This window comes from Molothrus aeneus, chromosome 29 (assembly GCF_037042795.1).
Source record: "Molothrus aeneus isolate 106 chromosome 29, BPBGC_Maene_1.0, whole genome shotgun sequence".
NCBI classification, from domain to species: Eukaryota; Metazoa; Chordata; class Aves; order Passeriformes; family Icteridae; genus Molothrus; species Molothrus aeneus.
The window spans coordinates 3,326,273-3,570,065 of NC_089674.1; the positions used below are offsets into that span (position 1 = coordinate 3,326,273).

Here is a 243,793-nt window from a genome sequence, read left to right on the forward strand (position 1 = left end):
TGATTGGCCATTAATTAGAAACAACCACATGAGCCCAATCCCAGATGCACCTGTTGCATTCCACAGCAGCAGATAATCAATGTTAACGTTTTGTTCCTGAGGCCTCTCAGGAGGAAAAATCCTAAGGAAAGGATTTTCCATGAAAGATGTGTGCGACAGAAGGGAACGAGGGTGAAAAGCCAGGAGCGGGGCTGGGGCCAGGGTGTGTAACTGAGGGAAGGTGGGCGGGGTCAGGGTACAAATTATCCAATGGGGAAGGGAGTCAGGGGTGGAGTTAAGGTGGGGTGACACAGGATCCACCAATGGGGGAGCAGAGTGGGAGGGGTCTCTCAGGGAAAGCCAATGGAGGAACGGGAAGCAGAGAACTTTCTGGAAGTGGGGGACGAGCAGCAGTGGGTTGACAGCAGCGCGTTCACATCAACGAGCAAAGAGCCACGGGAATCGCGCGCGTCTCTCACCCTCACTTAAACAGGGGTGTCCTCCCGTGGCATTCCAGGTCCGTCTTGTCCATGGCTGAAGCCCCCAGTGAATTATTCCCAGCTGGGCCTCCCCGGCTCTGATTCCACGGCCTGGTGCTGATGGAGCTGCTGGTGTTCCAGAGGGGGAATGTTCCCACCTGGAGACTCGGTGGGAAGGAGGATGAGGGAATATTCCATGGATGAACGCGCCATGGAGGCATCGCAGTGGGGATTGATGGGATAAAACTTCCAAGGAAGCCTGGAGAGAGGAGCAGGTCCCATGGAGGCATCCTGGTGGGCATTTATGGGATAAAACATCGAAGGGGGCCTGGGAAAGAGGAGGAGGAGGGAATGGTGATCTCATGGAGGCATCCAGTGGGGATTTATGGGATAAAACACTTGCTAGGGGGTCTGGAATAGAGGAGCAGATCCCATGGAGGCATCCCAGTGGGCTTTTATGAGATAAAATACATCCAAGGAAATCTGGGAAAGCAGAGCTGGGAATGGTGATCCCATGGAGGCATCCAGTGGGGTTTGATGGGATAAAACTTCCAAGGAAACCTGGAAAGATAAGCAGATCCCATGGAGGCATCCTGGTGGGGATTTATGGGATAAGACACATCCAAGGAAGTCTGGGAATAGAGGAGCAGAGAATTCCGATTCTATGGAGGCATCCGGTGGGGACTGATGGGATAAAACGCATCCAAGGAAATCTGGGAATCAGGAGCTGATCACGTGGAGGCATCCTGGTGGGACTGATGGGATAAAACACATCCAAGGAAATCTGGGAAAGCGGAGCAGGGAATGGTGAGCCCATGGAGGCATCCAATGGGGATTGATGGGATAAAACACATCCAAGGAAATCTGGGAATCAGGAGCTGATCCCATGCAGGCATCCAGTGGGGATTGATGGGATAAAACGCATCCAAGGAGCTCTGGAAAAGAGGAGCAGATCCCATGGAGGCATCCAGTGGGGATTGATGGGATAAAGGGGGCCTGGGACAGGGATGTGTCACAGGGAATGCTGATCCCCATGGGAATGACCCACCCAGGTTTGGGACAACGCCGGAATCTTCTCAGTGCCAGCCTGGATGGGCTCCATGAACCTCAGTCTCCCCAAAATCTCACCCCGTTCCTGCCTTTTGGGCTGTGCCTCCATCCGCATTCCCAAACCCCAGCAGGGATGCGGGGAAGGGGCTGGAATTCCCTCCCAGGGGAACCTTCGGTGATCCCACCCAACCCCTCCATCCCAGCCCCAAATCCCAGGAAAAATGAGGTCAAGTTTCACCATTTCCCAGAGGGAAAAACCCCCGAATCCCAGGAGATGAAACCCAAACCCCCTCCAGTGCCCACTTCCCATGGGGAATCCACCTGGAACCTGTCCCAAAATTCAAAGGAAAAATGAAACCAGCAGCAGGGCTGGCCGGAGGGGAGAGAAGCAGAAAAAAGAAGCATGAATAAAAAAATCCTTGGATAACCCAAAATCTCCTCCCAGGAGGAGGATTCCAAAGCCATTTTTAATGAACTCCGCGTTCTGCTGGCGCTCGGCACGGAATTATTGTCCATTAAATAAACACGGATGATTATTGGGAACGCGTTCCCAGAGCTGCAGGTCACGGCTGCCAGCTGCTCCTGCCACTTGTTCCTGGGAATTTCTGCTTTGCTCTGCATTTATAGGGAAAAGGAGCTGGGTTGGGGGGGGGGGGGGGAGGGAAACATCCCAGAAAACTTTGGGATTGCTCCCTGGGACAGGGGTGGGTGGAAAAGGAGGAGTTTTAGGGAAAAAAATCAGCCCTGATCCCAAAAAACCTCAGGATCTCCCCGTGGAACAGGGGGTTGGGTGGAAAAGGAGCAATTTTAGGAGAAAACCCATCCCTGATCCCAAAAAAACTCAGGATTTTCCTCTGGAACAGGGTTGTGTGGACAAGGAGCCAGTTTAGGGGACAAAACCATCCCTGATCCCAAAAAACCTCAGGATCTCCCCCTGGAGCAGAGGTTTGGGTGGGAAAGGAGGAGTTTTGGGGGAAAAAATCAGCCCTGATCCTAAAAAACCTCAGGATCTCCCCCTAGCACAGGGTCTGGGTGGAAAAAGAGCAGTTTTAGGAGAAAAACCATCCCTGATCCCAAAAAAAACTCGGGATTTTCCTCTGGCACAGGAGCTGGGTGGAAAAGGAGGAGTTATAGGGAAAAAAAATCAGCCCTGATCCCAGAAAACCTTGGGTTCTCCCCCTAGCACAGGGGGTTGTGTGGACAAGGAGCCAATTTAGGGGGAAAAATCATCCCTGATCCCAAAAACCTTCAGGATTTTCCCCTGGCACAGGGGGTTCAGCGGAAAAGGAGGAGTTTTAAGCAGAAAACCATCCCTGATCCTGGGAAAACTTCTGAATTTTCCCCTGGGACAGGGTCTGGGTGGAAAAGGAGCAGTTTTAGGGGAAAAAAGCCATCCCTGATCCCAAAAAAACCTCAGGATCTTTGCTTCCGCAGCGTTTTTCCACGAGCCAGGGAAGGGAGGATTTTTTTTAATTTTTTTTTTCTTTCCATAAATTGTAATTGATTTCTTTTTTAATGGAATATTGTAATGGAATATTGTCCAACGTGCACAGACTCCTGGGATAAATTATTCAGCAGCGCATTTTTAAATAATGCAGCCGCTTCCTGCTCGGATTTCCTGCTCCTTAAAAACCTGGGATGGGAGGGAATCTCCACCTCTGGAGTCTCCATCGCTCCATGCTCCGAGTGAAGCTGTTGGGAATTAATTAGGAAGGTGAAAATTCATTAAAATAATTATCCAAGGCTTGGATTTACTCCTTGCTCCAAAAGCTGTGGGTGGGAGAGGAGCAATTCCCACTTTTCCAGGGGATGCTGGATCCAAGTGTGGAGGTGGCAAAGAGGGGATGGAAGTGGAGGAAAATCCAGGTGGGATCCAGGAGAGAGGGAAAAACCCCGTGTAGGAATTCCCAAGTCCTGGAAAATCATGGTTATTCCCGATTCCTGTTGGTTATTCCATGAGGAGCAGTGGGAAAATTCCAGGCAGGACCTCGGATGTTCTGGGAATGCTTCACTTGCTATTTCCCTTCCTCAGAACTTCCCAGAATTTCCAAATCCAGCACCAAAATCCCTTCCACAACTGCCTGGGGGGTGGGGGCAGATTCCTGTCTCATTCCCACATTTTCCAGAGCTGGATATTCCCATGATCCACGCCTGCCTCAGTTTCCCCTTCCATGATCAGGGCATTTGCAGTGATCCCTGGATCCAGGTGCCACCATTCCTGCATGGAAAAGAGCTCCAGGCTGCTCCAAAGCTTCTCCTGCATCCCAGGAGGATCCCTGTGGAAAAGGCAGCTGTGCATTCCTAGGGAATTTCCTCTGAGCTCCCCAAATCCATGGATTCCATCCCAAATTTTCCTGGTGGGACACTCCAAACTCCAGCACGTCCCAAGCGATGAGTTCTGCTCGTTCTGCAATCTTTCCCTTCCCAAATCCAATTAAGTCCCTTTATTGGTTCCCTTTGGACACAGCTCCTGGCACAATTAGGGAATCATTTCCAAGCACAAAACGATTGCCTCGTTCCGTCCTCCCTCTCCAAATTCCACTTTCCCTCTGTTTTTATTGGGATGGATAAGGGAGGAGGAACTCACCCAAATCCCAGAAAATAAGGAGGAAAGTCAGCTGGGAGCTCTGGAATGGGGCTGGGGGCTGGGGAAGGGAAGAGTTCCAGCAGGATGTGGGAATGGGGCTGAGATCCCGGACATCCAGGAGCTTCCAGAGCTCCTCTCCTCATCCTGAGGTACAAATCCCTCATTTCCTCAGCTCCCAAGGACACGCCTTGGCTTTGATTCCCTGATTTTAAGCAAATCCCAGTTTTTGGCTCCTTAGGTGTTTGTCCATCCCTGATTTTGGCTCCTTTTGGATCCTCTGGATCCGCCCAGGCTGCCCCGATGGATCAGGGATGGCCCAACCAGCTCCTGTTGGATCCCTGACCCTCATTCCCAGTTTGGTCCATCTGGGCACATTCCAGCTGCTTTTCCAGTGGGATTTTTCCTCATTACCACCCCGCATCCACCTGGATTCCAGGCTGGACGCGGAATCGATGCCGCCTGTTCCCTCTGACGGATTCCCGAGGCTCCAGGGATTCAATCAAGAGAAGGGACATAAATCACATTAATTAAAGAATTCCCAAACCTTTCCCGCAGCCCTCGGGATCCTGCCATGGAATGGGAATGTGCCCTCAGCACTCCAAGCACTGCCTGCCGCCTCCCAGAAGCTCCTTGGAATTATTGATTCCCTGGGCCTGGTTTTTATGGATCTCACAGCCCCAGGAGCATCGAAGCGGGGTCGGGGGGGGTTTAATCAGCAGCTCTTTCCTGGAGCCTCTTTGGGAATTGTGGAATCATGGAATGGGAAGGGATCTTGGAGCCCATCCCTGGAATGGGACACCTTCCCCATCCCAGGATCTCCAACCCAGCCCTGGACACTTCCAGGGATCAGGGATCCCTGGAATCAGCAGCAGGAATCAGGATCCGCTGTGTTTTCCCAGGATCTCCCCCAGCTGTGTCCTTGGTTATCCAAGATCCCTCCTCTTGCTCCTTAAATCCTGGAAATTCTGGAATCCTGGGAATCCCGGAATCCTGGGAATCCTGGTATTCTGGAGCATTTTTAGGGATCAGAATCACAAATCAATGGCTGGGTGGGAATTCTTCTTTCCGAGGTGTTTGGAGACACTTTGGAATTTGGAATGTGGGATGTGGGGGTTGGGATGTGGAATATGTGGTTTGGGATGTGGGATGTGGCATGTGGGGTTTGAGATGAGGGGTTTGGGATGTGGGATGTGGGGTTTGGGATGTGGGATGTGGAGTTTGGAATGAGGGATGTGGGATGCAGGATTGGGATGTGAGATGTAGGGTTTGGGATTTGGGGTTTGGGGTTTGGGGATGTTGGATGTGGGGTTTGGAGTGTGGGATGTAGGGTTTGGGATGTGGGATGTGGGGTTTGGAATGCGGGATGTGGGGTTTGGGATGTAGGATGTGGAGTTTGGAGTATGGGATGTGGTGTTTGGAATGTGGGATGTGAGGTTTGGGACATGGGATGCGGGGTTTGGAATGTGGGATGTGGGGTTTGGAGTGTGGGATGTGGGGTTTTGGGTTTGGAGTGTGGGATGTGGGGTTTGGAACGTGGGGTTTGGAATGTGGGATGTGGGGTTTGGAATGTGGGATATGGGGTTTGGAATGAGGGACGTGGGGTTTGGAGTATGGGATGTGGGGTTTGGGATGTGGGATGTGGGATGCGGGATTTGGGGTTTGGAGTGTGGGATGCGAGGTCTGGGATGTGGAATGTGGGGTTTGGAATGTGGGATGTGAGGTTTGGGACATGGGATGCGGGGTTTGGAATGCGGGGTTTGGAGTATGGGATGTGGGGTTTGGGATGTGGAATGTGGGATGTGGGGTTTGGAATGCGGGATTTGGGGTTTGGAGTGTGGGGTGCGGGGTCTGGGATGTGGGATGTGGGAGGTGAGGTTTGGAATGTGGGGTTTGGAATGTGGGGTTTGGGATGTGGGATGTGGGAACATCCCCCTGCCTGGAGCTCCCCCCCAGACACGGCTCTGAATTCCTGCTGGGCTCCTGGAGCTCCGGGCTGGATTTTGGGGATCGTGCTGGGATTATCCCGCTCTGCTCCTCCCTGGAACGCCGTCAGGCCTGGCCGTGTAATGAGCTTGCAAATCCATGGGAAAAAAAAGCTCGGACAAATCCAAGGCTGCTCCAGGATTTCACCAGCAGCTCTGATGGGATGAATCCAAACTCAAAAGAACCTGAGGGAGACCTCTGGAGCCTTGGACACTTCCAGGGATGGGGCAGCCACAGCTTGGGATCCTCCTCTCCAAATTTTTCCATTTTTTTCGTGTTTTTTTTCCAAAATTTCTCCCCGCTCACACGTGGGAAGCTCCTCGGGACTGGGAAATCAATGTTGCCTCTGGGATTCTGCACTTCCAACTGGCAGCAACCCCATCCAGGGATTAGCGAGGGATTAGGATGTGGGACAGGACTGGTAATTAATTAATGAGCAGGAGGGATAATGGGAACCAGCAAACTGGGATCATCAGATCCAGATTTTTAGGGGAAAAAAAAAAAAAAGATTGGAAAAGTCCTGCTGGCCCCTCATTCCCTTTTGTCGTCCCCCCCTCCAGAGGCAAATCCTGCCACCATTCCCTGCTTGTTAAACGGGGAAAAATCCCACAAGGACCACGGTGATTCCAATGGGATCCCGTGGGAGGTGGGGAGCAGAGACTGGAGCCTGTGGGATGCAGCTCCAAGGGGATCCCAGGGATTTGTGGGAATCCTGAGGCCAAAATCCAGCATCCTCCAAATTTTGGGACACACACAGGTGACAGAGACGTCCCAGCTCCTGCTCCGAGGGTGGGAAGGGAAGAATCCCAATCCCAGTGGGAATCCCAATCCCACGAGGAATCCGGGACAGTGAGGAAAAGCAGGAGGGGAGCAACGCATGTGGGTTCCTGGGAATGGCTCCACAGGATCCAGGAATTCTCCTGGAGACGCTGGGCTGCTTGATTTGGATGGATCTGCCACCAAATCCCCATAAATTAGGATGGATCCACAACTGAATCCCAGCAAATTTGGATGGATCCACCATGGAATCCCAGAGAATTTGGATGGATCTGCCACCGAATCCCCGTAAATTTGGATGGATCTGCCATGAAATCCCCATAAATTTGGATGGATCCACCATGGAATCCCAGAAAATTTGGATGGATCTGTCACTGAATCCCTGTAAATTTGGATGGATCTGCCACTGAATCCCCATAAATTTGGATGGATCTGCCATCACATCCCTGTAAATTTGGATGGATCCACCACTGAATCCCAGTGAATTTGGATGGACCCACTACCAAATCCTGGTAAATTTGGATGATTCTGTCACGGAATCCCCATAAACTTGGATGGATCTTCCACGGAATTCCATCAAATGTGGATGGATCTTCCACCAAATCCTGGCACTGCTGGAAGAGGCAGGAGCTGGAAAATTTCCCACTGGAAAACTGCACCTTGCTCGGGAATTCCTGGGGCTCGGAGCCGCCCTGCTCCTCCTGCAGTTCCTCTCCGGAGCAGGAATTCCAGAGCCCAGCAGGAACTCATTACCCACCCAGCAGAGATCCATGGGGTGAGGAGGGTGGAGGGCTGATCCCGCCTGGAACGGAGCACAGCCGAGCATCCACCTTCTCCTGGTGGGAAAAACAATCCCCAGCGCATGGAAATAATCAGGGACAAACACAGAATTCCCACGTTCCAGCTGGATCTGGCTCCAGAAGCACAATTCCCGTCCTCAACATCCAGCCCTGGCCATCTGGATCCGATTCTTTTCCTGGAATTTGTCCTCCAACACATCCCAGGATTTATTTTTTTCCCGCCCTGGCCCCACAAGCTGCTGTTGCTCCCGCTTTCCCTCTGCCCTAACCTTGTTTTTCCAGCTGATTTATGGAATCATCACACCATTGATTTCCTGACAGCTGCCCTGACCTTTAGGATTTTATAAAATCCAGCTTTTTTTCCACGGCTTTTTTTTTCCCTTCCCTGGGCCTTGGCAGCCCGGAGAAGGTGACGCAGGGAATTATTGTGGATTTTTCCGGCTCCTGGGAAGCGACAGGATCCGTGTGGGAAGGGGCTGGCAGCAGGAACAGCATCCATCACCTTTTCCATGTGAAAGGCGAGCGACAGGAGGTGGATGGAGCCCTGCTGGGATGCCGGTGATGCAAGAAATTCCCTGGAAAAGCAGCTTGCACATGGAATTAACCACAGCAGCAGAGTGGTTTGATCCCAAAAAAGGCCTCATCCAGGCTCCGGGATTCTTGCTTTGCTCCCAGTTTTCCTCTCCAGGAGGAATCTCAGGGATTCACAGGGAATTTTGCCCCTGGAAAAAGGAAAGAGGTGGCAGATTGAAGGGAAAGCAGAGCCAAGAAATTCCCTGGAAAAACAGCTTGCACACGGAATTAACAGGGAGGGCAGCAGCCGAGTGGTTTGATCCCAAAAAAAGGCCTCATCCAGGCTCTGGGAATTTTGCTTTGCTCCCACTTTTCCTCTCCAGGAGGAATCTCAGGGATTCACAGGGAATTTTGCCCCTGGAAAAGGGAAAGCAGAGCCAAGAGAAAGGGAATTAAATCAGCTCCGTATGCAAAGGTTTTTTTTTTTTTTTTCCCAGAATTAGGATTCCAGTGAAAACACATGGAAACAGCCACAATTCCCAGCCGTGCGGAAAACCACAGCATGGGAGGAGGAGGAAAAATCCCCCAATGCCACTTTCCCCACTGGTGGCTCAGCAGGAAATCGGGAATAACGCCAATGCCGGGTGATGGGCAGGGAAGGACTGGGGCTTTCCAGCCTCTGGAATCCCGGAATTTCCTGGGAAGCACTGGGGCTTTCCAGCCTCTGGAATCCTGGAATTTCCTGGGAAGCACTGGGGCTTTCCAGCCTCTGGAATCCTGGAATTTCCTGGGATTTCTGGGAGCCTCCAGCACGGCTCTCTGGGGATCCCGGGAGTGGCTCCAGCAAGTTGGAAATCCCTGGAATAAATCAGGATGGCACCTCCGAGCAGCGGGAATTGCGCGGAGAAAATTAAAATTGCTGCCGAGCTCCCGGCTCTGGGAGCTGCTCCTGACACAATTCCAGCTGGGAAAAATCCCGGGAAAGGCTTGGTGGAGGCTGGGATTCCTGCCAGACTTCAGCTGTCCCCATGGGGAGGGGCCCTGGAGATGTCCCAGTGCCACCAGGCCCTCCAAGAAGAGGAGAGCAGTGCCACCAACCCCAACTTTGGGAGGAGACCGAGGCCTGCAGGTGTCCCCAGTGACACCAACTCCTACATGGGGAGGGGACCAATGCCCGGAGGTGTCCCCAGAGCCACCAACCTTTGGGGAAAGCCGTGGGCCCAGAGGTGCCCCAGAGCCACCAACCCCTGTGTAGGGAAGGGACAAAGGCCTGGAGATGTCCCCAGTGCCACCAACCCCTCCACAGGGAGCGGACCAGTGCCCAGAGCTGTCCCCAGTGCCACCAACCCCAGCTTTGGGAGGGAACCAAGACCTGGAGACGTGCCCAGAGCCACCAACCCCCCTAAGGGAGGGGAGACCAGTTCCCAGAGGTGTCCCCAGTGCCACCAACACCTCTGTGGGAGAACCAGTGCCTGGAGCTGTCCCCAGTGCCACCAGCTCCTACATGGGGAGGGGACCAATGGCCTGAGGTGTCCCCAGTACCACCAACACCCCAGGGAGGAGGGAACCAGTTCCCAGAGGTGTCCCCGGAGCCACCAACCTTTGGGGAAGGCCGTGGGCCCAGAGGTGTCCCCAGTGCCACCAACCCCTCCAAGAAGAGGAGACCAGTGCCACCAACCCCTTTGGGGGAGGGGACCAATGCCCAGAGGTGTCCCCAGTGCTACCAACCCCCCCAGGGAGGAGGGGACCAATGCCTGGAGATGTCCCCAGTGACACCAACACCCCAGGGACGACGGGACCAATGGCCTGAGATGTCCCCAGTGCCACCAACCCTTGGGGAAGGCCACAGGCCCAGAGGCATCCTCAGAGCCACCAACCCCAGCTTTGGGAGGGAACCAAGGCCTGGAGATGTCCCCAGTGCCACCAGCCCCTCTAGGGGAGGGGAGACCAGTACCCAGAGGTGTCCCCAGAGCCACCAACACCCCAGGGAAGAGGGGACCAGTTCCTAGAGATGTCCCCAGTGCCACCAACCCCTCTATGGGGAGGGGACCAATGGCCTGAGATGTCCCCAGTGCCACCAACCCTTGGTGAAGGCTGCAGGCCCAGAGCTGTCCCCAGAGCCACCTGTGTAGGGAGAGGACCAATGCCCAGAGGTGTCCCCAGAGCCACCGACCGCTCTATGGGGAGGGGACCAATGGCCTGAGGTGTCCCCAGTGCCACCAACCCCTTGCAAAGGCCACGGGCCCGGCTGCGCTCGCCCTTTGAGCCAACCCCCAAATTCCTTGGCTCGCTTCCCCCTCTTCCCCGGCTTTACCCTTTGGATCTCTCCAGGATTTTCGTGGACGAGCCCCTCCCCCTCCCCTGATGAGCGGCGCTAATGACAGCGCTAATTACGGAGCTCCATTAACCCCAGGAGCAGCGCCAGGGCCGCCTCTGACCGCGCCGCTTTTTCCTCTCTCCAAAATCCCTTCTTTTTTTTTTTTTTTCAATTTTTTTTTTTTTATCCCTGCTCAACAAAACATCCACGAGCGATCCGCAACGCCCCGTGGAGAGCGCGAACCTTCCCGTAATTGCCCGTCCCTCTTCCCGGGGCTCTTAAAAGCTTTTCCGAGGAGGAGAACAGAGGCTCCTTGTCAGCCACGAGCCATTACCCGGCTGAGAGGAGCCGCCCGCCCTCGCCCGCCGCCCCTGGGCGTCGGAAATGTTGGAGAGCTTTGGAAATGTTGGAGAGCTTTGGAAATGTTGGATTTTCTGCTCGTTCCAGAGGCTTTCCTGCCTGGAGAGGCGGCTCTGAGGAGAGGGGATCAGTGCCACCATCTCTGCGCAGGGAGAGGTGCCCAGAGGTGTCCCCAGTGCCACCAACCCTACTGTGAGAAGGGGGATCAGTGCCCAGAGATGTCCCCACAGTGCCACCAACCCCCTTTGGAGAGGGGACCAATGCCCAGAGATGTCCTCAGTGCCACCAACCCCTACATGGGGAGGATCCCAGTGCCCAGAGATGTTCCCACAGTGCCACCAACCCCTCTGTGAGAAGGGAGATCAGTGCCCAGAGATGTCCCCACAGTGCCACCAACCCCTCCACGGGGAGGGGACCAGTACCCAGAGGTGTCACCAATCCCACCGTGGGAAGGGGGATCCCAGTGCCCAGAGGTGTTCTCAGTGCCACCAACCCCTTCATAAGGAGGGGATCAGTGCCCAGAGATGTCTCCAGTGCCACCAACCTCTTTTGGGGAAGGGACCAATGTGCAGTGATGTCCTCAGTGCCACCAACCCTGCTGTGGGAAGAGGGATCAGTGCCTGGAGGTGTCCACAATGCCACCAACACCTCCACGGGGAGGACACCAATTCCCAGAGGTGTCCCCAGTGCCACCAATCCCACTGTGGGAAGAGGGATCCCAGTGCCCAGAGATGTCCCCAGTGCCACCAACCCCTCCATGGGGTCACATTCCCGACCCCGTGGGAGGCTCAGGGCAGCTCTGGAAGCGCCATGGCGCTGCTGGGGGTGGATTTTAAGGGATAATTTTAGGAATATTCAGCACAGGATTCACACCCAGAAGCCCTCACAGCCACAGCAGGCCCGGGCTGGATTTTCCTGGTGTGGATTCCAAAGGAGCTGGAGCAGCTCCAGGTGGGAATGGTGGCATGGGATGGCCTGGGGCCAGCGACAGCGCCATCCTGAGCATCCTACAGAGCTGGGAATACCAACCAAAAGGTTTGGGATGCTTCCTTTGGAAACCCTGAGGGGCTTTGGGATGCTCCAGGAGCCTCATTTGCAATCACAGCCCGTGCCCACCCGTGGGATGGAGGGGCTGGAACAGCTCCAATCCAAACCCTTTCCCAATAGCTTCAATCCAAACCCTTTCCCAACAACTCCAATCCAAACCCTTTCCCAACAGCTCCAATCCAAACCCTTTCCCAACAACTCCAATCCAAACCCTTTCCCAACAGCTTCAATCCAAACCCTTTCCCAATATCAATCCAAACCCTTTCCCAACAACTCCAATCCAAACCCTTTCCCAACATCTCCAATCCAAACCCTTTCCCAACATCTTCAATCCAAACCCTTTCCCAACAGCTCCAATCCAAACCCTCCTGCAGCAGCTCCTTCCTCGCATGCCCGAGATCAAACTGCTGCTGACTCAGCGATGCCTCATTAACGATTCGCCGGCAATTAATTCATCTCTTGATGCTGCTGGGTCGCTCCCGGGTGATTCGCATCCCTGGATCAGCGCTGATCGCAGCCCCGCAGCCCCAACCCTGCACTGATCAGCCAAAATTCTCTGGTTTTTTCCTTGTTTTTTGCTCCAAAAGCCGAGCCTGGAGACCCCCAGGGTCGGAGATGGGGCTGATCCAGCCTGGCACAGCTGGGGCTGCTCAGGTCGGGCACCATGAGGTGAAGGAATTTGGGATTTTCCCTCTGGAGCAGCTCCTGGGGGCGGGTGGAGGCGCTGAACAGGAAAAGCGTTGCGTTCTCCCTGGAAAATGGGAATTGGATGATGAAGGCTCCGGAGCTCCTCTGGCAGCCCCTTGGGGAGGCCTCTCCAGGCAGGAAAACCTCTGGAATGAGCTCTGGGGTGGAAAAGCTGCACAGGGCAGCCCCAAAAAGCACCAGGGAGCGGTGGGATTCGGAGAGACCCCAACCAAAGGCAGTGAAAGCCCCAAAGTTTCACCGTCTGGGCCCAAAAAATCAGAATTGTGGGAGCAGGGGAACAAGAAAACAAAGAGTTGGGGCAGTCAGCAGGGGGAAACTGAGGCATGGAATAATTCTGTGTAGAAATACACATTTTGAAAACTCAAATTGGGTAAAAATTGATCCCACCAGAGCAGTTCCAGCCCCTGTTCCCTGCTGGGATATTCGGCCTGTGGCAGATCCAGTTGGGGTCTGGAAAACTCTGACAAAAAAAAAAAAAACTCTGACAAAATCCGGATTTGGGGCCGGAAAGGCCTGGACAAGGTCCCTTTGTCCCCACCGCTGTCCCCGGAGGAGCTGGCAGTGAATCCAGGTCCTTTCTGATTCCGGCAGAGGAATTTTCTCTCGGCCTGGAATTGTCTCCAGTTCCTGGCCTGATGCTTCCCAAAGGGAAGGGAAGGGAAGGGAAGGGAAGGGAAGGGAAGGGAAGGGAAGGGAAGGGAAGGGAAGGGAAGGGAAGGGAAGGGAAGGGAAGGGAAGGGAAGGGAAGGGAAGGGAAGGGAAGGGAAGGGAAGGGAAGGGAAGGGAAGGGAAGGGAAGGGAAGGGAAGGGAAGGGAAGGGAAGGGAAGGGAAGGGAAGGGAAGGGAAGGGAAGGGAAGGGAAGGGAAAAACACGGGAAATGTGCCCCAAGGGATGCTCCAAACCAACATTCCCTGTCCCCATGGATGGTCCAAACCAACATTCCCAGCTCCCAGGGATGCTCCAACCCCAACATTCCCTGCTCCAATAGGTTCTCCAACCCCAACATTCCCAGCTCCAAGGGGTTCCCCAACCCCAACATTCCCAGCTCCCAGGGATGCTCCAACCCCAACCTCCTCCTTTGGATGCTCCAGCCCCATTCCCCACCCCTCAATTCCCAGCAGGATCCTCTTTGCAGGGTCAAGCACCTTCCCTGCAGCCTTTTCCCTGTTTTTTGGGGGCTTTGGGATGGGAATTTCACTTCACAAGAGCCTCAAGCTCTCCCCTCCTTCTTTCCCCGCCATCCACCCCCAATTTTCCATATTTTTGTGCCCTTCCTTTGTTCCACCTCCTCTTTTCACACTTCTCCCACTTTCTCCTCCAAATGTCACTGCAGGAGAAGAAAAAGTTGGGCCGAGAACCCAAAAGACTCAAAAGCAGCAGGAAAAAAAACCCATCCAGGATTATTTTTAACAGGAATGGGAACAATTCCCACCCTAATGATTAGGGTTGGATTTTTCTCCCTACCAGGAACAGCTCCTGGGATAAGGGAGGGGAGCAAAACCAGCAAGGAAAGGGCAGATTTTTCCCAGATTTTAATTGGATTTTTCTGCAAGGATCCAGCAGCTCCTCGTGTTCTTCTGGAGTGGTGGCACTTCCCATTTTTCCTGGGAATTTTGCTTTGGGCTGGGAGAGCCCCCAGCAGAGGAAGACTTGGGGCTCCGTGGTGGAGGATGAGGGAGTTGGGATCATTCCCAGATTTCCCCAGGGTCAGGCGGCCCCAGTCAGCTCCCATCCATCCCAGATCCCTCTGGAAGGCCTCAGTCATCCCTGGATGAAAAGGAGCGGGATGAGGACAGTGGGATCTTCTCTGTGTGCTGGGAAAATGGGATGGGATGAGCACAATGGGATGGGGATTCAGGATGGGAGAGGCTGGAGGGGCCCCAGGTCCCCCAAAAATCCACACCGTGCCTTCCCATGGAAGTTACGGGCTGGAAATACATTCCTGGTGCCTGGAGATCCTCAGGAACGTTAAACAGGAGCTGCTAAACCGGGATAACACATTCCCAATGCCTGGAGATCACCAGGAATGTTAAACAGGAGCTGCTAAACCGGGATAACACATTTCCAGTGCCTGGAGATCTCCAGGGGTGTTCCACCAAACACATTTCCAGTTCCTGGAGATCATCAGGAATGTTCCACTAAACCAGGATAACACATTCCCAATGCCTGGAGATCACCACTAAACTGGGATAACACATTCCCAGTGCCTGGAGATGATCAGGGATGTTCCATTAACTGGGATAACGCATTCCCAGTGCCTGGAGATTACCAGGGATGTTCCACCAAACCGGGATAACACATTCCCAATGCCTGGAGATCCTTGGGAATGTTACACAGGAGCTGCTGAACCGGGATAACACATTCCCAGTGCCTGGAGATCATCAGGGACATTTCACTAAACTGGGATAACACATTCTTGGTGCCAGGAGATCGCCAGGGATGTTCCATAAACTGGGATAACACATTCCAAATGCCTGGAGATGACCAGGGGTGTTCCACTAAACTGGAATAACACATTCCCAGTGCCTGGAATGTTAAACCTGAGCCCCCAAACCGGGATAACCGAGGGTTCAACACCCAAGGATCCCAAATCCAGGCACATCCCTCCCTTCCCATCCCCGCTCCCCCATCCTGACCTCCCTGCTCCCGCTTCTCCCGCGGCTCAGCACTTTTTCCATGTGAAATAAATGTTATTTTCTCCCCGGCCGGAGCCCAATTCATCTTCCTGTCAGGGGGAATCACGGCGAGAGGGCGAGAGCAGCAGCCAGCGAGTGCTTACACACGGAAAAATGGGATAACACAGCTCCCAGAAATCCTCCCTCCCCTGCTTAATCAGCCTCAAACGCGGCTTGGCAGAGAATTTAACCGGAAAAAAAAATAGAAAATGAAATGGGAAGTGGAAAAAGTGATCCCAGTCCCCTCCCCGGCCCCTTTTGTTCCGGAGAGCCCTGGGAGATTTTTATCTTTCCATAAAGTTTTATTGGAGCTGATGGTGGGAGGGAGATCCAATTAAACTCCCCCTAATCCCGCGCTCAACCCCACGGCCCCGGTGGGAGATTGGGAACGGATCAAGGTGACAAATGAGGGCAGATAAATGGGAGCAGAGCAGGAGGAGGGAGGGAGGGCACGGAAAAAACGGGATTTATTGGGGAAAGCCGGAGCCCCTGGAACTGGGGATTCTGGCTTTCTGCAATGGGAGCTGGGAAAGCTGGAATTCAACACATCCAGGGGTTTTCCTGCTGCCAGGTGGGGCTGGGGATGACCCAGGTGAGACAAAATAATAGAATTAATAGATTCTTAATTATTACCTTTAATAGAATTAAAGTTTCTAAGAGGGTTCACCCCTCCAAGGAACAGTGTCTCTGCCAGAGCAAACAAATCCAGGGATATGTTTATCCAGCCATGAGAATGGATGCATGGCATTTCCCAGTCCAGGAGCCCAGCCCCTCCTCATCCTCCATGGATGATGAGGATCAGGGAATCATGGAATGCTTTCGATTGGGAAGGGACCTAAATCCCAGCCAGTTCTAATCCCAACACTTCCCATTATCCCAAGTTGCTCCAGCCTGACCTTGGACACTTCCAGGGATCTGGGGGAAGCCACAGCTGCTCTGGGAATTCCAGCCCAGCCCCTCATCACCCTCCCAGCCAGGAATTCCTTCCAGAATCCCATCTCCCTGTGCCCTCTGGCAGTGGGAAGCCATTCCCTGTGTCCTGGCACTCCAGGCTCTCCTTCCCAGCAGATTCCCAGTGTCCAGGGCTGTTCCTGCAGCACCCACAGATGGATAGGAAAACAACACCCTGGAATGGTTTGGGTCGGAAGGACCTTAAATCCCATCCACGACACCTCCCTCTACTGCAGGTGGCTCCAACCTGGCCCTGGACACTTCCAGGGATGGAGCAGCCACGCTTTCTCCAGGAATCCCACCCCACTTTGCCTCAGCCCCCGACCCCGCACTCCAACTTTTCCATCAAACCCTGGGAAGAGGCAAAACGAGGTGAATCCCCCCCAAAGCAGCTCGGGGCCAGTTTCCTGGGAACAGCTTCCCTGCAATCCACATGCTCCCCTCCCGTTCCTCGGAGCAGAACCGAGCCTGGCCTTGAGCAGGAGCTGCTGCTTTTAATTCCCTTCCCACTGAGTCACCCTCCCTTCCCTTCCCTTCCCTCCCCGATCCGAGCGCGGCACTCCAACGCACCGCAGCTATTTTGACACACTGAGCAAATATCAATTAATTCGCCTCACAGAGAGGAGAAAAAAAAAAAAAAAATCAACAAACCCACAAAACACAGGAAAAAAAAAAAAACAAACCCAACCCCGAAAAGAAAAGCTTAATTGAAAAAATCCCAGGCCAGATTCGCAGCCCGGCATTTGCCAACACAAGGCGAGGTTTGAAGCTCCGCTGTTCCTCAAGCGCCGCGGATTTTGCAGCTCCCCCGAGGAAAAGCTTTCTCTGGAGGAGCTGCGTGAGTCACCCGAGTCAGAACGGGGGGGAAAAGGGGGAAAAGAGGCACTTCCAGAAGGGTCTCACCTCCCACTGGCTGGTCTGGGAGAAGGGAGGTCATGGGAGGACCCCAAAGCTGGGATCCATCCCGAGGGTGAGGAACAAGGACAAGGGCGCGGATTTGGGGATCGGGGATGCTGCAGTTGTTGGGTTCCTCCCCAAACAGCCCCAAAACCCCAAATCTGCCCCAAACCAAGCAGCTTTTGTGGGCCTCCCATCACCTTCTCCTGCATCCCCTGGCAGGAGAATTAATGGGAATACATTCCCTGGTAGGAATTTAATGGGAATAAACAACCCCCAAATCCTCAGCCCCCGCAGAAGGACGGGATCAAGTCAATCAATGGCTTTGACTCACGGAATTATTTTGCTGTTAAAACGCAATTAACTGACGACTCCTGGCTTTGTTTGGGGGCTTTTCCTCTGCAAGGACGTCACCAGCACCAGGAGGGGACACAAAGGCTCCTGGCCCTCCTGCCAGTTGATTGTTGGAGCAGGAAACGGCACCAGGAATGAAATTCCAGAGTGGTTGGGGTGGGAATGGAGTTAAATCCCATCCTGTTCCACCTTCCATTATCCCAGGTGATTCCAACCTGGCTTGGGACACTTCCAGGGATGTGGCAGACAGATTTTTTTCTGGGAATCTCCCAAAATCCCCTCTATCCCTTCCCTGGGGCAGTGGGAAGCCATTCCCTTCTTTCTGAGTGTGATTTGCTGCTAACACCCCCCCTCCCAAAAATAAAAAAAAATCTGCGGTGGGAAAAGGGGAATAAAAAAATCCCCACACCCCAAAAAAATCTGTTCACGCTCTGACACCCCTAATTAGGGCCACCCTTGGAGCAGCACAGGAGGGATTCTGAATTCCAAGGAAAAGGCAGAACGTGCCAGACTCGCCGTATTTTTAGCCACACTTCCCACCCCCCGCTCGCCGCCCTCTGCTCTTCACAGCTGCCCCGAACCGGGAGCGTCAGCGCTTCCCGAGTGAGAACGGGAGCAGGGAAAGGTTATCCAAGCTGTCAGGAAGGGTTTTTTCCCCTCTCCCGGAGACGGGAAAGCAGCGGGATGTGTTCAGCGTTGGCGCTAACGAGGAGCGGGCCCTGACGCTGAGCGCGGGTGACACCGGGGACGGCCCTTGGTGGCAGCGGATTCCCGCGGTGCCTGAACGGATTACCCCGGGTGTCTCGCACTGGGAAGCCCTGTTGCGTTGGGATTTCAGGGTTTACCTCAGAACCCCGGGTGCCTCCCCTGATAATTCCCTGCCAGCTGTGTCAGTCACCTCTCCTTCCCCTCCCAGCACTGTCTGGCACTCCTGGCATTCTAGAAGGGCCTCGAGTGATTGGGCAGATGCAAAGGATGCCCTCTACCCCTGGGGGGCCCTGGGCCATCCAGGTGTCCTTTGTCCCTTTGTCCCTCCCCTCCTGTCCCTGCTTGGTGGCTCCCTGCCCCTTCCCTGCCCCTCTCCCCGGGGTTCAAAGGAGCTGCAGCCACGGGCTCAGGGAGTTCTGTGGGAGCTGGTGCTGCATTCAGAGGCCTGAGGGCCAGAATAAAGCTCTGGATCCAAAGCCTCCCTCAGAACCGACTCCTTTCCTTCACCATGGCCTGAAAGCTTCTCCACAGAGGGAAACCTGAGGAGCAGCCCCTGTTATGGGGGGAAGCTCCATCCCAGCAGCACCAGAGCTCCTGCAGGCCTGGACTTGTCTGCAGGGCCCAGCTGCAGCACCCAGACAGGAAAGAGTGTCTGTGGGGTGAAACACCACACACCCAGGCAGCCCAAAGTGTCTGTGGGGTGAAACACCACACACCCAGGCAGGCAAAAGTGTCTGTGGGGTGAAACACCACACACCCAGGCAGCCCAAAGTGTCTGTGGGGTGAAACACCACACACCAAGGCAGGCAAAAGTGTCTGTGGGGTGAAACACCACACACCCAGGCAGCCCAAAGTGTCTGAGGGGTGAAACACCACACACCCAGGCAGCCCAAAGTGTCTGTGGGGTGAAACACCACAGTGCTGCTGTTTGGTTCAGCACCAAGGGCCAGACAAGCTCAGGCAGGTCCTGTCCTGCTATATTGGTAATTATTCCAATAAAACCCCGCTTGGAGAATATTCCAATGGTTTAAGTGTGGCTCCCAGCGTGTTTTGGGGAAGGGAATTCCAAACGGAAAGGGGTGGATTTGGGATGTTTCCTCACTGGGTGTTTATGGAACAACTGGGGAGATTTAAATTCCCATTAAATGTTCCTCAATTTCAGGAATTAGTTTTTTCCTTTAACCAAAACCCTCCAAAGCTTGGTCTCGGAGCAGGAATTCTCAATTCCATGTCGCAATGGGGTCTTGGAATGGTTTGGGTTGGAAAGGACCTTAAATCCCAGCCAGACCCATGGGCAGGGACACCTCCCACCATGCCAGGTGGCTCCAAGCCCAGGGACAGGCTGGACAAGGAATTTGGGGTGTTGGGTGATGAGAAGCTCAGTTTGACCCAGAAATCCCACAGAGTCTTGGGATGAGCAAAGACTTGGAGTTGTTGGAAAAGGGAAGATCCAGGGAGAGCTCAGAGTCACTTCCAGGGCCTGAAGGGGCTCCAGGAGAGCTGGAGAGGGACTGGGGGCAAGGGATGGAGGGACAGGACACAGGGAATGGCTCCAAACTGGGACAAGTGAGACTGGGGTGGGATTTTTGGAAGGATTGAGCGTGGGGAGGGGCCGGGATGGAATTCCCAGAGGAGCTGGGGCTGCCCCTGGATCCCTGGCAGTGCCCAAGGCCAGGCTGGGATAACCTGGGACAGTGGGAGCTGTCACGGTCGGACGTGGATGGGATTTATGGTCCCTTCCCACCCAAACCACTCTGGAATTCCACAGCTCCATGATTCTCCCTGAGCTGCTGACATCCAGGCTGCCACTCCTCCTCCCCAAATCCCGATTTTCCAGGCACTGGGAACAACTCCTGGGCACGGTTCCTGCTCCCAGATTTCGTGGGCAGCCGCGACTTCCCGGCTTTTCCCACACAGCAGCAGGTGGTGCCAGGGAGGATCAAGGATAAACAGGGATAAACACGGACACAGGAGCCTCAGGAACTCGCTGGGATCCAGGAGCTCCGGCTCAGGAATGTCACCAAACCCAGCATTTAAACCTGGCCTATCCCATCCAAAATAAACCCCAGTAACCAAATCCAGCATTTAAACCTTTCCTATCCCATCCAGAATTAAACCCAGCACCAATCCCAGCATTTAAATCTTTCCTATCCTATCCAGAATTAAACCCAGCAGCAAGCTCAGATTAAAACCCTGCACCATTCTTGCCTTATCCATTCAAAATTAAACCCAGTACCAAAAGCAGTATTTAAACCTTTCCTGACCCTGCCCCACCCCTCCAAAATGCAGCCCAGGAGCCAAACCTGATATTTAAATTTAGATTACCCCGACTCCCATCTCCAATTATTTTTAATTCCTTTTCCATTTGTGCTACCGGAGACTTTCTCCTTTTGTTGGGAATTAATTTGCTCTAATTTAGGGAAGCGTTTTTGATTGCTTTTGATTAAGTTTAACAAGCAGGGAGGAAAAAAAAAAGAAAAGCTGCAGCTTTAGACATCAAAGCAAACAAATCCTTGGGCTGGGCTTAATTAATAACGGCTGGCACTCCCCGAACAGGGAATTTATCCATTATGGAACAAGAAATTCCGTGTTGGAATCATTAATCCACATGAAAACACGGCCTGGGCAAATCCACGGATTTCTGGGAGGCGAAGGCGGGTGTTGGTTAAAAATCTGGGATTTGGGGTGAGGCTCAGGAGCTCAAAAAATGGGAATTTTCCATTGGAGAGGAGAAGAGCCATGCGTGGTTCCCACTGGAAGGACAAAAATTCCTGGTTTTTTCTCTTCCCTGTGATATCCATGGATCCTCTTTTAATTCCCAGAGTAGGGCAGGACAGAATTCCAGGCTCAATCCTGCTCCAGCCAGGAGTGGGAAGCAAAAATCCCAAAAATCCCAGTGCTTCAATGCCTTTTGGGAAAACCTCCCATAACCCAGGCTGGGAATCCATTCTGGGATGGATCCTAAATCAGGAATTGGATCCTAAAATGGGAATTGGATCCTAAAATGGGAGTTGGATCCTAAAATGGGAGTTGGGTCCTAAAATGGGAAATGGATCCTAAAATGAGAATTGGATCCTAAATCAGGAATTTGATCCTAAAATGGGAATTGGATCCTGAAATGGGAAATGGATCCTAAAATGAGAATTGGATCCTAAATCAGGAATTGGATCCTAAAATAGGAAATGGATCCTAAAATGAGAATTGGATCCTAAATCAGGAATTTGATCCTGAAATGGGAGTTGGATCCTAAATCAGGAATTGGATCCTAAAATGGGAACTGGATCCTAACCCAGCTTCTCCCAGGATGAAGCATGGATGGCTCTGGAAGCTGCTCCTCCTAATTACCCTAATTACAGGAGAAGCTGCCCCAGATGCTGCTTTTCCATCATTCCCAAGGAAATTTGTGGATTGATCCCTTTGCCGTTGGATTTTATGGATGGAGAGAGCGGGAAATGAGCGTCCCTTGGTTCTTTCCCCTAATTTCTCTCCCTCACCAGTTCAGCAGATGGAAAATCCCTTTCCAACACTCCAAGGAATCCCAAAAATCCCTTCCAAACATTCCAAGGAATCCCAAAAATCCCTTCCAAACATTCCAAGGGATCCTGAAAATTCCCTTCAAACATTCCAAGGAACCCAGGCACCACAGCCAGGCCTTCCAAAAGATTTATTCCCAGTTTTCCACCTGGGACAGGGTGTGGGAAAGGCAAACCATGGATCTCTTCAGGTTTTGGGAGCAGGAGCATGATTTGGGAAGGCAGCTGGGATAATTTGGGATAAATCCCGGGAAATCCGAGGCTGTGGGATGCGGATGGAATTTTTTATTCCACGCAAGGAATTTTCGGTGCTTTTTCATTCAGGGGATCGGAGTGGGGAGAGAGAATAAGGGGGAAAAGTCGGGAGAGAGGGAATGGGAAGAATGGAAGGGGGAGAGGGGGAAGGAAAGGAGGGGGAAGGAAAAGGAGGGGGAAGGAAAAGGCGAGGAACAAACAAACAAAAAAAAAATAAAATTCCCAAATCTACCCGAGCGAAGGCTCCAAAACAAATTAAGGTTGCCACGGCAACCGGGGGTGTGTGGGCAGCTCCGAACGCACGGAATTAAAACCGGCGTCATGTTCAGCGCTTAATTAAACCCCGGCCCGGAGCTGCCTCCCCGGGACGCCGGGAATTCGGGATATCGGGACACCTCCGCTCTGCCGCGCCGGGAATGGGGCTGGGAATGAATCCCAAATCCCCGGAATGAGCGCCGGGATTGATTCATTGATTCCCAAACGCTCCGAGTTGCGGTCGGTGCTCGACCCCCGCCCCCATCAAGGCACGGGGAGGGGTTGGGAGCAGATCCAGGGGGGAAATTCCAAGTTTTTCCCCCCCTTCCCGCTTGCTATCCATTTGATTTTCTCCAGGAGTGACCGCGCGGGGTCATCCAGAGGACCCCGGGGCCGCGGGGCTGACGGGGACAGCGGAGCCCTTGTTCCTCCCGGGGCTCCTCGGGGACCATCCCGGGGCTGGAGCATCCTCTGGAAAATGCTGCCTTTATGCCTCGAGCTCTGGGAATGGGGCCGGGAGAATTCCTGGAGCTGGGGGGGGATCCAACCCCATTGGCCATCCCCGAGAAAAACAGGGAGCAGGACGCCGTGACCGGTTCAGCACCAGCCTGGGGGAAAATGGGAGCGCTGGGAAGGAATTTCCCGCTCTGCCCCAGGGAAATTGGGATGATTTTGGGTTTGATTCCAGCGGGATCCATCAGCTTTTCCATGCACAGGTTTGAAATCCGTGCTGGAGCCACCTGTGACTTCCCAGCTCCTGCCTTAATCCTCCTTGACATCCCGGCTGCTGCTGCTGCTTCCATAATGAATATCCAGACAGGGAATTAGGGCCGGGACTCATTTCACCCACCGAGCCTAATTAACGGATGCAAAGATGCAGCGCTGGAGCGGGAGGCAGGGATAATTCCTGAATAATTCCGGAATAATTCAGGAGGACGCGGAAAAGGCTCCACGCGGGCCTTGCCCCGGCCACAACCGCAAATCCTCCCCCTGTTTTTTCCCGGTTTTCCAACCCTTTTAAAAGGCACCCAAATCCAAGGAATTGGAAGGCAGGGGCTTGGAGCGCCCTGGGATCGTGGGAGGTGTCCCTGCCCCTGGCAGGGGTGGGATGAGAGGAGCTTCAAGGTCTCTCCCAAGCCGGAGCATTCCATGATTCTGCGAATTCCCCTCCTGGAAAAGGCTGCTGGCTGTGCCCCCCACTCCCACTGCAGGGCAACGTCCCAGCTGGCAGGGAATTACTGCTGGCACATCCCAGGATTTGCTGTCTTGAACCCCGTGTGAATCCCGGGAGCTTTTCCTCATTTTCATGGATTTCTTCCCAAGGCCAGAGGTTAAACAGAAGAGCTTCCATGGCTGTCATTTATCCTGGTTTGGATCTTGGTTTTGTTTTTTTTCCCCAAGGAGCAGGCAGGCAGGCATTTTACTGGAATTTACTGGGATTGAAACCTCCTCTACTGGAAGGTTTGGTCTCTCCTGCAAAGTTTTTGGGAGAATCACGGGATCCTGGAATGCTTTGGGTTGGAAGGGACTTGAGGGATCAGCCAGTTCCAGCTCCGACATCTCTCCCTATCCCAGATGATCCCAACCTGGCCTTGGGCACTTCCAGGGATCCAAGGGCAGCCAGAGCTCCTCTGGGAATTCCATCCCAGCCAGGAATCCCTTCCCAAAATCCCCTCCATCCCTGCCTTCTGGCAGTGGGAATCCATTCCCTGTGTCCTGTCCCCTCCATCCCTTTTCCAGCTCTCCTGGATCCCCTGGATGAAAACCCAGCAATGTTCCCCCTCCCATCCCAAACAGCTGCAAATCCTCCCATCCCCCTCCCACATTTTCACCCCTTTTCTTTGGATTTTGAGGAGAGAACCCCAAAACACCAGGACAGCCCCAATCCAGCAATGAATGAATCCCAATTTTCCAGAATATTCTTTTCCCCTCGGGTTTGAGGCTCCCTCCTGACGTCTTCCCAGATTTCTCCTCCAAAGATCCGCTATTTTTAAAACCCTCCCTAAAACCCTTTTCCATCTATTTTTTCCTCCCTGCTCCCACTGCTTGGCATTTCCTCCGAAGAGCATGGGGACTTTTTAGCTGCTCCAAAAACCTGGATGCAAAAAAAAAATAAAAAATCCCCTCTTGGAATATTTCTTTTGGAAGGGCCCAGCTGGGATTTACAGCCCTGAGCACAGGGAGAAGGAATAAAAACACCTGGAGAGGCAAAAATTCCTTAAGGAGGCAAAAATTCCCGTCACGAAATCTGGACGTGGCCAGGAGGAAAAAGCTTGGGAATTCATGGGGAATATTCCAGGAAATGCTTTGCTTTCCGAAGAGGTTAAAATGGCTTTTTATTCCCCTTGGAATGGCTGGGAATGGGAGATTCCAGCTGGGGAATAGGGGGAATTCCTCATGGAATTATCCATCGGGATTTGAGGATTTGTAGGAGTTTTTGTGAGGGCACCACAAGATGACCCCGGGGACATAAAATATTCCTTAAAACTCCTCCAGAATTCCAAAGTGTCCCACAAAAACCTCATTTCTCAGCAATTCCTCCTTGGAGCAAACCCTGTGACATTCCCACCCCAGCTGATCCATCCTAAAAACCCCCAAAATGTTCTTTCCCCCCCTCCCCCCAACCCAAAAATTCCCAGGACAGGAGGGCGATGCCAAGCTGGAATTCTGGAGCATTAACTGGGATTTATCCTCTGCTTTATCCCAGGAAGGAAAAGCTCTCCCAGGAAAAGCTTGAGTGGATTTTTTCCCATTATTATTTTATGCCACATCCTCCCAAAAAAAAAAAAAAAAAATTTAAAAAAAAAGTAAATTGTGTTTTCAGCACTTTCTCCTATCGGGAAAGTAATTGAGTCCAAATGAAGAGGGAATTATCTCCAGAGTTAATTATCCATCCTGGCAGCCGGGGTTTTACATCCCAGCGTTTTTCACTTCCACACAAAGCACGGGAATTCTCCTCTCCTGTAATTAAAGCGCTGGGAATGTGGTGGAGGCAGCACCAGGGTTTGGGGTGGAGTTGGGGAGATTTTGGGAATCTGAGCGGAGAGGGGATGGGAATGACTCCAAACCGGGGCACAGAGCAGTGCTGGAATTGCCATTCCCAGAGGGAATGTTGGAATTGCCATTCCTGGAGGGAATATTTGAGCAAAACCCATTCCCAGTGCTGGAACCACCATTCCCAGAGGGAATCCTGGATCAAGACCCCATTCCCAGTGCTGGAAAAGGGAAGCTGGGGGTGGAAAAAAGAACATTCCCAGTGCTGGAACCACCATTCCCAGAGAAAATCCTGGATCAATTCCCCATTCCCAGTGCTGGAACTGCCATTCCCGAGGGAGTCCTGGATCAATTCCTCATTCCCAGAGGGAATCCTGGATCAAGACCCCATTCCCAGTGCTGGAACTGCCATTCCCAGAGGGAATCCTGGAATCACCATTCCTGGAGCAAATCCTCTTCCCGGAGGGCATCCTGGAGCAAATCCCCATACCAGTGCTGGAATTCCTGGAGGGAATACTGGATCAATTCCCCATTCCCAGTGCTGGAATTGCCATTCCCAGAGGGAATCCTGGATCAATTCCCCATTCCCAATGTTGGAACCACCATTCCTGGAGGGAATTCTGGAGCAAAACCTACTTCCACTTCTGGTGCTGGAATTGCCATTCCTGGAGGGAATCCTGGAATCACCATTCCCAGAGGGAGTCCTGGACCAAAACCCCATTCCCAGTGCTGGAACCGCCCATTCCCAGAGGGAGTCCTGGAATCACCATTCCTGGAGAGAATCCTGGAGCAAATCCCCATTCCCAATGTTGGAACCACCATTCCTGGAGAGAATCCTGGAGCAAATCCCCATTCCAAGTACTTCCCAGTAACCCCAGGATCTCCACGGATCACAATTCCTGGGCAGGGAATACTGGGAATGCCCAGTGGTGCTGGATGCAGATGCTTCCCTGACCTTTCCAAGCGGTTCCCACTCCTTCAGGAAAATCCCAGAGCACTCCCAGCTTTCCCAGGGAAACGCCCCCAGCACCAGGAAGAAATCCCTGCTGGATTTTCCAGCCTCTTTCCCAAGGAAACCCAGCAGCACTCAGGGCTCCCAGCCCGCACTGAGAACACCCAGATTTGGGAATCACCCCAAGGAGGGATCCCAGATTTTGCCGTGGAGCTCCCAAATCCCTTTTTTTTTTGGCTGCCCCACACCCGGCTCCAGCTCAGAGCTGCCCCATCCCGGAAAAAAGCAGCCTTGGGATTGCGGCAGGAATTCCAGGAGAGGCGGGGTTTGTTTATGTTTCCTGTGCCAGCTCCCACATCCCCCCGTTGGATTTTCCATGCTGGAAAAGGGAATGTTCATCCCTCCCTCCTCTCTCAGCCAGCTCCAGCTCCCAGAAAACAGCTCTGGGATCCTTCCATCACCATTTTCCACATCCCTGGAACATCCAAGGCCTCGTTGGAACAAGCTGGGATAATGGGAATTGTCCCAGTCCATGGCAGAGGCTGGAATGAGATGATTTTAAACTCCATCCCAGTCTGGAATTCTGTGATTCCACAATTTTACCATCCCCAGGCTCCCAAGATTCCCAAAATCCCTTTTTTCACACGTGCACAGCTGGATGGGAATTCACATTTCCGCTCCCCAAATAAAAATCCGCTGCACCAAATAAAAATCCCAAATAAATAAAAATCTCCAGCCCCTCACACTCTTCCTGTGCCCCAAATCCCAACATTTTCAGCACTGCCAGGTTGCCTTGGGAGAAAAAATTTCCAAACCCCATCAAGGGAGGGATGGGAATTCGAAACCTGAAATTCTTGCACATAAAAATTCCCAAAATACCACCAGAAAACGGGAATGTGGCAGCTCCTTGGGAATTTTTTCCTGTTTGTTGTCTCCTGCAGGTTAAAAAAGCTGGGAATTGCTGAATTCCAACCCAAATCTTGGCATTCCTGCAGCTGAAGGGTTCCCATTTTCCCCCTGCCCCCAGATATGGGCATTTTTATGGAATCTTGGATTTTAGGGCTGTTTCATTCCTTGGTTTGTTCTCCTTGATTTATTTTGGTTTTTCTTTTTTTCCATTATAGACATCGTTAAAAAAAATAAATTTTCCAAGAATACATTTGGAAGTTGTTGCGGGAATCGGAGGAATTTAAAAAAAAATATAAAAAAAAGAGGGAAAATAAAGGGAAAAATGGGAATTAAAAAGCCACAGCATGGGTAAGGGTTATGTATATGGGAATATCCATATGTTATATGTATATAGGAAATAACATGGAGAGGGAAAACAGGGAATTCTGACCCTGGATGGGTCAAATTCCACTCCCAACCCAAATTCCAAATGAAAAAAAATTTAAAAAAAAAATTTAAAAAAAAGAAAATGGAACCTCTTCCCCTGGAATGATTGAAAACATCAGCACAACCTCACACGTTTCACACCAGTTTCTTTTCTCTTCCATTCGGAAACTCTCCGAGGAAAAACCCCAACCAAAATCCCCCAAAAAAACCAACGGGAAGAGCAGCAGGAGTCCCCTCCTGGTGGCTCCCGATGGCACCTTCATCCTCCACGATGTTCCCATGTGGAATCCTCGTTGTCCCTGGGGCCACCCCAGTGCAAAGAATCCTGAAATTCACCTTTCCCAGCGCCCTTCTCCGACTTTTTTCCCCTCCCCGGCACCGCTGGCAGCTCCAGACCCCCATTCCAGGCCCATTCCAGGGAGTTTTCCCAGGAGCCGCTCGGGAAAACCAACCCAGAAAAGACCAAAAAAAAAAAAAAAAAAAAATCCCCCAAAAAAACGGGAAAAAACGAAAAGTAGGAAGAAAACCACCAAAGTTTCTCAGCGTGGTGGAGGCTCCTCCTGCCTCTCCAGAGCTCGGCATTCCTGGGATTTGGGAGCGTTCCAGTCTCCGGCACGAGCGCGGCGGCGGTGGGCACTGGTGGGCACTGGTGGGCACTGGTCCGAGCGTCCCCGTCCCACCGGCCGCTCCTTCCCGCCCCTCTATAGCCCCAGCACTGGGATCAGGATGGGAATGAGGAGCAGGATCCGGCTCTCCCGCTGCCGGCTGCTTCCCGCCTTGGGATCCATGAAAGTCTTCTGGTCCGGCATCACATCCGTGGTCAGCTGGGCCTGGCGAGGAGGGACAGGAGTGGGGTTTTAGGGAAAAGCATCCCAAAGCTGGGAGACACCTCTGGGATGGCATTCCCAAGATGTTTGCTTTGGGAGAGAATTCCCAGCCCCAGAATCGCCCAAGTACCTGGGAGTAGCACAAGCTCTGCTCCTTGGATTGGTTGGGCTTCAGGCCTTGTTCCTGGCAGGAGAAATCGGGAATGGTTAGGGGAGGAATGTGCCCCTGGAGCTGGTTTGGGATCCCGAACTTCCCTCTGGGAATCAGCTTGGAGCGGGTGATGGAGCGCAGGGAGGTTTTGGAATGGCTCATCCCATCTCCACAGGGAGCCCAGGGGCTTCCATGGATCCTGCCTCACTGCCACTGTGACCCTGCCTGGAATCCTGGGACATCCCCAACCACTCCCCAGTCCCATTTCCCTGCATTCCCAGCCATTCCCCAATCCCATTCCTGGGACAGCCCCAGCCATTCCCCAATCCCATTTCCCTGCATTCCTGGAACATCCCTAGCCACTCCCCAATCCCGTTTTTCTCCCATTCCTGGGACATTCCCAACCATTCCCCAATCCCATTTTTTCCCCATTCCTGGAACATCTCCAATCCCATTCCCCAATCCCATTTCCCTGCATCCCTGAGACATCTCCAGTCACTCCCCAATCCCACTTTTCTCCCATTCCTGGAACATCCCCAGCCATTCCCCAATCCCATTTCCCTCCAACTCCTTTTCCACCCATGGAACAGAACATGGACGCCCAAGCCCAGCGCTTGGGCAAGACAACACGGATTTCCCAGATTTCCCAAAAAACCCTGGAATTCCAGCTCCCAAACAAGGAGCAGTCAGGCTCAGGGAGCCACCTTGGCAGGTGAGGGGTAAGACGGGTGGGGAATCCCATTTCCCACCCCAAACAGTGCCTGGATCCCTCCAGCCCCCGGATGACTCCAAGCAGGACATTTCCCCAATCCCACGGGATGCGGCCGGTGTCCCACACCCCCACCAGTGCTCCCAGTTTGCGGCAGGGGCTGGGCCACACCTGGAGGGAGGTGCAGGTGCTGATGACGCTCGTGTCGTAGGCGGTGTTGCTGTCGTTGACGTCGTCCGGCAGCACCGGGCTCTTCTCCGTCTTCGGCAGCACTGTCACAGCGGGATTGGGAATTTTGGGAGCCAGGTTCACGTCGGTGCCGTTCCCAAAAGCTTGGATGGCGTTTCCTGGCGGCGGGAGAGATTTAGGAAGGATGGGAATGACAGGACAAGGGAAAAGGGGCGGGGCGGGGAAGCGCCTTACGGAGACAGGGATTTTCCGTGAAATCCCGCAGGAATTTCTCACACTCCTCCTCCATATTCCCGCTGCCTTTGCAGGAGCACCAGGGCGAGATGGTGATGCTGGTGGTGCTGGCGTCCACGTAGTTGGGGGTGATGTCAAAGCCTGGCGAGGAGGAGGGAATGGAGATGAAATCCCAGTGGGAAAAGCCATTCCCGATCCCGACTCCCGGCACTCACCGATGAGCCCTGCGTAGGAGCCCAGGCACGCCTGGAAGTTGTCCCCAGGACAGTTGGTCAGGGACTGGAAGGTGGCCTGGCAGTTGGTGTGGAAATCGGCCAGCCGGGATCTGCAGAGGAGGAAAAGCGGGAAAACAATGGGATTTTAGCGCCAATTCCATCCCAGAGTGATTCCGCGGCCAGCGGGAATTTTTGAACGGAATAAAAGTGCCCCATTCCCAACATCCACACACAGTGGCTGTGGAATTCCAGGGCAATTCAGGCTCTCCAGCTGGGTTATCCAAGCGCTCCCAAGAGGAGACAGGATCCTGGGAATGGCCGTGCTCATCCACGGCTCAGATCCCAATGAACAGCAAAAACACAAGAGGAATGTCCTTGGGAAGGGATGGAATTGGGGTGGTCTGAGGGGCTGCTCCGTGGTGGGGATGGGAGGATGGGGAAGGAGAAAGAGCTCGGGATGAATCAGGAATTCCAGGGAAAACCAGGATTCTGCAGTTCTGCCGTGGTGAGTGAGGCAAGGAGGAAACTTTCTCCCTCTCCTTCTTCCTGGAAATAAAACTCCCCCACCATCCTCAGGAAGGGATGGAATTGGGGAGGTCTGAGGGGCTGCTCCACGATATGGATGGGAGGATGGGAAAGGAGGAAGAGCTCAGGAAGAAGCAGGAATTTCAGGGAAAACCAGGATTCTGAAGCACTGCAATGATGCGTGAGGCGAGGAGAAAACTTTCTCCCCCTCCTTCTTCCTGGAAATAAAACTCCCCCACCAGGAGCGTTGTTTCCATGTTTATTTTCCTTCCTTGTGACTCAGCCCATGGAAAACTCCCCACAGGGCAGAGAGGCTCCATCCCACTCCCATTCCCGGGGCAGATCCTCAACTCCTGGAAGAGAGGAGGGAAAAAGGGAATTTTCCTTGCACAAAGCCCAGAAAAGCTTTTCCAGCATTTTTATTTTTTGGGGACGCTCCACCCTCCCTGCAGCCAAACCTCAGCACCAGGGTGGGAATGGCAGAAATCCAAAAACCTGCTCCTTCCCCCAGCTTCTCCGCGGGAGAGGAATAAAACTTTCCGACAGCATTTCCCTCTCTTCCCAAATCCGAGGCGAAGGGACGTCAATTCCCTGCAGGAAGCGCGGCGAGTTCAGCGCGGAGCGCCAGGAAAATTTGTCACCGCTGCTCCCCGGGGCTCCACTCCCGGCCTGGAGCATCCTCCGAGGCAAATGTTATTCCTTTCATAACCCATGAGGATGCAGCTGGGAAATCCTTCAGGAATATCCAAGCCAGATGTCACTCTTCCCTTTGGACACGGCGACTTCGGAAGATGCTGGATGGGATTCGCTGCCAGGAATAAAAGCTCAGCCCCAGCCCGGCGGGTTTTGGCTTTCAAGGGCTCCAAAGGAATGAAAAAAAAAGGGAAAGGAGAAGGAGCCAAGTCCATTTTAGCGGGAACAAGGAGGGATCGGTGCCAAGTCGCTGCTGGCAGCTGGAGGAGGCAGGTGGGGATGGCTTGGAAAAGTTGGGAAGAGCTGGGCTGGCTCTGGATGAGGGATGGAGGAGGATTTTCCTAAGAGTTGCCTCTCCCCCCCCCCAAAAAAAAAAACCCAAAGGAGTGGAAGAAAAGGGATTTTAAACATTAATTCTGGATAGACACTCAGATCTGCCATCCCAAACCCGCTCCAAGGATGGATTCCCAATTAGGGGCTTCCAAACTGCTCCTCTTGGATTCCTGAAGGAAAAATGCCAGGAAAGGCAGCCCCAGGATCCTGGGGTTGAACAGGCCCTGCTCCCAAATCCAGGCACTTCCCAAGCACCTGGATCCCTGGATCCCCTAAACATCCCGCATTTAAGGGGCTTTTTCATTCCATACCTTTAAATCCCAGTGCATAAATCCCAAATTCTGGGGGTTCTGTGCACCTGTACATTTATCCCAAGTGCTTGAATCCCAAATTTAAGGGACTCTTTGGGTTCCTACACAAACACCTGGTGCAGATATCCCAAATTTAGGGGACATTTTGTACCTGTGCATTTATCCCAGGTGCATAAATCCCAAATTTAGGGGATTTTTTTGGTACCTGTGCATTTATCCCAGGTGCATAAATCCCAAATCTAGGGGATTTTTATTTCTGTCCTCCCGCCCCCAGCACACATAATCCCAAATTTAGAGGATTTCAATCATCCCTACAGAGCCCACCTGCCTCCAGCTCCTCTCCCATTCCCTGTTTTTCTGCAGGAATCCAGCACCACCAGAACCCCACTGGCTTTGACATTAAAATTTACCAAACAGGGAGGTTTTAGGATGGGTTTGGGGTTTTTTTTTAGTGATTTTTTTAAAGCTCTTAATTGAGTGTTAAATACTCCCATCCCCCCCAGCCGCGGCGATAACTCAGCACACATCAAACCCAACAGCATCCTGCTCCTGAATATTTCATGGGAAAGACACCGGGATTCCTCCAGAAGTGGATTTTTTTTTTTTTAACAGGCAATTTATGGGGACTGAGAGAATTTAAAATAAAAAAAAAAAAAAGCTGGGAAAAAAATCTGCTCCCCCTCTCCTGCCCAGCTGGGGATGTTCAGGAAGCTGCGACAACACGGAAAAAACTCGGCGAGACACGAAAATCCCGCTGGGCATCGCCCTCCCAACATTCCCATCCTGCTGGAGAGGGATTCCTTTGAAGCTGGGAGATGCTGAGATGAAAAAAAAAAAAAAAAAATTCCCCTCGAAACGCTCCCAGGTAAATTCAAAGAGTCCCTGGGAGGGGGAGCGGCAGAAGGAAAGAGGGAAGCTGGAATATAAAAGTCGGCTTTTGTGGATGACCCGCTGCCAAATCGAGCGAGGAGTTCACAGGGGAGGGGAAAGAAAGATCAATGGATGGATTTGTTTTATCCAGGAGAAGTTGTCTGGGGAGAGGAGTCACCTGTTCTGGGCCGAGCCGCGGGAGGCTGGAGGGAAAAAGGGAAATTTTTGCTGCAGTTCTGAGGCTCTCGGCCTGAATTCCAGAGGAATTTCCATGTGGAAAGGGGGTCAAGGCTTGGGAAGGGGCTGCCCGTGGGAGGTTTGGAGTATCCGTGGCTGGAGGTGTCCAGGGAACACCTGGAGGTGTCCAGGGAACACCTGGAGGTGCCCAAGGAACCCTTGGAGGTGTCCAGGGAACACCTGGAGGTGCCCAAGGAACCCTTGGAGGTGTCCAGGGAACACCTGGAGGTGCCCAAGGAACCCTTGGAGGTGTCCAGGGAACACCTGGAGGTGCCCAAGGAACCCTTGGAGGTGTCCAGGGAATGCCTGGAGGTACCCAAGGAACCCCTTGGAGGTGTCCAGAGATGACCTGGAGGTATCCAGGGAATGCCTGGAGGTGTTCAAGGATGGCCTGGAGACGCTTAAGGAACCCCTGGACGTGTCCACGAATGCCTGGAGGAGCACAAGGAACCCCTGGAGGTGTCCAGGGAATGTCTGGAGATGTCCAAGGAACCCCTGGAGGTATCCAAGGAACGCCTTGAGGTGCCCAAGGAACCCCTTGAGATACCCAAGGATGACCTGGAGGTATCCAAAGAACAGCTGGAGGTGGCCAAGGAACCCCTGGAGGTACTCAAGGAACCCCTCAAGGTGCCCAAGGAACCCTTGGAGGTGTCCAGGAAACCCCTCAAGGTGTCCAGGGAACGCCAGGAGGTGCCCAAGGATGAGCGGGAGATGCCCAGGGAACCCTTGGAGGTGCCCAAGGAAGCCCTGGAGGTGCCCACAGAACACCAGGGGGTGCCACTCAGAGCTCTGGGCTGGGGACAAAGTGGGGACCAAAGGTTGGACTCTGCTCCTGGAGGACTCTTCCAGCCTCTGCAATCCCTTGCTCAGGGCTGTGGACACGGTAGGAAAACCCCAAACCCACAACAAACCCGGGGAGAAACTCCCAAAGCAGAGGAAACCCAGCAAGAGGCAAAACAATTAGCGCAGAACCTCAAAGCCGGCAGTTCCTAATTAACAATTTCGTTCTCCACGCCTGTTTCGGGCCGCCAAATTTCGATCCGGCGCTGAGATCAGTGACTCAAAGGCCTTTTTTGGGTGGATTTTCTTTCATCCCCGAGCCCTGAAGCTCCCGGGGAAGGGGAGGACGGAGCGCGGGCGCCGTTTGATTTTAATTGCGGGCCTGTTCTGTCCCATTGAGCCGCTAACTGAGCCCAACAGGAGATTGTGTTTACACAAGCAAAGCCCGGCTCAAGACAGACTCGCTGTCACGTTAAGTCAATACTTGGGAAGCCTCTCGAGTTAATTATTCAGCGGGAATTGACTGATTCTCGTGGTGAGAGCCCCGGCGAGCCCGCAGGGAGCCGAGCCCTCCCCCAGCCTCTTCCTCCTCATGCGGGGGAACCCCCCCAGTGCTGCCCCTCCGCTTCGAAATCCGCCAGATTTGGGCGTTTTCACTGATTTTCACAGATTTCTCCGAGCTCTCCCAATTCCTGTTAAATCCAGGGGAAATCTTTGCCTGTTCCTCCTTCTTTCCCTGCTCCTTCCTCCCTTGCTCCTTCTTTTCTTCTTCCCCAGCCTCCTCCTCATGTGAGAGACCCCCTGGCGCTGCACCTTGGCGTTCCAAACCCACCAGATTTGGGGATTTTCACAGATTTCCCGCTCACAAAACCGGGTTTGGAGCCTCCTCCACGTCCTGTCCCTCAGCACCCGAGCTCTCCCAGCTCCCATTAAATCCTGGGGCAATTTTTCCCTGCTCCTTCTTCTCCTCTTCTTCCCCCACCACCTCCTCACGTGGGAGGGACCCCTGGGTGCTGCCCCTCTGCTTCGAAATCCACCAGATTTGGGGATTTTCGCTGATTTTCACAGATTTCTCCAAGCTCTTCCAGCTTGGAAAAATCTGTGAAATCCAGGAGAAATTTTGTAAAATCCAGAATTCTGTTAAATCCAGGAGAAATTTTTCTCTTCTCCTCTTCTTCCCCAGCTGCCTCCACAAGTGAGGGACCCCCCCCCCCCACAAGTGTTGCCCCTTGGCTTTCCAAATCCACCAGATTTGGGGATTTTCACTGATTTCTCAGGTTTGGAGGCTCCTCCACTCCCCTCCAAACCTGAGTTCTCCCAGCTCCCATTAAATCCTGGAGCAATTTTTCCCTGTTCCATCTTCTTTCCCTGCTCCTCCTCCTCCTCTTCTTCTCCAGCCACCTCCTCACATAAGGGACCCCCTTGCTGCTGCCCCTCCACTTCAAAACCCACCAGATTTGGGGGTTTTCACACATTTCCCAATCTTTGGAGGCTCCTCCACGTCCTGTCCCTCAGCACCCGAGCTCTCCCAGCTCCCATTAAATCCCGGAGCAATTTTTTTCCCCTGCTCCTTCTTCTTCCCAGACAGGCTCTCATTACAGGGAGTAATGAGGAGCTGAGCTGCTGTTTATCAAGGGAACATCCATTACGGGCGGCGTTCGTCTGCGCCCGGAGCCGCCGCCGCGTTCCCTTCCCATGTTTGGTGCTCCATCAATCCCCAGCCAGCCTGGGTCCCCTCTCCCTCCTTCCCTCCTTCCCCGGCCCAAACCTGGCCAAAATGCTTGGTGCACAAATGTCCCAAGAGGGGGAGCATCCCTGTGCACCTTGGGTTTAAATACACCAAAAAAAGTGGGGGTAAAATACAAAAAATCTGAGAAATGACTCAACATGCCCAGTTTGGAGGCTTCAACCCGGCCAAAATCCTCTTCACAAACATATCCTGTGAGAGGGAGCATCCCTGACCTTCCCTGGATTTAAACACACCAAAAACAGAGATAAAAATCTGGGAGATGACCCAACATCCCCACTCTGGATGCTGAGGAGCTCCAGCCCAACCTTGGCCAAATTCTCTTCACACCAATATCCCAAGAGGGGGAACATCCCTGACCCCCCTGGATTTAAACACAACAAAAACAGGGATAAAAAAAAAATCTGGGAAATGATGCAACATCCCCACTTCGGATGCTCCAAACCCAATCAAAATCTTTGACAAACAAACATCCTGTAAGAGGGAGCATCCCTGACCCCCTCAGCTTTAAGCACACCAAAAACAGAGAGAAAAATCCTGGAAATGACCCAACATCCCCACTTTGGATATTCCAACCCCAGCCAAAATCCTCTTCACACAAATATCCTGTGAGAGGGAGCATCCCTGACCTTCCCTGGATTTAAACACACCAAAAACAGAGATAAAAATCAGGGAAATGACCCAACATCCCCACTCTGGATGCTGAGGAGCTCCAGCCCAACCTTGGCCAAATTCTCTTTGCACAAATGTCCTGGGAGGGGGAGCATCCCCGACCCCCTTTGGATTTAAAGACACCGAAAACAGAGATAAAAATCAGGGAAATGACCCAACATCCTCACTTTGGATGCTCCAAACGCAATCAAAACGCTTGACAAACATCCCATAAGAGGGAGCATTCCTCACCCCACTGGATTTAAACACACCAAAAACAGAGATAAAAATCCTGGAAATGACCCAACATCCCCACTTTGGATGCTCCAACCCCAGCCAAAATCCTCTTCACACAAATATCCTATAAGAGAGAGCATCCCTCACCCCCCTTGGATTTAAATACACCAAAAACTGGAATAAAAAAATCCTGGAGATGACCCAACATCCCCACTTTGGATGCTGAGGAGCTCCAGCCCAACCTTGGCCAAATTCTCTTCACACAAATGTCCCAAGAGGGGGAACATCCCTGACCCCCCTGGATTTAAACACAACAAAAACTTAAAATTAAAAACAGGGAAATGATGCAACATCCCCACTTTGGATGCTGCAACCCCAATCAAAATCCTTGACACACAAATATCCTGTGAGAGGGAGCATCCCTCACCCCCCCGGATTTAAACACAACAAAAAGTGGGATAAAAGAATCAGTGAAATGACCCAACATCCCCGCTTTGGGTGCTCCATCCCCAGCCAAAATCCTCTTCACACAAATGTCCTGTAAGAGGGAGCATCCCTGATACCCCTTGGCTCAAACACACCAAAAACTGGAATAAAAAATACAGGAAATGACCCAATATCCCCACCTTGGCCAAAATCCTTTGCACACAAATATCCCGAGAGGGGGAGCACCCCTGACCCCCTTGGATTTAAACACACCAAAAAGTGGGACAAAAAAAAAAAAATCAGTGAAATTACCCACCCCAGCCAAAATCCTCTTCACACAAATATCCTGTGAGAGGGAGCATCCCTCGACCCCTTGGATTTGAACACACAAAAAACTGGGATAAAAATCCTGGAAATGACCCAACATCCCCACTTTGGATGCTGAGGAGCTCCAGCCCAACCTTGGCCAAATTCTCTTCACACAAATGTCCCAAGAGGGGGAGCATCCCCACATCCCCCCTGGATTTAAACACAACAAAAACTTAAAATTAAAAACAGGGAAATGATGCAACATCCCCACTTTGGATGCTCCAGCCCCAGCCAAAATCCTCTTCACACAAATATCCTGTAAGAGGGAGCATCCCTCACCCCTTGGATTTGAACGCACCAAAAACTGTGATAAAAATCCTGGAAATGACCCAACATCCCCAGTTTGGATGCTGAGCAGCTCCAGCCAGTGGAGGCTGGGAATTTCTCCGGCACCGGCACCACTGGAGCGTGTAAGAGCAGATTATTTGTGCTCCCGACTTGCTGATGCAAGATGAAAAATCCAGCGAGCTGCAGCTGCTGAAATCAGCTCTTTTCTCCCCTTCCCTTCCCTTTCCCCTTCGCTGAGGTTTGTGCTTCGCCAAAGGTTTTTGTATTCCGGGAGCTAAAACCTGTCCCTCGCAATCAGCCACAAAAACTCCGGGACTTTGTCAGCTCCTGTGAGCTGGGAAAGATGGGGGGAAAGGTGATGGGGGGAAAGGTGATGGGGGAAAATGGGGAGAAAGATGATGGGGGAAAAGGTGATGGGGGAAAAATGATGGGGGAAAAGGTGATGGGGAAAAGGTGGGAAAGATGGGCGAAAAGGTGGGGAAAAGGTGGGCGAAAAATGGGGGGAAAGATGATGGGGGAAAATAGTGATGGGGGAAAGCTTCCCAAGCTGGGAAAAGCTGGGAAAAGCATCCTGAGCTGCACAAATCCCAGCTCAGTTGTTCACAGAGTCCTGGGGCAGCTCCCTTGGGATTTGAGGCCGGGTCAAGGCCACTGGAATAGATTTATATGGAGGAAACGAACTGGGATTTCAGCCCAGGATAAACCCGATGCTGCGCTCCAAAGATCCTGTCCCCTCACCCAGATCTGAGTCCCTGAGGGGACACAAGGAGGGACATCCCGGACCCTCCGTGCCTTCACAAGGACAACAGGGAAGGGTTAAACCCCTCCTGCATCCAGAACATTCCACATGCAGAGCCATTCCCGGCAGGATGGAGCAGCTGGTGGCTTCCCTGTGACCTCTGTGACCGAGGGGACAGGGCTGGTGTCCAACGCCAGCAGCCCCACACAGCTGGAGAACAGCAAAGAGAGGCAGGAAAAGCTCTGGAAGGGCTGTTTTCCATGCTGGAATATTCATTCTCCCTCTCCTCCAATTATTCTGCTCTTTTTCGGTGTGGAATTCTTGCCCGACAGGAGCAGCAGCCCCTGGATCAATCTCCATGCAGGAAAAATCCCTCCGGAAAATCCTATCCCGCCAGAAAGGGTTTTCCCTCATTAGGCTTTCAGCCAGGAGGGTCAATTAATTACCCTGGCAGGTTAATTGCTCCGGCAGGAGAATTATCTCATCTCCTGTCACCTCCAGCTCTGGGAGCACTCGGGATCTGCTCTGGCTCCAGAGACTCACCAGGCCCCTGTCGGATCAGGATGAGCATCAGGCTGGGATGTCGGATCGAGAAACTCATGGAAAATGGGAAACCCCCTGGCCCTGCCTTGTCCTCCAGGATCAGGAGCAGTTTGGCTGGATAAACTCATGGAAAATGGGAAACCCCATGGAACTGCCTTATCCTCTGGGATCAGGGGACATGGAGGAGTTTTGGATGGATAAACTCATGGAAAATGGGAAATCCCATGGAACTGCCTTATCCTCTGTGATCAGGGGACATGGAGGAGTTTTGGATGGATTAATCCCTGGATAATGGGAAATCCCATGGCCCTGCCTTGTCCTTCAGGATCAGGAGGAGTTTTGGGTGGGTGAACTTGTGGAAAATTGGAAATCCCATGGCCCCACCTTGTCCTCCAGGATGGGGAGGAGTTTTGGATGGATAAATTCCTGGATGATTGGAAATCCCATGGCACAGCCCAGCCCTGCCTTGTCCTCCAGGATCGGGAGGAGTTTGGCTGGATAAACTCATGGAAAATGGGAAATCCCATGGCCCTGCCTTGCTCCCCAGGGTGAGGGGACGCAGGGGTTTCGTGTCCCATTCCCAGCTGGAGATGCCGGAGGGGAGTGGATGGGATGGGATTTTCTCCTGAAAACCCAGATCCAAGGAATGCATCCCTGCCCCATCCCAAGGAAAAAAATCCCCGAGGTTCCAGCAAAACTCTACAGCAAAACCAACACAAATAACCCCCAGATTTGGGCATTTTCCAGAGCAAGAGCCCCCATCCCGGCTCTCCCACGCTTCTCCCAAAAAACCTTGGAGCAAACAAACCCTCCCAGCGGCTGCTGCCCCTTCCCCCTTTCGCCCTTTCCCTCCTGGTGTGGGGATTTCATTCCATGCAGGAATTAAAGCTCTGCAGCCCCCCCCAGCTCTCCCTGCCCCGTTATCCCTCTCGGAGCGCGGATCCATTGGCAGCATCCACCTCGGAGCGCGCTGATGGAGAGGAGCTGCCATTCCCGGGTATCTTTTATTCATGGCCACCGGCTCCTTGGATTACTTTTTGATAAAAAGCCACATTCCCACATTTCAAACATCTCCGCTCGCAGCCTGGGGAAGGCCCGGAGCTCGCATTTATTTCCCTGCTGAGCGCTGGGAAGCTCCATCACCTTGACGGGAGAAGATCCCGCTCCTGGCGGGAGCCATCGGGAAGCGGATCCGGCTCCCGAGGGGCACAGGAGGGGTCGTGCCTGATGACAAACGGGTGACAGAAGGAGCAGGAGCCTCGGTGCCCAGCTCTGCGCTGCCAAGGGGGAAACAGCGGGAATTCGGCAGCCGGGGAAGGTTTTGGGGGATACAGTTCCATCCCTGGGGTCTGTCCCCTGAGTGTCCCCAGGGCATTGTCCCAGTGCTACTTCCAGAGCCAGACAGGGGGGAAAACAGAGCCTGGGAGGTGACACTGATACTGGGGGTGACACTGATGCCGGGGGGTGACACTGATGCCGGGAGGATGACGCCAACGCCAGGGCAGCGACACTGATGTTGGGGAGTGGCACCAATGTGACATTGATGCTGGGAGGGTGCCAGGAGAAACCCCCAGAGTGCCCAGGTGGCACCAGTGGCAGCGGGTGACACTGAAGCCAGGGGCAGACACCGATGCCAGGAGGGGGACACTGATGGCAAGAGGGTGACACCAATGCCAGGGCAGTGACACCGATACTGGGGGGTGGCACTGATGCCAGGACCATGCCAGGAGAAGCCCCCAGAGTGCCCAGCTGACACCAGTGCCAGGGGGTGACACTGATGCCGAAGGGGTGACGCTGATTTTGGGAGGTGGCACCGATACAGGGGGGTGGCACTGATACTGGGGCGAGTGACACCAAGGCTGGGGGTGTGGCACCAGTGCCAAGGGGGGGTGACACCAACACCTGGGCCGTGGGAGAAGCCCACAGAATGCCTGGGTGACACCAATTCCAGGGAGGTGACACCGATGGCCGGGAAGGTGCCACCAGTGCTAGGGAGGTGACACTGATGGCCAGGTGGTGACACCAATGCCAGGAGGGTGACACTGATGACTGGAAAGATGACACCAGTGCTAGAAAGGTGACACCGATGCCAGGGAGGTGACACTGATGACCAAACGGTGACACCAATGCCAGGGAGGTGGCACTGATGGCCAGGGGCTGACACTGGTGGCTGGAAAGGTGACACCGATGCCAGGAGGGTGACACTGATGGCCAGGGGGTGACACCAATGCCAGGAAGGTGCCGCCAGTGCCAGGAGGGTGACACCGATGGCTGGGTAGTGACACTAATGCCAGGAGAGTGACACTGATGGCCGGGGGCTGACACTGATGACCAGGAAGGTGACACCAATGCTAGGGAGGTGACACCAATGCCAGGGGGTGACACTGATGACTGGGGGCTGACACCAGTGCCAGGGAGTGACACTGATGGCTGGGCGGTGACACCAACCCCAGGGAGGTGACACAGATGACCAGGCAATGACACCAACTCCAAGGACGTGACACTGATGGCTGGGCGGTGACACCAACCCCAGGGAGGTGACACCACACCCGCCCCACGCCCCAAGACCCCCGTGGCGCGCCCTTTACCTGCACAGGTGATCCGCCCGGCAGGCGCCGCGCAGGTCCAGGCAGTTGGGCTTCTCCTTGTCCTCGTAGGAGCAGGAGGGGACGATGGTCTGGCGACGGCGCTCGGCGCACGCCGGGTCCTTGCAGGAGCAGAAGAGCAGGCGGAAGGTGAACTCGCCGGGCACGCGGTCGAAGAACTGGCGCAGGGCCTTGTGGCACTTGCGGCGGTTGCAGGGCTCGGTGGCCGAGAGCTCCCGGCTGCAGGTGGAGATGTAGCCCGAGCGCAGGCGCTTGCAGTTGTCGTTGAGGTTGCAGGCCTTGGCCGCGTCCAGGCAGTGGTTGCTCTTGGAGGTGGTGGCCGGGTCCATTCCTGCCCAGGGAAGAGGATATTTGGGGTCAGGGAGGTGGGGAGGGACGGATGGACGGATGGATGGACGGACGGACGGACGGATGGATGGATGGCGTAAAGTTGGGGAGGGGGAGTGTGGGAAGGTGGGATTGAGGAGGGGGAATTGGCCTTGACCCCAGGAGATGCCCTCAAGGCTGGGGAGATGCCCTCAAAAACAGCCTTAAACTGGGACTGGGAGATGCCCTCAAGGCTGTGGAGATGCCCTCAAAAATGCCCTTAAGCTTGGATTGGGAGATGCCCTCAAGGCTGGGGAGATGCCCTCAAAAACAGCCTTAAACTGGGACTGGGAGATGCCCTCAAACCTGGGATGGGAAGAAGCCCTGAAATCTGTGGATAAGCCCTCAAACCTGAGATGGGAAATATCCTTGAGCCTGGGATGAGGAGAATTTCTCAAAACTGAGGAGATGCCCTCAAACCTGGGATGATGCCCTCAAAACCCTGGGGAGACACCCTCAAACCCAGGGTGAAGAAATACCATTGACCTGGGATGGGGAGGAAGCTTCAAAGCTGAAGAGATGTCCTCAAAACTGGGGCAGGGAAAAGCCCTCAAACCCAGGGAGATGCCCTCAAAACCCAGAGAGATGCCCTCAAACCCCGGGGAGATGCCCTGAAACCATGAGGAGATGCCCTCAAACCCTGAGGAGATGCCCTCAAAACCCAGGGAGATGCCCCCAAACCATGAGGAGATGCCCTCAAAAGCAGGATGGGGAAAGTCCCTCAACCTGGGGAAGGTGTGACAGGCGTCGTGTCACCTCCGTGGCATCGGTGTCACCTCCCAGCATCTCCACCCCATCCCATCCCTGGGCTGACCCCATCCCACTCCAGGCACAATCTGGGGGATCAACACCCCCCGAACCGGGGCCCTCTGGGCAGAATCCAGGCCGTGAATTTGCAACGTTTCTGTCCTATCGTCAATTCTTCAAAGAATGGTTATTAATTATTAATTAATTTAATGATTATTCAACTCCAAAAGTGGAATAATCAACCCAACTCCAGTGTGGCTCCCACAGCCCCTCCTGGGGCTCCCCAAAAGTGGGACAGCTCCAGACAGGGAGGAAAGGGACAAGAGGATCAATCCCGTATCTAATCTGGGAATCCCATCCCACATCCATCCTGGGAATCCCATCATGGGAATGCCACCCTGAATCCCTCCTGGGAATCCTATCCCGTGTCCATCCCGGGAATCCCATCCAAAATCCATCCTGGGAATGGCACCCTGAATCCATCCTGGGAATCCATCCTGGGAATCTCATCCTGGGAATCCCATCCTGCATCCATCCTGGGAATGGCACCCTGAATCCATCCTGGGAATCTATCCTGGGAATCTCATCTAGAACCCATCCCGGGAATCCTATCCAGAATCCATCCTGGGAATCTCATCCTGGGAATCCCCTCCCATATCCATCCCAGGAATCCCATCCTGGGAATCTCAACCTGCACCCATCCTAGGAATCCCATCCCACCTCCATCCTGGGAATCCCATCCTGGGAATCCTATCCCGCCTCTATCCCGGGAATCCTATTCCACCTCCATCCTGGGAATCCCATGCCAGAAATCCCATCCTGGCAATCCCATCCCACATCCTTCCTAGGAATCCCATCCTGAATCCATCCTGAGAGTTCCACCCCAGGAATCCCATCCTGCAAATCCCATCCCACAAATCCCATCCCTCAGGAGAGGACGGATGAGGCCAAGCCCCAGCTTGGGAACAAATGCTGAATTTTCCTTTTTTTTTTTTTTTTTCTGGGAATGATGGATCACCCTCCACAGCCCAGGTGCTGCTTCTGAATTCTCCTCATCCCTCATTCCCTTCCCTCCACATCCCAGCCAAATCCATCGATTCTCCTCCATCGCCTCCCAGCTTCTGCTGGCACCAAGGAAAGCTCCTAATTGGCCTAATTGGAGGGTGCTGCTAATTAACAGGACAGGGGATGGACGCATCAAGGGGGAAAACAAGATTGGAGAGGTGGGGCAAAGGAGGATTTAGGTGGGGAAAAGGTGGATTTATTTGGGGAAAAGGTGGATTTAGGTGGGAAAAAAGGGATTGAAGAGGTGGGGAAAAGGTGGATTTAGGTGGGAAAAGGTGGATTTAGGTGGGAAAACAGGATTGAAGAGGTGGGGAAAAGGGGATTGAAGAGGTGGGGAAAAAGGGGATTTTAGGTGGGAAAAAGGGGATTGAAGAGGAGGGGAAAAGGAGGATTAAGGTGGGGAAAATGGGATTGAAGAGGTGGGGAAAAAACGGGGGATTGAAAATGTGGGAAAAAGAGGATTTAGGTGGGAAAAGGGGGATTGGAGAGGTGAGGGAAAGGAAGATTTATGTGGGAAAAGGGGGATTGAAGAGGTGGGAAAAGGGGGATTGAAGCAGTGAGGAAAAGGGGATTGAAGACGTGGGGAAAAGGAGGATTTAAAAGACGGGGGCAGCAGGGTCTCTTCACTCCCCTGGTTTTGGGGCATGCATGGAGCCCTCCCTGCAGCCCAGCCCCGAGCCCTGGAGGGGCGAGCAGCGGATTCCCGGCACGAAGCCGGGCGTCGGGGATCCGTGGGAAGCGGCAGCCGATTGTCTCCTCCTCGGGAGCTTCGCTCCTGCCCTGCCCGAGACCTGCGGGGACCCGGCTGCATCTTAATGGAGCCGCGGCTTTGGAAGCGCCGCGCTCCTGTGGGGGAGCTCATTAATAAAGCACGAGCATGAAAATTTCATGAGCAGAGACGGAAGCGGGGCCCGAGGAGCTGGGGACGGGGGCTGGGGCCACCAGCTGTCCCCTCTGCGCGTCCCCACGGCCGCTGGGGACAGGGGACGAGGATGAGGAGGAGGAGGAAGATGGGGCAGCGCTGCCGGGGATGGGGGGGTTTGGGTGTGGAGAATTCCCAGCTGGAGCCTCTCCCGTCTTCCACGGGCTGTGATTTCCTCGGGATCCAGCAGGGATGAGCATCCCGGGCTTCCCTGCCCAGAGCGGGGGTCCCGCAGCGCGGGGAGGGGGCTCCGCGGGCGCTGCGCGCTCTTTACGCGCGGGTTACGCGCAGGTTACGCGCGGCTTGCACAGCTCCCGCAGCCATCCCTCCGCTCCCAATTATCCCTGCGGGCAATTAACAGCTCCTGCTCCAGGAACGGCTCCAAGAACGCGCTCGCTTCAGCGCTCGCCGATGGCCCCGGAGGTCCCGGGGAGGGGACAGGGAAGGGGTGGCAGCAGCAGCGAGGCCGCCCCGGCGCTCACAGCCCCGTTCCCCACCTTCCCCCATCCCCAAAATCTCCCCTCGCGGCTTTTCCTGCGCCTCCCGGATAATTCGGCGTCTAATCCCCGCTCCAGACTTCCAGCTGGAAAGGTTCCGGATTTTGCAGCTCCAAGGGTTTTTCTGACGTCAATGCAATCCCAAAAAAGGCTGGAGAGGGTGGCAGCGTCACCCCAAAAACCCGCGCCGAGCTCCCGGGGAGAATCCACCTGGGAAAGGCCGGGAAATTCCCGCCGGGGGCTGCAGGGGACAGCGGGGACAGCGGCGGGGTCACAGCCCCGCTCGGGGATGGCCCCGGGGAGGGGACAGGGAAGGGGTGGCAGCAGCAGCGAGGCCGCCCCGGCGCTCACAGCCCCGTTCCCCACCTTCCCCCATCCCCAAAATCTCCCCTCGCGGCTTTTCCTGCGCCTCCCGCATAATTCGGTGTCTAATCCCCGCTCCAGACTCGCTGCTTTTCAGATTTCCGGCTCTGGGTTCTTTTACTGTGACAGAATCCCCTAAAAACACCTAAAAAACTCTAAAAGCATGTTCTCAGCTTGGGTTCTTTTGTTCTTACAAAATCTCCTAAAAACCTAAATAAAAACCCCTAAAAACCTGTTCTCAACTCGGGGTTCTTTTATTGTGTCAAAATCCCCTAAAAAAAAACCTAAAAAACCCTAAAATTTCTCACCTCTGGATTCTTTTATTGTTACAGATTTTGCAGCTCCCAAGGTTTTTCTGACACCAACGTAATCCCAAAAAGGCCGGCCCAGGGAGTGGCAGCGTCACCCCAAAAACCTCGGGGGTGCTCCAAGGGGTTCCAGGGGATACAGGAATGTTCTGAGGGATACAGGGATGCTCCAAGGGGTTCCAAAGGGCCCAGGGGTGCTCCAAGGGATACAGGAATGTTCTGAGGGATACAGGGATGCTCCAAAGGGACCCAGGGATGCTCCAAAGGGCTTCCAAGGGACACAGGGATGTTCCAAGGGGTTCAAGGACGCTCCAAAGGGACCCAGGGATGCTCCAAGGGATTCCAGGGAATACAGGGATGTTCTGAGGGACACAGGAATGCTCCAAAGGGACACTGGGATGCTCCAAGGGGTTCCAGGGGACACAGGAACGTCCTAAGGGATACAAGGATGCTCCAAAGGGACATTGGGATGCTCCAAAGGGTCACAGGGATGCTCCAAGGGGTTCCAAAGGGCCCAGGGGTGCTCCAAGGGACACAGGAATGTTCTGAGGGATGCAGGGATGCTCCAAAGGGTCACAGGGATGCTCCAAAGGGTCACAGGGATGCTCCAAAGGGACCCAGGGATGCTCCAAAGGGGTTCCAGGGGACATAGGGATGTTCTAAGGGATACAAGGATGCTCCAAGAGGTTCCAGGGGATACAGGGATGTCCTAAGGGATACAAGGATGGTCCAAAGTGACCCAGGGATGTTCCAAGGGGTTCCAAGGGACAAAGGGGTGCTCCAAGGGACGCAGGAATGTTCCAAGAGATACAGGGATGCTCCAAAGGGACCCGGGGATGCTCCAAAGGGTTCCAGGGGGTACAGGGATGTTCTAAGGGACACAGGGATGGTCCAAAAGGACACAGGGATGGCCTAAAGGGGTCAGAGATGCTCCAAGAGACCCAGGGATGCTCCAAGGGTTTCCAAGGGACACAGGGATGCTCCAAAGGGACACAGGGATGCTCCAAGGGTCTCAGCATCCCTCTCCCATCCTGAGGGTCCCAAATCCTGCGGAACACCAAGAATTCCATGGGGAATTCCATGGGAGGAGCTGCACCCCCCTGGGGCCAGGGCTGGCTTTGTGCCTCCCCCAGTGCTGGGGACGGCACAGATTCAGGGAATCCCGGGAATTCCACATTTTCCAGCCATTTTATAGAAACCCAAACTGGAATGAACTCTTGGGGAGACCCTGCAATAAACAAACACCAGGATCTGGTTTGGGATGACCCTAGAATGAATAAACACCAGGATTTGTTTTGGGAAGACCCTCCAATAAATAAATACTGGAAGCAAAGAGCTAAAACCCTAAATCCCAGCCTGGGATGATCTGAAACAGAAAGAACCCACCCCAAAAATGCATCAGAATGATGCACAGGACCCCAAATTTGGGGAGGAAGAGAAGGGGAGGAGAGGCTGAAGGAGCAAAGGAGGATGGAGGGAGGTGAGGGATGGAGGATTTCCCTGGCTGGGAGCAGCTCTGTGCTCAAGGCAGGAGATAAAACACGGAGCTTTTATTACCTGAGAAAATTGAAGCGAGTCTGAATATATCAGAGAGACGAGAGGTGACCGGCTCGTACGGGGAGGCTTCATAAAACTCCTCTCCTTTGGCAGGGGGGAAAAAAGGGAGAGAAAAAAAGCAAATTGAAGCTTGTGGTGAATAATCTCAGCCAGTTCCAGAAACAGACAGCCCCCTGGTTTGGGGAGGGAAAAGGAAAAAAGGGTTCCAGGCACTGGGATTAAAGGGAAAAGGGGGTTTGGGAGAGGATCTGGGAATTTTGGATGTGGTGGTGGCCAATCCCAAAGGATTCCAGGGGCGGGGGGAATTGGGGTTGGGATGTTCCAGGGACTGAGTTCAAGGCTGGAAGTTTTGGGGTCCCCACTCAACTCTGGGTTCTTTTGTTGTTACAAATTCCCCTAAAAATGCCTACAAACCCCTCAAAACCTAAAAAACCCTAAAAACCTGTTCTCAGTTCTGGGTTCTTGCTACAAAATTCCCTTAAAATACCTAAAAACCTAAAAAACCCTAAAAAACATGTTCTCAACTCTGGGTTCTTCTATTGTGACAAAATATCCTAAAAACACCTAAAAAACCCTAAAAACGTGTTCTCAACTCTGGATTCTTTTATTGCGACAAAATCCCCTAAAAACGGAATTCAGGAATCCCCTGTGTGGAAATCCCAGCGGGGAGCAAAGCAGGAGGGTTTGCTCCGAGCCCGGTGACATTCCCGGGAAATCTGGGAGGGAAATCCCAAAATCTGGGAGGGAAAGACCCCACTGGGATGCTGGGCTGGGTTCTCCCTGTCCTGAGTGCGATGGGATTTGGGGACAGCACCCCAAGGGCAGCTCCTGGTCCTGACCAGGAATGGGAACAGGTTCCAAATCCCACTCCTCAGCGACATTCCCAGGAAATCTGGGGGGGAAAGGAGAGAATTTGGGAGGGAACTGGGATGTCCCTGCTCCCCATGGGCTCCCACCGCTGCTCTCAGGATGATCGGATTTGGGGACAACACCCCAAGGGCAGCTCCTGATCCTCCCCAGGAATGGGAACAGGATCCAAATCCTGCTCCTTGGCCCCATTCCCAGGCGATTTTGGAGGGAAATTTGGGAGTGAAATGGGATCTCCCTGCTCCCCGTGGGCTCCCAGCGCTGCTCTGGGGACTGATGGGATTTGGGGACAACCGATTTGGGATCTGGGCTCCTCCTGATCCTCCCCAGGAACGGGATCAGGATCCACACCCTGCTCCAGGCCATTCCCGGCAAACTGGGGGGGAAAAGGCCCTGCTGGGATGTCCCTGCTCCCTGCAGGCTCCCAGCGCTGCTCTGCTGCTCTCGGGGCGATGGCATTGGGGTGACAACGCCCCAAGGGCGGCTCCTGATCCTCCCCAGGACCAGGAACGGGATCCAAATCCCACTCCTCAGTGACATTCCCAGGAAATCTGAGAGGGAAAGGGGAGAATTTGGGAGGGAAGTGGGATGTCCCTGCTCCCCATGGGCTCTCACCGCTGCTCTCAGGATGATGGGATTTGGGGACAACACCCCAGGGGCAGCTCCTGATCCTCCCCAGGAACAGGATCAGGATCCACACCCTGCTCCAGGCCATTCCCGGCAAACTGGGGAGGAAAAGGCCCTGCTGGGATGTCCCTGCTCCCCGCGGGCTCCCAGCGCTGCTCTCGGGGCGATGGCATTTGGGGACAACGCCCCTGCCCAGGACCGGGAGCGGGATCCAAACCCCGCTCCCGGCCGTTCCCTCTCCCCTCCCCGCCTCTCCCGCTCGAGCCCAGCGCGTTCGGGCGGCCCCGCGAGCTCCATCGCTGCCATCAATAATTAAACACCCGCTTGACTCCTGCTGCTCGCCGGGGAAATTACCGAGCATTAACGGGGCGCTGGGCCTGCCTGCAGCCGCAATTAACCCCCGGGAAGGAGGCTGGAGCCTCCCTAATGGCAGGGAGAGCTCGGGGGGGAGGAGGGGAACCCCAAAATCTCCGCTAAAAGGCACAAATTTGCGTTTGAGCGCCACAAAGGATCGCCACAAAGCTTCCCCCCCGCCTCCCTAAACCTCGGTTTAATCGCTGCTCTTCCCTCCTCCTCCTCCTCCTCCTCCAGGTGCAGTTGCCATCCCAATTCCCTCATTCACTCCCAAAAAAACCCTGGGAAGCTGCTCAATGAGGGCAGTTAATGAGAGGGAAAAAACAATTAGGGCCTTAATTCCTGCTCTGGGCCGGGCTTTGGGGCTCTGATTCCTGCACTGACCCAGATTTGGAGGGAATTTCACCCAGGGGGGGCCTGGGCTCAGGTACGGCTCCCCCGCATCCTCTGGAAGAGTTTTCCCAACCTCTGGAACAGATTTTCCCACCCTCTGGATGAGTTTTTCCAGTTTTCCCAACCTCTGGAACAGATTTTCCCACCCTCTGGAACAGATTTTCCCAGTTTTCCCACCCTCTGGAAGAGTTTTCCCACATCCTCAGGCACAACTCCTCCATCCTCAGCTCCAGCTTCCCCACCCTCAGCCACACCTTTCCCACAGGATTCCAGAATTCCTGGCCTGATTTGGGCTGGAAAAGGCCTTAAAAATCTCATCCCAAGCCCCGCCTGCCACGGGCAGGGAGCTCTGCCAGCAGCCCAGGGGATTTTGGCACGAGCACAGGTGGGTCTGGGGGCTCGGTGCTGGGGCTGTGGTGTCCATCTGGATTCCCTGGAGTTTTAATCTGAATTTCTTGGGATTTTCACCTGAATTTCCTGGGGTGCCCATTTTTCCCCCCGGGGCTCCACGTCTGTTCTATCTGGAGATAGCAACCCCCTCCCCATCCCCATCACCCCAAGATGCTCCTTTGGGATCTCCCCCACCCCAAAACTCTCCTTTGGGATCTCCCCATCACCCCCAGGGTGTTCCTTTAGGGTCTCCCACACCCCAAAATGCTCTTTTGGGGTCTCCCCATCCCCACCACCCTGGGTGCTCCTTTGGGGTCTCCCCAGGCCTGTCCTTTGGGATCTCCCCATCCCTGTCACCCCAGGGTGCTCCTTTAGGGTCTCCCCATCATCCCACACTGATCCATTGGGGTCTCCCCACTCCCCCCACCCCAAAACGCTCCTTTGGGCTCTCCTCCACCCCAAAACACTCCTTTAGGGTCTCCCTATCACACCAGGGTGCTCCTTTAGGGTCTCCTCCACCCCAAAATGCTCCTTTAGGGTCTCCCCATCCTCATCATCCTAAGCTGATCCATTGGGGTCTCCCCATCCCCATCACCTCAAAACTCTCCTTTGAGGTCTCCCCATCAGCCCACGCTGATCCATTGAGGTCTCCCTCACCCCAAAACACTTCTTTGGGATCTCCCCAACCCCAAAACGCTCATTTGGGATCTCCCCATCACCCCAAAACGCTCCTTTGGGGTCTCCCCATCACCCCCAGGGTGCTCCTTTGGGATCTCCCCATCCCCATCACCCCAAAACACTCCTTTGGGATCTCCCCATCACCCCAAACCACTCCTTTGTGTTCTCCCACACCCCAAAACACTTCTTTGGGATCTCCCCACCCCCAAACATTCCTTTGGGATCTCCCCATCACCCCAAAACGCTCCTTTGAGGTCTCCCCATCCCCATCACCCCACGCTGATCCATTGAGGTCTCCCCCACCCCAAAACACTTCTTTGGGATCTCCCCACCCCAAAACGCTCCTTTGGGATCTCCACATCACCCCCAGGGTGTTCCTTTAGGGTCTCCCACACCCCAAAATGCTCCTTTGGGATGTCCCCATCACCCCCAGGGCACTCCTTCGGGTTCTCCCCCACCCCAAAACTCTCCTTTGGGGTCTCCCCATCCCCGTCACCCCACGCTGATCCATCGGGCTCTCCCCATTTCCCCCCTCACCCCAAACCCCGTCTTCATCCCCCCCGTACCTTCTGCCAGCCCCAGGTGGATGCTCCAGTAGATCTGCAGGCACTGCAGCTCCTTCTTCATGCCCCTCTTGCAGCGGCAGCGCTCCAGGGGGCTCTCCTGCAGCACGCCCAGGGCCAGCTGGCACTCGCGGTTGGCCAGCAGCGTGTTCCTGTCGCGCCCGGCCAGGCACTGCCGCAGGGTGCGGTACCGGGAGCTGCAGCCCGCGTCCGCCACGCACAGCTCCGTGGCTCGAACGCAGTCCACGGGCACCACCGGGGGCGGCCCGGCCAGCGAGCGCAGCATCTCGTCTGGGACGGGGAGGGAGCGAGAGGAGGGCACGGTTAGGGAGGAAGGTGAGCGTTGACATGAAGGAGCGCCCCAGATAGGGTAGATGGGGAAAACTTCAATTTTCCTGAATTTTCCCAGGAAATTCAGAGAAAACATCAAGAAATTGAGGTGAAAATCCCCAGGAAATTCAAATTAAAACACCCAGGTGAGCACCCCAGATAGGGCAGATGGGGGCCCCGGGAGGGAAAATGGGCAGGGAATTCAGATCAAAACCCCTGGGAAATTCAGGTTAAAACCCCCAGGAAGTTCAGATTAAAACACCCAGGTTTGATCTGGGGGGTTTTAATCCAGCCCAGCTCCGTGGCTCGAACGCAGTCCACGGGCACCACCGGGGGCGGCCCGGCCAGCGAGTGCAGCATCTCGTCTGGGACGGGGAGGGAGAAGAGGGAATGGGTTAGGGAGGAAGGTGAGCATTGACATGAAGGAGTGCCCCAGATAGGGTAGATGGGGAAAATCTCAAGAAATTCAGGTTAAAAGCCCAGGAAATTCAGAGAAAACATCAAGAGATTCAGGTTAAAATCTCCAGGAAATTCAGGTGAAAACATCAAGAAATTCAGGTTAGAATCTCCGGGAAATTCAGGTTAGAATCTCCAGGAAATTCAGGTGAAAATCCCCAGGAAATTCAGGTGAAAATCCCCAGGAAATTCAGGTGAAAACATCAAGAAATTCAGGTTAGAATCTCCAGGAAATTCAGGTGAAAATCTCCGGGAAATTCAGGTGAAAATCCCCAGGAAATTCAGGTGAAAATCCCCAGGAAATTCAGGTTAGAATCTCCGGGAAATTCAAATTCAAACACCCACGTGAGCACCCCAGATAGGGCAGATGGAGGCCCCAGGAGGGAAAATGGGCAGGGAATTCAGAATAAAAACCCAGGGAAATTCAGGTTAGAACCCCAGATTAAAATCCCAGGAAATTCAGGTTAGAACCCCCGGGAAATTCAGGTTAAAACCACTGGGAAATGCAGATTAAAGCCCCAGGAAATTCAGATTAATACCCCCAGGAAATTCAGATTAAATCCCCAGGAAATTCAGATTAAAACCCTCAGATGAGCACCTCAGATAGGGTAGATGGGGACCTCCAGGAGGAAAAAATGGGAGGGAAATGCAGATTAAAAACCCAGAAAATTCAGATAAAAACCCCCAGAAAATTCAGATTAAAACCCTGAGGTGAAAATCCCAGGAAATTCAGATTAAAACCCCAGGGAATTCAGATTAAAACCCCAGATGAAAATCCCAGGAATTTCAGGTTAAAACCCCAAGGAATTTCAGATTAAAACACAGGGAAAGGAAAGGGGAGGAAATGAAAGGGGGGAAAGGAAAGGGATTCCTGTCTGGGAGGGTCTGGGATGGAATTCCCAGAGGAGCTGTGGCTGCCTCATCCCTGGAAGTGCTCGAGGCCGCCTTGGGATGGTGGGAGGTGCCCTTGCCCATGGCAGGGGCTGGAACGAGACCCCACAATCCTGGAAGGATTTGGGTTGGAAGAGACCTTAAAACCAGCACGGGCAGGGAGCCCCCTCCAGCCTGTCCTGGAGCAATTCCAGGGATGTCCCTGCTTCCCCCCCAGCCGAGATTCCCAAAAAATGGGAAACTGGGAAAAACTGGTGGGGGTGGGAAGGTGCGGGGTTAACCCCGCACCTCGGCTGGGGGATCTGATGTTCCCTGTTCCATCCAAAGGGATCGATGGCCCCGATCCATTCCCGGAGCTCTCCGGAGCCACGGGAGCAGCGGCTCCATCCCGAGCCCGATTCCCGATCCCGCCTTTGGCTGTTCCCAGCCCCGTCACGGGATTTTTAGGGCGTCTGACTCACGGATTTTGGAGCCTTGGCAGGGCCGCGGGGCTCCAAAATCCTGTCCTGCAGCACTTCCAGGGAAGTGGAATCTCCTGCTCTCCCCACAGCCGAGATTCCCCGGTGGGGGTGGGAAGGTGCAGGGTTAACCCCGCGCCTCAGCCGGGGGATCTGATGTTCCCTGCTCCATCCAAAGGGATCGATGGCCCCGATCCGTTCCCGGGAAGCAGCGGCTCCATCCCGATTCCCGATCCTGCCTTTGGCTGCTCCTCGTTCCCATCCCCGTCACGGGATTTTTAGGGCATCTGACTCATGGTTTTTGGAGCCTTGGCAGGGCCGCGGGGCAGCTGCGGCTCCCAACAGGCGCTTCCCCCTCGGGTGGCACCGGGCCAGCCCGGCCGGCTCCTGTCGCTGTCGCTGTCCCCGCTCGGACCCTGCCCCCGCATTCCCACCTCTCCCCCGCCATCCCCAGCATTTCCGCATCTGCTTTTCCCCCTGGAAATAAAATATTGCTGCTAAATCCAGCCCAGGCACAGCCTGGCTTGTCCCCTCTCGGCGCGGTTGGGGACAGGCGGCGCTGGTCCCCCCACGTCCCCAGGGTGGTGGGGACAGAACCCGCTGTCACTGCCGGCCCCTCCTCCACCCCCCAGCTCCCAGGGAAAGCCCTGGAGCGGGGAAAAATGGGAATGACAGGACCTGGAGGGGACCCTGAGCTGCTCCGGGGGCGATGGGGAGGGGACCCCTCTCTGTGCCCGCCCGGCCGGCTCCTGTCCCTGTCCCCGCTCGGACCCTGCCCCGCATTCCCACAGCTCCCCCGCTTTGGAGCAGGGAAAAATGGGAATGACAGGACCTGGAGGGGACCCTGGGCCCCTCTCTGTGCCCGCCCTGGTGCCCCCCGAGGGCGGTGGGCACGGGTGACCCCTCGTCCCTGTCCCCTCCCGCCTGGCACCGCTGGCAGCCCCTTCCCAGCCCGGGTCTGGCAGGGGGACAGTGACACCTACAGGAACGCGACAGGGGCCACCCGTGTGTCCCCCCCAGCGGGCGGGGCGGCTCCCCTGCCACCCCCGGGGCTGGGCACGGGGCCCGCCCCTCGGGAGCGGCTGGCGCCGGAGCGGGTCCCGGAGCAGGTCCCTGGGCACCAGAGCGGGTCCCGGGCACTGGAAAGGGTCCCTGGCCCTGGAGTGGGCACCGGAGCGGGCACCAGGCACCAGAAAGGGTCCCTGGGCACTGGAGCAGGCACCGGAGTGGGTCCCTGGCTCTGGAGAGGGTCCCTGGCTCTGGAGCGGGCACCAGAGCTGGTTCCTGGCACTGGAGCGGGTCCCTGGCACCGGAGCTGGTCCCTGGCACCGGAGCTGGTCCCTGGCACCGGAGCTGGTCCCCGGGCAGCTCTGCGCACCTCGGGGGCCTCTGAGGAGGGACAGGAGCAGGGTGGGCAGTGCCCAGGTGGGGACAGCTCCGCTGGCTGCGGTCACTCCAAGGAGCAGATCCCACAGATCCCACAGATCCCACAGATCCCGGTGTCCGGCCGATGTCCCCAGACGGGCCCCGCTGGGTTCTGGCAGGTCTGGAGAGCGCCCAGGAGCCCCCACAGCCACGTTAGATCCAGGCTGGAGCAGCAGATCCCCCTTGGGAAGGCCAGGCCAGGCCAGGCCTGGCAGGATTGTATTCCACACAGGATCCATGGACGAACCCCAAACGCTGATCCCGGGGCTGGGAGTGCCAGACCCTCACCACGCCATGGGTGATGCCTTCGGGTGATGCCTTGGGACTCTGCGCCTCCACACACCAGGAAATCCCATCCTGAGGCATCCAAAAATGAGAAACTGGGAAAAACTGCTCCTGCTGCAGCCATGGCCACAGGGAAACCACTCCAGGGCATTGGAGACATTCCAGAGATCCACCAGGCACAGAGAGCTGGCCCGGAATTCCATGGAGAGCCATTCCAGAGCTCCACTGGCTGTGCAGAGCTGTTCCAGAGCTCCATCAGGCACGGAGACTATTCCAGAATTCCATGGAGAGCCTTTCTAGAGCTCCACCGGGTGTGGAAAGCCATCCCACAGCTCCACCAGGTCTGGAGATTCATCCCTCAGCTCCACCGGGTGTGGAGAGCCATTCCAGAATTCCATGGCCATGGAGAGCCATCCCAGAGCTCCATCCGGCATGGAGAGCTATTCCACAGATCCACTGGGTGTGAAGAGGCATTCCTGAGCTCTGCTGGGCTTGGAGAACCCATCCAGAGCTCCACTGGGTGTGAAAAGCCATTCCAGAGCTCCACTGGGTGTGGAGAACCATTCCAGAGCTCCAGTGGGCGTGGAGAACCATTCCAGAGCTCCGCTGGGCGTGGAGAACCGTTCCAGAGCTCTGTTGGGCGTGGAGAACCGTTCCAGAGCTCCACTGGATGTGGAGAACCGTTCCAGAGCTCTGTTGGGCGTGGAGAACCGTTCCAGAGCTCTGTTGGGCGTGGAGAACCGTTCCAGAGCTCCAGTGGGCGTGGAGAACCCATCCAGAGCTCCGTTGGGCGTGGAGAACCGTTCCAGAGCTCCGGTGGGCGTGGAGAACCGTTCCAGAGCTCCACCACATTCCAGCCTCTCCCAGCTCAGCTCCAGCTCCAACTCACACTTCTCCAGAAGCCTCTGCCCAAAAATCCCCTCCTCCAGCCACGTTCCTGTCCCCACGGGCAGGGCAAGGCCACATCCTCGCCCTGGCACCACCTGGAACATCCTCGGGTGCCCTCCCGGTGCCAGCTGGGCCGTGTTGGGAGCCCCACAAGAAATCCACCCTGGGGAGCAGCAGGGATGAGCTGTGTGGGCGAGCTGGCCCAAATCTTCCTGGTTTTTGCCATTTTTCCCACTTTTCCCCCGCAGTTTTGCAGGGAACGGGGTCCTGCCGGCCCCTCGGGGGCACCGCCGGAGCCGGGAGCGGGAAGGGCGGGCTCAGCCCTTTGTGCTGCCCCCAAATCCCGCAGGACTGGGGCTTTTCCCAGCCTGGCCACTTTCCCTGGAGCCCCCCGCTCCTCATTCCCACCGAGCAGTTTGTGCGGAGGGGGAAGCTGAGGAGGGGGATGATTTTCTATCCCCAATAAAAATTAACCCTTCCCGACAGAGCCGAACTCCCGGGGCTGAAACATCTGCAGAGAATTCCCGGCTAATCCCCGGCAGGCTCGGGGGTGCCGGAGCACAGCGAGGATTTGCACAAGGCGCTGGCCTCTTTTCCTGCCGCTTCTCCCGGCTCCAGCAGCCTCTTCCCGAGCTCTAATCCATGTTCTCCTGCTCTGCTGCTGCCGGAGACCTCCGGACACTCGGCAGCTTTAGAGGGAAATGTTTCTCCTGGCGAGGATCACGCCGGAACACGCAGATTCCCAGCCAGGACCAGCCAGGGATTTTCTGGCTTCCCGGGAATGATCCCGGCTTGGAAGAGCTGGATGTTCCCTGCTCCAGGATCCTCAGAGCGAGGCCAAGCCGTGGAAAGAACCTTGGCCACTCTATCCCTGGATCTGGGGGTGCAGGGTCCCTGCTCGGGGTCCCCAGAACCTCAGGGACACCCAGCAATGGGGGTGCAGGGTCCTGCTCTGATGCCAACCCCACAGAAGGATCCCGGCTGGGAAGAGCTGGATGTTCCCTGCTCCAGGATCCTCAGTGCGAGGCCACACCGTGGTCACCCCGTCCCTCGATCTGGGGGCGCAGAGTCCCTGCTCAGGGTCACCCAGGGATGTGGGGGGGACACCCAGCAATGGGGGTGCAGGGTCCCGCTCTGATGCCAACCCCGCTGTGAGGGCGGGTGGGCCCTGGTTCGGATGCCTGAGGTCGGGCACCCCTGTCCCCCTGGAGGTCCCTGTGCCCCAAATTTCCCCCCGAGCCATCCAGATGTGCCCAGACACGTCCAGCTGTGCCCCCAGCCAGGCTGGAGCACTCTTCCCCCGCTCTGCACGGGGCTGTCCCCACTCGTGTCCCCACCCCAGTGCCCTTTTCTCTGTGTCTGAGGGCTCCACCCGAGCCCCCCGACCCCGGCACCCCCCGGGCAGGGGCTCCCCCAACCCAGGGCTCTGTCCCCCCTCCCCAAAGGTTTGGGAGGCGCCCCTCCATCGCTGGGAGCCGGGCAGAGCCCGAGCCCCCCGTTCCACCGGGAGCCCCCCGGGACGAGGCTGTGCCAACCTTCAGGTCTCCCCCAGCGGCCTCCAGCCCCTTGTGCCTGTCCCTGTCGCTCGTCCCTTGTCCCCTGTGCCTGTCCCCGAGCCCAGGATGGCTCCGCAAAGTTCTCCGGGCGCTGCAGCGAGCCGGGATCGCATCCCCGGCAGCCGCGGGGCTGCGGGAACCGGGAGCGGCCCCGGGAGCGCGGCACGCCCGAGCCGCGGAGGGCGAACCCCCAGCATTGCCCGTTTCTTTTCCTTTTCGCCCCAAACCCAGCGCGGTCTGCGGGTGCTCCCCTTGCCAGCGGCTGCTGCCGGGGATCGGGGGCGTTCTCCGGGCACAAAGCTCCGAGCCGAGCCCGCGGCTCCGGCTCGATCCGGGCGCGGGGACGGCGATTTCCCCAGGCAGGAACCGGAGCCACCGAGCTCAACTTTGCCCGCCGAGTGCCCACAGCGCGTTCCCAAGCTCTGGAATGATCGGGGCGAGGATGGAGGGCAGCGGGAGGGGGAGATCTCCCCCGAAAGGCAAATCCCGCTTTGCCAAGGGGAGCGGGGATGGGAGACGGGCAGGGCTGCGCTGCTGGGTGATCCTGCCCGCTCCGGCCCCGAGGGGGCGGCTGGGCTGGTGTCCCCCGTGTCCCCCGAGTCCCCCCGAGCCCCCCTCCCCGTTTCAAGTTGACGGGGAATAGGGGATGAAGTTGAACCCCTCTCTCTCTCTCTCTCTGCCGCAGCGGCGGTGCCAGCTCGGAGGGGCTCGCCCCCCGCCCCAGCCCCGCAGCCCCTCGCCCAGGGAGGGGGGGACGCGCCACCTCGGCCGGGCGACAGCCGCCACCCCGCCCCCGGCACCCCCGCCGGGGCCACTCACCTACGAAGAGGACGATGCAGAAGGCGTTTGCCAAGATCATGGTAGGAAATCCACGCGCTCCTCCACGTGTGCGAAAAAATTATGTTAAAAAAATCAGGCACAAAAAAAAAAAAAAAAAAAAGAAAAAAAAAAAGGGGGGGGAGGGGGGGGAGGAAAAAAATGTAATAATTCCCAAGGCGGTCAGGTAGATCCCAAATCCGAAGCGGAGGCAAGGAAGGGGGGGTTGCTCCGCCCGGCCGGAGCCGGGTCCTCAGCCGCTCGCCGCCTCCCGCATCCCCGCCGGGCTCCGCTGCGCGCTCCGGGCTCCGCCGGGCTCCCGCCGGCTTCTGCCGAGCTCCGGCTGCCGGGGAGGGGGCGCGGCGAGGGGCGGCTGCGCTCCGCCGAGCCCCGGCGAAGGGGCAGAGCCGGCGGGGCCGCCGTCCCCTCCCCGCCCCTCCGCCGGGGCCGCCCTTCCGCCCGGGGCGGGGGTCGGGGGGGGCTCGGTGCGGACCTGCGCTCGTTATCCTCCATGCCCGTGCCCCCATCCATCCATCCATCCATCCGTCTGTCCGTCCGTCCTGGCTGGGATGCACCTGCCCGGCCCCTCCGCGGCTCCTGCGCTGCCGCAGAGCCCAAGGCGAGACCCACCCCCCCCCAGCCCCCCCCAAATTCCACCCCCGGGCCCCCCGTGCTGCTCCCGCCGAGGGGGGGAGAGGAGGGGACACCCGGGGGCTGCAGGGACAAGGTGCCACATCCCTGGGGGGGTGACAGCCACTGGGGTGGCAGGGGGACAATGGGACAAGGTGCCACATCCCTGGGCGGGTGACAACAGTGGGAATGGGAGAGGGACACCAGGGGGCTGCAGGGACAAGGTGCCACATCTCAGAGTGGGTGACAACCGTGGGGTGGCAGGGGGACACTGGGACAAGGTGCCACATCCCGGAATGGGTGACAGCCGTGGGGGTGGCAGGGACAAGGTGCCACATCCCTGGGGGGGTGACAGCCATGGGAGTGGCAGGGGGACACTGGGACAAGGTGCCACATCCCTGGGTGGGTGACAGTGGGACACCAGGGGGCTGCAGGGACAAGGTGCCACATCCATGGGTGGGTGAGAACCGTGGGGATGAGAAATGGGGACACCCTGGGGGTGGCAGAGGGACGCTGGGACAAGGTGCCACATCCCGGGATGGGTGACAGCCATGGGGGTGACAGTGGGGCACCAGGGGGCTGCAGGGACAAGGTGGGGGTGGCAGAGGGGGACAAGGGGACAAAGTGCCACCCGGTGCCAGGGGGACCCCACCCAAAAGGGGCACCCAGCCGGGGCTGGGCCCTCCCCACTGTGGGGTTTTTGGGGGTCACACCCACACAGGTTCCAGGGAACCCCAAATTCCCAGTGCCTGAACCCTCTGCCCCACACTGGGAGTGGGATTGGGGTCACCACATCCTGCAGGGCCATGGTGCAGCCTTCCTCATCCTCCTCATCCTCATCCCCCAGCCCCAACAGGGTGCGGTGCTGGAACCCCTCACCCCTCTCTCTGCCCCTGCTTTGGGGTCAGGACCCCCCAAGCCCGAGGGATGTGGATCCCATAGTGGGAAGCAGGAATGAGGAGGAGGAGGATGCTCCACTGGGATCACCTCGATGAAGGCCCTGGGGAGCAGGAGGGGAGGGGGCTCCCAGTGCTGGGGGTGTCCCCGCTCCCCAGCAGTGACCAGGACATTTCCACTTGGCCAGGATCTCCCAAAATCCATTCCCAGGACACAGATCCCGCTGCTCTCCCTCCCCTTCCCGCTCTGATGGGATCCCAGCAGTGGGAGATGCTTCAGGCCATGGCCAGGCCCCTCTGCCTCTTCCTCAGGAGAGCAAATTCCTGCTCCTTCCCTGCCTGGATCCCTGGAAAAATCCTGCCTGGAAAATTCCTGCCTGGATCCCTGGAAAAATCCCACCTGGATAATTCCTGCCTGGATCTCTGTATAAATCCCACCTGGATAATTCCTGCCTGGATCTCTGGATAATTCCTGCCTGGATCCCTGGGTAATGCTCTCCTGGATAAATCCTGCCTGGATAATTCCTGGATAAATCCCGCCTGAATCCCTGGGTAAATCCCACCTGGTTAATTCATGTCTGGATAATTCCTTCCTGGATCCCTGGATAAATCCCGCCTGGATCCCTGGGTAACACCCTCCTGAATAATTCCTGCCTGGATCCCTGGCTAAATCCCACCTGGAACCCTGGAAAAATCCTACATGAATCCCTGGAAAAATCTGGTTAATTCCTGTCTGAACCCCTGGATAAATCCCACCTGGATAAATCCCACCTGGATAAATCCCACCTGGATAAATCCCACCTGGATAAATCATGTCTGGATAATTCCTGCCTCGATCCCTGCATAAATCCTGTCTGGATCCCTGGAAAAATCCTGCCTGGATCCCCGGATAATTCATGTCTGGATAATTCCTGCCTCGATCCCTGCATAAATCCCACCTGGATAATTCCTGCCTGGATCCCTGTGTAAATCCCACCTGGATCCCTGGAAAATTCATGTCTGGATAATTCCCACCTGGATAATTCCTGCCTGGATAACCCCTGGTTAATTCATGTCTGGATAAATCCCACCGGGATCCTCTCTCCCTCTCCATCCCCTCCTCGGGGCTGTGCCAGAGGGGGCTCGGTCCCCCCGAGGTGACCCCGCAGGGGTTTTGTCCCCGCAGCTGCTCCAGCAAGGAAGGCACAGCTCCACCCGGCCTTTCCCGGGTTTTATTCCCTCAGCCCCCGCCCCAGAGCCTGCCGGGGGTGGGGTCCAGCGGGAAACACCCCCTCTAATTACCTGAGCACGCTAATTAGCTCGGGGTGGGATCGCGGTCATGGATTCCGTGGGGTTAATCCCGGAGTGTTCCCCGTCCAGGAACCGGCAGCTCCCTGGCCTCTCATTTGGGGGAGCCAGCCCGAATTTATTCCATTAATTTAAAATTAAATTTCTTTATTCCAGCCCGGTTTGCAGCCTGGGAGCTCCTCAAACCGGGGGCAGCACCCCGCGGTTCATGGTCCCTCCTCACGGCAGGTTCTGGGGGCAGGGGAGGTTGGATTCTCCAGAGGCAGGGGACACGCAGGGGACACGCAGGGGACAGTCCCTGCTCAGCCATCCCTGCACAAAGGGGGCTCTGTCTGGAGCTGCCCGTCCTGCTCAGAAGGAAAAGGAGGCTCGGAGGGGTTAGGGTGGGATGCAGATCCGGGTTTTGGGATCGCAGGAGACCTGCAAGGCCTCACCGTGGTGGAGGAGAGGAACGAGCACCGACGGAAATATTCGGGCTTGGAAGGGGAGGAAAAAAATAAAGCCCTACCAAAAAAACCAAAACTACGAAAACACAAGAAACTCCACAACTTTATTCCCAGCCTTTGAGGGGTGATAAGGTTAATCAGCAAAGCCGATTACAGGCAGCCAGCTCCCCGTGCTGCCAGTGCCGCCAGGGCTGGCTGCTCTCCCCCACTTCCAGAGGATCCCGATGGCTCCAGCGTCCCCTGGGGACGGAGAGCCCTCCCTGGCTGTGTTCCCGCTCGGGGGTTGATCGATGGCACCGGCGGATCCCTCCCGTCCCTCCCTCCCTTTAAGCCCCATTAACATGGGTGGGATTTGCTCACCCTCCCGACTACGGGCTTTAATTCCGCCGAGCGTTATCACATTAATGGGAGCCGAGGTTGTTACCGTGATGGATTAGGCATTAGCAGTGTAATCCGTGGGGACACAGCCGCTCTCCCCGCCCGCTCCTCATCCTAAAAACGCCGGGAGGAGCCCCAGCAGCTCGGCCGCGGGGACAGCTGGGTGACGAGAGGGGACATCCGCACCTGGATGCTGCTTCCCCTTCTGCCGAGCCCTGGCTCTGCTCTCAAATGCCCCATGTCGGGCTCCTGCAGCAGCCTGAGCCCCAGAATTGGGGTTTTTAACTCCCCTCGGAGTTTTTAGGGTGCCAGGGATGGCTGGAAGGCGGGATCTCACCTCTGCTCCTCTGCTCCCGAATCCCAGTGATGGAACAGGAGTAGGGCATCACCTCCCTGAGCCCGGTTTGAGGCTGGGAATTCCCAGATCGGGGCTTTCCCCTCGCAGGATGTGCACCAAACCGAGCCCCTCTGATTAAATCCTCCAGCTCCCAAACTCTGGGATCCCACCCACCACAGACCCCCAGCTCGCTGTGCTTGGAAGGGACCCTAAAGCCACCCAGTGCCACCTCCCACCATCCCAGCTTGCTCCAAGCCCGGCCTGGAATTCATTTCCTGCCCTTGCCGATGTGACTTTTGATATTTTTTATTATTTTTCACTCGGGGCAAGGTTTTCCCCCAGCCCCGGCAGCGCGGCGGGTTCACTGCGGGCACAAGGGCACCCTCGGGGACATTCCCTGTCCCTCCCCCTTGCCAGAGCTCCTCCCGCTGCTGGGAAAGCCCCGCGTCCTCATCCTCATCCTCACCCTCGCTCCGCTCCCGGAGCCGCGGGGCCCAGCCCGGCCCTCAGCTCGCCCTTCCCGCAGGGAATTCCTCGGGAATGGCGTTCCCAGGGCTGCTGCTGACAGTGGCCACGGGCCACGGGAGTCCTTGGAGCACCCCGACACTGATGGACCCCGACAGCTCCACGCAAAGCTCAGGCTATTTTTGCCCTCGCTGCTGTTTCTGAACTGATTTTGCCTCTTTAACCTCTGCCGGGCAATCCAAGCCCTTCCCTGCTGCTCCCTGACGGCTCGGGAGCCACGGTGAGAAATGCCACCCCCTCCTGGCGCCGAGCTTTTGGGAGCTCACGGTGACCTGCGCATGGCAGGTGGCCCCAGCTGGGGACAGACCCAGCGCCACCACAGGTGCCACAGCCACCCCCTGCTGGCACCGGATCTTTGGGACCTGCACACGGCGGAGCCACCACGCTGGTGGCATCCCAGTGCCACCATGGATGCTGCAGGCACCCCCTCCTGTCACTGAATTTTTGGGAGTTTGAGGTGACCTGCACGTGGCAGGTGGGCTTGTTTGGGGACAGACCCAGTGCCACCATAGATGCCACAGCCAACCCCTGCTCTCAGTGAGTTTTTGGGAGTTTGAGGTGACCTGCACAGAGCAGAGCCACCACGCTGGTGGCCCCAGCTAGGGACACAGGCAGTGCCACCAGGGATGCAGCAGCCACCCTCTTCTGTCACCGAATTTTTGGGAGCTCTCCACGACCTGCGTGTGCCAGAGCCACCACTGGTGGCATTTTCTGGGAATTCCATCCCACCACCCTCACAGGGGAGGATTTCTAATGCCTCATTCCCGTTTTTCATGGCATGGGGATCCTCTCCTGTCCCCCCAAGGAATGAGGAGACACCCACCCTGGCCTGCTCTGCTGATACACAGGAATTCAGTGTTTTTCCAGACGTTTCCCAGCCCTGCTGTTCCCCTGGAGCCGTGGAGGCTCGGGAAGCACCGGCCAAGGACGCCACGTCCAGGCCAGCGCTGCTGCAATTACTCATTTACCATCCTGGGAGTGCCTGGAAATCTCATTCCCGGGAATGGGGGGCGGGAGCAGCCGCCCGGCCCGGCCCCAGCTCTCAGCCAAACTCGATTTGCTGCATTCCCTGGCCGGGAATGCGTGAGCAGGGAGCCGGCCCCGCTCCGGCTGCTCCCGCGGCGCTCCCGAGCCTCTGCAAGGGCCGCTTCTCCCTGGGCTGGGTGCCCTGCCCTGGGCCCTCATCCCATGCGAACAATTCCCTTTGCCACCATCCCTGTGCCTCCATCCAACGGGAACAATTCCCTTTGTCACCATCCCTGGGCCCTCATCCCATGGGAACCATTCCCTGTGCCTCCATCCAACGGGAACAATTCCCTTTGCCACCATCCCTGTGCCTCCATCCAACGGGAACAATTCCCTTTGCCACCATCCCTGTGCCTCCATCCAATGGGAACCATTCCCTGTGCCCTCATCCCATGGGAACAATTCCCTGTGTCTCCATCCCTGTGCCCTTCATCCCATGGGAACAATTCCCTTTGCCATCATCCCTGTGCCTCCATCCAACGGGAACCATTCCCTTTGCCATCATCCCTGTGCCTCCATCCAACGGGAACAATTCCCTTTGTCACCATCCCTGTGCCCTCATCCCATGGGAACCATTCCCTGTGCCTTCATCTGATGGGAACAATTCCCTTTGTCACCCTTCCTTTCATCCGATGGGAACAATTCCCTGTGCCCTTCATCTCTGTGCCCTCATCCAAAGGGAACAATTCCCTGTGCACTTCATCTGATGGGAACAATTCCCTTCATCTCCATCCCTGTGTCCTTCATCCAATGGGAACAATTCCCTGTGCCCTCCATTCCTGCACCCTCCATCCAATGGGAATAATCCCCTTCATCTCCATCCTTATGCCCTCCATCCAATGGGAACAATTCCCTGTGCCTCCATCCAACGGGAGCAAATCCCATTGTCACCCTTCCCTTCATCCAATGGGAACAATTCCCTTTGTCACCATCCCTGTGCCCTTCATCCAACAGGGACAATTCCCTGTGCCTTCATCTGATGGGAAAAATTCCTTGTGCCCTTCATCCATTGGGAACAATTCCCTGTGCCCTCATCCAATGGGAATGATTCCCTGTGGCCTTATCTGATGGAAACAATTCCCTTCATCTCCATCCCAGTGCCCTCATCCAAGGGGAGCAATCCCCTTTGCCTCCATCCCTGCTCCCTGCATTCCATGGGAACAATTCCCTCTCCTTTTCCCCCATCCTTGTTTTCTCCATCCAATGGGAACAATCTCCTTTGCCACCATTCCTGTTCCCTCAATCCAGCAGGAACAATTCCCTCTCCTTTCCCCCCATCCCTATTTTCTCCATCCCATGGGAACAATTCCCTTTTTCATCAAACCTGTTCCCTCAACCCAATGGGAACCATTCCCTTTGTCACCATCCCTGTTCCCTGCATTCCATGGGAACAATTCCCTCCCTTTTTCCCCCTCCATCCCATGGGAACATTCTGGTTCCCCACGGAAGATCCCAGCCCATCCCAGCAGTGTCCCGATCCCAAATCCCGGCCGTTCCCGAGCTGTCCTTCCTGGTGATCCCTGTCCCTCCCGGTGATCCCTGTCCCTCCTGATGATCCCAGCCCCTCTCGGTGATCCCTCACTGTGATCCCAGCCCCTCTCTGTGATCCCTGCCCTTCCCGGTGGTCCCTCCCGGTTCTCCTGGCCCTTCCCGGTGATCCCTGTCCCTCCCGATGATCCCAGCCTCTCCCGGTGATCCCGGCCCCTCCCAGGGATCCCTCTCCGTGATCCGTGTCCCTCCCTGTGATCCCATCCCGGTGATCCCTCCACCTCCCGGTGATCCCTGCTGGTGATCCCGGCCCCGCTCGGACGCCGGGGCAGAGCGAGGATGGGCAGGAATCTGTTCCTTGGCACAGAAAATTCCCCAGCGTTTCCCTCCCGGCGCCGGCGTCTGGCTCAGGTGCCGAGGGCTGGCACGGAAATGTCAGCAGCGATCTGGGGCTGCCGAGGCTGACGGCCGAGAGAGCAGCGGAGGTGACAGCGGCTCCTGCGGGGAGGGACCGCGCCTGTCCCCCCCTCCCGGCCACCCGGGCCACCAGCGCGGCGGCTCCGCCCCGTGCAGGGCACGGAGAGCTCCCAAAAACGCCCTGAGAGCAGGGGGTGGCTGCGGCATCCATGGTGACACTGGGATGCCACCAGCGTGGTGGCTGCGCCCCGTGCAGGGCACAGAGAGCTCCCAAAAATGCACTGGGAGCAGGGGGTGACTGCGGCATCCGTGGTGACACTGGGTCTGTCCCCTTGCAGGGCTACCAGTGGTGGCTCTGCTGTGAGCTCCCAAAAATTCACTGAGAGCAGGGGATGGCTGCAGCATCCATGGTGACACTGGGATGCCACCAGCGCGGTGGCTCTGCTGTGTATGGGGCACGGAGATCTCCCAAAAATTCACTGACAGGAGAGAAGTGGCTGCAGCATCCCTGGTGGCACTGGGTCTGTCCCCAGCCGAGGCCACCAGTGGTGGCTCTGCTGTGTGCAGGGCACGGAGAGCTCCCAAAAATTCACTGACAGGAGGAGGTGGCTGCAGCACCCCTGGTGGCACTGCGATGCCACCAGCGCGGTGGCTCTGCCATGTGCAGGTCACCTCAAACTCCCAAAAATTCAGTGATAGAAGGGGGTGGCTGTGGGATCTATGGTGGCACTGAGTCTGTCCCCTCCAAGGGCCACCTGCCATGTGCAGGTCACCTCAAACACCTAAAAATTCGGTGACAGCAGGGGGTGGCTGCAGCATCCATGGTGGCACTGGGCCTGTCCCTTCCCAGGGCCACCAGTGTGGTGGCTCTGCTGTGTGCAGCTCATCTCAAACTCACGAAATTTCAGTGACAGCAGGGAGTGTCTGCAGCATCCATGGTGGCACTGGGTCTGTCCCCTCACAGGGCCACCTTGCCTTGAGAAAGGCTCCAACAGGAGCTGGGATGGGATCCCTGCCTCGGGAATGCTCAGGATGGAGCTGGGATGGGATTCCTGCCTCGGGAATGCTCAGGATGGAGCTGGGATGGGATCCCTGCCTCGGGAATGCTCAGGATGGAGCTGGGATGGGATTCCTGCCTTGGGGAAAGGCTCAGGATGGAGCTGGGATGGGATCCCTGCCTCGGGAATGCTCAGGATGGAGCTGGGATGGGATCCCTGCCTCGGGAATGCTCAGGATGGAGCTGGGATGGGATTCCTGCCTTGGGGAAAGGCTCAGGATGGAGCTGGGATGGGATCCCTGCCTCGGGAATGCTCAGGATGGAGCTGGGATGGGATCCCTGCCTCAGGAATGGCTCAGGATGGAGCTGGGATGGGATCCCTGCCTCGGGAATGCTCAGGATGGAGCTGGGATGGGATTCCTGCCTTGGGAATGCTCAGGATGGAGCTGGGATGGGATCCCTGCCTCGGGAATGCTCAGGATGGAGCTGGGATGGGATCCCTGCCTTGGGAAAGGCTCAGGGAGGTGGTGCCAGCCCGGGTGAGACATCGGGGGCATGCAGGGGACACATCCTGGGAAAACATCGCAGGAGGAGCCACTCGGGAGGTGCCACCCAGGCGATGCCACCCAGGCGATGCCACAGCCACTCCCGGCTCTGCTGGCACCGCTCAGCCCCGGGGGCCTTGGCAAGGTCCCCAAATCCCTTTGGCTCTCCGGGTTGTCTCAGCCCTGCAGCCCTGCCTGCTGTGTCAGCAGGGATATTTATTTATTTATAGCTGCAGGAGCAGCCTCGCTGCCATCTGATCCCGACCTGGCACTCCGGGCTCCTCCACCCCGGCTGCTTTTCCTCCCCAGGCAGCTCCGTGTTCCCATTCCCGGGGCTGGAGCGGCTCTGGAGATGGGAATCCCTCAGGAATTCCTCAGGAATTCCTCAGGAATCCCCCGGGGATGAGCAGGGCAGGGATGGGGTCGGGGCTCTCCAGCTGGGATTTGCTGCTTTCCTTTTCCAGCTTAATTAGGAGTTGGGAAAGATGGAACAGGAAAGCCTTATAGATATGATTGCCTGGCAAAAGATTTTGAGAATATGGAAACTGTAAGTGAGATTGAAATGAAAGGCAAGGAATCTCTGCTGGAGAAACCTTGGAAAATTCCTTCCTTTCCACACAGCAAAAGCTCCACATCCTCATGGGTGGGAAAATCCCATTTTCCTGCCAATGTCCTGAGGAACATTCCAGGAGGGCAGGAGGGTGCAGTGAGAATATTCCAAATATTCCAAACCCTCTGGAAGAAGCAGATCCTGCAGCTCAGAGCCAATCTCCCTTGGGAATGATGTTTCAAGCATCAGCCAAAAGCCAAACCCATCTTTTCCAGAAAACCTTTTCCAAAGAAAAACTTGGGGGTTGATTTATAAGTAAAAAAACCCCAAAATACGAATAAGGGTGGCAAATTCCCTGCTGCCTGTGGATCCCAGGATGGCAATTCCAAAACTTGGGGGTTGATTTATAAGTAAAAAAAAAAAAAAAACAAAATATGAATAAGGGTGGCAAATTCCCTGCTGCCTGTGGATCCCAGGATGGAAATTCCATTGGAACCAGAATCCAGGCATGGCCGTGCTGCCCTCACCCCCTCACCAGCCCAGGGCGAGCGGGGTGGGATTGATTAGAAAAGCCAGAGCAGCTTATTTGAGCTTCCCGAGCCTGCTGCCGGCACAAATTGGATGTGCCCGGCTCCGAATCCACCGATCCCGGCTCCTCCTGCGCACACGGAAGCTTCATTTAGGCAGCTGCCAATTAACGCGGGGCCTCTCATTAGCGCCCTGGCGTTGATTGGCCTGCAGGGCTCCCCCTGGAGCCGCGGGAATGAGCCTGGAAAGGATTTGGGTCCTGCAGCTCCGAGCAGCGCGCAGGGGTTGGGATGGGCAGGGCCAGAGTCTCCTCTCTCCGTTCTCACGGGATCGGGGAATTCTTCAGGCTGGGAAAGATCAGATCCAACCACTCATCCCTTCCTTCCTTCCTTCCTTCCTTCCTTCCTTCCTTCCTTCCTTCCTTCCTTCCTTCCTTCCTTCCTTCCTTCCTTCCTTCCTTCCTTCCTTCCGCCACTTCCTTCCTTCCGCCACTTCCTTCCTTCCTTCCGCCACTTCCTTCCTTCCTTCCGCCACTTCCTTCCTTCCTTCCTTCCTTCCTTCCTTCCTTCCTTCCTTCCTTCCTTCCTTCCTTCCTTCCTTCCTTCCATCCCCTTTGATCCCTCTTTGGGATCAGAGCTGGAATTTCAATCCCACTCCCTCCCGTTTTTCCTGGAATGGATAAATCAGAACCCTTGGAGCCACCTGAGGGTGGCTGCACCCCGGGCCGGGGCTGGCACCTCCCTGGGGGCTCCTTGGGACAGGCTCTGGGGGTGTCCTCGGTGTCCCCAGCATCCCCGGTGTCCCTGATGTCCCCGGCACCCTGGTGTTCCTGGTGTCCCCAATGTCCCAAATATCTCCAGCGTCCCCAGTGTCCTCGCTTCCCCAATGTCCCCAGTGTCCCCAGTGTCCCCACTATCCCCAGTGTCCCCCAGCATCCCTGGCATCCCCAATGTCCCCAGTGTCCCCAGTGTCCTTGAGGTCCCTGCTGTCCCCATTGTCCCCAATGTCCCCAGGGTCCCCACTGTCCCCAGTGTCCCCAATGTCCCCAGGGTCCCCAATGTTCCCAACGTCCCCACAGTGTCCCCAATGTCCCCATTGTCCCCAGTGTCCTAAAGTCCCCACTGTCCCCCGTGTCCCCAGAATCCCCAATGTCCCCAATGTCCCCATTGTCCCCATTGTCCCTACTGTCCCTGGTGTCCCCATTGTCCCCAATGTCCCCGGTATCCCCAGCATCCCCATTGTCCCCATTGTCCCCAATGTCCCTGGTGTCCCCACTGTCCCCGGTGTCCCCAGAAGGAGCCGCTGGGGGTGGCTGCAGCCGCTGGCTCCGGTGACATCCCCGCTGATTTCCCTGCAGCGCGCGCGGAGGCTGCAGTAATCGAATTAGGGAATATTATGGGCAGGGAAATGGGCGGGTAAGTGGCTTAAAGTGATCGAAATGACCTGGAGGTGCCAATGCAAATGGTCTGGAAAACATCCCGGGGCAGCCCTGGCCTGGCAGCTCCCGGGGCCGGAATTCCAGGCCCTGGGGGCTCACTGAGCCTCTGTGCCCGTGTCCTGGTCCCCTTGGGCAGGGGGACAGCTCTGGCACCCCCTCCCCACCCCCGGGCACAGGGAATCCCACCCAGCTTGGGATGGGCGATTTCACTGTGGGACGGCTTTTCCCACAACCCATGGATTCCCCCCCACAGGGATGTGGGATTTACTGCTTTTTTCAGGAGGCAGGAACTGCTGTTTTGGGGTGTTGGAACTGCTGTTTTGGGAAGCTGGAATTGCTGTTTTGGGAAGCTGGAATTGCTGTTTTGGGATGCTGACAATATCCTGGACTTCCTAATCCTGGCCCTTTGATCTTTGCTCACAAAATCCTGGAATTCCCAATCCTGGCCCTTTGATCTTTGCTCACAAAATCCTGGAATTCCCAATCCTGGCACACCCAGGATGGGGCTGGAATCTCTTTAAATCCCCCTCCACGCAGGTAGGGAAGCCGGGAGGGGTGGAAGGAGGCGTTAAAAAGAAAAACAAAAATAAAAATTAAAATTAAAATTAAAAATAAAATAAAAATAAAAAATTAAAATTAAAACTAAAAAATAAAAATAAAAAATAAAAATAAACATAAAAAATAAAAATAAAAATAAAAATAAAAATAAAAATAAAAATAAAAATAAAAATTAAAAATAAAAATAAAAATAAAAATAAAAATAAAAATAAAAATAAAAAATAAAAATAATCCTTTTCCCAGCGTGGAGCAGCGAGAGGAGACAGAGGCATCATCCCCTGCTGTTCCCAGGGACAGAGGGGCAGAGGGGCCTGGAGGAGCCCTTTTCCCTCCCTGCTGTGCTGAATTCCGGAGGAAATGCTGGAATTGGGAGCGGAGCGGAGCCAGCGCTGGCTGGAGACAACGCGTGTGTGACAGCGGCTGCTGTCACCCGCCAGGGTGACAATTGTCCTGACAGCAGCCCCTGCTGCACGGGGTTTGGTGCTGGAGCATCCAGAGGATGGCAGGTGGCTCAGGTGGGAGCCGGGGGCTCTGCTTACCAAACAGCAACCCCAAAAACAGCAATTCCTGCATCCCGAAACTGCAATTCCTGCATCCTGGAAAAAACCTGCAATTCCTGCATCCCAAAACAGGAATTCCAGCACCCCAAAAGAGCAATTCCTGCACCCCAAAACTGCAATTGCAGCATCCCAAAACAGCAAGTCCAGCATCCCAAAAGAGCAATTCCTGCACCCTAAAACAGGAATTTCAGCATCCCAAAACTGCAATTCCTGCATCCCAAAGCAGCAAGTCCAGCATCCCAAAAGAGGAATTCCTGCACCCCAAAACTGCAATTCCTACATCCCAAACCAGCAATTCCTGTACCCCAAAACAGGAATTCCTGCACCCCAAAACTGCAATTCCTGCACCCCAAAACTGCAATTCCTGCATCCCAGGAGGGATGGGGAGGGAAGAGGGAGCGGGGAGAGGAGGCAGAGAGGAGCCGATAGCATCTCCCTCCCTGCCTGGCATTATCCTGCCGGATTTCGGGAGGTGGATTTGGGTTTTGGCAGCCGCTGACAGCAGCAGATTAAAGGGGTTGAGCCGGGGCCGGGCTGGAGGCTCCGTGGGTGCGGGGAAAAGGGGATTTGGGATCTGGAAGGGAGCGGGAAGGGTGGGCACCGCCTGGATTCCTCTTCTCCCTCTCATTTAGCCCGGGAGAGGAGCGGGAGCGGCCACTCCTCCTCCTCCTCCTCCTGATGGTCCCGGTTTTATCCTCGCTCTCCATTTCCCCGTCCCAGCCCATCCCGATTTCTCTCCCGGCTGCGATTATTGCCCGTAATTTCCATGTAATGATAAGGCTGGGGCTGGGTGTTGGGAGGAGATGTCACAGCGGTGACAGGAGGGACAAAGGGGACACAGGAAAGGGGTGGGGCAGGAACCCAGGTGGCGGCGCCAGCGGGATCCCTGCGGAGCGCCCGTGGCATTGTCACCCGCCGTGCCACAGACCGGTGCCATGGCGCACACATCTCTCATGGAAAATCCTTTCCTTAGGATTCTTCCTCCTGGGAAGCTGAGAGGCCTCAGGAGCAAAATGTAACCAATGGTTATCTGCTGCTGTGGAATGCAACAGGAGCATCTGGGATTGGGCTCATGTGGTTGTTTCTAATTAATGGCCAATCACAGCCCAGCTGGCTCAGACTCTCTGTCCAAGCCACAAACCTTTGTTATCATTCTTTCTTATTCTATTCTTAGCCAGCCTTCTGATGAAATCCTTTCTTCTATTCTTTTAGTATAGTTTTAATGTAATAAATATCATAAAATAATAAATCAAGCCTTCTGAAACATGGAGTCAGATCCTCGTCTCCTCCCTCATCCAAGAACCCCTGTGAGCACCGTCACAGTGCCACATCCCCCCACCTGCCAGCGAGGCAGGGCTGGTCATTAATGATTCATCCTTAATTAGGCTGGCCTGGCCAGCGCCAGCATCCCCTGGCATCCTCGGCTCCGGGGTGTCTGGGAACGAGCAGGGCTGGCAAGGGTTGCCTCCTCTCGCTCAGGTAGCGTGGAAATGATTCCACAGCTCGGGTCTCACGGGTTTGTTGGGTTCGCCGGGCCCACCCGATCCCAAAATGTTGCCCTACAACACACGGAGCCACTAAAACATGGATTGGGGAAGCACAAACCCCAGGGAAGGCTTTGCACCCCCAAAAAACTCCTCAGCAGGGAGTTCAGGGCCCCTGAAATGGAGCAAAACCCCCAGAACGCGGGCTGGGAGCTCCGGAGGAAGGCTCAGACCCGAAACGTTGGGAAATCAGAGGGAAAAGCCCCAAAATGTTGCCTGTGAGCCCCCAGGCCTGGCAGGAGCTGGCAGAGGCGCGGTTGGTCTGCAGTCGCTAATGAGGGCTCTGATTAATTGCAGATTAATGAGATGAGCCCTTTGGGGAGCGGGGTCACATCGGCAGCACTGCCAGGGCTGGGGGGGCCTGCAGAGGAGTGGGATGGACTGGGAACCATTGCAAAGGGTCCCATCCGGGGTGGGATGGACTGGGAACCATTGCACAGGGTCCCATCCGGGGTGGGATGGACTGGGAACCATTGCACAGGGTCCCATCCAGGGTGGGATGGAGCAGGAACAATTCCAGAAGTTCCCATCCAGGATAAGAGGGACTGGGAACATCCCAGTTCCCAGCCTGGGATTCCACAGGGTCCCATCCGGGATGGGATGGGATGGGATGGGATGGGATGGGATGGGATGGGATGGGATGGGATGGGATGGGATGGGATGGGATGGAAGCGATTCCACAGGTTCCCATCCAGGATGGAATGGACCGGGAACAATTCCAGAGGTTCCCATCCAGGATGAGAGGGACTGGGAACATCCCAGCCCCCAGCCTGGGATTCCACAGGGTCCCATCTGGGATGGGATGGACTGGGAACAATTCCACAGGGTCCCATCCAGGGTGGGACTTTGGGGGCTTCTTTCACCTCTCCAAGGCTCCAGCGATCCTTTAACCCCCCAAAACCTGCAACATTCCCCTAGAAGATGTTCCTCTACCGCTGAAACCAGTCTGACTCCCCAGCGGATTTTTGGGGGTTCCTTTCACCCCTCCAAGGCTCCGGCCGTCCTTCAACCCCTCCCAACCCTGCACCACCTCCCTCTCACCCCATCCCAGCCCATCCCAGCCCCAAATCCCCGAACCCTCCCGGCAGGGACGCTCATCCAGGCGGGGCCGGGCAGGGGAAGCCTCGGTGGCCTCGGAGCGCCCCGGAGCAGCCTCGGCGAGCAGCCGGCGGGGCAGCAGCTCCTGCAGGTGACAGCTTTATGCAAGATGAGTTATATAAGCCGAGCCGAGCCCGAGTCAGCCGTAATGAGCCGCTTGTGAAATCTCGCACCGATCTGTGTCAGTGCCCTAATCGCGGGCGACAGCCGCGCTCTGCGGCTGCTCGGGGATGATAATATTAATGTCAGGAAGCATCAAGCGCGGGATGCGCCTTTCAAAGGGGGGATTACGCTCCTCGGCGGCGAAAAGGAAACAGCGCTAATCTTCCCTGCCGCATCCCGGGCCTGCCGGGGGCTGCGGGAGCGGCTCCGGGTGCGGGGGTGGAGGGGAGAGCGGGGGGTGAGTGCAGGGCACTGCCCGTGCGCGGGGTGAGCACGTTTGTCCTGCTGCAGACCCCATCCCTGCGGGGTCAGCACCCTAATCCTGCTGCAGACCCCATCCTTGTGGTGTGAACACCCTAATCCTGCTGCAGACCCCATCTCTGCGGGGTGAACACCCTAATCCTGCTGCAGACCCCATCCCTGCGGGGTGAGCACGTTTGTCCTGCTGCAGACCCCATCCCTGTGGGGTGAGCACCCTAATCCTGCCCCAAACCCCATCCCTGTGGTGTGAGCACCCTAATCCTGCCCCAAACCCCATCCTTGTGGTGTGAACACCCTAATCCTGCCCCAAACCCCATCCTTGTGGTGTGAACACCCTAATCCTGCCCCAAACCCCATCCCTGTGGTGTGAACACCCTAATCCTGCTCCAGACCCCATCCCCACAGTGTGAACACCCTAATCCTGCCCCAAACCCCATCCCCACAGTGTGAACACCCTAATCCTGCCCCAAACCCCATCCCTGCGGGGTGAACACCCTAATCCTGCCCCAAACCCCATCCCCACAGTGTGAACACCCTAATCCTGCCCCAAACCCCATCCCTGCGGGGTGAACACCCTAATCCTGCCCCAAACCCCATCCCCACAGTGTGAACACCCTAATCCTGCCCCAAACCCCATCCTTGTGGTGTGAACACCCTAATCCTGCTCCAGACCCCATCCCTGTGGGGTGAGCACCCTAATCCTGCCCCAAACCCCATCCTTGTGGTGTGAGCACCCTAATCCTGCCCCAAACCCCATCCCTGTGGTGTGAACACCCTAATCCTGCCCCAAACCCCATCCTTGTGATGGGAACACGTTTATCCTGCCCCAAACCCCATCCCTGCGGGGTGAGCACCCTAATCCTGCCCCAAACCCCATCCTTGTCATGGGAACACGTTTATCCTGCTCCAGACCCCATCCTTGTGGTGTGAACACCCTAATCCTGCTCCAGACCCCATCCTTGTCATGGGAACATGTTTATCTGCTCCAGGCCCCATCCCCGTGGTGTGAACACGTTTATCCCGCCCCAAACCCTATACCCACCTTCAGTGCCGCCCCATTCCTGCATCCCACATGCCCTGTCTGCGGTGTGAGCACCCTAATCCTGTTCCAAGCCCCATACCTGTGGTGTGAGCACCCTAATCCTGTTCCAAGCCCCATACCTGTGGTGTGAGCACCCTAATCCTGTTCCAAGCCCCATACCTGTGGTGTGAACACCCTAATCCTGTTCCAAACCCCATCCTTGGCTTGTTTCCACCCATTCCTTGATCCTGCACCCCCTGTCTGGGGTGTGAACACCCTAATCCTGTTCCAAACCCCATTCCCGTGGCGTGAACACCCTAATCCTTTTCCAAAGCCCATCTGGGCACCCTAATCCTGCTCCAAACCCCATTCCCGGCTCGTTTTCCCCCCATTCCTGGATCCCACATCCCCTGTTCACGGTGTGAACGCCCTCATCCCGTTCCAAACCCCATTCCCGGCTTGTTTTCCCCCATTCCCGGATCCCGCAGCCCCTCCCCGCATCCCCGCCCCGCAGGACGGAGCCGGGGCCGTGTCACAGGCTCAGGTCGGGCTCCCTCTGCAATTCCAGAAGCTTCTCCCGGTCCTCAGGTGCCGCTGCCGCTCCGGGATTGATTTGCATCCACGCCGGGGATGGGGGGAGGCCGAGCTGGCCGAGCTTTGTTTGTTTGGTTGGTTTGGTTTGGTTTGTTTGGTTTGTTTGTTTGTTGGCCCAAACAGACAAACTCCTGCGGCAGAGGGAGGCAGAGGGAGGCCGAGCATCCTGAGGGTCAGGGAGCCGCACCCCGGTCCTGCTTCAGGAGGGGAAAAGCCCTCAGTGATCCCATTTTTCCTGGTCCGTCCCTCTTCGGGTGGGAAAAGCCCTCAGTGATCCCGTTTTTCCTGGTCCGTCCCTCTTCGGGTGGGAAAAGCCCTCAGTGATCCCATTTTTCCTGGTCCTTCGCTGTTTTCACAGCTGGTGACACCTTGAGGGTCTCAGAGCCCTCCTCCTGTCCCCGAGGGGACACCCGGGCTCATTCCACCATCCCTGCTGGTGGCACTCAGCTGGGAGCAGCTTTTCATCCCAAATCCCGGCTTTTTTTGGGGGGAAAAAAGCCCCGGAGGGTGATTTTGGACTTTTCTGGGGTGTGGCAAGGGGGGTTTGGGCAATTTTCTCCCCTTTTTCCCAAGGAAAGCACTCCCAGCACAGGTGAAACGTTGTTTGCCACCTGCCCGGGAGGGTTTGCTTGGAGCCATCTCCTCTCCTGCTTTGATCTTTGCCCACAAAATCCTGGAAAATTCCCAATCCTGGCCCTTTGATCTTTGCTGACAAAATCCTGGAATTCCCAATCCTGACCCTTTGGTTTTTGTTCACAAAATCCTGGAATTCCCAATCCTGGCCCTTTGATTTTTGTTCACAAAATCCTGGAATTCCCAATCCTGACCCTTTCCTCACGAAATCCTGGAATTCCCAATCCTGGGAATCTTTATCCTGGGGTTCTTTGATCTTTGTTCACGAAATCCTGGAATTCCCAGTCCTGGCCCTTTGATCTTTTCCCACGAAATCCTGGAATTCCCAATCCTAGCCCTTTGATCTTTGCCCATGAAATCCTGGAATTCCCAATCCTGGGAATCTTTGATCCTCGGGTTCTTTGATCTTTGCCCATGAAATCCTGGAATTCCCAATCCCTTCATGCTCCTGTTGGATGCAGGGGGAGGGGGAAGGCTGTGGGATTCTTGGGATGACAGCAGTGGGAAAAATGGAGCCATAATAAGAGCCATAACAGAGCAGAGCCCCTCGAGGGGGATTTGGGATCAATAATCCCAAATAATTGAGGAGGAAAAGAGCCAGGAGCCCTGGAGAGGGGGGTCAGGGCAGGAGGAGGGGCTGGGCCTGGCCCTGATGGGGCTCTGGGGACAGGAAGGGGCCGATGGCTGCAATAATGGGATAAAGGTTAAAGTGCAATGGGGGAGCGCTGCACTCTCCAGGAAAATGGGAATCAGCCCCTTGGGAATGGGCCTGGAAGGGGAAAAGCAGCAGGGAGGGGAATATTGGGGCAGCTCTGTTGGCTCCTGCAGGATCCCATTCCAGGCTCTCCTCATCCCCACAGAGATCCAGGGGCTCCATCCATGGGGTACCCAAACCTTGGGCACGGCTGGGATGCAGGGAGGGTCCCTGCCCATGGAATCTCAGGTCTGTGCTGAGGTTCCGTGATTCTGTTCCCCCTTTTCCCTTGGGGCTGCGTGCCCAGGGCATGGGGTGAGGATGATGAGCACACAAATCACCTCGGCACGGGGCCAGGGGAGCCGGGCTAATTGGAAACAGACGGGAGTCTGGGGTGTCCATGAGGCTGGGATGATGGAGAAGAGGAGCTGTGAGTCAGTGATGGAGTTTGTAACTCGATTACTGCGGGTGCTGATGCACTGGCTCATCCCAACAGCCCCCAGCAGCTCTGCCAGGATAAACCCAGGGCTGCCCTTCCCTCCCTGCCAGGATCCTCCATTTCCAGCAGGATCAGCGTTCCATGAGCTGCTCACCCTGCTCCCCTCTCCCTGAGCCTTCCTGTTCCATCCCAGTTCCAGTGGGATCAGCATTCCCCGAGCTGCTCACTCTGCTCTCGTCCCTGGGCAATCCTGCCCTGCCAGGATCCTCCATTTCCAGTGGGATCAGCGTTCCATGAGCTGCTCACTCTGCTCTCTTCCCAGGGCAATCCTGCCCTGCCAGGCTCCTCCATTTCCAGTGGGATCAGCATTCCCTGAGCTGCTCACTCTGCTCTCTTCCCTGGGCAATCCTGCCCTGCCAGGATCCTCCATTTCCAGTGGGATCAGCATTCCATGAGCTGCTCACTCTGCTCCCTTCCCTGGGCCTTCTCTCCCTGCCAGGCTCCTCTGTTTCCAACAGGATCAGCATTCCCTGAGCTGAGCTGCTCACTCTGCTCTCCTCCCTGGGCAATCCTGCCCTGCCAGGCTGCTCCATTCCCAGTGGGATCAGCATTCCCTGAGCTGCTCACTCTGCTCCCTTCCCTGGGCAATCCTGCCCTGCCAGGCTGCTCCATTCCCAGTGGGATCAGCATTCCCTGAGCTGCTCACTCTGCTCTCTTCCCAGGGCAATCCTGCCCTGCCAGGCTCCTCCATCCTGGTCCCAGTTCCAGTGGGATCAGCATTCCCTGAGCTGAGCTGCCCACCCCACTCCCTTCCCTGACCCTTCTTGTTCCATCCAGTTCCAGCGGGATCAGCATTCCCTGAGCTGCCCACCCCGCTCCCCTCCCGGGCTCTCCCCATCCCCAGCCAAGGGCGCTCCGGATCTCAGCTCCCGTTTTCCCTGGGTTTCACCTCCCCGGAGCCGGAGGGCGGCGGGAGCTGCGCCCTGCGGGAGCTGGGGGAGAGCCCGGAAGGTCGGGAGCTGCGGCTGCACTCCATAAATCCCGCGGAGACGATGGCTTTGCTTCATCTCCATTATTGCTTCCTTCTGCAGAAACGCTCGGCAGCGCCGGGGCCGTGAATCATCTCCCGGCTGGGTCAGCAGGATCGGGAGCTGCTCCATGGATCGGCCTCTCCCTTCCCCTCCCCCGGCGCTCAGGAATCTGGGATGGGCGGGTTTGGAGCCCCGCACATCGGGAATTTGGTGCCATGAGTGGGGCAAAACATCAGATCCTTCAGGCTCCTCCCGGGATGCCCCTGGCAGGGTTGGGAGCCGATGAGATCCAAGGAAAAGGCTCCATCTCGAGGCTTCTGCTCCTTCAATGCCCGATGTTTCTGGTATTTCTCCGGGGTTGTGCTCAGCTGCTCCTCTCCCCATTATCTCTCCGGTATTTATTGCATGCGGCCACAACCCCGGCGGGTCGAGGTTTTCCTGGCCTGGATCTGGGGCGAGGGGCAGGAGGGAGCTGGAGCTGCCCTGTCCCACCCCTGGATCTGCCCCATTGTGGATCTGCCCCATCCCACCCCATGGATCTGCCCCATCCCACCCCTGGATCTGCCCCATTGTGGATCTGCCCCTTCCCACCCCATGAATCTGCCCCGTCCCACCCCTGGATCTGCCCCATTGTGGATCTGCCCCATCCCACCCCATGAATCTGCCCCATCCCACCCCATGGATCCGCCCCGTCCTGGATCTGCCCCATCCCACCCCTGGATCTGCCCCATCCTCTCCACGGCCCCACACCCTTCTCCTCCCAAACCCTCTTTTCCTTCCCCCGCTGGAGCAGCCGCGGGTGGGAAGCGCCGGGAATGCCCGGGCATTCCAGAGCCCGGGAGCAGCAGCGGGCACAGCGGCCCCTCCCCAGCCGGACCCGCAAAAATTCCCATTTTCATTAAAAACGCGGAATTAAACCCAAGCGCTGCCCGGGGGACCCAACGGCTCCGCCAGCGGGCTCAGCTCAGGGCTGGAATTCACATCCCGGTGTTTTCTTTCCCTGGCACGGAGCAGCTCCATCCTCCTCCTCCTCCTCCTCCTCCTGCCCTCCTAGCACCACCCAGCGCTCCCATCCCGCCCTGGACCTTCCCGGGACCTTCCCAGGGCCCTGGATGCTCCACGCTGGGAATCTTCCAGCCCAAGCGCTCATTAAGCGCCCTGTCTGTCCCCGCTGGAATAATTAATTATTCCTATTTTTAACGAGCGCTCGCCCCTGCCCTTGACAGAGCCCGGCTGCTCCCGCGGCCGCGGACTCGGAGTTATTTTTACCCCTTTTCCCTGGAGAGGTTTCGCTCCCGATTCCAGCCCTGGGATTTAAAGGGACGGTGACGACGCCGCCGCCGCATTCCCGGAGTTCCCAGTGGGGAGGGAAAGGTTCCGAGATTCCCTCAAATTCGGGGGTTTGGGTGCGGCAGGAGGATGTGGGGTTGTTAATCCCGACATGCCAGGTTAATCCTGTCCTGTGGATTCACCTCTGGAGCTCCTCAATGATTCATTCCATCCATTGCTGTCACTAAAAGGTGGAGAAAAGCAACGTGCGGGGAAATCTGGGCAAAATTCCCAAGGAAAAGGGTCCTGCTGGGGGTTGGGGATGGAGATGACCAAAGGAAAATCCAGGCTGGAATCAGAGTGGGAATTTGGATCCAGAACGAGCAGGGATCAGGGATGCTCCAGGCTGGGATCAGAGTGGGATCAGAGTGGGAATTTAATCCCAGCATGAGCAGGGATCAAGGATTCTCCAGGCTGGAATTAATGTGGGAATTGCTCCCAGAATGAGCAGGGGTGGCCAGGGATGCTCCAGGCTGGGATCAGGCTGGGATCAGGGATTCTCCAGGCTGGGATCGGGCTGGGATCAGGCTGGGAATTTCTCCCAGAACAAGCAGGGATCAGGGATGCTCTGGGCTGGGATCAGGGATTCTCCAGGCTGGGATCAAGGATTCTCCAGGCTGGGATCAGACTGGGAATTCAGTCCCAGAATGAGCAGGGATCAGGGATTGTCTGGGCTGGATCAGACTGGGATCAGGCTGGGAATTGCTCCCAGAACAAGCAGGGATCAGGAATGCTCTGGGCTGGGATCAGGCAGGGATTAATCTGGGAATTCTGTGGGATGGCAGGAGCCATTCCCAAGGCAGGCTGAGCCATCTGGCCGGGCCGGGCCCTTCTGCCACGGCTCGGACGTTGTTAACGCGCAGCATATGCTCGCCTGGAAATTAATAACAATTCTCTGCTCTCACCAGCTGCCGGTAATTGGCTCCCCCTCCGCCGGGAGAGGGGGAAATTCCGAAATTCTGCCACTTCCCGGCTCCAAGGAGATCCCGGGAAAGGCGACTCCGGCTCCGGGATGGGTACAGCTGGGCACAGGGATGGGTACAGGGGGAGCAGGGATGGGCACAAAGGGAGCAGGGATGGGCACAGAGGGCACTGGGATGGGCACAGGGATGGGCACAGGGGGAGCAGGGATGGGCAAAAAGGGAGCAGGGATGGGCACAGGGGGAGCAGGGATGGGCAAAAAGGGAGCAGGGATGGGCACAGAGGGAGCAGGGATGGGCACAGGGATGGGCGCAGCTGGGCACAGGGATGGGCACAGAGGGCACTGGGATGGGAACAGAGGGAGCAGGGATGGGCACAGGGATGGGCACAGCTGGGCACAGGGATGGGCACAGAGGGCACTGGGATGGGCACAGCCGGGCATAACGATGCCCTTGGGGCACACAGAGAGCAGGGATGGGCACAGCAATGCCCTCGGGGCACAGAGGGCACTGGGATGGGCACAGAGGGAGCAGGGATGGGCACAGCCGGGCACAGCGATGCCCTCGGGGCACGGCGGGAGCGGATCCATCCTGGAGCACACCCGGGTGGGAAGTGCAGCAGCCCTGGAATGCTTTGTGGGGGAGGAGATGTTAAATCCCAGCTCCTTCCATGGTCCCAGATTATCCCAACCACGGCACTTCCAGGCACAGAGCAGCCACAGCTCCCCTGGGAATTCTCTGGGAATTCTCCCAGGCAGGAATTCCTTCCCAAAATCCCATCTAAGCCTCTGGCAGTGGGAAGCCATTCCCTGTGTCCAGCAAACCCTGGTGTCCAGGGCTGCTCCTGCAGCACCCACAGAGGGGTGGGAAAACAAAATCCTGGGATGGTTTGGGATGGGAGGATCAGCCAGATCCACCCCTGACCCCTCCCACTATCCCAGATTATCCCAGCCTGGCCTTGGACACTTCCAGGGATCCAGGGGCAGCCACAGCTGCTCTGGGAATTCCAGCCCAGCCAGGAATTCCTTCCCAAAGTCCCATCCATCCCTGCCCTCTGGCAGTGGGAGCCATTCCCTGTGTCCTGCCCCTCCTGCCCAGCAAATCCTGGCATCCAGGGCTGCTCCTGCAGCACCCACAGAGGGATGGGAAAACAAAATCCTGGAATGGTTTGGCTTGGGAAGATCAGCCAGATCCAACTCTGACCCCTCCCACCATTCCAGATTATCCCAATCTGGCCTTGGACACTTCCAGGGCAGCCACAGCTCCTCTGGGAATTCCAGCCCAGCCAGGAATTCCTTCCCAAAATCCCATCTCCCTGTGCCCTCTGGCAGTGGGAAGCCATTCCCTGTGTCCAGCGAATCCTGGCATCCAGAGCTGCTCCTGCAGCACCCACAGAGGGATGGGAAAACAAAACCCTGCGATGATTTAGGATGGAAGAAGCTGAAATCGCACCCAGTGCCAGCCCTGCCTGGCAGGGTCACCTCCACTGTCCCAGGGGCTCCAGCCTGGCCTGGGACAAAAGCCTGGGATGGTTTGGGATGGGAGGAGCAGCCAGATCCACCTCTGACCCCTCCCACTATCCCAACCTGGCTGTGGACACCTCCCGGGACAGAGGGATCGGACAACAAAACCCTGGGATGATTTAGGATGGAAGGAGCTGAAATCGCACCCAGTGCCAGCCCTGCCTGGCAGGGTCACCTCCACGGTCCCAGGGGCTCCAGCCTGGCCTGGGACACCTCTCTGGGCCCCTCCACGCTGCAGAATTGCCAAGGGTGGGATTGCGAATTCTGTCTCTGCAGCCTCAGCCTGGCCAGGTGGGTGTTGGGATATTTTTATTTCCTGACAAAATCCGCCTGCAGAGCAGCTCTGGGAAGCACATGGAGCATTATTTTGGTCCAAACACGGCGGATTGAGGCAAAGGAACACATGAAACATTCACTTCCATGGAGACCTGGGAGAGGGGAAGGCTTGGAAAAATCCCAGGATTCCAGGCAGGCTTTTAAAGAGTCGGGAATTCGGGATATGGATCCATCCTCTCCTCATCATTAGGGTCTGGATGATCCTGTTAATGGGTTTCCCATTATTAATTAATGAATGGGGCGTTGGATCCAAAGAGCTCCAGTGTTTTTCCAGGCTCCAGGCAGGGAGTTGTAGCTTCCATCAAATATTCCCTGCTGGAATTTGACACGGAGGGATTTGGGGACCCATGAACCCCCAGCCCAGCGAGGCTGCAGAAATCCACACAAAACACGGATCTGGCAGCAAAATCCCATAAAACCATTGATTCCCTGGACCAAAACCAGCTGGAAATGGCCTTTCCAGAAGCTTTTCCACACCCTTGGAATGAGCCCTTCGTGTCCTCAGCAGTAAATCCGGCTCCGCCCTTGATCCAGGTTTTCCATTTTCCTCTCCCATCCCATGGGATCTCACACTGGGGTCTCATCTGTGCCCCCCTGCGCCCCCCAATCTCACAGATCCCCCCCAAATTCCCCCTCCATCCCTGCATCCCCCGGCAGGGAGTTTGGTGCTGTGGGATTTGGGATCTGCCCCTTGCAGCAGCAGCAGCTGTGGAGGGGTTTTATCCCCCAAAAAAGCCATAATTATAAATATTGTCAGGTACTCATATGGGTGGGAAGGAGAGGGAAGACAGAGGCTGGGATTAATCTGGGAATTTGGTTCCAGAATGAGCAGGGGTTGGGATGTCCCAGGCTGGGATCAGCTGGGATCAGAGTGGGAATTTGGTCCCAGAACAAGCAGGGATCAGGGATTCTCCAGGATGGGATTAATCTGGGAATTGCTTCCGGAATAAGCAAGGATCTCCAGGCTGGGATCAGGCTGGGAATTTGGTCCCAGAACAAGCAGGGATCAGGGATGTTCCAGGCTGAGATGGGGCTGGGATTTATCTGGAAATTGCTCCCAGAACGAGCAGGGATCAGGGATGTTCCAGGATGGGAATTTGGTCCCAGAACAAGCAGGGATCAGGGATATTCCAGGCTGGGATTAATCTGGGAATTTGGTTCCAGAATGAGCAGGGATCAGAAATGTTCCAGGCTGGGATCAAACTGGGATCAGGCTGGGAATTTGCTCCCAGAACAAGCAGAGATCAGGGATTCTCCAGGCTGGGATCAGACTGGAAATTTAGTTCCAAAACAAGCAGGAATCAGGGATTCTCCAGGCTGAGATTAATCTGGAAATTGTTCCCAGAATGAGCAGGGATCAGGGATTCTTCAGGCTGGGATCAGACTGGGAATTTGGTCCCAGAACAAGCAGGGGTAAGGGACTCTGCAGGCTGGGATTAATGTGGGAATTACTCCCAGAATGAGCAGGGATCAAGGATTCTCCAGGCTGGGATCAGACTGGGAATTTGGTCCCAGAACAAGCAAGGATCAGGGATGTTCCAGGCTGGAATAATCCTGAGAATTCACTCCTAGAAGGAGCAGGGGTTGAGGATGCTCCGGGCTGGAACCACCCTGGGAATTCCCTCCCAGCACGGGCAGGGTCAGGGGTGCCCCGGCCTGGCCGAGGTGCCCGGGATCAATGCCCAGCCCGTCCCCCCGGCCGGGATCGATGCCCAGCCCGTCCCCCCGGCCGGGATCGATGCCCAGCCCGTCCCCCCGGCCGGGATCGATGCCCAGCCTGGCCCCCCGGCCGCTCCGTGGGCAGCAGAGGCCGCGGGATCAATGTGGGGTGAAGGAATTACGGCCGCGGACACGCGGCTTTACAGCTGCCTTCCCAGCTGTAGGATATGGTAGTGATAATTCATGCTAATAATGTATAAAATATTGTAAAATCCAAACCGTGTCTTTTGACTACCCTGGAGCTGCTGTCTTGTTCAGATTCAACAAGTTCCCGGACATAAACATCGATGCTTTAACGTAAGAATGGAAGCTTCCAGGGCGATGATCGTCGGTTTCCCGAGTTGATCTCAAGTTGTCGGGAGCCACCCAAGAGTGAATATCGAATATCGCCCTGCCGATTGCATCTATCGAGAAAACCAACGGCGCCATCCTGATACACGTGAATCCACGGCTTCTCGGACAAGAACACACCTGGACGAGGCTTTTGTCCACCTCTGCGCATGGAAAGAAACAGCGATGCATGTGAAGAAAATTCGGTCATCTTCGCCTCGGGCAGAATAAACTGTATAAAACCTCGCTAAGCCGCCAGTGTGAACCGAGGGGGAGACTCTGACACTCGGGAGGTCCAATCCGAGTTCACCCGGCGCCGATCCCGGGCTCGACGCTGACTCTTTGGCTGTGGTGGTTTCGAAGACCGAACTTCGGTCTCGCGGACAAATTAATAAATCTTTGTGTAGTATATGGTCGAGATAATTCATGCTAATAATGTATAAAATGTTGTAAGATCCAAACTGTGTCTTTTGAGCACCCTGGCCGGGAGCAGCTTCTTATTCATACACATCTAGCTCCCAGACTTCGCTGAGATAACATTGGGGTTTTCTAACGTAAGAATAGAATTACATCTACCACGATGATCGATGGGCGCCACCCTGATGGATGTGAATGCTGACTTCCCCCAAGACACCTGGACTGGATCTTTGTCTACCTCTGCACATGTAAAGCCAAGGTTATGCATGTGAAGAGACACAAAGAAAATTCGGTCATCTTTGCCTCGGGCAGAATAAGCTGTACAAAACCTCTCTGCGCGGAGCCACGAGCTTGAACTGGGGTGACTGACGCTCAAGGGGTCCGATCCGTGTTCACCCGGCGCCGATCCCGGGCTCGACGCTGACTCTTTGGCTGTGGTGGTTTCGAAGACCGAACTTCGGTCTCGCAGACAAATTAATAAATCTTTGTGTAGTATATGGTCGAGATAATTCATGCTAATAATGTATAAAATGTTGTAAGATCCAAACTGTGTCTTTTGACCACCCTGGCCGGGAGCAGCTTCTTATTCATACACATCTAGCTCCCAGACTTCGCTGAGATAACATTGGGGTTTTCTAACGTAAGAGTAGAATTACATCTACGGCAATGATCGGATGATCGACGGCAATGATCAATGGAGCCACCCTGATGGATGTGAATGCTGCATCGAGACACCTGGGCTGGATCTTTGTCTACCTCTGCACATGTAAAGCCAAGGTTATGCATGTGAAGAGACACAAAGAAAATTCGGTCATCTTTGCCTCGGGCAGAATAAACTGTACAAAACCTCTCTGTGCGGAGCCGCGAGCGTGAACTGGGGCGACTTTGACACTCGGGAGGTCAGATCTGAGTTCACCCGGCGCCGATCCCGGGCTCGACGCTGACTCTTTGGCTGTGGTGGTTTCGAAGACCGAACTTCGGTCTTGCAGACAAATTAATAAATCTTTGCTAAATTTGTGATAATTTTGGCTCCCGATTGATCATTTATTACACCAACAAAGCCGGGCTTCCTGTGGGAACCCAGGACATCCCTCTGGCTGTCCTGGACTGCCAAGACCCCTGCCAGGGGGCTCAGAAGCCCTGGCACAGAGCTCAAAATGCCCGTGTGGGTTTGATTATGACCCATGGAGCAAATTACCAACCTTAGATGAAGATCAGCAAGCCACAACAGTTTAGGTAGAATAATGGTGAAGTTATCATGGGGTGGAAAAGTAGATTTTAGGGGTTTTGGTATGGGGGTTCAGGGGGCAAGATGGAGGGATCTGGGTGTGTTCAGCCTTTCTCCTTCTTCTTCTTGGCCTCCATCTCCTGCTGTGATGTGGCACAAGTTGGGAATGGCAAATATCAATAATGGCCAGAGCAACAAGCTCCAGTGGTGTTGGAATTCAGGACATCCCTCTGGCTGTCCTGGACTGCCAAGACCCCTGCCAAGGGGCTCAGAAGCCCTGGCACAGAGCCCAAAACACCTGTGGGTTTTATTATGACCCCTGGAGCCAGTTGCCAGCTTTGTATGAGGACCTGAAAGCCACAGAAGTTTGAATAGTTATAATAATAAAATTATCACAGGGTGAAAATGTAGATTTTAGGATTTTTGGTATGGGGCTTCAGGGGACAAGATGGAGGAACTTGGGCGTGTCCAGCCTTTCTCCTTCTCCTTCTTCTTCTTCTTCTTCTTCTTCTTCTTCTTCTTCTTCTTCTTCTTCTTCTTCTTCTTCTTCTTCTCCATCTTGTGCTGTGATGTTGGCACTTACAGATTGGTTTAGAGTAGAAGCTCACTGTCTAACATAGGTGATAGGTATTGGGAAGTAATTGTAAACATTGTACACGTAGTTTTTAGTATAAAGACATAACCCTGCCCTGGGGGCAGGCAGAGTGCCTGGATTGTCTTGCTGAGCTGACCTCGGCAAGGCAGGAGAAAATTTTTTATAGATAAGACACAATAAACAACCTTGAGACCGAGAAATGAAGAGCTCTGACTCCTTCTTCAAGCGCTGGGCTGGGAAAAGAGACTTTCTAACGTTTCTCAGGGTCACTGTGACCAGCTAAAGATCCCGACAGCTTCCTTCCCAACAAAGCCCGGCTTCCTTCCCAACAAAGCCCGGCTTCCATCCCAACAGAGCTCGGCTTCCTTCCCAAGAGAGCTCGGCTTCCTTCCCAACAGAGCCCGGCTTCCTTCCCAACAGAACCCGGCTTCCTTCCCAACAAAGCCCGGCTTCCATCCCAACAAAGCCCGGCTTCCTTCCCAACAGAGCCCGACTTTGTGCACTCCCAATTGTGATTGCCAATTACTTCTGCAGCAGCCCAGGGAAGGGCTCAGCTCCCTCAGGACAGCCATCAACCCGGTTTTTCCCGGTTCTGGATCACTGGAATTCCCAGGAATGACCAACCTGGGAATCCTCAAGCTGCCAAGAGGGCAAGGACGAGCAGGATGGATGGATTTGGGAGTTTTCCCTCCCCTCTGCCACCTGCACCTTCTCCTCACTCCCACTGCTGCCACATCCCGAGGAGCTCCAGAGCTCCAGGAAGGAGACAGGCAGAGACAATCCCAACCTTCCCAATTAAACAATTTCTGCTGAATGAAGGGCCCTGTTCCTGCCGGCTCCGGGAACGGCATTTCCATCAATCCCGGCCTGATGAGCTCCTTGTCACTTAGCACCTCTAATGCTCGCCCCTAATGGCATCAGGGGCTCCTTGGCACGGCCCTAATGCAGTTTCCAGCTCCTGCTGGCGCCTGGGATTCGGCCGGAGGGGGAGAGCGAGCGCATCCCTAATCCGAGCAGACACTAATGGGAAAATGAGCTGTGAGGAGCTGCAGGAAAAACGGGAGCGGCATCTCCAGGCCGTGGGGAGAGTCCCCATCCCGCTTTGCAGCAGGTTTGTTCCCTGTTTTCCCCATCCTGGAGATTCCTGCTCCCTTCTTTCCATGCCCTGACCATCTGAGCCTTTTCCAGAGCAGTTTCCCCCGGGATCATCCTGGTTTTCTCCACCCCTGCTCTGTTCCCAATCCCAATTTCCCATCCTCTCCATCCTGGGGATCCCCACTTCCCTCTTTCCATAGTCAGATCATCCAAGCCCTGCCATCCCAGCTTTCCCTTGGGACCATCCCGGTTTTCTCCACCCCTGCTCTGTTCCCAATCCAAATTTCCCATTTTCTCCATCCTGGAGATCCCCACTTCCATATTTCCATTTTTTGACCATCTAAACCTTTTCCAGAGCAGCTTCCTTTGGGATCATCCTGGTTTTCCCCATTCCTGATCTGTTCCCAATCCCAATTTCCCATCTTCCCCATCCTGGAGATCCCTGCATCCTTTTTTCCATGCCCTGACCATCTGAGCCTTTTCCAGAGCAGTTTCTTTTAGGATCAAGCTGTTTTCCTCCACCCCTGCTACTGTTCCCAATCCAGATTTCCCTTCCTCTCTATCCTGGGATCCTCACACCCCTTTTTCCATTATCTGACCATCCAAACCTTGCCAGCCCAGCTTTCACCTGGGATCATCCCAGTTTTCTCCCCAGGAATTTTTACTTTTCCAGGGGTTTTTACTTGCCCGGGAGTTTTTACCTCTCCAGGAATTTTTACCTTTCCAGGAACTTTTACCTTCCCAGGAACTTTTACCTTCCCAGGAATTTTTACTTTTTAGGGGTTTTTACTTGCCCAGGAGTTTTTATCTTTCCAGGAGTTTTTATCTTTCCAGGAGTTTTTACCTTTCCAAAAGGATTTTACCTTTCCAAGGGTTTTTACCTTTCCAGAAAGGTTTTTACTTTTCCAGGGGTTTTTACCTTCCCAGGGCTGCATTCCTGATCCATTCCCCATCCCAGACATGTCCTTATCCCACTTTCCTTGCTCTGCTCACACCATTTCCCTTGGGATCATCCCATTTTCTGCATCCCCCTCTCTGCTCCCAGCCCCAACTTTCCAATCCCAGAGATCCCCAGGCCCCTTTTTCCCCGCTCTGCCCCTCCAGGCCTCCCCAGTTTTCCCTTGGGATGCAGCTCTGCCTCTCCTCCACCCCTGGGAAGAGGCTCAGGAGCCCCTCAGAGCTCGGAACAAATCCATGTTTTGATTATCCCTGCTCCTAAATGATCCATAATCAGCATAATTCCATCAGGACAATAACTCCCAAATCAGATTAAATCTCTCCATTTGTCTGGAGCTTTGGGCTTTAAGCTCTTCCCTCCCCCTTTTTCCATTGATTTTTTTTCTCCCCAGCCCAGCCCCTGGCTGAGCCTTTCCAGGGGTTTTTCCAGTTGGAATTCTCCAGGCCAGGCACCCTTTTCCACTCTAAACCCCACCCAGGTAGGGGATGCAATTCCTGCACCAAAATTCCCAAAATTTCCCCCAATCCCTGCTAAAACTTGATTGGTGCCATTCCAACCAATCCCTGGCTGCCCTCTGCAAATCCCAGAGGAAGGGGAAGTTTGGGAATTGTATCCATGTTTGTACAGCTCCATTCCCAGCCACCCCTCATTCCCAGGACTGGGAATTTCACTCCAGGAAATCTTTCCATGTTTTTACACCTCCATTTCTGCATTCCTTGGCTTCCCACAGGACTGGGAATTTGGGAAGTGTTTCCTCATTTTTACAGCTCCATTCCCAGCAATCCCTCATTCCCTGGGTTCCCAAAAGATTGGGAAATTAACTCCAGGATTGGGAATTTTGGGAAGTGTTTCCTTGTTTTTACAGCCCCATTCCCAGAGATCCCTCATTCCCTGGCTTCCCATAGGATTGGGAATTTGACCCCAGGAAATCTTTCCATGTTTTACAGCTCCATTCCCACGTTCCTTGTCTTTCCACAGGATTGGGAATTTGGGAGATGTTTCCGCATTTTTACAGCTCCATTCCCAGTGATTCCTCATTCCCTGGCTTCTCATGGGATTGGGAATTTTGGGAAGTGTTTCCTTGTTTTTACAGCTCTATTCCCAGCCATCCCTCATTCCCCGGCTTCCCATAGCATTGGGAATTTGACTCCAGGAAATTCTTCCTTGTTTTTACAGCTCCATTCCCACATTCCTTGGCTTCATGTGGGATTGGGAATTTGGGAAGTGTTTCCTCATTTTTACAGCCCCATTCCCAGCGATCCCTCATTCCCTGGGTTCCCAAAAGATTGGGAAATTAACTCCAGGATTGGGAATTTTGGGAAATGTTTCCTTCTTTTTACAGCTCCATTCCCAGCCATCCTTCATTCCCCGGCTTCCCATAGGATTGGGAATTTGACCCCAGGAAATCTTTCCATGTTTTTACACCTCCATTTCTGCATTCCTTGGCTTCCCACAGGACTGGGAATTTGGGAAGTGTTTCCTCATTTTTACAGCTCCATTCCCAGCAATCCCTCATTCCCTGGGTTCCCAAAAGATTGGGAAATTAACTCCAGGATTGGGAATTTTGGGAAGTGTTTCCTTGTTTTTACAGCCCCATTCCCAGACATCCCACATTCTCTGGTTTCCCATAGAATTGGGAATTTGACTCCAGGAAATTGTTCCTTGTTTTTACAGCTCCATTCCCACATTCCTTGTCTTTCCACAGGATTGGGAATTTGGGAAGTGTTTCCTCATTTTTACAGCTCCATTCCCAGCCATCCCTCATTCCCTGGCTTCCCTCAGGATTGGGAAGCAAAGCGTGGGCAGAGTTTCCATTCCTTTGGTTAAGGAAGGAAAACTGGAAGGAGCAGGGAGGGCTGTGTTAACAACGATTAATAATGAATAAGCCGCTAATGAGCGTTAATTAATTAATAATAACATGTGCTCCAGCAATCGATTCCCGATGAACGGCCCCGAGCTGCCAGGAGTCCCCAGCTCCAGACAGGGAATTCTCCTGGATTTCCCCAGCTCTGGGGATGGGAGCCAGCTTGAAAAATGGGGATCATCCCATTTTTCCAGCTCAGGAATTCTGGATTTCCCTGGCTCTGGAGCCCGGGCACAGACAGGGATGATCCCATTTTTCCAGCCTGGGAATTCTCCTGGATTTCCCCAGCTCTGGGGATGGGAACCAGCCAGGCATGGATGGGGATTATCCCATTTTTCCAGCTCAGGAATTCTGGACTTCCCTGGCTCTGGAGCCCAGTCATGGACAGGGATGATCCCATTTTTCCAGATTGGGATTTTCTGGATCTCCCCAGCTCTGCAGATGGGAACCAGCCAGGCATGGACGGGGATGATCTCATTTTTCCAGCTTGGGATTTTCTGGATTTCCCTGGCTCTGGAACCCAGGCATGGACAGGGATGATCCCATTTTTCCAGATTGGGATTTTCTGGATTTCCCAGCTCTGCAGATGAGAACCAGCTGATCACGGACAGGGATGATCCCATTTTTCCATAGGAATGGGGCTGGGAAAGGATGGGAAGCATCTCCCACCCATCAGTGCTTCCTAAACCCTTCCAGCTCTGCCTCGCTCCATGATTTTCCTGAATCCGACATGGAAAATCCTGCTGGAGACTTTTCCCTTTGTTTTGGACCACTTGTAGGTGTTTTTTCCCTGTGTGATCCCACCTGGAGCAGGATCCCACCTGGAGCAGGATCCCACCTGTGCACCCCATTGCCCCCAGCCCCAGCCGGGGTGCAGCGATGGAGCCGGAGCTTTAATCAGCATCTCTTATCAAAACCCCTTAATTTGGCTCATTAATTGGATTCTCAGGATCCAGGAAATGAACTGCAGTACCTGAGCCTCGCCTTTGATTGGGAGAGGTTATAAATAATTCATGGAATGGCCGTGCTTTCCATGGAAAACCTGAGGAACCGGGATCCTGAGGTGGCTCCGGGGTGGGGATGGGGTTGGGGGGGTCCCGGGGGGTCCTGGGCACTGAGGGATCCAGGGAAATCCCATGGGAATTGGGGTGGGGCTGCTTGAGGGGCGGGATGTCCCCCAGGAAAGGCTGGGAAGAGGAGGAGGAGGAAGATGAGGGAAAGGGAAAGGGAAAGGGAAAGGGAAAGGGAAAGGGAAAGGGAAAGGGAAAGGGAAAGGGAAAGGGAAAGGGAAAGGGAAAGGGAAAGGGAAAGGGAAAGGGGAGGGGAGGGGAGGGGAGGGGAGGGGAGGGGAGGGGAGGGGAGGGGAGGGGAGGGGAGGGGAGGGGAGGGGAGGGGAGGGGAGGGGAGGGGAGGGGAGGGGAGGGGAGGGGAGGGGAGGGGAGGGGAGGGGAAGGGAAGGGAAGGGAAGGGAAGGGAAGGGAAGGGAAGGGAAGGGAAGGGAAGGGAAGGGAAGGGAAGGGAAGGGAAGGGAAGGGAAGGGAAGGGAAGGGAAGGGAAGGGAAGGGAAGGGAAGGGAAGGGAAGGGAAGGAAAGGAAAGGAAAGGAAAGGAAAGGAAAGGAAAGGAAAGGAAAGGAAAGGAAAGGAAAGGAAAGGAAAGGAAAGGAAAGGAAAGGAAAGGAAAGGAAAGGAAAGGAAAGGAAAGGAAAGGAAAGGAAAGGAAAGGAAAGGAAAGGAAAGGAAAGGAAAGGAAAGGAAAGGAAAGGAAAGGAAAGGAAAGGAAAGGAAAGGAAAGGAAAGGAAAGGAAAGGAAAGGAAAGGAAAGGAAAGGAAAGGAAAGGAAAGGAAAGGAAAGGAAAGGAAAGGAAAGGAAAGGAAAGGAAAGGAAAGGAAAGGAAAGGAAAAAGGGAAAGGAAAGAGAGAAAGGAAAATGACCCCATGGCTGTGTACTGGTTTGCACTGGGAGGACTGGAGCCAGCTGTGAAAATGTCCATGTAAATAAAGCCCAGTTTTCCATCTGGAATTCAGAGGGACTGGAAATGGCGTTAATAAAGAGAATTGCAACCAAAAGTGAGGCTGAAACAGATGGAATTTGTGGGTTTGCCGAGCAAGGGGGAGAGGAACCTCTGGGAGGGGAAGGACCCGGCGCTGCCATGGCACTGGAACATACTGGGAGCACTGGGAGCTGTGGGGCACGGGAGGGCTCAGGAGTGGGATCTGCATCCCTGGGAATGAGCACTGCCCATCCCATGGGGTGGGATCTGCATGCCTGGGGGATTCGGGATGTCCATCCCTGGAGATTTGGAATGTCCATCCCAGGGGACTCGGGATGCCCATCCCTGTAGGATTCGGGATGTCCATCCTGAGGGATTTGGGATATCCACCCCTGGGGGTTTCGGAATGTCCATCCCTGGAAGGTTTGGGATGTCCATCCTGGAGATTTGGGATGTCCATCCCTGGAAGGTCTGGGATGTCCATCCTTGGGGAAGTGCACCCAGCTGAGCACCCCAGGCCATTCCCGCTCCGGCCGCCCCTGGAAGTGCATCCCGGGGGGATGAGTGGGGCCTGGAGCTGCGGCCGCGGGGCCGCGGGGCCCCGGCTGCCCGAGCACCGCTGCTCCGGTGGGCTCGCACTGCCCTCCAGTGGGCACAGCCGGCGCTTCCAGGTGTCCCCTGCCACCCCTGGTGTCCCCTGCCACCCTCCTGGTGTCCCCTGGCACCTCCCGGGTGTCCCCTGTCAGCCCAGGCTGTGCCCCCTCCCCAGCCCGGGGTGCTCCAAGCTGGGGGGGTCTCAGCTCTGCCAGGGGTGGGGTAAAGTCCGGCTGGGGGATTTGGGGCGTCCCCTCCTCCTCTCCCCCACCGCCGCTCACTGCAGGTTCCTCTTCTTGGCCACCCTGAGGGCCACGTTGTCATAGTCACTGTCCCCGAGCCACTCCTTGCCCTGCAGCAGGAAGGGCCTCTTGGGGACGGCGTAGTCGTCGCGCTGGGCGTTGTAGGGACAGCCGAGCCCGGGGGGCTCCTCGGGGGCCGCCTGCAGCCTCCAGGCCTCCCCCTTCACCTCCTCGGGCTCGTCGTACAGCGAGAGCCCCGAGAGCCCCTCGGGCTCGTCATAGATGTGCTCGGGTTTGGGGGCCGTGGGGCGGCCGGGGGGCTGCTGACCCCCCCCTGCATCCCTGGGGACGCTGGGGGGCTCGGGGAGCCCCTCCTGGGCACAGCCCAGGCCGCCGAACTGGCGCGCCAGGAAGGCCTTGGCCATGGTGTCGAAGGGGACGGCGTACTCGGACTCCACCCTGGCCCCGTCCGGCCGCCGGCCCTTGTCGGGCGGGCGCAGCGAATCGTGCGGCTCCGCGTAGGGACAATCCCCACCCCGCGACGGCTGCGACGGCCCCGAGCCCTCCCCAGCCCCGGGGGGCACCACCAACCTGCCCTTGGCCCCTTTCCCCTCCCCTTTGGGCACCTTGGCCTCCCCGGGGGGACACTTGGGCTCCTCGTGGCCCTGTGCCCAGCTGGGCGTCCTGGCGTGGTCCAGCAGCCGCGGGGCTTCATCCACGGGACCCCCCCGGCCCTTCTGGACCTCGATGGCCGCCTCGATGGCCTGGAAGATCTCGTTGCCCTGCCTGGTGTCGAACTCGAAGTTGCCCTCTCCGGACGCGCAGCGCCGGCCGGCCTCGAAGGAGAAGGTGACCTGTGGAGGGCGTGAGGCAAAGTGGAAATCTCCCAGGGTAGAAATCCATTTTGGTTTGGGTGAAATGTACATCTTTGAGTTGAGTCTCTGGTTGGAAAACATGGCTATTTAGCCTGACTGCAGAACCTAGGCTTAGAGTAACTGCTTCAGGGAAGGGCAGAGATAAGGGGCGGAGACAAAAAGTGATAAAGAGAGACAGAGACTGCTGTGAGAGCAAGTCAACCTGACCTAGGAATTCTTTCTGATAAAGAAGAACTAGCACGAAATTCGTAAAAATGAATATGTATGAACCTATTGTGACATTGTGTGCATATGTATTTGAGAGGGGGATAAAAAGGGACCTGAAGTTCCCAGAGGCACGCATGTCATTTTAGGGGAACACTTCCCACAATAAACATACTGGCTTTACAACTGTCACAAAGTGGTGGAGTTTTGATTATTGTTGCAGTGGGATGTAATAGCCTGGTTCAGCTCTCCCAGTTCTTTTCCCAGGTGTGCCAATACCCTCTCCCTTCCCCTCCCCTTGCCTCCTGCTGAACGCTGTCCGTCACTCTCGGTGTGCCACCAAGGGCATCGTGTGATTGGCACAGTTCAAAAGATGCCTCTCAGCCCTAGGGGACATTGGGCATCCAGGTGTCATTTGTCCCCTGAGAGTCTCCCCCTCCCACCTGGTTGGTGAGACCCCTACCCCTTCCCTCCCCCTCTCCCCGGGCTTAAAAGACACAGCAACCACGGGGTTCAACTGTTCTGTTGGAGCTGTTGCTGCATTCAGGGCTCTGTGTTCCAGGAATAAAGCTCTGGATCAAAACCCTCCAGCAGGACCCATCTCCTTTTCCTTCACTTCTCCTAAAGCCTTTCCACCAGAGGTAAACCTGAGCTCCTGCTTGCCTGGACTTGTCCCAAGTGCCAGCCAAAGGTGTCTCTGAGGTGAAACCACCACAGCTGCCGCCCTTGGTCAAGCAGCAAGGGTCAGACGAGCCCAGGCACGTTCCACCCGGTAATATTGGGACTTATCCCAGTAGATTATCTCCACAAAACAGGCAGGGTCAGTCCCCACAGTGCCCAGGCCATGCCCAGCCCAGCCCTGGTGCCACACACTGACCTTGTCGCGGCCGAAGCGGCGCAGGAAGCGGTAGGGCCAGCTGGAGAGCAGCTCCTGGCTCTGAGGGTGCCACAGCTCCAGCGCCTCCTCGCCCGCCCGCAGGATGCAGCGGCCCCGGAGCCGGCAGCGCTGCGACGATGGCGTCACCCTCACTGTCACCTCAAACGCCTGCTCCAGGCCGGCTGGGGATGGACACGGCGTTGGACACGGGTCCCACACCACAGAGGGGCTGGAGTGACCCCCAGGCCAGAGCCCCGGACACAGCTGGTGCTGGACACATGTCCCACCCAGCAGAGTGACCCCCAAACTGGGACAGATAGGTCCAGGCCAGCTGGGGATGGACAGGGTGGACACTGGACATGTGTCCCACCCCAGAGAGGGGCTGTGAGTGACCCCCAAACATGGACAGACGGGTCCAGGCCAGCTGGGATGGCCAGGGTGGACACTGGACACATGTCCCACCCTGCAGAAGGGCCGTGGATGACCCCTCCAGCCAGGCCAGCAGTGTCCGGCTGATAAGGGCTGGCCAGGCTGACCACTGCTGATAGCACAGCCCAGCCGGCCCCACAAACAGGAAGAGGCTTTTGGGGGAGGAGATTTCCCCACCCCACACAGCCCCAGCCCTGCTCCCACCTTTGCCCCGCGAGCTGTACAGGGAATTTTCCTCCATGGAGAATTCGCCCTCCGTGCTCTCCTTGGCTGCTCCCGGCTCCTCACGGCTCCTCTGCCCCGGGGCAAGAGCGGCAGGTGAGGGATCCCATCCATCCCTGTGCATCCCATCCAACCCAGTGGATCCCATCCATCCCTGTGCATCCCATCCAACCCAGTGGATCCCATCCATCCCTGTGCATCCCATCCATCCCTGTGCATCCCATCCAACCCAGTGGATCCCATCCATCCCTGTGCATCCCATCCATCCCTGTGCATCCCATCTATCCCTGTGCATCCCATCCATCCCTGTGCATCCCATCCAACCCAGTGGATCCCATCCATCCCTGTGCATCCCATCCAACCCAGTGGATCCCATCCATCCCTGTGCATCCCATCCAACCCAGTGGATCCCATCCATCCCTGTGCATCCCATCCATCCCTATGCATCCCATCTATCCCTGTGCATCCCATCCATCCCTGTGCATCCCATCCAACCCAGTGGATCCCATCCATCCCTGTGCATCCCATCCATCCCTGTGCATCCCATCCATCCCTGTGCATCCCATCCATGATGGCAGATCCCATCCATCCCAGTGGATCCCTCCATCCTGGTGGATCCCCTCCATCCTGGCAGATCCCACCCACCCTGGTGGATCCTATCCATTCTATCAGATCCCATCCATCCCAGTGGATCCCATCCATCCCAGTGCATCCCACCCATCCCAGCAGATCCCATCCACCCCAGTGGATCCCATCCATCCTGGTGGATCCCATCCATCCTGGTGCATCCCTTCCATCCCAGCAGATCCCACTCACCCTAGTGCATCCCAGCCACCCTGGTGGATCCCACCCATACTGGCAGATTCCACCCACCCTGGTGAATCCCACCTACCCGCATGGATCCCATCCATCCCAGTGGATCCCCTCCACCCTGGCAGATCCCACCCATCCCAGCGTATCCCACCCATCCCAGCGGATCCCTTCCACCCCAGCAGATCCCGCCCACCCCAGTGTATCCCACCAAACTCAGTGGAACCCACCCACCCCAGTGGATCCCACCCACCCCAGCGGATCCCACCCACCCCGGTGGATCCCCCGTTCCCCAGCCGCTCTCAGACACGTACCGGGAACGCCAGCTCGCAGAGCCGCTGGATCCATTCGGCCGCCTCGGCGCCGTCGGCAGCCAGCAGGAACCGGCGCTCCGTGGTCTCCAGCAGGAAGGGGACGGTGTCCTTGGGGCAGGAGGCGTCGCCGCCCGCCTCGGCCACGTGCACGCAGTCGCTGAGCCGGACCAGGCGCCGGCCGCCCTCCGCCCTGCGCGGCCGCTCGGGGCCCTCCTGCAGCTCCAGGCGCGCCGTGGAGCGCGAGCTCTCCCGGTACAGCACGGCCCAGAACTTCTTCCACTTCTGCTGGGGGACAGCCGGGGTGTCTGCCTTCCCAAAGGGTTCTGCCTTCCCAAAGGGTTCTGCCTTCCATGGGGTTCTACCTTCCATGGGGTTCTACCTTCCCAAAAGGGTTCGACCTTCCCTGGGGTTTGACCTTCCATGGGGTTCTACCTTCCCTAAAGGGTTTGACCTTCCAGGGGGTTCTACCTTCCATGGAGTTCTGCCTTCCCAAGAGGGTTCTACCTCCCATGGGGTTCTGCCTTCCCAAAGGGTTCTGCCTTCCATGGGGTTCTGCCTTCCCAAAGGGTTCTGCCTTCCATGGGGTTCTACCTGCTATGGGGTTCTACCTTTTCTGGGGTTCTACCTTCCCAAAAGGGTTCGACCTTCCCTGGGGTTCTACCTCCCATGGGGTTCTGCCTTCCATGGGGTTCTACCTTCCATGGGGTTCTACCTTCCCAAAAGGGTTCGACCTTCCCTGGGGTTTGACCTTCCATGGGGTTCTACCTCCCATGGGGTTCTGCCTTCCCAAAAGGGCTGGACTTTCGCTGGGGTTCTACATTCCATGGGGTTTTTACCTTCCCAAAAGGGTTCTACCTCCCATGGGGTTCTACCTTTCCAAAAGTGTTTGACCTTCCCTGGGGTTCGACCTTCCATGGGGTTCTACCTTCTCAAAAGGGTGCAACCCTCCCTGGGGTATTTACTTTCCCAAAAGGGTTCAACCTTCCCAGAGGTTTTTACCTTCCCCAGAGGGTTTGACCTTCCATGGGGTTCTACTTTCCATGGGGTTTTTACCTTCCCAAAAGGGTTTAACCTTCCATGGGGTTCTACTTTCCATGGGGTTTTTACCTTCCCAAAAGGGTTCGACCTTCTGTGGGGTTCTACTTTCCATGGGGTTTGACCTTCCCTGGGGTTTTTACTTTCCCCAAAGTTTTTACTTTTCCCATCATTTTCACCTCTCCAGGAGTTTTTACCTTCCCAGGAGTTTTTGCCTTTCCAGGATTTTTTACCTCTCCAGGAATTTTTTACTTTCCCAGGGGTTTTTACCTCTCTAGGAATTTTTACCTTCACAAGAGTTTTATCCTTCCAAGATATTTTATCTTTCCAGGAGTTTTTACCTTTCCTGAAGGGTTTTACTTTTCCAGGGTTTTTTACCTTCCTGGGAGTTTTCACCTTTCCAAGAACTTTTACCTTCCCAGGAATTTTCACTTTTCCAGGGGTTTTCACTTTCCCAGGAGTTTTTACCTTTTCAGGAGTTTTTACCTTCCCAGGATTTTTACTTTTCCAGTAATTTTTACCTCCCCAGGAATTCTTACCTTTCCAGAAGGGTTTTACCTTTCCAGAAGGGTTTTACCTTCCCAGGAGTTTTTATCTCCTTGGGACCATGCTTAGCATCACCTAAGGCAGGACCAGGGTGCAAAACCCTGCAGGGTCTGACTGAAGATGGGGGTGACATAAATTGGGATTTAAATCCCTGGATAAATCCTTGACACTCAGCAAAGCCTTTCTAGCACCCCAGTCTCACCCACCCCACAAGCCTTGAACAACTTCCAGCTCCTTTTTCCTCCCATTTTCCCTAAAAAAACCCAAATTTTCATCTCTCAGGCTCTACCCCAAAAGCAGCAGCAGCAGTTCCGGGCTCAGGGAGCGCGGGTGGCCCCAGGGCAGAGGGGAAGTGGGGGCAGGGGAAGCAGCCCCAAAACCTCCCCGGCAGCTCTGGGTCCCACAGCTCCCTTTTCCTGGGATGGGGTTTTGGGATCCCCACCCTTCCTGTGGGGTGAATCCCCTGGGATTGGGCTCTGTGGGGAGGGAGAGGAGGGAGAGGGGCAGGAGAGGCCCCTCAGCTCCTTCCCTCAGCTCCTTCCCTCAGCTCCTTCCTCAGCTCCTTCCCCCTCGCAGCCATTGCCCAACCCCAGCCTTTATCGGCAGCGGAAGCCGCGCGGCTTTGGGGCCTGCAGCCATCACCTCCCCACTGTCCCCAAATGCAGCTTTGGGGCCGGCAACTGTCACTGTCCCCAAACCCGGCTTTGGGACCTGCAGCCGTCACTGTCCCCAAATGCAGCTTTGGGGCCTGCACCCATCACTGACCCCAAATGTGGCTTTGGGGCCTGCAGCCATCACCTCCCCACTGGAACTGTCCCCAAACTCAGCTTTGGGACCTGCAGCTGTCACTGTCCCCAAACCCGGCTTTGGGACCTGCAGCCGTCACTGTCCCCAAATGCAGCTTTGGGGCCTGCAGCTGTCACTGTCCCTAAATGAGGTTTTGGGGCCTGCAGCCGTCACTGTCCCCAAATGCAGCTTTGAGGCCTGCAGCCATCTCTGTCCCCAACGTGGCTTTGGGGTCTGCAGCCATCACTGTCCCTAAATGAGGTTTTGGGGCCTGCAGCTGTCATTGTTCCCAAACCCGGCTTTGGGGCCTGCAGCCGTCACTGTCCCCAACGTGGCTTTGGGGCCTGCAGCCATCACAGTCCCCAAATGTGGCTTTGGGGCCTGCAGCCATCACCTCCCCACTGGAACTGTCCCCAAACTCAGCTTTGGGACCTGCAGCTGTCACTGTCCCCAAACGTGGCTTTGGGGCCTGCAGCCGTCACTGTCCCCAAATGCAGCTTTGGGGTCTGCAGCCATCACTGTCCCTAAATGAGGTTTTGGGGCCTGCAGCCGTCACTGTCCCCAAATGCAGCTTTGGGGCCTGCAGCCATCACTGTCCCTAAATGAGGTTTTGGGGCCTGCAGCCGTCACTGTCCCTAAATGAGGCTTTGGTGGTCACATCTGTCACCCCTTAGCTCTGCAGAGCCTCTTTTGGGTGGTCTGCACAAAGTGTCCCCAGCAGCTCCTGTCCCCCCATGGTGGCTGAGGGACAGCTGAGCATCAACAGGTGGGGTCACCCCATTCCCAGGGGATTCATCCCATTCCTGTGGGATTCACTGATTCCCACAGGATTCACCCTACTCCCACGGGATTCACCCCATTGCTGTGGGATTCACCTGATTCCCACAGGATTCACCCCACTCCCATGGGATTCACCCCATTCCCAGGGGATTCACCCCATTCCTGTAGGATTCACCCCATTCCCAGGGGATTCACCCCATTCCTGTGGGATTCACTCCATTCCCAGGGGATTCACCCCATTCCCATGGCATTCACCCCATTCCCATGGGATCCCCGCCTCCAGGCCCCCGACCCCTCTGACCTTGCCGAAGGTTTGCTGCAGCTGCAGGTACAGCCAGCCCTGCTTCACCACCGCCTCCTCCATGGCCAGTGTCCGTGTGTCCGGCCTGTCCCGAGTGTCCCTGAGTGTCCCTGAGTGTCCCGAGTGTCCAGCCTGTCCTCAAGTGTCCGGCGTGTTCCAAGTGTCCTGAGTGTCCTCAAATGTCCAGTGTGTCCTGAGTGTCCCTGAGTATCTGGAATGTCCAGAGTGTGCTGAGGGTCCCGAAGTGTCTGGAGTGTCCCAAGTGTCCCCAAGTGTCCAGCGTGTCCCGAGTGTCCGGAGTGTCCGGCCTGTCTCGAGTATCTGCAGTGCCCACAGTGCCCTCAGTGTCCCAGGGGTCACAAGTGTCCCCGAGTGTCTGGTTTATCCAGAATGTCCAGAGCGCCTGGAGTGTCCCAAGTGTTCCCGAGTGTCCTCAGTGTCCCGGGGGTCCTGGGGGTCCTGGGGGCCGTGTCCCCACGGTGTCACCAGGGCGGGCTCTGCCCGTGCCGCGCTCAGCCCGGGCTCTGCTGCTTCCTGCGCTCGGCAACTTCCTGTGGGTCCCCACGGGGACACGGGGGTGGCGCTGGGGACACGGGGGAGTGGCACAGCACACACAGGGCTGTGACAGAAGGGACACGGGGGAGTGGCACAGCACACACATGGATGGGTGTGACACTGGGGACACGGGGGAGTGGCACAGCACACACATGGATGGGTGTGACACTGGGGACACGGTCGAGTCTAACCCAACCCTAACCCTAACCCTAACCCTAACCCTAACCCTAACCCTAACCCTAACCTACAGCCAGACAGGTGGGCAGGGCACTGTGGGTGTGCCACTGGGGACACATGGGTGTGGCACTGGGGGTGTGCCACTGTGGGTGTGGCACTGGGGACACATGGGTGAGGCACTGTGGGTGTGCCACTGTGGGTGTGGCACAGTGGGTGTGCCACTGGGGACACACGGGTGTGGCACTGCCCACAAGTGTACACATGGGTGTGGCAATGTGGGTGTGCCACTGTGGGTGTGGCACTGTGGGTGTGCCACTGGGGACACGCCCCTGTGCCACCCTGTGATGTTGACAGGCACTGGGAGCAGAGGTGGAGGACACCGGACACTGGGCAGGACACTGGGGGGACTGGTGGCACTGGTGGCACTGGTGGCACTGGTGGCACTGCTCATATCGGTGTCAGTGCACACAGTAATGATACTGGAGGCACCGATGGCACTGGGCGTGCTGGTGCCAGTGCTCACAGTGCTGTCCCCGCGCTGTCCCTGTGCTGTCCCCGTGGTGTCCCGGCTCTGCCCCGGATCTGTCCCCGCGCTGTCCCCGTGCTGTCCTCGTGGTGTCCCGGATCTGTCCCGGATCTGTCCCCGCGCTGTCCCCGCGCTGTCCCCGCGCTGCCCCGGCTCTGTCCCCGTGCTGTCCCCGTGCTGTCCCGGATCTGTCCCCGTGCTGTCCCCGCTGTCCCCGCTCTGTCCCGGGGTGCGCGGCCCCTTTAAGGCCGTGTCAACAAACCCGCCTCACGCCCCTCCCTCCTCCCCCGCCCCACGCCGACGTCGTGACGTCAGACGCAGCGCGCCGCGCGCGCACGAGGGGGCGTGGCCAGGCCGCTGTGGGCGTGTCCCGGCCCCGCGCGCAGGCCCCGCACGAACACGGGGGCGTGGTCTCACCGGGACGGGCGTGGTTTCCGTGTTATGGGCGTGTCCTATGGGCGCGCGCAGGCGCGGGATAGGCGGGGAGGGCGCGGAGTGGGCGTGTCCCTCCGTCGCGCGCAGGCGCGGGAGGGGCGGGGTCGCGGCGCGGCGCATGCGCGGTGCGGGCGGCGGCGCGGGGGGACGCGGTGGCGCCGGGCCCGGCGCAGGCGGGGGCGGAGGCGCGAGCGGAGCATGAATGGGGCAAGATGGCGGATCATGTGCAGGTGAGCTCCGGCCGCAGCGCGGGGCTCGCCCGAGCCCGCCCGCCGCCCTCCCGGCCCCCCCGCGCCGCCCCCCCGGCCCGCGCGGCCGAGCCCCGCACGGCCAGGCCCGGCCAGGCCCGGCGCGGCCCAGGCGCGCAGGCCGCGCTCCCCCCGTGTCCACCCGCGGGGCCCCGCGGTCTCTCCGAGGGTCCCCCCGGCCGCCGGCGGCTCCTCCCGGCCCCATCGCGTGCCCGCCGTGTCCCCGCGTCCCTGCCGGTGTCCCCCCGTAGGGTCCCCCCATCCCTCCGCTCGCTCCCCGCCGCCGCCCGGCGCTCCCGGTGCGGAGATCCCCGGGACGAGCTCGCTCGGATCCCGCTCCTCCCCTCGGGAGCACCGGCCGGGCCCCGCTGTCACCCCTGGCCGTGCCGCTGTCACCGGCGGCTCTGCGGATCCGTCCCTGCTCCGGGCTGGGCACTCGCGCCTTGCGGGGATCTCCGGCACTCCCGGCCCGGTTCCGTTCGTTTCCAGCCGGGGTTGGGTTCTTTGCCCGGCCCGGGTCGGGTCCGTTTCCAGCCGTGTTTGGGTTCCTTTGCCAGCGCTGTTTGGGGTCATTTCCCAGCCGGGTTTGGGATCCTTCCCCAGCCTGATTCTGTTCCTTTCCCAGCCAGCTTTGGAATCATTTCCCGGCCGGGTTCTGTTCCTTTCCGAGTCCAGTTTGGGTTCCTTTCCCAGCCCTGTTTGGGGTCATTTCCCGGCCCTGTTTGGGGTCATTTCCCGGCCCTGTTTGGGGTCATTTCCCGGCCGGGTTTGGGATCCTTTCCCAGCCCTGTTTGGGTTCCTTTCCTTGCCCGGTTCTTTTTCTTTCCTAGCCGGGTTTGGGGTCATTTCCCAGACAGGTTTGGGGTCATTTCCCTGCCGGGTTCTGTTCCTTTTCCAACCAGATTTGGGATCATTTCTCTGCCCTGTTTGGGTTCCTTTCCCAGCTCTGTTTGGGTTCCTTTCCCTGCCCGGTTCTATTCTTTTCCCAGCCAGATTTGGGGTCATTTCCCAGTGGGATTTGGGGTCATTCCCCAGTGGGATTTGGGGTCATTTCCCCCCCTGTGGTTGGGGGACGTGTCCCATCAGTGTCTCAGGGAAATCCCAGAGTGGAGACATTGGTGGGGCAGGAGCCAGGAGGGAAATCAGGGGTGAAAATGTTCCAGGTTGGAGTGGAGGGACAGAAACCCCGGGAAAGGGCCCTAAACCCCTGAGAAAGGGCCCTAAATCCCCAGGAAAGGGCCCTAAACCCCTGAGAAGGGGCCCTAAATCCCCAGGAAAGGGCCCTAAATCCCCAGGAAAGGGCCCAAAGCTCTCTGCAAGAGACCTAAATCCATCAGGAAGGGAACAAAACCCTCTGAGAGGGCTCAAAGCCCCAATGAAGGAACCCAAAACCCTTTGAAAGACTCTGGGAGTGACCCCAAACCCTCTGGGAGTGACCCAGACCCTCTCAAATTGAGCCCAAAACCTCTGAGAGTGACCCTAAACCTCTGAAAGGGACCCTAAACCCTCTGAGAGTGACCTCAGACCCTCTAAAATCGACCCCAAATCCCTTGAGATTGGTCCCAAACACCCTAAAATGGATCCCAACCCCCTGAGATTGACTCCAGACACCCTGAGATTGACCCCAACCCCCTGAAAATGACCCCAAACACCCTAAAATGGACCCCAACACCCTAAAATTGACCCCCAAATCTGCTGAGATTGACCCCAAACACCCTAAAATTGACCCCAACACTCTGAAATTGGTCCCAAACCCCCTGAAATTGGTCCCAACACCCTGAAAATGACCCCAAACACCCTAAAATTGACCCCAAAGCCCCTGAAAATGTCCCCAAACACCCTAAAATTGACCCCAAACACCCTAAAATTGACCCCCAAATCCACTGAGATTGACCCCAACCATCTTAAAATCAACCCCAAACCTCCTGAAAATGACCCCAAACCCCCTGAAAATGTCCCTAAACCCCCTGAAACTGATCCCAAACCCTCTAAAAGTGACCCCAAACACCCTAAAATTGACCCCAAATCTCCTGAGATTGACCCCAAACACCCTAAAATTGACCCCAACACCCTAAAATTGACCTCCAAATCCACTGAGATTGACCCCAAACATCTTAAAATCAACCCCAAACCTCCTGAAAATGACCCCAAACCTTCTAAAAATGACCCCAAACACCCTAAAATTGACCCCAAACCCTCTGAGATTGACCCCAAATATCTTAAAATCAACCCCAAACCCCTGAAAATGTCCCCAAACCCCCTGAAACTGATCCCAAACCCTCTAAAATGGACCCCAAACACCCTAAAAGTGACCCCAACCCCCTGAAAATGACCCCAAAACCCTAAAATTGACCTCCAAATCCCCTGAGATTGACCCAAACACCCTAAAATTGACCCCAAACCCTAAAATTGACCCCAAACCTCCTGAAAATGACCCCAAACCCCCTGAAAATGTCCCTAAACCCCCTGAAACTGATCCCAAACCCTCTAAAAGTGACCCCAAACACCCTAAAATTGATCCCAAACACCCCAAAATTGACCCCAAACCCCCTGAGATTGACCCCAAACCCTCTAAAAATGACCCCAAACACCCTAAAATTGACCTCCAGATCCCCTGAAAATGTCCCCAAACACCCCAAAATTGGTCCCAAACCCCTTGAAAATGACCCCAAACCCTCTAAAAATTAACCCCAAACACCCCAAAATTAACCCCAAACACCCTAAAATTGACCCCAAACCCCCTAAAATTGACCCCAAACCCCAGAGGCAGCAGATCCCAAAGCCAGGCAGAGCTGGGGGGGTTTTCCCTGCAGGATTTTTTTGGGATCAAGCAGAATTCCCAGGGGTTGTTTATGATCCCTGGAACTTTGGGAACGAATCAATCCCGAGCAGTTCATTAACTCAGCAGGGTTGGGAATTCTGGGAATTCTGATCCCAAAAAAAAAAAAAATTAAAAAAAAGAGGAATCGCTGCATTATTAACCAGGATTTTTATGGGGGAAATTGGGATTTTCCTCAGAATTCTGCCCCAAATCCGAGGTTTCCGTGGTAAATCTGGGATTGAGGGAATTGGGAGTTGGAAAAGTCGGAGCTGGAGGGGTTGGGAATGCTGAGCTCAGCAGGGTCAAAGTTTAACAGCAGAACTTTGGGAAGAGTTCCAGGCTGGAGAAGGGATTTGGGAGCAATTCCAGGAATTCCCGTGTGGAGCTTTGGGAGAGGTGGGAAAAGGGGTTGGGAGTGGGATTTGGGGAAAAAATCCTTTTGTTATCCCAGTTTATCCCAAGCTGGAATGTGTGGGAACTTCCAGGCAGGAATTCCTGCCCAAAATCCCATTAAATTTCCCCTTTTTCCAGGAATTCCATGGAATTCCTCCATCCCAAACCTTCTCAATTCCTCAATCCCAAATCCCTGGAATTCCATGGAATTCCTCCATCCCAAACCTTCTCAATTCCTCAATCCCAAATCCCTGGAATTCCATGGAATTCCTCCATCCCAAACTTTCTCCATCTCTCCTGGAGCCCCTTCAGGCTCTGGAATTTTCCCCTGGAATTTCCCTTTTCCAGCAGAACATTCCCAGCCTGGCTCCAGAGGGGATTTATGGAATATTCTTTGGAAATGTTGGGATTTTATTTTTTAGGAAAAAAAATGGCAGCAAAATTTGGGAAATTGGGAAAAATCCCATTGCTGCTTCTTGAGAAATTGGAATTCCCAAAAATTCTCTGAGGAAATTCTGGAATTCTGCTGGAACCCAAAAAGATTTTTTAGGGATTTGATTCACTGGGATAAAGCCTGGATTAATTTTTTATGGATTTTTCCCTGATCTGCTGGAGCCCAAAAAGATTTTTTAATGGATTTTAAATTTTTTAATGGATTTTAAATTTTTTAGTGGATTTTAAATTTTTTAATGGATTTTAAATGATGTGAAGAAGCCCCCAAAATTTTACTGGATTTTACCTGGAATAACAAAGCCCAAATCCAATTTTAAGGAATTTTTCCTGCTTTGGTGAACCCAAAAAGGTTTTTTATGGATTTTATGGAATTATGGAGCCCAAATCCAATTTTTCTGGATTTTTCCTGACCTGCTGAAGCCCAAAAAGGTTTTTTATGGATTTTACCTGGTCTGAAAAAGTCCCCAAATTTTTTCATGGATTTTACCTGGAATAACAAAGCCCAAATCCAATTTTAAGGAATTTTTCCTGGTTTGATGAATCCCAAATCCAAATTTTTCTGGATTTTTCCTGCTTTGGTGAAGCCCTAAAATAATTTTTATGGATTTTTCCTGGAATTATGAAGCTCAAATCAAATTTTAAGGAATTTTTCCTGGTTTTGTGCAGTCCAAATTCATTTTTAGGGATTTTTCCTGGTGTGAAGAAGCCCCCAAAATTCTTCATGGATTTTACCTGGAATGATGAAGCCCAAATCCAATTTTAAGGAATTTTTCTTCCTTTGATGAAGCCCAAATCAATTTTTTCATGGATTTTACCGGGAATGACAAAGCCCAAATCCAATTTTTCTGGATTTTTCCTGCTTTGATGAAGCCCTAAAATAATTTTATGGATTTTTCCTGGAATGACAAAGCTCAAATCCAATTTTAGGGAATTTTTCCTCCTTTGGTGAAGCCCAAAAAGGTTTTTTATGGATTTTTCCTGGTGTGAAAAAGTCCCCAAATTTTTTCATGGATTTTACCTGGAATTATGAAGCTCAAATCCAATTTTAAGGAATTTTTCCTGGTGTGAAGAAACCCCAAAAATTTCTTATGGATTTTACCTGGAACGACAAAGCCCAAATCCAATTTTAAGGAATTTTTCCTAGTTTGATGAAGCCCAAATCCATTTTTTTATGGATTTTTCCTGCTTTGGTGAAGCCCTAAATAATTTTATGGATTTTTCCTGGAATTATGAAGCTCAAATCCAATTTTAAGGAATTTTTCCTGCTTTGGTGAAGCCCAAATCCAATTTTAAGGAATTTTTCCTGGTGTGAAGAAACCCCAAAAATTTCTTATGGATTTTACCTGGAATAACAAAGCCCAAATCCAATTTTAAGGAATTTTTCCTGGTTTGGTGAAGCTCAAATCCAATTTTTTCATGGATTTTATCTGGAATGACAAAGCCCAAATCCAATTTTTCTGGATTTTTCCTGATTTGGTGAAGCCCTAAAATAATTTTTATGGATTTTTCCTGGAATGACGAAGCCCAAATCCAAATTTAAGGAATTTTTCCTGCTTTGATGCATCCCAAATCCAATTTTTTTTATGGATTTTACCTGATGTGAAGAAACCTCCACAATTTTTCCTGCATTTTTCCTGGAATGTCGATGCCCAACAAGATTTTCCCTGCAATGCTGAATCCCAAATTAATTTTTCATGGATTTTATTCCCACTGTGAAGAATTCCCAACCCCTTTTTTCCTCTGGATTTCCACCTGCAATGATGAAGCCAAAATCTGTTTTTTTTTTATGGATTCTACCTGGATTTTGTCCCAAAAACTCCAAAATTCTGGGAATTTTCTGTGTTTTTGTAGGAATTTTGTGCTTGGAGCTGCTTTTTTCACCTTCTTGGGATGAATTTTTGGGGATTTTCCAGGTTTTTTTCTCCTTGGAGCAGAGAGGGATCAGAAATCCAATTTTTTTCCCCTCATGGAAGCAAATTTTTCCCATTTTTCCCTTTAATTCTCGTTCCTGAAGTGTTTCCTTCAAGTGGGATGGAATTTCCTGTCTGGGAAAATGAGAATTTTTGGGAAATCTTGGAATGGTTAAAAATGGGGTTTTTTCCATTGGGTTTTGTTGGCTGGAAGGAAATTTGGGAGAGGGAGAAGAACCAGGATGTCCTGGAAGGGGAAATTTGGGAAATTTGGGATTTTTGGGATCTCCTGGAAGTGAAAATTTGGGATGTTGGATGAAAACTCCCCAAATTCCGGAAATGTTGTGGAAATTTTGGATAAAAACTCCCCAAATTTATGGAAATTATGGATGAAAATCCGAAATTTATGGAAATAATGGAAATTATGGATAAAAACTCCCAAATTTATGGAAATTATGGATAAAAACTCCCAAATTTATGGAAATTATGGATGAAAACTCCCAAATTTATGGAAATTATGGATGAAAAATCCCAAATTTATTGAAATTATGGATGAAAAATCCCAAATTTATTGAAATTATGGGTAAAAAGTCCCAAATGTATGGAAATTATGGGTAAAAACTCCCAAATTATGGAAATAATGGAAATTATGGGTAAAAAGTCCCAAATTACAGAAATTTTGTGGAAATGATGGATAAAAACTCCCAAATTATGGAAATTATGGATGAAAATTCCTGAAATTATGGAAATAATGGAAATTATGGATAAAAAGTCCCAAATTTATTGAAATTATGGATGAAAATCCCAAATTTATGGAAATAATGGAAATTATGGATAAAAACTCCCAAATTTATGGAAATTATGGGTAAAAACTCCAGAAATTATGGAAATAATGGAAATTATGGATAAAAACACCCAAATTTATTGAAATTATGGATGAAAACTCCTGAAATTATGGAAATACTGGAAATTATGGATAAAAAGTCCCAAATTACAGAAATTTTGTGGAAATGATGGATAAAAACTCCCAAATTATGGAAATTATGGATGAAAACTCCTGAAATTATGGAAATAATGGAAATTATGGATAAAAAGTCCCAAATTTATTGAAATTATGGATGAAAATCCCAAATTTACGGAAATAATGGAAATTATGGGTAAAAAGTCCCAAATTACAGAAATTTTGTGGAAATTTTGGATAAAAACTCCCAAATTTATGGAAATTATGGATGAAAACTCCCAAATTTATGGAAATAATGGAAATTATGGGTAAAAACTCCCAAATTATGGAAATTTTGTGGAAATTATGGATAAAACTCCCAAATTTATGGAAATTATGGATGAAAACTCCAAAATTTATTGAAATTATGGATGAAAATCCCAAATTTATGGAAAGAATGGAAATTATGGGTAAAAAGTCCCAAATTACAGAAATTTTGTGGAAATTATGGATGAAAAATCCCAAATTTATGGAAATTATGGATGAAAATCCCAAATTTATGGAAATAATGGAAATTATGGGTAAAAAGTCCCAAATTTATTGAAATAATGGAAATTATGGGTAAAAACTCCCATATTATGGAAATTTTGTGGAAATGATGAATAAAAACTGCTGAAATTATGGAAATTGTGGATGAAAACTCCCCAAATTATGGGATTTTTTTAGGAATTTTGTGGAAATTCTGGATAAAAACTCCCGAAATAATGGAAATTATGGATAAAAACTTTGGGAATTTTGTGGAAATAATGGATAAAAACTCCTGAAATTATGGAAAATTTGTGGAAATTATGGATAAAAATTCCTGAAATTATGGTATTTTTCCAGGGCAGGAATCCCTTGGAATTGTCTCCTTGGAAGTGGGAATGGAACTGATTCCAAGGAAAGCCTCATCCTGGGGTTTCTCCTGGAATTCCTACAGAATTCCTGTAAATTTTGTGTTAATTCCTGCAAAATTTCCTGAGAAATCCTGAAAATTTCTGCAAAATTCCTGAAGCAGAATTCTTGCAAAATTTCTGTAAATTCCTGCAGAATTCCTGTAAAATACCTGCAGAATTCCTGCAAATTTTTTGTGAAATCCTGCAAAATTTTTGCAAGATTTCTGTGGATTCCTGCAAAATTCCTGGAAAAGGGAAAAGGTGGGAAAGGGAAAGGGAAGGGAAGGGAAGGGAAGGGAAGGAAAGGAAAGGAAAGGAAAGGGAAGGAAAGGAAAGGAAAGGAAAGGAAAGGAAAAGGGGAAGGAAAAGGAAAGGAAAGGAATGGGAAGGAAAGGAAAGGAAAAAGGGAAGGAAAAGGAAAGGAAAAGGGGAAGGAAAAGGGGAAAGAGGGAAGGACAAGTCCTGGTGGGTCCCACGTGTGCGAGCACAGACTCGAGCTCCCCTTGCCAGTGCTGAGGAGTCCCTGCAGTGTCCCTGAATCCCCTTTTCCCTGTTTTCCCCTGGTTTTCCCCTTTTTTCCCTGTTTTTCCCTGTTTTTTCCCTATTTTTCCCTGTTTTTCCCCGTTTTCCCCCGTTTTTCCCCATTTTTCCCTGTTTTTCCCCGTTTTTCCCTTTTTTTCCCCATTTTTCCCCATTTTTCCCTTTTTTCCCCCGTTTTTCCCCGTTTTCCCCCGTTTTTCCCCATTTTTCCCTGTTTTTCCCCATTTTTCTCCATTTTATCCCCATTTTTCCCCATTTTTCCCTTTTTTCCCCCATTTTTCCCCTGGTTTTCCCCTGTTTTTCCCTGTTTTCCCCATTTTTCCCTGTTTTTCCCCATTTTCCCCCGTTTTTCCCCATTTTTCCCTGTTTTTCCCCGTTTTCCCCCATTTTTCCCCGTTTTCCCCCATTTTTCCCCGTTTTCCCCCGTTTTCCCCAGTTTTTCCCCGTTTTCCCCCATTTTTCCCCGTTTTCCCCGTTTTTCCCATTTTCCCCGTTTTTCCCCATTTTTCCCCCCGTTTTTCCCCCGTTTTTCCCCATTTTTCCCTGTTTTCCCCCGTTTTTTCCCCGTTGTCCCCTGGTTTTTCCCCCGTTTTTCCCGTTTTTCCCCGTTTTCCCCTGGTTTTTCCCCCGTTTTTCCCCATTTTCCCCGTTTTTCCCCCGTTTTTCCCCATTTTTCCCCATTTTTCCCCGTTTTTCCCCCGTTTTTCCCCATTTTTCCCCGTTTTCCCCCGTTTTTTCCCCGTTTTCCCCTGGTTTTTCCCCCGTTTTTCCCCATTTTCCCCCGTTTTCCCCCCGGTTTCCCCCCGTTTTTCCCCATTTTTCCCCGTTTTTCCCGGTTTCCCATGGTTTCCTGTGGTTTTGCCCGGCAGAGCCTGGCCCAGCTGGAGAACCTGTGCAAGCAGCTCTATGAGACCACGGACACGGGCACGCGCCTGCAGGCCGAGAAGGCCCTGGTGGAGTTCACCAACAGCCCCGACTGCCTGAGCAAGTGCCAGCTGCTCCTGGAGAGAGGCAGCGTGAGTACTCCCAAAATATTCCCAAAATATTCCCAAAATTTCCCCAAAAATTCCCCAAAATCATGGAATTCCATGCCCTGGTGGAGTTCATCGACATTCCCCAAGTGCCAGCAGCTCCTCAAGAGAGGCAGCGTGAGTACACCCCACATATTCCCAAAATAAATATTCCCAAACATTCCCCAAACATTCCCCAGAATCATGGAATTCCACATCCCAGAAATTCCCCAAAAATTTCCCAAAAATTCCCCAGAAATTCCCCCAAAATTCCCCAAAATCGTGGAATTCCACGTCCCCAAATTTCCCAAAACCATTGAATTCCACATCCCAAACATTCCCCAGAATCCTGCAATTCCACATCCCAAAAATTCCCCAAAGTCACGGAATTCCACATCCCAGAAATTCCCCAAAAATTCCCCAGAAATTCCCCAAAATCATGGAATTCCACATCCCCAAATTCCCCAAACCCCTTGAATTCCACATCCCAAACATTCCCCAAAGTCATGGAATTCTACATCCCAAAAATTCCCCAAAATCATGGAATTCCACATCCCAAAAATTCCCCAAAATCGTGGAATTCCACATCCCCAAATTCCCCAAAACCATGGAATTCCACATCCCAAACATTCCCCAGAATCATGGAATTCCACATCCCAAAAATCCCCCAAAGTCACAGAATTCCACATCCCAGAAATTCCCCAAAAATTCCCCAAAAAATCCCCAAAAATCCCCCAAAATCCTGGAATTCCACATCCCCAAATTCCCCAAAACATTGAATTCCACATCCCAACCATTCCCTAAAACCCTGGGATTCCACATCCCAAAAATTCCCCAAAATCATGGAATTCTGGGGTTGGATTAAGGAATTCTCCAACGTCTTTTTCCACCCTGGAATTCCCATGGATTAATAAATAACAAGTGCCAGCTGCTCCTCAGGAAAGGGAGCATGAGTAGATCCCAAATTCCCCCAAATAGTGGAATTCCACATCCCAAAAATTCCTGGAAAGTTCCTACAGAATTCCTGCAAAATTCCTGCAGAATTTCTGCAAAATTCCTGTTAATTTCTGTAAATTCCTGCAAATTTCTGTAAATTCCTGCAAAATTCCTGTAAATTTCTGCAAATTCCTGTAAGTTCCTGCAAAATTCCTGTAGATTCCTGTAAATTTCTGCAAATTCCTGTGAATTCCTTTAAAATTCCTGCAAAATTCCTGTGAATTCCTGAAAAATTTCTTGTGAATTCCTGAAAAATTTCTGCGAAGTTTCTGCAAAATTCCTGTAAATCCCTGCCTAAATCCTGGAACAAATTTTTGTGAATTGCTGCATAATTTCTGTAAATTCCTGTCAAACCTTGGGGTTTTATCCCAGGATTGTTGGAATTTGGGGGAATTTGGGAATTTTGGAATTTCATTTCAGCGAGGTGGGAGCTGCTTCCCTTCGACTCCCGGGCTGGAATTTGCTTCAAAGCCATGAATGAAAATGCCATGAATGAAAATGCCATGAATGAAAATTCCATGAATTAAAATTCCATGAATTTCACTTCCCCATGAATTCAAATTCCTGTTTTTGGGGTTTTTTTTGGGATTTTTTTCCCTTTTTTTCCAGTCCTCCTACTCGCAGTTGCTGGCGGCCACCTGCCTTACCAAACTGGTGTCGCGCACAAACAACCCCCTGCCCCTGGAGCAGCGCATCGACATCCGTGAGTACCGGGCTCTCCTGAGCCCTGGGGATGGGCCCAAAATCCTTGGGATGGGCCTAAAAAACCCCTTGGGATTGGCCCAAAAAACCCCTTGGGATTGGCCCAAAAAACCCCTTGGGATTGGCCCAAAAAACCCCTTGGGATTGGCCCAAAAAACCCCTTGGGATTGGCCCAAAATCCTTGGGATTCTCCTAAAATCCTTGGGTGGGATTGTCCAAAATATCCTTGGGATTGTATAAAATATCCTTGGGATTGTATAAAATATCCTTGGGATTCTCCTAAAAATCCTTGAGATTGGCCCAAAATCCTTGGAATTGTATAAAATCCTTGGGATTCTCCTAAAAATCCTTGAGATTTTATAAAATCCTTGGGATTGTATAAAATCCTTGGAATTGGCCCAAAATCCCTTGGGATTGGCCCAAAAAACCCCTTGGAATTGGCCCAAAAACCCTTGGGATTGGCTCAAAATCCCTTGGGATTCTCCTAAAATCCTTGGGTGGGATTGTCCAAAATATCCTTGGGATTGTATAAAATATCCTTGGGATTGTATAAAATATCCTTGGGATTCTCCTAAAAATCCTTGAGATTGGCCCAAAATCCTTGGAATTGTATAAAATCCTTGGGATTCTCCTAAAAATCCTTGAGATTTTATAAAATCCTTGGGATTGTATAAAATCCTTGGAATTGGCCCAAAATCCCTTGGGATTGGCCCAAAAAACCCCTTGGAATTGGCCCAAAAACCCTTGGGATTGGCCCAAAATCCCTTGGGATTCTCCTAAAATCCTTGGGTGGGATTGTCCAAAATATCCTTGGGATTGTATAAAATATCCTTGGGATTGTATAAAATATCCTTGGGATTCTCCTAAAAATCCTTGAGATTGGCCCAAAATCCTTGGAATTGTATAAAATCCTTGGGATTCTCCTAAAAATCCTTGAGATTTTATAAAATCCTTGGGATTGTATAAAATCCTTGGAATTGGCCCAAAATCCCTTGGGATTGGCCCAAAAAACCCCTTGGAATTGGCCCAAAAACCCTTGGGATTGGCCCAAAATCCCTTGGGATTCTCCTAAAATCCTTGGGTGGGATTGTCCAAAATATCCTTGGGATTGTATAAAATATCCTTGGGATTCTCCTAAAAATCCTTGAGATTGGCCCAAAATCCTTGGAATTGTATAAAATCCTTGGGATTGGCCCAAAAACCCCTTGGGATTGGCCCAAAAAAAGCCTTGGGATTGGCCCAAAAAAGCCTTGGGATTGTATAAAATCCTTGGGATTGTATAAAATCCTTGGCACTTTCCCAAAAAATCCATGGGATTGGCCCAAAATCCTTGAGATTGGCCCAAAATCCTTGGGATTGGCCCAAAAACCCTTGGGATTGTATAAAATCCTTGGGATTGGCCCAAACCCCCTTGGGATTGGCCCAAAAATCCTTGGGATTGTATAAAATCCTTGGGATTGTATAAAATCCTTGGGATTGGCCCAAAAAACCCCTTGGGATTGGCCCAAAAAAATCCTTGGGATTGTATAAAATCCTTGGGATTGGCCCAAAATCCTTGGGATTGGCCCAAAATCCCTTGGGATTGGCCCAAAAATCCTTGGGATTGTATAAAATCCTTGGCACTTTCCCAAAAAATCCATGGGATTGGCCCAAAATCCTTGGGATTGTATAAAATCCTTGGGATTTTCCCCAAAAATCCATGGGATTGGCCCAAAATCCTTGGGATTGGCCCAAAAAACCCTTGGGATTGGCCCAAAAAATCCTTGGGATTGTATAAAATCCTTGGGATTGTATAAAATCCTTGGGATTGGCCCAAAAAACCCCTTGGGATTGGCCCAAAAAACCCTTGGGATTGGCCCAAAATCCTTGGGATTGTATAAAATCCTTGGGATTGGCCCAAAATCCTTGGGATTGTATAAAATCCTTGGCACTTTCTCAAAAATCCATGGGATTGGCCCAAAATCCTTGGGATTGGCCCAAAACCCCTTGGGACTGGCCCAAAATCCTTGGGATTGTATAAAATCCTTGGTACTTTCCCAAAAAATCCATGGGATTGGCCCAAAAAAAGCCTTGGGATTGGCCCAAAATCCTTGGGATTGGCCCAAAAAGCCTTGGGATTGTATAAAATCCTTGGGATTTTCCCCAAAAATCCATGGGATTGGGCCCAAAATCCTTGGGATTTTCCCCAAAAATCCATGGGATTGGCCCAAAATCCTTGGGATTCTCCTAAAATCCTTGGGTGGGATTGTCCAAAATATCCTTGGGATTGTATAAAATATCCTTGGGATTCTCCTAAAAATCCTTGAGATTGGCCCAAAATCCTTGGAATTGTATAAAATCCTTGGGATTGGCCCAAAAACCCCTTGGGATTGGCCCAAAAAAAGCCTTGGGATTGGCCCAAAAAATCCTTGGGATTGTATAAAATCCTTGGGATTGTATAAAATCCTTGGGATTGTATTAAATCCTTGGCGCTTTCTCAAAAATCCTTGGGATTGGCCCAAAATCCTTGGGATTGGCCCAAAATCCTTGGGATTGGCCCAAAATCCTTGGGATTGTATAAAATCCTTGGGATTGGCCCAAAACCCCTTGGGATTGTATAAAATCCTTGGGATTGGCCCAAAAAACCCCTTGGGATTGGCCCAAAATCCTTGGGATTCTCCTAAAAATCCTTGGGTGGGATTGTCCAAAATATCCTTGGGATTGTATAAAATATCCTTGGGATTCTCCTAAAAATCCTTGGGATTGTATAAAATCCTTGGGATTGGCCCAAAAAAAGCCTTGGGATTGGCCCAAAACCCCTTGGGATTGTATAAAATCCTTGGCACTTTCCCAAAAAATCCATGGGATTGGCCCAAAACTCCTTGGGATTGGCCCAAAAATGCTTGGGATTGTCCAAAACATCCCTGGGATTGTCCAAAATATCCTTGGGATTCTCCTAAAAATCCTTGGGTGGGATTGTCCAAAATATCCTTGGGATTGGCCCAAAAAGCCTTGGGATTATATAAAATCCTTGGGATTGTATAAAATCCTTGGGATTGGCCCAAAATTCCTTGGGATTGGCCCAAAAACTCTTGGGATTTTCTAAAAAAAACGTGTCAGAAAATGCTTGGGATTGTCCAAAACATCCCTGGGATTGTCCCAAAATATCCCTGGGATTGTCCAAAATGTCCTTGGGATTGTCCCAAAAAATCCTTGGGATTGTCCCAAAAAATCCTTGGGATTGGCCCAAAACATCCCTGGGATTGTCCAAAACATCCCTGGGATTGTCCAAATCATCCCTGGGATTGTCCCAAAAATCCTTGGGATTCTCCTAAAAATCCTTGGGATTGTATAAAATCCTTGGCACTTTCCCAAAAAATTCACGGGATTGGCCCCAAAATCCTTGGGATTGGCCCCAAAATCCTTGGGATTGGCCCAGGGCTAAAGTCAACACTTGCCCAGGTTTATTCCAGGGCTGAATCCAACCTTTTCCCAGGTTTATTCCAGGGCTGAATCCAACCTTTTCCCAAGTTTATTCCAGGGCTAAATCCAACCTTTTCCCAGGTTTATTCCAGGGCTAAATCCAACCTTTTCCCAGGTTTATTCCAGGGTTAAATCCAACCCTTTCCCAGCATCTTAAATTCCCGTATCAAACCCCAACATTCCTCTCTTATTCCCAACATTTCTCCCAATTTCCCCCACTCAAACCAACCTCCCCAAAGCTCCTTTTCCTTCGGGCCATTCCCACAGGGCTGGATTTTGCCTGCAGCTCCATCTTTTCCCTGTTTTCCAGGGAATTATGTGCTGAACTACCTGGCCACGAGGCCGAAGCTGGCGACGTTCGTGACGCAGGCGCTGATCCAGCTCTACGCCAGGATCACCAAGCTGGGCTGGTTCGACTGCCAGAAGGACGAGTACGTCTTCAGGAACGTCATCAACGACGTCACCCGCTTCCTGCAGGTCAGATTCCCTCCTCAGAATTCCCAGGATTCGCCAAAATCCACCAAAAAGGAGTTTGGAGATGGCCCGAAGGTGTTCGGGTTCTTCCGTGTTGGTGTTTTCAGCAGGGGCTTCTGAGGGTGAAGAGCTCCTTATAAATCAGGGATTTGTTCCTGGGAGCAGGGAATCATTCCTGGATGCTCCCAGATTTCTACCAGGTTCCTGCAGGTCAGATTCCCTCCTCAGAATTCCCAGGATTCACCAAAATCCACCAAAAAGGAGTTTGGAGATGGCCCGAAGGAGTTCGGGTTCTTCCATGTTGGTGGTTTTCAGTAGAGGCTTCTGAGGGTGAAGAGCTCCTTACAAACCAGGAAATTGTTTCTGGGAGGAGGGAACTGTTCCTGGATGCTCCCAGCTCTGCACCAGGCTCCTGCAGGTCAGATTCCCTCCTCAGAATTCCCAGGATTCACCAAAATCCGGGAGTTTGCAGGTGGCCTGAAGGAGTTTGGGTGCTTCCATGTTGGTGGTTTTCAGTAGAGGCTTCTGAGGGGAAAAAAGTCAGGGATTTGTTCCTGGATGCTCCCAGCTCTGCACCAGATCCTTGCAGGTCAGATTCCCTCCTCGGAATTCCCAGGATTCGCCAAAATCCACCAAAAAGGAGTTTGGAGATGGCCCGAAGGTGTTCGGGTTCTTCCGTGTTGGTGTTTTCAGCAGGGGCTTCTGAGGGTGAAGAGCTCCTTATAAATCAGGGATTTGTTCCTGGGAGCAGGGAATCATTCCTGGATGCTCCCAGATTTCTACCAGGTTCCTGCAGGTCAGATTCCCTCCTCAGAATTCCCAGGATTCACCAAAATCCACCAAAAAGGAGTTTGGAGATGGCCCGAAGGAGTTCGGGTTCTTCCGTGTTGGTGTTTTCAGTAGAGGCTTCTGAGGGTGAAGAGCTCCTTACAAACCAGGAAATTGTTTCTGGGAGGAGGGAACTGTTCCTGGATGCTCCCAGCTCTGCTCCAGGTTCCTGCAGGTCAGATTTCCTGCTCAGAATTCCCAGGATTCACCAAAATTTGGGAGTTTGCAGGTGGCCTGAAGGAGTTCGGCTGCTTCGATATTGGTGGTTTTCAGTAGAGGCTTCTGAGGGGAAAAAAGTCAGGGATTTGTTCCTGGATGCTCCCAGCTCTGCACCAGATCCTTGCAGGTCCGATTCCCTCCTCAGAATTCCCAGGATTCACCAAAATCCACCAAAAAGGAGTTTGGAGATGGCCTGAAGGTGTTTGGGTTCTTCCATGTTGGTGTTTTCAGCAGGGACTTCTGAGGGTGAAGAGCTCCTTATAAATCAGGGAATGGTTTTAGGGAGCAGGGAATCATTCCTGGATGCTCCCAGCTTTGCTCCAGGTCCTTGCAGGTCAGATTTCCTGCTCAGAATTCCCAAGATTCACCAAAATCTGGGAGTTTGGAGATGGCCTGAAGGAGTTTGGGTTCTTCCTTGTTGGTGTTTTCAGCAGGGGCTTTGGAGGGTGAAGGTTAAAAGTCAGGGATTTGTTCCTGGGAGCAGGGAACTGTGCCTGGATGCTCCAGACTTTAGGATCCATCTTTTCCACCCCATGGATGAGTAGAAAATCACGGAATATTTTCTTGGTTTTTCCTTTCCTATCCATGGGAATCACATTTCATTTTTAGCTCCTTAAAAATTTAGGCAGCAGGGAATTGTTTCCAGGAGCAGGGATTTGTTTCTGGATGCTCCAACCTTTAGGATCCATCTTTTCCCACCTCATGGATATTCCTGATATTTCTTTCAACTTCCTGCATTCATTGACTCAGATCAACATCCCAAAATCTTTCTTTTTTTTTTTTTTTAATAAGGATTAAGCTTTTCTAGCCAAGAGTTTTTCCAAAGAAAAAACAAAAAAAAAAAAAGGGGAATTTTTCCAAAAAAAAAAAAGCTGTGCCTTTGCCTCCCCAGGACAGTGTAGAGCACTGCATCATAGGAGTGACAATCCTGTCCCAACTAACGAATGAAATTAATCAAGTAAGTGCTACAGCCTTCCTCAGTGAAGTAAGTGTCCAATTTTCTCATTCATATTGTTGTGTCCTGCCTTTTCTGGGGTTTTTATTTTGGGAATTTCACTGTCTGGGAGGTGTTTCAGGGGGAATTTCTGTGTTTGTTGGGTATTTGTTGTTGTTGTTGTTTTTCACTCCTTCTTTGTGGTGAGATGCTGAGAGCTCCTGTCTGGAGGGATTGTTTTGTTTCATTGGCATCTTCCATCTTTTCCCATGTTTTGATGTGGTTTTGTGGGATGAGAAGGGAAAAAAAAACCAAGAAAAAGGAATTATGTAGTGAGGATGAGTGTGAGAACTTTCTGTTGTCAGCCACTCCTATTTACCAGGGAGAAAAACCCAAAATTATCCAATTGTCCCCATTTTTAAACAAAGCCTTTGATCCAGGATGAAACTCTGAATGAATTTCTGGGATAAAATTCCCAGAAATCCTGCAGGATTCTCAGATTGTGTCCCTTTCCCAGCCCCTGAGGCCTGGCCAGGCCCAGTCCTGGCCCAGCTTTTCCAGAGGATTTAAAATCCTTGCAGGGCTGTGCTCTGGAATTCCCTCTGGAATTGCTGCTGGAAACTGGAATGAGCACCTTTACTGGGATGAGCTACCCCAATTTCTGTGGTTTTTCCATGGTTTTTTCATGGTTTTTTTCCATGGTTTTCCCTCAGGCATGTAGATTGTGCTGCAGTCCTGAGAGCCACAATGAGTGGAAAAGTCTCTGATTTTCTGCCTCTCTTTCTAGACCTTGGAGGAAAAAACCCAGTTTATCTAATTGTGCCCATATTTAAAGCATCCCTATGATCCAGGATGAAACTCTGAATGAATTTCTGGGATAAAATCCCCAGAAATCCTGCAGGATTCTCTGAGCCTGGTTCCTTTCCCAGCCCCTGAGGCCTGGCCAGGCCCAGTCCTGACCCAGCTTTTCCAGAGGATTTAAAATCCTTGCAGGGCTGTGCTCTGGAATTCCCTCTGGAATTCCTCTGGAAACAGGGATGAGCACATTTACTTGGTGCTACCCCAATTTCCATGGTTTTTCCATAGGTTTTTTCCATGTTTTTTCATTGTTTTCCCCTCAGGCAGGCAGATTTTGCTACAGTCCTGAGGGTCATGAGTGGAAAAGTCTCTGATTTTCTGACTCCCTTGGAGAAAAAAAACCCAATTTATCTAATTGTGCCCATATTTAAAGCATCCCTTTGATCCAGGATGAAACTCTGAATGAATTTCTGGGATAAAATCCCCAGAAATCCTGCAGGATTCTCTGAGCCTGGTTCCTTTCCCAGCCCCTGAGGCCTGGCCAGGCCCAGTCCTGGCCCAGCTTTTCCAGAGGATTTAAAATCCTTGCAGGGCTGTGCTCTGGAATTCCCTCTGGAATTCCTCTGGAAACTGGGATGAGCACATTTACTGGGATGAGCTACCCCAATTTCTGTGGTTTTCCCATGTTTTTTCCATGATTTTTCCATGGTTTTCCCTCATGTACACATAATTGGCTGCAGTCCTGAGGGTCATAATGAGTGGAAAAGTCTCTGATTTTCTGACCCTCCTCCTAGACCTTGGAGAAAAACCCCAAAATTTTACAACTCTGCCCATATTTAAAGCATCCCTTTGATCCAGGATGAAACTCTGAATGAATTTCTGGGATAAAATCCCCAGAAATCCTGCAGGATTCTCAGATTTTGTCCCTTTCCCAGCCCCTGAGGCCCGGCCAGGCCCAATCCTGGCCCGGCTTTTCCAGAGGATTTAAAATCCTTGCAGGGCTGTGCTCTGGAATTCCCTCTGGAATTCCTCTGGAAACTGGGATGAGCACCTTTACTTGCTGCTATCCCAATTTCCATAGTTTTTCTGTCTTTTTTCCATGGTTTTTTCCATGGTTTTCCCTCAGGCATGTAGATTGTGCTGTAGTCCTGAGGGTCACAATGTGTGGAAAAGTCTTTGTTTTTCCTTTAAAAAAACAGGTGGAAAAATAAATTGATTTTTTTTAATCTCATTAAGTAGCTAACTTCAGATTTCCCTGGGATGTTGCTTAATCCTGAGAAATTCTAGAGGGATTAAATTGGTGTCAGAACTGCAAATGGAGAAGCCCAATTCATTTATTTAATCCAAATTTACTGATTTAAGCCAAGTTCACCAATTTAAGCCCAGTTTAGTGATTTAAGCTGAATTCACTGTTAAAGCCAAATTCACTGTGGTGGTGAAGAAGGAAATCCCATTTTCCCAAGGCCAGAAATCAAAGGGATTTTCCATCCCCACAAATAGCTTGAAATGGGAATTAAATAATGTTCATTTTCCTAAACTCCCTGAAATCCCAATAGTCTGAGCTGAGGAATAATTTGGGTATTAAAGCACCTGAAAAATTAAGGATCCTTTGGGGCTTTTCTTTCTACAATATAAAGGATGGGAGTTTTGGGGTCCTTCATGGAATTGTTGGGAAAATTCAGGTCTAAAATCCAACATTGGAGCTGTCCTGTTCCTCAAATACTGGAGGAGAGGTTTGGAAATTGACATTTAATTTTATCATACATTTCAATTTAATCCATTCTTTTAGTTTTTAATTGAAAATTCAACTATATTTATACAATTTTAATTCAATGTTTATTTAATTTAGTTGAAATAGTAAAATATAAACATTTCAAAGTGGATATTTATGCAGGAATTCTGCATCCCACTGGGATAACCCAGTGCCCATCCCAGGCAGCTGGGATTTGGCTGGGATTGGTCACAAAAATGGGAATTTTTCCTCATTTTTCCCATTTCATGGGAAAAAAAAAAAAGAAAAAAAGAGTTTTGCTGGAGTTCTGGGCTCCAGTGTCAAATTCAGGAATTTATCCCACAAAACAGCAAAGTCCAACCTGGATAACTCCTTCCAGTTCTCTTTTCCAGCTGGAATTTGAATTCCTGCTGTTTATTCTTTTCTGCCCAGCAGCTCCGGGAGGGATTGAACCCTTTGGAGTTCCCATTCCTAAAATCCCCAAAAAACCCCATTTTTGCTGCTGTTTTGGGCAAAGATTGAAGGAATAAATCGGGAATAAACCCAGCCCAGCTGTGTGAATACAACACCAGGAATGTGGATTTTTCCATGGAAAATTTGGGGAATTATATCCTGCTGATTTTGGGGAGGGAAACCTGGATTTCCTGGGATTCCTGCTGCTTTTCCTGCTTTTCCTGCTGTGACCCCAGGAGCTCTGAGCCCGGCTTCTCTCCCCTGCAGGCAGACACCACCCACCCCCTGACCAAGCCCAGGAAAATCGCCTCTTCCTTTGTGATTCCTCTTTATTTGATATTTTCCTTCATTTTTCCCCTTTTCATGAGGAAAAAAAATCTGAGTTTTGTTGTTCCCCAGCTCTGGGCTCCAGTGGCAGATCCAGGACTGGAATTTATGCCATAAAACAGCAAAGTCCAACCTGGATAACTCCTTCCAGTTCCCTTTTCTAGCTGGAATTTGAATTCCTGTTCTTCATCCCTGTGTACCCAGCAGCTCCAGGAGGGATTGAACCCTTTGGAGCTGAGAATTCCCATTCCTAAAATCCCAAAAAAAAACCCCATTTTTGCTGCTGTTTTGGGCAAAGATTGAAGGAATAAATCGGGAATAAACCCAGCCCAGCTTTATAAATACAACACCAGGAATGTGGATTTTTCCATGGAAAATTTGGGGAATTGCATCCTGCTGATTTTGGGGAGGGAAACCTGGATTTCCTGGGATTCCTGCTGCTTTTCCTGCTTTTCCTGCTGTGACCCCAGGAGCTCTGAGCCCGGCTTCTCTCCCCTGCAGGCAGACACCACCCACCCCCTGACCAAGCACAGGAAAATCGCCTCTTCCTTTGTGATTCCTCTTTATTTGATATTTTCCTTCATTTTTCCCCTTTTCATGAGGAAAAAAAATCTGAGTTTTGTTGTTCCCCAGCTCTGGGCTCCAGTGGCAGATCCAGGACTGGAATTTATGCCATAAAACAGCAAAGTCCAACCTGGATAACTCCTTCCAGTTCCCTTTTCTAGCTGGAATTTGAATTCCTGTTCTTCATCCCTGTGTACCCAGCAGCTCCAGGAGGGATTGAACCCTTTGGAGCTGAGAATTCCCATTCCTAAAATCCCAAAAAAAACCCCATTTTTGCTGCTGTTTTGGGCAAAGATTGAAGGAATAAATCAGGAATAAACCCAGCCCAGCTGTGTGAATACAACACCAGGAATGTGGATTTTCCATGGAAAATTTGGGGAATTGTGTCCCATTGGTTCTGGGGAGGGAAACCTGGATTTCCTGGGATTCCTGCTGCTTTTCCTGCTTTTCCTGCTGTGACCCCAGGAGCTCTGATCCCAGCTTCTCTCCCCTGCAGGCAGACACCACCCACCCCCTGACCAAGCACAGGAAAATCGCCTCTTCCTTCCGAGATTCCTCTTTATTTGATATTTTCACCCTGTCCTGCAGTTTACTGAAACAGGTAAGGAAAGTTTGGGAAGCTTTTTTTTTTTTTTTTTGGGAAGTGGAATGTTGGGGTGAAATTCCTTCCTGTGTCCTACAAAATGCTGGTTTTGGGTTGTTCTTCAAGGAAAAAATTGATTCATTAAAGAAGTTTTTCTTTCTGAAGAAATCTATATTAATAAATAATTTTTATTTAAATAATACATATTTAATAGACTTTCTTTAAATAAGAAATATTAAATAGATTTTAATTAAATAATGCATATTACATAGATTTTATTTAGGTGTATATATATATATATGTGTGTATATATATGTATGTATATATATGTATATATATTATTTACCTAAAAAAAAAAATATATATATATATATATATGTATATTTTTAGGTGATATATAGAAAATAAACCCAGAAATCAAACTCTTCTCTACAATTCCAGCTGCAAATAAATCCCTAGATCCTGAGCCTGGGGTTAAAGTTCCCTGTTGTTTCTCAGGGAAAAAAATGATTAATTAAGGAAATTCTTCTTCCTAAAGAAATTGATATTAATAAATAGATTTTATTTAAATAATGCATATTACATAGATTTTATTTAGGTGTATATATATATATATATATTATTTACCTAAATATATATATATTTTTTTTTTAGGTGATATATAGAAAATAAACCCAGAAATTAAACTCTTCTCTACAATTCCAGCTGCAAATAAATCCCTGGATCCTGATACTGGGGTTAAAGTTCCCTGGCTTAAAGCATCAGGAAAGAAAGGAGAATTTGGGTTTCCATTTTAAATATCATTTTAAATATCTTTGAGAAATAAATCCTTGTCCCAGTTTTATCCCAGTTTTCCTCATTCCCTTGGGAGTGGGAGCGCAGGAATTCCATGGAATTCCACAGAATTCCATGATCTCCTGCATCCCTCAGTCCTCATCCCTGTGTAGTTCAGGGAGGAACATGGCAATGCTCCCTCTTATTCCTGTTCTGGAAAAATTCTGGGGTTTTATTTATGCTGGAATAGATTTCTTTTATTTCTTTTTATTTATTTTAATTATGCCTCACTACCTATAAAACCACACCCATTGCTTGTTCCACAAAACCCCTCGAATAAAATCCTGCCTAAATTCGGCTGCCACTTGGATTTTTTATTTTGCTTTTTTTTTCCCCATTTCCCTGCCTTCACTCCACGTTTTCCACAGGCTTCTGGGAAGAACCTGAACCTGAACGATGAGAGCCAGCACGGGCTGCTGATGCAGCTCCTCAAGCTCACCCACAACTGCCTGAACTTCGATTTCATCGGCACCTCCACGGACGAGTCCTCGGATGATCTTTGCACTGTGCAGATCCCAACCAGTTGGAGATCAGGTGATCCCACCTGGAAAATGCTCCAATCTTTGCTTTTTCAGAAATGAACCCCAGCTTTGCAAAGCCAGGGTTTAAACTCAGCCCTAAAGCCACCTGATTCTTTTCTGGGGAATTTTATGTTGTTTTTAAAACCCCTTTTCCCTTCCAGTCTTTCACCTCTCATTCCAAAAACCAGGGAAAATGGGTTTAAAGAAAAAACAGGGAATAACTTGGCACCTTTTTCCCACATCCTGCTGTTCTCAGCAGGCATTTGACAGGCACAGATTGTGTTCTTAAAATACCTTCCTGTCATTTTCTCCCAGTTCCAAGTGCCAGTGGGTGACTCAATTTCTAGGAAAGGCATTTGCCTTAAAAATACAAAATCCTGGGAGAGGTTTTCTTGGGATTGTGGTGCTTTGGTGTGACAAATCCATGTGCCACAGGTGGTAAAATAAGGATTAGACCTGTGGGAAGCTGTAAATGGAGGTAAAATCCTCTTTTCTCTTGCAGCATTCTTGGATTCTTCGACCCTTCAGTTGTTTTTTGATCTTTATCATTCCATCCCTCCTTCATTTTCTCCTCTGGTAAGTCCAGGGTTTATTTTCCTTGATTTTAGGATTCCTCTGGGCGATTTCCTGGGGATTCAGATACCCCAGGTTATGCTGAAGTGTCCAAATGCTGCTGAGAGTTTTGAAGCATCTCCGAGGTTGGATTTTCCCTAAAAGCACTTTTTTTGCTGGAATTCCAACCTCCTTTCTCCTCCTACATCTTGGAATCTCCTGTTTGCTCATCCCCTTGAGGGAGCAGCTCCTGCTATTCCCAAACCAAGTCCTAAAACCACACCAGGAATAGGGGAGCAAACCTGGGAACACCCCCCAGGAATGAAATTTCTCCTTCCAGCCTTCCAAATGAGGCCATGTCCATTTGGGATGAAAGAGCCAAGAACACAACTGAGCTAAAAGTTGGATTATTTCTTCTTGAAAAGTAAAAAGTTGAATTATTTCTTCTGGAAAAAATAAAAAGTTTATGATCTCTTCTGGAAAAATAATTTTAAAAGGCCTTTCAGGCATTTATCTGAGAAATATTTCCCATCATTAAAGCTCAGTGACAACAAGGCTGAGAGGGAAGGGCCTTCAGAAAGAATTTTTCCGTGGAGACTCCACTTCTGGTGGAGAGTTAATGGCTAATCCTGAATTTCAAGCCATAAATATTCAGGAGAGACCTGAGATGTGAGAATCCTTTTTTTGAATGGAAATCTGAAATTATTCCATTGGGATCCCCATCCCTGGAGGTGTCCAGGGAAAGCCTGGACATGGCACTCAGAGCTCTGGGCTGGGTGCCAAGGTGGGGATCAAAGGTTGGGCTCTGACCTTGGAAGGCTTTTCCAACCTCAGGAATTCCAGAATTCTGTGATTTTTGGGATGGAGCTGTTGCTTTGGGTGCTGTGATTTCTTTCTCCTCTGTGGAGACCAAGGAGTTGTTTGGTCCCTAAAGGAGCACCAAACCTCAATCCCTGCTCGTGTCATGAGGGGGAAAATTCTTCATTTCCTCGTTTTCATCCCTGGTTTTGTGTTTATTCCCATTTTTCTGTGTCCTGGCAGGTTTTATCCTGCTTGGTGCAGATTGCCTCCGTGCGCCGCTCCCTCTTCAACAACGCCGAGAGGGCAAAGTTCTTATCTCACCTGGTGGATGGAGTGAAACGGATACTGGAAAACCCCCAGGTGAGTGTTCCAGGGAGGAGATGAGTCTGTGCATCCTGTCCAGCACATTTCATCCCAAAATATCCTTTTCATGGATTTCATGGAAGACATTTCATTGAAAAAATCCTTTTTCACCTCCCACTTGGACACTTGGCAAAGTGCAGCGTTGTTCTCCTCTTCCCCTTTCCCACCATTCCACGGCCAAGGAAGGCTTAATGGTGGATATAAGAAGAATTTCTCCATTGGAAGGGTATTTAAGGACTGGAAGCATCCCTGGAAATGCCCAAAAACCAGGAAATGTGGCAGTTGCTGACCTGGTTTAATGGGCGGAGTGGGATTTGGTGGGAGCTTGGGCTTGTTCTCCGATTTCATGATTAACTGAGTCTCTGGCAGGGGACAGCAGAGCTGCTCCTGTAGGAGCAATTTCTCAATTGGAAGAGTATTTGAGGACTGGAAGCATCCCTGGAAATGCCCAAAAACCAGGAAATGTGGCAATTGCTGACCTTGTTTAATGGGCAGAGTGGGTTTTGTTGGGAGCTTGTTCTTGGAGCTCTCTCTGATTCTGTGATGATCCATCTGATCCTCTGGTATGGGGCAGCAGAGCTGCTCTTGTGGGAGCAATTTTTCCATTGGAAGGGTTTTTAAGGACTGGAAGCATCCCTGGAAATGCCCAAAAACCAGGAAATGTGGCAATTGCTGGCTGGTCAGAATGGGATTTGTGGGGAGGTTGGGCTTCTTGTTGGCGCTCTCTCCGATTCCAAGATGATCTGAGCCTCTGGCAGGGGACAGCAGAGCTGCTCCTGTAGATACAATTCTCCATTGGAAGAGTGTTTAAGGACTGGAACCATCCCAAAACCCAGGAAATATGGCAATTGCTGACCTGGTTTAATGGGCAGAGTGGGATTTGGTGGGAGCTCTGAGCTCTCTCAGACAGAGCTCCCCCTGTCTCTGCAGGGGACAGCAGAGCTGCTCCTGTAGAAACAGTTTCTCCATTGGAAGAGTGTTTAAGGGCTGGAACCATCCCAAAACAAGTAAATGTGGCAATTGCTGACTGGGCAGAGTGGGATTTGTTGGGAGCTTGGGCTTGTTGTTGGAGCTGTCTCCAATCCCATGATGATCTGAGCCTCTGGCAGGGGACAGCAGAACTCCTCCTGTAGGAACAATTCTCTATTGGAAGGGTTTTTAAGGACTGGAAGCATCCCTGGAAATGCCCAAAAACCAGGAAATGTGGCAATTGGTGACCTGGTTTAATGGGCAGGGTGGGATTTGTTGGGAGCTTGGGCTTGTTGTTGTAGCTCTCTCCGATTCCATGGTGATCCATCCCAGCCTGTGGCAGGGGACAGCAGAGCTGCTCCTGAATTCCCCTCCTCTTTCTGTCCCCTCAGAGTTTGTCAGACCCCAACAATTACCACGAGTTCTGCCGGCTGCTGGCCCGGTTGAAAAGCAATTACCAACTGGGAGAACTGGTGAAGGTGGAGAACTACCCCGAGGTGATCCGGCTCATCGCCAACTTCACCGTCACCAGCCTGCAGGTACAGCCCTTCCCTGCCCTTTGCATTCTCTGGAAAACAGGGAATTAATTTTTACAGAAATCCCTCATGGAACATCCTCTGAAATCCTGAATGGAATCCATGTGGGAAGGCAGAGTTGTTGCCATGCCTCCAGAGGCTTTTCCATATCATAGCAGGGAATAAAAAAAAACGTGTTAAATAAGGTTTATTTTTAGGATTCTGTCTCACTTCACTGTTGCAATGCGCTCAGGGGGATTGGGAGGAATTGGAATATCATGGATATTTCCACTGAGTTTTCCAGCTGTGTGTACAGCTCACAACCACAGCCCTGCACGGGAGAAGGTTTAAAAACAAATTCCTTTGTTTGTGGAATTGGAATTCCTGGGAAGCAGCTCAGGCTGTGCAGTGTGTGGGAACTGGGGGAGGCCTGGGATTCAGCTGCATGTCCTGGGAATTTGGGATTATCTCCCAGTGTTTTCTGAGTGCTGGGAAGGACTCAGGTCCACGTGTGCCCTGAAATTCCTGGTTCATTTGGCAACCAGGCCAGTGCAAGGTGCAACAAGCTGAGCTTTAAACCTCTTCCAATCCAAATTCTGTGGGAAAAACTCAAGTCAAACAACACAAATCACAACTCCCTGGTTTATTTTCCTTCCCTTTTCCCTATGGAAGCACTGGGAATTTACTTCCAACAATGTGCTCTGAAATTCCTCATTAATTTAGCAACCGGCCATTAAAGGCCAATGGAAGCTGCACCAAGCTGAGCATTAAACACCTTCCAGCTCAAATTCTGTGGGAAAAACTCAAGTCAAACAGCACAAATCATAACTCCTTGATTTGTTTTCCTTCTTTTTTCCCCCCTGGAAGCACTGGGAATTTACTCCCTGCAGCGTGCCCTGAAATTCCTGGTTAATTTAGTTATGAGGCCAGTGGAAGGAACTGAGCTTTAAACACCTTCCAACCCAAATTCTGAGGGAAAAACTCAAGTCAAACAGCACAAATCATAACTCCTTGATTTGTTTTCCTTCTCTTTTCCCTCTGGAAGCACTGGGAAATTTCTCCCAACAGTGTGCTGTGAAGTTCCTAGTTAATTTGGCCACCAGTGGAAGGTGGAAGGAGCTAAGCTTTAAACACCTTCCCACCCAAATTCTGAGGGGAAAACTTGAATCAAACAACACAAATCACAACTCCCTGGCTTGTTTTCCTTCTCTTTTCCCTCTGGAAGCACTGGGAATTTGCTCCCAACAATGTGCCCTGCAATTCCTGGTTAATTTTGCAACCAGGGCATTAAAGGCCAGTGGAAGGTGCAATGAGCTGAACTTGAAACCCCTTGCAACCCAAATACTGTGGGAAAAACTTAAACAGCACAAATTGTATGTTCCTGGATTGTTTTCCTTCCCTTTTCCCTCTGGAATCACTTGGAATTTGCTCCCAACAATGTGCTCTGAAATTCCTGGCTAATTTGGTAACCAGGCCATTAAAGGCCAATGGAAGGTGCAGCGAGCTGAGCATTAAACACTTCCAGGACAAATTCTGAGGGAAAAACTCAAGTCAAACAGCACAAATCATAACTCCCTGCTTTGTTTTCCTTCTCTTTTCCTTGTGGAAGCACTGGGAATTTACTCCTGAAAATGTGCCCTGAAATTCCTGACTAATTTGGCCACTAGGCCAATGGAAGGTGCAGCGAGCTGAGCATTAAACACTTCCAGTCCAAATTCTGTGGGAAAAACTCGAGTCAAACAACACAAATCATAACACCTTGCTTTGTTTTCCTTCTTTTTTTCCCCCTGGAAGCACTGGGAATTTACTCCTGAAAATGTGCCCTGAAATTCCTGACTAATTTGGCCACTAGGCCAATGGAAAGTGCAGCGAGCTGAGGTTTAAACCCCTTCCAGCTCAAATTCTGTGAGAAAAACTAGAATCAAACAACACAAATCGTAACTCCTTGCTTTGTTTTCCTTCTCTTTTCCCTCTGGAAGCCCTGGGAATTTTCCCCCAGCAGTGTGCTCTGAAATTCCTGGCTAATTTGGTAACCAGGCCATTAAAGGCCAATGGAAGGTGCAGCGAGCTGAGCATTAAACACTTCCAGGACAAATTCTGAGGGAAAAACTCAAGTCAAACAGCACAAATCATAACTCCCTGCTTTGTTTTCCTTCTCTTTTCCCTCTGGAAGCACTGGGAATTTGCTCCCAACAGTGTGCACTACCTGCTGAGCCTGTGGCAGCGCCTGGCGGCGTCCGTGCCCTACGTGAAGGCCACGGAGCCGCACATGCTGGAGACCTACACGCCCGAGGTGACCAAAGCCTACATCACCTCCCGCCTGGAATCCGTGCACATCATCCTCAGGTGAGGCCATCCCACACCTGGCAGCTTCTGCTGATGCTCCTGGGGCTGGGAAGGCTGGGGAGAGTGAGGGTGTTCCCCCTGGAGAGGACATGGCTGAGGTGGCCCTGCCCATGGCACAGGCCAGGATGGGCTGGGATTTAAGTTTTTTCCAACACAAATCACAACTCTCTGCTTTGTTTCCATTCTCTTTTCCCTCTGGAAGCACTGGGAATTTGCTCCCAACAGTATACCCTGAAATTCCTGGTTCATTTGGCAACCAGGCCAGTGGAAGGTGCAGCAAGCTGAGCTTTAAACCCTTCCAGCCCGACTTCTGTGGGAGAAATTTAAACAACACAAATTCTAACTCCCTGCTTTGTTTTCCTTCTTTTTTCCCTCTGGAAGTACTGGGAATTTGCTCCCCACAGTATGCCCTGAAATTCCTTGTTAATTTGACAAGCAGGCCATTAAAGATGTTGTCCAATGGAAGGTGCTTGAAACCCCTTGCAACCCAAATTCTGTGGGAAAAACTTGAGTTAAACAACACAAATCACAACTCCCTGCTTTGTTTTCCTTCTTTTTTCCCTCTGGAAGCACTGGGAATTTACTCCCAACAATGTGCTCTGAAATTCTTGCTTAAATTAGCATCCAGACCATTAAAGGCGAGTGGAAGGTGGAAGGAACTGAGCTTTAAATCCTTCCAGCCCAAATTCTGTGGGAAAAACTTAAAAAACACAAATCACAGCTCCCTGCTTTATTTTCCTTCTCCTTTCCCTCTGGAAGCACTGGGAATTTGCTCCCAACAGTGTGCCCTGAAATTCCTGGTTCATTTGGCAAACAGGCCATTAAAGATATTGTCCAATGGAAGGTGCTTGAAACTTTTTACAACCCAAATTCTGAGGGAAAATCTTAACCAACATAAATTATAACTCCCTGCTTTGTTTTCCTTTTTTTCCCTCTGGAAGCACTGGGAATTTGCTCCCAGCAGTGTGTCCTTAAATTCCTGGTTAATTTGGCAAGCAGGCCATTAAAGATGTTGTCCAGAAGGTGCTTGAAACCTTTTCCAACCCAAATTCCGTGGGGAAAACCAAATCATTCCACAATCGTGTGAATTCTAACCCGCATCTCCAACACCCCTGGCAGTAAAACCAGGGAGCTGCTGCTCCTGGGACTTCCCTTCTCCATTTTCCGTGTGCTTTGTGCAGGGATGGCCTGGAGGACCCTCTGGAGGACACGGGGCTGGTGCAGCAGCAGCTGGACCAGCTGTCCACCATCGGGCGCTGCGAGTATGAGAAGACGTGCGCGCTGCTGGTGCAGCTCTTCGACCAGGCCGCCCAGTCCTACCAGGAGCTGCTGCAGAGCGCCAGCGCCAGCCCCATGGACCTGGCCGTGCAGGAAGGTCAGCCTGGACAGGGGAAGGGGGCTCCTGCCCAAAGGAACTGGCCTGGGAGATCCCTGCTGAGGGGAAGCATCCCTCTGTGCATCCCTCCCTGTGGTGTGGCTGCTCCTTGGGAGGGGTTCCCTATCCAGTACTGCCCATCCCATCCCATCCCATCCCATCCCATGGATCCCAATCCTATCCCATCCCATGGATCCCAATCCTATCATAAATCCCATCCCATCCCACCCCATCCCATGGATCCCAATCCTATCCCATCCCATGGATCCCAATCCTATCATAAATCCCATCCCATCCCATGGATCCCAATCCCATCCCATGGATCCTAATCCCATCCCATTGATCCAAATCCCATCCCATGGATCCCAATCCCATCCCAAATCCCATCCCACGGATCCCAATCCCATCCCATTGATCCAAATCGCATCCCATGGGTCTCAGTCCCATCCCATTGATCCCAATCCCATCCCATGGATCCAAATCCCATCCCATGGATCCCAGTCCCATCCCATGGATCCCAAATCCTGTGTATCTCATCCTGTCAGCGCTCCAGCGCCAGCCCCATGGGCCTGGCTGTGCAGGAGGGTCAGCCTGGCCATGAGGTGTTGTTCCTGGAGAATCCCTGCCAAGGGGAGGGATTCCCAGGATTTGGGGAAATTCAGGATATTTCCTTGCCTTCCTGTCAGAGTTATGAAGGTGTTCCCCATCCCATCCTGTGGATCCCATCAATCCCATCCCAGCCATCCCATCCCAGCTATCCCATCCCAATCCATCCCATCCCATCCCATCCCATCCCATCCCATCCCATCGATCCCATCAATCCCATCCCAGCCATCCCATCCCAGCTATCCCATCCCATCCCATCCCATCCCATCCCATCCCATCCCATCGATCCCATCAATCCCATCCCATCAATCCCATCCCTCATTTCCCTGCTCTGGGCTCTGGGTGTGGATTTACCCTCCTCACTGGCTGGAGATGGTGCTGTCCTGCAGCTCATTCCATTTTCCAGGGGAAAAATGGATTCATATGGGAGGAAATGGATTCATTTGGGAGGAAATGGATTTATTTGGGAGGAAATGAATTTATTTGGGAGGAAATGGATTTATTTGGGATTTCTTTTGCTGCATGGTGCCAGCTGTGGGTGCCCAGGGCGGGTGGCACTGTGACAGTGTCCCCTGCGTGTCCCCAGGGCAGAATGAGGTTCCTCACCCTGCAGCCACTAAAAACGGGACTTTTCCAAGGGAAAAAATTATTTATTTGGGGAAACTTGGTTTATTTTGGGGAGAAAAACGGATTTATTTTGTGCAAGATGGCCTCTAAAAGGGGAGGTGACAGCTCTGAAAATGTCCCCTGTGTGTCCCAGGAGAGGACGAGGTTCATCACCCCACGGCCACTAAACCCATGATTTTTCCAAGGAAGAAATGGATTTATTTTGGGAAAAATGAATTTATTTGGGATTTCTTTTGCTGCACGGTGCCAGCTGTGGGTGCCCAGGGCGGGTGGCACTGTGACAGTGTCCCCTGCGTGTCCCCAGGGCAGAATGAGCTTCCTCACCCTGCAGCCACTAAAAATGGGACTTTTCCAAGGGAAAAACAGATTTATTTTGGGAAAAATGAATTTATTTGGGATTTCTTTTGCCACGGGGTGCCAGCTGTGGGTGCCCAGGGCGGGTGGCGCCCCTGACAGTGTCCCCTGCGTGTCCCCTGCGTGTCCCCAGGGCGGCTGACGTGGCTGGTGTACATCATCGGCGCCGTCATCGGCGGCCGCGTGTCCTTCGCCAGCACGGACGAGCAGGACGCCATGGACGGGGAGCTGGTCTGCAGGTAGGGAACTCCAGGGAATGCATCCGGGAATTCCAGCAAAATCCACCCGGGAACTCCAGGGAATGCATCCGGGAATTCCAGCAAAATCCACCCGGGAATTCCAGGAGAATCCATCCGGGAATTCCAGGAAAATCCACCTGGGAATTCCAGGAGAATCCATCCGGGATTTCCAGGAAAATCCACCCGGGAATTCCAGCAAAACCCACCGGGATATCCCAGCAAAATCCACCCGGGAATTCCAGGAAAATCCAGGAATTCCAGCAAAATCCACCAGGATATCCCAATAAAATCCACCCGGGAATTCCAGGAAAATCCAGGAATTCCAGCAAAATCCACCTGGGAATTCCAGCAAAATCAACCAGGATATCCCAGCAAAATCCACCTGGGAATTCCAGGAAAATCCAGAAATTCCAGGAAAATCCACCAGGATATCCCAGCAAAATCCACCCAGGAATTCCAGGAAAATCCAGGAATTCCAGCAAAATCCACCTGGGAATTCCAGCAAAATCCATCCAGGAATTCCAGGAAAATCCACCAGGATATCCCAATAAAATCCACCCAGGAATTCCAGGAAAATCCATCCAGGAATTCCAGCAAAATCCACTGGGATATCCCAGCAAAATCCACCCGGGAATTCCAGCAAAATCCATCCAGGAATTCCAGGAAAATCCATCCAGGAATTCCAGCAAAATCCACTGGGATATCCCAGCAAAATCCACCCGGGAATTCCAGCAAAATCCATCCAGGAATTCCAGGAAAATCCATCCAGGAATTCCAGCAAAATCCACTGGGATATCCCAATAAAATCCACCGGGGATATTCCAGCAAAATTCACCCAGGAATTCCAGGAAAATCCATCCAGGAATTCCAGCAAAATCCACTGGGATATTCCATTAAATCCACTCAGGATGTCCCAGAAAAATCCACCCAGGATATTCCATTAAACCCACCCAGGATATCCCAGCAAAATCCACCTGGGAATTCCAACAAAATCCACCCAGGATATCCCAGCAAAACACACCCAGGATATTCCAGCAAAATCCACCTGGGAATTCCAGCAAAATCCATCCAGGATATCCCAGCAAAACCAACCCAGGATATTCCATTAAATCCACCCAGAATATTCCAGCCAAATCCACCTGGGATATTGCATTAAATCCACCTGGGATATTCCAGCAAAACTCATCCAGGATGTTCCAGCAAATCCCATTCCCAGGAAGCTGGGAGAGCGTTATTCCCATTTTTCCAGCTCTGATTCAAGTGGGAAATCTGGCTGGAAAGGGATGGAGGGCCCTGCGTGCTGCTGCTGATTCCCAGTGGGAATATTGGACTTGGAAATGTTGAGACTTATTGGGAATATCAGGCTTGGAAATATTGAGAATTGTTTGGAATATTGGGTTTGGAAACACTGGGAATTATTGGGAATATTCCCACTGGGAATAATTATTGGGGAATATTTGGCTTGGAAAGTTCAGATTTTATCGTGTCATTAACTGGATTTTTGGGGTTGAAATCCAGTGGAAATTCAGGTTTTAACAAAGAAAACCCTTTCTTCTCCCTTGTCCACCTTTTCCCTTTTTCCCTCCTTTTCTCCTCCTTTTTCCCCTTCTTCCCTTTTTCCCTTTTCTCCCATTCTTCCCCCATTTCTTTCCCCCATTTCTTCCTCCATTTCTCCCCCCATTTCTTTTCTTCCCCTTTCCCCCCCTCTTTCCCCCCCCACTTTTCTCCCCCCTTTTTTCCACTTCCCCCATTTTCCTCTTCTTTCCCCCTGTTTTCATTTTCCCCCTTCTTTCCCCCATCTTTCCCCCTCTTTTCTCCTCCTTTTCTCCCTGTTTTCCTCTTCTTTCCCCCCTTTTTCTGTTTTCCCCCTTCTTTCCTTCACGCCTTTCCCCCTGTTTCTCCTACTTCCCCCCACCATTTCTTTCCCCCTTTCCCCCTTTCTTTTCCCCCTTTTCCCCCTTTCCTTTCCCCCTTTTCCCCCTTTCCTTTCCCCCTTCCCTTTCCCCCATTCCTTTTCCCCCCTTTCCTTTCCCCTTTCCCCCTTTCCTTTCCCCCTTTCCTTCCCCCCTTTTTCCCCCTTTCCCCTTTTCCTTTCCCCATTTCCTTTCCCTTTTCCCCCTTTCCTTTCCCCCTTTCCTTTCCCCCTTTTCTCCCTTTCCTTTCCCCTTTTCCTTTCCCCTTTCCCACTTTCCTTTCCCCTTTCCCCCTTTCCCTCTTTCCTTTCCCCTTTTCCTTTCCCCATTTCCTTTCCCCTTTCCCCCTTTCCTTTTCTCCCCTTTTCCTTTCCCCCTTTTCCCCCTTTCCTTTCCTTTTCCCCCTTCACTTCCCCCTTCCCTTTCCCCCTTTCCTTTCCCCCTTTTCCACCTTCCCCCCTTTCCCCCTTTCCTTTCCCATTTCCTTTCCTCTTTCCCCCTTCCTTTTCCCCCTTTTCCCCCTTTCCTTTCCTTTTCCCCCCCATTCCTTTCCCCCTTTCCTTTCCCCTTTGCCCCTTTCCCCCTTTCCTTTTCCCCCCTTTCCTTTCCCCTTTCCCCCTTTCCTTTCCCCCTTTTCTCCCTTTCCTTTCCTCATTTCCTTTCCCCTTTCCTTTCCCCTTTCCTTTCCTCTTTCCCCCTTTCTTTTCCCCCTTTTCCCCCTTTCCTTTCTCCCTTTCCTCTCCCCCTTTCCTTTTCCCCCCTTTCCTTTCCCCCTTTCCTTTCCCTCTTTCCTTTCCCCCTTTTCTCCCTTTCCCTCTTTCCTTTCCCCCTTTTCCCCCTTTCCCCCTTTCCTTTCCCCCTTTCCTTTCCCCATTTCCTTTCCCCCTTTCCTTTCCCTCTTTCCTTTCCCCCTTTTCTCCCTTTCCCTCTTTCCTTTCCCCCTTTTCCCCCTTTCCCCCTTTCCTTTCCCCCTTTCCTTTCTCCTTTCCCCCTTTTCCTTTCCCCCTTTCCTTTCCCCCTTTCCTTTCCCCCTTTCCTTTCCCCCTTTCCTTTCCCCCTTTCCTTTCCCCCTTTCCTTTCCCCCTTTCCTTTCCCCCTTTCCTTTCCCCATTTCCTTTCCCCTTTCCTTTCCCCATTTCCCTTCCCCCTTTCCTTTCCCCCTTTCCTTCCCCCTTTCCTTTCCCCCTTTCCTTTCCCCATTTCCTTTCCCCCTTTCCTTCCCCCTTTCCTTTCCCCTTTCCCCTTTCCTTTCCCATTCCCATCCCATTTTCCAGGGTGCTGCAGCTGATGAACCTCACCGACTCTCGCCTGGCCCAGGCGGGCAATGAGAAGCTGGAGCTGGCCATGCTCAGCTTCTTCGAGCAGTTCCGCAAGATCTACATCGGGGACCAGGTGCAGAAGTCTTCCAAGGTGGGCAAAATTCCCAAATCCCACCTTTCCCCAGGAAAAGCAGCCTTCATTCCTCCCCTTCTCCTCATTTTATCTGGAATTCACCCCCATTTTCTGTCATTTCTCATCACGTTTGCTCAAAATAAAGCCCATTTTTTGGGATTTCTCCTCATTGATCTGGAGTTAAATCCCATTTTCTGGGATTTCTTCTCATTTCACCTGCAAGTAAATCTCATTTCTGGGATTTCTCCTCATTTGACCTTGAGTTCAATCCCATTTTCTGGGATTTCTCCCAGAATTAAATCCCATTTTCTGGGATTCTTCCTGAAATTAAATCCCATTTCCTGGGATTTCTCCCAGAATTAAATCCCATTTTCTGGGATTTCTCCTGAAATTAAATCCCATTTTCTGGGATTCTTCCTGGAATTAAATCCCATTTTCTGGGATTCTTCCTGGAATTAAATCCCATTTTCTGGGATTTCTCCCAGAATTAAATCAAATTTTCCAGGATTTCTCCTGAAATTAAATCCCATTTTCTGGGATTTCTCCCAGAATTAAATCCCATTTTCTGGGATTCTTCCTGGAATTAAATCCCATTTCTGGGATTTCTTCTAATCTTACCTGGAATTAAATCCCATTTTCTGTTATTTCTCCTGAAATTAAATCCCATTTCTATGATTTCTCCTCATTTTACCTGGAATTAAATCCTTCTTTGTGTGATTTCCTCATTTATTCCCAAATTTTTACTTTCCAAACACTGAGCTGGGTTGGGAATATTGGGAATTAGAGACCTGGATTTGGTTTTTCCCAATTTTTTTTTATTCCTGGGATCACCTCAAACACTCCCCTGAGCTTCTCCCTGGTTTTAAAATGGGAATAAATCTGAATTCCCTTCATCCCCAGGGATTTGTAGCTGTGCTTTGGGATGTGAAATCCATTTTTCCAATTTTAAAAAACCGGGAATGTTGCTCTGGGATTGGCTTCTGTTCCTTCCTGGAGGAGAAATTGGATTGGGGTCAAATCCCTTCCCAGGGATTTGGGAACTGCTGAAAATTCCAGAGAAATCCACTCGGATCCTGGCTGTGTTTGGAGGTGGAGCACATTTCTATCCCATTTTTTTGGGGAATATTCCTGGGAAAACCCAAATCCTTCTTCCTTACTGTCAAGCCATGCTGCTAGGACAAAAAAAAATAAAATTAAAAATCAGGAAAAAAATCAGGATTATGATGGATTGGATCAACCCAACGGGAAAACCCCACAACATCCCCTTCTCCAGAGAGGGAAAAGCGGATTTTTTGGGGAGAATTCCCAGTTTTCCTGGCAGTTTGGAAGCCTTTTTTCCATGTTTTTTTTTTTTGGGGGGCAGCTGTACCGGAGGCTCTCGGAGGTGCTGGGGCTGAACGATGAGACCATGGTGCTGAGCGTGTTCATCGGGAAGATGTGAGTGTCCTGCAGGATTCCCAGGAATTCTGGGATTCCTCATCCTAAAAACCTGCGATTCCTGCTGCTCCAGGGAAGCCTTTAGGGAGCTCGGGGAGTTTAGGATGGAATTTCCCAAATGCCCCAAAAACGCCACAAAAATGCCACGAAAATTTCAGGTGCAACCAATCCCACAGAATTCCAGGTGTAACCTGGGATCCCACAGAATTCCAGGTGTAACCTGGGATCCCACAGAATTCCAGGTGCTGCCAATCCCACAGAATTCCAGGTGTAACCAGTCCCACAGAATTCCAGGTGCAACCAGTCCCACAGAATTCCAGGTGTAACCAATCCCACAAATTCCAGTTGTAGCCAATCCCACAGAATTCCAGGTGCAGCCAATCCCAAAGAATCCCAGGGGCCTGGAATCCCAGGGAATTCCACGTATAACCAATCCCAGAAATTCCAGTGTAACCAATCCCACAGAATTCCAGGTGCAGACAATCTCAGAAATTCCAGCTGTAACCAATCCCACAGAATTCCAAGGGCAGCCAGTCCCACAGAATTCCAGGTGTAACCTGGGATCCCAGAGAATTCCAGTTGTAGCCAATCCCAGAAATTCCAGTGCAGCCAATCCCACAGAATTCCACATGTAACCAATTCCAGGTGCAGCCAATCCCAAAGAATCCCAGGGGCCTGGAATCCCAGAGAATTCCAGGTGTAACCAAACCCACAGAATCCCAGATGTAACCAATCCCAGAAATTGCAGGTGTACCCTGGGATCCCACAGAATTCCAGGTGTAAGCTGGGATCCCACAGAATTCCAGCTGTAATCAGTCCCAGGAATTCCAGGTGCAGCCAATCCCAAAGAATTCCAAGGGCAGCCAGTCCCACAGAATTCCAGGTGTAACCTGGGATCCCAGAGAATTCCAGTTGTAGCCAATCCCAGAAATTCCAGCTGTAACCAATCCCACAGAATTCCTGGTGTAACCTGGGATCCCAGAGAATTCCAGCTGTAACCAATCCCACAGAATTCCTGGTGTAACCTGGGATCCCAGAGAATTCCAGCTGTAACCAATCCCACAGAATCCCAGATGTAACCAATCCCAGAAATTGCAAGTGTGTCCTGGGATCCCACAGAATTCCAGCAGTAATCAATCCCACAAATTCCAGCTGTAGCAAATCCCACAGAATTCCAGGTGTAAGCTGGGATCCCACAGAATTCCAGCTGTAGCCAATCCCACAGAATTCCAGCTGTAATCAGTCCCAGGAATTCCAGCTGTAGCCAATCCCACAGAATTCCAGCTGTAGCCAATCCCACAGAATTCCAGGTGTTGTCCCCTGGGATCCCACAGAATTCCAGGTGTTGTCCCCTGGGATCTGGGATATCCACAGGCCATTTTTCCCAGCCAAACATGAACCCGGTGATTTTACTCCCCATTTTACGCCCCGTGCTGTTGGGAGATGGGAAAACTGGGAAAATCAGCCACAACTCCCAGAAAAATCCTGGAAAAATCCCAGAAAATTCCCTCTGATCCTTGTTTTTCCTTCCCAGCATCACCAACCTGAAGTACTGGGGCCGCTGCGAGCCGATCACCTCCAAGACCCTGCAGCTGCTCAACGACCTCTCCATTGGATATCCTTTTGGGAAGGGCTCCCAAATCCTTGGGAAAAGTCATCCAGAAGTTCTGCTGGAATGGGAGCTGCCCCACATTCCTGGTTTTCCCTCAGATTTTTGGGAATGAGGGCAGAGGAGGGAGGGATGAGGCTCGGGGGATGTTGAATTTTGGTTATCGTGGCTCAGAATTCCTTTGGAGTTGAGCTTCCACAGGCAGATTGCAGTTCTGGTTTTCCAGGGATTCCACAAGTTCCTGGAATTCCACAAGCTCAGGAATTCCAGAGGTTTCAGAAATTCCACAAGTTCCAGAAGTTCCTGGGTTTTTTCCCCACACCAAGAATGGCACAGTTTGGTTTATCCTTGGAACAAACAGAAGAGAATTCCAAATGTATTGAGAACCAGACAGAATTCCCAACTTCCTGAATAATCCAGGCCTAATCCCATTTTTCCAGCCTGGCCCTGGAAGTGTTTTCCGGGAATTCCAGGAATTCCAGGCCCAGATTTTTTTCCCAGAGGTCACCAAGGCTCTCCCCAAGGCGAGATTTGCACAACTTGGATTATCTTTGGAACAAACATGAAATTCCCAACTTCTGAGTAATCCAGGCAATTCCCAATTTCCTGAGCCCAATCCTGTTCTTCCAGCCTGTCCCTGGAAGTGTTTTCCAGGAATTCCACAAATTCCAGGAATTCCACAAGTTCCAGGAATTCCACAACTTCCAGACCCTGAGTTTTTCCCCAGGGGTCACTGAGGCTCTCCCCAAGCCGAGATTTGCAAAATTTGGGTTATCCTTGGAAAAAAACATAAATTTCCCAACTTCCTGAGTAATCCAGGCCCAATCCCATTTTTCCAGCGTGTCCCTGGAAGTGTTTTCCAGGAATTCCAGAATTTCCAGGAATTCAGAAGTTCCAGACCCTGAGTTTTTCCCCAATGATCACCAAGGCTCTCCCCAAGGCGAGATTGGCACAATTTGGGTTATCCTTGGAAAAAACATAAAATTCCCAACTTCCTCAGTAATCCAGGCCCAATCCCATTTTTCCAGCCTGTCCCTGGAAGTGTTTTCCAGGAATTCCAGAATTTCCAGGAATTCCACAACATCCACACCCTGAGTTTTTCCCCAATGATCACCAAGGCTCTCCCCAAGGCGAGATTGGCACAATTTGCTTTATCCTTGGAACAAACCAAAAATTTCCCAACTTCCTGAGTAACCCAGGCCCAATCCCATTTTTCCAGCCTGTCCCTGGAAGGTTTTTCCAGGAATTCCAGGAATTCCAGGAGTTCTGCCTCTTCCTTGACCCCCTGCACATACAGCAGCGTGCGGAAGCTGGTGAAGCTCAGCGCCGTGCAGTTCATGCTCAACAATCACACGGTGAGCGCTCCCTCCCCTGCCTCATTCCCAGGAAAATTCCAGCCTGGATCCCCTTTGGAATTCCAAACATCCCTGGGTTTCTGTGGTGCTGGAGGAACCTCTGGAAAATGGGATTTTTTGGGGAAGTTTGAGGGGTTTTTTTGGGTTTTTTTTTTTTTTTGGTGGAATTCTTTGGTTTTTAGGGGCTGGGGTTTGGTGGTGCTTCCCATTCCCAAAGATTTCTGTTTTCCATGAAATCCAGGCTCATTCCTGGGAAATTCCCAGCCTGGGGTGGGGGGGGAAGATGGGATTGAAGGTCCCTTCCAAGCTAAAGCATTCCAGGATTCCATTCCATGATGTTCCCAACCCCAGCAGCACTTCCAGAGGGTTTGCACTCCTGGAGTTCATTGGTGATTTCCAGGATGTTTCCCAGGAATTCCTGGAATTAAGGGAGGTTTTCCAGGCATTTCCAGCAAGGTTTTCCAGGCATTTCCAGGATGTTTCCCAGGAATTCCTGGAGAGTTCCCAGGATGTTTTCCAGGCATTCCTGGAATTAAGGGAGGTTTTCCAAGCGATTCCTGGAATGTTTTCCTGGCATTCCTGGAGTTCAGGGATGTTTTTCCAGCATTCCTGGAGTTCAGGGATGATTTCCAGGCATTTTCAGGCATTCCTGGAGTTCAGGGATGTTTTTCCAGCATTCCTGGAGTTCAGGGATGATTTCCAGGCATTTTCAGGAATTCCTGGAGTTCAGGGATGTTTTTCCAGGCATTCCTGGAGTTCAGGGATGTTTTTCCAGCATTCCTGGAGTTCAGGGATGTTTTCCAGGCATTCCCAGGGCCTTCAGCCCCAGTTCCCAGCCTGGGATTACATTTTTCCATGGAAAATAACCAGGAATCAGCCTGAAGGATTCCCATCCCAGAGGCAGAGCCAGAATTCCTGGAATTCCCTTGGGAATTCAGCAGGAGGGAGAAAATTGGGGATTTACAGCTCCTACTGGCTCTGGGAATGCTGCAGGTTCCAGAATTCCAGAATTCCATCAATCCCAGTGGAATTTTGGGATTCTGGATGCTCAGGATCCATCTCAGGCCGGACCTTCCCAGCTTGGACAAACCCTTGAGATTCCACCAGGTTTCTCCATTTCCCATCGGATTTTCCCTGGAAAAAAACCCAACTTTTCCATGTGGGAATTTGTTCCTAGAGCTCTTCCCTCGTTGCCTCATCCCAATTTTCCTTTTCCAGAGCGAGCACTTTTCCTTCCTGGGAATCAACAACCAGTCCAACCTGACGGACATGCGCTGTCGGACCACGTTCTACACGGCCCTGGGACGGCTCCTCATGGTGGATTTAGGTATTTTTCCCGGGAATTCCAACAGAATTCCAGCTTTTGGCAACTGGATTGTGGGATTTATGGAGGTGGAGCTTCACCCAGGTAAAAGGGGTTGGGGTGGCAAAAGCCCAAATGGGAAAAGGAAAAACCAGGAATTGGGGTTGGATAATAATGGAGAATTATCCCGTAAAAATGGGGGGAAAAGTTTCCCATCCCACCAAAATGGGGGAAAAAAAATTTTTCCATCCCGAAATTGGGGATCAGCTTCGCCATCCCAATAAGATTTAGGATCAATTTGCCATCCCACCAAGATTTGGGGATAAATTTTCCGTGGATTTCCCCAGTTCTTCCATGTATTTCCAGGGCAGGATGAGGATCAGTTCAGGCAGTTCATGGGGGATTTTTCCATGGATTTTTCCATGATTTTTCCCTGTTTTCCAGGGGAGGATGAGGATCAGTTTGAGCAGCTCATGGGGGATTTTTCCATAGATTTTCCATGATTTCTCCATGTTTTTCCATGGATTTCCCATGTTTTCCCATGGATTTTTCCATGATTTTTCCATGGATTTCTCATGGATTTCCATGGATTTTTCCATGTTTTCCAGGGGAGGACGAGGATCAGTAGGAGCAGTTCATGGGGGATTTTCCCATGGATTTTTCCATGGATTTTTCCATGTTTTTCCCTGTTTTCCAGGGGAGGATGAGGATCAGTTTGAGCAGTTCATGGGGGATTTTTCCATGGATTTTCCCATGGATTTTCCCATGGATTTTCCCATGGATTTTTCCATGATTTTTCCATATTTTTCCCTGTTTTCCAGGGGAGGACGAGGATCAGTACGAGCAGTTCATGCTGCCCCTCACCGCTGCCTTCGAGACCGTGGCTCAGATGTTCAGCACCAACTCCTTCAACGAGCAGGAGGCCAAGGTCAGCCAGGGCCAGTTCCCATTTTCCTGCTTTTCCCGGGATCTTTTCCGTGGGATTTGGGGCTTTGGGCACGCAGGAGGAGCAGGGAGCTGTGCCCAGCTCTGGGAGAAAATCTGGAATGGTGGGAATTGGGGTGCCTGAATCCCTTGGGATTGGTCCAGAGGGAATTGGGGTCGGTTTAGTGGGAATTGGGGTGCCTGAGTCCCTTGGGATCAGTTTAGTGGGAATTGAGGGTTCCTGAATCCCTTGGGATCAGTTTAATGGGAATTGGGATCAGTTTAATGGGAACTGGGGGTGCCTGAATCCCTTGGGATCAGTTTAGTGGGAATTGGGATCGTGTGTGCTCTGGAATTGTGGCTGCCTAAATTTTACTCTTTTTTATTGTTCTACTTTATTCCATTCTCTCTTATATCTTTATTATATTTTTTCTATTTATTTTCTTTTATTTCACTTTGTTCTATTTCATTTTATTCCATTCCATTTTTTCATTTCATTTTATTTTATTCCCTTCTATTTCTTTTATTTGATTTCCGTTTGTACTATTTTTGTTTATTTTATTCCTTTCTGTTTATTTTATTTTATTTTATTTTATTTTATTTTATTTTATTTTATTTTATTTTATTTTATTTTATTTTATTTTATTTTATTTCATTCCGTCCCCCAGCGCACCCTGGTGGGGCTGGTGCGGGACCTGCGGGGCATCGCCTTTGCCTTCAACGCCAAGACCAGCTTCATGATGCTCTTCGAGTGGATGTATCCTGATCCTGATCCCAATCCCTGATCCCAAAGCCTGATCCTGATCCCAAACCTTGATCCCAAACCCTGCTCCTGATCCCAAACACTGCTCCTGATCCCAAAGCCTAATCCTGATCCCAAAGCCTGATCCTGCTCCTGATCCCAAACCCTGCTCCTGATCCCAAAGCCTGATCCCAAACCCTGATCCTGATCCCAATCCCGATCCTGATCCCAAAGCCTGGTCCTGATCCCAAAGCCTGATCCTGATCCCAAACCCTGATCCTGATCCCAATCCCGATCCTGATCCCCAATCCTGATTCTGATCCCAAATCCTGATCCTATCCCAAATCCCAATCCTGATCCTGATCCCATCCCAAATCCTGATCCCAAATCCTGATCCTGATCCCAAATCCTGATCCTGATCCCGTTCCTGATCCTGATCCCAAAGCCTAATCCTGATCCTGATCCCTGATCCTGATCCCAAACCTTGATCCCAAACCCTGCTCCTGATCCCAAAGCCTAATCCTGATCCTGATCCTGATCCTGATCCCAAACCCTGCTCCTGATCCCTGCTCCTGATCCCAAACCCTGATCCTGATCCCAAAGCCTGATCCTGATCCCAAACCCTGATCCCGATCCCAATCCCTGATCCTGATCCCAAACCTTGATCCTGATCCGTGGTCCTGATCCCAAAGCCTGATCCTGATCCCTGATCCCAAACCCTGATCCCGATCCCAGATCCTGATCAAGATCCCAAATCCTGATCCTGATCCCAATCCCGATTCCAATCCCAATCCCAAATCCGGATCCCATCCCAAATCCGGATCCCGATCCTGATCCAGATCCCAATCCTGATCCCATCCCAAATCCCGAATCCTGATCAAGATCCCAAATCCTGATTCCGATCCTGATCCCAGTCCTGATCCTGATCCCAATCCCGATCCTGATCCCCAATCCTGATTCTGATCCCAAATCCTGATCCTATCTCAAATCCCAATCCTGATCCTGATCCCATCCCAAATCATGATCAAAATCCTGATCCCAAATCCTGATCCCAAATCCTGATCCTGATCCCAGTCCTGATCCTGATCCCAAATCCAAATCCTGATCCCAAATCCTGATCCCAGTCCTGATCCCAACCCTGATCCCAAATCCTGATTCGGATCCCGATCCTGATCCTGATTCCAATCTTGATCCCATCGCAAATCCTGAATCCTGATCCCGATTCCAATCCCCATCCTGATCCTGATCCCAAGTCCTGATCCCGAATCCCAGGAGCCCTCTGGAAATCCCATTCCCTGGCAACTCCCGCTCCGCTCCTTTTCTCCACGATTCAAAACCCACCGATCACAACCCCAAAAAAAACCAACCCCAAACTTCATCCTCGCGCGACCCTGAGCCCCACCCGGCCTTGCTGCCCTCATGGGATGTTGCGTCCCCGTGGAATCTGTGGCCTGGAAAAGCGGGAATTCCTTAATTTCCCCGGCAGTTACCCCTCGTACATGCCCATCCTGCAGAGAGCCATCGAGCTCTGGTACCACGACCCCGCCTGCACCACGCCCGTCCTCAAACTCATGGCTGAGCTGGTCCACAACAGGTAGGAATTCCCAAAAACCTGGAATCCCATGGAATTCTGGGCCTTGGGAGGGCTCATTTCATCCCCCCCCTGTGTGGTTGTTGCCCCCAAAACCCTCATGATTTTTCCCAAATCCCCATTTTTTCCCCATATTCCCCCCATCAAATCCCCATTTTTTCCCCATTTTCCCCCCAAATTCTCATTTAGAACAGGTAGGAGATTCCCAAAAATCCAGAATTTCATGGAATTCTGAGCATTGGAAAGGGTTTATTTCATCCCCCCCCCCCCGTGTGGTTGTTGCCCCCAAACCCCTCATGATTTTCCCAAATCCCGAATTTCTCCCCAAATCCTCCCCATCAAATCCCCATTCCCCCCCCCCCCCGCCATTTTACCCCAAATTCCCATTTATAACAGGTAGGAATTCCCAAAAACCTGGAATTCCATGGAATTCTGAGCCTTGGGAGGGCTCATTTCATCCCTCCCTGTGTGGTTGTTGCCCCCAAACCCCTCATGATTTTCCCCAAATCCCCATTTTTTCCCCATTTCCCCCTCACCAAATCCCCATTTTTTCCCCATTTTCCCCCAAATCCCATTTTTTTCCTCCCAAAGCCCATTTATATCAGGTAGGAAATTCCCAAAAATCTGAAATCCTGGAATTCTGAGCCTTGGGAGGGGTTTAAAGCCGATTTCAGCTCCCTGGGTGTGGTTGTTGCCCCCCAAATCCCCATTTTTTCCCCAAATCCCTATTTCCCCCCTCCAATCCCATTTTTCCTCCTAATTGCCATTTATAACAGGCAGGAAATTCCCAAAAACTTGGGATTTCCTGGAACTCTGCACCTTAGAAGGGGTTTAGAGCCTGTTAAATACCTGGGGCACCCAACCTTTCCTTGGACACTTCCAGGGATCCAGGGACAGCCACGGCTCCTCTGGGAATTCCATCCCAGCCCCTCCCAGCCAGGAATTCCTTCCCAAAATCCCATCAAATCTCCCCTTTCCCAGTTTAAATCCGTTCCCTGTGTCCTGCCCCTCCATTGCTTTGTCCCAAAATCTGGGGACAGAGGATTTGTCCCTAATCCTGGAGCCCCTTTAGGCTCTGGAAGGGGCTCCAAGATTTCCTTGGATGCTTCCCCTTTCCCACTTTTCCTTGGACACTGCCAAGGATATTTGGGAATTCCATCCCAGCCCCTCCTCACCCTCCCAGCCAGGAATTCCTTCCCAAAATCCCATCAAATCTCCCCTTTTCCAATCCTGTGTCCTGTCCCTCCATCCCTTATCCCAAATCCCTCTCCAGCTCTCCCCTTTAGGCCTTGGAAGGAGCTCCAAGATCTCCTTGGATCCTCCCTTTTTCCCACCTTTCCTTGGACACTTCCAGGGATCCAGGGGCAGCCTTGGCTCCTCTGGAAATTCCATCCCAGCCCTTCCCACCCTCCCAGCCAGGAATTCCTTCCCAAAATCCCATCAAATCTCCCCTTTCCCAGTTTAAATCCATTCCCTGTGTCCTGTCCCTCCGTCCCTTGTCCCAAATCCTCTCCAGCTCTCCTGGAGCCCCTCCAGGCTCTGGAAGGTTCTCCAAGATCTCCTTGGATCCTCCCTTTTTCCCACCTTTCCTTGGACACTTCCATGGATCCAGGGGCAGCCTTGGCTCCTCTGGGAATTCCATCCCAGCCCCTCCTCACCCTCCCAGCCAGGAATTCCTTCCCAAAATCCCATCAAATCTCCCCTTTTCCAATCCTGTGTCCTGTCCCTCCATCCCTTATCCCAAATCCCTCTGCAGCTCTCCTGGAGCCCCTCCAGACTCTGGAAGGTGCTCCAAGGTTTCCTTGGATCCTCCCTTTTTCCCACCTTTCCTTGGACACTCCCAGGGATCCACAGCATTTCTGGGAATTCCATCCCAGCCAGGAATTCCTTCCCAAAATCCCATCCCAATCTCCCCTTTATCCAATCCTGTGTCCATCCCTTATCCCAAATCCCTCTGCAGCTCTCCTGGAGCCCCTTCAGGCTCTGGAATGTGCTGGAAGCTCTCCCTGGAATTTCCCTTCTCCAGGGGAACATTCCCAGCTCCCTGCAGGCCTGGAGCAGCTCCCTGGCTCTGAGCATTCCCGGTTTTTCCTGCAGATCCCAACGGCTGCAGTTCGACGTCTCCTCTCCCAACGGGATCCTGCTTTTCCGGGAGACCAGCAAGATGATCACGACCTACGGTGAGGGATCCTGCAGCTGCCTGGGGTGCATCCATGGAAATAATTCCCAGATAAATCCTGGATTCGTAATGGGTTCATCCTGGAAACATCCTGGAGAAATCATGGATGCATCCTGGAGAAATCATGGATGCATCCATGGAAATATCATGGATGCATCCATGGATTCATCCTGGAAACATCCTAGGTTCATCCTGGAAATATCCTGGGTTCATCCTGGAGAAATCCTGGAAACATCCTGGAGAAATCATGGATGCATCCATGGAAATATCCTGGATTCATCCTGGATTAATCCATGGATAAATCCTGGAAACATCCTAGGTCCATCCTGGAAAAATCCTGGATTCATCCTGGAGAAATCCTGGAAAAATCCTGGGTTCATCCTGGAAACATCCTGGAAAAATCATGGATGCATCCATGGAAGTATCCTGGATTCATCCTGGATTAATCCATGGATAAATCCTGGAAAAATCATGGATTCATCCATGGAAACATCCTGGATTCATCCATGGATAAATCCTGGATTCATCCTGGAAGCATCCTGGAAAAATCATGGATTCATCTGGGAATCATCCTAGGTTCATCCTGGAAAAATCATGGATTCATCCATGTATTCATCTGGGAAACATCCTGGAAAAATCATGGATTCATCCATGGAAACCTCCTGGATTCATACATGGATAAATTCTGGTTTCATCCTGGAAAAATCCTGGATTAATCCATGGATAAATCCTTGATTCATACTGGGTTCATCCATGGATAAATCCTGGAAACATCCTGGATGATGGAATGGTTTGGGTTGGAAAGGAACCATTTAAATATTTCCCAGATTTCAGGTTGGAAAGGATTTGAAATCCCATCCCAGTTCCCAGATTTTGGCTTGGAATGGAATTTAAATCCCATGTAGCTTGGATGGAATGGGTTGGAATGGATTTTCAACCCCAGGGCGGGATGGGAGTGGTGATCCCGAGCCGGAATTCCCACAGGGAATCACATCCTGACAAGGTGCCCAAGGACCAGGTGTAAATACTGAAGATGAAGGGAATGGAATGGATTTGGAATCCCATCCCCATTCCCAAATTTTGAGGTGGAATGGAATTTAAACCCCATCCCAATTACCCAGTTCCGGGTTGGAGTGGATTTGAAACCCCATCCAGCTTGGAATTCAATGGATCTTGAATATCTTGGGTTGGAATGGCTTTGGAACCCCGGGGCGGGATGGGAGTGGTGATCCCGAGCCGGAATTCCTGCAGGGAATCGCATCCTGGCGAGGTGCCCAAGGACCAGGTGTAGGCGCTGAAGCTGAAGGGAATGGAATGGCTTGGGTTGGAATGGATTTGAAATCCCATCCCAGTTCCCAGATTTTGGGTTGGAATGGATTTGGAACCCCATCCAGTTTGGAATTTATGGGATCGTGTAATAGTTTGAGTTGGAATGGATTTGAAATCCCATCCCAATTCCCAAATTTTGACTTGGAATGGAATTTAAACCCCATCCCAATTACCCAGTTCCGGGTTGGAGTGGATTTGAAACCCCATCCAGCTTGGAATTCAATGGATCATTGAATATCTTGGGTTGGAATGGCTTTGGAACCCCGGGGCGGGATGGGAGTGGTGATCCCGAGCCGGAATTCCTGCAGGGAATCGCATCCTGGCGAGGTGCCCAAGGACCAGGTGTAGGCGCTGAAGCTGAAGGGAATGGAATGGCTTGGGTTGGAATGGATTTGAAATCCCATCCCAGTTCCCAGATTTTGGGTTGGAATGGATTTGGAACCCCATCCAGTTTGGAATTTATGGGATCGTGTAATAGTTTGAGTTGGAATGGATTTGAAATCCCATCCCAATTCCCAAATTTTGACTTGGAATGGAATTTAAACCCCATCCCAATTACCCAGTTCCGGGTTGGAGTGGATTTGAAACCCCATCCAGCTTGGAATTCAATGGATCATTGAATATCTTGGGTTGGAATGGCTTTGGAACCCCGGGGCGGGATGGGAGTGGTGATCCCGAGCCGGAATTCCCGCAGGGAATCGCATCCTGACGCTGGGCGAGGTGCCCAAGGACCAGGTGTACGCGCTGAAGCTGAAGGGAATCTCCATCTGCTTCTCCATGCTGAAGGCGGCGCTCAGCGGCAGCTACGTCAACTTCGGCGTCTTCCGGCTCTACGGGGACGACGCGCTGGACAACGCCCTGCAGACCTTCATCAAACTGCTGCTCTCCATCCCGCACAGCGACCTCCTGGTGAGACGATCCTGGGAATTCCAGCTCCGTCCTGGGAATTCCAGAGACAGCCCCGGGAATTCCAGTTCTGTCCCCGGGAATTCCAGCTCCATCCCCGGGAATTCCAGTTCCATCCTGGGAATTCCAGAGACAGCCCCGGGAATTCCAGCTCCGTCCTGGGAATTCCAGTTCGGTCCTGGGAATTCCAGTTCCATCCCCGGGAATTCCAGTTCCATCCTGGGAATTCCAGAGACAGCCCCGGGAATTCCAGTTCCATCCTGGGAATTCCAGTTCCGTCCCCAGGAATTCCAGTTCCATCCTGGGAATTCCAGTTCCGTCCTGGGAATTCCAGTTCCATCCCTGGGAATTCCAGTTCCATCCTGGCAATTCCAGAGACAGCCCCGGGAATTCCAGTTCCGTCCCCAGGAATTCCAGAGACAGCCCCGGGAATTCCAGTTCCGTCCTGAGAATTCCAGCTCCATCCCCAGGAATTCCAGCTCCGTCCCCGGGAATTTGGTTTGGGTTGAAAAGGAGCCACATAAATAATTCCCAAATTCTGGGTGGGAATGGGTTTGAAATCCCATCCCAATTCCCAGATTTTCCCTGGGAAAAATAAAAAGTGGGGAAAGTGATTGGATAGAGCAGTGTTGGGAACGTGGAATAGAATGGGAGAGAGAGGGAAAAGGGGAAATGTTGGAATGGGAGAGAGGAGGAAAATGGGAAATGTTGGAATGGGAGAGAGAAGGAAAATGGGAAATGTTGGAATGGGAGAGAGAAGGAAAATGGGAAATGGTGGAATGGAAGAGAGAAGGAAAATGGGAAATCTCTTGGAATACAGATTTTCTGGGAGACAGAATCCTTGCTCAGTTCTTCCCAGGAGATCCACCAGCACATTCCAGCTGTTTCACGACAGGCTGGATTTAGGAATTTGATGCTTCCAGGAAAACCAAGCAGATTTTTCCTGCTTTTCCTGCAGGATTATCCCAAGCTCAGCCAATCCTACTATTCCCTGCTGGAAGTGCTCACCCAGGACCACATGAACTTCATTGCCAGCCTGGAGCCCCACGTCATCATGTACATCCTGTCCTCCATCTCCGAGGGCCTCACCGCACTGGGTAACTCCTGCTGCTCCCCCCCTGCTTTTCCTGGGATTTGGGGTGGAGTTTTCCTGGGATTTGTCAAGGAGTCAGGGTTAAAAACCCCGTTTTCCCTGTGGGCTTTGGAATTTGAAGCTGGGATTTGGTGAATTCGGAGCGGTGGTTCCTTCACTGATCTCGCCAAGAATTTACAGTTCTGGGAATTGGTGGAATTTTGGGATGGTTGGGGTTGGAAAGGATTTTAGTCCCAATCCAAGGGACGCCTTCCACAATCCCAGATTACCCCAACCTGGCCTTAGACACTTCCCCTTTAATTTCGTCCAAAACCCCATTTTTTCCCCATTTCCCCCCCAAATCCTCTTTTTTCCATCTAAATCCCCATTTTCCCCCGTTTTTTTTCCCCATTTCCCCCCCTTTTCCCTCCCATTTTTCCCCTTTTTTTCCCCCCATTTTTCCCCATTTTCCCTTCACAAACCCCCTTTTTTTTCCCCCAAACCCCCATTTCCCCCCCAAAACTTGTGGGTTTTTCCCCCCAAACCCTCTTTTTTTCCATCCAAATCCCCATTTTCCCCCATTTTTACCCATTTTCCCTTCCCACACCCCATATTTTCCCCCAATTTTTACCCCATTTTTTCCCATTTCCCTCCTCTTTTTCCCCCATCTTCCCCCCTATTTTCCCCCATTTTCCCTTCCCAAACCCCACTTTTTTTCCCCCAAACCCCCATTTTTCCCTATATTCCCCCCAGAAATCCCATTTCCCCCCCCCCCATTTTTTCCCCATTTTCCCTTCCCAAACCCCCATTTTTCCCCATTTTTCCCTATATTCCCCCGGAAATCCCATTTTTTTTCCCCCCAAACCCCATTTTCCCCCCCCATTTTTTTCCCCATTTTCCCTTCCCAAACCCCCATTTCCCCCCCTCCAAACTCTTGGTTTTTTCCCCCAAAACCCCCATTTTTTCCCAATTTTTCCCCATATTCCCCCCGAAACCCCCATTTTTTTCCCCGAAACCCCCCAATTTTTTCCCCCCAAACTCTCATTTATTCCCCCCTGTCCCCTCAGACACCATGGTGTGCACGGGCTGCTGCTCCTGCCTGGACCACATCGTCACCTACCTGTTCAAGCAGCTCTCGCGCAGCACCAAGAAGAGATCGACGCCCCTGGCCCAGGAGAGCGATCGCTTCCTGCACATCATGCAGCAGCACCCCGAGATGATCCAGCAGGTCAGCCCCAGCACACCTGGGGGGGGTAAAAAATATAAAAAATACACCTGGGGGGGTAAAAAATACACCTGGGGGCTCCAAAATGCACCTGGGATCTACAAAATGTACCTGGGGGCTTCAAAATACACCTGGGGGGACCAAAATACACCTGGGGGCTTCAAAATACACCTGGGGTCTACAAAATGCACCAGGGGGCTTCAAAATACACCTGGGGTCTACAAAATGTACCTGGGGGCTTCAAAATACATCTGGGGGGGTAAAAATACATCTGGGGTCTACAAAATGTACCTGGGGGCTTCAAAATGTACCTGGGGGGCTCCAAAATACACCTGAGGGGACCAAATACACCTGGGGGCTCCAAAATACACCTGGGGGGGCCAAAATACACCTGGGGTCTACAAAATGTACCTAGGGGCTTCAAAATGCACCTGGGGGCTTCAAAATACACCTGGGGGCTTCAAAATGCACCTGGGGGCTCCAAAATACACCTAGGGTCTTCAAAATGTACCTGAGGGCTCCAAAATATACCTGGGGGCTTCAAAATACACCTGGGGGCTTCAAAATGTACCTGGGGTCTACAAAATGTACCTGGGGGCTCTGAAAAACATCTGAGGAGGCCAAAAGATAACCTGGGGACACCAAAAAACAACTGAGGAGGTCAAAATTCACCTGGGGGCTCTGAAAAACACCTGGAGAGCCCAAAAAACAACGGAAGAGCCCCAAAATGCATCAGAATTCATTGGCTGCCAGTGCTCAAAGCTCCAGAACCTTGGGTCTCCGGAGATTCCCAAATCCCGGAGCGAGGAGGGAGCTGGGGTGGGATTTGGGATGGAATGGGATCCATGGTATTGGGATCCATGGGAGTGGGATGGGATCCATGAGCTCCATGGGATCCATGGTGTTGGGATGGGATCCATGTAATGGGATCCATGGGAGTGGATGGAATCCATGGAATGGGATCCATGAGATCCATGGTATCCATGGGAGTGGAATGGGATCCATGAGATACATGGAACCCATGGTATTGGGATGGGATCCATGTAATGGGATCCATGGGAGTGGGATGGGATCCATGGGGTGGGATCCATGAGATCCATGTTATTAGGATGGGATCCATGAGATCGATCCATGGGATCCATGGGATGGGATCCATGAGATCCATGGGATCCATGGTATTGGGATGGGATCCATGAGATCCATGAGATCCATGTTATTAGGATGGGATCCATGAGATCGATCCATGAGATCCATGGGATGAGATCCACAGGATTGGGATGGGATCCATGGGATGGGATCCATGAGATCCATGGGATCCACGGGAGTGGGATGGGATCCATGGGATGGGATCCATGAGATCCATGGGATCCACGGGAGTGGGATGGGATTCATGAGATTGATCCATGGGATCCATGGGAAGGGATGGGATTCGGGATCCATGAGATCCATGGGATGGGATCCATGGGATTGGGATGGGATGAGATCCATGGGATCAGGATGGGTTGGGATCCATGGGATCCGTGGGACTGGGACAGGATCCATGGGATGGGATGGAGGGGCTGCCTTTAACCCTTGGCTCCCCGTGCCAGATGCTCTCGACGGTGCTGAACATCATCATCTTCGAGGACTGCCGGAACCAGTGGTCCATGTCCCGGCCCCTGCTCGGCCTCATCCTGCTCAACGAGAAGGTGAGGGATCCATCCCCGCTGGAAAAGGCTTGAGGGACGCTGGGATTTGTGGGGTGCCCGTCGAGGGGAGGAAGGGATGAATCTGACTCCATGTTCTTGGAAGGCCAATTTATGAATAGAATAGAATAGAATAGAATAGAATATTTATGATATAAAATATATTATATAAAATATATTATATAAAATATATCATATAAATATATCATATAATCATATCATATAATTATATAAATATATAATATAAATATAGGTAAATATAATAGTATAATATAAATATATAGTATGTATAAAATATATATTTTAATAAATTTATATTAAAGATGTAGAGTATAATATATAATATTAATATAAATAAATATAAATATATATAATATAAATGTGACTATAATTTATATTATATTATATTATATTATATTATATTATATTATATTATATTATATTATATTATATTATATTATATTATATTATATTATATTATATTATATTATATTATATTATATTATATTATATTATATTATATTATATTATGCTACACTAATGAATGCAGAATGGATACCGACAGAAGGCTAAAAGACAATAATGAAAAACTCGTGACTCCTTACAGAGTCCCGAACACAGCCTGTGATTGGTCATGAAGTCAAAACAATTCACATGAATCCAATTAAACAATCTCCAACCACATTCCAAAGCAGCAAAACTCAGGAGAAGCAAATCAGAGCATTATTGTTTTCATTGTTCTCTGAGGCTTCTCAGCTTCCCAGGAGCAAAGTCCTGGGCAAAGAGATTTTTCAGAAAATAAGATGGTGTCAGATGAAGGAGGAGAGCATTCCCAAAAAAGTCTTGGAATGACCCCATGGCCAGGATGGTCCTTGGGATGATCCCGTGGCCAGGAAAGCTCCTTGGGATGATCCCATGGCCAGGATGGTCCTTGGGATGATCCCATGGCCAGGAAAGCTCCTTGGGATGATCCCATGGCCAGGATGGTCCTTGGGATGATCCCATGGCCAGGAAAGCTCCTTGGGATGATCCCGTGGCCAGGATGGTCCTTGGGATGATCCCGTAGCCAGGATGGTCCTTGGGATGATCCCGTGGCCAGGATGATCCTTGGGATGATCCCGTGGCCAGGAAAGCTCCTTGGAGCTGATCAATCCACCTCCACCCCTCATACTTTGGGATGTTCCCTCCTTATCCCCGGCACCCCGAGGGGGCTGTGCCCGATCCCAAATCCCAGATCCCATGGGAATTAACCCCTGGCTGTCCTGGCTCCGCAGTACTTCTCGGACCTGCGGAACAGCATCGTGAACAGCCAGCCCCCGGAGAAGCAGCAGGCCATGCACCTGTGCTTCGAGAACCTCATGGAGGGCATCGAGCGCAACCTGCTCACCAAGAACCGCGACAGGTCGGGAATGGCAACGGGAATGGGAACGGGAATGGGAACGGGAACAGGAATGGTAATGGGAACGGGAACGGGAATGGGAACGGGAATGGGAACGGCGTTCCATGGGATGGGCCGGGGCAGGGCTTGGGCCTGGAGGGAGCCCGAATACCCACAGGTATTTCCCACCATGCCAGGGGATCCAACCTGGCCTGGGACACTTCCAGGGATGGAGAAACCACAGATTTTCTTCTGGGAATTCCTTCCCAATATCCCGTTTCAGTTTGAAACTTCCCATGGAAAGATTCTTTCACGGGTTTGTGGTTGGAATTGTGGAATGATTTGGGTTGGGAGGGATCCTAAATATCCACAGGCATTTCCCACCACACCTCCCACCATGCAAGGGGGATCCAACTTGGCCTGGGACACTTCCAGGAATCCAGGGACAGCCACAGATTTTCCTCTGGGAATTCTGTCCTCACCCTCACAGGGGGGAATTCCTTCCCAGTATTCCCATTTCAGTTTGAAACTCCTCATGGGATTCCTTCATGGGTTTGTGGTTGGATCCTAAGTATCCACAGGTATTTCCTACCACACCTTCCATGGGACCAAGGGTGCTGCAGGCTGGCTTTGGACGCTTCCAGGAATGGAGAAACCACAGATTTTCCTCTGGGAATTCCTTCCCAATATCCCCATTCCAGTTTGAAACTTCCCATGGGATTCCTTCATGGGTTCATGGCTGGAATGGTTTTGGGTGGGAGGGGATCCTAAATATCCATGGGTATTTCCCACTGTCCCAGGGGGATCCAACCTGGCCTGGGACACTTCCAGGGATCCAGGGACAGCCAGAGATTTTCCTCTGGGAATTCCTTCCCAATATCCCATCCCAGTTTGAAACTTCCCATGGGATTCCTTCATGGGTTCATGGTTGGAATGGTTTGGGTTGGGAGGGACCTTAAATCCCATCCAGTGCCGTGGGCAGGGACACCTCCCATGGGACCAGGGGTGCTCCAGGCTGGCTTTGGGCACTTCCAGGGGTGGAGAAACCACAGATTTTCCTCTGGGAATTCCATCCCAGGCAGGAATTCCTTCCCGAGATCCCCGTTCCAGTGGGATAAAATCCCTTCAGGGGAAGTGGTGGATCCCCATCCTCGGTGTGGAGACACCCCCGGGCTCAGCACGGAGTCCTGGGGGAGCTGCTCAGAGATGGACACTTCATGGGATGGGGAATGGTGGAATGAATGGTGGAATCATGGAGTGGTGGAATGAATGGTGGAATCATGGAATGGTGGAATGAATGGTGGAATCATGGAATGGTGGAATGTGATGGAATGGTGGAATCATGGAGTAATGGAATGGTGGAATGATAAATTCTGGAGTGATGGAATCATGGAACCATGGAATGCTGGAATCACAGAATGGTGGAATGATGGAATGGTGGAGTCATGGAGTGATGGAATGTGATGGAATGCTGGAATCGTGGAATGATGGAATAGTGGAATGCTGGAGTGATGGAATCATGGAATGATGGAGCGATGGAATGCTGGAATCATGGAACCGTGGACTGGTGGAATGATGGAATGCTGGAATGATGGAATGGTGGAATGATAGAATGCTGGAGTAATGGAATCATGGAATGGTGGAGCCATGAAATCATGGAATGAGGGAATGCTGGAATCATGGAGCCATGAATGGTAGAATCGTGGAATGGTGAAATGATGGAATAATGGAATCATGGAATGGTGGAATGATGGAATAATGGAATGATGGAATGGTGGAATCATGGAATCATGGAATGCTGGAATGGTGGAATCCTGGAATCATGGAATGTGATGGAATGATGGAATAATGGAATGATGGAATGCTGGAATGGTGGAATCAAGGAACCATGGAATGGTGGAATGTGATGGAATGCTGGAATCATGGAATGATGGAATAATGGAATGATGGAATGGTGGAATCCTGGAATCATGGAATGCTGGAATGGTGGAATCCTGGAATCATGGAACCATGGAATGGTGGAATGTGATGGAATGCTGGAATCATGGAATGATGGCGTAGTGGAATGCTGGAATCATGGAATAGTAGAATGCTGGAATCATGAAGTGTGATGGGATGCTGGAGTCATGGAATGCTGGAATGCTGGCATGCTGGAACCTGCTCTCCCCTGTCCCCCAGGTTCACCCAGAACCTGTCGGCGTTCCGGAGGGAGGTCAACGACTCCATGAAGAACTCGAGCTACGGCGTCAACAGCAACGACATGATGAGCTGACAGCTGCAGGGCCCAGCCCGGCCCAGGAACGACCCCAGGGCCTCCCCACCCGCAGGGAGGAGGGAGCAGCAGGTGGAGCTCACCTGGGCAGGTGTTTTCCCGTGGGAAGGGCAGAATCCAGGTGCAGGAATTCCAAGGTGTCTGTGTCTCTCTTTTTCCTTCCCTGGCCGGAATGTGGAACCGGCGGCGCTCCGCTGCGAAAAGCCTGCCTTGTATAAAAACTAAAAAAAAACAAAACAAACAAAAAAAAAAAAAACCAAAAAAAACAAAAACACAAAAAAAAAAACATGTACATTTTTTCATAACATTTTGGAGCAAGGTTTATATTGAGTTTCAGAAAAACGAGATTAAAAAAAAAAAAAAAAACACGACAAAAAAAACTGCAAAAAAAAATCACAAAAAAAAAAAACACACAAAAAAAAAATCGAAATGATGATTAAAAAAAATGACAAAATGATAAAAAAAAAAAAAAAAAACACAAAAAAACAAAAAAACAAAGTGTGATTGAAATTTTTACAGAGTCCTGGTGCACCCAGTGCTGGTGTGAGGGTTGTGAATGCGAGTGAGGAAAGCGTGGCCTGAAGCTTTAGTGGGCGAGGGGGTGGCTGTGTGAAAGTGCAGAGATCTATTTAGTGAGACAAGCTGTAGAGAGAGAGAGAAGCAAAAACTCAAACAACACAAAAAAATAATTAAAAAAACCAACAAAAAAAAAAAGATTAAAAATAATAATAATAATAAAAAAAAACCACCACAAAAAAAAAAAAAAAAAAGGCATTGTAAAATTCCAAATGTATATTTTTTCTTATTAAGCCCCCCTCAAAAATCACAATTTCCCGGTCCCGTCTCGCCCTCGTTCTTGGGAACTCGAAGCCATGACGTGACCCCTCCGTTCGTGCTTGCTCGTGGGTGTCCCTCCTGTCCCCTCTGTAGCAGTAGCCCCTCCCAGGGCCCTCTTTTCCCCTTTTTCCATCCCTTTTTTCCCATTTTTCCGGGCTGGAGCGGGGGCTGGCGGCAGCGCGGGGCCTCCCGGGGGGGTTCCCAATGGGGGAGCCCCGAGCACCCCCTGGCAGCAGCGAGGCCCCTTCTCCTGCAGAGCCCCCCTGAGGATGTTGGGGATGGGGATGGACCCCAAAGGCCGGGATCCAGGGGAGGGAGCCCCTTTGCCGTGTACCCCACTATTGTTGCTGCTAGTCGTGTGCATCCTCTTGCTCAGCTCTCCCAGAAACACTCGGGGCCTTTGAGGGCTTCACTTTCTCCTCCCAGACACTCTATTATAATTTTTTTTTTCTCTTTTTTTTTTTTTTAATTTTAGTTTTGTTTTGGTTATTTTTTTTTTGTTGTTGTCAATTTTAATTTTATTTGGTTGGGTTTTTGTTCGTTCCCTTGCCCCCCTGGTGTGTGTTGGGTCCTTTCCCGCGTGAGCAGATGCTGGTTGATGTCGGGGTGTTTGCTGCAAACAGTGTAAGCATTGTGACTGCAAATAAACTCAATGGTTTCTACTGAGCCGCGCACGAGTGGCTGAGACCCCGAGGGACCCCGAGAGGGACCCCACAGGGACCCCTGAGGGACCCCCCATTGACCCCGAGAGTGACCCTGAGGGACCCCACAGTGATCCCAGAGTGACCCTGAGGGACCTGGAGTGACCCCACAGTGACCCCAAAGGGACCCCACAGTGATCCCAGAGTGACCCCTGAGGGACCTGGAGTGACCCCACAGGGACCCCCCATTGACCCCGAGAGTGACCCTGAGGGACCCCACAGTGATCCCATAGTGACCCTGAGGGACCCAGAGTGACCCCAAAGGGACCCCACAGTGACCCCTGAGGGACCCAGAGTGACCCCACAGTGATCCCAGAGTGACCCCTGAGGGACCCCACAGTGATCCCAGAGTGACCCTGAGGGACCCAGAGTGACCCCACAGTGACCCCAAAGGGACCCCACAGTGACCCCTGAGGGACCTGGAGGGACCCCTGAGGGACCCCACAGTGATCCCCAGAGTGACCCCTGAGGGACCCCAGTGTAACCCCACAAGGACCCCTGAGGGACCCCAAGAGTGGCCTGAGCCCCCAGGGACCCTGGAGGGACCCCAGAGTGACCCCACAGGGACCCCACAGGGACCCCAAGATTGGCCTGAGCCCCCTGAGGGACCCAGAGTGACCCCAAGAGTGACCTCACAGGGACACCAGAGGGACCCCAAAGTAACCCTGAGAGGGAGCCCCGAGGGACCCCACAGTGACCATGAGTGACCCCAAGAGTGGCTGAGCCCCCTGAGGGACCCTGAGTGACCCCCATGGTGACCCCACAGGGACCCCTGAGGGACCCCGAGAGGGGCCTGAGCCCCAAGGGACCCCACAGTGACCCTGAGGGACCCCACAGGGACCCCAAGAGTGACCCTGAGAGTGGCCTGAGCCCGAGGGACTCCTGAGGGACCCAGAGCCCCAAGAATCACCCGAGAGTCACCCCAAAATCCTGAGAGTGTCCCCAAAACACTGAGTCCCCCCCAGAGTCCTGAGAGTGACCCCAGAACCCAGAGATTCACCCCAGAACTCTCAGCTCCTTCTCAGAACCCCAAGATCCCCCCAGTCCTTTCCCTCAGGGTGATTTTCCCAATCAAACCCCAAAATCCCCCAAATCCCACTGAATTCGGGGGGAGACCCTTGGACCCCGAGCCGAACCCCAAAACCCACCTGGAATGACCCCAAATCCTGGAAGTTTGAGCCCATTTTAGGGAAAAACCTGAAAGGGGATGGGGACCCCAAGATGGGATTGGGATTTTGGGATTTCAAACACAGACCCCAAACAGGGACTGGGATTTTCAAACAGGGACCCCAAACGGGGATTGGGATTTTGGGATTTTTGAACAGGGACCCCAGACTGGAATTGGGATTTTAAACAGGGATTGGGATTTTCTAACAGGGACCCCAAGCAGGAATTGGGATTTTCAAACGGGGACCCCAAACTGGGATTGGGATTTCGGGATTTTCAAATGGGGACCCCAAACAGGGACTGGGATTTTTAAACTGGGATTGGGATTTTGGGATTTTGGTCCCCAACCAGGGATTGGGATTTTCAAGTAGTGACCCCAGCCAGGGATTGGGATTTTCAAATGGGGACCCCAAAGAGGGATTGGGATTTTGGGATTTTCAATTGGGGACCCCAAATTGGGATTGGGATTTTCAAACTGGGACCCCAAACTGGGATTGGGATTTTGGGATTTTCAATTGGGGACCCCAAACTGGGATTGGGATTTTCAAACGGGGACCCCAAACTGGGATTGGGATTTTCAAACGGGGACCCCAAACTGGGATTGGGATTTTCAAACTGGGACCCCAAACTGGGATTGGGATTTTCCAATCTTTATTTGCAGCTGGAGGGGGCAGAGGCAGCTCTGACCTTCCAGAACTTTCCAGAGCCTGGGAATGGCCCCGTTTGTCTTGGTTTGGGGTCATTGGGGAGAAAAATTCCTAAAGGGGCTTCTTAAAAAAGCAAATTCAAGCAGCCCCTCTGCTGAAGTGGTTTGGGAAAAAGATTTCCTTGGAGAAAAGTGGGAAAAACTGTTCATTTAACAGGTAAAATAAAATTAAATCTAATTTAATTTAATTTAATTTTAAAATAAATTAAAATAAAACAAAATTAAATTAAATTACATTTAAAAAATAAAGTAAAATAAAATATAAAATAAAATATAAAATAAAATAAAGCAAAATAAACCTAAATTAAATTAAATGAACAATATTAAACAAAAAAAACTTTTACTGTTTTAAAAGAGATGAGAAACTCAGACAGTCTCTTCTTGTGGGTTGCAGTTTATTTTATTTTATTTTATTTTATTTTATTAAAAAAATACTGGAAATGTGGTTGAGGTTTTGGGGGGTCACAGGTGGGAGGTTTGGGGGTTTTTGGGGTGTTTAGATTTAAATAGGTTTAAAAAGAAAAAGGAAAAAAATCTACAGCTTAGGGAACTTTTAGGATTTATTAAAATAAGTTTAGGATTTATTAAAGTCCTTTTAGGATTTATAAAAATCATTTCCGGATTTATAAAAATCATTTTAGGATTTATTGAAGTTCTTTTGGGATTCATTCAAGTTCTTTCAGGATCTGTTAAAGTCCTTTTGGGATTTCTTGAAATCATTTTAGGATTTATTGAAATCATTTTAGGATTTATTGAAGTCCTTTCAGGATAACTGAATTCTTTCAGGATTTATTAAAGTTACTTTATCATTTATTCAAATTCTTTTAGGATTTCTTAAAGTCCTTTTAGGATTTCTTAAAGTCCTTTTAGGATTTATTAAAGTCATTTTAGGATTCATTGAAATAATCTTAGGATTTATAAAAGTTCTTTTAGGATTCATAAAAGTAATTTTAGTATTTATAAAAATCATTTTAGTATATATTGAAGTTCTTTAAGGATTTATTTAATTTTTTAAGATTTAGAGAAGTCCTTTTAGGATTTATTAAAGTCATTTTAGGATTTATTAAAGTCATTTTAGGATTTATTAAAGTCCTTCTAGGATTCATTAAAGTTCTTTCAGGATTCATTGAATTCTTTCAAGATTTACAAAAGTCCTTTCAGGATTTATTTAAGTAAGTTCTTTTAGGATTTATTAAAGTTCTTTTAGGATTCGGTAAAGTCCTTTCAGGATTCATTAAAATCCTTTCAGGATTTACTGAATTCTTTCAGGATTTACTGAATTCTTTCAGGATTTATTGAAGTCATTTCAGGATTTACTGAATTCTTTCAGGATTTATTGAAGTTATTTCAGGATTTATTGCCGTTTTTCAGGATTTATAGAAGTTTTTCAGGATTTACTGAATTCTTTCAGGATTTACTGAAGTCCTTTCAGGATTTATTGAAGTAATTTCAGGATTTACTGAATTCTTTCAGGATTTATTGAAGTCATTTCAGGATTTACTGAATTCTTTCAGGATTTATTGAAGTCATTTCAGGATTTACTGAATTCTTTCAGGATTTACTGAAGTCCTTTCAGGATTTATTGAACTCTTTCAGGATTTATAAAAGTCCTTTCGGGATTTATTGCAGTTTTTCAGGATTCATTACAGTTTTTCAGGATTTATAAAAGTCCTTTCAGGATTCCTTGCAGTTTTTCAGGATTTATTTCAGGATTCCTTGCAGTTTTTCAGGATTTATTTCAGGGTTCCACCCCGTGGTTCCTCTCCCCCGTCTCTCCCCCCCTGCCCCTGCTGTGCACGTGTTCATTGCAGCCCTCCCTGTTCCGGGCGATCTCAATGGCCAGGAACTGGATCCTGGTGGCTGCAGAGGGGGACAGGGGTCAGTGAAGGGGGGTTTGGGGTCCCCCAAGCCCCCCCAGACCCCAAACCCACCCAGGATGGAATTTTCCTCCGAGTATTCCCCACGCGAGTCCAGGCGCAGCAGAGTCCCGAAGTTGAAATCCTCCACCACGCCCTCGAAGCTGAGGCAGAACGGGCGCCACTTCTGGGGGGGGATAAAAACACCCTCAGCACCCCAAAACCCCAATAAAACCCCAATAAAACCCCAGTAATACCCCCCAAACCACACTAAAACCCCCCAAACCTCATTAAAACCCCCCAAACCCCACCCAAGTTTTGGCCTGGCCTAGTTCAAATCCTCCACCACGCCCTCGAAGCTGAGGCAGAACGGGCGCCACTTCTGGGGGGTTAAAACACCCTCAGCACCCCAAAACCCCAATAAAACCTCAATAAAACCTCAATAAAACCCCTCCAAACCCCAATAAAACCCCGTTCACAAAACCCCATCCACAGCCTTGGGAGGAAATCCCACTAAAATCCCTCCAAGCCTTGGCCCTGTAGCTGAAATCCTCCACCACGCCCTCGAAGCTGAGGCAGAACGGGCGCCACTTCTGGGGGGTAAAAACACCCTCAGCACCCCAAAACCCCAATAAAACCCCAATAATACCCCCAAACCACACTAAAACCCCCCAAACCTCATTAAAACCCCCCAAACCTCATTAAAACCCCCCAAACTCCACCCAAGTCTTGGCCTGGCCTAGTTCAAATCCTCCACCATGCCCTCGAAGGTGAGGCAGAATGGGCGCCACTTCTGGGGGGTTAAAAACACCCTCAGCACCCCAAAACCCCAATAAAACCTCAATAAAACCCCAATAAAACCCCGTTGACAAAACCCCATCCACGGCCTTGGGAGGAAATCCCACTAAAACCCCTCCAAGCCTTGGCCCTGTAGCTGAAATCCTCCACCACGCCCTCGAAGCTGAGGCAGAACGGGTGTCACTTCTGGGGGGGTAAAAACACCCTCAGCACCCCAAAACCCCAATAAAACCCCAATAATACCCCCAAACCACACTAAAACCCCCCAAACCTCATTAAAACCCCCCAAACCCCACCCAAGCCTTGGCCTGGCCTAGTTCAAATCCTCCACCACGCCCTCGAAGGTGAGGCAGAACGGGCGCCGCTTCTGGGGGGGGTTAAAAACACCCTCAGCACCCCAAAACCCCAATAAAACCCCACCAAACCCCAATAAAACCCCCTCACAAAACCCCACACACTGCCTTGGGGGGAAATCCCACTGAAACCCCCCCAAACCCCACCCAAGCCTTGGCCTGGCCTAGTTGAAATCCTCCACCACCCCCTCAAGGCAGAGGCGCCATTTCTGAGGGGTTAAAAACACCCTCAGCACCCAAAACCCCACTAAACCCCCCCCCAAACCCCACTAAAACCCCCTCACAAAACCCCATCCACTGCCTTGGGGGGAAATCCCACTAAAACCCCCCCAAGTCTTGGCCCTGTAGCTGAAATCCCTCACCATCCCCTCAAAGAGGAGGCGCCATTTCTGAGCGGTTAAAAACACCCTCAGCACCCCAAAACCCAGCTAAAACCCCCTCAAAACCCCACTAAAACCCCCCCAAACCCCACTAAAACCTCCCAAACCCCACTAAAATCCCCCAAACCCCACCCAAGCCTTGGCCCCATACCAAGGGGCCTTCACAAATCCTTCACGATCCCCTCAAAGTGGAGGCAGAACCACTTCTAGGGGATGGAGGAGTTAAAAACACCCTCAGCACCCCAAAACCCCACTAAAAAGAGGGGAAAACCTACTAAAAAGGGAGGAAATTCCACTAAAAAGGGGGGAAATCCCACTAAAACCCCACCCAAGCCCTGGCCCCATAGCTGAAATCCTCCAGCACCCCCTCAAAGCAGAGGCACCACTTTTAGGGGGTTAAGAACACCCTCAACACCCCAAAATCCTACAAAAAAGGGGGAAACCCCACTAAAACCCCTCAAAACACCCCTGGTTTTTGGGTTTTCCAGGGTATTTTTGGGGGTTTTTGGCTTTTTGAGAGTTTCTTTGTGGTTTTGGCTTTTTTGAGGAATTTTTTTCAGTTTTGGGGATTTTTGAGGTATTTTTGGTGTTTGGGGTTTTCTGAGGTATTTTTTTGGGTTTTCCTGAGGTATTTTTGGGGGTTTGGGAAGTTTGAGATATTTTTGAGGTATTTTTTGAGGGTTTTTTTGTTTGTTTTGAGGGGTTTTATTTTTTGGGGGGTTTTGGGGTTTTTTTGAGGTATTGTTTGGGGTTTGGGGTTTTTTGAGGTCTTTTTGGGGTTTGGGGTTTTTTGAGGTATTTTGGGGTTTTTTTGAGGTATTTTTGGAGGAAACCCCACTAAGAAGGAGGGAAACCCCAGTAAAATCCCCCCCAAACCCCACCACACCTCCTTGGCTGCCTCCGATTTCAGCTCCTCGGGGTCCAGCACGTCCACGCGCAGGTTCCGGAAGGTTCTGCGGAATTCCTCATAGATCCGCTCGTCCACCTGGGTGAGCTTCAGGAACTTGGGCTCCACAGAGGAGATCAGCTGCAGGGGGAGCATCAGCTGGGACACCCCAAAACCACAAAACCCCCCCCCCAAAGCCCCAAATCCCCACCTCAAAACCCCCAAAATGCCAAAACTCCAAAATGCAAAAACCCTGCCCCAAAATCCCACCCCAAAAACCCAAAATGTCAAAATCCCAAAATGCCCTAAAACCCCACTCCAAAATGCCAAAATGTCAAAACCCCAAAGCCCCAAAATGCCCTAAAACCCCATCTCAAAACCCCCAAAATGCAAAAACCCTGCCCCAAAACCCCAAAACACCACCCCAAAATGCCAAAACCCCACCTCAAAACCCCAAAATGCAAAAACCCTGCCCCAAAACCCCCAAAATCCCACCCCAAAAACCCAAAATGACAAAACCCCAAAGCCCCAAAACCTCAAAGCCCCAAAATGCCAAAACCCCAAAATGCCCTAAAACCCCACTCCAAAATGCCAAAATGTCAAAACCCCAAAGCCCCAAAATGCCCTAAAACCCCATCTCAAAACCCCCAAAATGCAAAAACCCTGCCCCAAAACCCCAAAGCCCCAAAACACCACCCCAAAATGCCAAAACCCCACCTCAAAGCCCCAAAATGCAAAAACCCTGCCCCAAAACACCCAAAATCCCACCCCAAAAACCCAAAATGTCAAAACCCCAAAGCCCCAAAATGCCAAAACCCCAAAATGCCCTAAAACCCCATCTCAAAATCCCAAAATGCAAAACCCCTGCCCCAAAACCCCCAAGCCCCAAAATGCCCTAAAACCCCATCTCAAAACCCCAAAATGCAAAAACCCCGCCCCAAAACCCCCAAAATCCCACCCCAAAAACCCAAACTGTCAAAACCCCAAAGCCCCAAAACGCCAAAACCTCAAAATGCCAAAAGCCCGCTCCAAAACCCCAAAACCCCAAAATCCCACCCCAAAACCCCAAAACCAGCAAATCCCAGCCCAAAACCCCAACTCACGTTGAAGTAGACCTGGGCGTGCTGATGCGCCTTCATGGCCCAGGCCAGCTCCACGCGGGGCTGCGCAGCACCAGGGACACCTGGGTCACCTCTTGGGGACAAATGTCCCCTGGGGGGGTCCCCTGTCCCATTTTGGGGTCCCTCTCCCCCTTTTTGGGGTGCTCTCCCTGCTTTTATGAGGTTTTTCCTGCCTTTGGGGTTCCTCTCTTCCCGTTCTGGGTTTTTCTTTTCTTTTTGGGGTTCTCCTTCTCCCAGGGGACAAGGGTGGGACCCCCCTGCTGGGACTGAGGGCCCCAAAAGTGGGACACCCCCAAACTGGGACCTCTCCCCGGATTGGGGGAGCCCCTAAATCTGGGACCCCCCAAAACTGGGGACCCCCTCCCAAGACTGGGACCCTCCTGGATTAGGGGAACCCGTCCCAAAACTGGGACTCCCCAAAACTGAGACTCTTCCAAAACTGGGACTCCCTCCCAAGACTGGGACTCCCCCCTGGACTGGGGGGACCCTCAAAACTGGGACCCTCCTGGATTAGGGGAACCCCTCCCAAAACTGGGACTCCCCAAAACTGAGACCCCCCCAAGACTGGGACCCCCTCCCAAGACTGGGATCCCCTCCCAGGACAGGAACCCCAAAAGTTGGAACCCCCAAATCTGGCCCCCCCCTATAAGGACAGGGACCTCCCTCTGTGGACTGGGACCCCCAAAATGGGACCCCCCAAAACTGGGACCCCCTCCCATGATTGGGATCCTTCTGGATTGAGGGAACCCCCCCCAAACTGGGACCCCCCCTGAGGACTGGGATCCCCCAAAGCTGGGACCCCTCAGCTCTGTGACCCTCCAGGACAGGGAACCCCAAATTTGGAATCTCCAAATCTGAAACGCCCCTCAAGGACAGGGACCCCAAAGCCGGGACCCCCCTCCCAGGACAGGGACCCCCCTGCCAGGACAGGGACCCCCCCCCAGGACAGGGACACCCAGGGCACCCCCCAGGACAGGGACCCCCAAATCTGGGACCCCCTCCCAGTAAGGGCCCCCAGTCCTCCCCACTGCCCCCATTCCCAGTCCCACCAGTGTCCCCATTCTCAGTGTCCCCAGTCCCAGTCCCCCGGCCCCACCACTGTCCCCAGTCCCCCCACTGTCCCCCCAGTGTCCCCCCAGTGTGCCCATTCCCAGTCCTGCGAGTCCCCCCAGTCCCCCTCCGTGTCCCTTCAGTGTCCCCAGTCCCCCCAGTGCCCCTATTCCCAGCCCCCGCAGTGTCCCCCCAGTGTCCCCCCACTGTCCCCATTCCCAGTCTTCCCAATCCCCCCAGTATCCCCAGTGTCTCCAGTGTCACTCACTTTCCCAGTCCCAGTCCCCCCAGTGCCCCCAATCCCCCCATTCCCAGTGTCCCCCCAGTGTCCCTATTCCCAGTCCCCGCAGTTTACCAGTGTCCCCCCAGTGTCCCCATTCCCAGTCCCCCCAATCCCCCCAGTCCCCATAGTTCCCCCCAGTGTCCCCATTCCCAGTCCCCCCAGTCCCCCACAGTGTCCCCAGTCCCCCCAGTGTCACTCACTTTCCCAATCCTCCCACTTCCCCCAGTGTCCCCATTCCCAGTCCCCCCAGTCCCCCCCAGTCCCCACAGTTCCCCCAGTGTCCCCATTCCCAGTCTCCCCAGTGTCCCCCCAGTGTCACTCACGTCGTTACCGAAGCTCTCCGCGGGCAGCGACAGCGCCTGAGCGGCCGCCGCGGCCTCGCCGGGACCCTGCGGGGACACGGGAATGCGACACCGCGGGGACACGGGACAAGGGACACGGGGACAGAGCCCCCAGCGCCCCCAGGGCCACCCAGTCCCCCCCAGTCCCCCCCAGTTCCCCCCAGTCTCACCAGCCCCGCCAGCCCCGCCGCCGCCATCGCTGCCGGAAGGGGAGGGGCACCGGGACGGGACAGGGGAGGGACAGGGGAGGGGACGGGGGGACACGGGGGGACACGAGAGGATGGGGGGGACACGAGGGGACAGAGGGGAGAGAGGGGCACACGGGGGCGATGGGAGGGACAGGGGGGACACGGGGGGAGAAAGGGGGACAGAGGGGACACGGGGGGGAGAGAGAGGATACGGGGGGACAGGGGGAGATGGGGGGGACACGAGGGGACAGAGTGGGATGGGGGGGACACGGGGGCGGACAGAGAGGGACAGAGTGGGGAGAGAGGGGGACATGAAGGGTCGGGGGAGGGACAAGGTGGACACGGAGGGGGGGGGTGCAGAGGAGACACGGGGGACACGAGAGGGACACGCAGGACCGAGAGACAGGGGGGATACGGGGGGACACTGGGGGCACAGAAGGGACACGTGGAGCGGAGGAGGGACAAGGGAGGGACAGAGGGACTGGGAGGGACACGGGGGGACAGAGGGGACAACGGGTGGACGCCTGGGGGGCACGGGGGGATCAGGGGACACGGGAGGGACACGCGGGACCGAGGGACAGGGGGACACGGAGGGACACGGGGTGACATCGAGGGACACTGGACAACACGTGGGGACATGGAGGGACACGGGACAACACGAGGGGGACACGGGGAGCGCAGGACACGAGGGGACATGCAGGACGGGGGACATGAGAGTGACACGGGGGGACATTGAGGGACAGACAGGGTGGGGGCACGAGGGGGTCACGGAGGGACACGAGGGGACATCGAGGGATATAGGGGGACACGTGAGGCAAGGGGACACGGGTGATGTGAGGGGACACGGGAGAACACGAGGGGACATCGGGGGACACGGGGGGGGACATAGAGGGGACACGGGTGACATCGAGGGACATAGGGGGACACGGGGGGACTTGGAGGGGTGGGGGACATGTGGGGACACACGGAGCATAGGGACACGAGGTGACATGGAGGGGACAACACGGGGGGGACAAGCGAGGCAAGGGGACACGGGTGATGCGAGGGGACACGGGAGAACATCGGGGGACACGGGGGGACATGGAGGGGACACAGATGACATCGAGGGACACCCAGGGCACGGGAACGCTCAGGATGGGGCCACCACCAGCGGTGTCACCACACGGTGACCTGTCACACAGCATGCGGGGGGCTCCCACGCTCATTAACCCCCACACCTGAGTAGGTAATTAATTAATTACCAGCGCGGCTGCTCCTAATTGCCTCGGGGAGGGCGGTGGGCGGCGTCCCTGTGACCCCATAAATGCCGCTTTGGGGTGGCCCCGCTGTTTGTGGGGTCCCGAACCGCGGCGCTGCTTTGGGTGAGTGTTTGGGACCGGGGGGGCGCTGAATTTTGGGGATTTTCCCAAAGTTTGAATTTTCCTACAGCTCTCTCTGTGTGTGTGTGTGTGTGTGTGTCCCCTCCCCAGGCTGTGCCACCCCCGAGCCGTGTCCCCTCCCCAGGCTGTGCCACCCCCGCCATGTCCTTCACGGACAGCACCGACAGCGGCTCCGACAGACCCGTGTCCGTCCTTTGGGGTGAGTGCCACCCCCTCCCCACCCCAAACCCCCCCTCAGAGCGTCCCCCCCTGCCCGGGGGGACCCGGGTGTGGCTCTGTCCCCCGCTGTCCCCGCAGGGTGCGAGCTGAGCAGCGCCAGGAGCTCCTGCACCTTCCGGGTGACCGAGGATTGGAGCTGCGAGCAGCAGCTGGTGCTGCGCACGGTGAGTGACCCCAAAAATACCCCAAAAAACCCCTAGAACCACCCCGAAAAAATACCTGCTAAAACCCCTCAAAAAAATACCCCCATAAAATCCTGAGACCCCAAAACCCAAAGAAATACACCCCCAAAGGAACCAAAAAAACCCCCTAAGACCTAAAAAATACCCCCTAAAAAAACCTAAAATCCCCTCAAAAACCCTCAAAATCTCAAAAATACCCCCAAAATACCTCCCTAAAACCTAAAAAAATACCCCCCAAAAAAAACCCTAACCCCCCCAAAACTCCTCCAAAAATACTCACCCCCCAAAAAACCGAGACCCCAAAACCCAAACAAATGACCCTCAAAAAAAACTCTATGACCCAAAAAATACCCCCCAAAACAACCCTAACCCCTTCCCCAAAAAAAATCTCAAATTCTCAAAAAATAACCCCCAAAAAGCCCCTATAACCCAAAATATACCTCCCAAACAACCCTAACCCCTTCCCCAAAAAAATCTCAAATTCTCAAAAAATACCCCCCAAAAAAATCCAAAACCAAAAAATACTCCCCTGAAAAAAACCCCAATAAATACCTCAAAACACCCAAACCCCCCAAAAATACCTCAAAAAACCCCAAAAAAATACCCTAAAATAAACCCCCAAACCCCCCAAACAGGTGGATTTGTTCTTCCCACAGCCTGGGATTAATTCTGTGTTTAATTAAGGAATTAATTGGGATGTGGGAGCAATGCTGGCGGGGCAGGGAGGGGGTGCTGGTGTCCCTCATACCCCAAATTCCAGCTGCTGCTCGGGCTCCTGCAGGGATGAACTCCGTGTTCTGCCTGGCCAGGGGCTCCCCTCACCCCCAAAACCCCAATTTCGGGGTTCAGGCCGCGTTTTGGGGCTGCCCTGAGGGGGTTTTCTCATTTCCCCTTGCCCAGGTGTGCCTGGGGGAGGCGGCCCGGGATGAGTTCCACGTGCTCGAGGTGGTGGCCGAGGACGGCGACAGCTGTGCCCCGGTGCCGCTGGCCACGCTGAAACCCTCGGTGCTGCCCATGGTGAGGCCCGGGGGGCTCGGGGCTGTCCCGGGAGAGCTCCGGGGATTGTCCCGGAGAGGGCTCGGGGGGCTGGGGGCTGTCCCGGGGGGTCCAGAGTCTGTCCCGTGGAGGGATTGGGGGCTCCTTGGGGACATCGCTCCTGTCCCGGGGAGGGCTTGCGGGGCTGGGGGCTGCTCCGGGGGTTCTCCCAGGGAGGGTCCGGGGCTCGGGGAGCTGCTCCTGTCCCGGGGAGGGTCCGGGGCCTGGGGGCTGCCCCTGTCCCGGGGAGGGGCCTGGGGGCTGCCCCTGTCCCGGGGAGGGGCCTGGGGGCTGCCCCTGTCCCGGGGAGGGGCCTGGGGGCTGCCCCTGTCCCGGGGAGGGGCCTGGGGGCTGCCCCTGTCCCGGGGAGGGGCCTGGGGGCTGCCCCTGTCCCGGGGAGGGGCCTGGGGGCTGCCCCTGTCCCGGGGAGGGGCCTGGGGGCTGCCCCTGTCCCGAGGAGGGCTTGGGACTCTGGGGACTGTCCCGGGGGTGCTCCGGGGGTCTGGGGGCTGCTCCTGTCCCGAGGCAGGGCCTGGGGGCTGTCCCAGGGCTGCCCCTGTCCTGAGGCAGGGCCTGGGGGCTGCCCCCGTCCCGAGGAGGGCTTGGGACTCTGGGGACTGTCCCGGGGGTGCTCCGGGGGCTGCTCCTGTCCCGAGGAAGGGTCTGGGGGCTGCTCCTGTCCCGAGGAAGGGTTTGGGGGCTGCTCCTGTCCAGGGGAGGCCTCCAGGGCCTGGGGGCTGCCGCTGTCCCAGGGAGGGGTCTGGGGGTCCTGGGGGCTGCCCCCTGTCCTCCATCTCCTCTCTCCCCCTGTCCTGCGTGTCCCCTTGTGTCCTGTGCTCCCCGTGCTGTTCTCTGTCCCTCCTGTGTCCCCCCCTTGTCCCGGGGAGGGTTCTGGAGGCTGCTCCCGTCCCGGGGGGCTGCCAGGAATTGTTCCCACCCCCATTTTCCAGGCCTCGCTGGCCGGAGTGGAGCTGAGCCCCCCGGTGACCTTCCGCCTTCGAGCTGGCTCCGGGCCCCTCTTTGTCAGCGGCCAGCATGTGTCCAGTGAGTATTGGGGGGTCCTCCAACCCCTGCACTCTCCCATGGTGTCCAGTGAGTATTGGGGTGTCCTCCAACCCCTGAACCCCCCACTGCGTGTCTAGTGAGTATTGGGGGGTCCCTCATGTGTCCAGTGAGTATCGGGGTGTCCCCCACCCCCTGAACACCCCCATGGTGTCCAGTGAGTATCAGGGTACCCCCTGAACCCCCCCCACGTGTCCAGTGAGTATTGGGGTCCCCTCTATGTGTTCAGTGAGTATTGGGGTGTCCCCCACTTCCTGAACCCCCCACAGCATGTTCAGTGAGTATTGGGGTCCCCTCCACGTGTTTAGTGTGTATCGGGGTCCCCTTCACCCCTCCCCCCCCCCCCGCGCTGTCCCGTGAGTATTGGGGTCCCCGGGCTCAGCCAGCCTCTCCTGCAGTCATGGACCTGAGCTCGGATGAGGATGAAGATGAGGAGGAGGAAGAGGAAGCAGCAGAGGAAGCCCCCAAGAAGCCCCCCAAGGGCTCAGGTGCCCAGAAGGGCGGCACGGCCAAGGTCAGCACCTGAGGGGGGCGGCGAGGGGTTTTGGGGTCCCTGCGGCACGCGGAAGGGGGGGGTGGGGACCCCAAATTCCTCTCTGCTCTGGGGATGAGCCGTGGCCTTCATCCCCGGAGGGAGGAAGACTCCCCATCCTCCGTCTCTTTCTCTCTCCCGTAGAAAAGGAAGCGGGAAAAGGAGGAGGAGCCGTGAGTATGAAACCCTGGGATTTTGGGGGGGGTCCCTACGGCCGGGACCCCCCACCCCAACCCCCCCTTGTGTCCCAGCAGGAACAGCCTCGCCCCCGCGCGCCCCCCCCCAGCCAAGGTAGGAGCAGCTCCAAAGGGGGCGTCCCCTGTCCCCCCCTTTTCCCTGGGGATACCGGGCCGGGGGTTCTGGGGGGGTCGGGGTGTGATGGGCAGCACCGCTGGACCCAAAAATGGGGGGGAAGAGCAGATTTGGGGGCTCCCCCCCTCCACCCCCATATTCAGCCCCCTCCCCGTTCTGGCAGGGACGCGGAGCCGGCCGGGGCAGGAAAGGAGCAGCCAAGAAATGACGGGAATTGGGGAATTCTGGGAATTCCATCCAGGTGAGGATTGAGGGGGGTCCCTGGGGCGGCTCCGACCCCACAACGGGGTCACCCCACTAAAAATCCTTTTCCTCCTTCCCCTCCAGGTGCCTGGAAGCAGCAGCAGCAGCAGCTGGTGGTGGTGGTGGTGTCGTTCCCTATTAAATAAAGCACATTTTGCACTCCTGGATCCCCGTGCTGCTGGGGGGGCACCCCCAGCCCTGGATTTGGGGGATGTGAGAAGGGGACATAGGGGAATTAGGGGGACAGGATGGGATCCCACTGACCTGGCTGGCATTTGTGGGGGGGGGGGGGCAGCTGGGTGTCCCAGAGGGGACCTGAACCCCTGCTTGGGGCAGTGAGGGGGGGTTAACCCCGCTCTGCACCCCCGGGATGGGGCTGGGGACAGAGGGAGCAGGGTCACAGCTGTGACAGCAGCGCTGTCCCCACTCCATGGGGGCTGTGGCACCCTTGGGAGGTGCTGGCAGCTCCTGGCACATCCCAGGTCACATCCTGGGGGTGACAACAGCTCCACACCTGCCACTCATCCCTCTCTGAATCCACAGCATTGTCCTGCACTCCTTCCATCCCTCTGTGTGTCCACAGGACTCTCCTTCACTCCCTCATCCCTCAGTGAGGCTGAAGGATGCTCCTGCACCTCCTCCATCCCTCTGTGTGTCCAGGGGACTGTCCTGCACTCACTCCATCCCTCACTAAATCCAGAGGATTGTCCTGCACTCCCTCCATCCCTCTGTGTGTTCCCAGGATTGTCCTGCACTCCCTCATCCCTCTCTGAATCCACAGGATTGTCCTGCACTCCTTCCATCCCTCACTAAATCCACAGCATTGTCCTGCACTCCTTCCATCCCTCTGTGTGTTCCCAGGATTGTCCTGCACTCCCTCCATCCCTCTGTGTGTCCAGGGGACTGTCCTGCACCTCTTCCATCCCTCAGTGAGGCTGAAGGATGCTCCTGCACTTCTTCCATCACTTGGCAGAGCCAGGGCATTGTCCTGCACATTCTCCATCCCTCACTAAACCCACAGGATTGTCCTGCACTCCTTTTATCTCTCTGAGTGTCCACAGGACTGTCCTGAACATTCTCCATCCCTCAGTGAGGCTGAAAGATGCTCCTGCACCTCTTCCATTGCTTGGCAAGGCCAGAGGATTGTCCTGCACTCCTTCCATCCCTCTGTCTGTCCACAGCGTTGTCCTGCACTCCTTCCATCCCTCAGTGAGGCCGAAGGCTGCTCCTGCACCTCCTCCATCCCTGTGTATGTCCAGAGAATTGTCCTGCACCTCCTCCACACCTCAGTGAAGCCAAAGGTTGCTCCTGCACCTCCTCCATCCCTGTGTCTGTCCAGGGGCTTGTTCTGCACCTCCACCATCCCTCAGAGGCCAAAGGATGTTTCTGCACCTCCTCCATCACTTGGCAAAGCCAGAGGATTGTCCTGCACTCCCTCACCCCTCTCTGCATCCACAGGATTGTCCTGCACCCCCTCCATCCCTCTGTGTGTCCAGGACTGTCCTGCACTCCCTCATCCCTCTCTGAACCCACAGGATTGTCCTGCACTCCCTCATCCCTCTCTGAACCCACAGGATTGTCCTGCACTCCTTCCATCCCTCTGTGTGTCCAGGACTGTTCTGCCCTCCCTCATCCCTCAGTGAGGCCGAACGCTGCTCCTGCACCCCCTCCACCTCTCTGTGTCTCCCCAGGATTGTCCTGCCCTCCCTCATCCCTCTCTGCATCCATGGGACTCTCCTGCACCTCCTCCCTCCCTGGCCGAGCCCCGGGGCCTCTCCTGCCCCCGCTGCAGCTCCGGGCGATCCCCGGTGCCGCTCCCGGTGCCGCTCCCGCATCTCCCGGTGCCGCTCCCGGTGCGGCGGCGGGCGGGGGGCGGTCGCTGTGGTAACGCGCGTGCGGCGCAGGGGCGGGAGGGATGCTCGGCGCGGGGATGGCTCCCGGCGGATGGGCAGCGCTGCCTGCGGGCCATGGGCTCCCCTGAAGGTAGGGCCTGACCCCCGCACCCCATCCCGCACCCCGCACCCCTCGGGCACCCTCCTGCACCGGGCACGGCCGGGACCGGCGTGACCCAGCGGGCTCCGGGCTCGCTTTGAGTGGGTGCATGAAACACCGCGCGTTGTGGGTTGGAGCGGGATCGGGGCGCCCCCAAACTCCTCCCGCGGGCACCCCCAGGCGTGTCGGTGCCACGGCCGGGTCAGGCGGCCGAGCAGCCCCCGGGCGCAGGTGGCGGCCGCCGAGCAGCCGCTGCGATCGTCTTCATGCTTGAGAAACTGGGTTAGTGGCGGCGGAGAGGCGGCCGCAGCCTCGATGATTCACGGGCACGGCCCCGGGCGGCGGCGGGGCCCGGAGGAGCCCCCCGGGATGGCGGAGCCAGGACCGGGATGCTCCGGCCAGCCAGGCCGGCCCCGGCGCTGAAGGACACGCGTGTGGATCCCCCTGGGGCTGTATCCCTGCCAGATGTTCACCTCTGGGCCTGGATGCCGCCCAGATGTGCAGCCCTGGGTGCGTTTCCTCCCAGATGTGCAGCCCGGACACACCCCAGGCCCTGCGCGTCCACCCGGAGGGGTCCAGCAGCCTTTTCCTGAGCGGGGTGGGGGGAAACTGAGGCAGCGAGGAGGAGAAGCAGCGAGGAGGAGCCCCCGAACGGGAGCTGCTGCTGTCACCAGGCAGCGCTCCCACACAGAGCCGGGAATAGACTCCGGATCCCGGCGCTGCGGCACCAACGCAGCCCCGCCGCCCCCGGCGGGTCCGGCCGCGGCTCCGCTCCCGTGCCCGAGCCCGGGGTGCCGGGATCGCGTTCCGAGCGGCCCCGGAGGGATGGAGGTGACCGCAGCCCCCCCTGCCCTGCCCTGCGCAGAACCGCGACCCCCAGGGTTTGGGGGGCACTGGGGTTTTGGGGCTCAGCTCTCCCCGCCAGAGCCCAGCGCTCGCTTGTGGCAGATTCCCAGCACCTCCCAACCCTCCCTGAGCTGCGCCGGTGCCGCGGATGGAAATTCCCGCTGGATTTCCCCTCCCGGGGCAGCGAGGGGTGGGCGCAGCGCCCCCAGCCCCATCCTGGGGGTGGGATCGGGCGGGAGGTGCCGACCCCCCCCCCCCCCACCCCCTCGCTCCACGCTGCCGCAGCCCCGTGAGGTGCTGGGGGTGCCAAAATCCCTCCAAAACCCCTCCGGGGGGAGCGGGGGCAGCCGCGCCCGGTGCCCAGCGGGGGCCGGGGGGTGCCAGGGCTGCCCCTGGCAGCGGGGCCAGGCCGGGTTATTCCTGTTTTCCTCCCTCTTTGTGCCGGGGAAGCGGGAGGAGCGGCAGCCAATACTGCTTCGTCATGATGCCGGTTAATTCTCCTCTTGTTGGGAAAGGGACTGAGCCAGCAGCGAGCCGGGGAGAGGCGAGCGGCACCCACGCGGCCACCGCCGCCCCCCTCCCGGGCAGCCACGCACTCCCGCACCCTCCCAGCCCAGCTCCACGCAGCCTCCCCCGCACGCCCAGCGCGGTTATCGGGCGGCGGGGCCGGGCTGCCGGGGGGTGATAGGCTCCTGCTGCCGTCCTCCCGCCCGCGTCCCCGCTCTCACGGCTCTGGATGCGCCGCAGCCCCCCCGGGAGCCCACGCGTGATCGGGGGCTGGGTGGGAGCATCGCCCCGCGGCCGGAGGGATGCGGTGAGCCCGGCCTTAGGTGAGTGAGCGGCTCGGCAGGCACGGGGACACGGCTGGGGACACGGAAGGTGCGGGGGGGCCGGGTCGTGGTGGCCGCTCTCCGTTTTCCCGTCGCTTTTTCCCCCCCCCACGTTTTGTCCCCACCTTGTCCCCACTGCTGCCAGCGCTGGGGGAGGAACGCGGGGACCCCTCCCCGAGCCCCCCCTGCGGCACCACAGCGCCCTCAGAGCCCCCCCGGGACCACCCCCGTGTCCCCTCCCCGGGGACATCGCCGGGGGACGAGGCCGGGACCGCCCAGCCCTGCCCAGCCCCACCTGAGGGGGGAATTTGTGGGGTCTCAGCGCTGCTGCTGCTGCTGGGGGGGAACCCCCCAATCCCACCCCCTCCGCGAAGGGTTGGATGCTCCCTGGCCGTGGTGGACACGGAATTTTGGGGTGCCCCAACCCCCCTGGCAAAGCCCGGAGGCGGCAAATTCCCATTTCCCCACTGCCCCGAGCATCGAGGGGGGATTTAGGGGCAGAAGAAATTCCCATTTCCCCACCGCCAGGGAGCATCGAGGGGGGATTTAGGGGCAGAATAAATTCCTATTTCCCCACCGCCAGGGAGCATCGAGGGGTGATTTAAGGGCAGAATTCGGGGCGCAAATTCGGGGCGTCCCCCCCAATCTCTTGGCTGTGCATGCAGCCAAGGGGGAGGGGGGTTCAGCTGCTGGCTGTGGGTGCCAGGCTGGGCTCATTCCTGGGCCACCTCGGGACCCCCGGGTGTCCTGTCAGGTGTGACCCCCCCGGGTGACCCCAGGTGCGGTGTTGGGGTGCCCAGGCCCCCATCCCGGGGTACCCAACGCTGGGCGTGCCGAGCCCAGGGCTGGCAGAACCGGGGGGGGTTTTGGGGTGCGGGGGCTCCCCCAAACCCCCGGGGGAGGCGCGGAGGGCGCGGCCTCCTCACACATCCCCAGCGGGTCCCTCCGCGTGCGGGATGAGCAGGCTAATCCCACTTTAATCCCGGATTACGAGCCACGTGAGGCGCGGCCCAGAGCGGGGCTGTGGGGTGGCCAGCGGGGCAGGGGGGCCGGGCAAGGAGCCCCCCGCTCATCCCCGGGAATTTTGGGGTTCAGGCCACGTCTCCCCCGTCTAAACCTGCAGGGCAGGGCCGGGGGAAAGCTGCGTTGGCCCAGATTCCGCGGGTGGGAGGAAGCGAGGAGGTGGAAATGCATCCTTCATCTCCATCCGCTCCGGGATGGGGTGGGCGGGTTGTTGATACCCTCCCCCCCTTCCCCTCCCCTCCCCATCCACCTTCTATGTGGGGAAACTGAGGCACGGAGCATCCCCGTGCGCGCGGCTGGTCCATCCCAGCCATGGAAAAACGCCCGGGGCTGGCAGCTGGTGGCTTTGGAGGCCACCGAGGTGGCGGGGCAGCGACACGGGAGCGATGGCTGGCGACAGCCACGCTGGCCCGGCGGGGACAGAAACAGGACAAAGGAGGAACCGGACACCGGCGGGGCGCGGGTCGCGGAGCCGCTGTCGCTGTCGCGCTCAGGTTGCCCGTGGGGCCCCGCGTGTGGCGGTGCCTCGGTTTCCCCGGTGAGCGGGGAGGATGCTCCGGGCCTCGCCTGCGCTGTTTGTTTGGAGCTTGTGGTGGGAGGAGGAGCAGCAGCAGCAGCAGGAGGAGGAGGAGGAGGAGGAGGGCTGGGCCGGGCTGGGAAGCACCGGACACCGTTCCCAGCGCTGGCGGGAACCGTCTGTTCAGGGAACTTGTGACCCCGGCTGTCCCCCCCGTGCCGCTGCTGGCTGCGAGCCGCGACAGCCGCGCCACGATTCGGGCACTGGTGGCACGGCCGGGAAGGGAGAGTGAGGAGGAGGAGGGGATGGAGGAAGGCTGGGGGTCCCCTGCCGCTCCCCGCCGGCCGTGGGGGGGTTCTCAGGGCCTGGCTCCTGGCGCGGGGCCGGGCGCTGATGGCTTTGGCGGCTGCGAAAAGTCAAATCCGGATTTCCTCGGGGTGGGGAGGAGGGAACCGAGCTCTTCCCGCGGCAGCGCAGCCCTGGCTCCCCTCACGGGGGGGGCACCGGCACCCCTGCATGCCGGTGAGCCCCGCCCGCACGTGTCCTGTCCGTCTGTCCGCCCATCCATCCATCCTTCCTTCCTTCCTCCATCTCGCTCCCTCTTCCCACGCTCCCTGCCCGGCTCTTTTCGGTCCCCTCAGCATCTCCCTGGGAGGGGGGACGCGCTGCGTGTCCCCCCCTCCTGTCCCCGCTCCCCCGAGCCCTCCTGGCCGGGAAAATCCCAAAACAGCCGCGCTTATCTCGGGCCAGGCGCGGACCTGGCCGCGGCTCCGCGGTTTGATCGGGGGTTGCCACGGGGACCGCGGCTGCCATCGGGGCGGTGGCTCCTGCCTGCTCCTGATAAGCTGTCCCCGCGCTCTGGGGACGCGGGGGGGGCCCCGTGGTGGCCGAGGTGGCTGCGCGGGCCTGGCACCTCCGGCCAATTTTGTGGCGTCGCTCCGCAGCCCCGGTTCGGGTTCGTTTTCCTTCCCCTCCGCTCCCGTTCTCCGCCATCGCCTCCATCTGCTCGCTGTCACCGCGTCCCTCCGGTGTCCCCAGCGCGACCGGGGGCGGGGGGCGAGGCTGGCTCCGTCCGGCGCTGGAAAGTGTGAGCTCAGGGCTGTGCCCAAGCGGACAATGCCGCCCTTGTGCCGCTCTGGCGCTGCCCATCGCACCGGTCCCGGGTCCCGGGAGGGGCTGGGGATGGGCTCAGCGCCTTGAACCCCGCGCCAGGGACGGATCTGGGGGGGTCTTTGTGGCGGGGGGGTCCCCAGGGAGGGCAGAGCCGCCTCCCCCCGCAGCCCGAGGATGCTCCCGGGTCTCTCGGACCCATCCCCGCGTCCCACGGGAGCGACATCGGCGGGGACAGCGGGCTCGGTGTCCCCAAGGCGGTGCCACCCCCGTGCCCAGCCTGCAGGGCTGGAGCTGCCCGCGCCGCTGTCGCTGTCACTGTCGCTGTCACCGCACGAGCTTTTCCCAACTCCGTCCCTTCTGAAAGGAGAAGGTTGGAGGAGAATGGGGAATTTTCCCCTTTGTGCGCTCCATTGTGGCCTCAGAGCGCGGCCGGGCCCGAGCCCCGGGGGCTCCGGGGGGCCGAGCCCGTCCCGCTGCCCGTGGAGCCTTCTGGAGGCCGCACAAGGGACAAAAGGGCGACACCGCCGCCAGCACCGTCAGCACCGGCGGGCAGGGACGCGCGGCGGGCACGGGGACAGCGTGGGGACAGCGTGGGGACAAGGGCAGGTTTGTCACCCACTCACGGCCCCCGCTGTGCTCTCCCTGCAGAGGGAACAGCCGAGCCCCAGCGCCCAGGGGGATGTGGAGCCACAGAGGCAGCGGTGAGTGCGGTGTCCCCTGCCTGTCACTGTCCCCTGCTTGTCCCATCCCTGTGCCCTGCCTGTCCCTGTCCCTCACCTGTGCCCTGCCTGTGCCCTGCCTGTCCTTCTCCTTCCCCTCCTTGTCCCCTCCTGTCCCCTTGGGGGACTGGGAAGGCCTGTCCCCTGCCTATACCTGTCCCCTCACCTGTCCCCTGCCTGTCCCTGTCCCCCTCCTGTGCCCTCGCCTGTCCCTCCACCTGTCCCTCCCTGTCTCTGTCCCCCTCACTGTCTCTTGCCTGCCCCTGTGCCATCCCTGTTCCCTGCCTGTGCCTGTCCCCTGCCTGTCCCTCACCTGTGCTCTGCCTCTCCCCTTCCTGGGGGACAGTGGCACCTCCTGGCAGGCCTGTTCTGCTGCCAGCACTGGGGCCGTGCCACCCCTGTCTGGCACTGGGGCTGTGCCACCCTTGTCTGGGGCTGTGCCACCCTCATTTGGCACTGGGGCTGTGCCACCCCCGTGCCCGCTGTGGGCCCAGCCCGTGCCAGGAGGACAGTGGGATGTGGGACCCCCACCCAGGGGGGCCCTGTGCCCACCCTGGCAGTGCCCAAACCCCTCTGTGCCCACAGGACCCTGTGACTGACACAGCCCCAGCCCGCGGCTGAATGGAAAGACTGCAGAAGGTACAGGGGGGTGGGGACGGGTTTGGGGGTCCAGGGAGGGTTTGAGGGTCCAGAACAGGATTCTGGGGGTCCAGGGAAGGTCTTGGGGGTGCAGGGAGGGTAAAGGAAGTCCCGAAAGGGTGTTTGGGGTCCGGAACAGGGTTTTTGGGGTCCAGGGAGGGTGTTGGGGGACTGGGAAGGGTTTGGGGGTCCAGGAAGGGTGTTGGGGGTCCAGAAGAGGGTTCTGGGGGTCCAAGGAGGGCATTGATGGTCCAGAACAGGGTTCTGGGGTCCAAGGAGGCTGTTGGGGGTGCAGGGAGGGTGCTGAAGGTCCAAAACCGGGGTTCAGGAAGTTCTCGGGGGTCCAAGGAGGCTGTTGGAGGTCCCGAACGGGGTTCTGGGGGTCCAGTGAAGGTTCTGGGCTTCAGGAAAGGTCCTGGGCTGCCAGACAAGGTGCTGGGGGTCTGGGGATAGAGAACAGCGTGCTGGGGGTCCAGGGAAGGTTCTGGAGGTCCAGAGAAGGTGCTGGGGGTCCAAGAAAGGATATTGGGGGTACAGAGAAAGTGCTGGGGGTACAGAACGGGGTGCTGGGGGTCTGGACGGGGTGTTGGGGGGTCCAGGAAAAGTGCTGGGGGTACAGAACAGGGAACTGGGGGTCCAGAGAAGGTGTTGGGGGTCCAGGGAAGGGTGTCGGGGGTCTGGAAAGGTGCTGGGGGTTTAGGCCCGGTTCTGGGGGTACAGAGAAGGTTCTGGGCATCCAATAAAGGGTTTTGGGGGTCCGGGAAAGGTGCTGGGGTCTGGGAGGGTGCTGGGGGTCCAGAGATGGTTCTGGAAGTTCAAGGAAGGGTGTTGGGGGTACAGGGAAAGTGCTGGCAGTACAGAACAGGGTGCTGGGGGTCCAGAGAAGGTTCTGGGGGTGTGGGCAGGGTGCTGGGGATCAAGGCAGGGTGTTGGGGGTACAGAGAAGATTTTGGGGGTCCAGGGAAGGGTGTTGGGGGTCTGGGCAAGTGCTGGGGGTCCAGAGAAGGTGCTGGGGGTCCTGGCAGGGTGCTGGGGTGTCCAGAGGAGGTTCTGGGGGTGTGGGCAGGTTCTGGGGGTCCTGGCAGGGTGCGGGGGGTGCTGGGGGTCCTGGCAGGGTGCTGGAGAATGGGGAGCCCCGCACGCACACGGGGCTGGTGCCAAAGGCAGGGGCAGTCGTGGGCCGCTGTTAGCCCGGCCCTGCCTTCCTCCTCCTCCTCCTCGTCCTCCAGCCCAGCCTGGCAGCACCATCTGGCGGCAGCGCGTCCTGGCCGCGCCGCTGCCACCTCCCGGCTGTCCCAGCTGTCCCCTGCCTGCCCGTGCCCACCAGAAACGCCCGTCCCAAGGAATTTGGGATCCGTGGGTGTGAGGGTGCTCGCAGGGGTCCGAGGATGAGGGAAGGGACGAGGATCTGACTCCATGTTTCAGGAGGCTGATTTATTATTTTATGATATATATTACATTAAAACTATACTAAGAGAATAGAAGAAAAGGATTTCATCAGAAGGCTGGCTAAGGATAGAATAGCAAAGAATGATAACAAAGGTTTGTGGCTCGGACAGAGAGTCCGATCCAGCTGGGCTGTGATTGGCCATTCATTAGAAACAACCACATGAGCCCAATCCCAGATGCACCTGTTGCATTCCACAGCAGCAGATAACCATTGGTTCCATTTTGTTCCTGAGGCCTCTCAGCTTCTCAGGAGGAACAATCCCAAGGAAAGGATTTTCCATCAAAGATGTCTGTGACACGTGGGCACGGGGGGTCGGGGTCTCTGCTGCTCACAGGGACCCCGAGATGTGTTCAAGTCTCTTTTCCCAGCCCAGCAGTCAAAGAAGGAGTCAGGGCTCTTCAGTTCTCATTCCCAAGGTTGTTTATTGTTCCTTGTCTATAAAATTCTTTCTCCTGTCCAGCCAAGGTCCATCCAGCAGGACAGACAGAGGCACACTGACACCCTCAGTTATCTTTTAATACTAAAAACTACGTGCACAATATTTACAATTCCTTCCCAATACCCATCACCTGTGTTAGACAGTGAGCTTCTACTCCAAACCAATCCCAAAGTGCCACCATCACAGCACAAGATGGAGGCCAAGAAGAAGAAGGAGAAAGGCTGGACACACCCAGATTCCTCCATCTTGCCCCCTGAACCCCCATTCTAAAACCCCAAAATTCTATTTTTCACCCCATGATAAATTCACTCTCATTCTACCTAAACTGTCGTGGCTTGCAGGTCTTCATATAAGGTTGATAATTTTTTTCCATGGGTTAAAATCAAAGCCACAGAGGTGTCTTGGGCTCTGAGCCCCCATTCTAAAAACCCCAAAAAATCTATTTTTCACCCCATGATAAATTCACTCTCATTCTACTTAACCTGTCCTGGCTTGCAGGTCTTCATATAAGGTTGATAATTTTTTTCCATGGGTTAAAATCAAAATCACAGGGGTCTTGGGCTCTGTGCCAAGGTCTCTGAGCCCCCATTCTAAACCCCCCCCAAAAAATCTATTTTCCACTCCATGACAAACCATTATTCTACTTAAACTCTTTTCACTCGTAATTCTTTGTAATAGTTTTTTTCTTTTGACTCTTTTGACTTGTAATCCTTGGTAATTGTTTTTTCCAAGGGCTGAATCAAAGGCACAGGGGTCTTGAGCTCTGTGCCCGGGTCTTGGAGCCCCTTGGCAGGGGTTTGGGCAGGGACAGACAGACAGATGTCCTGAATTCTGACACAGGGGTGTCCCCAAACCCCTTGAGCCCCTTCCTGGGCTAACCTGCCCCCCTTTTTTCCATCCAGCAGCCTCTGACCTCCCCTGGGAGCGTCTGCTCTTCCCGCGGATCCAGCGTTCCCGGCTCTCCCTCCAGCATCGTGGTAAGGAGCCATTCCCACCTTCCCACCTCGTCCCTAAATCCCTGCGGCCGGGATGTGCCCCCCAAAACCACCCCCAGCCCCCCCGCATGGCCTTGGAGGGTGTGAACCCCCCCATTCCCAAAAAAATCCCAAAAATTCCCTTCTGCACCCCAAATGAAGGCGTTTTCCTTTCATTCCAGGCCAAAATGGACAATGAGGTCCTGGGCTACAAGGACCTTGTAAAAATTCCCAAAAATTCCCTTCTGAACCCCAAATGAAGGAGTTTTCTTCCCTTGCAGGCCAAAGTGGACAATGAGGTTCTGGGCTACAAGGATCTTGTGAAAAATTCCCTAAATTTCCCAAAAATTCCCATCTGCACCCCAAATGAAGGCGTTTTCCCTTCTTCCCAGGCCAAAATGGACAGCGAGGTCCTGGGCTACAATCCCTTGAGCTCCCAATCCCAATCCCATGAGCTCCCATTCCCAACCCCATAAACTCCCAAGGACCTTGGAAAAAATTCCCTAAATTTCCCAAAAAATTCCCTAAATATCCCAAAAAATTCCGTTCTGCACCCCAAATGAAGTTGTTTTCCCTTCTTCCAGGCCAAAATGGACAACGAGGTTCTGGGCTACAGTCCCATGAGCTCCCAAACCGAATGAGCTCCCAAAGACCTTGGAAAAAATTCCATAAATTTCCAAAAAATTATCTAAATTTCCCAAAAATTCCCTTCTGCACCCCACATGAAGGCGTTTTCCCTTCCTTCCAGGCCAAAATGGACAACGAGGTCCTGGGCTACAGTCCCATGAGCTCCCATGGACCTTGTGAAAAATTCCCTAAGTTTCCCAAAAATTCCCTTCTGCACCCCAAATGAAGGCGTTTTCCCTTCCTTCCAGGCCAAAATGGACAACGAGGTTCTGGGCTACAGTCCCACGAGCTCCCAAACCAAATGAGCTCCCATGGACCTTGGAAAAAATTCCCTAAATTTCCCAAAAATTCCCATCTGCACCCCACATGAAGGCGTTTTCCCTTTCATTCCAGGCCAAAATGGACAACGAGGTCCTGGGCTACAATCCCATGATTCCCAATCCCATGAGCTCCCAATCCCATGAGCTCCCATTCCCAACCCCATAAACTCCCAAGGACCATGTGAAAAATTCCCTAAATTTCCCAAAAAATTCCCATCTGCACCCCAAATGAAGGCGTTTTCCCTTCGTTCCAGGCCAAAATGGACAACGAGGTTCTGGGCTACAAGAACCTTGTAAAAAATTCCCTAAATTTCCCAAAAATTCCCTCAATTTCCCAAAAATTCCCAAAATGGACAATGAAGTCCTGGGCTACAAGGACCTTGTAAAAAATTCCCAAAAATTCCCTTCTGAACCCCAAATGAAGGAGTTTTCTTCCCTTGCAGGCCAAAGTGGACAATGAGGTCCTGGGCTACGAGGATCTTGTGAAAAATTCCCTAAATTTCCCAAAAATTCCCTTCTGCACCACAAATGAAGTTGTTTTCCCTTCATTCCAGGCCAAAATGGACAACGAGGTTCTGGGCTACAGTCCCACGAGCTCCCAAGGACCTTGGAAAAAATTCCCTAAATTTCCCAAAAATTCCCTTCTGCACCCCAAATGAAGGCATTTTCCCTTCATTCCAGGCCAAAATGGACAACGAGGTCCTGGGCTACAATCCCATGAGCTCCAACCCCATAAACTCCCAAGGACCTTGGAAAAAATTCCCTAAATTTCCCAAAAAATTCCCTAAATATCCCAAAAAATTCCGTTCTGCACCCCAAATGAAGTTGTTTTCCCTTCTTCCAGGCCAAAATGGACAACGAGGTTCTGGGCTACAAGAACCTTGTAAAAAATTGCCTAAATTTACCAAAAATTCCCTAAATTTCGCAAAAAATTCCCTTCTGCACCCCAAAATGAAGGCATTTTCCCTTCATTCCAGGCCAAAATGGACAACGAGGTCCTGGGCTACAATCCCATGATCTCCCATTCCCAACCCCATAAACTCCCAAGGATCTTGTGAAAAATTCCCTAAATTTCCCAAAAAATTCCCATCTGCACCCCAAATGAAGGCATTTTCCCTTCGTTCCAGGCCAAAATGGACAACGAGGTTCTGGGCTACAATCCCATGATTCCCAATCCCATGAGCTCCCAATCCCAATCCCATGATCTTCCATTCCCAACCACACAAACTCCCAAGGACCTTGGAAAAAATTCCCTAAATTTCCCAAAAATTCCCATCTGCACCCCAAATGAAGTTGTTTTCCCTTCTTCCAGGCCAAAATGGACAACGAGGTCCTGGGCTACAAGAACCTTGTAAAAAATTCCCTAAATTTACCAAAAATTCCCTAAATTTCCCAAAAATTCCCTTCTGCACCCCAAATGAAGTTGTTTTCCCTTCTTCCCAGGCCAAAATGGACAACGAGGTTCTGGGCTACAGTCCCACGAGCTCCCAAACCGAATGAGCTCCCAAAGACCTTGGAAAAAATTCCATAAATTTCCAAAAAATTATCTAAATTTCCCAAAAATTCCCTTCTGCACCCCACATGAAGGCGTTTTCCCTTCCTTCCAGGCCAAAATGGACAACGAGGTCCTGGGCTACAGTCCCATGAGCTCCCATGGACCTTGTGAAAAATTCCCTAAGTTTCCCAAAAATTCCCTTCTGCACCCCAAATGAAGGCGTTTTCCCTTCCTTCCAGGCCAAAATGGACAACGAGGTTCTGGGCTACAGTCCCACGAGCTCCCAAACCAAATGAGCTCCCATGGACCTTGGAAAAAATTCCCTAAATTTCCCAAAAATTCCCATCTGCACCCCACATGAAGGCGTTTTCCCTTTCATTCCAGGCCAAAATGGACAACGAGGTCCTGGGCTACAATCCCATGATTCCCAATCCCATGAGCTCCCAATCCCATGAGCTCCCATTCCCAACCCCATAAACTCCCAAGGACCATGTGAAAAATTCCCTAAATTTCCCAAAAAATTCCCTTCTGCACCCCAAATGAAGTTGTTTTCCCTTCTTCCCAGGCCAAAATGGACAACGAGGTTCTGGGCTACAGTCCCACGAGCTCCCAAACCGAATGAGCTCCCAAAGACCTTGGAAAAAATTCCATAAATTTCCAAAAAATTATCTAAATTTCCCAAAAATTCCCTTCTGCACCCCACATGAAGTTGCTTTCCCTTCTTCCCAGGCCAAAATGGACAACGAGGTCCTGGGCTACAAGGACCTGGCTGCCATCCCCAAGGACAAAGCCATCCTGGACATCGAACGCCCCGACCTGATGATCTACGAGCCCCACTTCACCTACTCGCTGATGGAGCACGTGGAGCTGCCCCGGAGCCGCGAGGTGAGCGGGAATTCCCCGGGGGTTTTGGGAGAATCCCACCTGGAGAGGAGGGATCGCCGTGGTGGAGCAGAATTCTAGAAAAATAGGGAAAAAATTCCAGCAGAAAAATAGCAAAAATTCATTAAAATTCGTTGTAATTCGTGACAGCGCATGAAGGTTTTTCAAGTTGTTAGAATTCAGTAAAAAATATTGAATTAATTAAAATCAATTCAAATTAATTCAAAATTGAATTAAAATTAATTAAAGTAAAATGAATAAAAACTAAATATAATTAATCATAAAGAAATTAATAGAATTTTATTATAAATAAAATAATAAATTTTAAAACATTAAAAAAGAGAAGGAATAGAATTCTAGAATAATAGGAAAAAATTCCAGCAGAAAAATAGCTAAAATTGATTTAAATTCACTATAATTTGTAATAGTTCCTGAGGGTTATTAAAATTGCTAAGATTCAGTAAAAAACCATTAAATTAATTAAAATTCAGTAAAATTAGTTAAAAATTAAATTTAAATGTATTAAAATAAAGTGAATAAAAATAAAATATAATAAATCATAAAGAAATTAATAGAATTTTATTATAAATAAAATAATAGATTTTTAAAAATTAAAAACTAGAAGGATTACCAAGCTGGAATAGAATTCTAGAATAATATGAAAAAATTCCAGCAGAAAAATAGCTAAAATTTATTAAAATTCTTTATAATTCGTAACAGTTCCTGAAGGTTATTAAAATTTTTAAGATTCAGTAAAAACCATTAAATTAATTAAAATTCAGTAAAATTAATTTGAAATTAAATTTAAATTGATTAAAATAAAAAAAATAAAATTAAATTAAAAATAAATTGGAAATAAATTAATAAAGTTTTATTATAAAGAAAATAACATTTTGTAATGATAATATTTTAATATGTTTAATACTATATTAAGTCATTATATAATTTATATTTTATCATATTATATTACATTACATTATGTTTTATTGCATTACATTATATTATGTTATATTATATTACATTATAATGTAATGTAATATAATTTAATATAATTGAATGTATTACATTATATTACATTATATTACATTATATTACATTACATTACATTACATTATATTATATTATATTATATAACATATTATATTACATTACATTATATTAATTATATTATATTTACATTTTTACTATTATTTTATAATATTATAATATTTTATAATTATATAAATCAAATTAAAAGAAATTAAAAATAAATCAAAATGACTTCAATCCTTGCCTTCTGCAGCGCTCCCTGTCTCCCAAATCCATGTCTCCTCCTCCGTCGCCAGAGGTGAGTCCTGGCCCTGCTGGGCTGTGTGGGGAGGGGGTGGTGCTGAACTGGGGGGGCTCTCGCTGACCCCGATCCCGTTTTCCCGCAGGTGATCCGGGAGTGGCTGGAGAGCCGCCCCCCCAGCAGCACCGCGCTGCCCCCCTCGCGCCAGGGCCCTGCTCCCACGCGCAGCAGCGTCCAGCACTTCCACCGCCCCGGTACCGCCCCGGCCCCCCAAAACGGGACCCCAGCACTGCCCGAGGCAGCCGGGCCCGCCTGGAGCCTCCTCCCAGCACCATCAGCTCCCGTTCCCTTGGGTTCCCAACCCCATGAGCTTCCATTCCCAACCCCATAAACTCCCATTCCTAATCCCGTCAGCTCCCAATCCCATGAGTTCCCATTCCCAATTTCATCAACTCCCATTCCCAACACCCGTGAGTTCCCAATCCCATGAGTTCCCATTCCCAACCCCATAAATTCCCATTCCCAACCCCATGAGCTCCCAGCCCCATGAGTTCCCACTCCCAACCCCATGAGTTCCCACTCCCAATCCCATGAGTTCCCACTCCCAATCCCATGAGCCTCCAGCTCCATGAGCTCCCACTCCCATTCCCATCTCATTCCCAACCCCATGAGCTCCCATTCCCAACCCCACGAGCTCCCAATCCCACGAGTTCCCATTCCCAACCCCAAATCCCCCTTTTCTCCAGAGACCGACACCACAGAGCTCAACATTTACAAGAAGCCCCCGATCTACCGGCAGAAAGGTGAGTGTGGGGAGGGGAGGGGTCCATCCCACGGGATGGGGCACCCCGGGATGCCCCCTCACCCCACCCTGTGCCCCCAGACCACCATTCCAGTGCCCACCACGGGAAGCATCTCATCGAGGACCTGATCATCGAATCCTCCAAATTCCCGGCGGCGCAGCCCCCGGATCCCAACCAGCCCGCCAAGATCGAGACCGACTACTGGCCCTGCCCGCCCTCGCTGGCCGTCGTGGGTAGGTGGGACCAGGGGGGTCTTCCCTCCTAGACACCCCAGGGGGGGCTGGGGATGGCTGGAATGTCCCTTTGTCCCTTTTCCCGCAGAGACGGAGTGGAGGAGGCGGATGGCGTCCAAGAGAGGTGAGGAGGAGGATGAGGATCTGACGGAGGAGATGAAGAACCTGCGGGAGCTCCAGAGGCAGGAGCTGAGCAAGGTCAGGGGCGGGGTGGGAGCTCTGAGGGGCTGGGGGGGCTGGCACCGATCCCAACGGGGGTCCCTTGGTGGCACCTCTGAGGTGACACTGGCACCGATCCCAACGGGGGTCCCTTGGTGGCACCTCTGAGGTGACACTGGCACCGATCCCAACGGGGGTCCCTTGGTGGCACCTCTGAGGTGACACTGGCACCGATCCCAACGGGGGTCCCTTGGTGGCAGCTTTGGGGGGCTGGGGGGGCTGGCATTGATCACAACGGGGGTCCCTTGGTGGCACCTCTGAGGTGACACTGGCACCAATCCCAATGGGGGTCCCTTGGTGGCAGCTTTGGAGGGCTGGGGGTGTGATGGCACCAATCCCAAAAGGGGTTGGGATAAAAATAAAATAAAAATAAATTTAATTTGAATTTATTTTAATTTAAAATAAATTCAAATTCATTCAATCCTCAGTGGCAGCTCTGAGGGGCTGGGGGTGATGACACCAATCCCAACAGGGGTCCCTTGATGGCACCTCTGAGGGGCTGAGGGGACACTGGCACTGATCCCAATGGGGGTCCCTTGGTGGCAGTTTTGGGGGGCTGGGGGTGATGGCACTGATCCCAAAGGAGGTTCCTGGGTTCCCAGGTCACCTCCAACCTCGGGAAGCTGATCCTGAAGGAGGAGATGGAGAAGTCGCTCCCGATCCGGAGGAAAACTCGCTCGCTGCCGGACCGGACGCCTTTCCACACGTGTGAGTGGGACGGTTCTCCTGAATCCTGCCCTTTCCCTCCTCACCTCTGGGAGCCTGCACCCCCATTCTGCACCCCAAATCCTGCCTGTAAATCCCAAATCCCGCCTGCACACCCCAAAACCTGTCTGTACATCTCAAACCCCACCCACACCTCTCAAATCCCGCCTGTACATCCCAAATCCCACCTGTACATCCCAAATCCCACCTGCACATCCCAAATCCCGCCTGTACATCCCAAATCCCACCTGTACATCACAAATCCTGCCTGCACACCCCGAATCCTGCCTGTAAATCCCAAATCCCGCCTGTACATCCCAAATCCCACCTGTACATCCCAAATCCCGCCTGTACATCCCAAATCCCACCTGTACATCCCAAATCCCGCCTGTACATCTCAAACCCCACCTGCACCTCTCAAATCCTTCCTGCACACCCCAAATCCCACCTGTACATCCCAAATCCTGCCTATACCTCCCAAATCCCACCTGTACCCCCTAAATCCCACCTGCACCCCTGCTCATCCCTGCCCATCTCTGATGGTCCCTGCCTGTCCCCAAATGTCCCTAAAGGTCCCTAAAAGTCCCAGCCCATCCCTGATGGTCCCTGCCCATCCGTGTCCATCCCTGCCTGGCCCTCAATGTCTCTAAAGCTCCCTGCCTGTCCCTAAATGTCCCTCCCCATCCCTGCCTGTCCCTAAATGTCCCTCCCCATCCCTGATGGTCCCTGATGTTCTCTGCCTGTCCCTGCCCATCCCTAAAGGTCCCTAAAGATCCCTGCCTGTCCCTGCTAATTCCTAAAGGTCCCTGTCCTTCCCTGCCTGTCCTTAAATGTCCCTGAAGGTCCCTGCCTATCCCTGATGGTCCCTGCCTGTTCCTGTCCGTCCCTGAAGGTCCCTAAATGTCCCTAAAGGTCCCTGCCCGTCCCTGCCTGTCCCTAAATGTCCCCAAGGGTCCATGATGGTCCCTGCCTGTCCCTAAATGTCCCTGATGGTCTCTGCCCATCCCTGCCTGTCCCCAAATGTCCCTGACACTCCCTGCCCGTCCTTAAATGTCCCCAAAGGTCCCTGCCCGTCCCTGCCTGTCCCCAAATGTCCCTGACACTCCCTGCCCGTCCCTAAATGTCCCCAAAGGTCCCTCCCCGTCCCTGCCTGTCCCCAAATGTCCCTGACACTCCCTGCCCGTCCTTAAATGTCCCCAAAGGTCCCTGCCCGTCCCTGCCTGTCCCCAAATGTCCCTGACACTCCCTGCCCGTCCCTAAATGTCCCCAAAGGTCCCTGCCCATCCCTGCCTGTCCCCAAATGTCCCTGACGCTCTCTGCCTCTCTCTCAGCCCTCCACACGAGCTCCAAGAGCTCCTCCCTCCCCGCCTCCGGCCGGAGCACCCTCACCCGGGTAAGGGTCCGTCAGCTGCGCCCCCCTCCCACGCTGCCGGGGTCACCCCAGCCCGGGGTCACCCTGCTCAGGGGTTTGGGGTCACCCCTGTGACCCTGTCCCCGTGTCTGTCCCTGTCCCCGTGTCTGTCCCGCACAGCTGCAGTCAGCAGAGTTCGGCTCGGCCGGGAGCGAGAAGGGGAGCCCTGGTGAGGGGCAGGGCAGGGGCTGGGGGTGTCCTGGGGATCTGGGGGGATCCCCACCCTTGGGGATAAGGGGGTGTCCCTGGGAGTGTGGGGGTGTCCTGGGGATGTCCCCAGGAATTTGGGGGTGTTCTGGGAGATGTGGGTGTGTCCTGGGGATGTGGGGGTGTCCTGAGGGTGTCCTGGTGATGTGGGGGTGCTCTGGGAATGTGGGGGTGTCCTGGGGATGCTGGAATATCCTGCAGAGATGTGGGAGAGTTTTGGGGACGTGGGGGTGTCCCTGAGAATGTGGGGGTGTCCTGGGTATCTGGGGATGTCCTGGGGATGTCCCTGGGAATGTGGGGGTGTCCCTGGAGTTGTGGGGGTGTCCTGGGAGTGTGGGGATGTTCCTGGGAGTGCGGGGCTGCCGTGGGAGTGTGGGGGTGTCCTGGGGGTGTTCTGGGGGTGTTCCCAGGAATGTGGGGGTGTCCTGAGAGCTGTGGGTGTTTCCCTGGGAATGTGGGGGTGTCCTGGAGGGACGCTGCAATGTCCTGGGGGATGTGGGGGTGTCCCCAGGGTCTGGGATGGGCGGCACAAGCCCCGGCCCAGCAGAATGTGGGGGCACAGCGGGGTCCCCGGGCTGAGCCCCCTCCCCTCTTCCACAGCCCTGCAGGTAAGAGCTCACCTGGACACGGACACCGAGACCCAGGAGACGGTGACGGGGGGAGGGGACACCGGGGCCACCTCGGGGACGGTCCCTGGAGGGGGGAGGGACCTGGAGCCCCCCTCACCCGGGCTTCAGGAGGGGGGAATTGGGGTGGGGGCCGGGCTGACCTCAGGCTTTGCCCCCCCAGAACGGCCAGCGCGGGCGGATGGACAGAGGGAACTCCCTGCCCAGCATGCTGGAGCAGAAGGTGAGAGGGGCTGGGGGCTTGGATGGGGTCAGGGGGGGCTTGGGTGGGGTCAGGGGGGCCTTGGATGGGGTCGGGGGGCCTTGGATGGGGTCAGGGGGGCTTGGGTGGGGCTGGGGGGGCTTGGATGGGGTCAGGGGGGGCTTGGGTGGGGTCAAGGGGGGCTTGGATGGGGTCGGGGGGGCTTGGGTGGGGTCAGGGGGGGCTTGGGTGGGGTCAGGGGGGGCTTGGGTGGGGTTTGGATGGGGCTTGGATGGGGTCAGGGGAGGCTCTCACAGCCCCGTGCCCCCCCCCATTAGAAAAATTAATCCACAAACATCAGAGGTTTCTGTCCAAAAAGGACTGCTCTGTGTCCTAAAAAGGGAGGATGCAGCTCCCTTTTTATCCCAATTTCCAGCCACATTTCCCTTCTCTCTTTCCCCATTTCTGAGGTGCTTGAGAGGTTCAGACTCCCCAGAACACCTGATCCTAAAGATTCCCCTATAATGTATAAAACTCTCCTTTTAATTTTTAATTCTTATGGAATTTAGGGGGTTTCCCCCATTTCTGAAGTACTTGAGAGGTTCAGACTCCCTGATACCAAAGATTCCCCTCTAATGTATAACCCTCCCTTTTAGTTTTAAATTCTTATGGAACTTTGGGGTTTTTCCCCATTTCTGAGGTACTTGAGAGGTTCAGACTCCCCAGAACACCTGATCTCGAAGATTTCCCTCTAATGTGTAAAACCATGCTTTTAATTTTTAATTCTTACTGAATTTAGAGGTTTTTCTCCCCCATTGTTTCTTTCCTCTTTCAATATCCAATTTCATTTTTCAGCAAACCTAAAGTTTATTTCTAAAAGCAAATCTCTTTTTCCATTCATCAATCAGTGGAATCCTTCCCATGGTTTCTTTTACCTCCCAGTGCCGGTTTTACCAGACCCACGCCCTGTTTATAACCACAAATCCCCCATTCCTCTGCCCCCCTTTTTGCAGATCTACCCCTACGAGATGCTGATGGTGACGAACCGAGGCCGAGTGAAGCTCCCGCCCGGCGTGGACAGGACCAGGCTGGAGGTGGGGGCAGTGCCACCCTCGGGGGGGGCTCGGGTGTGTCACCATCCCCAGTGGGTGTCACCCATCCCCAGTGGGTGTCACCATCCCCAGTGGGTGTAACCATCCCCAGTGGGTGTCACCATCCCCTGTCCATGTCACCGTCCCCTGTGGGTGTCACCATCCCCAGTGGGTGTCACCCATCCCCTGTGGGTGTCACCATCCCCTGTGGGTGTCACCCATCCCCTGTGGGTGTCACCATCCCCTGCGGGTGTCACCATCCCCTGTGGGTGTCACCGTCCCCTGTGGGTGTCACCATCCCCTGTCCATGTCACCATCCCCTGTCCGTGTCACCATCCCCTGTCTGTGTCACCGTCCCCTGTGGGTGTCACCATCCCCTGTCCGTGTCACCATCCCCTCTCCCCTCCCGCAGCGCCACCTGTCCCCCGAGGATTTCCTGAAGGTGTTCGAGATGTCGCCGGAGGAGTTCGGCAAGCTGGCGCTGTGGAAGCGCAACGAGCTGAAGAAGAAAGCCTTCCTCTTCTGAGTCCTCCTCCTCCTGCTCCTCCTGCTCCTCCTTCTCCTCGGGCCAGCTCCGTCCGTGTCGCGCCGTGGAACCGCTTCAGGGCTCCCCGCCGGTTTTTATTGGGGTCCCCCCGCCCCAGCTCCTCCAGCCCCCCCAGATCTGCGCCCCCCGCCTCAATCCTGGTGGGCTGGGGGGCCTGAACCCGCCTGGCACGGGGGGATGGGGCTGGGGCAGCTCCTGCCCCGCGGTGGGCACGGTTCGGCCACGGGGGTCTCTGGGCTTTGTGCCCCCCCCGGGAATGTGCCTGGCTCTGCTTTCAGCCCCCTGGCGGCACTGAGGGGGCGATGGGGGGGTCCCCTCCTCCCCGAGGGTCTGCAGCCCCCACCCGCCGCCCCGAGGTGTCCCCGTGCCCCACCCCGAGGCTTGGGAAGAGCCCACACTGCCAGACCGACCTTCTCCCAGCAAAGCCGGGCCCAAATCCCAGCTTAACCCCCCCCAGCCCTGCAGCCCCCCCGGCTCTGTCCCCCCCGGTCCCTCCTGTGCCAGGAGCTGCAGGGGGCACCCCAAGGACAATGCCAGCCCTGAGGGGCAGGGGGAGCACCCCGGGGGTGGCAGGGTTGGGGTGGGGGGGGGTCCCTGGAGCATCTCCAGCTGTGGATGGGGGGGATGCAGGGGGTGATGATTTGGGGGGCACCGGGTGATGATTTGGGGGCCACAGAAGGGCACTGGGGCAATGATTTGGAGGGCACAGGAGTGATGATTTGGGGGGCACTGTGGTGATGATTTGAGGGGCACAGGAGCGATGATTTCGGGAGCACAGGAGGGCACTGAGGTGATGATTTGGAGGGCACTGGGGCGATGATTTGGAGGGCACTGGGGCGATGATCCGGAGGGCACAGGAGGGCGCTGGAGTGATGATTTGAGCACTCAGCCGGCACGGATGGATTGGAGCAGGGCACGGCTCGATGGGCGCTCACCGAGGCTGGCCACTGTCCCTGTCCCCTCCCGGGCAGGGCTCGGCACCGGGCAGCGCCTTCCCTTCCCCGCCCCCCCTCTCCAGGCACACGTTTTGGGCAGGACCCCTCTCTCCCTGCACCCCCCGACTCCTCCACGCTCCCCGGTTTTTTGTTTCCAGCCACTTTCCAGCCGCTAGACCTTGTTGGGATGTAAAGAATGTAATTTATCGGGAATTCACTGGCCCATACTTGCCTTTCACTGCTACAAACGACATATCTATAAATATATATATAAATATGGGTTGTTTTCGGACTGGACTACAGTGATTCACTTTCTCTGTTTTTGTTAGAGTTTATTTTATTTGCTGGTGTCGGAGAATCCGCGTGAGAGTGATTTTTTGCTTACAATTAAAGGTGAAATGGCTTTATCCAGCCCGGCTCCGCAGCTTTGCTTCCCCCTCTCGTCCAAAACTCCCCCCGGGCCCGCGGCCGGGTCCCTGCAGATGGCGGTGCTGCTCCGAGGAGGACGCGGAGCCTTCCCCGCCTTCCTCCCGCCCCGGCCGGGCTGCGCTGGGGGCCCGCAGGGCGTGTGCGAGCCGAGCCGGGCCGGGACAGCGCGGGCCCGGGCCCGGTCCCCATCCCGGTACCGATCCCCATCCCACTCCCGATCCCCATCCCAGTCCTTGTCCTGATCCCGATCCCGTTCCCCGTCTGGATCCCGATCCGGGCTCCGGTACCGGTCCCGATCCCGGTCCCGATCCCGATCCCGATCCCTGTCCTAATTCTGTTCCCCATCCCGATCCCGTTCCCCGTCTGGATCCCGATCCCGATCCCCGTCAGGATCCCGATCCCGATCCCGGTCCCTGTCCTAATCGTGATCCCGGTCCCTGTCCTGATCCCGATTCCGGTCCCGATCCCAATCCTGCTCCTGGTCCCCATCCCGATCCCAGTCCAGATCCCAATCCCGATCCCAGTCCAGATCCCAGTCCCGATCCCGGTCCCTGTCCTGATCCCGATTCCGGTCCCGATCCCAATCCTGCTCCTGGTCCCCATCCCAATCCCGGTCCGGATCCCGGTCCCGGTCCCGGCGCGATGTGATCGCTCCCGCACCATGTCCCGGCAGCGAGGTACGGGGGGGGGGGGGCTCCGAAGGGATGCGAGGCCGGGGGGCACCAACCCCAAACCGGGGGGAAAAGGGGGGTTCAGCCCTGGGGGAGCCCGTGGGAGCGGGGAAGGGAAAAGGGGGTTCGGGAAAAGAGGAGGGGGTGAAAAGGGGGGAGTGGGAGGCGCGGGGGCTGCGGGGTCAGAGCTGGAGGGGAAGGAGGGACGGGGTGTCCCCCCGACATTGGGGTGTCCTCCCCGACATTGGGGTGTCCCCCCGACATTGGGGTGCCATGTCAGGCTGGGGGGGCCCAGCGCCCCTTCCAGCCCCCTCCCAGGGGCAATTTGGGGGTGCAGCAGCCGCGGGGGGAGCGTCCCCACCCTGCAGCCGTGGCCTGGAGCCTCCGCACATGACGAGTCACGCTGTGGCCGCGAGCAGCTCCCCGCAGCCTCCTCTGAGTCATCCCGCGCTGGGCCCGAGCCACCCCCGGGGTCCCCCGGGTCACCTCCACACCCCCGCACCCCCCGGGCGCCTCGTGGCTCGGATAAAACCCCAAAAGGCTGCCCCGAATCACCGCCCGCGCTGGCATCACCCGGGTGCTGCCGTTCCCATGGCATCCCCGGGGCCGCGAGGATGAGGAAGACGGCACGAGGATGATGATGATGAGGATGCCACCGTGCCGCGGGCGGGAGCTTTGCTAGGAGACGCTCTGTGTGTGTTTGGGGGGCGTTTTCCTCCCGCCCCGCAGACCGAGGCTGATGTTTTCCATCCCGGCCGCTTTCCCTTGGCACGGCAGCGGGCACCGGGCACCGGGCCAGGGCTCAGGGCAGCCCCTGCAGCCGCTGCGGGCACGGCTGGGCACGGCTGGGCACGGATCGCTGCCCCAGCGGCCGGGGGAGGGCGCGGGGGGGCGCAGCGAGGGCAAAAGGGTGAGAGAGAGGACGGAGATGTCATTGCCGAGGAATTCAGCCTGGGCGGAGGAGAGCAGAAAGGGAGGGAGGGGACGAGCCAGGCCCGCTGGCCAGGGGGGGACAGTCCCGTGTGCCCCACGCCGCCCGCAGGTCCCTCCAGCGCTCCCCTGCCCCAGCCCCCGCCGCTTTTCCCGCTGGGAGCTCTTCCCCCCCTTCCCTGCCCCGGTTTCCAGGGAAATCCAGATGTTTGGGCCCAGCTCCGGCGTTGCTCGGCCCGGACTCAGCGCTGCCAGATGTTTCCTCTCCCCCCGGGCTGGGTGTGGGCTCCGCGTCCGGGGACGCGCGGAGGGGACGGGGGGACCCCGGTGCCAGCAGCTCCGGGCAGGGGAGGGGGCGTCACCCGGCCCTGGGACCCTGTGACCGGGGGGCTCCTTCCTCTGCCTCACCCAGGGAGTGCCAGCGCCTTTTTGGGGTGCACCACATCCCCGTTAACACAGAGAAATTTGGGATTCATCCCCGTTAACCTGGAGAATTTTGGGATTCATCCCCATTAACCTGGAGAAATTTGGGATTCATCCCTGTTAACTGGAAGAAATTTGGGATTCATCCATGTTAACCCGGAGAAAGTTGGGATGAATCCCCATTAACCTGAAGAAATTTGGGATGAATCCCCATTAACTGGAAGAAATTTGGGATTCATCCCTGTTAACCCATAGAAATTTGGAGTTCGGGGATCTGGGGGTGTCGGGGTCACCTGTGGCGCTGCAGGTGCAGCATCGGCCGGTGGTGGCCTCACTGGCACTGTCCCTTTCCAGCTGTGCGGTGGCACAGGGGCTCCAGCAGGGCCCGGGGTGCTCTGGGGACAGCTGGCACCGGTGCCAGGCCGTGGGTGTTTGTTCCCAGAGCCCGGGGGGAGCCGGGCAGTGACCCCGGGGCACCGAGGGACATCTGCCCACTGCGGTGGTGGCACCCGGAGGCGCCCAGGGCGGGAGGGCCCTGCAGGAGCGGGGACAGACCGAGGGCACTCCTGGTCCTGCCCTGCAGCACCTGCACGGACCCCAAACTGTCCCCACCGGGGACAGAGGGACAGAGGGACCTGCCCGGAGTCCCTCGCGACACCGCGGGGTGGCGGCGGTGCTGGCCCGGCCCTCCCGCTGTCCCTGCTGCGGGCACAAAGCAGCTCCTTGTCCCTCTGTCCTTCCCCGCCTGGCGCTGAGCCCCGACCCCTGTCCCTACCCTCGGCATTTCAGCCTTCATCAGCCGCTCCAGCCTGCCGGGGCTCCTCTTCCTCCTCCTCATCTTCCTCATCATCCTCCTCCTCCTCCTCCTCCTCCGCACGTGCAGCAGCAGCAGCAGCCCCCGCCCACGGCTGCCCCGGTGCACCCGGGAACAAACCGGCTCTGTGAGCACAACAGAGGAGCCTTCATCCCCGCAGGGCCCCCTCCTCATCCTCCCCCGGTGCCCCCGCGCCCGTCAATGGCCGCATTGTGCCCGCCTGGGGCAGGTGCCGCAGCAGGGCAGGGCTGGTGGGACCGGGCACATACCTGCCATGGCATCGGGGACACCTCCTGGCACTGGGGACACACTATGGCATGGGGGACACCTCCTGGCATCGGGGACACCCCATGGAATTGGGGACACCCCATGGAATTGGGATCCTTCTATGGCATCGGGGACACCCCATGGCATTGGGGACACCCCATGGAATTGGGGACACCCTATGGCATCAGGGACACCTCCTGGCATCGGGGACACCCCATGGAATTGGGATCCTCCTATGGCATCGGGGACACCTCTATAGCATTGGGGACCCTCCATGGCATCAGGGACAACCCAAGGCATTGGGGACACCCCATGGCATCGGGGACACCCCACAGCATCAGGGATCCCCCTATGGCATTGGGGACACCCCACAGCATCAGGGATCCCCCTATGGCATTGGGGACACCCCACAGCATCAGAGATCCCCCTATGGCATTGGGGACACCCCACAGCATCAGGGACACCCCACAGCATTAGGGACACCCCCACGGCATCGGGGACACCCCACAGCATCAGGGATCCCCCTATGGCATTGAGGACACCCCCTGGCATCGGGGACACCCCACAGCATCAGGGACACCCCCACGGCATCGGGGACACCCCACAGCATCAGGGATCCCCCTATGGCATTGGGGACCCCCCACAGCATCAGGGACCCCCCACAGCATTGGGGACCCCCCGGCCGTGCCCAGTGCAGGAGGCAGGGCCGGCGCAGCCCCCACGGTGCTCTGCGTGTGCGGTGTCACGCTGCTGTCGCTGTCCCCTGCAGACCTGGACAAGCTGCTGTCGGACCTGCGCTCCTTCCTGCTCCTCCTGGACCGTGAGAGCCTCAGCGCCGCCGCTCGGGCCAAGAAGAGCTCGGTGTGGGAGCTGCTGGGGCGGCTGCAGGGCCCGGGTGAGTGCGGGGCTGGGGCTGTGTCTTGTACTGGATTGGTTAGCGAGAATCAGAATATTCAACGCAGAAGAAGATTTATGGTATCGGAATGGGAACTTCGCCCTGGTGCCCCTTTTACTCTCTTATGTTTTTGCTCTCTTACCCTCTTACTCTCTTATCCTCTTTTAGTCTCTCTCTCATCCTCTCTCCCCCTCTCTTCTCTCAGGCCTGCTCTGAGCTGTGCCTGGCAGCTCCCAGCAGGCCCCTGCACTTGGCCCTTTGCAATAAACCCCAAATTCCATGACCAGAAGAAGATTTCTTGTACTGTAATGGGAACCTCACTCTCATCCTCTTTACCACTCCCTTTGCCTCTCTCCCTCTTTGGGCCTGCTCCGAGCTGTGCCTGGCAGCTCCCAGCAGGGCCCTGCCCTTGGCCCTTTGCAATGAACCCCAAATTCCCCACCTGGCTGCAGAGATCTCTCATCTTCCTCCGTCCCCACCATCCCTGACACTCCTACAGGGATGGGGGTGCACAGGGTCACCAGGGTTAGGAGTATGAACGTGATTTGGGCCAGTGAGAGTCCATGACCCTCCCTGGGCCTTGCCCCCTCGCAGCAGAGGATGCCGAGTACATGATCATGCGCTGCCTCTCGCCCTCCCCGGGGCCCCCGCAGGGCCGGACCAGCCCGGGTGAGTGTCCCCCCCCTCCCCATCTCCTCCTCCACGCGTGTTTTGGGGGGGTCCCCGACCCCTCAGCTCCCCGGCACGGAGCTGCCACTGCTGCTTTTCCCCGCAGGCTCCGGGAGCGCGGATGCAGCGGGAGGCAGAGCCCGGCCGAGCCCGCCCGGAGCGGTGAGAGGGGAAACGAGGGGCTGGGGGGCTCAGGAGGGTGGGAGAGGGGGCAGAGAGGGGCTGGGGGGCTCAGGGGGTGGGAGAGAGGACAGAGAGGGGCTGGAGGGGCTCGGGGGATGGGAGAGGGGGCAGAGAGGGGCTGGGGGGCTCAGGGGGTGGCAGAGGGGGCACAGAAGGAGCTCAGGGGGTGGCAGAGGGGCTGGGGGGCTTAGGAGGGTGGGAGAGGGGGCAGAGAGGGGCTGGGGGGCTCAGGGGGATGAGAGAGGGGCTGGGGGGGCTGGGGGGGCTCAGGGCGGGCACCGAGGGAGCTCAGGGGGTTGAGAGAGGGGGCAGAGAGGGGCTGAGGGGGCTCAGGGGGTGGGAGAGGGCGCAGAGAGGGGGCTCAGGGGGTGGCAGAGGGGGGCCCATCCCATGCCCACGATGGCACCGCTGGCCAGCCTTGCTGGCAGCGAGGCTCCAACCAGCCTGGAAGGTTTTTTGGTGCCCACCCGCCCCCGGACCCTGCGAGGTTCCCACACATCTGGAACCCCCCCTGTACCCCCAGAACAAGGAGCCGGGCGCCCCCCCGAGACCCCCGCCCCCCCCGGCCCCCCCGGCCGATGACTCCTACGAGGACACGGAACCCCCCGGGCACGGCAGAACCGGTGAGGACCCCCCGCGCCCCCTCCCCAGCGCCCCCCGCCCTCCCCAGCCCTGACCCCATCCCCGCTCCCAGGCGGCGGCGACAGCGACAGCAGCCACTACGAGTCGTACGGAGAGGAGGAAGAGGAGGAGGAGGAGGAGGCGGTGAAGGACCGGGCTCATTACCTGCGCTGCAGCGCCGAGGCCGAGCCCCCCGGGCGCCCCGAGGCGCAGCTCTGCGGGTTCCTGTGGAGGAAGCGCTGGCTCGGGCAGTGGGCAAAGCAGCTCTTCATCGTCAGGGAGCACGTGCTGCTGGTGAGGAGGGTGCATGGAGGCATGGAGGGGGAAGGTGAGACAGGAAAGCCTCATAAATATGATTGTCTGGCAAAAGATGTCGAGAATATAAGCGAGATTGAAATGAAAGCAAGTTTAGGTGATCCAGGGGGGACAGACACACAGACAGACAGGCGGAGTGTTGGGGAGGATGAAACAGGAAAGCCTTATCAATATGATTGTCTGGCAAAAGATTTTGAGAATATGGAAACTATAAGTGAGATTGAAATGAAAGCAGCTTTGAGATCCCTCAGTTACTGAACAACTGGAAAACAATGGTGTGGCCGGCTGAAGGTGATCCCCTTTTGATGGAACAACACCCTCTGCTTGCAGACAGCTCCAAGGGTCAGAGCAGACCCTGCCAGCTTGGCAGAAGGGGCCCAAAGAGGAGTTTGTAGGGTTTAAAATGGAACACAGTGTGGTGATGTACTGATTCTATAGGCTGTATGTAAATGCTGTAGGATTTGTATCTTGTACTGGATTGGTTAGTGAGAATCAGAATATTCAACACAGAAGAAGATTTATGGTATTGGAATGGGAACCTCGCTCTCTTACCCTTTTGCTCTCTCACCCTCTCATCCTCTCTCCCCCTCTCCTCTCTCAGTCCTGCTCTGAGCTGTGCCTGGCAGCTCCCAGCAGGGCCCTGCCCTTGGCCCTTTGCAATAAACCCCAAATTCCCCACCTGGCTGCAGAGATCTCTGCTCTCCATCCATCCCCACCATCCCACCCCCCTCACTCCTACAGGCATGGAGGGGCTCCCCTGGCCCCTCGGAGCCCCCCTGACCCCGCTGTGCCCCCCTCAGGGTTTCAGGTGCGCCGCTGACCTGCAGCCCGTGCTGGAGCTGGACCTGCGCGGCTGCCGCGTCACCGCCAAGGACAAGCGGGGCAAGAAGATGCCGCACGCCCTGAAGGTGACAGGGACAGCAGGAGAGGTGCTGGTCATCGGCTTCCAGAGCCGGCAGCAGGCCGAGGACTGGAGGAAGGTTTGGAGGTGTTGCCGCCGGGCAGGAGCGGGGTGGGCAGGGGGCTGCCGCTGGCTGGGGGCTCTGTATAAATCACCAAGTTCCTCCATCTTTGTCTCCACAACCCCCATACCAAAAATCCTAAAATCAACATTTTCACCCTGTGATCATTTTATTATTACACTATTCAAACTTCTGTGACTTTCCGGTCCTCATACAAAGCTGGCAACTCGCTCCAGGGGTCAAAATCAAACCCACAGGTGTTCTGGGCTGCGTACATGGGGGGGTCCTGAGCAACTCTGGACACCCAGAGGGATGCACTGAGTTCTGACAGAAGTGGAAATAGGATGGGGGTGGAGAGGGTCACCAGGGTTAAGAGTTTTATCGCCAGCTGGGGGCTGTGCACAAATCACAAACAGGACAGGGCTGCTGGGAACGTGCCTTGAGCTGTTTGATTTTCCAGCATCAGCCTCATTCCATGGTTATGACAATGGGAAGATGCCACCAGCTCACATCCCAGGCAGTAGATCAAAGAACTTAATGTTACAGCTCACTTTATAAGTGTTTTGACCAATCCCACAAAGCAGAAGCACATTGACAGTAGTTCTATCCAACCACTGTAAGCACAGGTACCTTTGGTTAAACAATGCTTGCTTATTTCAAATACAATACCTGCTTGTGAGCCTTCAAACACAATGCACAGAGCTCCATTATTAAGCTTAGAACTTCCTAATATCTCTCTAGATAAACTTTTCTGTAGTTTAGAGAGTTATTCTAGACAAGTGTTAATACACAGACCATTGTTCTAGTTGTCTTTGCTTTTCTACAGTTTAAATAATTTTTCTGCTGCCCAATCTCATGGCTGCTGCTCAGCTCCACTCACAGTTCTGCTGTCTCTGAGGCCTTTTGCAGCTTTCCCAAACCCCTCTGATTCCGTAGATTCCCACAGGGGAAATGGGGGCGCAGCCCTGCTCAGGTGCTCCCGGGGTGTGTCCCCATTCCCTTTTTGGGGTTGTGAGGAGCGGGAGCGAGGGGTGCAGCGCTGCCCGTTTGGCTCTGCAGGTGATCGAGGAGGTGAGCAGCGATGCCCCGAGCGGGCTGGCAGCGCTCAGTGTCCCCGCACCGCCTTCCTCGAGGCTCAGCAGGGTGAGTTTGTCCCCTGGGAAACTCAGGAGTGGCTCAGGAATACACCCCAACCCCAAATCCTGGGCTCCTTTTGGGAAGGGGGTCAGGAGTGCACCCCAACCCCAAATCCTGGGCTCCTTTTGGGGAGGGGGTCAGGAGTGCACCCCAACCCCAAATCCTGGGCTCCTTTTGGGGAGGGGGTCGGGAATACACCCCAACCCGAAATCCCGCACTCCTTTGGGGAGGGGGTCAGGAATACACCCCAACCCCAAATCCCGCACTCCTTTGGGGAGGGGGTCAGGAATACACCCCAACCCCAAATCCCGCACTCCTTTGGGGAGGGGGTCGGGAATACACCCCAACCCGAAATCCCGCACTCCTTTTGGGGAGGGGGTCGGGCTCAGGAATACACCCCAACCCCAAATCCCGCACTCCTTTTGGGGAGGGGGTCAGGGTGCAGGGGGCTGAGACCCCACCCAGCTGGGTTCTGAGCCTGCCGCACCCCAGCTCGGCAAGGAGGAAGAGGAGGATGAGAATCGCTGCCGGCAGAGCCCGGCCCGCAGCCCGCGGCCCGGAGAGGACGCCAAAGGAGGTGGGGGCTGCGAGGGGCTGGGGGTCGGGGGGCTGCAAAGGGCCGGGGTTTTGGGGGTACCTGCGAGGGGCCGGGGCTCGGGGGGTGCTGTCCCCGGACGAGGCTGCAAAGGGCCGGGGTTTGGGGGGTACCTGCGAGGGGCCGGGGGTGCCGGGCCGGGGTTTTGGGGGTGCCACCCTCGGGGGGGGCAGCAAAGGGCCGGGGTTCGGGGGGGGGTGCTGGGCCGGGGTTCCGGGGTTGCCGCCCCCCGTGGGAGCTGTGAGGGGCCGGGGTTTTGGGGGTGCCGCCCTCGGTGGAGGCTGCAAAGGGCTGGGGTTTGGGGGGGCTGCAAAGGGCCGAGGTTTTGGGGGGTGCCACCCTCGTGGGGGGCTGCAAAGGGCCGGGGTTTGGGGGGTACCTGCGAGGGGCCGGGGCTCGGGGGTGCTGTCCCCGGGCGAGGTTGCAAAGGGCCGGGGTTTTGGGGGAGCTGCGAGGGGTCGGGGGTGCCGGGCCGGGGTTTGGGGGTGCCGCCCCCGTGGGGGGCTGCGAGGGGCCGGGATTTGGGGGTGCCGCTGACCGGGTGCCCGCAGGGTTCCTGGCCGTGCGGCTGCGGGGCCGCTGGCAGCGCCTGTGGTGCGCGGTCCGGCACGGAGCCCTGCGCATGTTCCCGGAGCCCGGCGCTGCCCAGCGCCCCGTGTGCGCCCTGCGCCTGGACGGCTGCGAGGTGACCCCCGGGGCGGCCGCCGGATCCCCCCAAAACCTCCGGATCCGAATCGCCCAGCGCGGCCGGGAGCTCGCCCTGCTGCAGGTGAGGGACCGGCAGGGTACCCCCGAGTCACTCCTGGGGGGCACCTGGACCCTGTCTAAGGGGGCACCCCTGAGCCCAGATCCTGTCCTGTCACACACCCCCGAGCCCAGACCCTTCCTGGGGGCACCCCTGAGCCCAGACCCTGCCCCGGGGGCACCCCCTGAGCCCAGCCCCTGCCCCCCCCAGGCCCGTTCGGACGAGGAAAGGGAAGTGTGGCTGAAGACCCTGCAGGCCAGGGGAGGAGCAGAGCCAAAGAAGGGCGACGGGCCCCCCCCGAGACCCCCCAGGCCGAGCAGCCGCCCCGCTGCCGGGTAAGGACCTTGGGGACCCCCCGGCCCTCCCGCTCCGGGTGGGGTGCGGGGGTAACGCGACCCCTCTGCCCTCAGGGGGCTCCTGCTGCGCCGGGTGCCCACCCCCAACGCCTACATGGACGATCCCTTCGGGCAGGGACCAGCTGAGACCCCCAAACGTCTCTACTCCAACGCGGAGCGGCTGCAGCAGCTGGTAACGTCTGCCGGGGGTCTGTGCCCCCCACTCGTGCCCCTCAGCGCGGGGGGATCCACTCCCACTCCCACTCCACCATCCCCTTGCCCACGGGCTTCTCTCGGCCTTCCTTCGGCAGCAGCAGAGCCTGGACCGGGCAGCGCAGGGGCAGCGCCCGAGACCCGCGTCTGCCGTGCCCAGCGGTGCCAGCAGCGCCGCCCCGGGCGGTGCCCGGCCCGCGCACGCAGGTGAGAGGGGCGGGGTGTGCCCACCTTCCCCAGAGCTGGGATTTCTGTGTCCTTCCCCTGTTCTTCCTCCCCAGCGTTCCTCCTCTTCCCTTCCTCCTGATCACCCTTTCTCTTCCCTTTCTCCCCAGTGTCCCTCCTCTGCTCTGTCCTCTGAGCATCCTTCCCCTGCCTTTCCTCCTCACCCTCCTTCCTGCCCTTCCTCCTCACCCTCCCTCCTGATTATCCTTTCTCTTCTCTTTCTCCAGACCCTCCCTGTTCTTTCCTTCCTTCCCACCTTCTCTTCTCTTCTCTTCTCTTCTCTTCTCTTCTCTTCTCTTCTCTTCTCTTCTCTTCTCTTCTCTTCTCTCTTCTCTTCTCTTCTCTTCTCTTCTCTTCTCTTCTCTTCTCTTCTCTTCTCTTCTCTTCTCTTCTCTTCTCTTCTCTTCTCTTCTCTTCTCTTCTCTTCTCTTCTCTTCTCTTCTCTTCCCCATCACCCTTACTCTCCCTTCCTTCCCCTGCCCCTCCTCCTGATCCTCCCTCCTCTTCCCTTCCTCATCAGCCTTTCTCTTCCCTTCATCCTGATCATTCTTTCTATTCCCCTCCTTCCCACCATCCTTTCTCTTCCTCTGGACCCTCCCTCTTCTTCCCTTCCCTTCCCTTCCCTTCCCTTCCCTTCCCTTCCCTTCCCTTCCCTTCCCTTCCCTTCCCTTCCCTTCCCTTCCCTTCCCTTCCCTTCCCTTCCCTTCCCTTCCCTTCCCTTCCCTTCCCTTCCCTTCCCTTCCCTTCCTCCTGACCGTGCCTCCTCTTCCCTCCCTCCCCAGCTCTCCAGGCCAGGCCTGCCAGTGCCCAGCTGCCCCAGGACAGCCCCAGCCTGCAGAGCCGGGATCTGTGCCCGTCCCAGCACACCCTGACCCTGCCCCAGACGAGGGGCACGCGGGAAGGGCTCGAGGTCCTCGTCGGTAGGAGCACGCAGGGGCTCTGGGGATGTTATGGTCTCTTCCAGACAGGTCTTGTGAGCTCTCAGAGAAATATTTCACACCTAAAATAGCATAAAATCAGCAAGATGGCTTCTGTAGTAGTGTTAGAAGCAGAAAAGTTTTAAGGGAAGGCAAAATGACAAAGCTCTTTACAGAGAAAACCTGAGCTGAGGGCAAAAATCTCTCACTCCTAGTAAAACACCCTACAAAAAACATTTATTCTTTTGTTCTCTTCTTTTTCTAGTAAATTGCTTGAGTGAGACTTTTTAGCTTCTGTCTCACTGGCTGTCCTTCAGTTTGAAGTAAAGTCCCCAAAGTCCTATGAAGTGTCTTTTTTTCTAATTAAAGAGAGATTGTCTTTTCCTTTTTAAAAAGACAAAAGATAATTTAGTCACTCTGTTGTGGCATTCACATTCTCTGAAAAAATCCCTTCGCCCAGGATTTTTCTCCTGGGAAGCTGAGAAGCCTCAGAGAAAAAGGAAAACAATTCTGATCTTATTTGCTTCTCCTGTGTTTTGCTCCTTTGGAATGTGTTTGGAGATTGTTTACCCACAGGTGATTGTTTCATTGGATTCTGCTGGGAGTTGTTTTCACTCTTTTGGCCAATCAGGGCCAAGCTGTGTCAGGGCTCTGGAAAGAGTCAGGAGTTTTCATTATTATCTTTTGAGCATTGAGTATCTTTTCTGTATTCTTTAGTATAGTTTAGAATAGTATTCTTTAACATAATATAGTATCATAAAATAGTGAGAACATGGAGTCAGATGCATCACTCCTGACTTCATTGGGGCATTTCTCAGCAAATACAAAATTCTTTTCCTGCACTCTGGGCCAGGCACTGTCCACTCCTGGCTGGGCACTGCCCACTCTGGGGTCAGGCACTGCCCACTCTGTGGCCACTCCTGGATGGGCACTGCCTACTCTGGGGTTGGGAACTGCCCACTCTGGGGTCACTCTGGGCCGGGCACTGCCCACTCCTGGCCGGGCACTGCCCACTCCTGGTGGGCACTGCCTACTCCTGGCTAGGCACTGCCCACTCTGGGGTCACTCTGGGTCAGGCACTGCCCATTCTGGGCTGGGCACTGCCCACTCTTGGCAGGGCACTGCCCACAGTGGGCCGGGCACTGCTCACTCTGGGGTCACTCTGGGTCAGGCACTGCCCACTCTTGGCAGGGCACTGCTCACTCTGGGGTTGAGCACTGCCCACTCTCTGCCCACTCCCAGCCGGGCAATGCCCACTCTGTGGCCACTCTGGGTTGGGCACTGCCCACTCCTGGCTGGGCACTGCCCATTCTGTCCTTGCAGGGCACAGAGCCTTTCCCAAGCTGGAGCAGCAGGTGGGGCCGCTGGAGAGGGCCGTGCAGGGCAGGCTGAGAGCCGGCTCCGAGATGAACCTGCTGAGCCTCGGGAAGTCCCTCAAGGGTCACATCGCTGCCACCGCCAGCTCAGCTGGCTCCGAGGTGGGGAACACCGAGGTTTGAATTAAAGGATCCCCTGAATTACAGAGATAGCGAGGTTTGGAGGGAATCTCTCACCCTTTTTGTGCTGTTTTTCCCTCAGGGGTCGTTCCTCAGGCCGCTGCTGAAGCGCACCACGTCAGCCAGGAGCGCCCTGAGGCCGCCGCCATCCCCGGTCGTGGCAGGGAAGGGAAATGTGATGAGGAAGACAAAGGTAATTCTGGATTAGGTGTCTCGGTTTGGAAAGCCAGGTGTCTGCTGAGGAAGGCAGGAGCCTCCCCTGAAATGTAAAAAATGTAAAACCCCCTTTGTGACCGTGCTCACAGGGGTCTGAGGATGAGGGAAGAGATGAGGATCTGACTCCATGTTTCAGAAGGCTGATTTATTATTTTATGATATATATTACATTAAAATTCTACTAAAAGAATAGAAGAAAGGATTTCATCAGAAGGCCAGCTAAGAATAGAAAAGAAGGAATGATCACAAAGGCTTGTGGCTCGGACTCTCTGTCCGAGCCAGCTGACTGTGATTGGCCATTAATTAGAAACAACCACATGAAACCAATCACAGATCCACCTGTTGTATTCCACAGCAGCAGATAACCATTGGTTACATTTTGTTCCTGAGGCCTCTCAGCTTCTTAGGAGAAAAAATCCTAAGGAAAGGATTTTTCATAAAAGATGTCTGCGACACCCCCTCCCTCCAAATTGCTATAAATTTTAAATTAAGGGACTCTCAGACAAAAAATATGGGAGCAGGAATAACAGTTCTTTATTAGGGAAGAAAATAAAAAGATAAAATAAACAATGCAGTGACCAAACCAACACTGCCAGAGTCAGAACCCAGCCTGACACCCTGTGGGTCAGGGTGTGGGCAGCAGAACCATTGGAATTGTGGCTCAGCCCTCCTGCAGTGCCAGGGCTGGTTCTGCTGGAGCAGGGATCCTGGAGAAGGGTGGAGTCTCTTCCTCTGAAGATCCAGGGGAAGGAGAGGCAGCTGCTGCTCCTCTGGGAATCCAGTGGAGAAAAGCCATGCTGTATTTCCAGAAACTCCAGATTATATCCAGGCAGGAATGCTTGGCTGGTGTTCCAGAATCTCCAGATTATATCCGGGTAGGAATGCTTGGCTGGTGTTCCAGAATCTCCAGATTATATCCAGGTAGGAATGCTTGGCTGGTGTTCCAGGATCTCCAGATTATATCCGGGTAGGAATGTTTGGCTCCTCCCTCTGGGCTCACATCTCCCAATGGGATGCTGCAGTTTTTATCAGCCATGCAGGGACATTCAATGGCCTCTTATCAGCAGATGTCTCCCCAGAGGGAGGAGTGGGTGTGGAAGAGATAAGGAAAACTGCCCATGAACAGGAGACAGCTGCCATGCAGATGGGGAATTGAACACAATTTGCTTGGCAATCCAGGACAGAAGGGTTTAGGGGATCCTACACAACAGGGAAATGAGGGATTGACCCCCCACAATTTAATTTATCCAGGAGTGGGAGATGAAATCTGCGATGTGAGCACCACGGAGTCTCCCAGAGAGCGTCGGGCCGCGCGTGGATCGTGCAGGACCAGCCTGGGACCAGCCTGGAATTCGACTTTTACCCACCAGTATCAACGCTACCACTACGCACATCTATTTTTATATCCAGATATATCGATGCACACATATCAGCTCCCCAGCCGGGGGTCTCCTGCCTCTCCCTGCTGCATCCCCACCTCCTTTTTGGGGTGCACACCTCCAGGAGCTGCTGGCTCTGTCCCCAGTGTGGGCCCACCCCGAATTTCCAGGGATGGGTGTGGACAAACCCCGGGGGACACAGATTTATTTGGGAGGGATCCGATTCCATTCCCTGGAGCCAGCGGGACCCGGGCTGGGCCCTGGGTGCTTTTCCAACAGCTGTGCTTGTCAGGGCTTGGTTTGATTGGAGAAATGTTTATTTTGATTTTTTTTTTTTTTTTAGAGAATTAAAAAAAATGAATAATACTTGGGTTTTATGGGAAAGGGTGAGCTGGGAAGTGGGGTGAGGGGGGTGTCCTTGTCCTTATCCTGGTGAGTGCGGCTCCGTCCTGCTAAAGGGGTTTGTGGGGTCCATCCCCATCCCAGTGAAGGGGTTTGTGGGGTTATGCCTGATCCCAGGGAGGGAATTTGTGGGGTCAATCCCCATCCTGTTAAAGGGGTTTATGGGCTCCATCCAGGTGAAGGGGTTTGTGGGATCAGTCCTGATCTCAAGGAGTTTTTGAGGGTATCCTGATCCTGGTGCGAGGAGTTTTTGGGGTCCATCCCCATCTTGGTGAAGGAGTTTGCGGGGGTTATCCTGATCCCGGTGAAGGGGTTTGTGGGGTCAATCCCAATCCCAGTGAAGGGGTTTGTGGGGGATATCCTGATCCTGGGTGAAGGAGTTTGCGGGGGTTATCCTGATCCCGGTGAAGGGATTTGTGGGGTCCATCCGAGGTGAGTTGATGCCCCCCGCGGTGTGTGGGGTTTGTTCCCAACCCGGTGCCCTGGGTCCATCCCCATCCAGAACCGCCTGCGGAGCAATTTTAGGGCTGAGACTCCTTCCCAACCCCTCCGTCCCCCGCCCTTCTCGCTGCCAGCCCGGCCCATCCCGCCGGGAGCGGCCGCGGAGCCGCCGGGGGCGGGACCGGGCGGGGCCGGCGGCGCGGGCGGGGCCGGGGCCGGAGCGGGGTTGGGACCGGGACCGGGGCCGGTCCGGGGGTCCCAGCCATGCTCAGCCGGCTGGGAGCGCTGCTGCAGCAGGCGGTGGAGACGGTGAGCGGGACCGGGGGCACGCGGGAGGAACGGGACCGGGAATGGGACCGGGACCGGGACCGGGGGATTCCGTGCCCGCCTGACCCCGATCCCGGTGTGAGCAGCGGGAGCCCAGCGTGGACCTGCTGGAAGCCTTCACCGAGCACTGGACGGGCATCACCGGCTACTACCTGGAGGCCACAGGTGAGTGGGGTGCGGGGAGAGGGTCCCGGTGCCCCGGGCTTGGGGCGCTTTTGTCCCGGGATGGGCTCCGCGTTTCCCGGGCTGGAGTCGTTTTTCCCCGGGATGGGGTCTCAGGTGGGAATAAAGTCCTTGTGGTGTGGGAACAGAGTTGTCGTGTCCTAGGAGAGGTTCCTTGTATCCTAAAATAGGGTGTCCTGAAAACGGGAATGAGGGCTCTGTGCCCAAGGAGGGGGGGTCGCAGTGCTCTAGGACGGGACCCCAATCCCTGGGACACGATCCCATGTCCTGGGAAGGGACCGTGTGTCTTTGGAGAGGGTCCCTGTGCCCTAAAACGGGGTCCCCGGCCTAGGAATGATACTGTGCCCTGGGGCAGGGGACATGTCCCTGGACAGGACCCCGTGTCCTGGGACAAATCCCTGCCCCCTGCCATGGGACCCGGTGCGCTGTGGCTGCCCTGGCACGTGGGGACGGGGACGGGAGCCCCTTCCCAATCCCCGGCAGGTTTTACCCCCGCGGGGTTCTCTGCCCTGCGCAGCCCCTGAGCCCCCCGGGCAGCGCGGTGGGGTCGGCACGGAAGGTTTGGGGTGGCTGGGGACACTGCCGGCACAGGCTGGGGACACTCCCGGCACAGGCTGGGACACTCCCGGCACAGGCTGGGACACGTCCCTTTGGAAGCCCCGGGAGAGCTCCGGCCTCGGTTGCCCGACGGATCCCGGTGCCCGCTCTGCCCGGGGGTCCCCGGTGCCCACCGGAGGAACGGAACGGCGGCGGGAGGAGCGGGACGTCCGGCAGCGTCCTAGGCCGGAGCGGAAGCAGCGGTTCCATCCTCACATTGCCATCTAGCGTTGTTCCCGCTCCGGAGGAGCAGGGTTTAGGGATGGCACGGATCAGGGGAAACCCCTGGCAGAGCCCCGCTGGCACGGCTGGCACCTCACCGGGGCATCCCTCCCGCTGCTGTGCCCGGGGGGGACCCCGCCACAACCCCCCATCCTTGAATCCCTGAATCCATGATTACCTGGATCCATGAATCTCCAAATCCCTGGATCCCCAGATCCCTGAATCCTTGAATCCCCAAATCCCTGATTCCCCAAATCCCCAGGTCTCCGAGTCCCTGAACCCCCGAATCCCTGGATCCCCAAATCCCCAGATCCCCAAATCCTTGAACCCCTGAATCCCCAAATCCCCAGCTACCATTGAATCCCTGATCACTGATCCCCAAATCCCCGAATCCCTGAACTCATGAATCCCTGATCTCTGAATCCCCAAATCCCTGGATCCCCCAAATCCCTGATCACTGAATCCCCCATCTCTGAATCCCCAAATCCCTGGATCCCTCAATCCCCTAATCCCTCAATCCCCGATCCCTGAACGCCCAAATCCCTGGATCCCTGATCTCCGAAGCCCTGAATCCCCCAATCCTCAAATCCATGGATCTCTGAATCCTCCAGTCCCAGATCCCTGAACCCCTCAATTCCCAAATCTCCGAATGCCCGAATCCCTGAACCCCTGAATCCCCAATCCCTGAATCCCCAAATCTCTGAATCCCGGTATCCCTGAATCCCTGAATTCCCAAATGCCTGATCCCTCAATCCCAAATCCCTGAACCCCTGAATCCCAGAATCCCTGAATTCACATATCCCTGAAGCCCTGGATCCCTGATCCCCAAATCCCCAATCCCTGATCCCCGAACCCCCGAACCCCAAATCCCCAGTCCCTGATCCCCAAATCCCACAGACGAGAGCGTTCTGGCACGACAGACAGACATCCCGTGGCGCCTGCGGCAGATGTTGCACCCCCAAATCCCCCAATCCCCCATTCCCAGATCCCTGAACCCCTGAATTCCCAAATCCCCAAACCCCGCAGACGAGAGCGTTCCGGCACAACAGACAGATATCCCGTGGTGCCTGCGGCAGACGTTGCACCCCCAAATCCCCCAATCCCAGATCCCTGAACCTCTGAATCCCCAAATCCCTGGATCCCCAAATCCCTGAATCCCCAGATCCCCAAATCCCTGAACCTCTGAATCCCCAATCCCTGAATCCCCAAATCTCTGGATCCCAGTATCCCTGAATTCCCAAATGCCTGATCCCTCAATCCCAAATCCCTGAACCCCTGAACCCCTGAATTCCAAGATCCCTGAAGCCCTGGATCCCTGATCCCCAAATCCCCAATCCCTGATCCCCGAACCCCAAATCCCCAATCCCAAATCCCCAAATCCCACAGACAAGAGCGTTCCGGCGCGACAGACGGACATCCCGTGGCGCCTGTGGCAGATGTTGCACCCCCAAATCCCCCAATCCCCCATTCCCAGATCCCTGAACCTCTGAATCCCCAAATCCCTGGATCCCCAAATCCCTGAATCCCTGAACTCATGAATCCCTGATCCCTGAATCCCCAAATCCCTGATCCCCAAACCCCGCAGACAAGAGCGTTCCGGCACAACAGACAGATATCCCGTGGCGCCTGCAGCAGATGTTGCACCCCCAAATCCCCCAATCCCCCATTCCCAGATCCCTGAACCCCTGAATTCCCAAATCCCCGATCCCAAATCCCCAAACCCCACAGACGAGAGCGTTCCGGCGCGACAGACGGACATCCCGTGGCGCCTGCGGCAGATGTTGGACATCCTGGTGCACGAGGAGCGGCAGCGCCCGCCGGGGGACACGGGGCCGTGCCTCGAGTTCCTGCTCCAGCACAAACTCCTGGAAACCCTGGGAACGCTGGGAAAGGCAGAGGTGAGGCGGGAAATCGGGAAAATCCCTCGGGAGAGGCCGAAGCCGCGGCCTTTTCCAGCTGCTTTACCTGGTGGCCCTCGATAATTTGAATTTTGGAGCATTTTTACAGAGAATTGGAGTTTGTGAAGTGGGAGGTGGTCACAGGGCTTGGGGGCTTTTTGGAAAAATTGGCTTTTTTTGGGGAAAATTGGGTTTTTGTGAGGGAAAACTTGGCGCTTTTTTGGGAGGGTCTTGGGGGTCTCAAGTTCCCCACTGGGATCCTTTCCGGGAGCTTGCACCTCAGTGCATCCCTGCTTGCACAGGAAGGGTTTTTATAAAAATATGTGGCACACAGATATATTAAAATTAAAATTAAAATTAAAACAGGCATTTAAAAAGTAAAAATAAATCATCTGGTACTTGGCTTTGCAGGAATTAAAAATAAAATTAAAACAGACATTTAAAAAGTAAAACTAAAAACATCTGGCACTTGGCTTTGCAGGAATTAAAAATAAAATTGAAATTAAAATTAAAATTAAAATAGACATTTAAAAAGTAAAAATAAAAACATCTGGCACATGGCTTTGCAGGATGAAGTGCCAGGTGTGGAAAAAAAGTAAATATTGGCCAAATCTATAACAAATATAATGGCTCTGCTGCCCCTTTGCTGCTAATAATAGCAACAGAAATAGATTTTTATTCAAGTAGAGGTGCAAACACGCTGGTCCTTTCACACCCAGGAGGATTTGGGGTTTTGGGGTGCTGGGAAATGGGAAATAGCTGGCACCTCATCCTGCAAAGCCAAGTAGCAGATGTTTTTATTTTTATCTGTATTTTTATTTTAATTTTTATTTTAATTTTTATTTATTTAAAAAATATCTGTGTGCCAGACTATTTTTCTTTTTATTTTTTTATTTTAAATTTTAATTTTTATTTTTATTTATTTTTATTTTAAAAATATCTGTGTGCCAGATTCTTTTTCTTTTTCTTTTTCTTTTATTTTTATTTCTATTTCTATTTTTATTTTTATTTTTATTTATTTTAAAAATATCAGTGTGCCAGACTATTTTTCCTTTTTTTTTTTAATTTATTTTTATTTTTATTTTTATTTTTAAAATATCTATGTGCCAGACTCTTTCCAGAGTCCCAAAACAGCTTGGCCTTGATTGGCTAATGAGTGAAAAATAATTCATAGCAGAATCCAATGAAACAATCTCCAAACACATCCAGACGAGCAAGACAGAGGAGAAGCAAATGAGATCAGAATTGTTTTCCTTTTCTCTGAGGCTTCTCAGCTTCCCAGGAGAAGGATCCTGTGTGAAGGGATTTTTCCAGACAATATGAATGCCACATTTGAAGGGATCCGGGGGATTGTTTGGGGTGATTTCCATGGAAATCAGGGATGTGGCTGATTGCTGTCCCTGTCCCTGTCCCAGTATCCCCCCGGGATGAGGCAGCAGGTCCTGCTCTTCTTCAGCCGCCTGCTGGGGCAGCTGCAGCACCCGCTCCTGCACTACCTCAACGTGCACCGGCCCGTGCAGGTGAGCTGCCCCTGTCCCCAGGGGGTGACACCCACGGGTGACACCCCCAGCACCCCCACATGCCCTGCTCTGCCCCCCAGAAGCTGCTCCAGCTCAGCGGGGACCGCCTGGGCTCTGGCACGGAGAGGGAGGAGGTGCAGTTCACCGCTGTGCTCTGCTCCAAGATCCAGCAGGATCCCAGCCTGCTGCCCTACATCCTGCAGGTGGGACACTGTGGGATTTAGGCTCCAGCAGGACCCCAGCCTGCTGCCCTACATCCTGCAGGTGGGACTGTGGGATCCCCAGTGGGATTTGGGATCCAGCAGGACCCCAGCCTGCTGCCCTACATCCTGCAGGTGGGACACTGTGGGGTCCCCAGCGGGATTTGGGACCCAGCAGGATCCCAGCCCTACATCCTGCAGCTGGGACACTGTGGGGTCCCCAGTGGGGTTTAGGCTCCAGCACGATCCCAGCCTGCTGCCCTACATCCTGCAGCTGGGACACTGTGGGGTCCCCAGTGGGATTTGGGATCCCCCAGTTGAGGTTTGGGACCCCCTTTGCAGCCTCCTCCCTGCCATAAAGCTCCTCAGGGTGAGGAGGAGGAAGGTGATGGCTGCAATGCTTTGCTGCTCCTCTTCCTCTCCAGGGAAAGAGCGTCCTGAACGGGAGGAGAGCCCCAGAGAGCCCCAGGACAGAGGGTTTGGAGCATCCCTTGGGCACTGCTGCCAGCTCCATGCCCAGGGCAGAGGGTTTGGAGCATCCCTTGGGCACCACTGCCATGTCTACCCCCAGAGCAGAGGGTTTGGAGCATCCCTCGGGCACTGCTGCAATTTCTACTCCCAAGGAAGAGCATTTGGAGCATCCCCCAGGCACCACTGCCAGCTCCATGCCCAGGGCAGAGCCTTTGGGGCATCCCTCGGGCACTGCTGCAATTTCTACCCCCAGGGAAGAGCATTTGGAGCATCCCCTGGGCACCTCTGCCAGCTCCATGCCCAAGGAAGAGCATTTGGGGCATCCCCCAGGCACCTCTGCCAGCTCCATGCCCAAGGAAGAGCATTTGGGGCATCCCCCAGGCACCTCTGCCAGCTCCATGCCCAAGGAAGAGCATTTGGGGCATCCCCCAGGCACCAGTGCCAGCTGCCCTCCAGCCCAGCCCTCCCCGCCACGCAGGGACAGCAACCTCGTCACCTGCCTGGTGGCACTGTGCAGGAGCAAGGTACGGCCTCAGGGGTGGCACCTCGGGGACAGAGGGCACTGCCAGGCATTTGGCCACCCCCGTGTCCTCCTCCTCTTCCTCGCAGAAGAGCCGGGTGGCGCTGAAGGCTCGGGAGAACGTGCTGCTGCTGGCGGGGCTGGCCCAGGAGGCGGCTGCCACCTGCCTGGCGCGGGGCACTGCCCTGTGCCAGCTGCTCGTGGGGCACCTCTGCGACCTCTACAGCGCCGTGCCCGCTGGCACCGACCCTGCTGATGTCCTCAGCATGGACAGGGCCAGCTGGAGGTGAGGGGGTGCCAGGCTGGGGGTGGCAGGCGCCACCCAGGCGGTGTCACAGCCACACGTTCTCTGTGCCACGCAGGTCGCAGGGGGATGGCGCTGGGGACGGCGGTTTCCCGGGCAAGGAGAGCCTGGCTGAGTTCCTGGGCTGGCTGGATTTCCTGGATGAGCTGGTGATGGGCGCCCACCCGGTGAGAAGCACAGGATTCGTTAATCTGGGAGTTAATTGGTGCCTGATCCTTGTCACCGAGTGCCACCTCCAGGGATGGCGACTCCACCACTTCCCTGGGCAGCCCCATTCCAACACCCAATCACCCTTTCCGTGGAGAAATTCTGCCTAATCCACCCTAAACCTCCTGGGGTGCCATTTAAGGCTGTGTCTCGTCCTGGGGGGTCCCCACTCTCAGCCCCTTTGTCCCCCCAGCTCGTGGCCGGTGGCATCAGCGAGGCCGTGGAGGAGAAATTCTTCCAGGGCATCCTGCAGCCCCAGCTCCTGCAGATGTGAGTGACCCCTTGTTCTACTCCTCAGGACCCCCTCAGGAGTGGAGGGGTTCCCCCTTTTCCCTGGACAACCACCCTGAACCCAGCTGAGGCTTTCTGCTCCTCAGGACCCCCTCAGAGCCAGGAAGGGGGGATTCCCTTTTTCCCTGGACAAACACCCTGACCCCAGCTGGAATGGGGACCCCCTCAGAGCCAGGAGTGGGGAGGGTTCCCCTTTTCCCTGGACAAACACCCCAACCCCAGCTGGGGCTTTCTGCTCCTCAGGATCCCCTGGAAGCCAGGAGCAGGGGGTTGCCCTTTATCCCTGGACAACCACCCCAACCCCAGCTGGGGGGTTCTGCCCTTCAGGACCCCCTCAGAGCCAGGAGCAGGGGGGGTTCCCCCTTTTCCCTGGACAAACCCCCCCTCCCACGCCACAGGTCGGAGCTGGCCGTGCTGGGCGCCACGGCCGTGCTGACGGGCACAGTGAGGCAGCTCCGCTCTCCCACCCTGCTCCACCGCCTCGTGCTCTTCCTGCTGGGGCCCCACCGGCACCCCGAGACCCCCGGGGACGCCCCCCACCCCCTGCGGGCGCAGCTCATCGAGCGCTGTGACCACCTGAGCGACGAGGTGAGCTCACCTGGGCTGGGCTGCCAGGGCTGGCAGTGCCAGGGTCTGACCCTGCTGGCCGTGCCCAAATCAGCCAGGCCAGGGTCTGACCCTGCTGGCTGTGCCCAAATCAGCCTGGCCAGGGTCTGACCCTGCTGGCTGTGCCCAAATCAGCCTGGCCACCCTGCCAGGGTCTGACCCTGCTGGCTGTGCCCAAATCAGCCTGGCCAGGGCTCTGACCCTGCTGGCCGTGCCCAAATCAGCCAGGCCAGGGTCTGACCCTGCTGGCTGTGCCCAGATCAGCCTGGCCAGGGTCTGACCCTGCTGGCCGTGCCCAAATCAGCCTGGCCAGGGTCTGACCCTGCTGCCTGTACCCAGATCAGCCTGGCCAGGATCTGACCCTGCTGGCTGTGCCCAAATCAGCCAGGCCAGGGTCTGACTCTGCTGGCCGTGCCCAAATCAGCCAGGCCAGGGTCTGACCCTGCTGGCCGTGCCCAAATCAGCCTGGCCAGAGTCTGACCCTGCTGCCTGTACCCAGATCAGCCTGGCCAGCCTGCGGCTCTTCGAGGAGCTGCTGAGGAAGCCCCACGAGCACGTGGCTCACAACCTGGTGCTGAGGAACCTGGAGGCCAGGGCGTACCTGCAGCGCGGCCCCGAGGAGCGCGGGCCCCCCGAGATGGACCCCGAGGAGGACGGGCTGTGAGCAAGAGGGGCTGGGGCAGGGCCAGGGGGGTGCCCCCCACTCACTGCCCGCCCCCCTAATGCTGACCCCACACAGGGACCTGGAGGAGGATCCCTATTTCACCGATGGATTCCCAGACAGCTTTGGGGTGACAAAAAATCCTTCCCCAGCATCAGCCCCGTCAGGGAAGGGGCGAGTGAGCGAGGTGGTGAGCAGGTAGGGGCTGGGGTTTGGTTGAGGAATATCATTAAGGAGGGGAGGAAACCCTCTTTCTTTAGCTTTAAAGGCGAATGCTGGTTCCTAGCTTCTTAATGATAAGGATGATGATAAGTGGATCAGCTTTTTGGAGGGGCTGGGCTGGAGTGGGGGGGCTGCATCCCCCTCCCCATCTGTTGGAGCATGGGGGGGTAGGATGGTGGGGACAGACGGACACAAGAGATCTCTGCAGCCATGTGGGGAATTTGGGGTTTATTGCCAAGGGCCTGGGGGCAGGGCCCTGCTGGGAGCTGCCAGGCACAGCTCAGAGCAGGACTGAGAGAGGAGAGGGGGAGAGAGGATGAGAGGGTGAGAGAGTAAGGGAGTAAAAGGGGTAAGAGAGCGAGGTTCCCGTTACAGCACCATAAATCTTCTTCTGTGTTGAATATTCTGATTCCCACTAACCAATCCAGTACAAGATACAAATCCTACAGCATTTACATACAGCCTATAAGAATCACTACATCACCACACTGTGTTCCATTTTAAACCCTACAAACTCCTCTTTGGGCCCTTCTGCCAAGCTGGCAGGGTCTGCTCTGACCCTTGGGCCTGTCTGCAAGCAGAGGGTGTTGTTCCATCAAAAGGGGATCACCTTCAGCCAGCCACACCATTGTTTTCCAGTTGTTCAGTAACTGAGGGATCTCAAAGCTTGCTTTCATTTCAATCTCACTTACAGTTTCCATATTCTCCAAATCTTTTGCCAGACAATCACATTGATAAGGCTTTCCTGTTCCATCTTCCCCAGCACCCATCCTCTCCTCCCTCTCTTCCAGCTTCCTGTGCCTGGTCCCCGAGGAGGCCAAGACCTCGTCGTGCATGGAGGAGGGCGGATACGACACCTACGTGCATGATGCCCTGGCCATGGTGGGTGCCTGAGGGTGTCCCCAGCCTGTTGGCGGCTGTGCCCACCCTGGCTCTCACCTGCTGTCCCCCCTGGGCAGGTCCAGGCGTGCCGTGCCAGCGCTGCCCCGTGGGGGTGGCCCTCATCCCCTCGGCCCCTGGACTCCTGTCACTCCTGTCACCCTGGAGTGGCTTTTTACGAGGGACACTTCCTCAAGGTGCTGTTTGACCGGATGAGCAGGATCCTGGATCAGGTACTGGGTGCCCCCTGAGCCCCCCTGTGCCCCCCAGGACCCTCATCATGGACAAAGTGGCCAAAGCCATCCCCTTGGTGGGGACAGGCTCAGAATGAGGGGATGGAGGAGTCACCCAAGGTTCTGAGCATCCCCCCCATCCCAGCCCTACACCCCCCTGTGCCCCCCCAGGACCCCCATCATGGCCAAAGTGCCCAAAACCATCAGCGTGGTGGGGATGGGTTCAGAACAAGGAGATGGAGGAGTCACCCAAGGTCCTGAGTGTCTCTCCCCATCCCAGCCCTACACACCCCCATGTTCCCCCCAGGACCCTCATCATGGGGACAAAGTGCCCAAAAGCATCACCTTGGTGGGAATGGGTTCCAAATGAGGGGATGGTGGAGTCACCCCAGCTCCTGAGTGTCCCTCCCCATCCCAGCCCTACACCCCCGTGTTCCCCCCAGGACCCCCATCATGGGGACAAAGTGCCCTAAAGCATTGCCTTGGTGAGGATGAGGGAACGTTGGGGGGTCACCCAAGGTCCTAAGCGTCCTCCCCCATGCCAGCCCTACAGCCTGAACCTGCAGGTGACCTCGGTGCTGTCCCAGCTGGCCGCCTTCCCCCACCCTCACCTGCACGAGTACCTGCTGGACCCCTACCTCAACCTGGCCCCCGGCTGCCGCTCGCTCTTCTCCGTCCTCGTCAGGGTAACGTCACCCTCGGGGCTCTGGGGACACGGGGACACCCCCTGGCCGGGCGGGTGTCACGATCTGTTCTTACAAACGGGGTTTGTGAGGGTTCATGGGGTGATCTGAGGGTGCAAAAACCGACACGGCACAGGGGGTTTGCAGGGATAATCAAAACAAATGCACCTTTATTGAGTGACCACAGCAAAATGAGACTGAGGGATTGAGGGAGAGAGAAAGAGAGAGAAAAAAGAGAGAGAAAGAGGGGGATAGAGCTACCAAACATGGAGACAAAGTCCTTTGGTCCAGTCCAGTCGAGGATCCGCCTGTTCTGTCGGGGAGATCTCGAAGTCTCTCTCTAACTCAGAGGTTTTTATTATGATAATTCTGTTGAAAATTGTGAGGGGGGGGAAACAGATACAATAAGGAATAGATGTGACAGGTAGTCCATGCTCTCAGCAGTAAATGAGAGCCATTGTTGTTGTGGTCCAGCGGTCACAACCTGCAGGCAAACATCTCGCTTTGGTCAGCTTTGGTCCCCCACACACCTGCCCCGGGCTGGGGGTTTCAGTCCCAGTCCTTGGGAGGAGCAGAGGGGCCTTTTCACATGGGGGTTCCATGTCTCAGTCCTTGGGAGGAGCAGAGGGGCCTTTTCACACGGGGGTTCCGTGTCTCAGTCCTTGGGAGGAGCAGAGGGGCCTTTTCACACGGGGGTTCCGTGTCTCAGTCCTTGATAAGGAGGCTCCTCACATCTCAGTCTGTCTGTCACGGTGCTTGTAAAACAGCTGAGGGTCTGCTGTGGGGGGACCACCTGAACTCAGGAGAAGCCCAGCCAGGCCGAGAGCTGGGACAGCTCCCAGGGCTGTTGTTGCACACAGGGCATGGTGCCCCCTTCTTCTTCTCCTCATTGGGCTCAGTGCAGCACACAGCAAACAACACCTGTGGAAACAATGGCTTGGCAACGCCCTCAGGTCTCGGGCACGACTTTCCCCCTACAGGATCAGCAGACATTGGGGGTTTTGTTTTGTCTGTGGTCTCCCCAGTGACGATGGTGAGGCACATGAGGGATATTTCAGACAGGCTCTCCCAGGGGGTGACCCTCTGCTCCCTCCCCAGGTGATCGGGGAGCTGATGCAGCGGCTCCAGCGCGTGCCCCACGCCAGGGCCAAGCTGCTCCTGGTGCGCCGGCAGCTCCTGGGGCTGGTGCCAGGAGAGCAGTGAGTCCCCCAACAATGCCCTTTTGGGGAGGGGTTGTGCCCCACGGACGCCCTCAGTCGCTGGTGTCCCCGCAGGATGGATCACACGGTGCTGTTCAAGGGCGTGGTGGTGCTGGAGGAGTTCTGCAAGGAGCTGGCTGCCATCGCCCTGGTCAAGGGCCCACCCGAGGGGCCACCCTGAGCCCCTCCCCGAGCTGCCCCTCTTGGGGATGGCCCTGCCCACGCCCCGGTGGCCCTGCAGGAGCCAGGAATGGCCGTGGCTCCGCGGGAAGGAGCTGGCGGGAGGATGAGGAGGCGCCGAGTCCTTCGCTGTCACCTTGGCCAGCCCCGAGGTGTCGCCACGTCCCCGTGCTGGGTGCGGGGTGCTGGCTGCCGTGGCTCCTCCTGGGTGGTGGTTCCTGCTCCCCCCAAGGCTCCAGCAGGGAATTTTTAGGCAATAATGGGGTGTGTGGGACAGAGCACCCCCCAACTCAGCTGCAAGGACTCGATTGTCCCCTGCCCTGGCTCTGTGGCAGGGGGAGTGTGACATGTGTGACATGTCTGTGGGTGTGTGTGACACGTGTGTGTGCTCTGGTGGGGGTCTGTGCCCCCAGACCCCGCAAAGCCCCTCCCCAGGGTGATGGGACTCTGCTCCAATAAAGCTGTGACTCAGCACCACCTCCTGTGCCCCTTCCCAAACAAACACCCCCAAACCCCACTCTGCATTTCCCCCCAAACACCCCAAAATCCCACACCCTATTTTCCCCCAAACATCCCCAAACCCACTCCCCATTTCCCCCAAACACCTCCAAAGCCCCACTCCCCATGTCCCAAAAACCCTGCTCCCCATTTTCCCCCAAACACCCCAAAACCACTTTGCATTTTCCCCCAAACACCCCCAAACCCACTCTGCATTTTGCCCCCAAACCCATTCCCTATTTTCCCCAAAACCACTCCCCGTTTTCCCCCAAACACCCCCAAAACCCCCACTCTGCATATTCCCAAAAACACCCCCAAACCCATCCCCATTTCCCCCCAAACCCAACTCCCCACCACAGCCCGGACACAGAATCAGCAGCAGCAACAGCCAGGTTTATTTTTTTTTTTTTTAATTTTTATTTTATTTTATTTATTTTATTTAATTTAATTTTATTTTATTTTATATTTTATTTCTGCTCCCAGCACCCCCAGCCAGCACATCCCTGGGCCCCCCCCTTTGCCCCTCCGAGCCCCCCCAGTCCCAACCCCGCTCTCTCCATCCCTAACTCCGCACGGGCACGGTTGCCCGGATCCTCTGCAGGACGCGGCCCTGCAGCTCCTCCCGCACCGGCCACCAGCGGGAAGGGGCTGGGGGGGACACTGAGCCCCCCGAGGGTCTCAAATACCCCAAACCCACTCCCTATTTCCCCCAAACACCCCAAACCCACTCCCTGTTTTCCCCCAAACATCCCCAAAACCCCCACTCTGCATTTTCCCCCAAACCCCATCCCCATTTCCCCCCAAACAACCCCAAACACCATCTTCATTTCCCCCCAAACACCCCTAAAACCCCACTCCCCATTTCCCCCCAAACACCCCGAAACCCCATTTCCCTCCCAAATCTCACTCTCCCCACCACAGCCCGGACACAGAATCAGCAGCAGAAGCAGCCAGGTTTATTTTATTTTATATTTTATTTTATATTTTATTTTATTTTATTTTATTTCTGCTCCCAGCACCCCCAGCCAGCACATCCCTGGGCCCCCCCAATCCCAACCCCGCTCTCTCCATCCCTAACTCCGCACGGGCACGGTTGCCCGGATCCTCTGCAGGACGCGGCCCCGCAGCTCCTCCCGCACCGGCCACCAGCGCAGCGCGGGGTCGCGGGGCTCGGGGGGCCGCTCCCGCTGCCCGCCCGGGGCCACGCTCAGCAGCACATTGAAGCAGATGCCATCGGTGTCCCCAGAGTCGCCGGGGCTGTGCTGCAGCCCCAGCAGCCCCAGAGCCTCGGGCTGCGCCTCCCAGCCCAGGCGCTCCCGCAGCAGCCGCAGCAGCGGCGGGCGCAGCCCCGCACGCAGCTCGGCCGGGGATGTCCCGCAGGCCACCACGGGCAGCTGCGGGGTGGCAGCGGTGGCCAGCAGCAGCCACAGCTCGCCCGAGGCGTTGGAGAAGGGCAGCAGGAGGCGCAGGCAGAGCGGGGAGCAGGGCAGCTCCCGCGGCAGCGTCGGGGGGTGCGCGGGGCTGCGGCGGTAGCGGGCGGCGAGCTCCAGCACGGGCAGGATGTCCGGAGAGCGCAGCGGCAGCGAACGGGGGTCCCCGGGCCACCAGGTGGCTTGGAGGGACTCGGAGTCAGCCTCCTCCAGGGTCTTCAGGGTCCCACCTGAGCGCACAGGGGGGGCACGGAATGGGGGGACAGCGGGAAGGGGCTGGGGGGGACACTGAGATCCCCGAGGGTCTCAAACACCCCCAAACCCCACTCCCTATTTTCCCCCTAACACCCCCAAACCCTACTCCCTATTTTCCCTCAAACACCCCCAAACCCCATTCCCTATTTTCCCCCTAACTCCCCCAAACCCCACTCCCTATTTTCCCCCTAACACCCCCAAACCCCACTCCCTATTTTCCCCCTAACACCCCCAAACCCCACTCCCTATTTTCCCTCAAACACCCCCAAACCCCATTCTGCATTTTCCCCCAAACACTCCCAAACCTACTCGCCATTTCCCCTATTTTCCCCCAAACACCCCACTCCCCATTTCCCCCAAACACCCCCAAACCCACTCCCTATTTCCATGGTTCAGAGGGGACACTGGTGGGACATTGAGACCCCCGAGGTGGCCTCAGAGGGGACACTGCTGGCCCTGTGTGGGGGTTTGGGGGTGGTGGCAGGGGACTGCAGTGGCCTGGCACAAAGGTGCTAAAATCCATCATGGGGTTTGCAGGGGACACCAGTGAGCTGGCACAAAGGTGGCAGGGGACACTGATGCTTGGGCACAGGAGGGGTGGGGACACTGATACCCACCGTGGGGCTGGCAGGGGACACAGATACCCATCACAGGGATGCCACTTGCCATCATGACACTGGCAGGGGACAGGGACACCCATAATGGGGCTGGCAGGGGACAGGGACACCCATCACAGGGATGCCAGCTGGTGACGGGGACACCCACCATGGAACTGTCAGGGGACAGGGATACCCACCATGGGGGTGGCACTTGCCATCACAGGGCTGGCAGGGGACAGGGACACCCACCATGGGGGTGCCAGAGGACAGGGATACACACCATGGGGGTGCCACTTGCCATCATGACATTGGCAGGGGGACAGGGATAAACATCACTGGGCTGGCAGGGGACACTGATAGCCACCATGGGGCTGGCAGGGGACAGGGGCACCCATCACTGGGCTGGCAGGGGACAGGGATACCCATCACAGGAATGCCACTTGCCATTAGGGCACTGGCAGGGGACTGGCATACCCATCATAGGGCTGGCAGGGGACAGGGATAAACATCACTGGGGTGCCACTTGCCATCCTGGGGCTCACAGGGCACTGGGGCACCCATCATGAGGGTGGCAGGGGACACTGCTACCCATCACAGGGGTGCCACTTGCCATCATGGGGCTGGCAAGGGACACGGATACCCACCATGGGGGTGGCACTTGGCATCACAGGGCTGGCAGGGGACAAGGACACACAGATATCCATCATGGGGGGTGCCAAAGGACAGGGATACCCACCATGGGAGCGCCACTTTCCATCATGGAGCCAGCTGAGGACCCTGACACCCACCACAGGACCACCTGGGGACGCTCCCCCCGTGCCCCCCGTGCCCCCCGTGCCAGCACAAACCTGTGGCCCGTGCCAGGAAGGAGAAGCGGATCCAGGCCGGGCCGCGCTCCTCCAGCGCCAGCAGCGTTACGGGCTCGCAGTGCAGCCCCGACTCCTCGCGCACCTCCCGGCGCAGCGCGGCCACGATGGGCTCGCCCCGCTCCACCCGGCCCGCGGGCAGGTACCAGAGACCGCGGCACTCGGGCTTGGCCTCCTGCACCAGCAGCAGCGAGTCCTGGGGACAGGGGACAGCGGGGATGGAGCGGGGTACGGGGGGAAAGGGGGCTGGAATGGGGTACTGGGGATACTGGGGGCTGGAATGGGAGTACTGGGGGGAAAGGGGAGCTGGACTGGGGGCACTGGGGATGTTCTGACTGCACTGGGAGCGCTGGGAAAATGGACTGGGGGCACTGGGGGGCACTGGGCGATGGCCAGGCTGCACTGGGGGGATGTTCCGGCTGCACTGGAGGGCACTGGGGGATGGACTGGGGGCACTGGGGGAATGCACTGGGGGCACTGGGGGCACTGGGGAATGCACTGGGGCACTGGGGGGCACTGGGGAAATGGACTGGGGGGCACTGGGGGGTGGCCTGGCTGGACTGAGGGGCACTGGGGGAATGTCCTGATTGCACTGGGAGGCACTGGGGAAATGGACTGGGGGCACTGAGGGGCACTGAGGGATGGCCTGGCTGCACTGGGAGCACTGGAGGAATGTTCTGGCTGAACTGGGGGCACTGGGCGAATGGACTGGGGGAACTGGGGGGCACTGGGGGGTGGCCTGGCTGCACTGGGAGCACTGGGGGAATGGACTGGGGGAACTGGGGGATGGCCTGGCTGCACTGGGAGCGCTGGGGGAATGGACTGGGGGGCACTGGGAGCAGGGCTGCCTCACCTCCTGGTTGAAGAGCACGGCCAGCACGACGTAGCAAACGTTCCTGCCCAGGCGGACGGGCCCGGGGCACCCCTCGAGAGTCTCCCCCAGTTCCCAGGCGCCTCCATCCAGCACCGCCTCCAGCTCCGGCACCGGCGCGTCCCCCATGGGGGCGGGGGTCCCTGCGGGCGTGGCGGGGCCGCTCAGGGCGTGGCGGGGTCCTGGGGGGGCGAGGGGACCCCCCAGACGTGCAGGCGGGGGGACAAAGAGCCGCGGCGGCGGGGGGGGGCAGGGAGGGGCTCCGGAGATTGGGGGGAGGGGGGGAAGGGTCTGCTGGACTGGGGGATGGGCAGGGGGGGGTAAATGGGGAGGGGGCGGCTGGGCTGGGGGGGGGCGGAGCACGGGAAGAGCTCGGTGGGTTTGGCGATGCAGGGGGGGGCGCAGAAGGGGAAGGGGCGGCTGGATTGGGGGACCCCCGGGGGGGGGTAAGCGGGGAAGGGGTCGGGGAGGGGTTTGGGGGGCAGGCGGGGGGGGCTGCGGTAGGACAGGGGCTGGCTGGACTGGGGGACCCCCGGGGGGGCGCAGGACGGGAAGGGCTGGCTGGACTGGGGTGGGGGGCACGGGAAGAGCTGGCAGGATTTGGGGAGCCGGGGGGGGCTGCGGTACGAGAAGGGCTGGCTGGACTGAAGGATGCACGGGAAGATGAAGGAGGTGAAGGGCTGGCTGGACTGGAGGGTACTGGGAGGGAAAGGATGGCCGGACTGGAGGATACTGGGAGGAAAGGGGTAGCTGGACTGGTGGTTACTGGGAGGGAAAGGCTGGCCGGACTGGAAGATACTGGGAGGGAAAGGCTGACCGGACTGGAGGATACTGGGAGGGAAAGGCTGGCTGGACTGGAAGAGGTAGCGGGAAAAGGGGAGGCCAGACTGGGGCGTACTGGGAGGAATGGGATGGCTGGACTGGGGGATACTGGAAGGGAAAGGCTGGCGGGACTGGGCGGTACTGGGAGGAATGGGATGGCCGGACTGGGAGATACTGGTGGGGAGGGGCTGGCCGGACTGGGCGGCACTGGGAGGAATGGGATGGCCGGACTGGGAGATACTGGTGGGGAGGGGCTGGCCGGACTGGGCGGCACTGGGAGGGTACGGGCGGCTGGACTGGGCGATGCCCGCGCTGGGGTAGAAGAGCTCGCTGGGCTGGGGGGTGCCGGGGGGGCTGGAGCTGGAGCTGGAGCTGGGGGGGTCCCGGGGGTCCCAGGGGGGGAAGGGCTGCAGGGCGAGCTGGGGGAGGGGCTGCTCCCAGCCTGGGGGGCACGGGGGCGAGCTGGGCTGCAGGGTGCAGGGGGGGCTGGGGGCGCACCAGGGCTTGGGGGGTACGGGGAGGGGTTGGGGGGCTGCAATGAGGGTTTGGGGTCTATAGGGGAGGATTTGGGGGGGCTGCAGGATTTGCGGGCTATAGGGGAGGATTTAGGGGGAAGCTATTGGGTGCAATTAAGAGAGGGTTTGGGGGGCTACAGGGGAGGGTTTGGGGGGGCAACAAGGAAAGGTTTGGAGGGGCTACAGTGTGCAGTTAAGGGAGGATTTGGGGGACTACAGGGGAGGATTTGGGGGAGCTATGGGGTGCAGTTATGGGAGGGTTTGGGGGGCTACAAGGGAGGATTTGGGGGAGCTCTGGGGTGCAATTATGGGAGGGTTTGGGGGGCTACAGGGTGCAGGAAGAAAATGGGTAGGGGGTCTGCAATGAGGGTTTGGGGGGGCTACAGGGGAGGGTTTGGGGGGGCTATTGGGTGCAATTAAGGGAAGGTTTGGGGGCCCTCAGTGAGGGTTTGGGGGTGCGGTAAGGGCAGAGTTTGGGGGGCTACAGGGTGCAGGAAGGGAATGGGTGGGGCGTTCAATAAAGGTTTGGGGGCTGCAGTAAAGGTTTGGGGCTGCAGTAAAGGTTTGGGGGGCTGCAGGGTGCAGGGAGGGAATGGGTTGGGGGGGCTACAAGGAAGGGCTTGGGGGGGCTGCAATCAGGATTTGGGGGCTGCAGTAAAGGAAGGGTTTGGTGCCTATAAGGAAGGATTTGGGGGGGTTACAGGGTGCAGTAAAGGAAGCGTTTGGGGGAGCTACAGGGGAGGATTTGGGGGGCTACAGGGGAGGGGTTTGGGGTGCTCTAAGGAGGCTGCAATAAAGATTCGGGGCTCTGCAATGCGGGCACGGTTTTGGGGGTGTTCCAGCAAGGCTCGGCGGGTGCAGCAGGGCTCGGGGGGCTGCCCCAAGGATGGGTGGGATGCAGGAAGAGTCGGGGGGCTGCGGGAAGGGGCGGGCGGGGGGCTGCGAGCAGCATCGGGAGGATGCAGGGAGGACGGAGGGGCTGCCGGGAGGGTGCGATGGGGGCCGGGGGGCTGCGGTGAGCCCGGGGGGGGCCGCGGCGGAGCTTGGGGGGGGCAGCGGCGGCTCCGGGGGTCGCGGGCGGGCTCCGGGACCCCCGCCCCCCCCGCATCGCGCATGCGCCGCGCACTCACCGCGCCGGGGCTCCGCCGCGCCGGCACCGCCCCCCTGCTCAACGCCTATTGGGCAGCGCGCCGGCGCAGCTCGCCGCTCATTGGTTGAGCCTGCTGCCACTCAGATCGGGCGGGACTTGGCCTTAAAGGGGCCGCGTGGGAGCGTGGCGCAGAGTTAATTAGGCGATGCTGATCCCGCGAGGGTCATCCCTTGGTGCCCATCGCCTCTTGTTCATGGCCCAGTGCCCTTTGCCCAGTGCTCGTTGGCTGGTGTTAATTAATTACTCTGTGCCCATTGCCCGGTGTCAATTAATTGCCCAGTGCCCGGTGTTAATTAATTGTCCCGTGCCCAATGCCCGGTGTTAATTAATTGTCCTGTGCCCATTGCCTGGTGTTAATTAATTACCCCGTGCTCATTTCCCGATGTTAATTAATTGCCCCGTGCCCAATTCCCGGTGTAAATTAATTACCCAGTGCCTATTGCCGGGCGTTAATTAATTGCCCCGTGCACATTGCCCGATGTTAATTAATTGTCCCGTGCTAATTGCCCGCCGGTGTTCAGTCATTTTCCTCCATCGGACAGGACGGAGCAGCGCCCTGGGTCCCGCAGCCTCTGGGCAGCGCCATCCAGCTGTTCCCAGCTGTGTGTGGGGCTGAGCCCAGGCAAAACTCATGGCAGCGATGCCCTCTGCCAGCCCCGGCTCTGGCACCTCCCCACATCCCGGGACACCTGAGCGTCCCTGACCCCCGTGGGATGGGGGGGTGGGGATGGTGGAGCATCCTCGGAGCTGAGGGGATTGGGGTGGATGAAGGGAGAGCAGCCCTGATCCCAGTGGGATGGAGGGTGGGTGAAGTGAGACCCTCAGCCAGATGCTGGTGGTGCCACTGGAGCATCCCTGACCCCAATGGGATGAAAAGGGGGTGTAGGGAGAGCAGCCCTCACCCTAATGGGGTGGAGGTGGATAAAGGGAGAGCAGTCCTGACCCCAATGGGATGGAGGGAAAGCACTCCTGACCCAAATGGGATGAAGAGGGGATGAAGGGAGAGCCCCCTGGCGCTGCTGTGATGAAGGGACACACCGAGGTGTGCGCTGCTACCGCCACCAGAGCCCTCTGGCCCCGATGGCACCGCTGGAGGGGCACAAAGGGACACACCGAGGTGGGTGCTGGTGCTGCCAGCGGCCCTGGCACGCTCTGGACACTTTATTCCTCCTGCCCCGAGCCCCGCGGGCAGCTCTGGGAGCAAAGCACCGAGCAAAAGGCGCCCGGTCCCGGCTCCCCGCGGTGTCCCGGCCGTGCCCATGACCGAGGCTCCCGGTGTCTCAGCCATGGCTGTGCCCGAGGCTCCCGGTGTCTCAGCCATGGCTGTGCCCGAGGCTCCCGGTGTCCCGGCCATGGCTGTGCCCGAGGCTCCCGGTGTCCCGGCCATGCCCGAGGCTCCCGGTGTCCTCCCGTCGCTCCGTGCCCTCACTGGCAGCCCCGCAGGACGCCCAGCGCCTCCCGCACGGCGGCGATGATCATCCCGTCCAGCTGCGAGGGCGCAAAGAGGGGGCTCAGCCCCGCTCACCCTACCCCACACCCCCAGATTTCCCCTCCCGAGCCCTCACCTGGGCGCGGAGGCGGCGCGGGGTCCCGGTGCCGAGGTTCCGGAGGCGCACGGCGCTCTCTGGGGACAGGAATTGCTGCTCCACGCTGATGGTGCCGCTCAGGCTCCGCACCTGCCCGTGTTTGCCGTGCCTCAGTTTCCCCTGAGGCTCGGCACGGCCTCTCAGGGAGGGGATGGGGGGCGCCTACCTGGTGGGGAGCCCCGGCGGGGACCAGCACGGCGTCCCCGGGGAGCTGCAGGAGGCTCCAGCCGCTCACCCCGCACTCGTCCCGCAGCCGCCGCCGCAAGGTGGGGTCCAGGTACAACCCGGGGGGGTCCAGGGAGAACCCGGGGGGCTCCAGGTGGAACCCGGGGGGCTCCACTGCGTCCTGCCCCGGCTCCTGCGCCGCCTGTGGGATGCCAGGGGTGAGCGGGGCTGGGTTTGCTCAGTAACAGCTGCTCCTAAGTAGCTCACTTGGGTTTAGGGATGGCAAACAAATTCATTTTGGTTTTTCTTGCTAGATCATGATGCAAAAGGTACAAGGGTTGATCTTTGCTGTTTCTAGCTGCGTTTGTTCATTATTATTTCATCTTTTGGTGTCTTTTCTATTGCCTGTACTGGGACCAGTAAATGCTTTAGTTGGGTGTGGGGAGTAGCTTTGTTATTCCAGGTTGATTGTGCTAGAGTTTGGCATCGAGACCATCTGGTATTAGCAGACACCTTAGCCCCGTCCTGCCCCGGCTCTGGTGCCAGGGGTGAGCGGGGCCGGGGCGCTGGAGGGGGCCGGGGGTGGTGGCACCTGGAGCTGGCCAGAGCTCCATGGAGGATTGAGATTTAACAGCAGGAACTGCTGAGTCACGATGAGACACAAAATAAGCTCCTGTCTTCTGCCTCTCGCCCCATAGCTTATCTCTGTAACCCCAAAGGTCACTTTCCCCTAACCCCTGCTATTGGACAAGTTTGGATCCCCCTTTACCCTATAAAAAGGGGCTGGTTTAGCCCATTCGGGAGAAGAAGAGCCAACACTGGAACCCTTCACAGACCCCCCAATAAAACCATTGCTGTGGAACACCAGGACTCTCCTTCTCCTCTCTCTCGTCTGCCTCTACCCCTGGCCCTATGGTGCCCTAGCAAGCAAGCAAAGAGCTGGAATCCTAAGAGAGCTGAGAATCACTGAAGAGCTGAAACCCACTAAGCTTGCTTGGGACTGAGTTATCTGGGTGGTTCTGCCTCGCTTGGGGTTAAGCCCAATCTAAAGATCTGGGTCTTATCAGGCACCCACCTTGCGCAGGAAATCCCGGATCCGCGGGGCATCCTCGGCACGGAAGATGTGCCACAGGGCACCGGGCACTGCGCCGGCCCCGAGCCGCTCCCGCAGCGGCGCCTCCAGCTCGTCCAGCTCGGCGGGCAGGAGCGGCTCTGCGGGCACAGGGGGCTCAGGGTGGGCGTGGGGGGACCCGCAGGGGGGCGCCAGGGGTCAGGGTGGGACCCCCAGGGGGGTGCCAGGGGCAGGATGGGCATGGAGGGTCCCGCACTTTGCCCCTACCCCGCGGTGCCCGCGCTGCGTGTGCCAGGACGCTGATGGAATCGGCCGCTTCCACTGTCAGGGGTTTGGTCCCAAAGTTCCGCTCCTGAGCAGGCACAGCTGGAAGGGATTTGGGATTGGAGCGGGCGGGGTGAGCCCGGCTGCCCCACAATCACTGGGAACCCACAAAGCACAGGAACCCTCAAAGCCCAGGAACCATCAAAGCACGGCTGCCCCCCAAAGCCCGAGTGGCTCCCAGAGTCCTGGAGCTCCCCAAAACCCCAATGCCCCCCAAAGCCCCAGTGCCCTCCAAAGCCCCGGCGTCCCCCAAAGCCCAGGAGGCCCCCAAAGCCCGAGTTCCCCCCAAAACCCCGGAGCTCCAAAAAGCCCTGGTGCCCCACAAAACCCCGGAACCCCCAAGTCCCGGTGCCCCCCAAAGCCCCAGAGCCCCACAAAGTCCCGGCTGCCCCCCAAAGCCCGGGTACCACCCAAAGCCCTGGTGTCCCCCAAAGCCACGATGCCCCCCAAACCCCAGTGACCTCCAAAGCCCGGCTGCCCCCCCCAGAGTCCCGGGTACCACCCAAAGTCCTGGAGCCCCCCAAAGCTCCGGTGTCCCCCAAAGCCGGGGTGTCCCCCAAAGCCCCGATGCTCCAAAAAGCCCCAGAGCTCCTCAAAGCCCGGCTGCCCCCAAAGCCCCGGTGCCTCCCAGAGCTCTGGAGCCCCTAAAGCCCGGGAACCCCCAAAGCCTGGCTGCCCCCCAAAGCCCAGCTGCCCCACAAAGCCCTGGTGCCCTCCAAATCCCCAGAGCCCCCCAAACCCCAGTGCCTCCCAAATCCCGGTGTCCCCCAAAGCCCCAGTGCCCTGCAAAGCCCGGGGACCACCCAAAGCCCTGGTGCCCCCCAAATCCCGGTGCCCCCCAAAGCCTGGCTGCCCCCCAAAGCCCTGGTGCCCCCCAAAGCCCGGTGCCCCCCAAAGCCGGGTGCCGCTCTCACCGTAGGACACGCAGAGTCGCGGGCGCAGCCAGCGCCGGCCCCGCTGGCCCCGCCGGTCGGAGGCCAGGTTGAGGCGGCCGCTGGCCCCGCAGTACTCGGGCAGGGGCAGGCTGGCCCGCAGGTTGGTGGCCCTGTGACACAGGGCGGGCGCGGTGACACTCAGGAACCCCCCCCCCAGCCCCACTGAGCCCCGCTGGCCTGGGGAGGGGACATCGGGGTGATGCCACCCTGTGCTGTCACCCACCGGCTCAGCTCCGTGTCCCCAAAGCCACGCTCCAGCTTCAGCAGGTCCCCGCTGCTCTGCTCCTGCTCGGGGGATGCTGTGGAGGGACCCCGGTGCCACATCAGGGATGGAGCCTGGCTCCCCTCACACCTCGCCCCAAAATCACACCGGGGACCCCACAGACTCCTCGTCCCCCAACCTGTGCTGGCGGCAAATCCATCCCAAAACCTCCGGCTGCTCATCCGGACTCGGCTCCGCGGTGCCCGCAGATTCACGGCCTCCACCTCCTCCTCCTGCTCCTCCTGCCCCGAGGGCTGGAAGGATTCGGGCGCCCACAGCCGCGGCTCCAGCCGCTTCTGCAGCCCTGACACCAGCACGGGCTGCGGGGGGAGCTGGGGGTCAGTGGGGAAACTGGGGGGCTCCGGGTGTCCCCCCACACACAGTGATGGGGGCTCCGGGTGTCCCCCCATACACAGGGATGAGGGGCTCCGGGTGTCACCCCACACACAGTGATGGGGGCTCCGGGTGTCACCCTATACACAGGGATGAGGGCTCTGGGTGTCCCCCCACAGGCAGGGATGGGGCTCCGGGTGTCCCCCCATACACAGGGATGAGGGGCTCCGGGTGTCACCCCACACACAGTGATGGGGGCTCCGGGTGTCACCCCACACACAGGGATGAGGGCTCCGAGTGTCACCCCACAGTCAAGGACAGGGGGGCTCTGGGTGTCACTTCACACTCAAGGACAGGGGGCTCCGAGTGTCACCCCATAGGCAGGGATGGGGCTCCGGGTGTCCCCCCACACACAGTGATGGGGGCTCCGGGTGTCCCCCCATACACAGGGATGGGGGCTCCGTGTGTCCCCTCACACTCAGGGACGAGGGTTCCGAGTGTCACCCCACAATCAAGGACAGGGGGGCTCTGGGTGTCGCCCCACACTCAGGGACAGGGGGCTCTGCTCCGGGTGTCACCCAGCTTACAGGGACAGGGTCTCTGGGTGTCACTTCACACACAAGGGACGGGGGGCTCCGGGTGTCACCCCACAGGCAGGGATGGGGGCTCCGGGTGTCACCCCACACTCGGGGACGTGGGGCTCCCGGGGTGATGCCGCCCAGTGCTGTCACCCACCCGGTGTCACCCCACACTCACGGACGGGGGGCTCCGGTGTCACCCAGCTTACAGGGATGGGGGGCTCGGGGTGTCATCCCACACGGAGGGTCAGGGGGGCTGCAGGTGTCCCCCACTGACCTGGCCGTGCCTCCAGTGCTCCTGGAACAGTTCGTAGGCGCTGCCGTGGCCGGGCTCGTGCAGCCAGAGCAGCCCGCTGGGGGTCAGCACGCAGGGGGACACGGGGGGCTCCGGGGAGCCGGGGGGGCTCAGCTCGACCCCCGCCTGCCTCTCCTGGATCTTCCTCTCCACCACGCGGGCGATGATGCTGTCCAGGATGCTGGTCAGGCGATTGTCCTGGGGAAAGGGCGGGGGAAAAGATTGGGGAGCCCCTAAGGGCACGGGGACCCCCCAGCCCCAGCAGAGCGGGGTGGGCAGAGGGGCACAGGGTGGGCATCAGGGGCCCAGGGTGGGCAGGAAGGCACGGGGTGGGCAGCGGGACAAGGGTGGGCAGAGGGGCACGGGGTGGGGAGCAGGGCAGGGGTGGGCAGCAGGGTATGGGGTGGGTGGCAGGGGTGGGCAGAGGGGCAGAGGGACAGAGGGTGGGCAGATGGGCACGGGGTGGGCAGGAGGGCACGGGGTGGGCAGAGGGGCACGGGGGTGGGGAGCAGGGTACGGGGTGGGCAGAGGGGCAGGGGTGGGCAGAGGGGCACGAGGGTGGGCAGGAGGGTACGGGGTGGGCAGGGGGGCATAGGGTGGGCATCAGGGCCACAGGGTGGGCAGAGGGGCACGAGGGTGGCCCGGGGGCCGCGGGACTCACGCTGGGCAGTGCCGGTGCCACGGGAGCGAAGGCCATGCGCACCCCGTCCTGCCCCAGGCACAGTTTGACGGCGGTGGAGGCCAGGAGGTCGCAGAGGGTCGCGCTCTGCACGGTCCCCCCCCGCACCGGGGGCTGCCCCGGGGACGGCGCCCCCTCCTCGGGGCTCTCTGCTCGGGGGACAACACGGTCAGGGTGTCCCACGCCGTCCTCCGCACGTCCCCCCATAGCCGGCACCCCACAAAGGGGACGAGGTGCGGCATCCCTGACCCCCCCGGAGCGCGGGGGGGTCGCAGCCGGCCCTACCTTCCTTGATGGGCCGGGCGGGCTCTGCGGGGCCGTGGCTGCTGCGGGGGGGCAGGGTGGGCACCGGCGGCTCCTGGAACACCGCGGGGCTGTGGGGGTACGGCTGGGAGCCGCATCCCGCGCCCTGCACCCCTGCACCCAGCACCCTGCACCCCTGCACCCTGCACCCCTGTGCCCCAGCACCCCTGCACCCTGCACCCCTGCACCCTGCACCCCTGCGCCCCAGCACCCCTGCACCCCTGCACCCTGCACCCCTGCACCCTGCACCCCTGCGCCCCTGTGCCCCTGTGCCCCTGCACCCCTGCACCCTGCACCCCTGCACCCCTGCACTGCTGCACCACAGCACCCTGCACCCCTGCACCCTGCACCTCTGCACCCCTGAACCCTGCACCCCTGCACCCCTGCACCCTGCACCTCTGCACCCCTGAACCCTGCACCCCTGCACCCCTGCACCCCTGCACCCCTGTGCCCCAGCACCCCTGCACCCTGCACCCCTGCACCCTGCACCCCTGCGCCCTGCTGCCCTGCACCCCTGCACCCCTGCACCCTGCACCCCTGTGCCCTGCATCCCTGCACCCTGCACCCCTGCACCCCTGCACCCCTGCACCCCTGCACCCTGCTGCCCTGCATCCCTGCACCCTGCACCCCTGCACCCTGCTGCCCTGCATCCCTGCACCCTGCACCCTGCACCCTGCACCCTGCACCCCTGCGCCCTGCACCCCTGCGCCCCAGCACCCCTGCACCCCTGCACCCCTGCACCCTGCACCCCTGCGCCCCAGCACCCCTGCACCCCTGCACCCTGCACCCCTGCACCCTGCACCCCTGCGCCCCTGTGCCCCTGTGCCCCTGCACCCCTGCACCCTGCACCCCTGCACCCCTGCACTGCTGCACCACAGCACCCTGCACCCCTGCACCCTGCACCTCTGCACCCCTGAACCCTGCACCCCTGCACCCCTGCACCCTGCACCTCTGCACCCCTGCACCCCTGCACCCCTGTGCCCCAGCACCCCTGCACCCCTGCACCCCTGCACCCTGCACCCCTGCACCCCAGCACCCCTGCACCCTGCACCCTGCACCCTGCACCCTGCACCCCTGCACCCTGCACCCCTGCGCCCCAGCACCCCTGCACCCCTGCACCCTGCACCCCTGCACCCTGCACCCCTGCACCCCTGCGCCCTGCACCCCTGTGCCCCTGTGCCCCTGCACCCCTGCACCCTGCTGCCCTGCATCCCTGCACCCTGCACCCCTGCACCCTGCTGCCCTGCATCCCTGCACCCTGCACCCCTGCACCCCTGCGCCCTGCACCCTGCACCCCTGCACCCCTGCACTGCTGCACCCCTGCACCCTGCACCTCTGCGCCCCTGCACCTCTGCGCCCCTGCACCCCTGCACTGCTGCACCCTGCACCCTGCGCCCCTGCACCCCTGCACTGCTGCACCCTGCACCCCTGCGCCCCTGTGCCCCTGCACCCTGCACCCCAGCACCCCAGCACCCAGAGCCCCCCTCCCCGTACCTGCCTGCCCGGGGGCTCCGCCAGGCTCTGCTCCGCGGCCCCCTCCCCGCAGGGACAGCGGGACTCGATGCCAAACTTGGCCCTGACCTCGTGCAGGAGCTTCCAGAGCCGGGTCAGGACTGGGGGATGATGGGGACAGGGGTGTCAACCCCCCAGCAATGACCAGCAGGGATTTTTGGGGTTTTTGGGGGACACACTCACCACAGGTGGGGACGAACTGTGTGGGGACCAGGGATGACACGTGGTGGCCCCGCCCGGGGGTGCACGGGGGTGGCAGCGCCGGACCCTCTGTGACAGAGAGAGGCTTTGTTTGTCCCCAGCGAGCCCCCACGGGGCTGTCACCCCCTTTCCCACCCCTCCCCATCCCCATACCAGCGCCACTCTCCTCCCGCCTGCTGCGGTGGCACTCGGGGCACAGCTGGAAGCCACATCTGGCGCAGCTCCAGTGGGAGTTGAAGAAGCCACGCTGGCAGGAGTCACAGAGCTGGGGGGCTCCTTCCCCCCGCCTCCAGCCCGTCACCCCTGCGGGAAACACATCCTCAGCCTCCCTTTGTCCCCGTGTCCCCAGTGCCACCCCCTCCCTGCTCCCCGTGTCCCCAGTGCCATCCCCACCCTGCTCCCAATATCCTCAGTGCCACCCCCTCCCTGCTCCCCGTGTCCCCAGTACCATCCCCACCCTGCTCCCCGTGTCCCCAGTGCCACCCCCACCCTGCTCCCAATGTCCCCAGTACCATCCCCACCCTGCTCCCCGTGTCCCCAGTGCCATCCCCACCCTGCTCCCTGTGCCCCAGTGCCACCCCCTCCCTGTGTCCCCGTGTCCCCAGTGCCACCCCCACCCTGCTCCCCGTGTCCCTGTGTCCCCAGTACCACCCCCACCCTGCTCCCTGTGTCCCCATGTCCCCAGTGTCACCCCCATCTTGCTCCCAATGTCCCCAGTGCCACCTCCACCCTGCTCCCCGTGTCCCCAGTGCCACCCCCACCCTGTTCCCCATTTCTCCGTGTCCCCAGTGCCACCTCCACCCTGCTCCCCGTGACCCCAGTGCCACCCCCTCCCTGCTCCCCGTGTCCCCATGTCCCCAGTGCCACCCCCTCCCTGCTCCCCATGTCCCCGTTTCCCCAGTGTCACCTCCACTCTGCTCCCTTTGTCCCCAGTGCCACCCCCACCCTGCTCCCCATGTCCCCATGTCCTCAGTGCCACCCCCTCCCTGCTCCCCATGTCCCCATGTCCCCAGTGCCACCTCCTCCCTGCTCCCCGTGTCCCCGTGTCCCCAGTGCCACCTCCTCCCTGCTCCCCGTGTCCCCGTGTCCCCAGTGCCACCTCCTCCCTGCTCCCCGTGTCCCCGTGTCCCCAGTGCCACCTCCACCCTGCTCCCCGTGTCCCCAGTGCCACCCCCTCCCTGCTCCCCGCTCACCCTCGGGCCCTCCTGGCCACGTGTCCCTGTCCCTGCGCACGGCGGCACAGAAAGGGTCCCCCAGGACCCCCAGCAGGTACTTGGCCAGGCAGAGGCCGCTCCCCACGCTCCTGCTCCCCACATTCCTGCTCCCCACATTCCTGAGACCCAGATCAGGGTTGGCCACGTCCCCCTGGGCCTCCCCCAGGCTGCAGAGGCCATCGACGCTCAGCTCGCCGGTGTCCCCAAGGGCCAACCTGCAGGGAGAGGGGACAGAGTTGGGGGGGGCTCGAAATGGGGGGAGGAGACCAGAGGGGAAAATTTGGGGTGGTGGGAGAGGGAAAAGGGCAGGACAAGGAGAGGATGCTGGAAAAGGGCAGGACAAGGAGAGGATGCTGGAAAAGTGGGGGGAGAGGGGGGGATTCTCTAAAGGGGGGTGACAGAGAGGGTGTCCCAAAGAGGGGTGACAGGAGAGGGTGTTGTGAAGCAGGGTGACAGAGAGGATGCTCCAAAGTGGGGTGACAGAGAGAGTGTCCCAAAGAGGAGTGACAGGAGATGCTGTTGTGAAGCAGGGTGACAGGAAAGGGTGTCCCAAAGAGGAGTGACAGAGAGGATGTCCCAAAGAGGAGTGACAGAGAGGATGTCCCAAAGAGGGGTGACAGGAAGGGATGTCCCAAAGAGGGGTGACAGGAAGGGATGCTCCTTCAGGAGGGGACGCTCTGAGAGTTGGGTGACAGGAAGGAAATCCTCTGAACCGGGCTGACAGAAGGGGACATTCCAAAGCGGGCTGACCAAAAGGGCAATTCCAAAGAAGGGGCGGCTCCCCTGCCCCCTGCCCGGCCCTGCGGGCTCCCCCCGGGCTCACCTGCGGAAGTGCAGCAGCCTGCAGCTGCTCTCGGGGGGCTCCTCCTCCTCCTCATCCTCCTCCTCCTCGGCCTCGGGGTCGCGGCCGGCGCGGGGGGCGCAGGCACAGCAGCGGGGGATGCTGGGGGGCAGCGCCGTGCAGGGCAGGCTCTGCAGGCACCACCGGCTCGGCGGCTCTGGGGACACGGGCAGCGCTTGGGGACACCGTGGGGCCCCGTCCGCACCAGCTGCGAGGGACTGGAAGTGCCCGAGGGCAGCTTGGACGGGGCTTGGAGCAACCTGGGAGGGTGCAAGGTGTCCCTGGGCATGGCAAGGGGATGGGACTGGATGGGGTTTTTAGGTCTCATTTAGGGTTTCTTCCAACCCAAAGCATTCCGGGATGCTGGGATCCTATGACAGGCACGCTGTGGCGGGGGCTGGAAACTGGGCCAGAAAGTAGGGCTGGAAATTAGGGCTGGAGCTGCTCAGAGGTCAGGCCTGGGATGCCAACACCTCCCCGAGGAGTCCCTGCCCCAGCCACAGCGCTCCCAAGCCCCGGGAATCCCACCCGAGGGTGTCACGCTGCCCCAGAGGGACATTTCTGTCCGTGGCCACCCCGGCAATCGCTGCCAGAGCCGGGAAAAGCCCCAGCGCAGCAGCTCCGCGGCCCACACGTGTTCCCAGCTCGTGTTCCGGGCGCCAGGGATGCAAAATTCCCTCGGGATCGGGCGCTGCCCCCGCCCTCTCCGCGGCCCCGCTGCGCATCCCGCGCATCCTCACCTTCCTCTCCCAGCTCCATCCTCCTCTCCTCGGCGTCCCCCGCGCTCTCCGTGGCCTTGGTGCCCCTTTTGGCCGCCCCGGCGCCCTCGCCAGCAGGGCGGGGACCCTCGGCGGTGCCGTGGGGGCGTTTGGCCGAGCGCTTGCCCTCCCCGGGGGGCTCGGGACCCCCGTCCCACCGAGGAGCTTTGGAGCGAGGCAGCGACTGCTCCGAGTGCCGCGTCAGCCACGTCTTCTTCAGCTTGGTGTGGTTGCTGGGGGGGCACGGAAAACGCCCCCCGGCCACGGCCACGGTGGGCTCGAAGGGGCTGGGCACCCCCGAGCACCCATCGCAGCCCGGGCTGGGGCACAGACAGCCCGGGGGGGGCTCCGGCTTGGCCACAGCCGCTGGGTAGTGCCCGTCCGCCAGCAGAGGGGACGGATTGGGGTCCCCGCATGGCGGGGGCGAGCGGGGCTGGGCGCTCCGGTAGCCCAGGCGCTCATCTTTGGGCTCCGAGGGTCGTCCCGGCCCCGCGTCCATGGAAAACTCGGCGCCGTGGGGCCGTGAGCCCACCCAGGGCCCCCCGGAGCCCCCCGGGCCGGGCTGCAGGAGCAACAGGGGGCGGCTGCAGCCGGGGGGAGGCGTGCGGGGATGGGGAGCGGGCACCGCCGAGCTGCCCCCCGCCCGGCCATCCCTCCACGGGGCTCCCGGCAGCTCCGGCACCGCCGGCTCCCCCTGCCCGGCTCGGTCCTGCCCTGCTTGGCTCCTGCCCAGCAGCTGCGGCGCCGCGTGGTTCTTGCTCGAGGGGAGGAACCCGGGGCCTTTCTTGGCGTAAAACTCCTGGAAGGGAGCAGAGGGGCGGTGTCACCCCACATGTGGGGGGGTCCCCTCCCGCTTCTGTCACCCGCATCCCTGCGAGGGGGCGATGGGGAGCATTCCGTTCCCGTGCCTCAGTTTCCCCACACCCCTGCCAGGCTGGGCAGCCGCCCGGTGCTTCCCGGTGCCCGGGGCCGGCTCCCGGGGTGCCCGTGTGCCCCGCTGCCAGCGTGGGAAAGGAATGGGGAGCCGCAGCAGCGGCACGGGGCGCGCCCAGGGCTGGCAGCGCTGCCTCCCGCCGCCCCCGTGCCGCGGCTCCGCCGCCGTGACTCAGCCCGGGGGTGGCAGCACCCGCGGGGACAGCGCAGCGTCACCCTCGGCGGGCTGCGAGCCCCCTGCCCACCACCCTCGGGGGCGCTGCCAGGCCCTGCCCGGGGTGCAGGCGGGGCTGGAGCCGCTGTCACAGCCGAGCATCCTCGCTCCGCAGCCTCTCCGAGGGGTCCTACCTTGTTCCCTGAGCTGGAGCAGCCGTCGAAGGGGGGCAGAGCCGCCTTGCACCTCGGCGGGACCCCCAGGTAGAGGGGCTGGCCCCAGGCGGGCCCGTAGGAGCCCAAACTCCACTCGGGGCCGGCGAAGCGCCCGTCCCTCACCGGCCCCGGCCCCTCGGGCCCCGCGGCCCCGAACGGGGGCTCGGCCGGGGGCGCGCTGGGCAGCAGCGAGGACAGGAGGAAGGGGCTGTGCTTGGCCTCCAGGAGGAAGGGGCAGTGCTGGAAGGAGGCCGGGGGCTCTCCGGCCGCGTCCCGGGGCTTGCCGGCGGCGCCGGGCACGGCCAGGGGGTAGCGCTGGTACGCGTGGCTGTAAAGGGCCAGCGGGGCCAGCACGGCCTCGGCCCAGCGCGGCCCCGGGGGCTCCTTGCAGGGCTCCCCCCAGCCCCCCTTGGGCTGCCCGTTCCGGGGCGGCAGCAGCGGGGGCAGCTCCGCTCCGTCCTTGGGGCCCCTGGGGTAGGGGCAGCCCAGGCGGCCCCCGGCGAGCTCCCGGCCGGGTCCCAAACATCCCTCGGAGCCCCTCCAGGGACAGGGACATCCTTTCTCCACGGGGTAGCTCAGCTTGCCGGGCTCCGGGTAGCTCGGGAGTCCCAGCTCGGCAGCGGCGCTCCGGGATAAAAGCATCGCGCTGCTCTCCGTGCCCCGGGAGTCCTGCGCCGCCTCCGGGGCTCTTCTCCACCGCGCCGGGCTCTCCCCCATCCTCGCGTCGCTGGCCATGCTGCTCCCACGCTCATGTGGTGCTCAGCGCCGTCCCTGCGGGCAGGGAGAGCGACATCAGCGGGGAAACTGAGGCACGGGGATGCTTGGGGGTGTTGCTGGGGCTCTGCCTTCAACCCCCCAGCTCCATCCTCCCGCGTTTGGGGCACGGGTGGACGGAGCACTCCCATTTCATAAGGCTGCCACAGCTTGGATCTACCCCAGATCTATGCAAAGTGAGGAGAAAATCAGTTTTGTTTTCTGTGTAACAGATGCCAGAAGCAGAGATGCTCTCAAACACTGAGATTGTCTCCATTTCCAGTAGGTGCTTCATGACCAGAAGTCCTGCCCAGGGCTATTGGCTCTGCAAACAGAGCTCAGCACCAGTTTAATCAGAAGCTGCAAGGGGAAATCAGAGGGGGAACAACAGCGTCCTGTCCTTGGCCCACCAGGCATTGAGCACCAGGCACTGGGCACCAGGAATTGGGCACCAGGCATCGGGCACCAGGCATTGAGCACCAGGCATTGGGCACCAGGCATTGGGCACCAGGCATTGAGCACCAGGCATTGAGCACCAGGCATTGGGCACCAGGCATTGAGCACCAGGCATTGGGCACCGGGCATTGGGCACCAGGCATTGGGCACCAGGCATTGAGCACCAGGCATCGGGCACCAGGCATTGAGCACCAGGAATTGAGCACCAGGCATTGGGCACCAGGCATTGGGCACCAGGCATTGAGCACCGGGCATTGGGCACCAGGCATTGGGCACCGGGCATTGGGCACCGGGCATTGGGCACCGGGCATTGGGCACCGGGCATTGCAGAGCCCGGCACGGCGCGGCGATCCCGGCTCCCCTCCCGCACGGTGAGGGCGGACACGTGTCCGGGCCGGGTGTCGCCGTCGCATCGCGTCCCTCCTGCGCCCATCCCGGCGGGGCTGGCGGCACCCCGCGCCCACCCCCAGTCCCTCCGCACCCAGGCTGGCCCCGCGCCCGGCCGCTGGCACCCAGCGTGGGGAGGCCGTGCCCTGCGCAGGTATTCGCCCCCGGCCAGGGCTGGGTGCGCTTCCCAAGAGGGCTCCCAGCCAGGGGGGAGCTCCACGCTCGCAGGGGCCCCTCCTGGGAGAAATGCCGGGGGGGATTTGTAGGATTAACGCTCCGCCGGGACCCGGGCCACACGCAGGCGCGGCTGCCGAGCCGGACCCCGCATCCCGTCCCCGTGTCCCCGTGTCCCCGTGCCCGGAGCGGCCGAGGGGGACAGAGCCGAGCTCAGCCAGCTCCCAGCCCTGCTGCGGGGGGGGACAGAGCCGCCCCGAGGGCCGGCATGGGGACAGGAGCGGGGTGGGGACAGCACCGTGTGTCCCCAGAGCCGCTTGTTCCTGTCACATCCTCCCCGCAGAGAGGGCAAAGCCGCCATTCCCACGGTGCTCGGGAAGCATCCCGGGGCACCCTGGGGCACAGGGACACCCTGAGGGTGCAG

General features: G+C 55.3%; 10 protein-coding genes across 19 annotated transcripts; 5 read left to right on the plus strand and 5 right to left on the minus strand.

Moving 5' to 3' along the window:
- Positions 1-27,639: 27,639 nt before the first annotated feature.
- Positions 27,640-58,092, minus strand: GFRA2 (GDNF family receptor alpha 2). Of its 2 annotated transcripts, none has more exons than XM_066567379.1 (9): positions 57,996-58,092; positions 50,891-51,178; positions 47,016-47,099; positions 41,173-41,521; positions 29,836-29,945; positions 29,621-29,761; positions 29,369-29,544; positions 28,468-28,521; positions 27,640-28,340 (listed from the first exon to the last, which is right to left on the minus strand). In XM_066567379.1, the coding sequence occupies exons 1-9, from the start codon at positions 58,033-58,035 to the stop codon at positions 28,212-28,214; spliced, it is 1,371 nt and encodes a 456-aa protein (XP_066423476.1). In that variant the 5' UTR covers positions 58,036-58,092; the 3' UTR covers positions 27,640-28,211. The 2 variants fall into 2 exon arrangements, with proteins under 2 accessions (XP_066423476.1, XP_066423477.1); XM_066567380.1 differs by lacking the exon at positions 57,996-58,092 and adding an exon at positions 53,026-53,109.
- A 35,160-nt stretch (positions 58,093-93,252) lies between these two features.
- DOK2 (docking protein 2) lies at positions 93,253-100,497 on the minus strand. Its single transcript, XM_066567465.1, has 5 exons — positions 100,397-100,497; positions 96,949-97,230; positions 95,807-95,897; positions 95,174-95,355; positions 93,253-94,071 (listed from the first exon to the last, which is right to left on the minus strand). The coding sequence occupies exons 1-5, from the start codon at positions 100,457-100,459 to the stop codon at positions 93,253-93,255; spliced, it is 1,437 nt and encodes a 478-aa protein (XP_066423562.1). The 5' UTR covers positions 100,460-100,497.
- A 1,729-nt stretch (positions 100,498-102,226) lies between these two features.
- On the plus strand, positions 102,227-159,328 carry XPO7 (exportin 7). Of its 2 annotated transcripts, none has more exons than XM_066567463.1 (28): positions 102,227-102,319; positions 111,199-111,345; positions 112,945-113,038; positions 116,810-116,976; positions 118,913-119,005; positions 123,325-123,429; positions 124,614-124,779; positions 125,269-125,342; positions 126,360-126,479; positions 127,844-127,990; positions 130,140-130,312; positions 131,494-131,687; positions 133,408-133,513; positions 136,701-136,836; positions 138,182-138,255; positions 139,790-139,870; positions 141,156-141,219; positions 142,438-142,546; positions 143,344-143,450; positions 144,115-144,203; positions 145,675-145,782; positions 147,877-147,959; positions 149,982-150,196; positions 151,152-151,290; positions 152,333-152,493; positions 154,080-154,178; positions 155,450-155,577; positions 157,732-159,328. In XM_066567463.1, exons 1-28 carry the CDS (start codon positions 102,302-102,304, stop codon positions 157,823-157,825), a joined length of 3,291 nt encoding a protein of 1,096 aa, XP_066423560.1. In that variant the 5' UTR covers positions 102,227-102,301; the 3' UTR covers positions 157,826-159,328. The 2 variants fall into 2 exon arrangements, with proteins under 2 accessions (XP_066423560.1, XP_066423561.1); XM_066567464.1 differs by having other exon boundaries at positions 118,913-118,978.
- A 2,286-nt stretch (positions 159,329-161,614) lies between these two features.
- PBDC1 (polysaccharide biosynthesis domain containing 1) lies at positions 161,615-168,528 on the minus strand. Its single transcript, XM_066567308.1, has 6 exons — positions 168,475-168,528; positions 168,287-168,352; positions 166,613-166,672; positions 165,510-165,650; positions 163,168-163,279; positions 161,615-163,096 (listed from the first exon to the last, which is right to left on the minus strand). The coding sequence occupies exons 1-6, from the start codon at positions 168,499-168,501 to the stop codon at positions 162,975-162,977; spliced, it is 528 nt and encodes a 175-aa protein (XP_066423405.1). The 5' UTR covers positions 168,502-168,528; the 3' UTR covers positions 161,615-162,974.
- Positions 168,529-169,352: 824 nt separating this feature from the next.
- On the plus strand, positions 169,353-173,623 carry NPM2 (nucleophosmin/nucleoplasmin 2). Of its 4 annotated transcripts, none has more exons than XM_066567383.1 (10): positions 169,353-169,717; positions 169,996-170,070; positions 170,169-170,254; positions 171,173-171,289; positions 172,258-172,351; positions 172,768-172,883; positions 173,046-173,074; positions 173,153-173,192; positions 173,377-173,454; positions 173,541-173,623. In XM_066567383.1, exons 2-9 carry the CDS (start codon positions 170,013-170,015, stop codon positions 173,419-173,421), a joined length of 585 nt encoding a protein of 194 aa, XP_066423480.1. In that variant the 5' UTR covers positions 169,353-169,717; positions 169,996-170,012; the 3' UTR covers positions 173,422-173,454; positions 173,541-173,623. The 4 variants fall into 4 exon arrangements, with proteins under 4 accessions (XP_066423480.1, XP_066423478.1, XP_066423479.1 ...); XM_066567381.1 differs by having other exon boundaries at positions 169,356-169,717; positions 169,962-170,070; XM_066567382.1 differs by having other exon boundaries at positions 169,356-169,713; positions 169,962-170,070.
- A 1,721-nt stretch (positions 173,624-175,344) lies between these two features.
- Positions 175,345-195,957, plus strand: DMTN (dematin actin binding protein). Of its 4 annotated transcripts, XM_066567268.1 has the most exons (17): positions 175,345-175,439; positions 180,426-180,478; positions 181,082-181,135; positions 183,927-184,001; positions 187,170-187,325; positions 188,605-188,649; positions 188,738-188,846; positions 189,339-189,395; positions 189,476-189,628; positions 189,717-189,826; positions 190,450-190,555; positions 191,884-191,945; positions 192,084-192,132; positions 192,771-192,778; positions 192,960-193,019; positions 193,991-194,071; positions 194,481-195,957. In XM_066567268.1, exons 3-17 carry the CDS (start codon positions 181,118-181,120, stop codon positions 194,592-194,594), a joined length of 1,203 nt encoding a protein of 400 aa, XP_066423365.1. In that variant the 5' UTR covers positions 175,345-175,439; positions 180,426-180,478; positions 181,082-181,117; the 3' UTR covers positions 194,595-195,957. The 4 variants fall into 4 exon arrangements, with proteins under 4 accessions (XP_066423365.1, XP_066423362.1, XP_066423364.1 ...); XM_066567265.1 differs by lacking the exons at positions 192,771-192,778; positions 192,960-193,019; positions 193,991-194,071; positions 194,481-195,957 and adding an exon at positions 192,682-192,763; XM_066567267.1 differs by lacking the exons at positions 192,771-192,778; positions 192,960-193,019; positions 193,991-194,071; positions 194,481-195,957 and adding an exon at positions 192,682-192,763 and having other exon boundaries at positions 183,930-184,001.
- Positions 195,958-196,385: 428 nt separating this feature from the next.
- Positions 196,386-210,334, plus strand: LOC136567710 (actin filament-associated protein 1-like 2). Its single transcript, XM_066567402.1, has 17 exons — positions 196,386-196,656; positions 199,854-199,979; positions 200,574-200,648; positions 200,755-200,810; positions 201,319-201,454; positions 201,526-201,746; positions 202,568-202,747; positions 203,789-203,872; positions 204,359-204,443; positions 205,013-205,230; positions 205,417-205,541; positions 205,617-205,734; positions 205,853-205,961; positions 206,750-206,899; positions 208,220-208,374; positions 208,475-208,585; positions 209,860-210,334. Exons 1-17 carry the CDS (start codon positions 196,641-196,643, stop codon positions 209,884-209,886), a joined length of 1,992 nt encoding a protein of 663 aa, XP_066423499.1. The 5' UTR covers positions 196,386-196,640; the 3' UTR covers positions 209,887-210,334.
- Positions 210,335-211,069: 735 nt separating this feature from the next.
- On the plus strand, positions 211,070-222,710 carry FHIP2B (FHF complex subunit HOOK interacting protein 2B). Of its 2 annotated transcripts, XM_066567457.1 has the most exons (17): positions 211,070-211,139; positions 211,244-211,322; positions 213,888-214,057; positions 215,473-215,577; positions 215,658-215,780; positions 216,203-216,772; positions 216,858-217,054; positions 217,131-217,239; positions 217,473-217,549; positions 217,969-218,158; positions 218,676-218,836; positions 218,916-219,035; positions 219,851-219,941; positions 220,019-220,171; positions 220,717-220,857; positions 221,953-222,053; positions 222,129-222,344. In XM_066567457.1, exons 1-17 carry the CDS (start codon positions 211,095-211,097, stop codon positions 222,232-222,234), a joined length of 2,538 nt encoding a protein of 845 aa, XP_066423554.1. In that variant the 5' UTR covers positions 211,070-211,094; the 3' UTR covers positions 222,235-222,344. The 2 variants fall into 2 exon arrangements, with proteins under 2 accessions (XP_066423554.1, XP_066423555.1); XM_066567458.1 differs by lacking the exons at positions 211,070-211,139; positions 211,244-211,322; positions 213,888-214,057; ... (1 more) ...; positions 215,658-215,780; positions 221,953-222,053 and adding an exon at positions 215,885-215,912 and having other exon boundaries at positions 222,129-222,710.
- A 976-nt stretch (positions 222,711-223,686) lies between these two features.
- NUDT18 (nudix hydrolase 18) lies at positions 223,687-229,293 on the minus strand. Its single transcript, XM_066567344.1, has 4 exons — positions 229,220-229,293; positions 226,735-226,895; positions 225,864-226,077; positions 223,687-224,391 (listed from the first exon to the last, which is right to left on the minus strand). The coding sequence occupies exons 2-4, from the start codon at positions 226,879-226,881 to the stop codon at positions 223,805-223,807; spliced, it is 948 nt and encodes a 315-aa protein (XP_066423441.1). The 5' UTR covers positions 226,882-226,895; positions 229,220-229,293; the 3' UTR covers positions 223,687-223,804.
- Positions 226,917-242,334, minus strand: HR (HR lysine demethylase and nuclear receptor corepressor). Its single transcript, XM_066567211.1, is given in 21 exon segments — positions 226,917-228,016; positions 229,869-229,977; positions 229,979-230,136; positions 230,353-230,508; positions 230,629-230,727; positions 230,805-230,915; positions 230,992-231,192; positions 232,066-232,202; positions 232,330-232,428; positions 233,545-233,620; positions 233,723-233,903; positions 234,772-234,987; positions 235,451-235,617; positions 235,754-235,826; positions 237,266-237,384; positions 237,467-237,553; positions 237,638-237,787; positions 238,678-238,913; positions 239,522-239,696; positions 240,280-241,096; positions 241,579-242,334. Coding segments are annotated over 21 exon segments (5,223 nt in total).
- Between the last annotated feature and the right edge of the window lie 1,459 nt (positions 242,335-243,793).

Bases quoted from the DNA above. Each gene is read 5' to 3' on its own strand.
- FHIP2B (XM_066567457.1), top strand. From the start codon at position 211,095: ATGCTCAGCCGGCTGGGAGCGCTGCTGCAGCAGGCGGTGGAGACG. The intron at 215,578-215,657 runs GTGAGCTGCCCC...TCTGCCCCCCAG, and splicing joins ACGTGCACCGGCCCGTGCAG to AAGCTGCTCCAGCTCAGCGG. The intron at 220,172-220,716 runs GTACTGGGTGCC...CCCCCATGCCAG, and splicing joins TGAGCAGGATCCTGGATCAG to CCCTACAGCCTGAACCTGCA.
- LOC136567710 (XM_066567402.1), top strand. The intron at 201,747-202,567 runs GTGAGGAGGGTG...TGCCCCCCTCAG, and splicing joins TCAGGGAGCACGTGCTGCTG to GGTTTCAGGTGCGCCGCTGA. The intron at 206,900-208,219 runs GTAGGAGCACGC...CTGTCCTTGCAG, and splicing joins AGGGCTCGAGGTCCTCGTCG to GGCACAGAGCCTTTCCCAAG.
- DOK2 (XM_066567465.1), bottom strand. From the start codon at position 100,459: ATGGAGGAGGCGGTGGTGAAGCAGGGCTGGCTGTACCTGCAGCTGCAG. The intron at 97,231-100,396 runs GTCAGAGGGGTC...GTCCCCCAGCAG, and splicing joins TGCAGCAAACCTTCGGCAAG to AAGTGGAAGAAGTTCTGGGC. The intron at 95,898-96,948 runs GTACGTGTCTGA...GCCCCGGGGCAG, and splicing joins TCTGCGAGCTGGCGTTCCCG to AGGAGCCGTGAGGAGCCGGG.
- XPO7 (XM_066567463.1), top strand. The intron at 126,480-127,843 runs GTGAGTGTTCCA...CTGTCCCCTCAG, and splicing joins GGATACTGGAAAACCCCCAG to AGTTTGTCAGACCCCAACAA. The intron at 145,783-147,876 runs GTAGGAATTCCC...TTTTTCCTGCAG, and splicing joins GCTGAGCTGGTCCACAACAG to ATCCCAACGGCTGCAGTTCG.
- DMTN (XM_066567268.1), top strand. The intron at 188,650-188,737 runs GTGAGTCCTGGC...GTTTTCCCGCAG, and splicing joins CTCCTCCTCCGTCGCCAGAG to GTGATCCGGGAGTGGCTGGA. The intron at 190,556-191,883 runs GTGAGTGGGACG...CCTCTCTCTCAG, and splicing joins CCGGACGCCTTTCCACACGT to CCCTCCACACGAGCTCCAAG.
- NUDT18 (XM_066567344.1), bottom strand. From the start codon at position 226,881: ATGGGGGACGCGCCGGTGCCGGAGCTGGAGGCGGTGCTGGATGGAGGC. The intron at 226,078-226,734 runs GTGAGGCAGCCC...CCCTGTCCCCAG, and splicing joins CCGTGCTCTTCAACCAGGAG to GACTCGCTGCTGCTGGTGCA. The intron at 224,392-225,863 runs GTTTGTGCTGGC...CTGTGCGCTCAG, and splicing joins CTTCCTGGCACGGGCCACAG to GTGGGACCCTGAAGACCCTG.
- NPM2 (XM_066567383.1), top strand. From the start codon at position 170,013: ATGTCCTTCACGGACAGCACCGACAGCGGCTCCGACAGACCCGTGTCC. The intron at 170,071-170,168 runs GTGAGTGCCACC...CTGTCCCCGCAG, and splicing joins ACCCGTGTCCGTCCTTTGGG to GGTGCGAGCTGAGCAGCGCC. The intron at 172,352-172,767 runs GTGAGTATTGGG...CCTCTCCTGCAG, and splicing joins CAGCGGCCAGCATGTGTCCA to TCATGGACCTGAGCTCGGAT.
- PBDC1 (XM_066567308.1), bottom strand. From the start codon at position 168,501: ATGGCGGCGGCGGGGCTGGCGGGGCTG. The intron at 168,353-168,474 runs GTGAGACTGGGG...GTGTCCCCGCAG, and splicing joins CGGCGGGGCTGGCGGGGCTG to GGTCCCGGCGAGGCCGCGGC. The intron at 166,673-168,286 runs GTGAGTGACACT...GGTGCTGCGCAG, and splicing joins CGGAGAGCTTCGGTAACGAC to CCCCGCGTGGAGCTGGCCTG.
- GFRA2 (XM_066567379.1), bottom strand. From the start codon at position 58,035: ATGATCTTGGCAAACGCCTTCTGCATCGTCCTCTTCGTAG. The intron at 29,762-29,835 runs GTGAGTGCCGGG...CCTCCTCGCCAG, and splicing joins CTCCTACGCAGGGCTCATCG to GCTTTGACATCACCCCCAAC. The intron at 28,341-28,467 runs GTACTTGGGCGA...CCTCCTCGCCAG, and splicing joins AGAGCTTGTGCTACTCCCAG to GCCCAGCTGACCACGGATGT.